This window comes from Heteronotia binoei, chromosome 4 (genome assembly GCF_032191835.1).
Source record: "Heteronotia binoei isolate CCM8104 ecotype False Entrance Well chromosome 4, APGP_CSIRO_Hbin_v1, whole genome shotgun sequence".
NCBI lineage: Eukaryota > Metazoa > Chordata > Lepidosauria > Squamata > Gekkonidae > Heteronotia > Heteronotia binoei.
Genome location: NC_083226.1, coordinates 86,569,764 through 86,857,446, shown reverse-complemented (window position 1 = coordinate 86,857,446; position 287,683 = coordinate 86,569,764). Strand labels below are relative to the sequence as shown.

The window sequence follows — 287,683 nt, the reverse complement described above, 5'->3', positions numbered from 1 at the left end:
GGAAAAGAAAAACTTGAATTCAACCTAACACAGCTTAGAATCAATTTGAAGGCATGTTCTGCAGTGATTATGGTTGAAAAAATAACAATTGGATGTTTATACCATCATTGCATCAGTTCGCTCTTGTCTTGCTGAGCTATTTAGGCTTGTAGGAGGGTTGATACCTCTTGGGCACTCATGATGGTGGGGCCAAAATTCTTTTGTGATGGTTATGTGACTTTTGTAGTTTTTTTCTAGATCTATACCAGTGCAAGCCCCATAGTATTTTGTCAGGTTTTGTTGGATTAAATATTTAGAAGCACTAAATAGTGTTATAGTTGGAATAGTTACGAATAATTTTGAATCCAGATCTATAGTTCTGGATATCAGGTTAATTCCTAATATCCAGAGTCTCATTGACTTCACAGAAAGCAGGCTAGGTTGCTTGCAAGATGAGGAAAATGACAGCTGTTCCTCAGATAACTTGGTATAGATTCTTGAGAAAGGAAACTGATACATTCCCCAAAAAGCTGGGTACTAAGGGCCTTAGTGGGGCAGAGAGCTCATTGTCCCCTGAATAGTGTTGCCATGGTCTTGCCAATGGAAGGGAGAAAGGAGTGAGAGCACAGCCTGTGAGTGATGTCTGTCTAAAGAAATCCTGAAGTAAGCGCAGACATAAGAAGGTACTTTCACATTGGTCCTTTCCAACTGAAAAATAAGCAGAGCTGCTTGTAAAAATCTTGTAATCATTTGCTCTGCCTGCTGAAATAGTTTCCTCTGTGCCCCTTTCTACATTTGATCCCTCTCTGCCCCTTAGTATATATTAGAAATATAATGCATTAGATTGTAGATTAATAGGGAAATTTTATATTGTCTAGGTCCTTTTGGGGTACCTCAGGCATAAGGATAAGGTATGTTAGATAGAGAGAGATTCAGATCATAGATTACATGTGGATATGGTTTTCATTACTATTTTTTTAGTTTGTGTTCTACTGCAGCAGAATCCGATAATGTTTTTGGTGAAGAGTTTGCCAGAAATGTTGGCATGACTAAGGAAGTTGGAGCATAGGGAAGGTTGTAGGAGCATTGCTTGGCTTCCCTGATATGTCCTTTGAATAAGACAAAATGGCATACTTCAGACCATCATATGCACAAAGTTAGAGTCCAATAGCATCTTGAAGACCAATAAAGTGTTTTTACAGGTATGAGCATTCGTGTGCAGGCACACTTCCAGTTGCCACTGGACTCAAACTTCGTTCTACTGCTTCAGACCAATATGGCTACACACCTGAATCAGTCCATCATATGTCATGCTTCAGTCTGCTGCCTTCTCCAACTGCTACTCCAGGACTACGCCCACTTGCTCAGCTGTGGTGTGCCTAGTGTTGCTGAAGTAGTACACACCTGCACACCACTGCCTGTTTGCTGCTCCAGTCTGCCTATCAGTGCTACCAAGAGTATTTGCCCACCCCGCAGCAGCAGCAGCTCTGGTGACATTTGCACTTATTCAGAATTCATGCCCAGATTGCAATAATTTCCTAGTGCCCAACACTTCTGACTGGCTGTTGCTGTGTGCATTTACAACATTTTTTCAACTCTGGGGTTTGGCATAGGTGATAGGAAAGAAATAGAGGGCCTAGGGAAACCTTTTTTAAAATGTTCTGCCTCTTTTTTTTTAAGTAGAAAATGATTATTCCTATTGCCTTTAATAGAGTTTGAGATATTTGGAAATTCTGGGTTTTCTGAAGTCTGAATCTGGAGGGTCCTAATTCTGAATCTAAATTCAGATTTTGAGCTTGGTGATGTCTTTGCCATTTGCCAGCTTGGTGTTTTGATTTAGCTTTTAGTAGCCATAAAATCACTGGCCAAGCTGTTTGAAAAATCTTACTGTTGCCTACAGCAGATGGTGCTCTTCCATGCTGTATTAAGGAAGCAAGCTCTGAAATGAGTTTGGCACAAAGAATAACGATATTGTTGTTGACTTGGAAGAGAATCCTATTTTGCTAATGGAGTTTACTTCCAAGTAAGTGTACATAGCTTTGGAGGCTTAATTCTGCAATATTATAAATGAAGTATATAAATGTTATCTTTTATGAGGGAATATAATTTAATTAAAATAATTGTGCAAAGTGAAGCATTAATCTTGTTGTGTTTTAGCTGCTTAATGTTTTTGGCACCTGCACTTTTGGCATAGGTATAAATGCAAAAGATGTTGTACCTTTCTAGGAAATAAGAGTGTCAACCTTGCAGGAAGTTTGGTTTCTAGAACCTTGAAATCCAGAAGTTTCATCTGGATTTCAGTGTACTCTGATAAGCGGTGAGGTCAAAAAGAGCAGCACTATTCTGTTCACTGCTGAGGAATGAAGACAAATCCCTGCTTATCACAATATCTGTGTGGCTAGAGCCCCATGGCTTTCTAGCCAGTGTTCTTGAATATCTGGAGCTTTTGAATGAGAAGTGGCAGAGAACCTTGAAGATTAACATTCTTCTCTGTTCTCATGAAGAATCTTCTAATGTGATGTGACTTGAATCTGTATTACCTTATCCAATTAGCCATAAACTAGGCCCAGGGATAACTAAGTCCTAGAATAATTTATCCATCTGAAAGTTACTTTGTAATTAGCAAACAGGAATAGAGGGAGAAAACAATAATTCAAGCACAACTTTAGTATGAAAGCACATCATGTTTCATATTTCTGATGGGAAGGACTGTCTTTCTGGAAGCAACTTTTGAATCTTGGTTAGCTTGTATTACTCTGCAACTGTATTGGTGTGGAAATAGATTCAAGTGAACAAAGTTTGAGTCCACTGGCACATCTAAGACCAACAATGTTATTCAAGGACTAGGATGCATATTTTACAGTATTTAGCTCTACTATATTGTTATGTTCTGTAAGTGCTTGAAATTTATTTACTTACATTATTTATAGTCTGCCTTTCCCACAGGGACTCAAGGCAAGTTATGCAGAGTGAGTCAGTGCAATCAGCAAAATGGGACATTCAGTAACCAGCATGTTAGGATTTTAAAAGTCTGGAACCACCAAAAAACCCCTGAAATATAGCATAAGTATTAACATGAGACATTAAGTGTTACAAAAATTATACTATAGGATCCTACTTACAGTGCACTATACACAGCAGCAGGGCTTGTTTTGTAGAAAAAGCCCAGAAGGACGCATTTGCATATTAGGCCACATACCCCTGACACCAAGCCAGCTAGAACTTCATTCCTGTGCATTCTTGCTCAAAAAAAGCCCTGCACAGCAGTATAGACCGCAGTCCCTAATAATTTATCCAAGTAAACTTGTGTACCATTTTGTACAGTGCAGTCATATTACCTGTGCAGGAAAACCCTCTTGAACAATTCAGTTTTGCATTGTATTTTGAATTGCAGTCCAACAAAAATAAAAAAGACTCTTCTGCACACAGAGAAAAATGCATGTATGTTACAGGTTAATTTGAAATATTTGAGAAATGTGCATAGATACCAGCATACTTTTACCTGACAGTATGATGTATATGTATACAGTGCATGGAGGGATTTCATATTTGGCCAATTAGTTTTTCAGCTTTCAAACCAGAAAGGGGAGGTATTTCATTCATTGCCCAATCATATGACCAGTTTTCTACTTGCGTGTTAAGCAAAATCAGTACATCATGTTGTAAGATAATTTAAAACACACAAGCAGCAATAGAAATGAAAGCCCAAGGGAGAGTTAACCATGATTAAAATACCTGGAATAATAAAGTTCTAACCCTGCACCAAAAGAAAGACAAACTCAGCACTTGGTAGAGAGGTCAGTGGAAAGGAGGAGATACTTCAATTGAAGCATGGAGGAGATGCTTCAATTGAAAAGAATCTTTCCTTGTGGCTGCTCAACTCACCTATAAAGGTAGCAGAATATGAACCAAGGCCTATAAAAATTTTTAAAGCTCATGTCTGCGAAGAAGTGCTACTCTTGTTCCTGACAGTTTAGAATTTCAAAGGTTAGTGCCTGCCTCTTGAATTGAGCCCAGAACAAACAGGTGGAAGATGACTTTTATTGAGCACAAGTTATTTGATTGCCTGCGATAATAATAATTATGCTGCACTATAATTGAGTTCAAAGGTGTGACCCACCATGCTACATTCTGTTATTTTCTCAGCTTGTTTGATATTTTTTGTTAGGATGCAGTTTGTTAGGAGCAGAACAGAGTGATCTGATCATTAGGGTTGTTGGGGGATCTGATCATTGGGGTTGTTAATAGCTTTACCTTAACCATGTGTTTGCAAAGTGAGTGCCTAGATTAATTGTCATCTATGTTCATGATATCAATAACATTTAAATACTTTTATCCTTTGAAGGAAAGGAAAGGTTCCCTGTGCAAGCACCAGTCATTTCCGACTCTGGGGTGACGTTGCTTTCACGTTTTCACGGCAGACTTTTTACGGGGTAGTTTGCCATTGCCTTCCCCAGTCTTTTACACTTTCCCCCCAGCAAGCTGGGTACTCATTTTACTGACCTTGGAAGGATGGAAGGCTGATTCAACCTTGGGCCGGCTACCTGAATCCAGCTTCCACCAGAATCAAACTCAGGTTGTAAGCAGAGAGTTCAGACCAAAGTACTGCTGCTTTACCACTCTGCGTCACGGGGGATGATATCTATAAAATTTAAATACTTTTATTCTTTGAAACCAGCTGCCAAATATAGGTTCTCTTCTAGCACTTGATATGTGTGCATTGAGGGACCAATGAAAATACATGATGTTTTTCTTAATCATAAATTACAGGTTCCCAAACCCTGAGTAATGAAAAATTATTAAGCTTATGGCTCAAAGACAAATGTGGCATTTCTAAAGCATTGATGGGTATCAGCTTTTATTCCTGCTAATATTTTTCTCCTTTGAACAATGCTACATTGGTGTCATTCTTATTCATTGCATTGATTGCATCATATTAGATCTGTAAATAAGGTACTTTAATTTCTAGTACTGGCAGTTCCTTATGTTTCCTTTGTAAAAGGGAAAAATATTGACACTGGAAAACTAAAAATAAGGCCAACCAACCAACCTTTACAGGAAGAGGAGAGTCCTTGCATTTCCTTGTATGAAGCAACTCTTTCCAAAAGTTTTCCTATTGCTTACCATAAAAACAGCAGTTGACTCAGTTATGATGAAAGAAAATGCATAGTTCTGAGAATGAATAAATGCTGATGTAGTCTTATACTGGCAAAGATTTTCCCGCAACTACAGGAAGAATCCCCTTGAAAGTTTTCCTTCACAAAAATTGAATAGAATCACAGAGTTGGAAGTGACCCCTAGTCCAACTCCCGCACAATGCAGGAGCTTTAAGTGTTTGTGGGCAGTTTGCATTTATTGTGTGCTCAGAAGAATCTCTGTGGATCATTCCCTGTGTACTTTGCACAAGGCCTTGTTTTATATACTTGTGATCTTTATCCAGTTCTTAAGCAAAACAATTGCATATGTGAAGTATGAAGTTAAAGCTGTTAATTTCCAGGGTCTTGTGCCAGTTTGGTGTAGTGGTTAAGTGTGCGGACTCTTATCTGGGAGAACCGGGTTTGATTCCCCACTCCTCCACGTGCACCTGCTGGAATGGCCTTGGGTCAGCCATAACTCTGACAGAGATTGTCCTTGAAAGGGCAGCTGCTGTGAGAGTCCTCTCAGACCCACCCACCTCACAGCGTGTCTGTTGTGGGGGAGGAAGGTAAAGGAGATTGTGAGCCGCTCTGAGATTCGGAGTGAAGGGCGGGATATAAATCCAATATCTTCATCATCTTCTTCTTCTTGCAGATCTTGAATGTCACTTGTCTGACTGTGGTAGTTGCAGCTTGACTGTAATTTATGTTGTCTTTTTTTATTGTCTTGGTTCCTAAATATGGATTGTGTGCGTGAATTTAATGCTAATGGTCTACCTCCTCTGGTTTAGCAAATGAAGTCGATTTCCCCCCCTCACAATATGTCACCTGCAACTTAAGAGGGCTATAGCCTTAATGAAAACAATTCCTAGGCTCCTGAAATGGGAGAATGGTCAAGGCAATGCTAGTCTAAAGTTTGATGGGATGCCTCTGAAGCTGAACAATGTAGTGATTAATGCTGGAATATTAAACCCTTTAAAAGAGTAATACCCTTCTATATCCATTGAAGTCAATGGACTTAGAAGGGTGTAACACTGTTTAGGACTGCTTCCACAATTTCATGCACTTCCTTTCCAGAATCATTTGTGTACTCCCATACAGGTGTCCTGCATCCTTTCACATTCTGCAATTATTTATTTATATATTTTATTTTAGACTGCCCTCCCCTGCCAAATGGGGCTCAGGGTGGTGTACAACATAAAATCAATACTACTAAAAGATGGTGATAAGAAATCCAGGAGAACCAGTCACTCACAAGGGGGCAGAGGGGAATGGGAGTGCCAGAGGATACAGCCGTCGCTGTCCTCAACCAAAGGCCTGACAGAACATCTCTGCCTTACAGGCCCTGAGGAACTGCTTCATATCCTGAAGGGCTTGGATGTTATTCAACAGAGTTCCACCAGGTTGGAGCCAGAGCAGAGAATGCCCTAGCTCTGGACGAGGACAGCCAGATATCCCTCGGGCCAGGGACCACCAGTAGATTTTGGTCCACCAAACATAATGCTCTTCTTGTGTACACCAGGAGAGGCAGCCTGGAAAGTACATGGGTGCAACTCATATAGCACAAGTTTAATGTGTGCTGTGCACTGGGCCCCTGTGAGGACCTGCTGCAGTGCATTCTGCACCAGCTGGAGTTTCCAGGTCAGCCTCAAGGGTAGTCCCATATAGAGTGAGTTACAGAAATTCAGTCTAGAGGTGACCGTTGCATGGATTATAGTGGCTAGGTCCAGGCAAGACAGACGAGGCTAGTTGCCTGGCCCTGTGCGGTTGGAAAAACATCAGCCTGGCAACATTTGTGACTTGGGCCTCCACTGAGAGGAAGGCATCTAGAATCATGTCCAGGCTCTTAACAGTTGGTGCCAGTCTCAAAAGTACAAGAGCTGGGAGATGATACCCTATACCTGAATGCAGTTCATATAGCTCAAGTTTAATGTGTGCTGTGCACTGGGTCCCTGTGAGGACCTGCTCTGGTGCATTCTCCACCAGTTGGAGGTTCTAGATCTCAATTCCCTTGATGCAGCCACAGAGCCTCCATCTTGGAAGGATTCAGTCTCAGCTAGCTCTCAATCACTCAGCAAAATTAGCCAGGTTGGTATCAGGCAAGCCACCCATCAAAACGGATAGGAATTGCTGTAGCCATGAATTCGTATCATAGGTAGGGTGGGATTAGCAATACTGGCTTTACAGTAGTAGCTCACCCCAGTTTGATACAAGCATCACACAGATTCTTCCAAGTGCAAGCTATACCTCCTTCTAATATGAATGTATAACTGGGTGCAAGTACCAACTGTACAAGATTAGAACCATTTCTAGCTCAAAATGTAAATTCTAAGGTTAAAGTACCTTATGTACCCTTTCTAGAAAACAGCCAGCATATAATTGGAAGGGTAAACAATCAAGGGTGAGATGGCTGGGAATCATTTGGGCGTGGTTATGGCTCTCTCTTTGTGTGGTTTCCTTCTTGTTAAGTTTATGTCAGCTTTGCAGGATTTCTTTTTGGGTTACAAGTTTTTTAAGTAAATATTTGTCAATAGGTTTGAACTCTCAGTTCTTAATAGGCATTACCTGTGGTGTTAAACTTTCACAGCAGCCAAGCAAGAGGTAGTCCTAAAACTGGACTACATGTTTTATTTGTTTTGTTTTTTTAAAGAAATTAGTAGTTGTCAATTTGTCTTCTAACAAGACAGCAATTCTATTTTGTTGTGTTTTTTTTAATTGTCCAAGAGTGGATATTTTTCTTTGCTTCTCACTTGACCAACCTGTAGTCTGAGGTCTTATGGTTTGAATACATTGTGTGAAAAGTGAGTGAGAGGAGCATCACTCCATAGCAGATAATGCCTGCAACAAAGGTCATCAGAACATAAAGTAGTACAGCTTCAGAAGCTGGTTGCTTGTCTGTTTGAAATGACATAGCATATAACCCCATGACTAAAATCAGCATATAGTTTATTTATCCTGAGCTAGAGTATAGTTATGGAAAATAAAGTACATTATTCTATATCTGTAAGGCCACCAGTGTAAATAACTAAGCATTGAAGTCTCATGTTAGTCTTGTATATTGTTCTTCTTTAAGAAAAATTCTCAGTGCAAAGAGATAATCAGTTTGTATCTGAAACTGGTACCACAGTCCAGTGGGAGTGTATAGCAGGCTCTTGTCAAAGAGATAATGAATGTGAGCCTCTGGAGTCATTGCTTCAAAAATGGGCAGTTGACCAAAGCAAACAGAGTGCTGGCATTAAGAGAAATGCAAAACAAATGAGAACATGAATGAGGATGAGAACATTAACATTCAGAGAACAGGAAAACAAGACCAAGTGAAAACATTGAAGCATTATCATGTTGCTTTTCTTTTATATTCAGAGGGCAACTGTTCACTCCCTTTCTTTCCAATATTTCAGAGTGTAGTTTAGCCTGCAATTCCCCCCATTCCCTTTTCTTTGGGTCTTACATGTGTAAAAGTACTTTCTTGTACTTGAAAACAATGGCATTGGGAAGGCTAGTTACAGTAGTCTAACTAGAAACCAGAGTCCCTAAAGGGCAAACCTTAGAGCAGTGATTTCTAAACTGTAGGCCAGGACTCATCAGTGTGTTTCAAGAATAATTGAATTATATTTTGAAAAACAAGGTTACCATGCTATTAGCCTCAATGTATTTGTAGATCAGAATTGAGAGGTTTCATTCAGTATTTCTCACTCCTCTATTTGGCCAATATATGAGCAGAGGGGCAGTGAAATGCAAATTTCCTGATGCAGCCTGCACTAATACTTGGTGGAAGCTATGCAACAGACATCACCATGGTTCAGAAAGAAAAATCCCATTCCTGAATCCTAGCTGGCCAGGCAAAGGGGAGAGAGGAATGCCAAGAGAGAATGTTAACTGAATTATCCCATAGTTGCAAGGAGGATGACTGCCTGTAGCTCTGGGAGCTGTTTGAGAAAATATATGTTATTTTGTTGTGTTTTTACAGTTTTAAACCAGGGGGGGGGGGGGGGAACTACTACCTTTATGAAGAGTTCGATAATCTGTCTTATACGTTTAGACATAACCAATGCTTTGGGCTAAGAGGGGACCTTTGAAAGAGTGGGTAATGAATTTTAGCCATTTTAGCCATTTACCAGGAACAGAACAACAAATAGTAATTAAATGGTCCACTGACTGCAAAAGATATCTAAGTAGTAAATAGCCCCCCATGCATTTTAATGAAGGGGGCGTGGCCAGTGACGTCACTTCTGCTGTCATCACCAGAAACTGCATCATCAGGGTCATGTCCCCAATGACATCACCCAGGTCATGACCCCACCCCCACATGACCTAGCCCCTGCCAATCACCATCTATGCCCCACCATGACGTAGCTACCCCGCATATTTAATTAATTAAGCACCTCCTCCAGGAAATGACCTTACTGACTCACACCACGCTGCATAGCCAGGCCAATCAGCATCTACGTCCACCCTGCTGTGACCTAGCAACCCTGCATATTTAATTAATTAAGCACCTCCTCCAGGAAATGACCTTACTGACTCACACCACGTGACGTAGCCAGGCCAATCAGCGTCTACGTCCACCCCGCTGTGACCTAGCAACCCTGCATATTAATTGAGCAGGCCGGAAATCACATGTGTAGCCCCCTCCCCTGCACCCTTCTCCAGCGCCACCCACTGCAGTGTCATTGAACTTCCGCCTGTAACACCCCACCCCAGAAATTGGGGGCCGCCACTGAGAAGGCCTGAGTAGGTCCGTGTGACCCCTCTAACAACACGCCCAGTCACCCTTGGCCAATAGCAAATGGGGCTGGGGGTTGGGGTCCACCCCCACCCAGCCCACCCTCACCAGGTTATTTTAGGAAAGAAGCCATTTGTGCTTGAACACACGTGCGCAGGCTCTTGCTGAGAACATGGAAACTCTGGCCAGACCCTTGGTACTTTCCGGCCCGCTGCCATTGGTGAGACAAAATTTTAAAAGGAGATATGTGAGCAGTTCTGAGGATGAAGAATTTATTCCCACAAAGCTCCATTTCCTGGGGCCTGTTTTTGATGAAGAGACACGCGTTAGTATGGACAGCGGGGAGACAACAGCTGACATGCTAGCTAAAAATGGTGTTTCCCAAATTTTGCAAGGCATAAGAACATAAGAACATAAGAGAAGCCATGTTAGATCAGGCCAATGGCCCATCCAGTCCAACATTCTGTGTCACACAGCGGCCAAATATATATATATACACACACACACACACACACACACACACACACACTGTGGCTAATAGCCACTGATGGACCTCTGCTCCATATTTTTATCTAACCCCTTCTTGAAGGTGGCTATGCTTGTGGACGCCACCACCTCCTGTGGCAGTGAATTCCACATGTTAATCACCCTTTGGGTGAAAAAGTACTTCCTTTTATCCATTTTAACCTGTCTGCTCAGCAATTTCATCGAATGCCCAATACATCGAATGTATTGTGAGAAAGGGAGAAAAGTACTTCTTTCTCTACTTTCTCCATCCCATGCATTATCTTGTAAACTTCTATCATGTCACCCCTCAGTCGACGTTTCTCCAAGCTAAAGAGCCCTAAGCGTTTCAACCTTTCTTCATAGGGAAGGTGTTCCAGCCCTTTAATCATTTTAGTTGCCCTTTTCTGAACTTTCTCCAATGCTATAATATCCTTTTTGAGGTGCGGCGACCAGAACTGCACACAGTACTCCAAATGAGACCGCACCATCGATTTATACAGAGGCATTATGATACTGGCTGATTTGTTTTCAATTCCCTTCCTAATAATTCCCAGCATGGCGTTGGCCTTTTTTATTGCAAACGCACACTGTCTTGACATTTTCAGTGAATTATCTACCATGACCCCAAGATCTCTCTCTTGGTCTGTCTCTGCCAGTTCACACCCCATCAACTTGTATTTGTAGCTGGGATTCTTGGCCCCAATGTGCATTACTTTGCACTTGGCCACATTGAACCGCATCTGCCATGTTGACGCCCACTCACCCAGCCTCAACAGATCCCTTTGGAGTTCCTCACAATCCTCTCTGGTTCTCACCACCCTGAACAATTTAGTGTCATCCGCAAATTTGGCCACTTCACTGCTCACTCCCAACTCTAAATCATTTATGAACAAGTTAAAGAGGATGGGACCCAGTACCGAGCCCTGCGGCACCCCACTGCTTACCGTCCTCCACTGCGAAGACTGCCCATTTATACTCACTCTCTGCTTCCTATTACTCAGCCAGTTTTTGATCCACAAGAGGACCTGTCCTTTTACTCCATGACTCTCAAGCTTTCTAAGGAGCCTTTGATGAGGAAACTTTATCAAAAGCTTTCTGGAAGTCAAGGTAAACAACATCTATCGGGTCTCCTTTGTCCACATGTTTGTTCACCCCCTCAAAGAAATGTAACAGGTTAGTGAGGCAAGATCTTCCCTTGCAGAACCCATGCTGAGTCTTCCTCAATAACCCGTGTTCATCAATGTGCCTACTCATTCTGTCCTTGATAATGGTTTCTACCAACTTTCCCGGTATTGAAGTCAGACTGACTGGCCTGTAATTTCCCAGATCTCCTCTGGAACCCTTTTTAAAGATGGGGGTGACATTTGCTACCTTCCAGTCCTCAGGAACGGAGGCAGATTTCAATGAAAGATTACAGATTTTTGTTAGAAGATCCACAAGTTCAACTTTGAGTTCTTTCAGAACTCTCGGATGTATGCCATCCGGACCCGGTGACTTATTAATTTTAATTTGTCTATCAGTTGTAGGGCCTCCTCTTTTGTCACCTCAATCTGACTCAGGTCTTTCAACACCCCTTCCAATATTAGTGGTTCTGGGGCGGGCAAACACTTCTCATCTTCCACGGTGAAGACGGAGGCAAAAAATGCATTCAGCTTCTCAGCCATTTCCCCATCCTCCTTCAGTAATCCTTTTACCCCATGGTCATCCACGGGCCCCACTGCTTCCCTGGCTGGTTTCCTACTTCTAATATATTTGAAGAAATTTTTATTGTTGGTCTTTATGTTTTTTGCAATATGCTCCTCATAGTCCCTTTTTGCCTGCCTGATCACAGTCTTGCATTTGATTTGCCACTGTCTGTGTTCCCTTTTATTAATCTCACTTGGACTGGTTTTCCACCGCTTAAAGGAGTCCTTCTTACCTTTTACAGCTTCCATTACTTTGTTTGTTAACCATGCTGGCCTCTTCTTATACCTGTTTGTGCCTTTCCTAACTTGTGGTATGTATTTTATCTGAGCTTCTAGGATTATAGTTTTAAATAGTCTCCAAGCTTCCCCAAGGGTTTTGACCGTATTTACCTTTCCTTTCAGTTTCCTCCTCACATGCCTCCTCATCTCAGAGAATTTACCCCTTTTAAAGTTAAATGTGGTTGTGGCGATCTTTTTGGTCTACTCCCTATTTATACAAATGGTGAAATCAATAACATTATGGTCACTGTTCCCAAGCGGCGCAATCACTTTTACGTCTCTCACCAAGTCTTGGGCATTACTTAGGACCAGATCCAGGATCGCCCCACCCCTGGTAGGTTCTGAGACCATCTGCTCCATAGCACAGTCATTGAGAGCATCAAGAAACTCAATCTCTTTCTCTCGACCAGAACACATATTGACCCAATCAATCTGCGGGTAGTTAAAATCACCTATTACGACACAGTTTTTACGTTTAGCCGCTATCTTTAATCCCTCCATCATATTATTATCGTCCTCTCTCTTTTGATTTGGTGGGCGATAACAAACTCCCATAGTTAAATTTCCTTTTGGGCCCTCTATTTCAACCCAAAGCATTTCTAAAAGGGAATCTAATTCTCTGACCTCAGTCTTACTGGACCGTATATCCTCTCTGACATACAGAGCCACCCCACCTCCAACCCTTCCCTCCTGGAAGATTTTCCAGACACTCAGGAACTTATTCCCTACAGTATCCAGGTTTTCCAAGAGATTCCTGATTCCCAAGAGCTGATTCCAAGTGAGAACTCTATGGCACAGGTAATTTGGGAAAGGGGTGGGGGGAGTAAAAAAGGTTATTGGAAACAGGCTTTGAATAGTGCTTTTAACTGAAAAAAACCCTGCTTTTAATTTTCTAGTATTCTGTCTGCATTGAGCCACAAATTCCAGATTTAAAATTGGCTGAAGCCCCAGAGGATAATATTCCTTCAGAGGCAAAAATCTCCACGCAGGTATGGACACCAGTTGTTTAGTGTTGTGTGGTGGGTGTGGGGGCTTGTCAAGGCTTGTAAAACTAAAATAAATGCTATCTTTTTAACAGGAACAGCCAAAAATTCCATTTGGCATGGCACCCAGGGAGCGAATCATTGCCATGAGAAAGCTTTTAAACATGGAAGTTTTTGAAGATTCTGACTGTATACCACCCCGAAAACGGAAATCAGCAATGTCAGCATTAGTTCATGCTGCTGTCTATTCGATAACAATGCATTGTATCACTGAATTTTTATATGATTCTTGTGAAGGATGCCAGCTTTAATCACCCGGGCAGAAATCTCATGCATGTGTTTTTTGGTCTGAACAAATAGTAGACCGCAAGGTGAAATTTGTAATCGATGAGATGTCAATACATTCGATAATGCAAGTTGTGACCTCGGTTGCCTATTCATTAAAATGTCTGCTCTTCATGCAAGACAATATGGACCAAATATTTGATTTATTGAATAGAGTTGGAGACTCCCCAAATTCACATAAAATGCTTGAAACAATTTTGAAAAACTCTTAACAGTGCAGTGGTTAAATATGTTGAAGGTTATATCAAAGATTTGCATTTTCATTCATTTTTTCTGCGCCAGAAAAAATAAAATGGTGTTTCTGTAATGTAAATAAAAGATATTGCAGCTGCTTTTTAATGTCTGTTTTTGAAATAAACCTTGTAAATAGACTGCAACTCCATTTGTCACTGTCTGTAAATGAAAAATCCTGTAAATAAAAAGGAATCTTTTTAAAGAAATCAGTGCTGTTATTACATGTCCAGACATGTCCCCATATTGTTATCAGATGCCCAGGTCATGCCCCCATGAAATGAAGGCCTGGTGGGAGGGAGGGTGCTGTACACTGATTAAATCTGGCAGCATTTTAAAATTCCTAGGACGGTTAGGCCCCCCCATTTACTGGTTGCTGTATTTAAAAAAGGGGAGGTTGCAAGAGAGAGGGAGGGGACAGCACTCTGATTAAATCCGGCAGCATTTAAACCCCCCCCCCCCTTTACTGGCTGCTGTATTTAAAAAAAAATTGAGGGGTTGCAAGGGAGGGAGGGTGCTGCACACTGATTAAATCTGGCATCATTTTAAAATTCCTAGGATGGTTAGCCCCACCCCCCTCCCTATTTACTGGCTACCGTTTTTTTTTTTAAGTTGGGGGGGTGTTTGCAAGGGAGAGAGAGGGAGCTGCACTCTGATTAAATCTGGCAGCATTTTAAAATCCCCCCCCCCTTTACTGGCTGCTGTATTTAAAAAAAATTGGGGGAGGAAAAGCCTATATATATATATATATATATATATATATATATATATATATATATATATATATATATGACTGCTGCTTCTCTGAGATTGGATGGAATCTGGTTACCTTTACAAGTCATGGACAATCTCTATTGGATCAGCAAGTCACACGGCTAGGAGAACCAATCACAGTGCTCTTTCACGCACAATAGTGGTCTTGATTAGATTGGGGGTGAGTCACTTCTTTTTTGGCCAGAGGAGGAGAAGGGCAGAAGACATCTTTACCTCAAGTCTGCAGGTAAGCCATGTGCTCCAATTTCTCTATGTGATTAGAAATTAATACGGCTTTTAAATTTTGTCTGTTTCAACCCCTTTTATTGCCATTTAAGCAGATAGTTCATGGCTTGTTTGCCCCAAGCATGCTTAATGAGAAGAAGGGGGGGGGGAATAGTATGGCCTGTTTCAATTTTTCTTGATTAGATTAAGGTGCCAGGAACATCCTTTTCTAGCTCAGAGAGGCCTAAAGGGAGACTTTTTTACCTTGAGGTGTTTGTCTTAAGCTTCATAAATGGGGATAATAATTTAATGCTGTAAAAGGCTTATTTGTGATCAATCCTTTTCAATATTCTTTGTAAATCTTAGGGGTTTAAAAAGAACAAAAAATGGCTGAAGATAAATCATCAAAAAACAAAGGTATATTTTGCATTCCTCTCAGTTTTAAAATCAGTTTGTTGTTGTTGTTAAGAGGGGTGTGTGGTAGGTGATAATCTAAAAATGGGCTGGCTGCATTATATTTCATATTTTTGGCATTTTAATATGCAGGCCAGAAGAGACCACATGGCTGTGAAGAGTGGTGGAAAATGATATGTTCAAACATACCAGGTGGTAAATATTTGATTTGCCTTTGTGTATGAGGGGGGAGGTTGAATGAATTTAAGGGCTTTCCCTTTAAAAAAAAAACAGTTTGAAAAAGCTATTGTTTTTTTCTTAGGCGAACATGCCCGACAAAGATGATGTTGGGGCTTCTAAGGAAAATTTCTGTCCTCCCTTATCCCTTTTGGAAACCAAGAGACGCCTGAAATTACTGTCTGGTAAATTTTTTCTTCACTGTTCTGGATCATCATTTTAAAAAGCAAACTTAATGTTTAATTTTTAGATGGCTGGGAAATGATTTTTAACTTTGTGCCTATGTAATAACTCTCCACTGTAGATGAGAAAAGGCACAAATCTGATGAAGCACATGTGGGCTCTAAGCAAAACAGACCAGACCAGCAAACACTAGGGGGGGGGGCTATGAAACACGAAGGAACCCTGCAAAGTGTGTGTTTATATATATGTATTAACTGCATGACTGTTTTGGCCTGCTGTGTTAATAATATTTTTGATGAGGCTTGGCATTTTATTTTCATTCAATCTTTTTCTCCTAAAGATGTCACAAACCAGAGATTTCCTCAGAGCACAAGGAGCTCCACCCCGTTGAGTTCTGGACACAGCCACAAAGCCTTATCACAGCAAGCCAAGCTGCAGACTTTCATGAAAGGATCATCCACCCTGCCCCCGCCAAAAGGATGTGGTAAAGTGAAAAGGAAACACACACCCCAAACAGACTGTTCTTTTGAACCAACCTCTAAGAAACAAAATGGACACTTCTAATGTGGATGCATCTTTTAGGGACACGTGTGAACACATGCAAAAACTGATGGTTGCTACAACAGCTGTAATGCAAACAATTGCTGACCATGCAGAAAGTTTGCAATCATTGGGTATAGACAGCTTAATTGCTGCTTTTAAAGGCAACATTATGGGTTTCTGGAAAAGTTCTGAAATATTTTACAAACTGATTCGGTGTGTAAAGGCAGGAAAAGGGGTGCAAGCAGGGTTAGAGGCTGTCAGCCCCGCATTAATATCACTACAGATGCCCCTTTTAGAGAGATATGTGCGCGTGTGTTGAAATTGCTTGGCATTACAGCAGTTGCTGTGCAAACACTTAACAGCCAAGCCACAAGCTTTCATTCTTTGGGGATAGTTGGCTGTTGCAAACCCTTAAATACTGCTTTAAAAGACAGCCTTGTTGGTTTCTGGAAAAACTTTGAAAGAATTTTACAAAGTTCTACTGTATGTCCAAATGGGGGAGCCCTGCAGATAGGCGTGGGGCAGGTCAGGGGGGCCTCGTCTCACACACACACAAAAGGAAAAGCAAACATTTGAAACTGAGAAAGGTCTGGCAAAGAGTCCTTCAAAAGCGCCTCAGGAATGCAAAAAAGTTTAAATCTAGACAAAAAAGAAGTGACTCTCTTTTAAGGTTTCTTAGCAGAGTCAGGGCCTCTGAGTGTACAAATGGTAATCCAGTTCACGGTGCCCCTCTCAGCCCAGAGGCAGGGACTGCTACCACCTCCATTTTGCCAAATAACAATGCTGCTGAACAAGGTCCCTCGTCACCCCCTCAAAAGCAGTCCTCTAACCCCGACACTTCCAAAAAGTAAGCATATTTGATACTCTGCTGCAAAAATTTTTAGCTCACGTGAAGCAGGGGGGAAATGAAAAATCTAAACTGAACCTGTTTCTGTCTCAGCCAGAGACAGCCTCTGGAGAAACCAATACGAATTCTGACGTGGTCTTCCAGGAAATAATAAACAGCTTGCCTGACAGGTTTAAGAATCGTGCAAAGATACTGTTAAACAAAATGAAACAGAACAAAATTATTTCTTCTTGGGATGGCAATGGAACCTTTGTATTTCGAGGTGAAAATATAAAGGGGTCTCATCTTATGGATTTGGTGAAGGCCGTCACTCAAACACATGATCTGCCTAGCCATCGCCAGCCTAAAGGTTGGGAGGTTTTCATGAAGGCTATGGCTGAACTAAACGTTCCATCTTCTGTTGTGGGCAACACGGCTAATCGCCATGCATTGGAATACCTAAAGAACCCCTCCTTCATTCCAGAGACGCCACAGCTGTCTCGCAGAGCATCTAAAAAACACAAAGCTGTCACACCCCCGGCTGGATAACCTTGTAATCATGTAAATAAATGATCTTCTTCGTGGTCTCTGTGCAGTCCCACACATGGGTTTTCCCGTCAGGACGAACCCTACCTCGGAGATTTTAAAAGCTAGCCTAGGCGTTATTTTTGGCGCGCACTCCCTTTCGCTCTGGGGAGCAGGCATCCACTGCGCATGCCTGGAGCGAGAGGGAGGCGCCCCACCCACTCAGTTTCTTTCCAACCGCCGCCCGGGATAGTCTTACCTCGCTGCGCTCCTCGTTTACCTCAAACATCTAGCCTCCGTTTCTTCACGTTTTCCTTTTTATTCTATTTCTCTTGCTATTTTTTCTTATATTCTTATACTCTCTAAAAAAAAAAAAAACATAAATATCTTCCCCGCTTTTACCTCAGACCTCCCTTCCCCTACCCCCCCCCCCCGGGCGTATGGAAGGAAGGGACAGTAAAATAACCTTTAAAAGGTGTTCGCGTTGTAGGGCGAAAATCCCTACCGCAGACGGACATTCTCTTTGCTTATTCTGCTTGGGAGAAACCCATAAAGTGGACGCCTGTGCGCATTGCCTTCAATTCGGCAAACAGGCGCGCAAAAACAGAGCCGCTAGATTAAGAAGCCATCTTATGGAGTCTGTGCTTCACCCTGAAATGTCTCAAGCTTCTTCTGCAAGTAAGTCGCCCCCCCTCCTGACTCCCCAAGGGGACGGCGCACGGTCGGCAGCTTCAGTGGCCATTGTTCCCAGCAAGCATAAGTCCGGCGACGCCGCGAAAGCCGGCGACGGCGCGAGAACGTCAGAACAAACGGCCGCGTCTACTAAAACGAAAAGTGGGAAGCACACTAAGAAGCACAAGCACTCCGATCCGAAGGCCCCGAAGGATTCGAGAAAACCTACCGATCCGAAAGATCCGAAAAAATCTGCCGACCCGAAGGGCTCGAAAAAATCTACCGACCCGAACAAATCTCCGGAACAACAGAAAGCCCACGAGCCTGACAGGCAATGTGAGCCCTCCACACCCGGATCCGATACCCAGGAAGCGGCCACCCCGATTACGGAATCGCCGCATCAGCAGACGGAAGAAGTTATTCCGATTCCGTCTCGATCCCCTTCTCTGCAAGGATCCATACCAGACCCTTCGCTGGAGAAGATCCGGGACCCGCTGCAGTGGACTCAACAGCACATCAACCCGAGATCTTTCCGCGATATGTCGAATCCCATACAATACAGACATGACGCTTATAGGTACTTTGATACTCATCGGTTCCCAGCCAGATCTCCCAGCATCGAGAGGCATCGGTACCATCATACGCGTTTCCCGGAGAGATCCCCTAGTAGGGGGAGGGACCGCTATCGCTACAACCCGAGATCTCGGTCTCCATCCATGTCCCCGAGACGACGCCACTACGCTTCGAGGTCTCCATCAATGGATTCCCATCCATGTTGCGGCTATCATCACTCTCGGTACCGTACCGATTACCACAGGAACCAATCCAAGGAAGCGACTCCTGTCCAACGGAATAAGCAACAAACAAAACAGCCATCTCCGACTCCTTCCACTTCAACTTCTAAGCTTAAGAGCCCAACCAGACCTAAAAGCACGACTCCACCCAGACCGGACCCAGCGGCACCCGAACCTGACTCTGATGCCGAATCCGACGCACAATCATCGGACTCGATACAGTCGATGTCCCCTGGATCCCCTGCCTCGGATATCGCCAAACCCGCGGATTTGTCACCTTCCGAAGGGGCAAAGACATACCTGGACTTGATTGCCAACATGGCCTCTGCACTTAACGTTACTCTTACCTCAGATGCACCCAAGGTAACAGACGTGGTACACGACTTGGTGCACTCAGACTTACCTGCTGGTTCCTTTCTGCCGATGTTGCCGGTACACCTAGAAGCCATCAAAGAAGCTTGGGACAACCCAGCATCTATTCCCCCAACTTCAAAACGAATTGAATCCCTTTACAGGATCCAAGCAACGGAGTCGAAATTTTTATTTAGCCATCCAGCCCCGAACTCCTTGATAGTTCATTCTTCTTCTAAATCTAAACAGACACGTCACCCTGTACCTCCTGAGAAGGAAGGCAGGAAATTAGACACCCTAGGAAGGAAAATGTATTCAATTTCTACGGCAAATGCCAAAATCAACAATTACTTAGCTTACTTCGCCGCGTATTCCCACAATATCTCCTCCCAACTACATACGCTGGTCTCTGCCCTACCTGAACCTTCCCAGAAACAAGCCTATAAGCTGCTACAGGAGCTCAACAGGGTTTCAAAGCAACAGATAAATACTATCCGACACTCTGTGGGGTGCACTTCAAAGGCGATGGCTGCCTCAATTGCCCTAAGACGACACGCTTGGCTTCGATCTTCTTCGTTGCAACCTGATCTTAAGTTCAAAATTGAGGACCTTCCCTTCGACGGCCAAGGTCTCTTTAATGCCACAACAGACGATATACTTACCACCGTGGACGACAGCCGCAAACGAGCCAAAAGGCTCGGTGTAGCGCAACAACAACAACAGCAGAGCTATAAGCCCAGACCATGGAAACCAACGCCGTTCAAACGCTCCAGATCTCCTCGACAATCTGAATACTGGAAACGTAAGGCGCCTCCTCCGAAGCAATCCTTTAACCAGAGACAGCAGAGACCACAACCACCTAAAAAGGCTGCGTCTTCATCTAAGCAGTCTCTTTGACTTTCTACCTGTACCAACCCAGCACATTTCCAGACTTCTTCCATTTCACGAGAACTGGCAACAAATAACCACGGACAAATGGGTTCTAAATATCATTTTGAGAGGCTACTCGATAGAGTTTCAAACACCGCCAACAAAACATCATTTTGTTTCAACTCCCCCATCCCCTTCCCTTCAGGAAGAAATAGACACCTTAACAGCAAAAGCGGCTATAGAGCCTGTCCCAGACCAGTACCATCGGACCGGATTTTATTCCCGGTACTTTCTAGTTCCCAAAAGGGACGGGGGACACCGCCCAATTCTGGATCTAAGAGCCCTAAACAAATTCATCCGTCACAGAAAATTCAGAATGATCACCTTACAATCGATTCTGCCCTTAATCCCTCGAAACTCTTGGATGGCACTGGTAGATTTACAGGACGCATACTTCCACCTGACAATACACCAATGCCACAGAAAGTTCCTGCGTTTCGCCGTGGGCAGCAACCACTACCAGTTCCGAGCCCTACCCTTCGGACTCTCTACAGCACCACGGACATTTACGAAATGTATGGCGGTAATTGCGGCATACCTCAGACAACGCGGAATTGCAACCTACCCATACATAGACGATTGGCTCCTCGTGGGATCTTCAAAGGCACAGTTGATGAAGGACATTTCAATGACACTTGCGCTCTTAGCAGAACTGGGCCTCCAGGTTAATCAACAAAAGTCACATCTGACCCCAACTCAGGACATCCATTTTATAGGGGCTCGCTTGTGCACCACGGACCACAAGGCATACCTTCCTGTAGACAGGATATCTTCCATTCAGACACTGGCCACACAAATAATACAACAACCCAAACAAACAGCCTTCAACATTCAGCGCATGTTAGGACTTATGGCAGCCACGACTGCTGTTTTAACACACGCAAGACTACGCATGCGAACCCTGCAAATCTGGTTCGTCCGTGCATTTCGACCCCAACGCCAGTCTCAAAGAACCATCCTCACTGTTCCAAACCACATCCTCCCCTCACTCGAATGGTGGACAGTACGAGCTCACCTGCTTGCAGGAATGCCATTTTTACGGCCAAGCCCATCAGCAGTAGTTACAACAGACGCCACGAGGTGGGGCTGGGGAGCCCATCTCGACATACTCACTGTCCAGGGGCAATGGACACCGTACGAACAGTCGCTCCACATCAATTGTTTAGAGCTTCTAGCTGTTCACAGAGCTTTAAAATCGTTTCTCCCATCTCTTCAAGGCCGACATGTACAAATCGCTTCAGACAATGTGGCGACGGTCTTTTATATAAACAGGCAAGGGGGAACTGCATCCACCCGTCTTTGCAAAAGAGCAATGCATCTTTGGCACTGGAGTATTGCTCATCGGATCCATCTCACTGCGGTACATCTTCCTGGCGTCCAGAATGCTCAAGCCGACAAGCTGAGCAGATATCTCATCAACGACCACGAGTGGTCACTCCACAGGTCATATCTTCTGCCAGTATTCCGGAAATTCGGAACCCCCTCAATAGATGCGTTTGCTGCACCAGACAATGCACAGTGTGCTCTCTTTTTTATGAGAGGTCCGCCCTCACAACAGTCTGCAGGGGATGCCTTCATTCAGACATGGACCGGTCCACTACACTTCCTCTTCCCACCCTTCCCGTTGATAACGCGATGTATACAGAAAATTCAACTGGACAACACGGATTGCATTCTAGTGACGCCATGGTGGCCACGCCAGCCATGGTTCACAACCCTCCTCTTTCTGTCAAAAAATACTTACCATCACTTTCCTCTAGCACAGAACCTCCTGTCTCAGCAGAACGGCAGGGTTCTCCATCACGACCCGAACAGGCTTCGCTTGACGGCTTGGAGGATATGTTCTCAGACTTTCCTGAAGGAGTAAGACATGTCCTCTTAAATGCGAGGAAACCAGCAACGAGAAAGTCATACTCCATGAAATGGAAAAGATTTTCCATCTACGCTACCAAGCATAACTTCAGACCTTTCTCGGCTTCCATACCTCAAATCTTGGCATATACACTGCATTTGTCAGAAAAGGGCCTCACGTACTCATCTTTAAAGGTGCACCTTGCAGCAATCTCAGCATTTCACCCGCATGTACAGGGTCGGACTGTCTTTTCACACCCTGCTGCGAAATCCTTTTTAAAAGGAATCTTACACTTGCACCCACCGTTGCGGCAAATGTATCCTAGCTGGAGTCTATCGCTAGTCCTAAGCCAGCTAGTAAAACCGCCTTTCGAACCTATGGCTACGATACCGCTTCACCTTCTCTCATGGAAAACGGCACTATTAGTCGCACTCACCTCTGCTAAGAGAGCAAGTGATATTTGTGCGTTCAGAGCAGACTCGCCTTACACCATTTTTCACCACGATAGGGTGGTGTTACGGCCAGACCCTGCCTTCTTACCCAAAGTGGTTTCCGCATTTCATTTGCACAGAATCACAACCTTACCTGCCTTTTTCCAACGTCCTACGGACAAGGGTCAAGCAGCTCTACACTGTCTAGATGTTAGAAGAGCATTTGCTTACTATATAGATAGAACAGCATCGTTCCGTACGGACCCCAGACTTTTTGTGGCCTACGGCCGCCTTAATAAGGGAAAAAAGATATCTACACAGAGACTGTCAAAATGGTTGGTTGCTGCTATAGAGCTGTGCTACAAACTCGCAAAGCAACCAGTCCCATCTGCCATACGAGCTCATTCCACAAGAGCTTTGTCAACGTCATCTGCCCTTGCCAGGGGTGTATCCATGGAAGACATTTGCGCTGCTGCCGCCTGGTCTTCTCCTTCGACCTTCGCTATGCACTACGCTTTGGACGTTCGTGCTAGGCGAGATGCATCCTTCGGACAAGCAGTACTCCGCTCCATCTTTGACTAAGGATGCTTGGTGAGTAATTGCTTACCTTGTAGTCTGTTATGTGCTGACTGTGTTGCACTAACCTCTGCATTATTCTTTTCTCCAACTCTAGTGCCAGCACCCACCACCTTGCAAGTCAGCTTATCAGTCACCCATGTGTGGGACTGCACAGAGACCACGAAGAAGATAAACAGGTTACTCACCTGTAATTGATGATCTTCGAGTGGTCATCTGTGCAGTCACACACGCCCGCCCAGCCATCCCCGCTGCTGGCTACTGGTCCTATACAACCGCTCACCTACTATGTCAGCGGCGGGGAAAGAAACTGAGTGGGTGGGGCGCCTCCCTCTCGCTCCAGGCATGCGCAGTGGATGCCTGCTCCCCAGAGCGAAAGGGAGTGCGCGCCAAAAATAACGCCTAGGCTAGCTTTTAAAATCTCCGAGGTAGGGTTCGTCCTGACGGGAAAACCCATGTGTGTGACTGCACAGATGACCACTCGAAGATCATCAATTACAGGTGAGTAACCTGTTTTTTTTAATTAAAATAAATTTTGTTTGGTTAGTTTTTTAAAAAATGAACAGACAAAAGGGCAGTTTTTAAGTCCACAAGGGGACACTTTATTGAAATACAAAGTTGTTGTTGTGGAACTCACTGCAAGATATACATGCCTGGGGTTGCACAAAGAAGTTTAGAGCATGTCTGGGCATGCCCTTCTTTTTTACAAATTGCTCCACCATTTGGTCATTCTGTGCTAAATCATCAGAGTACAGCTCTTGAATCTGCTCAAAAGAAAGGCCTTTACTGCGCAATTGTAGAAAAAAATATGCAGTGATATCCACAGACCACAGAGTCAGATGCCTGTAGTTGCCTTGGTTGGAATACAGTCTCATCGGCATTTTTTCTCAAAAATCTCACTATGGATTTAGGAAATAAAACACTGCTAGGCGCATGTCCATATGAATTGAAGAACTCGCTGCACCCATCCTCTGTCAAGTATATGGCCAGCCAGTGTTCTCCAGGGAGGTCATGTGGGTGGGTATTTACGACTAGCCCTGCTGGTCTTTGATCCACTCTCTGTTTGGGGAGCCAGTCGCTTGGATACACTCCCAAGAAAGTCTTTTTGGTGTAAGGGTTAGTAGATAACACAGTTGTTAGCTACAGGGTGTCCATGTTACATATAGTCAAACAAAACATTTTGCCTGTGGTTTATCTCTATAACGTTGTCAAAAACACCATAGACTATCATGTTGACAGTGTGAGGCAATGCTCTAGCAAACCGCACTTCAGCCCGCAGGTTTCCAGTTTTAATCAAGGAATAGTGGTCTGCACATTCCTGATCTGGGGAAAGATCAACTGCAAATAACATGTAGCCCTGTGCAAACTCCTTGCGGTTTACTAACAAAGATCTGTCTTTCATATGCTTTCCAGCTGCCTGAACCAGCTGCATGTATTCCCTCACGCAGTTTCCACCTTCAAAGTCCGGCTGCAGTGGTTTTGTGGGTACCTGTTCTCCATCCAAGTAGAGAGCAAAGAAATTGATGTCATAATGCTTAAAGTTAAATGGGTTTTTATTATGGGCCTTGCTGAAGGATTTGTTATCCACCAGTCCAATAGCCAGCAGCTTGGGTAATTGCCCCCAAAACAAGTTCTCTTTTAACAAACCCTTTGTTGTCCCCATCCAGGGCAGTTGATTCATGTTGAGTAGCTGTGTCTTTGTAAAACAGGCCTGCAGAGAACTGAGTGTTCAGAGTATCATTGCTGTAATTCAGTACAGCTTCTATAAACCCTCTATGGATATGCGTTATGCGACTGAGAGATGAGCCTGTCTCCCAGAGGCACATCCAGCTGGCTAAAGATGGACATGATAGGGTAATTCACCAGACTAACCCTTGCATTTCTGTCAAGGTCTGTCCCATCTTCTTTCATGATTTTGCAGCACAGGTAAAGTAGGGTATTATTTAAAACCATGTAATCATCTCCATTTCCAGCGATGAAAAAGTCAAATGGCACTGATTCTGACAAAGCAGCCAGGGGAGGAACTTCAATATATAGACATCTTTCAATGCTGGTTTGCGTAGGGGCTATTTGGAATAAGTCCAGTTCAGATTTGGCGCATTTTTTTGACCCGCTGTGAATAAAAGCCATTGCTGCTTAAAATGTATCTTGGGGGCTCGGAAGACGTCTTCCTGCCCTTCTCTTGGCCTTCTGCTTCTGAGGGACCTTGTGTTTCACAGCTTTTTTTTTAAAGGGGCGTGGGGGGGCAATTAGTTGCGCCCGCGATGCCTTTCTTTTAACTCTGCGCTGTCTTTTAAGGTACATGAGGCCTGAGCCCTCTTGTGGCATAGGGGGACTCACTTTATTTAGAACAGTGCCAGAAACGTGACCTACATCTTTGGCTATATTTCTGGCGGCGGTTCTCACATGGGGCTTCATGAGTTCAAACCCCCTTCTCAAAAGAGGGACAGCTTTTCTGAAAAGGCTCCAAAAAATTCCACCTACCCCCACCCCATACATCTTTGGGGCACCATGGTACCCAGGAAGAGCATAGCCAGCCTGGTTCTTGTAGTAATTCCTATAAAGGTCAGGATCCCCATAGCTTTTTAAGATGACCATCTTTGCATGCTTAACAGACCAGGCTTTTCTGTGAATGAAAGTGAAGCTTCACGATCACCTTACCAAACTGGAATGGGACGTTCTTGTTCTGGTCCATCTTTATTTCAATAGTGATGGTGTCTATGTGGTGCTTATTCACAGGAATATCGTGTGGCTTGTCATAGATATTATTGATACAGTCGCCAGTCTCCCCTTGCACAGTGATACAACGTAGTAATGGAACATATGCACCACCCACAATTTGATGATCCACAATGTCTGTGTAAATGTACAAAGTGTTGAACCCCCCTGTGATGTCTGCTGTAAAGTTTATATTTTGGATTGCCTTATCTGGGGGTGCTCCTAAAAGGTGAGCCAATTCTTTAGAAGCTGAAAAGGTATAAGTAGACGGTGCTCTTAGACCGATCTTCCTACACAGCAGGTCATAGTCCATCCTCAGTTCAGGGGGGGGGGGGGATGTGACTGCATGGTGTTGTTCAGTTTCACCACCAGGTCAGGAATGCTTTTATAATAGCCACTACTGAATTTGTATTTCCACAGTTTCTCCTTGGTAGCGATTACAACAGTGGAATCTTCGGTGAGTGTCTTCCAGCTGTGAGGATACTGTATTTCCACAATCCCAACCTCCCAGGCCCCTGGAAGGTCCAGTGACCATGCTAGATGTGTAATAAAGGGCACTGTAGTGTTCTGTGGAAAAACACTTGCACAAGAGTTGCTAGGGAGCACGATAAAAAAGCTGCTGTCAGCCATTTTTTTCCTTTCTATATAGGATCACAGAGTTGAGAAGAAGGAATCCAGCTGTTAAATTTATCAGGCCACCCTAGCCACTTCACTAGATGCTGTTTTCTCTTCCCCCTGCCTTTGGAGGCTAAGATTTTCTCAATTCGATACACTCTGTCTGCTTTACTCTTAACTTTTTGTAGCTCTTCAGGATAAAATGAGCCTAAGATGGGGTCTCCGGCATAATCTTTGAGCAAGTACACAGGCCTCTTGCCTCTACAGATGACCTGTTCTACTATAAATAGTTCATCTGTGAAGCTCCGTTCATATCCTTTTACAAAAACTCCTTTGCTTTTAGACACATGCACATGATCTCCTTTTCTAATGAAAGGCCTCTCCTTTACATTTGCCCCAACACAGTCTCTGTAAAGCGTTTTCCACACGGTCTGAGCGTTTGTGTGGTTTACATCTGCAGGACGGACTCCGATTGTCCTGTGAAAGCTGTCGTAACTTTTAATAAGCAGCGGCAGCACATCAATATATCTGAAGGTGTTGTTGGCAGTAAAATACCTCCACATTTTTGTTTTTAATGTTCTATTGAAGCACTCCACAATAGCTGCTTTGACTTCATTATGGATGTAAAAGTGGTGGACTACGTGCAGCTTTAAAACGCTGCTTACAGCCTGGTTTAGAAACTCTTTACCTGCATCCGTCTGAAGCTTGGCAGGTATTCTACCTTGTTTGAAAATTTCCTTAAGGGCTTTTGGCATACTCCCCCCTGTCTTATCTTTTAAGGCCAAAGCCCAGGCATATTTAGACAACTGTTAAAATGTACTTGTAGCCATCAGTTAGGATTGAGCTGCCGTTTAAGTCATTTGGCAGAATTCGATAGCATAGTGACGAATCATAAAATTGAATCCCAGATTGCACATTATCAATATTTGTACTTTGCTGGAGATAACAATGTCTTTAGAGTTCTTTGGCATTTACTGGATAAAATTTGGTAGCACACAATGTTCCCTCTAAGCTGGAGTCTTGTGAGCAAAAATTCTACTTTGTGAGCTACTGGTATTAAAGTTGTGAGCTACTGGCATTAAAACTGAGAGCTACTGCATAAATTATTGTGTTCTGGGGCCATTTTTCCTGAGCTAAGACAAAAATGTGTGAGTTGGAAGCTAAAAATCTATGAGCTAGCTCACACTGAACACAAGAGAAATTAAGTCTGGTTTATTACTGATTTGTTTAAAAAAAACAAAGGACAGCAGTGGCAGCAAGACCCTATAGTTTAGGGATGAACCCTTTAAGAACATAGCAGAAGACATCAGGCCAGTGGCCCACCCAGTCCAACAGTCTGTGTTACACAGTGGCCAAAAACCACTGAGAACAGGGAAAGTGTGGAGAAACCAACAATAACAGAAAAATTCCTAAAGCAGAGCTCAGACCATCAGTAGAGCTTTGGTAGACAGAGCTCAAGGTCATGTAGAGGGGCAGGATTGGGTCACCTCAAGTAAATATTGTGTTAACGACTTGTGAAGGAATTGAGGGCAAAATCCCAAGAAACAGTGCTATTTCAGGAGTCTGTGTTCCTGGGTTTAGTGAACCATTCCTAGCAAAAACCATCCATCTTTTTCTCTTCAACAGAAACAGCCTAACACAGGGGTGTAAAACCTATGGCCTGTGATTTCCAAAATGGACAATATATGTTACCAACAGCTAGCCCCTGACAACAGTCAGGCTGCTGCATTCTGGACCAGTTGTAGTTTCTGGGTTGTCTTAAAGGGCAGCCCCAGATAGAGTACATTGCAGTAATCCTGCTCTTTTGTAGCAGGAACTCCTTTGCATATTGGGTCACAAACACCTGCTGTAGCCAATCCTCCTAGAGCAAAGGTAGGGAACGTTGGCTCTCCAGATGTTTTTTTGCCTACAACTCCCATCAGCCGCAGCCAGCATGGCCAATGGCTGGGGCTGATGGGAGTTTTAGGCAGAAAACATCTGGAGAGCCAGCATTCCCAATCCCTGTCCTAGATCTTACAGGGCTCTTAGTACAGGGCCTGATGTAAGCTCCAGGAGGATTGGCTACAGCAGGGGTGTGTGGCCTAATATGCAAAGGAATTCCTGCTACAAAAAAAGCCCTGTCAGTAATCCAGCCATAAGGTTACAGAAGCATGGAGCAGCATGGCCAGATGGGCTGAGTCTAGGTGATGGAGAAAGCTGGTGAATCTGATGCAGCTGATAAGAGGCATTCCTGACCACCATGCCAAACTACTTTTCATTCAGCAAGGCAGGAGCAAACCCAAGCTGTTAACATGCTCTGAAAAAGCCAAGATCACTCCCTCTAGGACAAATGGATTCACTCCCTCTAGAATATCAGCCTTCCCAACCAGTAATCTCTCTGTTTTGTCTGGATTCAGCTTTAGTTTGTTCTACTTTAGCCACCTGACAACAACCTCAAAACTCTAGTTCAGAACCAAGGCAGACAAATCTGGAAGCACGGATAATGAAATATAGAGCTGGGTGTAATCTGAATATTAAATGGCACACCCAACTTCAAACCATCCAGACCTTTCTGGTTTTAAAATTGTGAACATGTTGACCCTATTCAAATATTCCAGCTGTTTGTTTTAAAAGTGTTAGTATTGGTTGTTTTCCTCAGACTCCTAATTAATAGAAAGTAGATGGATAGAAATTATTTCTTCTAATGTTCTCCATGCCCTGACCTGGATATCCCAGGCTAGCCTGATGTCATCAGGTCTTGGAAGTTAAGCAGAGTCAGCTCCAGGCCTCAGATTAAGTGGGAGCTCACAGGAGCATAGCTCCTGAACCTTTCTGAGTTCCTCCTCCTCCTTCTGAGAGTTCCACCTCTTTGTCCATTGAATACTATGTGCAGCTGCATAACAATCCCTGGATGAGCTCCACCACCTATTTTTCTACAAAATAACCCCTGGTCAGCTCAGGTTAGTACTTGGATGGGTGACCACCAAGGAATACCAAGGTTGTGACACAGAGCCAGACAATGGCAAACCACCTCTGAATGTCTGTTCCCTTGAAAACCCAATGGAATCACCATAAGTCAAATGTGATGGGGAGGTGGGGAACATTCTCCAACGAAGCAGGAAAGCATTTCCTGGGACTGACATTACCATACAGCCAACTAGGCAGCTGCCTAGAGTGCTAGAATTCCAGAGACATCTGCCTCAGCTATGTCAATATCTTGTTGGAAAGATTTGCACCTTTGGAAAGATTTGCCCCTTTGGAGGATGTTCATAGTGACTTCCAGCACCAATTGGCTTAGCAATATCTTGTATATTCTGGATAATATGCACGAGACCTTTGTAATCTCAGTTATCTGGGACACAGCTGTGTTCTAAAGAGACAAAGATATAGGAATTAAGAATGAACATTTTTAAAATAAGTATTTACTGTGCCACTATTGTGCTGCTCAACATAAAGTTAGAAGCAGAGGGTTCAAAATTTCAGTTCACCTATGGCAGCACAAAGCCTTGGAGTGGCTACAGCATTTTTCTCAATGCTTAATTTTATTTCTCCTTTTATGAGACAGAATTTTCTGCCATGCCTTCAGGAAGTCAATGCTGTCCTCTATCCTTTTTCCATCTTTTCAGGCAACTGATCTTTCCCAGGGTCTGTCTGAGGTAGAAACTGGGATCCAGCCTAGCTGGCTGACAATTAGTTTAGATTATACTGATGTAAGACCAAAAGAGAAAAACAATAAGAAGGAACAGAGAAAGTTATAATTGCTTCCTGTGAATGTGCCTACCTTCTGTTTTTCATTAAATTGATCCAAGAGCATATTTAGATCAGTCTATGGTGGATTAAAAGAGATGAAGCTGGATCAGTTGATTCTTATCCTATTATTCCTCCAAAGAGCTTACATAGTTCTCCCTTCTCCATTTTATCTTCTTAACAGTCCTGTAAGGTAGCTTAGATTGAAAGAGACCAGGATCACCCTATGAACCTCATGGCTGAGTGGGTATTTGAAACTGGGTCTCCCTGGCATAGCACACTATCATCACACTGAATCTAATTTCTTAAATCAAAGTTCCCAGGAAATAATCTTAAATCATGGTTCCCAGTAACTAAGGGCAGCAGCCTCTTAAACTCTACGTTTGGTGGTACATAACACTGCCTTTGGTTGCACTTGGTCTGCCAACTGGAGAAAAGCTTGCTGGAAAGACATTCTATACATTATTGGAAGAATCCTGAGACTGTTGCTTTTCTTTGGTTTTATCAGCGTATAACAACTTGGTACAACAGCCATTTCATCTCACCCTACCACTGTCTGAACAGAGCTGAGTGCCCAGGACAGAAAGTGAATGAGGGGGAAGTTGTGTTGCCATGTTCTTTGCTCAACTTGTCCAGCTTTCATCATTTCCAACTGTTCATTCCCCTGCCATTCTGAAAGAGACATATCATGAGCTCATCAACAGCAAAATGTACTTCCCTGTCTCATGTTTCTTACATCAGATTTGCAAGAACTATTCCTTGAAACTAGTATTTTCTACAAGATAAGATGGGAAATAAAAGAATAACACAACAAAGATGTATTTGATCATTCATATCCAAATTCATAACTAAAAGGGCACAAGATAATGTGTGTGTAAAATGCTGTCATCATAGATGACTTATGGTAACTTCATCAAGGGGCTTTCAAGAAAAGTGACAAGCAGAGATGGACTTTGCCTTCCTCTGTAGAGCCATCCTTTGTGGTCTCCCTTACAGCTATGTTGTTTCTGAAATCTGACCAGATCAGGCTATACCATACCATGTTCTCTTCCTCACAGTGTAACTTACAAAGATTGGGGGAAAGGAAAGGAAAGGTCCCCTGTGCAAGCACCAGTCGTTTCCAACTCTGGGGTGATGTCACATCACAACATTTTCACGGCAGACTTTTAACGGGGTGGTTTGCCAATGCCTTCCCCAGTCATCTACACTTTCTCCCCAGCAAGCTGGGTACTCATTTTACCAACCTCGGAAGGATGGAAGGCTGAGTCAACCTTGAGCCGGCTACCTGAACCAGCTTCTGCTGGGATTGAACTCAGGTCTCAGCTTTACCACTCTGCACCATGGGGCTCTTTAAGATTGGGGGAGGAGGAGATGAAATAAATCAACAGTAGTATAACATTAAGAGCTCAGCTAATGCAGTCCAGTTTATTAGCCAAAAAATTTTCAGCAACATAAAATAAATCACTAAGTTTAGTTTTCAACAATAAAATAATAAAATCCAATACAGAATACGTGGCAGTCAACCATTCATGAGTTTCTGGGCCTGTATGACAAATCTGTTCACTTTACAGCCATTAAGCAGTCTACTGAGAAGTCCTATGTTATACAGTGGGGCTAACTCCCAGAAAAGTATTTGTAGCCTATATGTGTTACAATCAGTATGCGAAAATTAGTTCATGTATGTTAAATGCCGTGGGAATGTATTGCTTTATTTTTATAACATTAATTTACTTTTATAACAGAAGGGAGTCAGATTATCAGAATGTCAAAATCATCACTTGCCAAAGGGTTGCTGCTTTCTCAGATCACAAATAGAACAATGCAATAAGGGCAATAGTGAAACTTTTTCAGGTTCAACCATTTATCATCAACAATGTTCAATTGAAACCTTCTTGTATCAGCCTTCTAAAAACTAGGCAAGCCTGATTCTGCAAGGCCATGAGTACACAACACTAAAATGGCACTTTCAGCTCTTTTATTTTTTCAGTCCTAGTGAGGTTTAAAATAATGGATTATACAACAGAAAATAAGAGGATCTAATATATTCCATGTCAGGAGTTATCTTGGAGAGCTGCTGCCAGTCAAAGTATACTGACCTTGCTAGACCTATGATCTGATGCTGTATAAGGCATCTTCATGTTTTTATAAAATACCACCACCCAGTTGTAAACTTGCTGCCTTGGGGTAAAAACAATCCCATGGAGAATAATCTGACTCCCTTCTGTTTCTTAATATTATAAAAGTAAAGCAACATATTCCTGCTGCGTTTAACATACATGTACTAATTTAATGCAAAGATAAAAAAGCTTTGCTATTTTACTAAAGCCTTTAAAAAGTATTCAGTATTTACCTAATGGGAAGTAAGAAATTGTAGCCAAATGTTCTGCTATGTACAATGTACAATTTATTACAAAAACTGAATGCATCTATGATCACTGAAGCCAAGATAAAAAGCAAGGGGCCCTATGACCTTGCATCCTCACACACAGCAGATGGGATGACAGTGTCCTTTTATCCTGGTTTACTAGTTAAATAAATCTTGATTGTATTTTGCATGCATTTAAAATATATGTAAGTAATGTTATTGGATTAGATTGTTGGGTTGGGTTTAAAGTACTTTCAGCTGCTATTTTTTTCCAGTTCAGAAGCATGGAAAATGAATGTTTTACTATAAACCACAAAATTGTCATTGTGGAATATGAAGGAAATAGTACTGAAGTATAAGGTAAAACTACACAGATGAAGCTGAAACATGGTCCCAGGAAAAACAACATTAATCTCTTGAGTAATAAATATGGTGACTGATTTTGTGCAACTCACTGCCATAAACTTTCTGAAGTCAAAACTAAACTGTTAGTGTAATCTCCAGTGTAAACAAGAGCAGCTTTACATTTTACATAGCTATTACACTTGCCATGGTTACAACATTGACGTAGCACAAAATACACATCATGTATGAAGAACAGGCATGGTTTTCAAAGCACTTACTATACCTGCTGAGTGCCCAGATGGGTCCAGGTCTGGCCTCATTACACTCCCTGGACATCTCTGACAGATGACGGGAACTCAGTTGTAATTGGTTGTTTTTCTAGCTGTTACAGTCCACAGCTTCATATGTTTTTTTGTGGGAGTTGTGGCAGTGGTAGCCCTGTTGCCTGCATAACCCCTGCCTGAGGACCTGTACTGCCGGATGATGTCACCAACAGAGGTAATGCCTGGGAGTGCCTGGGTAAGGCAGAGCTGGGCCAAAACTTCCAAGGCAGTGATCAGAGGTGTCATTGGCCAGAGGAGAATGTGGGTTCAATGCAGACATAACCTTAGAAGTGTCTGGGTCTGTCATTCAAGGTGTTTCTGCCATGGGTTGGCTGGAGGATTAATGGGGCAGAAACTTGGCCTCAGGGTGTGACAGGTAAAAGCTAGAGAGAGAACCCACTAAACAGAGGCCAGAAGATGCTCCTAATGAGGAAAGTCGTGAGGCAAGGTTTGAAGCAAAGGGATACACTGGCAGCTCTGAGAACTTGCTCAGAAAAGGCAAGGCAGGTGGAGTTGGTGAGGGCTAACAATTGAGAGGTGATATGATAGAGAAAGAAGTACGTTTCTCCCAATGCAAAAACTCTTGGGCATGCAATGAAATTAGTGTGCAATAAGCTTAGAACAGGTAAAAGAAAGTACTTCACCTAAAGAATAGTAAACATGTGAAATTAATTGCTGCAAGAAGTGGTGGCGGTCTATAAGCATAGACAGCTTCAAGATGGGATTGGAGCAAAGGTCTATGAGTGGCTATTAGCCTCAAGGTATAAATGGAGCACTATGTCTGGGGCAGTGATGCTCTGTATTCTTGGTTCTTGGGGAGCAACAGTGGAAAGGCTTCTGGAAGTCTGACCCCACTGATGGTACCTAGGTTTTGATCATAGTATGACACAGAGCGTTGGACTGCATGAGCTGTTGGCTTGATCCAACATGGCTTCTCTTATGTTCTTATGGTTTAAACCAGGGTTTCCCAAACTCCACCCCCCCCCCCCACCATGGCCCAGTTATTTCTACACTTCTCCTTCATGGCCCACTAAAATTTGGGGGTGGAGCCGGGGAACAGAAAAGTTCAAACATGCTTAAAACTCTCACAATATTTTGTTTAAGAAAGATAGAATAGTTGAATTTTGCAATGCAATCTTAAAAATAAAAAAATCAAGAAAAAGCACAAGGATCACACGCAGAAAACTAAAAATATATACAGTATATTTTCTCAGCCTAGAAAACATGAAATGGCAGGAAGAAGCTTTTCCTCCCCACCTACTCAGATTAGCAATGGCAAGGAAGGAAGGGACTGACTGACTGAGAAAGAGAGAGATAGAGAAGATGGGAGAAGAAAGAAAGCTGACTTACAGAGAGAGGGGGAGTGGGAAATAAAGCTTCCCTCTGGCCAGCGTCTTTACCCCTTTATTGCCCCACATCTCCATCCCATGTGCCTTCTCCCTTCCCCATTCACCCCTTTGCCTGTCTCTCAGCCCTCCAGTTGCTGCATCCCTCTCCCCCTCAGTCTTTGGCCCACCCCCAGGCCAGCCTTCCTCCTGCTATCCTTTTGCTCCGGTGGGCACAGGCTGCTGGCAACATTGGGGCTGCTGCTGCTTCAGCTGCTTGGGCCTGGGTGTCACTTCTGCCTCCCCCCCGGCCCACCATCACGGAGACCATCAGGGCTGGTCGCAGCTCTGCCAGCAGCGCTGTTATCAGGCACTGCCGAGCCCAGCCAGGGAGGCTGCGCCAGAAGGATATGTTGGGTGGAACCGCCCCCATTGCTGCTGCTCCTCATTGCTACATTGGGGCCCCACTGGGCACATACTATCCCCGTCCCTCACTGTTGGCAGAGAGCCCAGTGGGGCCCCAACGCAGCAACAAGGAGCAGCAGCAGGGACGGTCCCACCAACACATCCTTCCAGCGCAGCCTCCCTGGCCGGGCTCGGCAGCACCCAATGATGGCACCACCGGGAGAGCTGCGGCCAGCCCCAATGGTCTCTGCGATGGTGGGGGGGAGGAGCGACACCCAGGCCTGAGCAGCTGAAGCAGCAGCAGCCCCAACGTCGCCAGCAGCTGGAGTGAAAGGATGGCAGGAGGAGGGCTGGCCCAGGGGTGGGGCAAAGGCCGAGGGGGAGAGGGATGCAGCAACAGGAGGGAAGGAGGGCATGGGCAGCGTGGCGAGGCATCCATGGCATGGTACCGGGTCGGGACCTGGTAAATAGGAAACACCGGTCTAAACATATAACCCACATAGGGATGTGGGCTTATCAGGTTATCCCCATTGTATTTCAGGACTCATAAAAACAATTCTGTAGAAGTAATCTTGTTAATGTGCTTCAGTTAAGATAAGAGTATTGTAGCATCTTAAAGCCTAACCAGTTTATTGTGGCATACACTTTAGGAAGATTTGGAAGATTTGCCAAGTCCCCACTGGCTGCTGGTGGAAAACTTTTTTCGCACACACACAGCACACACAGCGCAATGACGTCACCTGGAAATGACATATCACGCTGGGTACATCATGCAGGGATGCTCTAGCAGTTCAGAAAAAAACTCTATTTCACCATAGAGTTTCCCCCAAAAATTGCTAGCGTCTATGTGTGAAACCATAGAGTTTTCCCTGAATTGCTAGAACGTCCCACATGACATGTCCAGGACGATAACGTTACTTCTGGGTGACATCACGCCACGCACTGCCGTGCATGACAGAGCTCTTTGGGGGCAGGGATTCCCTCGGCAGCCTGCTTCATGCCAGCAGGTTGGGGCCCCCAAAACCAGGGGAACCCCCCCCCCCCCAGTGAGAGCTTGAGAAGCCTAGAAGTTCATCTAACAAAGTGGACCTTGGATCATGAAAGTTTATGTCTTAGCTTTTGTTCATTTACTGTAATATAATAACGTTTTTTATACCCTGTATACAGGGCTTTTTTTGTAGCAGGAATTCCTTTGCATATTAGGCCACACACCCCTGATGTAGCCAATCCATCAAGAGCTTACAAGGCTCTTCTTATAGGGCCTACTGTAAGTTCTTGGAGGATTGGCTACATCAGGGGTGTGTGGCCTAAAATGCAAAGGTGTTCTGCTACAAAAAAGTCCTGACTGTATATATTTATATCCCACTGTTATTTCCAGAAAGTCGCTTACAGCATTCTTTCCTCTTTCATTTTTTCCTCAAGACAACATTGAGGTAGACTCTGAGAAAGCCCATGGCAGAGTGTGGATTTGAACCTGGCGGTACAACTTTAGAAACATTTTCCTGGGTCTAAATCCAGTTGAAAGGACTGAATAGTCCTGCTTAGGATTCTTCTCTGGGTTTTCCAGATTCCTTTCTGACACTTGAGTCTAACCATTCTTTTACACTGGATCACGAAGATATCAAAAGATACTTTATTATTTAGACTCAATAATGAATTTTTAAATTTCAAGCTCGCACTATAAACCACACACACTACAACTGAGAGAGGCTGAGAAAAATGGTTTTTGGGTGAAGTCTCGGCTCCTCCCAAACAGTGAGATTGTTGATGAGGTTGTTCCTCCACAAGGAATGTTCACCTCTCAGTCTGAGAAGCAAAGCTATGAATATTGCTGTGCAAAGGTCTTGGGCCTGGCCTTAAAGATGTGAGGTTTGTTACGAAGCAGCCCTTCCCAATCATAAGTTTTCTTTATTGTAGAAGTAGGAAATGGTAACTGGGACTGGGAAATGCTGTCTTTTCATGCATTTTTTCCCCAAGTCAACACATTGTCTTTAGTGGGAAAGGATTGTTTCAGCATATTTTCTGTATCATAATTATAATAGTGTAGATGTGTAATCTTTTGTTTTCTCTCTTGAATTCTTCTTACATTTACAAGTTTTCAATGTACAAATTTATAAAGTGCACAACACAAAATGTCAATTCTGAATACAAGAAGAAGGTGTATGAAAATGTATATATCATACAAGTACCATCATTAGAGACAGGATTGCCTAGAGCTTTTACAATGATCTTCATTACAGCGCTTCTTGATAGGCATTTGAATAGCATCAGGTTTTCCTAACATTTCAACACATTCCATTAAAAAGGTCAGGTCTGTTTTATGGTTGAAAGAAAAAGTGGTACAGTTTCAAAGTTTGAAGAATTTCCATATTTTAATACTGTCAAACTTGGATATGTTGATGACTGCTGATCCTACGAATGATGTCCAATAAATATGCTAAACAATAATTTTGGTAGTAGAAAAGAGTAAGAATTCAGTAGCACCTTAAAGACTAACAAATTTTGTTAAAAGTTCACACCATACTACAAATTTTGTTAGTCTTTAAGGTGCTATTGGACTCTTGCTCTTTTCTGCCTGGCTACCTATCTTTAATAATGTTGGTGCAAGTGTAAAAATTCAACCTTCACTTCATGATTAGCAAATAAAGGCCACAATTCTATGCACCCTTTTGTCATGGGCTGGGTGTGGGCGAGAGCAAAATCCAAGTCCAGTCTGGGGTCAAGCCAAAGAGTTCAAACCGAAGCCAAATCAAGTAGCCAAGTCAGGATGTGGAGAGCGAAGTTGTCTGGAGCGGGGAGTCAGAAAGCCAAAGAGTGCAAGCAAGAGCGCAAGAGCTGGGGTGGACAAGGGTTGTCATGAAAGCTACTTGTTGCTTCCACAGAGAGCCCAGCCCTGAGCAGGTGGCTAAATGAGCTACAATTAGCACACGGAGATGCTCCTGCTAAAACTCAGGACTCAGTGACCTCCTTTCTCATAGGCTTGCGTCCCCCTGCCAAGCTGCTAAGTCTTGGTGGAGCCACTCCCTCAACCAAGCTATCCACAGGGGTGAGTTTGGCGGGCTCCCTGCTTGCAGCTGTGCCTCCTTCTCCTCTGCTGCCGGGTCACGTGTGAGGAATGATGACTCAGGCAGCAGCAAGCTGTCAGCCTCAGAAGCAGTAGAGGGGCCAGCTACAGGCATGGCTGCTAACTTGAGTAGGGGTCCTGCCTGGTCGTCGCCATCCATGACACCTTTCCTGGTAGTAAGCCTTATTGAATGCAATGTGATTTGCTTCTGAGTAAATGTAACAGGCAAAAATGAATGCTTCATACCAATACATATTTTATGAAATTAACATTTAATTCTATTTCTGTCCCCCCCAGTCCAGTCCAGTGTTACAGCACAGACTGGATATTGGTAAGACTGAGAAGATTTATAAATTAATGTAGTAGGTGTTACTACAGTCTTATTTATTGGTATCACCTAAAAATAAGCCCTATCTTTCAAAATTGCATAATATTAGGAAAAATTCACCCCAGAATTAGTTTGGGAGTTTCAGAAAAACGTCTATTTCTGTTTCATTGACTATGCTAAAGCCTTTGATTGTGTGGATCACAACAAACTATGGCAAGTCCTTAAACAGATGGGAGTACCAGACCACCTCACATGTCTCCTGAGAAACCTGCATAAGGGTCAAGAAGCAACAGTCAGAACGGGATATGGAACAACTGATTGGTTTATAATAGGAAAAGGAGTTCGACAAGGATGTATATTGTCATCCTGCTTATTTAAACATCAACAACCTCAGATATGCAGATGATACCACTCTAATGGAAGAAAGTGAGGAGGACCTAAAGAACCTCTTATTGAGGGTGAAAAAGGAGAGCACAAAAGTAGTCTTGAAACTCAACATTAAAAAAACTAAGATCATGGCATCTGGCCACATTACACTGTGGGAAATAGAAGGGGAAGATGTGGAAGTAGTGACAGACTTCACATTTCTGGGATCCAAGATCACTGCAGATGGTGACTGTAGCCATGAAATTAAAAGATGTTTGCTCCTTGGGAGAACAGCTATGGCGAACCTGGGCAGTATAATAAAAAGTAGAAATATCACCCTGCCAACAAAAGTCTGTATAGTCAAAGCAATGGTATTCCCAGTAGTAATGTATGGCTGTGAGAGCAGGGCCATAAGGAAGGCTGAGCGCAGAAGAATACATGCTTTTGAGCTGTGGTGCTGTAGAAGACTCTTGAGAGTCCCTTGGACTGCAAGAAGATCAAATCAGTCAGTCCCAAGGAAAATCAACCCAGACTGTTCCCTGGAAGGTCAGATGCTGAAGCTGAAGGTCAAATACTTTGGCCACCAAATGAGAAGGAAGCACTCACTGGAGAAGATCCTGATGCTGGGAAAGGCAGAAGGCAAAAGAATAAGGGGACAGCAAAAGATGAGATGGCTGGACAGCGTTAGTGATGTAACAAACATGAATTTGAGCAGACTTTGGAGGATGGTGGAAGACAAGAGGGCCTGGCGTAACTTTGTCCATGGGGTCGCAAAGAGTCGGACTCGACTTTACAACTGAACAACAAAGGATTGGTTTCATATTTTCAAAAATGCTGCAAGAGAGGGCATCATTGCAGAAATATGTTCCTCTTGTGGTGCACTTCATCAAGAGCTGCTGTAGCCATTTTATAAAAAAACAGAAACAAGTAGTAGCATATTTTAGGCTTCTCCATATCAGTGAGAAGGAATTTGCCTGTGGGGATAACATACTGTTCTAGTTTTGTTTTGTTTTGTTTTTGCAGTTCACAGCAGAATTCCTGATACATATTGTTTATTAAAACAGCAGCAATGGGACAACTGCAGAATCATAATAAATTGGTGAATTACCAAAATGTGATAACTGTCCTAGATTACCAATTAATCTGCACACCATCAAAATGTACAACACACCATCAAAATATTCTAACAATAGATCGTAGTTATCAGATATGTGCATCTATCTGATATGGTAATTGCTATGCATATAAAATGTTTTTGTTATTTTGTGAGAACATTTTGATGCAGGATATGTTTTGCTGATGTGTTCACCCAATCCTAGAAAAATCCAGTTGAAAATAAATGAAATGCAAAAGCATGGATTCCCATCCGGCCAATCAAAGCAGAGAAACAAACTAGGCAGCTGCCTAGTAGATGCCGAGAAGGGCAGCTTCCTCAGTCATTTAATGTTTGTGTGAGGGAGAGAAGTCACGCCCCCACACAAACACATTTTAAAAACACTACCACTTTTTCAATGTGTGGTTATACAAAAAAATGCGGCTTACCGCCCAAGAACCTGCAGGTAATATTTTGGTTTAGGTAAAATAATGTAAAGCACAGGAGAGTGGTAGTTAAGATAATGAAATTAAAAATGAAAAGCAATATCTCAGTATGGCTGTTCAATATACACCATAGCAACCATGATATTTTAATTTATTGGCCAAGGAAAAAAACCTTGAGTTGGCTCAGCTGTTCTTAATGCATTTTAACTACCAATAACATCTACAGATCTAGTATGCATTTGCTTATTATCCTGTTCACAGTGGCATGTTAAAAATTAAACTCTCATCCAGCAAATACCATGAGATAGAGCTCTCACACAGGACATTCCCAGCCCAGCTCAACAAGGCTGGATCTGCCCTTTGCAAACACAGCAGCACTTAAACAGAGATGAAAGTGGCAGCAAGGACAAATCAGCTTACATAAATTTAAAAACAAATACAATATTACATCAGTGAAAGAAAAAAACACAAATAGAAGGAAGCAGAACCTTTGTTCATAAACTACTGAAGGCATGAGGGAAAAGCTTTGCTTTATAGAATGTTCATACCATGTGCAAGGTGGGTGCCTTCTTCACATCCTCTGGAAGTTCATTCCACAGCACAGGTACATCCACAGAGAAATCACAAATTCAAGCAATGACAGTTCTAAATGATCTTTGTGGTGGGTGGATGGCAATGCTTGGTCTGATAACTGCAGCTGCCTTGGGGGCATATATGAGAAGTGCTGTTGATATAAATTGTGGAGGGCTTTAAGTGTACTATCATCTTGAAATGAACCCAGAAACAAATTGCTACCTTTGCATCTCCTACCTGATAGATCCCTGATCAGCCTTCATCAGCAAATCAGGCAAACAGCAATGACTCCTGGCTGCCCTAGAACGCAGCGCTCACTCTCTCAACAGCCAAGCCTATAAAAACACACATGTTGCACGTTATAGCATTTCTGTTTACATGAAATACCCACACACCCAGAGGAAAACACTTCATGAGCACGTTTGTAGTAAAAATGAGTCATAATCAATATTTCAAGGAAGAAGTCCTTGACTGAAAGGAAGTGTGTGGACACAAATTTAATAAGCCTGGTTGTTTTTTAAGGAGGAAAACAATATATAAGTGCTGTGACAGTCTGAGGTGGCAGGAGTAGCCACCAGAATATTTTTGGAAGGAAAATCCCCACTCAGTATATTGATTTGGGGATCAGCTGAGGACTAACTGCTCCAAGCTGGACAAGAGGCCTCCATTAGAACAGAATATGGAGAAGCCAGGGCCCGGAATCTGGATTTACCAAGGATTCTATTTGTGACCCCACTAGGGTTGCCAAGTCCAGTTTAAGAAATATCTGGGGACCTTGGGGGTGGAGCCAGGAGGCTTTGGGGTGGAGCCAGGAGGCTTTGGGGGTGGAGCCAGGAGACATTGGGGTGGAGCCAAGATCAAGGCTGTGACAAGCATAATTGAACTCCAAAGGGAGTTCTGGCCATCACAGTTAATGGGACGGCACACCTTTTCAATGCCTTCCTTCCATAGAAAGTAATGAAAGATAGGGGCACCTTCTTTTGGGGCTCATAGAATTGGACCCCCTGGTCCAATCGTTTTGAAACTTGGGGGATATTTTGGGGAGAGGTACTAGATGCTGTACTGAAATTTTGGTGCCTCTACCTCAAAAAACAGCCCCCCCAGAGCCCTAGATACCTGTGGATCAATTCTCCATTATTTTCTATGGGAATAAATCTCCATAGGGAATAACAGAGTTCCCAGCAGACATTTCCCTCCCCTCCCCCTGCTTTCTGACGACCCTGAAGTGGGGGGAGGGCCTCCAAACCGGGGGATCCTCTGCCCCCACCTGGGGATTGGCAACCCTAGACCCCACAGGGAGAGGGGGCCATCGTGACTATTCCTCTTTGCTGGGTGGGTTTTGTCTCACTGGGGAATGGATATATGGCTGCATGGTATTAGGGATAGCCTATGAGGTTGGCTACAAATGTAGAAGCATTGGGAGGAGCTTGGCAACGAGAGGTCCAGCTTTTGTGGGCTATATCAGCATCAGGCAAGACCCATTCTCAGGAAAGCTGGCCTGCATGCCCTGCCCATTTTCGTGAGCAAGAGGATCCCCTTAAGGCAGGTATGTCCAACAGGTAGATCGCAATCTACCAGTCGATTGCGGAGGGGTCAAAGGTAGATCACCAGCCCCACTTGGTCTCATGGTTTGCTGGACAGGTGTTTGGGGTTTTTTGATAATTGTTTGGTATAGTGGTATTTGATTATTGCTGCCAGTATGATGAATTCTTATTTTTACTTTTAGAACTGCGTGTGTGGTTTTGGCATCATCCAGAGGTCTTCAGTTCCCGTTGATCTTTAATACTTTGGGACAGTGACAGTTTTGGACCATGTTCAGCCAGTGTTAACTTAGCACCCCAGCCACCCCAATATAACGAAGATGAGTGTTCCAAAGAAGAGCAAAACCTACCACTTTCATTATGAATGGGAAATGGACTACTTCATCATGGTGAAAGACAAGTGTTTTCTACTTTGTAACGCCGCTTTATCCTTGCCCAAAAAGGGTAATCTGGAGTGTCCTTATAAGGCTCTGCACAGCAATAAGTTTGATGCTGATTTTCAACCCAAAAGTAAAATTTGTAAACTGAAGCTCAAAGAACTTAAATCTAATTTGGCTGCACAGCAACAGTTGATGGCGAAGCCAAGGTCACATTCAGTCAATGCAACCATGGCATCCTTCAAGGTCAGCAACCTGATTGCAAAGAAATGCAAACCTTTTAATGAATTGTGTTGCTTTCTCACTCCAACTGGATGAATCTACAGACATAAGAGACGTAGCCCAGTTACTAGTCTTTATCCAGATGGTATTTGAAGACTTCTGTGTTAAAGAAGAACTACTTGGAATGATTTCTTTAAAAGGGAGAACTACCGGTCAGGAAATATTCAGCTTTTTCCATTCTTTTGTAACAAAGTGTAATCTTCCATTGCATAAACTTGTTTCCATCACTAGTGATGGAACAAGAGCAATGACAGGTGAGGTTAATGGTTTCATAGGCCTCTATAGAGAGCATGATGACTTTCCAGATTTCCTTTCTTACCACTGCATTATTCACCAGCAAGTTTTGGCAAGCAAGAGACTCAATACAAAGACTGTCATGGACATCACTTTCAAAATTGTAAATTTGGTTCGTGGAAGATCACTTCAAAGATGGCTTTTCAATCTTACTCTTGATGAAGGGGCAGCAGAAATCATTTTGCACACAGATGTAAGGTGGCTAAGTAGGCACAAATTTCTGCAAAGATTTCGTTATTTGCTGAATGAAATAAGGTTTTTGAAGGAGAGGGGAAATGACAAAGCAGAGTTGGAAGATGAGGAGTGGTTATGTGATCTGGCATTTCTTGCTGACTTTACAGGCAAACTAAGTGATATGAACATTGAACTACAAGGTAAAAACAAATGCATTGGCAAGATGATGAGTAAAGTTTCATCCTACAAGAGCAAATTTGAGCTAATGATGACTGATCTTGCAAACAACATTTTTGATCATTTTCATAATACGCAGGACCACCTGGGACAATATCCAAGTTTTGTTTTTCAGAATGAGAAGTATGTGACAGAAATCTGCTCTGTTATCCAAGAATTTAAAAAAAGATTCTGTGACTTCCAAAGAATTGAAAAAGTTGTAGAGTACTTGTCATATCCATTCAAGCAGATATGGACATTAAGGAAACTGCAGCTGCTATCAGTAAAAATTACTAATTGAACAAGGCATCTCTTGAAAACTAAATAGTAACCGTTAAAATGACATTTTTCTCAAGACCTGTGCTGAACAAGAATCGTTTTGGAAGCTAGTGCCTAGAGACAAATTTCCCAACTTGAGAAGATGCAGTGAAGCTGTACACTTCTGTTTCGGTTCAACTTATTTGTGTGAATCTGCATTTTCCCATCTGAAAACGACAGAGTACACAGCGTTCCAACATGACAGATGAACATCTCCAGGATTCCCTGAGATTGGCCCTCACGCAATATTCAGCCAACTTCAGAAAGCTGGTGGATGACTTCCGGGATCCATCATCTTGGCTTCAGAATTGCTTGCAGATCATCTCTCTGCGGCAACTCTGAGTCTGGCCATTGGAGGGGTGTCACAGAAGTGATGCCCCCGTAGAATAAGCCTGTAGTGGCTTTTTCTTCGGCATGGGACCTTTACAGGGGGGGAGGCAGCAGCAGCAGCTGCCCTTTTTACTCTCTGTTCGTCCTGAAGCTCTGCAGCCATGAAAGCTGGCATACCAGCAGAAAAAGAAGAACGCCCAATCACTTTTTGCTTTCACTTTCTCCAGTATGACTTTGAAGCAGCATTTTTCTACTCCTAAAGTGATGACTCTACTTACAAGTAGGTGTTTTTTCTAATTCTACTTCCTGATGGGTCACTGTGCATAACTACAAAAGACCAGCTCAAAGCATTTAGAAGAGGCCTCGAAATGTCACGAGCAGTCTTAATTACTTAAACTGGATTGAATATAATTACTAAAATTGACCCGGACTATAATTGGACATACATACATCAAAGTGTTTACTAAGAAGTTGCAATACTATATGAGCACAAAGGAGTTATATTGCAGAGAGTTCTGTCTCTATCGCCTGACTGTATCTGAAAGAATGGTTTTTAAAACTTCAGTTGGAGCTGTTGCGGAACGGGAATTAATAGGAGCTTGAAGCGAATTTACAATCTGATTTAAGAGACTGAGTTTGATATTAGAAATGGCACAGTTTAATGAAATGTCGCATGGAAAAAATATTTGTTCAAATCTTATGTCTCTGAAGAAAGATGTTATCTCATTTATGCAGCTCCTTAATGACCAAATGGAATGTTTTATGCTGACTGCTAATGAAATTGTAAACCTACAGGGGTATGGTTCTAAAGAGAGTATATTGATGGCAGTGAAAGTGGAAGGGGAAAGTAATACTCTCCGAAATAAAAAAAGAAAAAGTAAGATACTCTCTTGTGACGCATTTTCAAAACTTGACTGGCAATTAAGATGCAGTGAAATCAAGCTGAGAGGGAAAAATGGTGATGAATTCTTCCCCCTGAAGTTGAGGGAGCAGGCCATGTTGAGAAGAGAAAAGTTGCACTCCAATCAACAAATCAGGATTTGGAAAGCATTTCGGAAAAAGGATCTGGAATTTTTTTTTCTGCTTTGGTGAATGGCTGGACAAGGAACTCTGATTAAGAAGTGAAATGTGATATCAAAAGACAGACTGTGATTAAATGGGCTGCCTCGGATGCAATATGGGTGCAGAAATCAAAGGAACTTAAAAGTTTTTAATCTTTGGGAAGAAGGACTCTGGAATCGGGGTTCTTTTTTTTTCTTTCCCTTGTGAATAAAGGAGACCCGATAGATGTTGTTTACCTTGACTTCCAGAAAGCTTTTGATAAAGTTCCTCATCAAAGGCTCCTTAGAAAGTTTGAGAGTCATGGAGTAAAAGGACAGGTCCTCTTGTGGATCAAAAACTGGCTGAGTAATAGGAAGCAGAGAGTGAGTATAAATGGGCAGTCTTCGCAGTGGAGGACGGTAAGCAGTGGGGTGCCGCAGGGCTCGGTACTGGGTCCCATGCTCTTTAACTTGTTCATAAATGATTTAGAGTTGTGAGTGAGCAGTGAAGTGGCCAAGTTTGAGGATGACACTAAATTGTTCAGGGTGGTGAGAACCAGAGAGGATTGTGAGGAACTCCAAAGGAATCTGTTGAGGCTGGGTGAGTGGGCGTCAATGTGGCAGATGTGGTTCAATGTGGCCAAGTGCAAAGTAATGCACATTGGGGCCAAGAATCCCAGCTACAAATACAAGTTGATGGGGTGTGAACTGGCAGAGACTGACCAAGAGAGAGATCTTGGGGTCGTGGTAGATAACTCACTGAAAATGTCAAGACAGTGTGCGATTGCAATAAAAGCCAATGCCATGCTGGGAATTATTAGGAAGGGAATTGAAAACAAATCAGCCAGTATTTATTTATTTATTTGTTCAATTTATATCCCGCCCTACCCCACCAAAACAGGCTCAGGGTGGCTTTCAACACAGAATGCTAACAGTAAATAAGTTTAAAATACATTAATAATTATACAATAAAATACATAAATCTCACATCAATATACTATGCTACCTCTTCCTTAAGTCAGTTCTTCAAGTATTCCAGTGTTCAAATATTCTGATGTTCATAAGTTTAAATATTCAGGCATCCCGGTATCGGTCAGTTGTATGCCAACCGGAAGAGGGCTGTTTTACAGGCCCTGCGGAACTGCTCAAGGTTCTGCAGGGCCCTCACCTCCTCTGGGAGCTGGTTCCACCAACAGGAGGCTACAATCGAAAAGGCCCTGTCTCTGGTCGCTTTCAGACAGGCCTCCTTTGGCCCAGGGATTATAAGGAGGTTCTGAGACCCCGATCTCAGCACTCTCTGGGGAACATGTGGGGAGAGACGGTCCCTAAGGTAGGCAGGTCCCAGGCCATAAAGGGCTTTAAAGGTCATAACCAGCACCTTGTACCTAACTCGGTATGTTATCGGCAGCCAATGCAGTCCCCGAAGCCCCAGCTGAATGTGCTCCCATCTAGGGAGCCCTAACAACAGCCGGGCGGCGGCATTCTGCACTAGCTGCAACTTCTGGGTTCAGCACAGGGGCAGCCCCATGTAGAGTATCATAATGCCCCTGTATAAATCAATGGTGCGGTCTCATTTGGAGTACTGTGTGCAGTTCTGGTCACCGCACCTCAAAAAGGATATTATAGTATTGGAGAAAGTCCAGAAAAGGGCAACTAGAATGACTAAAGGGCTGGAACACTTTCCCTATGAAGAAAGGTTGAAAAGCTTGGGACTCTTTAGCTTGGAGAAACGTCGACTGCGGGGTGACATGATAGAGGTTTACAAGATAATGCATGGGATGGAGAAAGTAGAGAAAAAAGTCCTTTTCTCCCTTTCTCATAATACAAGAACTCGTGGGCATTCGATGAAATTGCTGAGCAGACAGGTTAAAACGGATAAAAGGAAGTACTTCTTCACCCAAAGGATGATTAACATGTGGAATTCACTGCCACAGGAGATGGTGGCAGCTACAAGCATAGCCACCTTCAAGAGGGGTTTAGATAAAAATATGGAGCAGAGGTCCATCAGTGGCTATTAGCCACAGTGTGTGTGTGTGTGTGTGTGTGTGTATATATATATAAATTTTGCCACTGTGTGACACAGCGTGTTGGACTGGATGGGCCATTGGCCTGATCTAACATGGCTTCTCTTATGTTCTTAATAAATAAACACGTAACCATTAATAATGAACAGATGTTAGATTTTAAAAGAATAAGGGAGATTTTGAAGAAGAAATGTTAATAAGTGCAGTTAACATATTTATATAGTAGATGTATTCACAGTTTGTCTATTTAGTGAGATTGTTTATAATGATATAAGTATAAGATCAAAGGTTGAAAAAGCAGATAGCATAATTGCTGTGGAATTGGGTAGACTTGGTAATTTGGCAGACTTGCTTTTAATATGTTATCAAGAGAAATGGCTTAGACCAGGGGTCCTCAACTTACGGCCCACGGGCCAGATGCGGCCCGCTGAGGACGTTTATGCGGCCCGCCGGGTTATGGCAAAATCAGACCGGAAGTGACGTTCGACCTAAACTCGCGTTAGCAACGCACACTTCCGGCACTGGGCTGAGGCGGCGGAGACAGAGTGTGAGGTGATACCGAGGTGAGGTGAGTTCCCAGGCCGGGGTGTGTGGTGTGGGGAAGGGAGAGAGATGCAGAAGACGGAGAACTGACGGCCCGTGGACTTGTACAGTAACGGCAGTCCGGCCCTCCAACAGTCTGAGGGACAGTGAACTGGCCCCCTATTTAAAAAGTTTGAGGACCCCTGGCTTAGACTGAGATAGACAAAGCATTTAGTTGTATTTTATGTAATTTGCTAAGGATAAAGAAATTATTTTTATGTGCTTTTTTAATGATTTCACTAAATCAACAATTTAATTTGTGCTTATAATAGGTTTTTTTTATTTATTTAAGGTTTAAGTTTAAGTTAAGTGAGATAAAATTGGCATTGGGGCAGTTTTGAAAGAAAAAATATTTTTTCTTAACTGGTTATATTTAATTTGTGTTTAAGAAGAAGTATTCTTTTTTTTAGTCTGCTAAAGGAAGAAAGGAAAACATTTAAGGAGATTTTTATACTTGTAGGTAGAATGATCTGAATATTTTATTGGGAAGTGGAATTATAATTGATATATATATGTACTGGTTTCTGTTTCTGTTTTTCCCATTCTGTCAAGGCCCCTTTATCCCCTCTTTTCCCTCTTTTTTATGTATCTGCAATGCTTCTTTCCTTTGTAGTTTAAATCAATAAAACTTTTTTTTTTAAAAAAGAAAGAAAGCTGGTGGATGAAATGTAGGTTCAGACGTCTCACTAATTAGTAAGAGTGAAGTTTTAAAGATTGCGCAAGATCAGCCTGGGTCAACACTTGACCTACATTTAACACAAATTACTCAATAAAAGTTAAATAAAGTTATTAAGACAGTTAAAGAAAGTTATAACAATAAAAATGTAAGAAAAACTTTTTGCAGTTCTTTCTGGATCTTCGTCTCTCTGTTTTGTTTTTGCTTATTTTGCTTACCAGTAAATGACAGAAGGTGCATTGTAAATGCGGGGAGGGCGGTGGAACCCAACTTCGGTGGATTAAAATCTAATTCGAAACTAATTTGAAACTTAATTTTCATGGTGGTAGATCACCAGCACTTTTGTCCGGAAAAAATAGATCGTGACCTGTTCGAAGTTGGACATGCCTGCCTTAAGGGATCTTGAGCTGAGGGATTCAAAGAGCATGCCCTACTCAGCGGCTGCCAGGGACTACGCTAATTCTCAAGTGACAGAGAAGACCACTTAATGGCAGTCTTCCTTGTGGAACCCGGTGACCTGTCATCCCATGATTCTCATGGCCCCAGCTGGTGGGCTGAGGTGGCCAGATCACCAACTCGCAAGCAGAACTGTCAATTTCCAGGATCCAGTTCTGTATGCTGTGCCAAGGCTTCTTATAATGGTAACCAATATAGTTGTGGCAATTTTGTTTTCCAAACCAGGTTGTACATGTATTCAAACCTGGGTCATAAAATGAGTTAACAGGACACAGCAAATAGAAAAACCCCTTTGGCAACCTCCACTACATTCTCCCCTTGGTGCTGAGACCACAAACAAAATGGTTTCCAATTGGCAAAAGTATTAGACAAGGATGTATTTTATATATCTATTCAATCTACTTGTAGAACATATCACACGGAAAACTGTATTAGATTTAGATGAAGATGGAGTGAAAATTAGTAGAAGGAACATTAATATGATGACACCATATATAAAGACAGCCGTTCTGTTACTTTATAACAGAAGGCAGGAGGCAAGCCTTCTACTGCAATGAATTGCAGCCAACACCTAACACTTGCATACCCTATCCTATTTCTTTAAAGAATCTAGAGAGAGAGCTTTATTCTTTCACCCTTATGCCTATACAGTGGGACATAGGCATGGGAAGATTATATGGATTGTCCAAGGCCACACAATAATCCACTGGTATTACAACTGCTGAAATCCAATAATAAGGACTAATTGTTATGTTAGAACAACAAAGGATTTTCCAAAGAGTACTGCCACTATTCAATCTTTATCCTTCATGGTGGCCCTTTATCCTACAGGGGTGGCCAATGGTAGCTCTCCAGATTTTTTTTGCCTACAACTCCCATCAGCCCCAGCCAGCATGGCCAATGGCTGGTGCTGATGGGAGTTGTAGGCAAAAAAAATCTGGAGAGCTACCATTGGCCACACCTGCTTTAGTAAAATGACGGAGTAGAGCAGAATCTATATATGCTAAAATACTTTAAAAAAAAAAAACCCAAATACTGGCAAGCTCTAGGCATGTATGCAATTAGCTGATTAGTTTGACTTCTCCAAGCCAAGTTTGCTCAGTTAGCAACTGGCACAAATGACTAGCCATTGGATTTCCGGATATGGATTTGCTTTGCCTAAGGCAATCTTGAATGCATTCATAGTATTAAACCTTATGACTGTGATATTAAAAATAGCTTTGCTAGCCTTTTATTGAATCATTTCAAATTATATGTGGTAAAGAAGGTATTTTTGCCCAATAAAAGTTTCTGGCAAGTGACAAAGTGTAATGCATACAAAAGAGAACTTATTCTCTTCTGATTCATTTTCTCTAGGTCTTTTTGCTTGTGATTTAAGCCCTCTAGCAACTTTAGCCTTGTGAATAAAGGGGCCAAATTAAGCACTACAAGGAAAATGAGGGTTCCTTCTTTATATCAAAGTAAGAACAGCAGTGGTGGGAAACAATCTGTAAGGAATGCATAATTCTTCCCCCAATCTTTTCCCCTGAAAATGGTTTTTTCTCTGAAAATGCAAATCCTGTAAGCTTTTAATTTTCCTTGCAGCTGGCCTCTGAAACTAGAACTGAGGGCCAGGAATTTGCAGGAGAGAACTAACAGATATGTAATGGGTATGCTCTTCTGAAGTGCCTCTTTATTATCCAATCCCTTTAATATCAACATGTATAATGTGGTGTTAGGACCACATATTCCAAGATAACATCTAAATTAGCACTTAAATAGTTGTCTTGTATAGTATGCTCTTTCTCAGCTTGAAAGCGATAGAATTATTTCTGAAGAGTGCTGGATGTAAATGCATTTATTTATTCTAAATGAATAAATAATTTATTTATTCTATTATTCTATTATTTATTCTAAATAAATAAATAATAAATATATGGGCAGCTCCCCTTCTTCTTGGTCCCAAAAGTAAGAGGGCTCATAGCTGAATGTCAGCTCCACCTACTATACAGTTTCCTCCAGCCAGGCTCCCAAGATGAACTTGACTATCTCATTCGAGTCTAATATTTCATTTTATATCCTAATCTCATGACAAGATCTTTATCTTGATCTGAACCCCATATGAACCCCAGAGAGCACTGAGGTCAGCCGGAAAAAAATTGTTGACTACTGCCGGACCGAGAGAGGTGAAGCTGCAATGTACCCGTAACCGGGCCTTCTCCTCTGTAGCCCCGAGCCTATGGAACCAACTTCCAGAGGAAATGCGGGCCCTGCGGGGCCTTGAACAATTCCGCAGGGCCTGCAAGACCTTCCTCTTCCGACTGGCTTTCGCTGACGAAGAAAGAAATTGCTAATGATAACCGCCATCCTAAAAGAACAGTATTAGCACTTTTATTAACTTAATTAACTAATTTTTAAACCTAATCAGAATTTTAATGCTTAAATGTAATTTTGTGTTTTTTGCTTTCTTTGTATAATTGAAATTTGTATGATGTTGTTAGCCGCCCTGAGCCTGCTCCGGCGGGGAGGGCGGGATACAAATAAAATTATCTATCTATCTATCTATCTATCTATCTATCTATCTATCTATCTATCTATCTATCTATCTATCTATCTATCTTCAAATATTAGGGAAGGGCACAAATCAGATCATGAACTTAAGTTCGTTACAAACTTTGGCTGGTTTGTGGTTCATGAGCAGAAGTTCATGGCAGGTCAACTGGCATAAATTTTCAAGTGGTTTGTGGTGGCTTGTGGCAGCTCATGAATGGATACATTTCCAGACTGACTGTCTCCACTCAATCAAAATGTTTATCTAACTTCAAAGGCAGAGTGAGGTTCCCTGTGCCTTTGGCGTGTGTAGCCTGGGTCCATTCTATACAATTTTGAATCTGTGCCAGATACAGAATTCATACCCTTGAAGCCCATTCAGCACATATCTTGGAGAGCATGTAGAGGAGCATCAGGGTGAGATCCCCTGAGAGTTTGATATCTCTAGCTTGCACAGGATTCATTCTATACACTCCTGAACCTGTGCCTGTCATTTCCCCATAAAGCACTTTCCCAGGGATACCTTCTTTTTTGTGGGGGGCTGTAACTCAGACCCCATAAATCCTATCTGCACCAAACTTGGAGGGCAGTAGAGGAGAATCATCTGGAAATCTCCTACAGGTTTGGTGTCTCTAGCATGCTGGAGGGAGCTATTCTGCCATGTTATGAACCTCACAAGCCAAACCAGTTCATTTGGTGCCTAAAAGTTTGTGACAGTTTTTGCCTCATGGCCAGGCATAGCATGAACCACAAACTGAAACAAACTGATTTTCCCCTTTTGTGCTAGTTCCTATTAAATATTTCAAGCCTGAGTAGTTTGATGCTCACTAAAGGGCTCAGATGACACATTAGTCCCCTAAATCATCTCCCCCATTTAACTAATTCTTCAATTGCCATAGTACCTGGTCTGTACTCTCTGTTTGATGAGCAGTTTTATAGCTTGGCCCCAACTATTGTGATTGGCTACCACAGCAGGGTGCATTTTTTGCAATAGCTATAGCACTAGCTTGCAAGCAAGAGAGCCTCTCCAAGAAAGTGCCATGGTGACAAAGCATTTAATAAAAGTAGAAGTTAAGCAAATGTGTGAGGTCAGCAACAAAATAAGGAATCCAGGGCAGAAGAATTTGTTCCTCTCATTACTGGATAACTGCACAGTTCCAAATAAACACATTAGTTAAAATTTAAAAGTCTGTCACAAAGGTACAAAGCCAGCAGGATGTTGGAGATCTTCAGTGTTACATATATTACTGTCTGCCTACTGTGTAGAAGTTTTGTAGTGTGCTCATTAGAATCAGTTCCTGACTTACAGGGAACATTCATATCCTTGAAGCTAAGGTTTGTGACCTGGAAAAGCTAAGAAGCATGTAGGTGAAATTTCAAGATCTTCCTAGAAGCATCCTGCTTCCATGGTGACAGCTCCTCTGCTGTCAAGGATTACAATCCCTTAGAAGAGATCTTTTACATAGATGTTGGACCAATATCCTTTCACACCAAAGATGCCTCTCTGGGGATGTGGGACTCTGGTTAGGAAGAACTGAGCTTTATTAATATAAAGAAATGGGTCTGCAATAGACATTTTGACAGTCTAGCAACTTGCCTGACTGGAATATTATGGATATTATTATGTGTTTACAGATGTGCTGTAGAAAATACATAAAGAATAGGTCTTACTGTGTATATTGTTACCAATGATACTGACAACTGTAGTCATGTGATCCTGGAGAAAATGGCAAGGTAGGAAGTTGCCTGTTCCACAAGCAGGACCAGCCAAAGATTAGGAGTTTCAATGTGCATACTGAGGGCAAGCTAATGGGAATTGAAAAAGCATCCAGTTCAGGATGATTGATTATTCAAGGGAGTCTCATGGAATAATCGGTTAACCAATCCAAATATTCCAGATAAGAATGGGCTAGAACTTGATAGTAGGAGTGTGTTCAGAAACATAGCAAGTTAAGTATTTCAAGGGGCTGTGAGAGGACAAGTATGTGTGCTAAGAATACTTGGGAAAAAGAATCAATGAGTTTTGGTGTTTATATGCTAGATGTGTCTGAGGTTAAGATGAGACAGATGGAGTGCTTGCTGGTGAAGGAAACATAGATATAAGGGTGATTTCGGAAACCTGATGGGAGAGGGAACATTACTTTTGCATTAACCCCCCCCCCCCCACTCCTTAGTGTATTTACAGATTAATTATTTATTTTCTATTGTGATTTTAATTATTTTGTTAGCTGCTCTGAAAGGTATACTGAATTGTATTAAATTTATCCACACATAAATACTTGTGGAGAAAGGCAGAAGAGTGCTCTTCTGTACTTGAATAAGTGTATTCAATCTAAGTCAGGGGTGCTTGTCTACTTTTGTCACCTAGGTGGTTCAAAATGTTCTCAGGAAAATCCAATATTTGAGCTCTTTGTTTGTTTCCTTGTTGATGAAACACATCTGGAAGACCATTGTGCAAGCAAACTCTGTGCTGGCAATTCTGCATTCCTGTGTTTCTATTGTGATGAAGAAAACAATGTGCCTGTATTGTTGATTAGTTGCACATGATAGCTGAAAGTAAGCCATATTAATGCCAACTAGACCCTTAATGGCCATACAGAACTCTCTCTTCTCCAGTGTTATACAAAGGAAGTGGTAAAGCCCCAGGGTCCTTGGACAAGAATGTTGGAACAGACTTTATCTAAAGTTGCTGTTGTTTGGGAAGAAGGGCTTGGAAATTCTGAAGAAAATTTTCTGGGTATCTTACAGCATAAGAGCACAACTATCAATGTATATAACTCCTTCAGTAACTGTATATGTTTATGATTTTATAATTTTTTTATTGATTTTAACTACAAAGAAAAGAAGCATGAGCATAGATACAGTATAGAGGGCGAAAGGTAGATACAAAATGGGAAAGTCAGAAACAAAGAAAAATACAAATATATCAGTTACAGTTCTATCTCCAGATGAAATACTCAATACTTTTTACCCGCAAGCATAAAATTCTCACCATATATTTTACCATCTTTATCTTTCATTATATCTTTTTTGCTAAACTATTACTTAAAATATAAGTCTAAACAATTCTTCTTCAACACATAAAATCATAAAAAATCAGAGCAGTAACTGTATATTTTTAAAATTAGTTCAAAGTTGTGGCTCAGTGATAAAGCATAAGTTTTGTAAACAAAATATCCCAAGTTCAGTTCCTGGATTTTGGGTAGCAGGTATTGGGCATGGCTGTTCTGTGCCTGAGAGTCTTTACAACCACTTCCAGTTAGAGTAAACAATATTGAGCTAGGTGGACCAATAGTTCACTTGGTATATGGCAGCTTCAGCCTCCCTCCCTCCCTTCCCTTTCTTTTATTTTCTTCATTCCTACCTAAATTAGGTTATTGACTACAATGTATAAAGAGTGTCATTACAGGATTGAGGTCAGATATTACTTGAACAGCTACTACAATGGGTGAATCCAAAAAGGTTCTAGAAAAGAGATCAGAGTCACAGTCTACAAGTTAAGCCACAAGCCAAAGTGGAATGAAAAGTGAGGCAGATTCTGGCAGAACAATAGCAGACCAACTGAAATTAAAAGAAAAAGCTTCAGCTGATATGCTAGGCTGAAATGGGAGACAAAAGTACCATGAATGAAGGGGAACTTTTAGGTTACCTTGGCAAACACATAATCCCAAACCCATGTTTTACGTGATATGGTTTTGGAGGAAGAAAATTCAACAACATAGCTTATAGGGTGCCTTTATAGAAGAGAATTGGTGGAGATGAAAAGGACCAATCATTTCTTATCAACCAGTTATCCTTCATCTTCCTTATAAAGTAAAACAAGGCTTCCCGCTTTCTGAAGTTCCATTGTAAGAACCTCTCAGATGACAGTTTTTGTCTGTAGCCAATATGTGGAAATCTTGCCTGTAGTGGATGCCAGCTGTGTCAGTCTGTGGCAAGAAGTCGCTCCTGGTGTACTGTACATATTAATTATTCATTTCTGGGATCTAAACTTGCTGAGACTGAGAGGAAAAAAGACCCTGGATCTGTAATAATGAAAGTGTCAATCTGGTATGCTATAGAAGTGAAAAAGGCAAACTCTATGTTCTGTATTCTTGGCCCATGAGGGGCAACATTGGGAGGGCTTTTGGAATCTGGCCCCAGGGGTGGACCTCCTGATGGCACCTGGTTTGGGGCCACTGTATGATAGAGTATTGGACTGAATAGGCCATTGGCCTGATCCAACATGACTTCTCTTATGTTCTCACGAATTCTTACAGCAGTATGAAATATAGGCCAGTGAGTAGGAGGCATTTATACTAAAACTATCATTTAACCAATTCAAATTCAGACTCCATCTGTCTATTCTACTTTCCTAACATGAATACTTTTCTCAATCATTATCTCTTGTGTTTTAAGACAGATTACCTCTGTCTGAGAATCACATCTTAAAGAAAAGCATCGCTTTCATGTCTGAGAAAAGCACCACTTTCATGTTGTTTGAAAAACCTTGACAAATCATCTTCAAGGATGTCTCTTTGTTGCATATGGCTGCCAGCTTTAGATGGATACCAGAAAGAAAGAATCTGTGGCAGACAGTACTACTGAAATTCAGTTACCTCTGATTTCCTTCAGCACAAAGTCACATATTATTTGTACTTCAGTTTTTCCTAGCCAAGTCTGAAATGAAAGCTGTTTTTAAAAAATGTACAGCCTGAAACCACTAACAGCTTATGACTGAATAAAAACAACCCTCTTTCTCACACCCATTCAGTTATTTCTCTCTTGATAGTAACATAGCTAGTAAATCAAATATACAGAGCATTTATAGCAAGCTTACTGATACAATAAAGGGAGTACAGTAACAACCAAAGAGGATTTTTGAAATTAAATTTGCTGCTATTCACCCATGATGTGGAAGATGTGGAATTTACTGTAATTTAATATTTTATAGCAGCCTTGTCAAATATCCACTTTCTGCCATATGCACACCAAATCCAGTCTCATTGAAAGACAAAGCCAATTAGAAAGTCAGCAAAATGGAACATGATGGGATTCAAGTCTGAGGGCAACACCTACATCCTACACTAAGGATGAACTGATATAGCAGTTCTCATTTCTTTTTGATTTCATATGTTGTCATTTTCATTGCCATATGAAAATGATTCACACCTATATTGTCATGGTCAGCATTATGACTGGTAGTAACTCCAGTGTCCCAGGTAATGGTCTTTCATGTTACAGCCTTCTGCTTTACTCTCTTAAACAGAGATATCAGGCATTCAACCTCTTGTCTTCTGCTTGCAAGGTATGTATGGTACAGCTCAGCCTACCCTTTTAACCTCAATATTGTTTTTATTCTTATTTATCGTTATTTTCTTTTACATTATTTTTATGTATACATTCCATATATGTGCCATTTATAAATATATATTTTCAGTGTTTTAATTTTAATGAGGAAAATGGGCATGAGAAAACAGAAACTTCTGTAAAGATGTGGATTTCGCGGGTTTGTATGTCACAAATCCATGAAACAGATTTCAAAACTCAACCTTACCTCCATCCTGTACTAATTTACTTGGCAGCCAGTCCTATTGCTTTCAATATAACTTATTTCTAAAGGTGGAACAACAAAAGTCTGGCCCAAGGGTGTCCTGGGTCAACTATGATTTTGGTGTACCCTGTTCCATTTTTCATAGTATCATTTGTATGAGAAAACATGTTAATATGTTTTTAAACAGACAAAAGAAATTAAGTTCTGTTTAATTTGGTGACCCTTAAAGTGTGCCACTAAGACTGTTGACTCCAGGTTGGGAAATTCCTCGAAATTTGGAGGACCCTAGGAAGGACAGGGTTTGGGGAAAGGAAGAACCTCAGCAGGGTGCAATGCCATAGAGTATACTGCCAAGTGCAGCTGTTTGCTCCAGGGGAACTGATATCTGTCACTTAAAATCTGTTGTAATTTCAGGAGATATCCAGGCCCCACCTGGAGGTTGAGGGGGCATGGATATCTGCCACCCTAGCCAATTGCCTAGTTCACCTATGTGGTTGGGTCAAATCTGGGGCAATATGTATGATATTAAGCACAGAATTCCTATCTCTTTATTGGCTGTAGATATACAAAGCAGCATAAGGGAACATTTTTAGTGGAGAAACAGCTGTTGGGAGGGGGAAATTGAAACCTTTCCTTTTTCCTTTGTAACCCTTTCCCTGACTACTTCACCTGGCTTGAATGGTAGTGCCTAGTTTGATAAAAAGCAGTTGGAAGAAGAGGTTGTAGAGGAGAAAAGGTTGGCATAGAGAAGCCTGTTAGCCAAACTGCTCTCAAACAAGGTATGGGGGAATTATTTAGGTGGGCAAAGATGGCAAACTAAGCGGGGTCAAAAACCTATGTATATAGGAGTCAGTCTACCTGGGAGCCCTCTTGAAATAACGAGATTTGTAAACTAAAAATGGGTTTTTATTAAGAAAGTTGTTCAAGCACACAGGAAAAGCAAATCAAACAGCAATCACACAGTCCTAGGAAAATACAGAAGGGAAATTGGATAGGGAAACATAGAAGGGAACATACAGGGCTATACTTTACCTCTCACGATGCAGAAGGACAGTTTCTCTAGTGAAGGCAATAAGGGAAGGGGGAGCAAGAAAAAAAACCAGCGTATCTTGCAATAATGGGTCCAACATGATCAGGTAATTGGGGGTGGCTCAGACAGCAAGGGTAGGAACAGACATCAGATTCAGCAAGAGCTCATAGGAGCACAGCTTCTGAACCTTTCTGATGGTTCCCCCTCCTCCTCCCCACCTACTTTTTCCATTTAATAGTAGGTGCAGCTGCATAACAATCCCTGGATTAGGAGAGTGGGCAGCCAGCCACCAACCTACATTAACCCCTGGAGAGACCCACACCATCCTTTCTCCACTTCTTATGTGATTTTGGGTGGCAGGTGTCTTGCTGGTCTTTTGACTGGGGGTAGGGAGGTCAGGCGAGCGAGGCCTGCTTGGGCTGGCTGGATCTAAGAGACAGATGATAATCAAGTCTTTTTCAGTGAGACCAGAGATTAATTTCTCAGGATAATATTACAATTGTATCCTACTTCTCTCCCCAGTGGAGACTCAAAGCAGCTACAATACAAACCAGAAAATATCATACAAATAAACAAGAAGGCAAGAAAAGGTCTTCTGACTCATACAGAGCAGATCTTCCTCTCTTTTTCTCTCTCTCCTGAGTCCTGACTGATCTTCCTGCCAGCTTGAGGCTGCGACCCTCATCCTAAGAGTGATGTTATGTCTTGCATTTAAGCCTTGCTGCACAACACAGCAAATGCTACAGAGGCGACCAGTGGAAACCCACTGGTCCCCGGATGTAGCTCGCTAATACGCTCTGCCAATCAAGATCTGTGGTGGGAAGTTTAACTGGAAAGGATTGGACCTGGCCAGATGGAGGGTTGTTCTGGGGCATGTATATAATTGGGACCCGGCCCGCGTTTCTCTCTCTTGTGATGTACTCGCCAATAAAGTATGTTGCCTTCAACACGTCTTGTCACTCAGTACATTACAGTGGTGACGAAAGTGGGATGCTAGCCAGGTAACTCCCAAAGCGGGACTTCGCTGACCTGGCCGGAGACAAGGAAGGCACGCAGTCTAGGGAGACTGAAGCACCCGCTGCCACCACCGCCGCCATGGCGAACCCGAGCATGACGACGGGCCACCTTGCAGAGTTCGACCCCGCCAACCCCGATAGGTGGGAGACCTACACGGAGCGAGTTGACTGCTACCTATGAGCGAACATGATCATGGACGACAGCTGTAAGAGAGATGTGCTCCTGAGTATCTGCGGGGAGGCCACATTCGAGATCGCAAAGGGTCTCTCGGCCCCCGCAAAGATCACGGAGAAAACGTATGAGGAGATAGTCAGACTCCTGACCAGGCACTTCTTGCCCCAGCCATCCCTCATCACCCGCCGATTTCTCTTCCACAAGAGGGATCAAGGGGTGGGAGAGACGGCCGCCGTCTACCTGGCCACCCTCCGCCAGCTTGTGGGGAACTGCAGCTTCGACAAGCTGGACGAAGCCCTGAGAGATTGATTCGTCTGGGGCTGCCGAGATGAAAGACTGCAGCAAAAGCTCTTCGCAAAGGAAGAGCTCACCCTCCAACTCACCTTCAATGAAGCCACCACGTTTGAGAAAGCCACCAAAACTTTCCATAACCCACAAGCAGAAGCCGTCCACCAAGAGGAGATGGCGCCGAGCAATCCAGAGGAGGAGGAGACACACCAGCTCCGTCACCAACCAGGAATGGGGCCGAGAGCGACCCATCGGCCACGAGAGACCAGCCAACACCAAGTGTGCCAGCTGTGAGGATCCACACGAACGACGGGACTGCCCCTATCGCAACGTAAACTGCAGGAACTGTGGAAGATTGGGCCACATAGCGCGGGCCAGTTCACCAACTCGCAGACGCCAGTTCACCAACCACGACTCGACCGCTGACTACTCGACCGCCTCGACTAGCCTACAGGTAATGAACTTGCCCATCAACACCCCAGTTAAGGTCAGGGTGTTGGTCCAAATCGAGGGCGCTCCATGCCTAATGGAGCTGGACTCGGGCTCCTCCATCTCCATAATTTCGGAGGAGTCTCTAAGAAAACTTTGCCCACGTGGCCGGCCCAGGCTGCGACCGGCTGACTTCATACTATGGGACTTCCAAAAAAACCCCGTACAGATTTTGGGTTGGGCCACAGTGAGGGTAGAGTTTAAGAGCTTTAGGGGCAAACTGGACATACTCGTGGTCAAACGCCAGCTCACCACATTACTGGGGCTGGCCTGGTTTTGACTGCTTGAGATAGTGGGGGTACAGCAGCTGCAAACCCAAAATTTCAAGCACGTGTGCCAGGAATTTCCCGAAGTGTTTGATGGGTACCTGGGGTGCTACAAAGGGCCTCCCATCACCTTACCCCTCGATCCCCACGTGAGACCGATAAGGCTGAAGGCCAGGCGAGTTCTGTTCGCTCTTAAGCCAAAAATAGAAGCGGAGCTAGACCACCTCACGGCCCAGGGAGTGCTAGAACCAGTTTCCTATGCTGCAAGGGAAACACCCATAGTCACTCCAGTGAAGCCTAATGGAGATGTGCACATCTGCGCTGACTATAAGGGCACAATAAATAAGGCACTTCAGGACAATCCATACCCCGTTCCGGTAGTCAGCCATGTACTGGCAGCACTAGCAGGCTCTAAGGTTTTTGGGAAACTGGACTTGGCCCAGGCATACCAGCAACTCCCAGTGGATGCCGAGACAGCAGAAGCCCAGACCATTGTGACCCACAGGGGAGCTTTTCGGGTGCGGCGGTTGCAATTTGGGGTGAGTGTGGCTCCGGGGATTTTTCAGAGCATAATGGATTCTCTTCTCAAAGGGATCCCCGGGATGCAGCCGTTTTTCGACGACATTTTGATCGCTGCCCCGAACGCTGAGGAGTTCAGCAGCCGTCTGTGAGAGGTACTCCGCCGTTTCCAGGCGGCGGGACTTAAAGTAAAGCGGGAGAAGTGTTCCCTCAGGGTGTCGAGGGTAGAGTTCTTGGGGTTTGCAGTAGACGCCGCGGGCATCCACCCGACGGCCGACAAGACCAGGGCTATTGTCCATGCCCCGGCCCCCACATGCAAGATGGAGCTACAAAGATTCTTGGGATTATTAAATTTTTATCATTCATTTTTGCCCCACAAAGCGGCCATAGCAGAACCCCTTCATAGGCTCCTAGATAAAAATGCCCGTGGGTCTGGGGAAAGAGGCAGGCCGCTGCCTTTCAGGCAGTCAAGGACCTATTAGTTTCCAATGAGGTGCTCCACCATTTTGACGAATCCTTACCAGTGATTCTGGCTTGCGATGCTTCCCCGTACGGGGTGGGCGCCATCCTGGGGCACCAACTCCTGGATGGGAGGGAGGTTTCTGTGGCCTATTATTTGAGGACTCTGACCCCTGCGGAGCGCAACTATGCCCAGATAGACAAGGAGGCCTTGGCAATAGTGGTGGGGGTGCGTATATTCAATGACTACCTGTACGGTAGGCCTTTCACGATCGCCACAGACCGTAAGCCGCTACTGGGCCTCCTCGCCCCAAACCGCCAGATGCCGCTAATTCTGTCACAGCGCGTCCTGTGGTGGAATCCGTTCCTCAATTCATACAGATATGCCCTGGTCCACCGCCCGGGCAAAGCTATAGGACACGCTGATGCCCTCAGCCGCCTGCCGCTGCCCTCTAAGGACCCAACCCGAGCCCCGGCCCACCATGTGATGCTTAAAGAGACTCTACCGGAGAGGCCCCTCCACGCTGCCGAGGTAGATACAGGTAGAGACCGCATCCTCGCCCGTGTTTTAGACTGGGTAAGGAGGGGACGGCCCGAGGGCAAACAGGCCGCAGAATTCAGGGCCTTCGCATCACGCAGGGAAGAACTGTCCACGCACTGGGGAAGCAGGGTGGTGTTCCCCCCCCATTGCGGAAACAAGTGCTAGAAGCCCTACGCGAAACACATCCGGGAATGGTGTGGATGAATGCCCTGGCACGTAGCTATGTATGGTGGCCGGGAATGGACGAAGAGATTGAGGGGTGGGTTCGAAGGTGCCAACCCTGCCAGAAGTCCAGGCCTGATCTGCCCAGTGCCCCTGTCCACCGCTGGGAGTCCAATAGGAGGCCATGGTCCCGGTTACACCTAGACTTTGCGGGGCCATACCAGGGCCAAATATTCTTTATTCTTGTAGATGCATACACCAAGTGGTTGGAAGTGATTCCCGTAGCTTCAACCTCCATGGCGGCGGCGGTCAGAGCCTTGCGTAGGGTCTTTTGCACGCATGGGATTCCCGATACCTTGGTCTCCGACAATGGGACCGCTTTCACCTCCCGAGAATTCCAGGAGTTCTTGAATAGATACCTAATATATCACATCCGGTCCTCCCCCTTCCATTTGGCCACCAACGGCCAAGCAGAGCACATGGTGCGCACCACGAAAGAGGCCCTGGGGTGCATTGTACAGGGAGATTGGGACCACCACCTGGCAGCCTTCCTATTTGATAACAGAACCACCTCCAACTCCGTCACCGGTTGAGCCCTGCCGAGTTGCTAATGGGGAGGAAGCTGATCACAAGGCTAGACCGGTTGCATCCCGACCGGGCCACAGACCTCCGCAGTTCCCCCGAAACCAGGGAAGCTGCTAGGGGGTTCTTTCCAGGGGATCTGGTGTACGCTAAGAACTTTGCAAGCGGCCTGGAGTGGTTAGACGCCCGGGTGCTGCGGGTGACCGGGTCTCGCACCTACGAGGTCTCGATGGAGTGGGGCCAGATCCTTAGGAGGCATATTGATCAGCTGCGCCACTGCACTTTGCCAGAGGAACCGACAGCAATTGGGGGTGGGGGAAGCGGGGGAGAACTGACTGCGACACCCCCAGAAGCTACCCCGCCCACCGACTGTATGGGCAGAAGACCGGCACAATGGCGGGAGCGACCCCCACAGAGAGGGGACTCCGGAACAGCCACAAGCAGCGGACAGTCCTCTTCCGGTGTCACCCCAACACGGGGAAGCCGCCGCCCCGCCAGCCACAGCGGCCGCTCCAACTCCCCAAATAACCCCGAGGAGGTCAACCAGGGAACGCAGGGCACCACCCTACCTGAAAGACTTTGTGTCCTGAACTGGGGGGGGGAGGAGTATTGCATTTAAGCCTTGCTGTACAACACAGCAAACGCTACAGAGGCAACCAGTGGAAACCCACTGGTCCCCGGATGTAGCTTGCTAATACGCTCTGCCAATCAAGATCTGTGGCGGGAAGTTTAACTGGACAGGATTGGACCTGGCCAGACGGAGGGTTGTTCCGGGGCATATATATAATCAGGACCCGGCCCGCGTTTCTCTCTCTTGTGATGTACTCACCAATAAAGTATGTTGCCTTCAACACGTCTCGTCACTCAGTACAAGTGAAAAGGAAAATACTCTTAGGCTCCTACCCTCACATTCACAGGCTCATCATGTGCCTGGCCTTAAATACCTGTGAAGCAGAAGGACAACAAAGTCAGCTAGACATCATGCAGCTGCCTGGGCACAACCAGGGCCGATGATGTTCATCCCTTTCCCATGTTTGAATATTTTAACGCAATTTACAATGATAGATCGATAGATAGATGATAGATAGATAGACATACATGTTCAGTCTTTTACAACCTCCACCCCAATTAGGGTTGCCAAGTCCAATTCAAGAAATATCTGGGGACTTTGGGGGTGGAGCCAGGAGACTTTAAGGGTGGAGCCAGCAGCAAGGGCGTGATAAGCATATTTGAACTCCAAAGGAAGTTCTTGCCATCATATTTAAAGGAACTGCATACCTTTTAAATGCCTTCCCTCCTTTGGAAATGATGAAAGATAGGGACACCTTCTTTTGGGGTTGTAGAATTGGACCCCCTGGTCCAATCATTTTGAAACTTGGAGGGTATTAATTCAGCATGCCTACTTCAAAGAGCGCTCCCAAATCAGCGTGCACAAGGTTGGGGCAGCTCTCTTCAGCAGGAAACAGAGGCACTGCGATCTTTCTTGCGCCTAGTAGGGAGTAAGCTCAGCTGAAACACTGGGATTTGCTTCCAAGTAAATGTGCAAAAAGAAGATTATGAAGAAGTGGGATGACGGAGGAGCCAGAAAGCCGGTGGGGGGGGGCAATCCTACAAGGGCTAGGCAGTATGCAGTTAACTTACCACTCCCCCCCCGCCCCGCTCCAGGAGGCCCTCCTACCTTTGTGTGCGTGACTGCAACCAAAGTTCCCTTTAGAAGATCAGACGAAGGGGGCTTTGAATCTTGAAAGCTGTTTATAACCCTAAAAATCTTGGTGGTCTCTTAAGGTGTTCCTGGACTCGGCTTGGCTCTTCTCGTGCAGAGGAACTAAGCTCTCCACCTTAAGCAACTGCTCACAACGGAATCGCTCCCAGATGCCATACCCCCCCACCCCGCTTCCAGTTTTTTGGAAAGCAGGAAAGAAGGGGGCTAAACCTGGGGTCCCCCACCAGGGCGGGAGGTTTGGGAAGCCTAACCCCAATGCTTAGGCCAAAAGCTTCCATATCCATTATAGCAGACATGCAATACAACCCTAAGCATATTTCTAAATCATTTTCAGTTGGTGTAAGGAGTGCAGTGTTAACCTTTCTCACCCCTGCTGAAAACTATATCTGCATTCAGGTTGGTCTGAAGCAGCAGAACAAACTGTCCTTTGTCACCTTTAAGACCAATTAAATTTTATTCTAGGTATAATGTGCACTTGAAAGCTTATACCCAGAATAAAATTTTGTTGGTCTTAAAAGGTGCCTCTGGAACCAAACTTTGTACCGCGTTGTAGGATTTGAAGTGAAAGGGCAGAATTAACATGACCCTGAACTTCTGAGGAAAGTACTGAGTAGGTGAGAAGGCGTTAGGAAGGTTTACCTCTGCCTTAAGCCAGCCCTCTTGAAGTCCATGCTGTTTTCAGTTTAAACATCCCGGATGTTTTGAAAATGTGTCTCTTGGTTGTAATATACTCTTTTGGGAAAAAACCTACTGTTTACTTGTGAATATCATTGTAGGTTATTGAGTTACACCCAAGAATGAACTTTGCTCTGTGATAAGTCTGATACTGAATAAAGTGTGTTTGTCTATGTATGCTGAAATGATTGACTGAACCCTAGCACTATGCTTTATTATTTTAAAAAATAAGGTTGTTAAGAAGTGGCTCTCCTCGCTGAATCATAATTCCCAAGCATTTTTCAATCACTACTATGAGGTTCCCTAGACAAAGAGGTAAGGCCAGAGCTACGCAGCATAACATCTGGAGAACCATGCCCTTAGCTGACAATGATCCTTCCCCCCTTCATTTTGTAGATGGAAGTAAATCATCAAAATTAGAACACCAGTGGCACATAAAAATTCTAACAATGTTTGAGCCACCAATTGCTGTGAATGCTATTGGTAATTAAATAATTAAGAAACCTGCATGAAGGCCAAGCTATATCTTCAAGAAGGTTTCTGATCCTACTTCTCCATCAGTTACATTTGTAGCTTTATAAATTAAATATCCAATTTCAATTAGGTAAATTAACTTGCTTAAAAAAGGAGAAATGTATTTTTTCATAATGGCAAATTAGAATGATGTTACATGTTAAAAGGTAAATTAGTTGGACAGGAAAAACCTCTGGGAAAGAAATGCCTTCTTTTTGACCCAGGTTTATTAGCAATAGAATAATTAAGAGGCATTCTCACATTCTGACATGTTACTGTTTTATGGTTTCCCACACTAATTCAACCCAGATCAAAGGTTTTCTGAATTTGTTAATTTTACTATTCTGTTATTGGTTTTTAAATTTGTACCACTTGGCATTCCAAACCCCACCAGCTATATGCAGTTCTGCTTACTGTACCTCATTCATCGTCTGAAGTGTGCATGCACACGAAAGCTTACATTCTGAATAAAACTAAGTTGATCTTAAAGGTGCAATTGACTCCTATTTTGTATTTATTTATTGTTATGGTCAGTGTAAAGGATGAAGCATTACAAAGCAGTGATTTGAAGAACAGAAGCACATTGTATAAGGTATTGGAGTTCAGAGTTAGACTAGCAAAGCCCAGCTATAAGATTATATTGAAAATCATTTTCACAAAAATGGTTTCCATTTGAGTTTAAGCTTTGTTGCAGTTTATACCAAGCAAGTTCATATAAATAATAGTTTTACTATCTTTGAAAACCCTTAAGACAGGTCCTACAGGTGTTTTTGGTAATGATGTCATCAAAGGAGCCATCCTAATCTGGTCTACTAAGAAATAAGTCTCATGTTATTTAATGGAGATTGTTCCTGGGAAAGTGTCTTTAGGATTTCATCTGAAAGTTCATAATTATTTTCCTATCAAAAACTGGATTGCAAATCAATATTGTCCTTTGTTTATGTATTTAAGATATCCATATATTGCTTTTCCTGAAATCAAAAGTGGCTTACAACAAAAACAATTATATAAATTTTAAAAGTTACACTCATAAAAATACTTCACCTCATTGCAATGATACGTGGCAATGATGTCTTCATCCTAAATTCACTGGGCAGCGAATTCTATAGGAGTAGGGCCATAGGGTTGCCAATCCCCAGGTGAGGGCAGGGGATCCCCCAGTTTGGAGGCCCTCCCCCCACTTTAGGGTCATCAAAAAGTGTGTGTGTGGGGGAAATGTCTGCTGCGCACTCCATTATTCCCTATGGAGACCAATTCCCATAAGACAGGGGTCCCCAACCACTGGGCCGTGGACCGGTACCGGTCTGTGGCCTGTTGGAGCTGGGCCATGGAGCAAGGCAGAGGCGCTGCACCATCCCCCACTGCTCCCAGGACACGGGCAGATGAACGTGGCCATGCAGCCTCGGGCTGGGGTCTTTAAATAAGAGGGGGAGGCAGATTGGCCTTCTGCCACCTGGCCCCCTAGCGGGGAGGCAGCAGAAACAGCCCCAGTTTCCCCATTTAAAGATCCCCATGGGGGGCAGGGATGGGGTGTGGGGCAGCCTGGGGTGGCAAAAAACCCAGTGCTCCCCCCCCCACACCAGTTCATGGAAAAATTGTCTTCCACAAAACTGTTCCCTGGTGCCAAAAAGGTTGGGAGCCACTGTCATAGGGTATAAGGAGAATTGATCTGCAGGTATCTGGGGCTCGGGCTGTTTTTTTAGATAAGAGGCACTAAATTTTCAGCATAGCATCCAGTGCCTCTTCCCAAAATAGCCCCCAAGTTTCAAAAAGATTGGACCAGTGGGTGCAATACTGTGAGCCCCAAAAAGAAGGCATCTCTGTCCATTATTTCCAATGAAGGGAAGGTATTTAAAAGGTGTGCAGTTCCTTTAAATGTGATGTCCAGAACTCCCTTTGGAGTTCAATTATGCTTGTCACAACCTTGCTCCACCCCATTGTCTCCTGGCTCCACCCCCAAAGTCCCCAGATATTTATTGAATTGGCCTTGGCAACCCTATAGGAACACCACAGAAAAAGCCCTTTTTTCTGCAGATCTCACCTCCTTTTTCCTAATCTTCATCTCATGATGGTTATGAATGGGGCAAAAATTTTAAATCGCACTACTGATTGGGAGTACAGCCCTAATGGTTCCAGTTGTTCTAATCCTGAGTAAGAAGGAGCAAGGTTGCTTGGTTGGAATGATAATGAAGAAAGTTTGAGTCCAGTAGCACCTTTAAGACCAACAATGTTTTATTCAACATAAAAGCTTTTGTGTACATGTGCGCTTCTCCAGATACAGTGAAACAAAACTTCTTCAAGCATTACATATTGGGGGGGATAGTTGCCAAGAAGGACTAGTTTGAGTAAAGAAGCATAAGCAACTGGGCGATTATAGCTGAGACTGGATTGAAGTGGTCAATTCTGGGAACTGAGACCCAACATGTGTTCATTCAAACTTCTTCAGATACATTGAAACGATTTTCTAAACGCTACATATAGGTAGAGCAGCCCCGTGGCGCAGAGTGGTAAAGCAGCAGTACTGTGGTCTGAAATCTCTGCTCACGACCTGAGTTCAATTCCGGCAGAAGCTGAATTCAGGTAGCTGGACCAAGGTTGACTCAGCCTTCCATCCTTCCGAGGTCGGTCGAATGAGTACCCAGCTTGCTGGGTGTGTGTGTGTAAAAGACTGGGGAAGGCAATGGCCACCCCCTAAAAAGTCTGCCCTGAAAGCATTGTGAAAGCAACGTCACCCTAGAGTCGGAAACGACTGGCACTTGCACAGGGGGCCTTTCCTTTCCCACATATAGGTAGACGGGAGGGGCGGGGCTTACTTGGCAGGAGGGGCTAATTTCACGATGCGTTAGTAACTGAGCAATAAATACAGCTATTGGAATCTGGTTGGAATGTTTCCCATCCTCAGGATTCCTGAGTGGCGCTAGGGGGCGCTTCGCCGCTCCTTACGCCGCCCGGCGCCTCCAAATGCTCTAGCAACCAAGGGGGAGCTGAGGCTGCAGCGTGCGATAGCAGTCTTGTCGAGTGGTTTATGTTGGTGCAGCAGCTTCGTTTCTGCTCCTAACTGCCGGTGCATCCGACACCCACAAGCTTGGGGGAGAATCCTGCTCATCTAGCTTCCTGTAATAGCTGCCGAGCTAGGCATCTTCTCTCTGGCTCGCCCCCTTGGACGAATACGCAGAGTGAGAAACTCCCTCTTCCTTCCTAATCGCTAAAACGAGGGGCAAGGGTCAGTGGGTGCAAAGACCCTGCCTTATATCCATTTGATTTCTACTCCGCTGCATTTCCTGGAAGGAGGACTCTGAACCAAAAGGAAAGGCAGGATATGAATGTTTTAATTAATAAAAGCGTTTTTAGAGCAATTTGCATACATGATGCAGAAATATTTTTGTTTATACACACCCCCTGTTGTGCTCTGTATTATTCTTCCAAGGATCCGGGAGTACCCTGCATTGGTCTTCCTTCCTCCTTTAACAGTCCTGTGGGGTAAATTAGCCAGAGAGATAATGACTGGATCATGATCATCTTTCTAGCATACTGAGTCTCTGATCATCAATATATCAATTTGTAGTAGTTCTCTTCTGCTTTTATTGTCATGTGTGAAAGTCATGGGTAAAAATTACAGCCACCCGGGGTGGGGAGTCTTTCTCAAAGTCAAAGTATACATTATTTGAATAGATAAACAAATGCAAGAATTTAAAAGAGTGGTTTAAAAATTAAGCTTAAATTGCTTTTTCCTGAATCTGAAATGCAAATGTAAAACCATTTTGGTAAATTCATTTTCTTTTCTGCCCTGTATGGATGCACTGTTTTTCTAAAGACTAACAGGGCTACCCCTCTGGAATTAATGCAAGGCAGTTTTTGTGACTGAGTAGGTAACCATATGATGTTAGTTATTCCACGGAATTCATGTGCCATAAGCAGCAGGTGTGATCTAAAACCTTTTTTTTTACGAAACCATTCAGTGGCTGTGATTCTGTTATCACTCTGGGACATCAGAGCAGATCATCCAATGGCATTAACAGCACCATCTTCAATGTTACCTCAGTCCAAATCAAGTTATTTCATTGGATTTCGAATTAACAGAGGAAGGAAGCAGAGAGGCATAAAACCATCAAAGAAGGTTCCTACTAGGGCATTTCATGACATTATTTCTATTACCTGCTGTGAGATACAAGGTACCAGCAATCACTTCTCCAAAAGGGATGTGTCTATGAACTTTATGATAATACATAGTAATTATGTACATTATGTATGTGCCCTTAACAAAGTAGAACAAGTGCAGGCAGTTTCATTGATGCTTCCTCATGTGCAAACTGCAGTTTTCAGTTCACCTGCTTCTCTGATATTTCCAGACACCCTCAAGGTATTGAATATTCCTTTGGTATATTTATATTCGATTCATATATGTGTATATATATATATATATATATATATATATATATATATATATATATATATATATATATAATTGCACTGTGCCTGTGACAGTGTAGACTCTGCCTGATTGGCTGAACGGTTATGACAGCATGGAACGTTCAGTTGCTTAGAGAAGGAAGCAGTATGCAGTGCAGCTTTTCTCAGAGAAGGTACCTGGCTTGTTGGCCTTTCGTAGGGCCTGTAAAACAGAGCTGTTCCGCCAGGTCTTTGAATGAGGCAGCGTGCATCTATCCACCTATTAGATCAGTTGGCCTCCCCCTACGCCCTTATGGCCTGCTACACCACTGTACTGTGGTGCTATACTATCTTGTTCATACCATCATGCTGAACTAACCTATTACACTTTACAGATTGCTGAAGTTGATTTTATTATGATTTTATTGTGATCTTAATTTAAATTGTTGTACTCCGCTCTGAGCCCCCCCAAAAGGGGGAAGGGGCGGAATAGAAATAAACTAATAATAATAATAAAATAACAAAGGGGACCCAATAGAAGTTGTTTACCTTGACTTCCAAGAAGCTTTTGATAAAGTTTCTCATCAAAGGCTCCTTAGTAAGCTCGAGAGTCATGGAGTAAAAGGACAGGTCCTCTTATGGATCAAAAACTGGCTAATTAATAGGAAGCAGAGAGTGACTATAAATGGGCAGTCTTCACAGTGGAAGACGGTAAGCAGTGGGGTGCCGCAGGGCTCAATACTGGGTTCCATGCTCTTTAACTTGTTCATTAATGATCTGGAGTTAGGAGTAAGCAGTGAAGTGGCCAAGTTTGCAGATGACGCTAAATTGTTCAGGGTGGTGAGAACCAGAGAGGATTGTGAGGCACTCCAAAGGGATCTGTTGAGGCTGGGTGAGTGGGCGTCAACGTGGCAGATGAGGTTCAATGTGGCCAAGTGCAAAGTAATGCACATTGGGGCCAAGAATCCCAGCTACAAATTCAAGTTGATGGGGTGTGAACTGGCAGAGACTGACCAAGAGAGAGATCTTGGGGTCGTGGTAGATAACTCACTGAAAATGTCAAGACAGTGTGCAATTGCAATAAAAGCCAATGCCATGCTGGGAATTATTAGGAAGGGAACTGAAAACAAATCAGTCAGTATCATAATGCCGCTGAATAAATCGATGGTGCGGTCTCATTTGGAGTACTGTGTGCAATTCTGATCACCACACCTCAAAAAGGATATTATAGCATTGGGAAAAGTGGAGAAAAGGGCAACTAGAATGATTAAAAGGTTGGAACACTTTCCCTATGAAGAAAGGTTAAAACGCTTGGGGCTCTTTAGCTTGGAGAAATGTTGACTGCGGGGTGGCATGATAGAGGTTTACAAGGTTATGCATGGGATGGAGAAAGTAGAGAAAGAAGTACTTTTCTCCCTTTCTCACAATATAAGAACTCATGGGCATTCAGTGAAATTGCTGAGCTGTCAGGGTGAAACGGAGAAAAGGAAGTACTTCTTCACCCAAATGGTGATTAACATGTGGAATTCACTGCAACAGGAGGTGGTGGCGTCTACAAGCATAGCCAGCTTCAAGAGGGGATTGGATAAAAATATGGAGCAGTGGCTATTAGCCACAGTGTGTGTGTATTTTGGCCACTGTATGATTCAGAGTGTTGGACTGGATGGGCCAATGGCCTGATTCAACATGGCTTCTCTTATGTTCTTAACATTTTCATTTTGCTTAGATTTGCACTGTGACTCTGTGGAAAAGTCCTAACATGTAGGGAGCTCAGAGGTAGGGAAGCCTTAGGTAGAAACACTGAATTCAGGGTGCAGAGTGGTGCACAGAACCTAAAGGTACAGAGAAGGAGATGCGGCCTGGGGAAAAAAATGATGGAGGAAAGGAAGTGAAACATCACTCTTGCAGAACTTGAGGACAGGACAAACTGTGACTTAAGAGAAGGACGTCTGGTTAAGAGACCTGCTGAAGGAAGTGATCCAGTCTAGAATCTTATTACTAGGGTTGCCAGCTCTGGGTTGGAAAATTCCCCGTGATTTTGTACCCAGAGTCTGGGGAGGGTGGGGTTTGGGGAGGGGAGGGACTTCAGTAGGAAATAATTAAATAGGTTCCACTCTCCGAAGTAACCATTTTCTCCAGGGGGACTAGCCTCCGTTATCTTGTAATCAGTTGTAATTCTGGGAGATCTATAAGCCCCCACCAATCCTCATAGGATATTTCTGCCTGCTAGCTGCATCTTTCAGTAAATGAATAAAACGCAGCGGGGGGTTTTATTGGAACCAATAAACCAATGCTTTGCCACAAGAAAGCAATTTGGCATATCTGCCCAATCAGTGTACGGTAGCAGTCTTGCTTCCGCCGACAAGCTTTAGAAGCTTCATGGGGAAATGAACGTTTCTCTGAGTCTAAAACTACAAGTCCCAGAATCCTGTCGGGGAAGCGATGCCAAATTAAACCTGTGTAATGTTGGCCGTATAGACGTACCATGGTCCGTTGCTCGTTGCCATCCTTAGGTGCTATTAGCATTTGACAGCATCCCCGCCCCAGTGCAGTTGATTGGCGGCCTCCTAAATCCCTGCTTGCTGCTCATTCTCCCTCTCAGATCTGCGTCGCTCATGCGCGGCCCTTTTAGTCCCCCGAAGCGCTCTGGCATTCTCAGCCTTTCTGTCCTTCTCTAGGGGCATTCTCTCTGTGTCGGGGCCTCTGTGTCTGGTTCCGCCCCTGCCCTCCTCCCGGGGAGCTCAGATAGGGACGGGAGTCACCCGGATCCGCCGCTGCTTTCATCTGCCACCCGGGCAGCTCTTCTCTGCGCGAAAGGCGCCTGTTACACTCCATGCGAGCCGGAGCGGAAGGCAGGGCTAGCTAGTAGCTGCATAGCTCGGAGGGAGTGTGGCGGCGGCAGCAGCAGACCCCAAGCCAGCGTAGGCTCGGAGCAGCCTCTGCCCAGCCATCCCTAGAGCTGCGAGGAAGAGACTCGCTTACCGTGCAGCCGAAACGCAACCCGACAAGAGGGCACAGCAAAAGGCAAAGAGGAAGCCAAACAAAGGAGAGGGACGCGGCTGCAGGGGAGGTGAGTGGCTGGCTGGCCGAGGCTCGGCTCGGGTCTGCTCTCTGCTTCTCCAGTTAGCACTTCATTGCTCAGGGGCGGTCATGTATGGGGGTGAGTCCTCTTCCCAAATAATCCGCCCGCGCCTGCTTCCCTTCCGCAAAGGCTGCCTCAAGTGCTGCTGATAGCATGGCGCGCTCTGCCTCCCAGCTGAAGGCGACTCAACAAAGGTGTAAAGGGGGCGGGGGGCGGAAGGGGATATTGTAATTAGGAGAAAAAACAAATTACCAATAAATCTTGGCGGGGAGGGTGGATGGCTACAGCGTTGTGGCGTCGGCGGCCACTCCATGTGGGAATCTGCTCTCGCGCCCCATTCCCTGATACACGGGAGTGCGCTTCCTTCTATGCGAAAGGAGCGGTGCGAAGTGAAAAATAAGCTGGCTACAACCTGAAGTCGCAAAAAGCATTGCAACCGCAAGCGGGAAAGCTGGAGAAAATAGGAAGCATTGCGTAGTGGTGCTTTAACTGGTCCGTAGTGATGTCGGGAGCCGGAATGTGTGGTTTATGAGTCGTGGCTGTACCTCCATCTTCTTCAGAAAGCAAGACTCATTCAGCGCGTATGCCGAGGTATTGCACAAACCCGCGTTCGTAATTTTTTTAAAAAGGAAAAAAATCTAAATCCTGCAGTTCAGTTGTTTTTGATACCTTGCTCAAAACGTCTAAGCAGCATATTAAGTGCTTTGGCTTTTTTTTTTAAGGACTAAAGAAAACAGAGCAAGTGAATAATCATCACTGCATTTTATTTTCTCTCTCCGTCTCTGCTTTACAGTAGCTGAAGATGCCAGGCTTGCTCCATTCTGGCTAGAGGACAACTTTCCTCAAGAGAATATAGATGCTCTTATGAGAATGGATGTTTAGAAAATGGAAAGAGAATAATCCTTTAGCAGAGAGCTTCTTCCTCTTGTTGGAAGTAGAAAGCATCAACAGTTGTAAATAATTTAAAAAAATTGTTGCTTCTAGATGAATATGATGGTTGAGTGCAGATTAGACGAAGGCAGGTAGTTCCTTGAACAGGTTGTTCTGAGCCAGTATTTCCTAGGCTCAAGGACAAATGGAGGCTTCTTTACTTTTTAAACCCCCACCCCCCAAGAGAGGGTGTGGTAAAGACTGTAATGCAGCACTGGCAACAGTACACATAGGCAGGGTGCTTTTCCTTAAACATGTGTGGTAAGATATTTCAGCCCCTTGTCTCTCCCCCACCCCAAACCCATGCAAGATATATAAAAATTGGTCTTATTTATTGAAGCTTGCATTTGCCAAAACACTGTTTGTAGGAGAAATGTATTAAAAATGGGGAAGCTGCCTAGCTTTGTGTCAACGTCAGTGTAAGTGTCATGTATGAGTTAAGCTGTCCGATTCTCATATTTTTGTAAATGAAGTTCTTTAGATATATTTAGAACAGCAGTGTATTTTCCCAGTTGTCATTAAACCACCAACCTTCTGCCACTCTTTAAAATCTGGCTTTAGGCTAATTTTGAATGGAAAATTCTGCCCAAACTGTTGATTTCTTTAGGCTCCAAAATGTATGTCTGGCTCTGCAGTTGTGGGCTTTTTTATGTGAATGTGATTTTGAAACAAATCATTCTCTTTATCAGATGATCTATCAATTTTTCGATACTGTGGCACAGAAAAATCTTGTCTGAATGTTTGAGACCAACTGTTAATGTTTGAAATTAACAAGCAATGGCAATGATAATGATGAGCTAGACAAGTTTAAGTAGTACATTTTTATTTTTTAAGAAACTTCTTTACATAGTAAACTTGGGAACTATGAATATTTTGATTTGTTTGTTTTGAAATTTATTCCTAAATGATTATGATGCATATATGCATTCATACTAGTTTATGGTGCTGTATGTATTTTTTAATAAAGCTTAACCAAGATATTTATTTATTTAGATAATTTTGTACTGAACATTTTCAAGGCAGCACACAAAACATAACTTATAAATTATTAACAATTAAAAACTTGGCATTAAAAACCCAATGTTAAACTTGCACACCTGCACATAAAAACTGCATAAAACACTGAACAGCTTAAAATGAATATAATAAAACAGTGTTTCTTCTAGAAGTAGTTTGTAAAAATGTTAAATCATTAAATATGTGTGTGCTTTTTCATCCTGTGCAACCATCATGATGGTGCTTTCTGCATCCATTTACTAATGCTGCTAATATGGTATGGAGGGAATACAGATGTGACTATACCTCGGCTATAAAATGCAGGAAAAGACTTCCACAAAACCAAAACCTGGCAATTGTCCCTTGACCTATGGTAATTCATAAGATTACAACAATGTTATGCTGGAGTTACACTGTAGCATGTTATATTAAAGCTAAAGAAGCTAAAACATGGCAGTTTTGAGCATGTGTGGTTTTACACCTGGCTTTGTGTTGGCCACTTTTTCAGCTTGCCATGATAACATGCCCTCATCCTGCCTTTCTATCTTATGCAAAGTATAAAGCTGCTATGCTGTGTCTATTGCTTTGCCAGCATGAAAGGTTTTGCATGGGTGCAACATCCTAGAGCAGGGGTGTCAAACATGTGGCCCGCAGGTCAGATTCAGCCCACGCAGGGCTCGAATCTGTTCCCTGAGCAACTTCCTTGTCCTGCTTCCTTTCCAGGTCTGCTGCAGCTACACAGTAGCTTGCTTTCCCCCCAGCTCCCTCAGTGGCTCTTTGCTTCCTGCCTCTTTTTCCCTCCCCCTTCTCTCTCCCCTCCCCCACACACATAGAGAAGCCTCTCTCTTTCTCACTCTCTTATAGACACACACGCACACATACACAGCTTCTGCTTCCTTCTCTGGGGCTGCTCCTCTTTTGGGAAGGAAGATGGGGAAGAGAGAGAGTGGACAAAATTGGAGTCCCATGGCAGGATGCTTTATTCCAGGTATAAGCTTTTGTGTGCAAACACACTTCTGTGGGAGGGTGGTGGATGGATGGGTTCTTCTGACAAGCACAATGTACACTGAGGAAATTATTTTGGCTTATTGTGAGAAGGTTTTTTTTTAAAAAGTGAATGTCTTTGTTCCTATATGGATTTATTTTCTTTCAAAAAGACCTTGATTAGGAATTAGAATACTTGGATTGATCCCTATATCTTGGAGACTGGAGTAATTTCAGATGCCAAATGATAATAGCACACATTGGTAATGAGACAGGAAAAGTGGCTCTCACTGTAGTCCAGGAGGATACATTGTCTTGAGCTTCATTATCAATTGCAATTCAGCAGTCTCTAATTCCTTTGTAAGAGCACTTCTGCTCCTCTTAGGTCAGCAACTGAATGTTGTGGTTTCTTATGTCAGACTTATGTCCATTGATGCTCTGCATCCTCCTGGACTGAATCCTCCTGGATGGAATTTAGACTTAGGTTTCCTGTCTCATTACCAAAGCTGATATTTCCATACCTACTTTGTATATGCCCCTTTGTATATCACACCTAATCCAATCAAGCCTGCTGTTGTCATTCACCTGCTATTGCCATTTGACATCTGAAGCCACCTTTATAAAGTTTATATCTCCAGTACCTCGTGTTACATTTATGGCATGCATGGCCCACCCAACAAAGTCACACTTCTGTCAGATCCAGCCCTCATAACAAATAAGTTTGACACCTCTGCTAGGTCCTAGAGTATCATATGAGCTTGGCACAAGACCCGGTATGTTATGACTCTGCATTCATGCCTTCTCTATCTTAAATGTTCATTTGACAGAATGCTCCTTTAGTAGCTCATGTGGCAGAAAGGAAGAGTACAGGGTACTGTTATGTATAGGTGGTTCCAGCTTGAAGAATGAAATGATGGATCTTTCAGTTTTCAGGTTGCATCCCTCTTCTTTCTCTGCTTTTGTAAGTGTTCATTTTTCTTATTGTTCAGTCTTTTTTATGCTCATTATTAAATCCCTAAACTGGCTTTTTGTCCACTCTCGAATCCAGCACAAACACTTAATTGTTACCTTTAGAATAGGGTTGTTAGGACATAGTGTCACTTCTAGGGGGAAAAACGCAGAAATGACATTGTGCCTTTCTAGGAATCACAGGAAACTGTTGTTTTACCATAGTATTTCTGGTGATTCCTAGAGAGTACTGGCATCACATCTGGCATTTCCCCAGAAATGACATCACACTGTTGGCAACAGTGGGTTTTTTAAAATTGCCCTGTTGGCTGTTTGAGTGCCGGCAGGTAATGGCTATTGGAGGAAGAAGATTTCACTCCCCAAGTGGGCATATGGCAACCCTACCTCAAAACCCTCCCTGGCCTTGATTCCTTTTATTTCTTTGCCCTGTATCCTGATATGCCCTTGCCCAGATATTTCCTCCTCCAACTATACCACATGCTCCCTTTTTCTTGTGCTCTCTTTTATACCTGGAATTGCCTCAAAGAATGCCTTTGGTTACAATCAAAACTAAAATTATGCCCAAGTTTAAAAACTTGAACTGTATGAATATTTGTTCCCTGTTTCTTTTACCTCCATATTTATTTTCGTGTTCCTATATGTCAAACTGTAATTTCCTCAGGGTAGAAAGTTGGGGGGGCGGTTCTTGTTTTGATGGTGCTAATGAGAATGTTAAATAGTCTTAAATTTGATTGCTGGACCTTTTGCCAGTTTGATTTCCATTTGCATAATTGAGGCATATAGGCTTTTATTAAGAATTTTTAATATTCCAATTATCTTTTCTACATTCTTATCTGTTTTCAGCATTTTGTTCTTTTCTCTAACAAACTGAAGTGAGATAAGACCTTTAGTTCATGAGATGCTTATCAAAGTCTTCCTAGGCAGCAGTAGAAGTAATGATCACTTACAGGGCTCTTTTTGTAGAAAAAGCCCAGCAGGAACTTATTTGCATTTTAGGCCATACCCCCATGTCATCAGAAGTGACTTCACCTGTTCAGTAGGTTACTTTCTGCATATTGACACAAAACAGTACAGTGCCATCAGCTGCATTTCATGTTCTCATACAGCCCCATGAGAGACCTTGTTTCACCCCCACACACACATGGCCAGAGAGAGAGAGACAGTGCCATGTGTGATGGAATAGGCAGCTGCAGACTCAGCTTCTCCTGGAAGGGGGCGTTCGTGGGCAGCTCTGTGGCTCCTGCTCTTTTCACTAGCCCATTGGAGGCTGGAGGTGGCAGAGAGGATGGAGTATGCAGTCTGAGAGCACGTTGATGCCTAATGCCTTCCCTCTGCTGGAGACCTTTTTTGAGCCAGAGCCCTGGCCAAGCCAGCTGGAACTGCATTCCTACTAAAAAAACCACACCTGGTCACTTAAAATTTAAGACTGTAAGCAACTATTTCCAGGACTGTGTTCTTACTGCCCCACCCCCCAAAAAACCTATCACGTCTCCTTTTATTGACAAAGTATCCTGAGAACCAAGAAGTTTCTTAAAGATTATTTTGTAGTTAGTCAGCTCTGGATTATGGCACAAGCCACTGGTGTTCTGGCAGACAACACTGGTTTTGTGTGTCCCTAGGGGCACTAGTTGAAAAAATAGTTCAAACTATTGTGATGATTCAAAGTAACTACTTCAGTGTTGTTCTCCTATGTCTTTTTAAAAATGGAATGAAGCTACTTCTACATTTCCTTACTTACACAAAAGGAATATGGAATAGCCAATTTCAGCCATACTATGAAAGAAATTAGGACAAATAGACAATAGTTTTATCTGGATAAACAACCAAAACAAACTACTTACTGTGAGAATAAAATTACTCTTTAAACAGTTGTGAGTGAGAATGCATGTTGAAATCCTAGTTAAGTCTAATGAATAGCTTTGTGAGCTATAAGGTTTTAGTTATAGTGAAAGTAAGCAATTTCCTATGCCAAAAAATGCCGTCTTATGGCAAGAAAATGCAAACAAATATGCAGTTTTGCATACATCTGCATAGTTCACACACTCTGCAATATTGTATAGTTATTGTTGGATTCAAAATATGTTTGGAAAGTGTATCTTATAACTGCTAAAACCTTGGATTTATTTCTCAGTCCTCTGCAGTTAACAATCTGTATCATCAAATTCCAATTCACAGTCATGGGGTTTAGAAACTCAGATAAGTATGTTATGTGTTGTACGTAGATCCAATTGTCTTGAAAGGCAAGTATAATATTGCACAAGAAAGAGCATCTGGATTCTCAGTTAGATTGCTGACTGTGTCAAATGTGCAAGCAACTCTTGGTGTGGTTCTAAGGCTTGTAAGAAATGTCATACCAGCATCCCACAATAAGAGCGAACAGTATGCTTTATGGCATTTGAGCAATTCTGACCCCCACATGGCATGTCAGAGCAATGAATTTGTGTGTTTTACTTGAACTATCATTGTGTGAACAAAGGCTGTGTCTTGTCATGACAGAAAGAGAGTGGGAGCATCTTGTTATGGTATTTTTTGTATCTGATAAGCAAAAAAAAAGTTAATGGAATTCAGTGGACAGGATAAGTAATGCAGTTTTTAATAGTAACCTGTTCCATGATTTTAAAAACCAGTTGTGTGGAAGTATTGCAGTGAATACAGCCATGTAGAATTTTAAAGAATAATGACTCTTTTAAGCTCTGGGAGCATGTAATGGAATATGGCTTGTAGTAATAATTGACCTCTGCCTTGTAAATGAACAATGAATTGTGAGAGTAGCTAATAATTATCACTTCTGTTGATAGCATTTGTGTTCATTTTAAAATGGGATTATCTTCCCACCATTCATTCCTCCCTGTTTTTGTTGTTGTGGTTAGGGTTAGGCCAAAGCCAAGAATCACATAATTGAATCATTTGAAAACTGGATCAATAGTGTGGTATCGTCACATCTCTATTAAGCTTATTTCTGTTGACATTTTAAATGGCATTTGATTGATATTTTAAGCAGTTACTGTCTCCCTTTTATAGAACTGATTAATGCTTAAGGTGTGGAAATCAGTCCTGATGTGCACATACTACATACAGGTCTTGTAGAAGATTATTTCTTATTGCTTTAGGAAATGTGACCTGGAAGTATCCATGGTTGTTCAACATTGCATTCTCCCTCCTGACCATAAGAGAAACCATGTTGGATCAGGCCAATGGCCCATCCAGTCCAACAGTCTGTGTCACACTGTGATCAAAATGCAGGTGCCATCAGGAGATCCACCAGCAGGGCTAGAACTCCAGAAACCCTCCTATGGTTGCCCCCAAGCACCAAGAATACAGAACATAGTGTTCCATGTATACCTTGTAGCCAATAGCCACTGATGGACTTCCACTTTATATGTTTATCCAATCCCCTTTTGAAGCTATATTTGTAGCCACCACAACTTCTTGCAGCAGTGAATTCCATGTGTTAATTATCCTTCGAATGAAGAAATGCTTCCTTTTATCTGTCCTAAGCCTACTGCTTATTAATTTCATTGAGTGCCCACAAGTTCTTGTATTGTGAGAAAGGGAGAAAAGTACTTCTTTCTCTACGTTCTCTATCCCATACACAATTTTGTAAAGCTATACAATATTATCCCTCAATCCAGGGCCAGTGCTGGGGCTTTTGGTGTCCCAGCAAGGCCCAGCCACCACCCTTCAGTGGGGGAGGGCCCTGAATGGCCACCCAAATACGGGCCCCATTTGCACAACAGGCTCCTTTTCAGGAGCTCGCCATACAAATGTACCCCCCGCATGATCTTCCCACAGAGTGGGAAAGGTGAGCAGGGGCGAATGGCGCTGTTTGCACAGCAGACTCCTCTTGAGGAGCCCGCCATGCAAACTCCCTCCCCCGCTCAACCTTCCTGTGGCGCCGGGAAACAGAGCAGGGCTGGATGGCCCTGTTTGCACAGCGGGCTCCTCAAACGCCCCCTGCTCAAACTTCTCGTGGCTTGGGAAAGCTGAGTGGGGCTGGGTGGCCCACAGTGAGCTCCTCTTGAGGAGCCCGCCGTGCAAACACACGCCCTGCCCCCGCTCGACCTTCCCGCAGCACAGGAAAGTCTCAGGCGGGGAAAAGAGGTGGTGTGGGGCCTCTGTCTTGCTCAGGCTGCCTCCCCTGCAAGGGAAGGTAGCTTGGGAATGAGACTGAGCTGCCTCTTTTCTCCGCCCAAGTTTCAGTCAGGCAGGTGAAAGAGGCAGCGGGGGGCCAGCTGGCATGTGGGGAGGGGTCACCAAGTGGCTCCCTGTAGACCATACAACACCCTAGGCAGCCGCCTACATGGCCTACTACCACGTGCCAGCCGTGCCTCAATCATTGTTTCTCCAAGCTAAAAGTCCTAATCTCTTTAACCTTTTTTCATAGTGTTCCATCCCCGTAATAATTTTAATTGACCTTTTCTGCATTTTTTCCAGTATTAATATATATATATTTTAGGTGCCTTGGCCAAACTGTACACAGTATTCCAAATGAGGCTGCACCATAGATTGATACAGGGGCATTATGTTATTGACTCGTTTGTTTTTAGTCCTCTTCCTAGTTATCCCCAGCATAATATTTGCCTTTTTAAATTGCAGTTACAGACTTGAGTTGACATCTTCAGTAAGTTATCTGCCATGACTTCTTTGCTCTGGATTTATTTTGGTATAATTTTTGAACCATATGGGGAGGGAGCCAAGAAGAATTATTTACACTGGTTCTATTTAAACCGTGTAGCATCAGCAGATTTCCATGCTTACTTCTAGTTTTTGCGGACAAGATCGCGTTGCTCCGCCTCGACCTCCCTGCCATATTAGAGACAGCTAGCGAAACGGAGGCTCCGTGCCTGTCTTCGGATTGTGTTCTGGATGGTTTCAGTCCTCTCAGTTGGAGGAAGTTGACAGGATCCTCTTATCTACACGCCCAACAACTTGCAAATTGGACCCATGCCCCTCCTGGCTTATTAAATCTTGCCAGAGGGAGCTTAGATATCCTGTACGGGATATCATAAATAGATCCCTGACGGAAGGGCACTTTCCAACACCGCTTAAAGAGGCGGTGGTCCGTCCCCTCTAGAAAAAAACGTTAGACCTGGCCCAATTGGCACATTACCGGCCACTCTCAAATTTGCCCTTTTTGGGCAAACTTATTGAGAAACTTATTGAGTTACAGACCTTCCTGGAGGATGCTTCCGTCCTTGATCCCCTTCAGTCCGGCTTTCGCCCGGGCCATGGGACGGAGACGGTGTTGGTTGCCCTGGTAGATGACCTTCAATGGCATCTGGATCGGAGCGGCTCGGCAGTGCTGATGCTGTTGGACCTATCGGCAGCGTTCGATACGGTCAACCATCGGTTACTGACCTGCCGCCTCGCCGACGCAGGGATTCAGGGGTTGGCCTTACACTGGCTTTCCTCTTTCCTTGAAGGTCGGGGACAAAGGGTCGCGATTGGGGGTGAACTGTCCCGGAGACACACGCTTGATTGCAGAGTGCCTCAGGGTGCGGTTCTCTCCCCGATGTTATTTAACATCTATATGCGTCCCCTTGCCCAGATTGCCCGAAGGTATGGGCTGGGTTGTCACCAGTACGCTGATGACACCCAGCTCTATCTGCTTATGGACGGCCGACCGGCCTACGCCCCAGAAAATCTGGACTGGGCGTTACAGGCCGTGGCTGGGTGGCTCAGGCTGAGCAGGCTGAGGCTAAATCCGGCGAAGACAGAGGTCCTTTGCTTGGGTCATCGGGGTCCAGGAAGGGAAATCCCCCTGCCAGCTTTTGATGGTGCGCCGTTGATAGCGACGCACAGGGTCAAAAGCTTGGGGGTACTATTGGATCCTTCCTTAATGATGGAGGCTCAGATAGCAGCCACTGCCAAGTCCACATTTTTTCACCTTAGGCGGGTCAGGCAGTTGGCTCCCTTCCTGGAGCGTGACGATCTAGCAACGGTGATCCATGCAACGGTCACCTTGAGGTTGGACTACTGCAATGCCCTCTACATGGGGCTGCCCTTGTGCCGAACTTGGAAGTTGCAGTTAGTGCAGAATGCCGCCGCCCGGTTGTTATTGGGGCTTCCAAGACGGGAGCACATTCGGTGGGACTCCGGGTTCTGCACTGGCTGCCAATAATATACCGAGTTCGGTACAAGGTGCTGGTCATTACCTTTAAAGCCCTATATGGTCTAGGGCCTGCCTACCTGAGGGACCGTCTCTCCCCACATGTTCCCCAGAGAGTACTGAGATCGGGAACCCAAAATCTTCTCGTTGTCCCTGGGCCAAAGGAAGCCCGCTTGAAATCTACTAGGGACAGGGCCTTCTCTGTAATGGCCCCTTCCTGGTGGAACCAGCTGCCGGAAGAGGTGAGGGCCTTGCAGGACCTTGCCCAGTTCCGAAGGGCCTGCAAGACAGCCCTCTTCCGGCTGGCTTATAACTAACCGGCATTGAAAACTGAGTGTAGTTTTATTAGACTGCTGTTATGCTTTTTTAATGTTTTAACTGTGTAAAATGTTTATATTTAATATTTTTATGTTAGATTTTATATGCTGTAAGCTGCCCTGAGCCACTTCGGTGGGAAGGGCGGGATATAAATCGTAAATAAACTAAACTAGTTGTGCTCTTGAGACAGTTAACAAAACACAGTTTAATGTGGTAATCGGCATACTAGTCAGTACCATCTGTGGTTGCCAGAGGCCTTTCACTTTTTTGTTCTTTAAAGTCCTTTGCATATGCAACTGCTTTTGCATGCCATATTTGCTTTTGCATGCCAGTTTTGCGGAAAGGAAAGAACCCCGTGGCTCAGGGCGGTAAAGCTGCAGTACTGCAGTTCTAAGCTCTGCTCATGACCTGAGTTTGATCCCCGGCAGAAGCTGGGTTTTCAGGTAGCCGGTTTGAGGTTGACTCAGCCTTCCATCCTTCCGAGGTCAGTAAAATGAGTACCCAGCTTGCTGGGGGGAAAGTGTAGATGACTGGGGAAGGCAGTGGCAAACCACCTTGTAAAAAGTCTGCCATGAAAGCGTTGTGAAAGTAACATCACCCCAGAGTCGGAAATGACTGGTGCTTGCACAGGGGACCTTTGCTTTTCCTTTCTTTGCAGAAAGGAACTATTTAAGCATCTTGTACTGGTTTTACTTCCTGCAAAAGCTCAGTGCAGAGAGCTTTTGCTATTCTTCCCTTTCCTTAGTTCTCTGCTATTTAGAGAACTGCAACTTAGCCAGTGTAATTGTTAAAAGTGTTTGCCAAGACATGATTTTAAATCATCACTCGTCTATGAAACCGAGTTAATATTCTAGGTCAGTCATACTGTCTTAAGAGGCTGTGTGTAAGAATAAAATTCAGAAGGGGAAAACTCCTTGGAGGAAGGGCAGGATAAAATTGTAAAGGGTAATAGAATTCATGGAGAACTTTGGGGGAGGAACAGTACTGGGGGGAACAGTGTCATTGGTAAATCATCACATCTGCCTGACTGCTAGTAGACATTTTAAGATGGATTGGATATGGTGTGCTATAAATCTGAATGCTTCTTTTGACTATTTTCTGTATAACACTCTGTTAACAATTTCTTTGTAGTATCAGGGCTGCTGAGAGCAACTATGGGCCCCCAGAGTCACATGAAAATCCAGGTGGTGAATCATTACAAGATCACAATATCCAACAAATGGAAGACTTCCTATAGGCTCTCCTCATGAGTCACACTCTGTAGACCCAACTCAGATATCACATGGACACAAATCACAGGGCATACTGTTAACTTAAAAGTACCTTGACATATGGAAAAATTAATGTAAATTGCGCCTTTTTCACAAAAGTCCAGAATATCATTCAGGCATGAGTACTGTGTCTTCCTTACAGCTATCCAGTGAATATTTATATTTTAATAACATAAATTATTATATTGTTATAAAATGTTATAAAACATATCCATAAGGAAAGTACTTTAGTAAGCAATTTTACTAGTAAAAATGGGGGAGAGGAGCTCTGATTAAAAGCAGTCTTATTCTGCCTGTGCCCTATGAAAGTTGTGATAAAAACAAACAGACACGTTAGTGCAAGTTTTTTGGAGACAGTGAAATAAAACAGTGTAAAAGTATATAATCTTGCTTGCTGTTTCTTGGGCTGTGAACCCACTAGAGCTTTCTGAACTATCGAAGCGCTTTTTCCTTCTTTATCCTGCCTATCTTCCTTTCAGAGTTATTATTGGGGAATTCTCCTTCCCCCTGCCCCTGAGATGTTCTGTTTTATTAAATAACTCTGACAAGTTTTAAAGCATTATCTGCCATCTACAATGAATTATCTGCCATCTACAAACCCTACTGGGCAATCACTTAGCCCAGTTTCCTGAAATATGGAGTGGGTGCCACATTGGGGATAGTTCTCTGAAGAACCACAAGTGGATTCCAAACCACTATCATTGCAGTAAATAGTATCGTTGCTACCTTTCCCTCCCGCCCCCAAATAAACACAGAACTTCTGTCACATCTTGGATGGCCCTGGCACCTTCTCTGTTTTTTTTTATTTTTTTTAAATTATCACAGCTGAGATCTGCTACTTAAAATCTAGGTACCTAAGCCTGAAGCAACCATCTTGGCCTTGCTCACTCAAATTCACCCAGCACATTAAAAGATGTTCTATGGCTGAGGGGTGCAGGCATGAAAGGGGAAAGGGGTGCAAGGGGAAAAAGAAGGGAGAGGAAATGGTATGCAGTTGTTACTTTAAAACTGTTTTCCTTTAGGGGATATGGGAGGGGAAGGAGAGAGGACACTTGGCACTTCTGCTCAACTGAGGAAGGATAACCTGGAGTGGTCAATAAGCTCCTCCATTCTTCCTTCCCCAGCTGGCTGATGAAGACAGCAAATCACATGCTGCCAGCATGTTCTGATTCCCCATCAAGTTAAAGACTTATTTCCTGGAAGAAGCAGATTATACATGGCTGCAAATGGAAATACTTGGTTGGTGCAATGTCTGCTATAATTTTTTTTGGGGTGGGGGGCGGGGAGAGAACAAATTAAGATTCATTTTTCAGTATTAACCCATTTTACCATGGTGTCCTCAAAAATACCTACAACTTTTGAAATGTTTGACCAATTTGCTAATACAAAATATACATAGGCATTCTCTCCATAACTCAAATTGTATTGAATGTGAATATGTAATTAAGTTCTCAAGGAATTTATCAAATAAACAGTTAAGATTTCTGTGTGCTGTGAGAGACACATGCAAAGATTTCCACAGTGTGCAGATATTCTCTTTATGTAAGGCTTCTATTTGTACATTCTGTTCTGAAAAGTTTATTCAGCCATGTTTTCTGCCATGTGTGGTGCATAACCTTTTTTTTTAGTACTGAAGAAAAATATGTTTAAGTATGTTCATCCTTGCACAATCGGTTCAACCCTTGCCATGGAGGATTAATTATATGAGAGGAACTTATTTGCATCTGAGTTTGTATCTATGCCCCAGTTCTTATTTAAAGACATGAAGTCAGAAGCGTGCATGAGACTGATGCTTACTCCGAATCACCACCACATTGTAACCAACATTATAACACTTCCACCATTTATGACCTTGTCCAGCGTGATGATAGGTACAGTTCCAGCCATCTGCTTATTTGCTTATATTCTATGTTTCCTTGTGGTGGCAGCTGAAAAATATGCTGTCATGCTCACATGAATTGCTATCTAGAAGTGATAGCTGTAACTACAAATGTCTGTTCCAGCATGTTGCTTCTTCCAAGTGGCTGGATCTCTGGCCCAGGTGGACAGATTTTCAAATGAGTGAGTTTTTGCAGAGCCATAATAATTATTAAGGTGCAGATCAGGCTGAGAAGTTTCAAATCTGCATGAACAAATGCAATAGCAATTATCAGGGCCTGAATAAAGATTATGGATGGTTTGCGAATTTTCTTAATACGTGTATTTCCTCTGTTATATTAATGCTCTGTCAGCTGATTATATCTTACACTACTGTTTTCATTTTCATTTTGAGTTTGACTTGATTTGTCTAAGTCTATCTATGACTTTGTATATATACGCAGCACTTTCTCTGCACACTTCATGAAATAAGCTGTTAGAATGCAAATATGCAGGACACAAGTAAACCATGTGCATATTTTGTCATCTTTTGATTGCTTCTCTGGAACAGGTAGTTTGAAGGTTCCTTAGATCTCAAGTTGATTAGTTATCACTTGTTCTAAATCTAGTATATCTTTACAGTTCAGTACTTTATAGTTGTGTCTTTAAGACACAAGTAGGGATAAAATATTTAATTCTCTGAAACTGTTCTAGAGCAGAACAATGAACTCTTTGTCCTGCATGTATAAAACAAGATCCAAAGACAGCAACTCATTTGTTTGCTGAATAACGAGGCAGCACGTGGTTTATAGACACATGAAACCATTACAGGATTATGATTGTTATATAATCTCAGTATGGGAATGAATTTCTGTCATCTTTGCTTTTAATTCCAAATTCAGTTTTACTGATGATGCAAATCTGGAGATATAAAATCCTTCAGCGAGGGAAAGGAGAGGGAATGAGTGTATTATGTATTAGGGGTGTGCATTCGGTTCGGCTGAACCGAATAGGCCGCCGAATACCCTCTGATTAGGAAGTATACGGCGTTGTATACTTCCGAATCCAATTGGAAGGCATTATACAGGAGCCATATACTGCTCAATGTAAAAGGCGGGAAAGCAGCTTCTGCAGCCTCAGGAAAGCTGCTTGCCTTTTTTCCCGCCTTTGGAAGCATTTTCCCGCCTCTCCCATAGCTTCCCTGGGATCAGGGAGGGAGGAGGAGAGGAGCCCCAGCAGCCAATCCAAAGCATGCATTTGCAAAATGCATGCTTTGCAGGGCTGTTGTGTAGCTGATGGCTGCACTAATCCCCGAAGTAAACACTGTTCTCTGGCCAATCACAGAGCAGTGGTATTTTTTGAAACTGCTCTGTGTAGGGCCAGAGAACCTTTTTAAGGAGTCTACCTGACTGGACTCCATTCCATTGCTGCTGTGTTGGTGTTGGTGTGAGAAAGAGATTGTGCTGCGCTGGCCCTTGGCCTCAGCTGCTGTTGCTCTCTCTCAGTCTTGCCTGAACTGCCTAGAGAAGACATCTGAGGTAAAACAGTCTTGGGGTTCTTGGTTTTATTTAAGTTAGGATAAAAGTAAAAGAACTTTAAGACTCAGAGTCCCTTTACTTATCCAGATTTGGATGGGTAGCTTATTTGAGGTTAGGGTTGGGGGATTCTGCTGGGGGTGGTGGCCTGGGGTGGGGGGGTTGCCAGTTTGCCTATATCTAACTTTAGTGAGAGGACTTTTAAAAGTACAGTGTCCTTTTACTTTTCCTGATTTGGGTGGCTTGGATTTCTTGGAGTTAGGGTGAAGGTTTCTGTGGGGGGAGGGGTTGGTTAAGTTCCTGTATTGTTAAAAGTCAAGTTTTTTACTGTTTTAAAAGGATTCTGTTTTAAAAGGATTTACTGTTTTAAAAGGATTCTGTGTTTGATTTGTTGCTGCTGTGTTGTGCTGCTATTGTTCCTTTTCTCTTCTGGTTCTTGCGGGGGGGGGGGCTGTTTGGCCTAATTTTTATTGTTAAAAAGTTCAGGTTCTTAACAGTTGAGCTTGTTGGCCTTTTCTCAGTTGGATTTGTTTGGATCTATTGCTGTTGGTTTTGCATCCTGTCCTGCTGTCCCTTTTCCTGGTTCTGGGGGTTTTTTTGGGGGGGGGAGGGGTTAAAAGTTAAGTTTCTTTCTATCACGTTCTTTTTAATTACCTCTGGTTGGTGTGAGGGGGTTGGTGTGTGGGCTGGATCACTTCCATGTTTTTATAGAGCTATTTTTGGAGTCTGAGGGTTCCATGCAGTTTTGGGGGCTCTCCCTCAACCCCCTGCCCCCCAGTAGCCTTTGATTACGTCCTATGTTGCCATTGAGTTCAATGGCCCATAGGGTATAATGGTGGGATAGGGGCACCCTCTTTTGGTGCCCCTGGAATGGAAATTGTTGGCCCAATCTTTTTGGGACTTGGGTGGTTCGTAGGGGAGAGTTCCCTGCAGGTCCCCTGCAAATTTGGGGGCTCTCTCTCTAACCCCCTCCCCTCCAGGCGGCTTCCAATATACCCTATTTTGCCATTGATTTCAATGGCCCATAGGGTATCATTGGGCTGTATATTCGGAAATAGCCGTATATCTCCCATATATACGGCTATTCCGAATACTGGTATTCGGAAATATACGGTATTCTGAATATTTTGGCCCTGTATATTTCCAAATCCGATTAATTCCAATTTTTTTTTTGCACACCCCTGTTATGTATGCAGATATCTAGGGGGACTGTATTCTGTTGCACCCATACAGAATCATGACATGGCATATGCATACCTCAGGTGAAGTAAGAAATTGTTTGCAAAATTGGTTGTTATATCTTGTGTTGGGCAAATCTGAACTCTGCATACCTCAATTAGTCAATTAGCCTTTATTTATAAGGTCAATTAGAGGAGTTGCATTTATGATTCATGCTAGCTTTGGTATGTATCAGCCATATCAAATACCCTAGTGTGGGCAAGGGCTTGGAGAGTAATTTGTACATTATACTAGCTTTCATACAGTTCTTTAGAAACTATTGTGGTGTAATTATAGAAGACTGGAGTTTAGTTCAGACATCATGCTAAACTGTAGTTCCAGAAGTTTAACTAGACTTGGATGTGGTATCTGAATTGACGAGCCATAAGTTGTGACTGGAAGACAAGAACAGAAAACCATAGTTTGAAGGAGTTTTATAAACTATTGATTTGGCATGATATTTAAATTGACAGGTCATCATTCTAAAGAGATTCTAACTTCAGGGGTGCCACAAAATGTGTGCTTGAATTTGAACTGTGTCCTGAGAGGGTGGAAAGGAAACATGGACACACTGTTTTAATATAACTTGCCTTGCTAGAGACATCATTATTTTATTTATTCACTTCATTTATACTCATTTTCTCTCCAGTGGGATTCCAAAATGACTTGCAGTATTATCCTCTTCTTCATTTATCCTCAGAACAACAGTTCTGTGAGGTAGATTAGGTTTGTATGACTTGTCCAAGGTCACCCAGCAAGTTCCCACAGCAGAGTAGGGATTCGATCCTGGGTCTCTAGTCTAACATGTTAACCTCTAACCAGAGGTGTCAAATGTCTGGCTCATAGACCACAACCATCCCATCCAGGGCTTTAATCAGGCCTATGACTCTGTTTAAAGAGCCAGTTTGGTGTAGTGGTTAAGTGCGTGGACTCTTATCTGGGAGAACCGGGTTTGATTCCCCACTCCTCCACTTGCACCTGCTGGAATAGCCTTGGGTTAGCCATAGCTCTGGCAGGGGTTGTCCTTGAAAGGGCAGCTGCTGTGAGAGCCCTCTCAGACCCACCCACCTTACAGGGTGTCTGTTGTAGGGGGAGAAGATAAAGGAGATTGTAAGCCGCTCTGATTCAGAGAGAAGGGCGGGGTATAAATCTGCAATTCTTCTTCTCCTCCTCCCCTCCCTCTCCTGTCCTTACTCTTCGAAGCTCCAAGGCTGCAGAAGTTCCTAGCTCCTTCTTCCTTATCTTTGCTGGCTGTAACAGGAAGCTCTTCTGGGCTTGCAAAGCTGCAAAGAAAATGTGGAATGGATTTTCTATTAAGGTCTCTGTACCCAGATAGATAATCTATCTGGGCCCAGAGACCTTAATGGAAAATCCATTCCACATTTTCCTAGCAACTTTGTCCGTTCTGCAATGTGTTTCAATGGAGAGGAGCTCAGTTTCACTTTGCAGCATTTTTGTGGCCAGCTGAAGCTCTTGCTTCCTGGAGTTGTGTCTTTGCAAATAAAGTGTTAATGCTTTGAGTCAGCTTATGTTTGCTGAATAGACTTGAGAATTGCTGCCTAGTGAGTACTGTAACCTGGGAACTCACAGCCAAAAGGAAATTTTACACTGGAGAGCCATTGCCAATCTGAGTAGACACGAGGGAAGAGAAGCTTGCAATGTCCAGCCATTTTATGTCCTAGGCTCACAGCATTTTATATTTTAGTTTCTGCTGTGATCCTTGTGCTTTTTCCTGAAGTTTTATTTTTAAAATTGCATTGCCAAATCCCACTATTCCTCATCTTTCAATTTTAAACAAAATATTGCAAGAGTTTTAAGCATGTTTGTTTTTCAAGTAAAAATTAATATTTTTAATTGTGTTTGTCTGTGGCCTTTCTAAAGTTTATATTTACACTACCTGTCATTACATTTTATGACATGTGTGGCCTGGCCCCCCAAAACTCCAATTATGTCAGATCTGTCCCTCGTAACAAATGAGTTCAACACCCCTACTCTGAACCTTGCAGCTCTTACCTAAATTATCTAAGTTCAAATGTTGCATACAGTCTGGATCCTTGGAAAATGTTGGGGGTGATGGTTTGCAAATAAATTGACCATGTAATTGCTAAAAATATATGGCAAGATAATTTGATTTACATATTTACTTCAATAAATAATTGCTTCAGCCTGCTTCTCCCTTATTTTCTTAGTTGATACAAAGTGTATAATAAAAGTGGGCAAACTGAGGTGTTTCCACTAGGTAGACCTTCTTGGTTCATTTATTGATAGTACTGTAAATACAATTACATTTCAGATTAATTTGGGAGATTCGAAACAAAATTGCCTGTAATCCATTTGAATTTCGTGCAGATTTGATATTTGGGAAAAACTGCTAGTTACTTGGCATTCCAAGCATTTGTTACTTTATGCACAGTATCTTGAAATGCAGATCATTTGTGTGGAGAGAATGCTATGTCCTCTCCTTCTCCAAAGATAATTACCAGTAAGTGATGTTTTTTACTATACAGACTACTGGAACATTACAGCTTGTAGGCCAGCAGTATTAACAAGAATTACTACTACTTAGTGTAACTACTACTTTGTTCAGCTGACAAGTCTCTGCTCTGGCTTCTGATGTAGCTGGGACTCTTCTTGTTCTTGCTATTTCAATAGGCTGTGGTGTTTCAAAATATACATTATGTTCTGTTTGTAACAACTGACCAGGTTGCTTCTGTTGATACTTCCCTCCACCATAATACAGGGTAAATCTGTAGTTTTGTAGACAATACCTTCTGCTGGAGACTGGTTCTATAGGTTTTCAGTTGTGTGTTTTTCCACTTCTGCTGTTGTGGAGAGTGAAGGCCAGATTGGTCCAATGGAACAGTAGTTGGGTTTGCACATAACAGACATGAACTCAAAAATAATCTCTGTCATGGACTTATTCTATGGAGAAATCAGAGCTTCTCAGCTTGTGTCCCTTACATATAAAATCAGGTGCTCTTACAGTGTGATTGTGACTGACAGTTTGTCTGTAAAAGACAATCTGTAAGTGATACTTTGTAGTGGGAATTGTGAGAGGTATCCGCTTCCTCTAGAAAGTAGTTTATTAAATCTACTGCTCAAGATGTGATATCCCTTGTAGGTAAATCCAGTTGAGTGAGATGGAAAATGTTTTGATTGATAACTTCATTTTTATCCATTTAGGTTTTTTATTCATTGGGCTTTGCATTAAAAACTAGCTTATTCTCTCTTTCAAAATTTAAGAAACAATTGACAACTTGATCTCGTATTACTGTCGCTGTGATTATGTAGTCTAATTGAACTTTTAATTATGAACTGTGTATTTGAAAAAATAGATAGATAGGGCTTACTACTAGATAAGTTTTTTGTCCTTTTTTCGCTAAAATGTTTAGGATATAAAGTATGTTTTCTAATAGGATGCCAGCATTCTTATACATAGTATAGCTTCCTAGATATAGGAAGTGACAGGATGCACACCATGTACCATAGGGTTTTAGAGTTTCTTCTTTGAATTCCTGAACCAACCTGTGACTGAGAGAATGTGAGACTGTCAGTGTCTGCAAACTGTGTGTTTGTAGAATGAGGTCATCCTAGTATTACTAAGAACATACCGGGCATAGGTGTGGATGCTTGGCCAGGAGATTCCAGTGCTCCTGGGGAGGGGAAGGTATGACGGTGGGAATGGACAGAATTATAAAGGAAGGAGGCGGAGACAAAATAGTGCTCAGCCTCCTTCCAGTCTACTTCCCATCCCAATGGTGACAGGTAGTGGGGCCAAGAGGAATTGCCCGTCTCCGTCATTGGTGTTATGCAATGCCAGGTCCGTAAATAACAAGACCTCGATCTTTAGGGAGTTCCTGCTTCGGCAGGATATGGACCTGGCTTGCGTGACCGAGACCTGGGTGCGAGATGGGGAGATGGTGGCTCTCACCCAGATGACCCCCCCAGTCTTTCACCAATTGCGGACTAGTGGGCGGGGGAGGGGTGGAGCTATTCATACGGGAGGGTTACTCCTTCCGGGCTCTCCCAGCCCCAACGATCGATGGCATTGAATGTGCCGGTCTGGCGTGGGATGTCGGAGAGGGGTTGGCGATCTGGCTGGTTAGACCATCCGTCTAACGCACCAGCCAGCGCCTTACCATCCCTGGTGGAGGTGGTGGCAGGCTGAGCGTTGGAATACCCAGGGCTTATGGTCCTGGATGATTTCAATGTCCACGCCGATGACGCGGCCACCAATCAGGTGACTGGTCTAGTGTCTTCCATGGCGACGCTAGGACTCTCTCAATTTGTTACGACTCCTACGCACCAGGCAGGGCACATGTTAGACCTGATCTTTGCGTCCAGGATTTTGGTGAACGACATCGCGGCAGAAGCAGTGCCATGGTCGGATCACCTAGCCCTCAAGGCCCATATGGTGACGTCGCCTCAACCCTGTATGGGCGGCGAGCCTATTTTGGCTCGCCCGCGGAGCCTGATGGACCCAGAACGGTTCCAAACGGCTCTGCGGGATCCCTGGCCTCCTGGCGATTCCCTTGATGACCTGGTTGAGACCTGGCAAAACCGGCTATCCAGGACTATCAACGAGATCGTACCTCGACGCCCTCTGTGCCCTCGTGTGAGGCTGGATCCATGGTACGCCTTGGAGCTATGACAGCTGAAACGGGCTCAGACGGCTAGAGAGGCAGTGGCAGCATACTCGTGTTGAAGTGACGAACATCCTATAGAACGTTTATGAAGTCTTATGAGATGGCAGTCAAGGCCGCAAAGAAAGATTACTTTGCGGCTAGGATTGCGTCTGCAAATTCACGCCCGGCACAATTATTTAGAATAATTGGAAATCTTACTACATTGCTTCAAGGCAGACCAAACGTGAGAGAATTAGAGATAGGCTGTGAGGCTTTTGCGAAATTTTTTGCAGATAAGATCACGTCGCTCCGCCAGGACCTGCCTATCACATTAGATACAGTACATGAACTTGAGGCCCTGTGCCTGTCTTCTGATTTAGTTCTGGATCACTTCAACACACTCAGCCTGGAGGAAGTTGACGGAATTCTCTTGACTGCACACCCAACAACTTGTGATTTGGACCCTTGCCCCTCCTGGCTGATTAAATCTTGCCAGAGGGAGCTCAGATGTCCTTTACGGGACAGCATAAATAGGTCCCTCTCGGAGGGGCGTTTTCCAGCACCTTTGAAAGAGGCTATGGTCCATCCCCTCCTGAAAAAGAGTACAGCAGACCCGGCCAAATTGGCAAATTACCGACCAGTCTCTAATTTACCGTTTTTAGGTAAAATTATAGAGAGGGCAGCGGCGTTGCAGCTCCAGGGCTTCCTGGATGACGTTTCCATCCTAGCCCCTGCCAGTCCGGCTTTCGCCCGGGCCATGGGATGGAGACAGTGCTGGTCGCCTTGGTAGATGACCTCTAATGGCATCTGGATCGAGGCAGTGTGGCAATGCTGATGTTGTTAGATCTTTCGGCTGCGTTCGACACGGTCGACCATCAGTTATTAACCCGCCGCCTCGCCGACATAGGGGTTAGGGGGTCAGCCTTACAATGGCTTTCCTCCTTCCTCAAGGGACCGGGGACAAAGGGTGGCAATGGGGGGGTGAGTTGTCCCAGCGGTGCACACTAGATTGTGGGGTGCCGCAGGGAGCAGTTCTCTCCCCGATGTTATTTAACATCTACATGCGCCCCCTTGCCCAGATTGTCCGGAGGTATGGGCTCGGGTGCCATCGATATGCAGATGACACCCAGCTCTATGTGCTAATGGATGGCCGGCCTGACTGCGTCCCAGGAAATCTGGACCTGGCATTGCAGGCTGTGGCATGTTGGCTTAGGCTGAGTGGGTTGAAGCTGAACCCGACGAAGACAGAGGTCCTTTGCATGGGTTGCGGCGCTCTGGGAGGAGAAATTCCTCTCCCAGTTTTGGACGGTGTGCCGCTGAAAGCGGCGCACCGAGTCAGGAGCTTGGGAGTTCTACTGGAGCCTTCATTATCAATGGAGGCCCAGATATCAGCCACTGCCAAGTCGGCGTTTTTTCATTTGAAGCGGGCAAGGCAGTTGGCTCCCTTCCTAGAGCGTTGGAACCTAGCAACAGTGATCCATGCAACGGTCACCTCGTTACTGTAATGCCCTCTACATGGGGCTGCCTCTGTGCCGAACCCGGAAGCTGCAGCTGGTGCAGAACGCAGCGGCTAGGCTGTTATTAGGGCTCCCGAAGTGGGAGCACATACAGCCGGGGCTGCGCGGACTGCACTGGCTGCCAGTTGAGTACCGGGTTCGTTGCAAAGTGCTGGTTATCACCTTTAAAGCCCTATATGGTTGAGGACCTGCCTACCTGAAGGACCATCTCTCCCCATATGAACCCCAGAGAGCACTGAGGTCAGTGGGGAAGAACCAACTGACTATCCCCAGGCCGAAGGAAGCAAAATTAAAGAATACTCATATATGGGCCTTCTCTATTGCAGCTCCACACCTATGGAACCAGCTCCCGGAAGAAGTGCGGGCCTTGTGGAGCCTTGAACAGTTCCGCAGGGCCTGCAAGACCATCCTCTTCAGGATGGCCTTTACCTGATTGAATACTGATGGATTCGCCTTAAGTGATTTTCGCCATCATACTTACATCTAACAGAATAGCACCAGAAATGTTAATTTTAAATTGGAATGTTTTAAGTTGTTTGTTGATTTTAAATTTATGTATAACCTATTGTATGGATTGATACGTTGTTAGCCGCCCTGAGCCTGCTTCGGTGGGGAGGGCGGGATATAAATAAAATGTTGTTGTTGTTGTTGTTATTATGATGGTGGTGAAAAGTGCTGCCAAGGCATGGTTTTCAAGGCAAGAGAAGTTCAGAGGTGGTTTGCCCATTGCCTGACTCCACATCTTGGCTCTGGTATTCCTTGGAGGTTTCCTGTCCAAATACTAACCAGGGCCACCCTACTTAGCTTCCAAGGTTGAATGAGATCATGCTAGCCTGGGTATCCTGGTTAGCATTTGTAGAATACAGACGATATTTGCACATCTCTGCAGTTGAAATTCTTTCAGGAAAATTATGCTAATAAATCATTTCACTGATTAGTTGCACTTTGATACCTTAGTATTTCAGCACTATGGTTCCGGACTAGGTTAATGTTGCTGTTTTTTAAGCCACTCGTTTTCCAAAATGAGGCACCTCGTTTTCTGCTTGAGAAGAGAGCATGTGCTTAATGAGCAGCAGTAAGAAAATGGTTAGTAGACAAATAGTTTTCTGCATGCTCTTAATGTTTCATATGCTTTGAACATAAGAACATAAGAACATAAGAGAAGCCATGTTAGATCAGGCCAATGGCCCATCCAGTCCAACATTCTGTGTCACACAGCGGCCAAATATATATATATATATATATATATATATATATATATATATATATATATATATATATATATATATATATATATACACACACACACACACACACACACACACACACACACACACACTGTGGCTAATAGCCACTGATGGACCTCTGCTCCATATTTTTATCTAACCCCTTCTTGAAGGTGGCTATGCTTGTGGACGCCACCACCTCCTGTGGCAGTGAATTCCACATGTTAATCACCCTTTGGGTGAAAAAGTACTTCCTTTTATCCGTTTTAACCTGTCTGCTCAGCAATTTCATCGAATGCCCACGAGTTCTTGTATTGTGAGAAAGGGAGAAAAGTACTTCTTTCTCTACTTTCTCCATCCCATGCATTATCTTGTAAACTTCTATCATGTCACCCCTCAGTCGACGTTTCTCCAAGCTAAAGAGCCCTAAGCGTTTCAACCTTTCTTCATAGGGAAGGTGTTCCAGCCCTTTAATCATTTTAGTTGCCCTTTTCTGAACTTTCTCCAATGCTATAATATCCTTTTTGAGGTGCGGCGACCAGAACTGCACACAGTACTCCAAATGAGACCGCACCATCGATTTATACAGAGGCATTATGATACTGGCTGATTTGTTTTCAATTCCCTTCCTAATAATTCCCAGCATGGCGTTGGCCTTTTTTATTGCAAACGCACACTGTCTTGACATTTTCAGTGAATTATCTACCATGACCCCAAGATCTCTCTCTTGGTCTGTCTCTGCCAGTTCACACCCCATCAACTTGTATTTGTAGCTGGGATTCTTGGCCCCAATGTGCATTACTTTGCACTTGGCCACATTGAACCGCATCTGCCACGTTGACGCCCACTCACCCAGCCTCAACAGATCCCTTTGGAGTTCCTCACAATCCTCTCTGGTTCTCACCACCCTGAACAATTTAGTGTCATCCGCAAATTTGGCCACTTCACTGCTCACTCCCAACTCTAAATCATTTATGAACAAGTTAAAGAGGATGGGACCCAGTACCGAGCCCTGCGGCACCCCACTGCTTACCGTCCTCCACTGCGAAGACTGCCCATTTATACTCACTCTCTGCTTCCTATTACTCAGCCAGTTTTTGATCCACAAGAGGACCTGTCCTTTTACTCCATGACTCTCAAGCTTTCTAAGGAGCCTTTGATGAGGAACTTTATCAAAAGCTTTCTGGAAGTCAAGGTAAACAACATCTATCGGGTCTCCTTTGTCCACATGTTTGTTCACCCCCTCAAAGAAATGTAACAGGTTAGTGAGGCAAGATCTTCCCTTGCAGAACCCATGCTGAGTCTTCCTCAACAACCCGTGTTCATCAATGTGCCTACTCATTCTGTCCTTGATAATGGTTTCTACCAACTTTCCCGGTATTGAAGTCAGACTGACTGGCCTGTAATTTCCCGGATCTCCTCTGGAACCCTTTTTAAAGATGGGGGTGACATTTGCTACCTTCCAGTCCTCAGGAACGGAGGCAGATTTCAATGAAAGATTACAGATTTTTGTTAGAAGATCCACAAGTTCAACTTTGAGTTCTTTCAGAACTCTCGGATGTATGCCATCCGGACCCGGTGACTTATTAGTTTTTAATTTGTCTATCAGTTGTAGGACCTCCTCTTTTGTCACCTCAATCTCAATCTTTGCAGAAGCAAGGACTCAGAAACTTGACAAAACTGGGTTTTTGGGGAGGGATTTTTACCAGTTATTCAGAACAAAATCTGCCATGTATTGATTACATATTTGTTCTGCATCTGTAGCTCAGTTATACTCTGAAGTGGCAATATGACTGTGGGAAGTTATAATTTTAAGGGATTTCATAATATTCAGGCTTAGCATTTTTATAGTGCTGACATCTAGTCTGAAAGGTGTGTAGGTGTGTTCAGGTCATTTTTATTCCGATAACATGTTATGGTGCTGGTCTGTCCTCCACCCTGCCCCCCAGATCAGCACTTCCTTGTCAAAGTGTTCTGCATTTATTGAAGAAATATCCAAGTGTAATAGCACGTCTCTTACCAGAAGTGCTGGCAAACAAAGTAAGCTAAAATGTGACTGACTTAAAAGTTATGCTTTCTCTGCCTCTGTAAATTAATAAGCACAGTTCTGCATTAAAAGTCTGCTCTAGATCCATTTTAATGTTATACTTTCTCTCTTTTATTTACTTGAGAGTTTATAATCTGCTTTTGAAACTAAAATAACTTCTCAGTGTAAAGAGAGATGTTTTAAAATTTCTAAAAATTAACATCCAAGAAAAGCACATAATATATACAGATCTTTTAATAATCTCAGGCAGCTCTCCTGAGATACAATTGAATTTATGGATTTAAATATAGATGGAATTGCCAAAATGAGCATTGCTTTGTAGACTTTATATTGTGTGTGGAGCATTTTGAGCCGAGCTCTTCAGTTTATTTATTTCATTATTTATTACTCTTAGTACAGAAAGTGGGATTAATCAAAATGGAGTGTTACAGAGCTCTTAGTTCAGTTTTGTGGCGTGCAATTAGAAGTTCAGACAGTGTCTTGTAGAAAGGAATGCAACTCTTTAATCAGTGAAGGCCCTACATGATGAGTATGTCAAGCCAGCCCTGCATTGATCCTAGTCACATAACCCTAAGACTTGGAGTTTTGACAGCAGCACTCTCATACTTGAGCTTGCTGAAATAATAATTTTAGGGGATTGTAATGTACTGAAAGCAGTCTGCCTGAGTAAGAGTTGAGAAGCTCACTCTGATTGGCTGAGCCGCTTCCATGATAACAAATGTATCAAGTGGAAGGAGGCAGCCAGGGGGAGAAATCTCCTCAGAGTTCAGTTCGAAGTGGAGTTTGGAGCTGACAGCAGACTGAGCAAGAGTTCAGTTCCTGAGACAGAGCTGGTTGTGATTTAAAGCTCTTGTCTATTTGAGAGTTGATTTATGAGAAGGGGCTAACTAATAGCTCTTTCTGGGAAAACTCTCAAGGCTGTGGCACAGAGTGTCACAAGGCAGAGTGAGACTGCTGAGAAGTTCTGTCAAGGAAAAGGGCAGACTCCTGGTTCTGAGGAAGAACACCAACACACTCATTGGGGAAAAGACAAAAGGTTCTTGTGGCTGTGTGGAAATCCCAGAAATCAGACAGAGAACCTAGCTGTGTAAGGGGACTTAACACAAGTGAATGAGGTGCTAGTGTGATGAACCCTCAAGGGTGATAGTGATAGTGTCCAGAACATAGCACTACTAGAATAGGGGTGTGAAACATGCAGCCTGGGTGCTGAATCAGGCCCTTGGAGGGCTCCTTTCAGATCCCTGAGCAACTGGCTGTCATCTGCTTCCTTCTCTCTTGCTTCCTTCTGCATAACAGCTTGCTTTGTAAGGCTTGCTCAATCGCACAAAAGCTACAGAGCAAATACTCTATTTTCTTCATTGTCTGAGGCTCCTCCCTTGGAGAGAAGAGAGAGCTTGCTTTGCCAGGCTCTCTTAATTGCCCAGCAGAGCTACTGATCCAAGCCTCTCTTCCTTCCATTGGCTGAGGCTCCTCCCCCTCCTGGTCCCCTGGGGAAGGAAGGAGCCAGAGCTTCCTTTGCTCAGCTCCTTGGATCCCACGGGAGAGATACAAAGAAAGCACCTTTAAGACCAATGAGTGCTAATGTTTTAAGCATGTTTTATTTTAAGTTTTAAAAAAATGAATTACGTTTGTGTCTTTTATAAAGTTTATATCTCTGCTACCTGTTCTTAAATAGGTACACACACTGACCAGCCTGACTTGGCCCGACCCGGTCTCATTTATGTCAGATCCGGCCCTCATAACAAACGAGTTTGACACCCTGGCTAGAGGAAAGGGTCTGTGAAGGGAAGATCTGCCACAAGTTCAGTCAGGCCTCTGAGTGAGTGAGGTAGTGTGTGGAAATATATTTGAAAAGCCAAAACCAACTTTCAAAGTCATTCTAGAGTGAATGAGTGTTATCCAGTGTGAGGGAAACACTGTTTGTTTCTATACTACAATATCAGCCTGCCAACATCAGTAGTATTCTTGAGTTTATTATTACTTGATTTTCTGCCTGCCAACTGATTTTAATACTTATTAATCCAATATTTTTTCCTCCCTTCCACTCCTTTCTGTACATAATAAATCTATTATTTGTTTTGAACTGTTAAAACACTATCAGTAACTTCATTATTTCTGACAAGATTAATCTTGATTTCCTGAGGTACTGGGTAAAGGTGTCAGAATTCATAGAGGACCCCTTTTTACCCACTGACCCTGACTACCCTCACATTTATAAGTTTGAAGAAAATGCAGGCAATGAATTTAGATGTCATTAGAGATGTACAATTTCTGGAAATTCTGAAGTCATAGAAAAAATAGATTTTTTTTTTTTGGAGGGCAGAATGATATATAAACAATACTTAATTTCCTATACAAGCCAAACTACTTTTAACGATTTAATGACATAAAATGCATCATTTATAACTTAGTATGTGAGAAGCCCTTTCAGGAGGAGAGTAGAAAATGCTGCTCTCCCCAAAATCAAGTTTCAAGGTTGCTTTCTGCTGAGTTATCACATCTCTAGCTATCATTCCAATAAAACAGCTGCTTAACAGTTCAATTTTGTTTTTGAAATGAAAACTAGATCAATAGGCAGAAGCAAATTAATTGCCCATACCGGCAAATTTAGCCTGTTGTCTAGTTTATCCAGTATAAATACATGGCAAATGTATTGTTTTAATTGTGTGTTTTAATTATGAATGTGTTTTTACCATTAATTTGGAGTTGTAATGTGTTTTTAATATGGAGCTCTTGAAAGAAGTGGCTATCAAAATGCCTATGCAATGCAAAACAACAACACATAAGATAGAAGCAAAGTCCAGAGCAGAGCTGACCATAGAACTGGCACTGTATATATTTATGGTCAATCAAGAAATGATGTTAATGAGCCCATTCACTTGAATAGAGTTTGATGATTAACTGGCATAATGCAGACATAAGTGGGGACCTCACAGAACTGCAGCTGAATGTAGATTAGAAGTTCTTTAGGTAAGTTTTAATGTAATTAGTTTATCTCATGAACAAATGTTAGTGACTGCTGATTTATTTTGAAGGCTGAAAGCAGGCTGAGGTAGAAAAATCATAGAACATTGAATCCCTGAGTGAAGGAGGCTTTTTATAGGAAGCTTTGAAGGATTGTCACTGAAGTTGCATGAAATCATCATAGATAATTATTCCCTATGGTGGTGGCCAAATGAAGTGCTCCCATTGGGTGATAGGTGCACTCAACAAACCATTGACCCATCATGCATCAGTTACCACCTCTGGGTTCCTATTGGCTGACTCCCCTTCCCCTGCCTACTGCAGGCCTGGGAACACTAAATAAACCACCAAAACAATCTTACCTCAGAAACAGACACATCTATGATGCTTCTCTGTGTCCTTTCCATCCAGAGCTGGCGTGTTCATTAAGCAACATTCGGCAATTGCCTGGGCACCGGCCCTTGGAGGGGCATGTTGTTTCTGGGCGCGGAGGGGTCAGAGAACCTACCCCAGCCCCTCAGCAGCCAAAAACAATTGTGCTTTCAGTCCTCAGCGCTCTCTGAACTTGTAGCGCGCCAAGGACTGAAAGCGCCACGTTGTTTCTGGGCATGGAGGGCTTGGAGGAACTCTCTTGGTCCCTCAGCGCCAAGAAACAACGGTGCTTTTGCAAATGATGTGATGACATCACCTCTGTGTGATGTCATCATGGCTCACATGAAAAGTTTTCCAGGAGGGGAGTTGGACGCGCATCAGGGTTCTGCCTTGGGCAGCAGAACTCCACACACTGGCCCTGTTTCCATCCACCGGCTTCAGAAAGGGCTGTCACTCTTCTGCAACCTCACAAAGCCTTTCCTCAGAGGCCATGGCAACCGCCTCTTTCCTGTCGCTCCCTCCCTCCTCTCAGCCTTGCCCCAGGACAGATGAGGATTGGGTCACTGGGGAAACTGCTAGCCAGAGGCAGTTAGTAGGCAGTAAAGGGAGAGCCCTCAACTGAATATAATGCCACAGAGTCCACCCTCCAAAGCAGCTATTTTCTCCAGGGGGAGAGAGATCTGTTGTCTGGAGCTCTTTCTAGAGCCTGTTGTATTTTTCTTCACAATAGGCCTTATTCTTAGTGTATACATAAATATTTAGACTACTATTAAATATTAATATCCTGCTTTTTCCTATAGTTTTAAAGCACTTTACACATCAATGTTTAAAATTTAAAACAAAATGCAATAAAAAACCCAAATAACACCTCCATTAAAAGCTACAAATGATTTCTAGGGATAATGCCCCTATATCTTCTCAGAGGGCCCATTCCACAATAGAAAAGGCAGGTCTGAGGTCAGTCCCAGGTGGGCTACCTTGGGCAGGGGACAGCCATGCTGTGAGTTGACCATCCTCCAAGTAGCCCCTGGAGATCTCATGTAATTACAACTGGTAAAAATAGCTGTTTTGGAGGGTGGGTTCTATGGCATTATATCCAGCTGAGGTTTCTCTCCTCCCCCAACCCTGCCCTGAACAGGCTTCACCCCCTCCCAGTCTCTGGGGATTCAGAGCTGGCAACCCTAGTTGACCAGAAATAACTGAGAAGGTGAAGTTCGTAAGGGCTAATTAAACAATGGAAAAAACTTATCTTTAGCTAGCAGCAACAGTGACTGAATTTGTTATACAATCTCACGCCTAGAAAGTGTAAGCTCTGGGGAGAAAAGCTTATGATACTGCTATCTTCCTTCCATGTCTAAAAAGTATGGAGTGCTAACAGCCTTTCACCTCAAGACCTGTGCTGACTGTCTTAAAAGCTTTCTTAACCATAGAGTTTTGATGGAGACAGCCTTGTATTCTTTTGTGCAGCACATTACCTTTGTTAATAAATGTTTCCCTCTGCAAAAATATCTTAGGCTATTATTCTTGCTTTCCTGAGAATCAATTTGATAGGAAACTGCTATGGATGGGTTTATCTCATACAAACAGATTTTAGTGTCTGGAAATAGAGATCTGTCCAAGCAACAGAGGTATTTGTAAGCGGCTGATTTATTAAAGGATATACAATCTACCTGCTGAGTGATGAGACTATTCAGCTAACATGTGAAATGATTGCCAAAAGACCTTTTAAAACATTAGTATTTATGGGATCATCTTTGAATATAGGACTTTCTGCTAGATAGAGAAGCCATTCAGCAAATATGTAGAGAATGTTTGCTCTAACAAAGGTGCCATCTTCTAGTCTGAACATGTACAGATTCTGTAGTAGCACTTGTAACAGAACGGATTATTTTACCAATGCTGCTTTGATTTCATAGAGATGTGATGGATTCAAGCACTGTATAACACTTAACCCTCGAGCCTATTTTCATAAATACAGAGTTAAAACAGAGTCTGACCCAGACAAAACTAGGTCACTGGGTGCCAGTTGTCATGGCTTTCTGTAATTTCCCCATGGGGCTTGGAGCCCCTGGATTTCTAATTACCACACACAGTTTCACTTTCACTTATTTTTGTTCCCTCAGCTCCATTTAGCAGAAGCCCACGGTGGGCCAGTGGTTTCCAGTTTTGTCCTGGAAATTTCTTCAAGATTTTGGGGCAGTGTTATTAGAGGGGAGAATTTGGGGAAGAGTTTCATCCATAATCTACAGTATATCATAAAATCTACTCTCTAAACTTACCATTTCTCCAGGAGAACTGATATTGGTAGTCTAGAGATCAGCTGTAATTCTGGATGAATTCTGGGCCTCTCCTGGAAACTGGCAACCCTGGCTGGAGAGCTGGCCATTCTAATCATATTAGGCTTCTTTGGATGCTGACAGGTAATCATAACACCAGTTTCAAAGAAACAGAAACTTTGATTTTGCTTATATATACTGTAATTGGTTGTAAAAAGAAAAGCATATAACCGAATAAAAATCCTCTGTCTGCTACTAAGCCAAGGAAAATACTGAGCAATTGTTTTCTACCTTCATTTAAACTTTCCCCTTATCATGGTTTTTTTAGAGATAACTGGAATAATTTAAATTTTACAGGTCTCTCTTTCAGGCCATGCTTAAGTTTTTCTCCCAGCCATTCCTGGCCTGTTCCACTGAAGTCGTCTTCTCACCCTGTATATTCTAAAATAAAAATCTCAACATTTACTACTCCAGAAACTCCCCAAAGGCCATAGTTCTTCTTATAAAGATTGTCAGATTTCTTCCATCCTATCTAATAGAAATTACCTAGGTTGGAGAAAGTTCACTGACGTTTTGTTGATTTGTTGTAGGTTCTAGAGTTGTAGAAAATGTTGTTCCCTTGACTATCACATCAATATGTGTCAGGGATGTCAAACATGCGGCCCAGGGGCCGAATCAGGTCCCCGAAGGGCTCCTATCAGGGTTCCAAGCAACTGGCTGCCATCTGCTTCCTTCTCCCTCTCTCTTGCTTCCTTCTGCATCACAGCTTGCTTTGCCAGGCTTGCTTAATCACACAGGAGCTACAGAGCAAAGCCTCTATATTCTTCATTTGCTGAGGCTCCTGCCTTGGGGAGGAAGAGGGGGAGGGAGAGCTTGCTTTGCCAGGCCCTCTCAATCACACAGCAGAGCTACTGAGCCAAGCTTCTCTTCCTTCTATTGGCTGAGGCTCCTCCCCATCCTGGTCCCCTAGGGAAGGGAAGAAAGAGCCAGAACTTCCTTTGCCCAACTCCCTGGATTTCATGGGAGAGATATAAAGAATGCACTTTTAAGACCAAGGAGTGCTAATGTTTTAATCATATTTTAAGTATTTTTAAAAAAATCATTAATTGTGTTCGTCTTTGTCCTTTATAATGTTTATATCTCTGCTACTTGACATTACATTTTATGACACATATGGCCCAACCGAATCCGACGAAGACAGAGGTCCTGTACCTAAGTCGTGGCGGTCTGGGAACTGAGGTCTGGGAACCCAGGTCTTACTACTGACCTTGGATGGGGCACTACTTACACCGGCGCCCAAGAAACCCTCCTGGAACCCTCTTTAAATATGGAGGCCCAGGTGGCAGCCACTGCCAGATCAGCCTTCTATTATCTATGGCTGATAAGGCAGTTGGTCCCCTACCTCGAACACAGCAACTTAGCGACAGTGTCCATGCCACGGTCACCTCAAGATTGGATTACTGCAATGCCCTCTACATGAGGCTGCCCTTGTCTCAAACTCAGAAGCTTCAATTAGTGCAGAATGCAGCAGCCGGGTTGCTAATGGGCCTTCCTATATGGGAACAAATTCAACCTGTGCTGAAAGTGCTGCACTGGTTGCCTATAGCATTCCACAGGGGTGGCCAACAGTAGCTCTCCAGATGTTTTTTGCCTACAACTCCCATCAGCCCCAGCTATTGGCCATGCTGGCTGGCGCTGATGGGAGTTGTAGGCAAAAAACATCTGAAGAGCTACAGTTGGCCACCCTGGCATACCGGGTTTGTTTCAAGGTGTTGGTTCTCACCTTTAAGGCCCTATATGGCCAGGGGCCTGCATGCCTGAGGGACCGCTTTTCCCCACATGTTCCCCGGAGAGCACTTTGGTCTGGTTCGCAAAATCTACTTACAATCCCCGGCCCTGAGGAGGCCAGGCTCATGACAACTGGAGCCAGAGCCTTCTCTGTAGTGGCCCCATGCTGTTGGAATGAGTTGCCGGAAGGTCAGGGCCCTGCGGGAGCTCATACAGTTTCGCAGGGCCTATAAGATGGCACTCTTCCACCAGGCATTTGTGAACTAGGTTGCTGGCCACTACAGTTTAATAATGCAACATATGAACCACCAACAACAATCTGCTGTACTGCAGCTGCAATGAGGACAACTTATGATCTGCTGTACAGAGAATTACAAATTTGGAAATTGTAAGATCATAGCACTAAAATATTTTTATGTATTTATGTTTATTTTACTCTGTGTTTTATGGTTTTAATGTTATACTATTATGTTTATTCATGCATGTTTGTGTGAGCTGCCCTGAGCCCGCCTCGGCAGGGAGGGTGGGATATAAGTGGAACAAAATAAATAAATAAACCTGACAATGTCTCATTTTTGTCAGATTCGGCCCTCATAACAAATGAGTTCGACACCCTTTAATATGTAAACTGGCATTCTGCTAACCTAGCAGATTGAATCTAGATAAAAATTTGATCTGTATTCTTTTGTCTTCCTGGAAAGGTAGGTTTAATCTATGAGCATTCACTGAGTGCAAATTGAACATTTACCTTGCAAGATTCAGCCATAATCCCCAATACAACACTGAAATATTTGATTTTCTTATTACTCTTGACTTTTAGACATTTACGTACAGGGCTTCTTTTTGAGCAGGAACGCAGTTCTGGCTGGTTTGGTCTCAAGAGTTTGGCCTAATATGCCAATGAATTCCTGCTGGGCTGTTTCTACAAAAAAGCCCTGTTTACAGAGGCGGGGCTGGCCTTATAAGGCCGCCCCTGCCCCCGCCTACCAGGAGAAAGAGTCCACTGTCTCCTCCTTCCGGGGAGGCAATGGACGGCCCCCAGCCTAACACGGCCGATTGGCCGCTCGGCTGGGTGGGGGCCGAATTCCAAGCCTTGCAAATAAATCAGCTTAAGCCAAGAGTTCACAAAGTTTTGCTAACCTAAAAGTATATACTACTTTTATGCTGCAAAGTCTATATCAGTAGACATCCCCTCTCTAGACACTGGGAGGTGATATTCAGGATAGAATTAAAGATATATTTTTTAAATTATATACATAAAAAGAACACATGGAAGAGAGATTCTGAACACCTTCCCCCTATATACCTTCCTCAGACAGCGGCTCCAGGTAGAGCTGAAAAGACAGAAAAGTACTTTGTGGTCTGAGAAGAGGGAAAGAGTTGATGGGTGGAAAAGGTTGAATGCATGTTCTTATGCACGCCTTTTATTGTTAATGTAAGACACATCATGCTTCTTATGTGACATTTCACACCAAGTCCTGTGTGCTTCTCTCGTGCACCTTAAACTTGAAATGATTGAGCTGTTGGGGGGAAAAATCCCTAAAAGACAAAGTGATTGTTCTTATAAAACTTCCTTTGCACTTCAGAGCCTTACTGTATGTTCGTCTTACTCCTGATTTTCTTGGTATTCAAACGATAATAACTTTGGGCATTTCAGCACTTGAAAAGGCCCAAGGAGAGGGAAGAGAAGAGTTCCTGCTTCCACTGTGCTGCATAGCATCTTTAAATGGTTCAAATACAACTGTAAAATGGCAGCAGTGGTCATGGGTTGAACCTGTGGATGCCATAATATACAGTTTGGAGCTGAGGCCTTTACCAAACAAGAAATTTTCATCTGCCACAGGCTCCTCTTTACATGCTTTGCCTTCTTTTGAATGCCTTCTTTTCCCAAATTTTCCACTTCCTCCTGTGTACACTTCACACATCAGAGATCATTGGTCTCTGATGCTCATTTTCCTCTACCACTGAAGTTGCCAAGCAACCCTTCACTTAGCCTCTGAGAAATTCACCTCCTCTAGTGGGCAGTATTCCTAGACCAGCACAAAACTATAGAGGAAAACACAATCCACAAACATTAAAATAATAAATAAATATGTAGCTGGTCAGCCCTACTTGTAATGTCTCTCTAAATATTTTAGCAGATGTAACTTGTATTTCTCTTCTCTGCTTTTCTATGATTTAATCTCCAAAAAAAACTTCCTTTGGTCACATTTATTTGTAGTGCTTAGACAGGGAGCAGCTTTTTTCTTAAGCTGAAGGCCTCATCTACGGAAGACAAAAAACTCTGTATCCAAGGGTTCCTCTTTTGTTCGTTATATCCACTTGAAGGTTGCTCTGTGCAGTGAGGATCCATATTTGCTCTCCTTGAGATAGCAGTATAAACATTTCCCACAGATTTGAAGAGCTCACCAAATGCTTATTGAGGAGCTCTGTTTCAAATTTACAGGTGGTATATTCAGGTCAGTTGCATCAGGACTGGCCCAAATTTCTTAAATTTATTGGCAGAGTTTTAATCTGATTGTGAGACAGTAGCCAGAGCCATAAATCCAAATTAGGGTTGGGTGCTTTTTGTTTCTGTAAAAATGAGCCTTTTTAAAAACAATGTTATATATGCACACATACCCTACAACATTGTTCTGTTTGAGCAATTACAGTTAAAACTAAGTTGTATGTGTAAATGTGAATAATTTCAATTCCTCAAAAGACCTTCCTTTGCAGTCAGAACAGAATAACATCATTTCTCCCTACAGTTGCTTTTTGATGCTTCAAGACATAGATTGTGAGGGTCATTTCTGGATCCTAAAGACTTTTTCACCCTGAAGAGCAATGTTTTGGAAGAATTATCATATTTTCTCATTATTTAACTATGGTTTTAGAGATGCAAGGTCTTACTCTCTGTTTGCTGTCATGCAAGCATTAATACTGCTGTTTGTTTGCACATATTATGTTCTGGGTGATCCTAAAATCATGAATGTTTTTCTGTCTTTATATTACATTCTGGTACAAATTCTGCTTTCAGTTTCATATTTCCTGTCAGGAAGGCATGCAAGCATTTCCATGCATGCATGTGTTATTTCTGGGATTCTTTTTGTATATAACCACACATGTAAAAAAAAATGCCCCGTCAGGATTTATCTTGTGCTTGTCTTTCCCTGTATAGCACTAACTGGATTCAGCTTGTAGTAGAATAGAGTTAAAATATTTCTCTTGCAATTCTTGTATCATCTTGGCAATAGAAGACATTTTTTTAAAAAAATTAAAGGTGAAGTGATGGGATTTTCAACTAGGAAGTGCATTCAGAAATGCACCTCTCTCTCCTTGCTTTCCCATTCACTCAGCTTTTTGATTACTGTACTATTGCAGATAGACATCATGGTAGGGGGCTATGGGGAATAAGCTAGAGTTCTGTTGTCCCAAGACTCATAGAGCAAAGAGCTAATATTTGCCTTTATTTACATTATTTATAATCTTCTTTTCTTGCTCAAGACAGATTACTTGGTATAAGTCATAAGAACATAAGAGAAGCCATGTTGGATCAGGCCAATGGCCCATCCAGTCCAACACTCTGTGTCACACGGTGGCCAATATGTGTGTGTGTATACACACACACACATATATAAGTCACGTCTATTGAAAGGATTGGTAAATTTGCCTTCTAAGATTATTATCAGGTATCACTGTGTGATAGTAGCATTTGGGTGCACCATTCTATATAGTTCCTTGAAAAATTAGTTGCGATAATTATAACATCCCCCCCCCCCCCACACACACACACAATGCCTTGTTTTGTTTTTGCCCATGGGCTTGATTACAATTCAAGCATGATATCAGGCATACTTGTGCTTAGAGTGGCATTAAATGGTACTGAGGTTAACTGATTAGGACAAATGACTTCATGCCTGAAGGTTCTGGTCTTAAATTAAATGTCTGCCCTGTTTGCAAACAAGGACCTGATATATTGATGTAAAAAAGCTAGTGAAAATTGGCTGGTGGTGTTTGCAATACTTCAAAGCAGGCAAAAAGGCAGCTGTTATTAAAACTAGGGACTACTTTTAAAGTGTCAGTTTAAACAATTGGCAGTTGAGAAGAGATGGTGTGCAGCAAGGATGGGAGATAGTAGAACTCAGTTGGGCTGTGTCAGAACACAAATGCATGAAAGGCCAGTTGGGCATACTGCATTGTTAGAAAGGAATCTGTTAAAGCAACCTGCTAGTCATTGAAAGATCAGCTCCCTGTGTGCTACTGCTTACTGGGACATAAGCTGAACTGTTGTGTGTTTGAGTATCCCTAGTTCAAAGTCCAGAAACGGGGTTCTTTGAAACTATATTACACTGACTCATTTTTTAAAAAATTGAACTTTGTTTTTTTTACCTTAACATAGACCAGCAGAACTTTACAGAAATACCTCCTACACATTTTCAGACATCTACTTTGGTAATAAGGAAGTGGTACTACTTCATGTGAGCTTTTAGTCACTGGCTTTGTATCATCCATGTTGTGTTAGCATGTGTTAGACTTCAATTTTAAATATTTTTAGATCAGGTGGTTTGTGGTATATCAGGTACATCAAATCATACTTATTCTTTGTTGTTGTTTTAAATCATACTTACCGTATTCATCATGCTTGTATCTCAGAAACCTTTTAATATTGAATTGCCCTTTGATGATCTCTGGGATTACTGTTGTCGTTAGGGCTTGTGCTTTGTAAATATTCTAGTCTTAGCAGTGGTTCTTTAGCTGTGGCTCATAACACTCCTGCAGGTAAGTCTTGAAGCCAGGGGCAATAGCTGGAATAGGGTGAGCTAGACAAAGAGGTGGTAGATGGAGCTATCAGGCCTCATGCTATGATTGGAGGCCTCCAGTTGGAATTCTTCATTGACCCCATCACTCAGAATGGCAGGAGTAGTTCTTTTTTAAAAATAAAACTGGCAGCATGTGCATCACTGTCACATCTAGTGAAAACCTTGAAGTGATGTAGAGTAGCTCTGTGAATTGCCAGGAATTCTATGACTTTACCATAGAGGTTCAGGTGTAAGCTGAATTGCCCTCAAGAGAGGTTTGGGGAATTTGTTTGATGGGCAACTAGGCTTCAGCGAGATCCAAGACTTATTTATACAGGAGATATCTCCCAGGAAAGTCACCCAATATTGAGGAAATGTTAGCTAAAATCAATAGTATTTATTATAAAAATAAGGCAAGCATTCAAGGGTATAAAATCATTCCGCACACATACAGGTCTAAGAAATAAAACATGAAATATACAGGGGTAACACAAGGATGGACAAACAGGGCAATAATTACCAGTTGTAGTCGTCAAGGAAGGCTCCAATAACAATGAAAAGGGGATGGGGAAAGGACCCTAAAACTTACCAGGTTTTGGGGGCGTATCTAAACAGGGTAGAGGTACTGTCCGATGCACACCTGGGGAACATTGGGTTAGACTTTTTAAGGACTGCCTAGAGCCCTTAGGGGGAGGGAGGTCCAAGGGCCTATGACTCAGAGTCAGGTGGGTCATGATGCTGGGACATGACCTCAAAAAGGGGGGGGGGGCTCCAAGGTGACTTTTGGAAAGTGACATAGGCTGAAGGGATTAACTATGCTATACAAAGTTATCTAGAAGTGACAATAGAGAGTCAAATTGATATCTAAGGTGGCACCCTACTTATACAGTAACACTGGATTCCAAGCCGGGCTAGGTCTTTATCTTCTTCCTCTTCAGGCTGGCACAGTCTTTTGTGTAATGTTCCATTGACAATAGGCTTGGGCTGTCTGGCAGGATCCACGCCTAAGATAAGCATGATTGCCTTATGCAAAAGTCTGAAGCAACCGCTGGTTACGTGGGGCTCCTGCTTCTCCCTTATGGTATCTGGAAGTGCATAAAGATGATTGCTAGTGATGTTAGCCTAGGAAATGGCTTCCGTCAGAAAGGAGCTGAAAACTGTTTGCAGGCACTGCAATTCGGCCTTTCACTGTCATCACTCCTCGTCAGAAAGGAGCTGAAGACCACATGACTGGACAGCTCATGGCGGCAGCGCAACCTCTTTCAGGAGAGCCAGTTTGGTGTAGTGGTTAAGTGCGCGGACTCTTATCTGGGAGAACCAGGTTTGATTCCCCACTTCTCCGCTTGCACCTGCTAGCATGGCCTTGGGTCAGCCATAGCTCTGGCAGAGGTTGTCCTTGAAAGGGCAGCTGCTGTGAAAGCTCTCTCCAGCCCCACCCACCTCACAGGGTGTCTGTTGTGGGGGAGGAAGGTAAAGGAGGTTGTGAGCCGCTCTGAGACTCTTCGGAGTGGAGGGCGGGATATAAATCCAATATCTTCTTCACTGCAAACACCAGGGATTTGCGCACATGGGGAGGTTGGGAGGTTAGTTTGCCTATGCTAAAACCTCTCAGAGAAGGGACTGTTGCAACAATAAGACCCACAGCCTGTCAGGAAATGGTTGGCCTAAGTTTATGTTTTAGCACAGATGTGTGTGAGTTGAAATTCCAGGCATCCTGGCGACCAAGTTAGTGATCACAATGTCTGCATATATGCAAAATAGGGGGGTTCTCTCTCACACAGGTAATTCCTAGAGCTACCTAACATCACCAAGTAACATGGCAGTGCAAATGATGCTGTGGGCCCCCAAAGCTCCTGCCAGGTGCCAAGCATGGCTTCGTTTTACCAACAGAAAATATTAAACACACACCATTGATTGCCAGGAAGTGCATGGTTTTTAATGCCACTTGCATAGAGAGGAGCATAACAAAGGGCAAGGATTTTATTTAGCCATATAGAAAGGCTTACCAGGTGCCCATTAATGACAGGTAAACTCCTGGTAATTATTGCCAGTGCTCTCTGGTGTTCATCTGGTTGCTGGGTCGAAACAGTTGGCAATAATAAACTTGGTGGGTCTCTTCCCTTCAAAAGAGGACATATGCTGTTTCATGGTCCAAGGCACACTTGCTTTTCAAACTGCTCCTAAGACAATTGTACAGGCAGACACTGGGGCCAGGCTACACCCCTAAACAATCTTTGGACCACCCCAAATGACACATCCCACACTCTGGAAACTGTCCCCTGCAAGAAGAGGTGCAAAGGTATGCAAACACTGCTTCTTTTTGGGTTGCCCCTAAGAAACCTGTATCACAAAGAACTTCTGAATAAGGGACTGTAACAATTACATTCCCTCTGCATCCTGAAAAAATGTTTGGACCTCAAAACATCATACCTTCCACACACACCACATTCAGGGGACTTTGCCCTCTGAGAGGAAATATGCTCTTTCCTGGTCCAAAGCCCACTTATTGCACATGCTGCTCCAAAGTGGTTTGCCACAAGGACTATCACAGAGGCAAACGCTGGGGCCAGATGGCACTCCAAAATGATCTTTGGACCACCCCAAATGAAATATTTCTACACTCTGGAGATTGTCCCCTGCTGGAAGAAATATGGTGGTGCCTGGTCCAAACACTGGTTCTGGCACCACAAGCTTCTATTTTGGATGTCCCCAAGAAGCCTGTATTACAAAAAAGGGTTTGAATAAGGAACTGGAATTGTATGCCCTCTGCACCCCAAAATAAGCTTTGGACCACTACACATCATTCTCCCACACTTCATGATCATGGGACTCTGCCCTCTGAGAGGACATATGCTGATTCCTGGTCCAAAGTGGAGTGCCCCCTGGACAATCATAAAGGCTGCACCCCAAAACAATCTTTGGACCATCACAAACGACACATCACCACAATTTGAAGAGTCCCTGCAAGAACCTGAGTCCAGACACTAGGTGGACTCTCGCTTTTGAGAGGACATGTGCTGTTTCATGGTCCAAACATTATTTTGGGATTCAGAGCTTTCAGACTCCCTTCAGTGTTTGCAGTGTTCACGAATAAGTCGCAAATAAGGAAGGAATAATGAACTCCTTCGTGTTGCTAGTGTTGATTTAAGCAAATGCTATTATTTCTTTCATAGTTCCTCAAAGTAACATTTTCAATAAAGTAGACAAGGAATATTTCTTGTTTTCAAGGTATCTGCTGTGTTTGAGCACTGGGGGTATATATTATGGAAAGAAGTGTATCTGATTATGAAGCAAGACAATCACAAATCTATACATTTTTATCCAGCAAATCATTAGGATAGCTAGCAAGAGCAGATGGGAAAGAAAATTCATCATGGTACTTTGCTCATCAAAGCATGACAGAGATTTAACCTTAAACAGATTGGATCTGGTTTCATGGCAGCCTTTTATGAATTTCTAAGCAGCATTTGAAGTATCTCTCTAATAATGAGTCCCTGAAGAGTAGTACATTGGAATTATGATACACAGACATCTTTTGTTTCCACAATAAAAACAGACTTATTAATATTCATTTATAATTTAAACTAATTCTGACAGAAGGTCCAGGTGCTTCATGACCCTCTACTAATTGAATGGATTATTTTTGAGAGTAATTAATTCTCCTGTTCCTGATAACTCTGGTGTTTGGGTTATCTGGTTTACATTTAATTTTTAAATGTATTGTTCTTATATTGAATCTTCCATTTTAATGTCATTTGTTTTCTGGAGTGTAAATAAGAATTGACATATGTCTGAAGGCCAGGTTATCCAATTCTGCCAAAACAACATCTTTTTGGAAAAATTAAATGAAACAAATTAATATGTTCTGATTTTAAAATGTTCTTGTATGGTCAGTCTAGAAGATTTTTCTCCTTCCTTCAAAGTGTTCAGCTAATTTGATATGCTGTAGTAGTTCTTGTGGGGTTCATCTTAAGAAGAATTGGCTCTGAACTTCTTTCTGCTTGAGTATTTCCCCAAGCTGCTTATGATATTACTGTGATCAAATTTAATTATTGTTCAGGTAGGCAGAGGAGAAATTATGCACATATAAAACTAACAGCAAGCAAAATTTTTAACAACCCATCAGTATTTTATTAGAAAGTTCAGTTAGTAGTAGAATTTGCTTGAAGTTGCCCTATGACATAGGTAGTTGGATTTGCCTATTAATTGGGCATTAGTTGGTCCAAATCTAACTTTTAAGAGATAAAACAAACCTAAGTTTCTATTCCTTGTAGATATAAAGGAAAATGTGTGTGCAGGATTATGCCCAGGTTTTTAATAAAGAAGCAAGACTGCTACCATTTTACAATTTGTAATCTGTGAGAGGAATTATCTGTTCTAATTGTTCTAACATAATTCAGAATCTTACAGAAAGATTGGAGGAAAAAGTTACAATTCTTCTCATAACCAAAGATGAGCCTCAGAATTATGTTGTAAATACAGTAATTATATAGTATAATTTGAAAGTATTTCCCACTTTAAACGCTTAACTTTAGTGCATTTTTATCTTGTACTGATCTGGAGTCTATAACAATGTGGGGAGGCTGTTTTGTAGTTTTGACTTGTAGTTAGGGATATGCAATTGACCTTAGTTAGGGACATGCCAGTTGACCTTTCCCAGGTTTAAGGTAGGATTAATTCATCTGGCAGCCTCAATTTTGACACTGATGAAATTTCAGTATTTGGTATTAAACTCAGCAATTTAAGAGGTCATTGGTGAATGTTATTTCTTCATATAACTGTTTTTACTGTTTGCAGACCAACATTTCTCTTATGTAAGGGACTTTTGTAAGATGCACTGTTTGTATTATATAGTCCTGTCAACACTGCTGGAGAATAGATCATTCTGAAGTGAGGATAGGGTTACAACCTATCATTGGCAAAATATATTGGTAGCTTTTGCTCAACGTCTTTAGTCTGTGAAAGGGTTGATTAATCTTATTTATTTATTTATTTATTTATTATTTCACTTATATTCCACCCTACCCTGCAAGCAGGCTTAAGGCAGCTTACAACTATCAACAATAAAACATTTAAAACATTTTGGTCTCTTAAAGATGTTTTGCATTTTACAACATTTGAGGGTGCAAAACAGCAGGTAGAAAATGTCCCAGCTTGATATGCAAAACAAATTTGATCATAGGCAAATTAATCTTGAAATCCAGGATATGGCCATCCTAGGCTAGCTTTACTCCTGTTATATATTAACCTGCCAAAACCGTAAACCATAGGCTGTTTCATTAACTCATTCTGTTGAACAATTCTGTTCTATTCATTCTTGGACTGAAAGGCTGTTTTGGTAATTCCAAAGATACGGTTTTCATCAATTTTCAGAAATTATTATAAAACCACTCCATCTAAGAGTTGAAGAAAGCTATTCCCGAGGGCTTTGGCATGCCCTGTGGGATATGTGCTCTTTCACAGTTCCTTCCCAGTGCCCAGACTTGTTTCTAAAAATTTGATCTACATGAAGACTGTGGGAAAGGGTTATGAGATGTTGTTTGCTTCCAGTTCTATCATTCATTTACTGAGTCCAGTATTGCATTTCACAAAAAGCCTTAACACTCTACTAGTGCATGTTCACAGGTTTTTAAGGAACCTGTCATTAATACTTCATCTGCTGTGTTTCATGGAACTGCTGCATGTAATGTGAAGCCATTTTGCCCATAGGTGCAAATGTTTCTTTTTTTATTTTGTGAACTTTGCAAGGGAAAGCTGCAATCTGTTGGGATAGTATCCCCTGACTTGAACTCTGCCATTTTTGAGTGTGTATCTAGTGTTGGAAGCAAGAGACAGGATTGAGATTCACCCACCACACTGACCAACTGTCTCCCTGCCTGAGCAGGGAGGTAGTCTTGGAGGTAGTGTTGAAGACTGCCAAACTGGTTGTTTTGGGATTCAGCATCCATGATGATACTACTTGTCAGGAGCAGCTCCATGACAATCATGGGTTTTCTCTTGGGTGATAACAGGCCCCACTCTTGTTCTCCAGTGGTCCCAGGAGTGGGCCAGTCCTCACTCTTGGGATCATAGCTCTTCCTCTTCAATAGCAGGGCTTAACAAACTTGACCTGAAGGGGAGGTGCTTGATCCTCAGAAGCCAGTTTGTTTAGCCCTGCAATCGAAGCAGGACGTGCTATATAGAGCCCTTTTTGAGGCTCTTGACCAGAGGTTAAAAAAAAAAAAAACATACAAGAAGAAAGAAGCTTACTTGTGTTCAGTAGCAAAGGAAAGCTCCCCGTCTGGGAGGAAAACTGCGCCGCTGTCTTTTAGGGAGAAGGAATTTTTCTCTCCTGCGTTTGGCAAGTGCTTGAGTAGCCTCAGGGGAGAGGCACGCACACGCGCCTGTTTTTCCTCTCAGCTTGGACATGCCAAGGGTGGTGGGTCGTTTTCTCCTTCCCAGCTCCCAGCAAAGGCACTCCAGCAACCCCGGGGGCCTAGGGAACAGCGAAGAAACAGGGAAAGAAGAGAGGGGGACTGGAAGAAAGGGAGAGGACTCGTGCTTTGCACGCTGCCCTCCCGGAGCACCGACGACAGAGCGTCTGGCGCGATAGCTCCCAACTGCAGTAAGCCTTACATGGGGCCCACCAGGGGATTGCAAGGCAGTAGAGGAGGTCTCCAGACCTAGCCCGATGTCCCTTTTCTTGGCACAAGCTGTCAGGTCGATGAGATCCTTTGGAACCTAGGGGTTCAGACCAGCCGCTTTCTCAGGGCTCCCCCCCCTTCTCCCTTTTTTCTTTCCTTGTACTAGAGCCTTCGGAACCTAGGGGTTCAGACCAGCCGCTTTCTCAGGGCTCCCCCCCCCCCTTCTCCCTTTTTTCTTTCCTTGTACTCCTGGAATCAGGAAGTATGGCCCTAGTTGGTATGGCCTTTTTTATCTCCTGGAAAAGGGAAAGGGAGTAGCACCGGTGTTATACTGGTGTGGGGGGGGAGTTGTTTGGAGGGACTGTTATTTTGGCAGGAATGGAAGCCATTTTGCCTGTACTTCTTGTGTTTTCAGGGCCATTCATTCTAAGATGGCCACCTCCACCAGATTCCCCAAGGGAGTGATGATGGAGGAGGGCACATGTGACTTGGAGTTGGCTGATTCACCAGCACAGGAAGAGGGCACAGAAGATCATCAGGCTGATATCTCAGCAGATGAGGCTAAGTCTAATCTCCTTTCTTGGATTCAAGAACTGGTTAGAAAAGAAGTTCAGGCAGCTTCTGCTACCACCCCAACCCCTCCACTTAAGAGAACATGCAAACTCAGGCATAGAGAGGTAGATAAGGAAGAGGAAACTTTCCCCCCTAGACCTCTTAAGTGCAGGAGGTCAGAGTTACATTCCTTTCCCTCTGATCAAGAGGAAGAAGATTCGGTTTTGTCTGATGGCTCTTCCTCACCAGACACTGGAGAGCTCTCGGAGGAAGAGGAGGGGGCAGCCTCTACTCACTCCAAATTGTTTCCGGCGGACATGTATTCATGCCTGCTCCCAAAGGTGATTAGGACACTACAGATACAGTATACTCCCAAATCTAAGGATGAGGAAGATGCAGAGTTTCCTTTGGCTATGGAGGATATCATTCCCAAGTCGGGTTCCAAACCCCTACTGGTCCCATGGCCCTCTGAGTTTTTCTCCATAATTAGGTCAGAGTGGGAACACCCTGCCAAACCAAAGACAGTTTCATCAAATTTCTCTAAGTTCTTTTCATTCATCCCAGAGGCGGTCAAGAGGCTGAAATTGCTAGTGGTAGATGACCCGGTCAATAGCCTGGCCTCTAATTCCATACTCCCAATGGATGCGGATGGGATGCCAAGGGACTCGACAGACAAGTGCATAGAGCAAGCTTTACGTCAGGATTTCGAAGCCTCAGCTAATTCTTTGAAGGTGTCAGCTACCACGTCCCTTTTCTGTAGGGCTTCGTATATGTGGCTTTCTGACCTGGCTAAGAGGGATGACCTGCCTAAGGATGTTAAGGACTCGCTTAAGAAAATTACCTTAGCCACTGCATTTGCCTCAGACTCTACCCTTGAAGCAGTTCAACTGTCAGCTAGGGCCATGGCATCCAGCGTCACGGCCAGAAGGAATACCTGGCTACAGAATTGGGATGCGGATCCTTTAGCTAGAGCTAAAGTGGCTGCAGTGCCGTTTAAAGGGGCCTCACTTTTTGGAGAAGGCCTAGATAGGTATCTCATAGAGGACAGAAATAAGAAAAAAGTCCTGCCTTCCAAAAGACGGGATAATAGGGCGAGACAAAGGTTTCAGTCCTTTCGAGGAAATCGGAGAGACTCCAGGCAAACCTCCTTCAAACAATACAGAACAAAGTGGCAATCAAAGGCCAGAGACGGTAGAACTTTCTTTGGGGGGGAAACAAAGTCAACCAGCTAAAGGACAGAAGAAGCCTACATCAGCATGACTGGGAGGTTCCAAGTCGGATAGGAGGACGGCTCCAGAGATTTTCTCATGTGTGGCACCAAACAATATCAGACAGATGGGTGTTGGACACAGTGACCAACGGTTACTCTCTGGACGACACCATTTTTTAGAGGTACAGAGATCTCAATCTCCCGAGAAGCATCGAACATTACTGCTGGCCATCGACCACTTGGTAGCGATAGGAGCCATCGAACAGGTCCCTATGGTAGAAAAATTTCAAGTCACATACTCAGTGTTCTTTGTGGTTCCCAAAAAGAATGGGGACATTCAGGCGATACTGGATCTGAAGTGGGTGAACAAGTCGGTCGTTACGAAGAAGTTTCGAATGGAGACTCTGAGGTCCATACTACTGGCTGTTCAGCGGGGAGACTTCATGGCCTTCATAGACCTGTCGGAAGCCTACCTTCATATCCCTGTCGCCAAGGGGCATTGCAGATTTCTTTGTTTCACCTACGACAGGTGTCACTACCAGTACCGAGCTCTGCCTTTTGGACTAAAGTCATCTCCAAGAGTGTTCACAAAAGTCTTAGTCACTCTGGTGGCTGTCCTCAGGTTACAGGGGGTGTCCCTGTTTCCGTATCTGGACGACAATCTGGTCAAGGCCCCGTCAGTGGAGCAGACGAAGAAAGATCTCGATTTGACCATAAGAACCCTCAGATCGCACGGGTTCGTTATAAATGTTCAGAAGAGCTGGCTTTAACCTTCCCAGTCTCTAACACACCTAGGGGTTCAGATCGACTCCAGCATGGACAGGGTTTTTCTGACCCCAGAAAGGCGGTCAAAGATCTTACAGCTGATTGTGGAAGTAAAGCAACGGAAGCGCATCAAGCTGATGCTACTGGCAAAGTTGATGGGAATGATGGTATCGTGCCAGGATGTAGTTCAGTGGGCACCGTTTCACACGAGGCCACTCCAGAAATTCCTTTTGCCCTTCCAGAAGCATATAAGTACCAAAAGTCCGATCTCACTGACACTGCCAGCCAATCTACTGAAAGACCTTGAGTGGTGGCAGGCTCCCGATCTTTTTTCCTTGGGGCAGGAACCGCGGGAACCCAAGAGAGTGGTACTGACCACAGATGCCAGCCTTTTTGGTTGGTGAGAGGGTAGGAGCCGTAGCGCAGGGTCAGTGGGAGCGTTCAAGAGGCCAAAGAAAGTATAAATCTTCTGGAGTTGAGAGCCATACGTCTGGCCATGCTTCAGATGGAAGAAGGGGTGACCGGGACCCACGTACTGATACAAACAGACAACATGATGGCAAAGGCCTATGTGAATCGCCATGGAGGCACCAGGTACCGGAAGCTTCAGGACGAAGCTCAGGTATTGTTCAGATGGGCAGAAGTCCATCTTCGATCCATCAGGGCCACCCATGTGGCAGGAAAGGACAATATAGTAGCGGACTGGCTGAGTCGGCAATCACTGGATCAGTCAGAATGGTCACTTTATCACGAGACGTTTTGAGAGATTTGCCAAAGATTCGGGATGCCGGGAGTGGACCTTTTTGCCTCGGACAATTACCAAGTGTCTCAGTATTTCTCAAGGACAAGAAGCAGAGTAGCGGTGGCTATTGACGCTCTGAACTCAGACTGGCTGAGGACTCTATTATATGCTTTTCCTCCATTCCAGATCATCCAGAGGTTTCTGCAGAGGATTCAGGAACAAAAAGCGGATGTGATTGTAGTGGCCCCCTTTTGGCCCAGGAGAGCCTGGTTCCAGGAACTTCAGAGTCTGTCAGTAATGAAATCATGGCGAATCCCGTTGGGAGGGGATTTACTGTCTCAAGGCAAACTGCATCATCCACAACCAGAAATGCTGCAGCTCACTGCTTGGAGATTGAGCAGCAGCAGTTGATTAGTCTGGGTTACTCTACTCCTGAAGTAGACATCATGTTGTCTTCTAGGAAGAGCTCCACTAACAGAAGCTATAATGTCACCTGGCAGGTTTTTCATACTTGGTGAGTGAATAGGGGGGAAGACCCTTTACAGACTTCGGTCTCCTTTATTTTGTCCTTCCTACAGGAGGGGCTAGAAAAAGGTCTTAGCACCAGTACGCTGCGTAGACAGGTGGCAGCCATAGCAGCGGTGAGAGGGTCCAGGAAGGGCAAGTCTATTTCCACACACCCACACATCAGGAGGTTCCTAAAGGGGGTGGCTTTGGTTAATCCACCGCAGGTACATAGGTTCCCTTCTTGGAATCTGAACACGGTGCTGAAGGCGCTCTGTGGCAAGCCTTTTGAGCCTATGGCATCGTGTAACCTTAAGCTACTAACCTTTAAGGTGGCGTTCTTAGTGGGCATCACCTCGGCGCGCAGGGTGTCGGAGCTTCAGGCTCTCTCTATATATAAGGATCTCTGCGTTTTCCATCAGGATAAAGTAGTGCTACACACTGATCCAGCATTCATTCCAAAGGTGAATTCGCGTTTTAATAGGGTGGAGGACATTGTGCTTCCTTCCTTCTGCCCTAATCCAGTTCACGAGAAGGAGAAGTTGTGGCACTGTTTGGATGTCCATAGAGCCCTTAGCTTCTATTTGGATAGGACCAAGGAGTTTCGCCAGTCTGACTCTTTGTTTGTTTCCTTCAGGGTTTCAAACAATGGACGCAAGGTGTCCGCCTCTACCATTAGCAGGTGGATTAGGGGATGCATTTGTGAGGCTTACAAGGCAAAAGGGCTGGAGCCCCCATTAGGGGTGACAGCCCATTCCCTCAGGGGGACAGCCACTTCAGTGGCCTATAGGGGCTTTCTTTCTTTGGAGGTAGTGTGTAAGGCGGCGACATGGAAGTCGGTTCACTCCTTCACTAAGCACTGCAGGATTGATAAGGCGGCCTCGACTGAGGCCATGTTTGGCAGAAAGGTACTCCAACACGTAGTCCCGGGACACAGCTGAAGTGCCCACCCTGGGACTAGGCTTTTTTATGTCCCAAGAGTGAGGACTGGCCCACTCCTGGGACCACTGGAGAACAGAAGATTCTGTTCACTTACCGTGAAGTTTTCCTTCTCTGTGGTCCTGGAGTGGTCCAGTCCTACCCACCCAGTTGTGTAGGGGGGTATCAGCTTTGACTTGGGACTTCGGAGTTGGAGGTTGTCACTGTGTTAGTTGCCTTATCATGTTTGGTTGATGGGTCCCTCCGTAGAGCCCCTTGGGAAAGGGTCAGGATTAGCTCTGGAGGAGGGGTACCGTTTTTCCCCCCAAGGTGTTTTTTCTCCTGTTGTTGTTGGAGTTATTCTTAGGGAGGTGAGATAGCTGGCAGAAGAACTGACTTCTGAGGATCAAGCACCTCCCCTTCGGGTCAAGTTTGTTAAGCCCTGCAATCGAAGAGGAGGAGCTATGATCCCAAAAGTGAGGACTGGACCACTCCGAAACCACAGAGAAGGAAGGCTTCACGGTAAGTGAACAGAATCTTCTGTTCTCGTGTTCTGATGTAGTCAGAAGTTGATCTGACAAGTTTTCTTGTTATGGGCGGATCACTCTTGTTGGGGTTTAGACTTACAGGGGTACCAAGACTTTGTAGAGGTTAGGGTTATTAAGATGGATCCAGTAAATTTTCAGAAGGCATTAGGGGATTTTTGTGTGTGTGATATGGTTGACCCCTGGAAAGGAGAAATGACTTGGACAATTGACATGATTGCACCTAGGCACATTTTCTCAGGTCTAAGAGCCCAGGTGCCTCCTTGGTTTTCTACAGATGATGAAAAGACAGGGGAGATGGCTAGAGTGACAGTGGGAATGACTCTGACAAGGCATAGGTTAGCACCTGCTGCATTGAATGAGTACAAATCCTCCAGGCTAGATGGTATGCTTTCTAGAGAGCTTGCAGAGCCTTTGTCAATCATCTTCCAGACCTGTTGGAGGACAGGAGACATGCCACAAGACTGGAGAAAGGCAGATGTTATCGCAATCTCCAAAAAAGGAAGGAGGGATGACTGAGGAGACTACAGACCAGTCAGTCTGACTTCTGTCCCAGGGAAGATACTAGAGCAGATTTTAAAGGAATCTATCTGCAAGCACCTAAAGGACAACTTGGTGATCTGAGGAAGTCAGCACATATTTATCCCCTGACAGACCAACTTCATTTCCTTTGATCAAGTGATGAGCTTACTCGATCAAGGTAATGCTGTTGATGTTGTTTACCTGGATTTCACTAAAGCTTTTGACAGGATTCTCCATGATTTTCTTATGGGTAAACTAAAGCAGCGGTTCCCAACCTTTGCGGCACCGGGGACCGGCAGGGTGGGGGCACCGAATTTGGCCCCGCCCCCCACGGCCACACAACCTCGCCGCCCCACCTGCCACTGCGCAACCTCGTCCCCCACCCCCATGCAGCCTCACCGCACTTCCTGCATCCTTGTCCCGCCCCCCACGGCACCTCCAGCACCCTCCTTTTTTACGATTTTAAGGCCAGGGAGTGCCACCTTCCCTGACTCTTTAAAGGTCAACACCCCTCCCCACGCGTGCGCTGATCGGCAGTGAAAACCTCAGTAGCAGCAGCAGGCGACCTGCTGAAGAAGCGGCACTGCCCCTGTCTCCTCCCCCCATGCCCAGGTAGAAAGTGGAGAGGAGACAAGGGTGGTGCTGCTTCTTCAGCGGGTCACCCGCTGCTGCTATGGAGATTTTCGCTGCTGATCGGTGATGTGTGTGTGTGTGGTTGTCGGCCTTTAAAGAGCTGGGGAAGATGGCACTTCACCTCTTCCCTGGCCTTAAAATCTTAAAAAAGGAGGGTGCTGGAGGTGCCACGAGGGGGTGCAGGGTAGCAAGGCTGTGCAGCACTGCGGGTGGGACAGGGCAGGGGGAGGAGGCTGCAGCCCAGTTGCCAACAAGCTGTGGACCGGTAGTGGTCCGCAGCCCAGGGGTTGGGGACCCCTGAACTAAAGGACTGTGGATTGTAGGATAGTTAGGTAGATAGGGAACTGATTGGAGAACCGCACTTGAAAGTGGTTATCAGTGGCATTTCATCTGAATGGAGGGAGGTGTCCACTGGCAATGCTGGCCCAAGGGCACATGGCACCCCAGGCAGGCTCCCTGCCCACCGCTTGCCCCATCGCCATCCTCCTTCCCTTTGCGGCACCATGGTGGGGGGCACGGGGGGGGGCAACAGAGCACAACGCTGCCTTGCAGCACTTTGCTGTCCATATGCTCTGCCAAAAGCATGCAAAGCTTTGGCAACAGAGCACAACGCTGCCTTGCAGCACTGTGAAGGGAGGGCTGCGGCAGCAGGGGTGAGGAGGGAGGCAGGCAGGCAAACTAGGCATTTGCCATGGACACTGGGAGGAGGGAGCCAATTCGGCACCCCAACTCCTGGAGCCCTAGTTTGCCTAGTGGGCAAGCTGGCCCTGTCCAGTGGGGTGCCACAGGGCTTGGATTTTATTTTTATCAATCATCTGCATGAGAGTGTGCAGATGACACCAAATTGGGAGGAGCAGGAAACACACCAGAAGATAAAGATAGAATTCAACAAGATCTGAACACACTGCGAAAGTGGACGGAAGGTAAACAAGATGCAATTTAACAAGGATAAGTGCCAATTTCTACATCTGGTTATAAAATATGAGGAACATGCATACTGAATAGGGGATACACTTCTGGGTAGCAGTATGTGTGAGAACAAGAACTTGGGGTAGACCATAAGTTAACAAGAACTGGTAGACAATAAGTTAAAAATGAGCAGCCAGTGTGATGCAGAGACATAAAAGTCAAATGCCGTCTTGGGGTGTATCAACAGAGGCATAATTTCCAGAATGCCAGATGTCATAGTTCCGCTATACACTGCATTGGTCAGGTTTCAACTGGAGTATTTGAATACAGTTCTGGAGACCTCACTTCAAGAAGGATGTGGACAGAATGGAGTGTGCAGAGGAGAGCGACAAGGATGATCAGGGGCCTGAAGACCAAGACCTATGAGGAAAGGCCTATGAGGAAAGGCTGAGGGACTTGGGAATGTTCAGTCTGGAAAAGAGGAGGTTGAGGGAGGACATGATTGCTCTCTCTAATTTTTTGAAGGGCTATCACTTAGAGGAGGTCAGGGAGCTGTTCCTGTTGGCAGCAAAGGAGAGAATTGACAATAATGAGTTTAAATTAAGGGTGAAGAGGTACCAGCTAGATATTAGGGGGAACTTTTTTACTGGAAGAGTTGTTGAACAGTGGAATCAGCTACTGAGGGAGGTGGTGAGCTCCCCCTCACTGACAGTCTTTAAGCAGCAGCTAGACAAACACTTTTCAGGGATGCTCTAGGCCAGTGGTCCCCAACCTTTTCGGACCCATGGACTGGCCCTAGGGCCAGCAGGGTGGGGGCACCCAATTTGGACTTCCCCCACCCCTTGCTGAAAGAGTGGTGCTGCCCTTATCTCCTCCCCAGAAAGGAAGTGAGGAGGATGTAAGGGTAGCACCACTCTTTCAGCAGGTTGTTGGCCACAGCTGCCTGGGAGGCACTTCACGGCTCCTTCCCCGACCTTAAAATGGTGAAAACGGGGAGAGGAAGAGGCGCCGTGGGGGGGGGGGGGGCGGTGAGGTTGTGCAGCCCAGTTGGAAACTGACCACAGACCAGTACTGGTCCACAGCCCAGGGGTTGGGGACCCCTGCTCTAGGTTGATTGTGCATTGAGGAGAGGGTTGGACTAGATGGGCTGTATGGACCCTTCCAACTCTATGATTGTATGATTCTAAACCTATTTAAAATACATCCATAGCTTGGATTCCAGGAGGCATTTCTGTTAGTGGAATGAGACTTTCTTACCTCTCTCTTCCCACTCTAGCCCCAAATGCTAATACTGTAGGCCAGCAGACCCTCCCCAGTAATATGAAGAACAAACTGGAGGGCTGCAGTGGAGGAAGAATTGGAGAAAAATACTCCTGCCTTCAATTAGGGGAGCTTACTGGGGAATCCAAGCCAATAATTTTCTGTAATAAAAAAGGCTCTCTGCTTTATAAGGGCCATTTCCTAAATTTATATTTGTCTATATAGAATACCTTTAATAAAATTTCAGTAAATATTGTAAAAGTCCAGAAATTGTTACAAACAAGGAGATTCTTACTTTAAAATAATTGAAGCCCAAGCAGAACACTGTTGCATATCTATTTTACTAATTCTCCAAGATAGTTAGTTGAACCACTGAAGAAAGATGCCGCACTCAAGACCATACCACTAGAACAATGAACTATTGTTACATACAGGGCTTTTTTGAGCAGGAACGCACAGAAATAAAGTTCCGGCGGGCTTGGCACCAGGGGTGTGGCCTAATATGCAAATGAGTTCCTGCTGGGCTTTTTAAAAAACACACACAAAAGCCCTGGTTATATAGTGTTGAATGGATTAATTTGACAGTTACGTTATCAGGAGAGTATACTGCCAGTACATCCTGCTCTATCCTCTTGTACCTTTCCCCCCTTCACTTAATTGAGGCCAGTGACTGCAGCTGTGGTTAAATAAGACCAAGCAGAAATATTACTTGTGTGTTCTTCTTGCTTATTCTGCCTCCTTCCTCCCTTCATATACACAGAGTTGAATTTAAAACTTTATAGCCTGATCAAACTTTCATTCATTGTGACATTCAATACAGTTCCTTTGCAAATTAGATTCAAATCAGGATTCTAAAGGAAAGTTCATAGGGGCTGTATGCCAATTCAGATGTTCATTTCGTAGAATTTTTCTGTCATCTTTCTTGATAAGTTTTATATGGGAGTATTTGCATGGGAGTATTTGCAGACCAATCAGCCTTTGTGGAGCATTTTATGAACCTTTCACTTGAGACTGAATTCCTGGATCATTCCAGTTCATTAATTGTCTACTGATAAGTTTCATGGATGACTTCTTCTGATGAAATGGTTTTGGATGGGTTCAGTTTTGGTAACTCTTTTAAGAAACCCCCTTTTATGGATTAGGAACATTGTATCATCTGGCCCTCTCTTACCTAAAAAGTTCTGAATAACTTTCAGAACCCAATGAAGTAATGGTATGGCTCAGTGAACTTTTATTTTCTAATGTAGCACCAACTTTAAAAAAAAAAATGAAATGTACTTCAATGTTCACTGTGTTAAAGTTTCTAGATTCTAGGACCTTCTGGTAGACATATGAAGCTTGGATAGGATACCCTGCATGACTCTTCATATGTAAATAGTCATGATTGAGTCGTCGTGGTTTTCCAAGTGAGAGGGGGGCAGTAAGAGCTCTATTCTCTCTGTGTGCACCGAGAAAAGATAATGAAACCTTTTGTACCCCTTCCAAAGACTTGCATTTCAGCAAGAATTGGCTGTGCAGCTGCAGCCCTGGCAACAAGACATAGCAGAAAAGAATTACGGCAGACTTCCAAAATGCAAGGCAGTGAATGGTCACATTAGAGAGGAGTGAAATACCAAGTTTCTAAGATAAGCAAGAGCACCACCTTCTAAGGCAGAAGGCCTTCTTTCTTCATCATTTGTTGTTTTAATTCTAAATCACAATTCTCTAATTATTGTGGCTACTTTTAAGCAAAACAAAAGCCCCACCAGTACTAATTTCCTTGTAAGAAATTGTAAGCTGGAGCCCAAGAACCCTCAGGCTGCATAGTGAAATAGATCTGCATGCTTACAAAAATTCTTATCTATTTTTCATGTCTTTTCCATAGCACTAGATAAGATGTATGCATTTTTATGTTGTGTATATGTGTGAAAAAGCAAGTGCATTACTGACGTGTTGCATTGTTAAGGAGATATTATATTTAGAAGATCTTTAATGAGTTCTGGTTTCTCTTCTGTCTGATGTAAACATTTCTGAAACATGTTAATTTTTTTCTGGTGAGTAGTACAGATTGTAGTATAAATGAGTGTTTAATCCAACATATTACACTGAATACAAGATATTTGTCTCCAGCCATGTGATTTGCTGTATGTATAAACACTGATTTAATAAGGATAGCAGTGCTGATGTGAATACAATAGGCTTTGTTAATTATCTAGCTGTTTAATATTATTCACAAGAAAAATGCTATTGTGGGCTTGGCAGAGGGGATTGTATACAGTGTTCCCTCTATGCTGAGTTAGTGTGAGCTAGCTCACAGTTTTTTAGTCTCTGGCTCACACATTTTTGTCTTAACTTGGGAAAGATGGCCCCAGAACAAACTAATTTATACAGCAGCTACATCACTCATTCACAACTTCAATGCCAGTAGCTCACAAAGTAGAATTTTTGCTCACAAGACTGCACAGCTTGGAGGGAACAGTGACCAATTTCCCACTAGCTTTACGCTGCTTTCACTCTCCTCTTTCCATGGGGCTGCTGCTGGATTTTGCGCAAGCTGCCCCGGACCAGCGAGTTGCCCCGCCTCTCTTCAAGTTCCACCCACAGCAGGCAGGATCCTCTGAAAACTGGTTTCTGTCTATCTCGGAGGGAACTTGAAAAGGGGTGGGGCAATTCGCCAGCTCAGGGCAAAACTTGTGCAAAATCCAGCAGCAGCCCCACAGGGAAAAGGAACAACCAGACCGGAACAAGGTGAGTGGGAAATCGGTCAGTGATTGTATGCAGTATTTTTTGTAAGTTTGAATAATGCTGTATGCAAAATTAATTAGAACTAAATCACACTCAAGTAGAGATCTGGGTGTAGTTGCTGCTTAATGTGTATGAAAGTGTAGATAACAGTTATGTCACAATGCCTTTTTTTCTAACAAGCAAGAATGAACTGAGTCTATATATTCCCAGCATTCTTTCTTACTAAATGTTTAGCTATAATGAAGGTTTAAAAACATGAATTAATTAATCTAACCTCCTAGTATCACTTTTAAATGTGCCTAGTAAGAATTAATTCAGATAAGTACTGGTCTGTAAATGCCTGGACCAGTGATGTCAAACATCCAGCCCACGGGCCAGGCCTGCAGGGCTCTTTTCTCCCCCTCCCCCTCCCGTCTTCACTATTTGAAGCTCTGAGGCTGCCGAAGTTCTCCTTCCTTGTCTTTGCAGGCTGAAGCAGGAAACAATTCTGGGCTTGCAAAGCTGCAAAGAAAATGCAGACTGGACTTTCCATTAAGGGTAGTCTATCTGGGCACAGATACCTTAATGAAAAATCTATTTCACATTTGCCTTGCATCTTTGTCTGTGCTGCAGTGTATTTTAATAGAGTGGAGCTCAGTTTCACTTTTCAGCATTTATATGGCTAGTTAGAAGCTGTTCCTTGCTGGAATTGTGTAACCTTGCAAATAAAGGGTTGATGATTTGAGCCAGAATGTCTCTGCTGAATGGACCTTATAACTGTTGCCTAGTGAGTACTCTAACCTGGGAACCCACAGCCAAAGGGGGATATTACATAAGAGCTATTACCAATCTGAGCAGGCAGGGGGAGAAGCTTGCAATTCCCAGACATTTCATGTTTTCCTAAGTCCAGAGCATTTATATTTTTGGTTTCTTTCTTTAGTTTCTGCTGGGATCCTTGTGCTTTTTCTTGATGTTTTATTTTTAAATTTGCATTACCAAATCCCAGTATTCCCCCACCTTTCCATTTTAAACAAAACTTTGCAAGAGTTTTAAGCATATTTGTTTAAGTAAAAAAAAACACTTGTGTTTCTCTGTATTGTTTTTAAAGTTTAAATCTCCTCTACTTGGCATTGCATTTTATAATATGCATGACCTGGCCCTACAAAGTCCCATTTATGTCAGATCCATCCCTCATAACATAGGAGTTTGACATACCTGGCCTAGATAATTCTCCACCCGTTATTCAATCTGTAAAGTCTTGGGTAAAGTGGATAATGAGCTGTCAATCTTCTGCTTCATATCCACAATTTTAACAGAAATGTTTCTGTATTAATTAACACCAAAGGCATAAAGATGTCTTTATGGGTCATTCATTTATGGGTCATTCTGATGGAACTAGAAAGTGCTCAGGGTCAGAAGTGGAATAACGCAAAAACAGATGGTAAGAAGCTGATGAAGAAGATATTGGATATATATCCCGCCCTCCACTCCGAAGAGTCTCAGAGCAGCTCACAATCTCCTTTACCTTCCTCCCCCACAACAGACACCCTGTGAGGTGGGTGGAGCTGGAGAGGGCTCTCACAGCAGCTGCCCTTTCAAGGACAACCTCTGCCAGAGCTATGGCTGACCCAAGGCCATGCTAGCAGGTTCAAGTGGAGGAGTGGGGGAATCAAACCCAGTTCTCCCAGATAAGAGTCCGCACTTAACCATTACACCTAAAGGAAGCTTGCAGGTTCCATTGCAGCATTTCAGTGTTTACATGGTCAGTACACATAATATTAGTTAGAGTCATAGTTCATCTAGGTAACAGTCCAGAAGGCCTCAGAAAGAAACCCTAATACCTGTCATACAACTCAAGAATCTGCACAAGCCCTGGTCAGTTTTTAGCTGTGTGCCCAGTGATTTATGTGTTCTTGTGGGGTGCAGTTTTACTTTCTTTGTGCAAGAAAAGAAGAGTGACATCACTTGTGAAATGAGCTTTTTCACCTGCAAATGAAGCTCTGGAACTTGCCCATATTATTCATTTAGATATCTATAACCCCACCTTTATTCCCATTGGAGACCCAAAGGAGTTTATATGTAGTCATATAATGTTTTGTAGTCCTCTGGTACAAGTGTCCTTCCATGCAAAGACAGTTTCTTTAGAAAATAAAAGGAAGCATGTGAACATATGAGGCTGCCTTATAATAAGTTTAATTATTGATATATCTCACTCAATATTTTCTCTTCTGCCAAACTGTGGCACTCCAAGAGTAGAGGTTCTTTGTGGGCTTGCAACCTGAAATTATTAACTCTGAGCAGAGTCCCTTCCCAAAATTATACTAAAAGTCAGGAGGCAAAGAATTGGCTGATTAGTTCAAATAAATATTTGTAGAGTGCACGTCTAAGGATGCCAGATCCCCAGTGCAGGCAGGGGTCCCCTGGTTTGGGGCGCTCTTTTTTGCCCCCCCCCCCATTAACCCCCCAAATAGGTAAGAAGCTGAAAATAAATACAGTGTGCCTACGTGACCTGAAAGTGACTGAGGCACATTGATGATGTTAGGGGATAACGGTGATTTTGGGGTTAAACTCTATGGTAGAAGTTAATTGTACCAAATCAGAGTTTCACCCCCAACATGCCCACGTCACTTCTGGATCAGATTGGTAGACACGTCACTTTTATTTTCAGCATTCCTCCCTGGTCTTGGTAAATTCACTCTCATCCCTCACCAGGAAGTCCAAGGAACTTTGCAACCCCTACACAGACCAGAAAGTTGTGACAATATGATTACTAGAAAAGAGGCAAAATGCCAAATGGATTCTTGTTTTGTTTCCCATATCTTCAAGTTATTATGTTGTGTCAAGCCCTTATCCAAGGATTTACAGATTTCTAAGCCTTGACATTTTACATGCTGAAGCTAACAGCCAATTAGTACAGAGTTATAACTTTCTCTGCTTTGCTTCTATGTAACGAAGCAGCATCTAACACATGAGTTATTCTGCTCCTTGTCATAGTAACTTTGAGCCTTTAAACAAGAGTGATGCAGATGAACTTTCCTGGGGTCCTAGTCAGTGTTCCCTCTAAGCTGAGTTAGCGTGAGCTAGCTTACAGATTTTTAGCCTTCAGCTCACACATTTTTTTCTTAGCTCAGGAAGATTGACCCTAGAGCAAATTAATGTATGCAGTAGCTCACAACCTTAATGCCAGTAGCTCACAAAATAGAATTTTTGCTCATAAGACTCTGCAGCTTAGAGGGAACATTGTTCATAGTGGCTTTCAGCTCCTAGGTGACTTACTGAAGGGGCAACCTCTCTCCTTACAGTGTGGTGAAAGTGTCCATATACCCCAATGCTGTATATGAAGTGGGATAGTTGCTAGTGGAGTGCAAATTACTCAGGAGTGGAGTACAAATCTCTCAGGAGTGTGCACAAATTCCCCTGCGGTTGTAGGTGTTTTTTAAAATGGCCATTAGATAATATCGAATGGTTGCTATTCCGTTGTCTTCCTTGTTGGTACAAACCTGTCCATTCATTCCTTAGTTGGTGCTATTTGTCTGGCCTATATAAGTAAAAAGGAATTCATTAATCTTTTCAAAATGCACTGTTTGGATAAGTGTCTAAATAATTAGTTATACTTTTTGGCTTGTTACTTACTGTGATTTGAATTCTTTGAGAACTGAAGTAGCATTTGAATGGCATCTTGCAAACACTGTTTGCTCTAACAGCAAACTAAAGTGCTTTGGAATAGGATCAGTAATGAGCTGGTGGTATTTAGGTAGCTGGCAGAAAATTAGTAGCTTTGTGTTTTGTAATAATACAGTGATATGAATGTATAATGGCCATGCCACTTGGCCCTACCTATAGTCTAGCTTGTAAGTTTATCTGCAGAAGAGGCCACCTTTTTTCCTTTCCTACACCTGCCTGAAGGTGATGGGGGAGGGGGTATGTGCAGGCACATATTTCCATCCTGGATGACTCAGTGTGGTGTACTGGATCTAGGCTTCTTAACTGAGGGAAGGGGTAGAATTTCCATTCCAGTTAATCCATGTTACAACCATTACATTCAGAGATGGATTGGGAAGGCAGACTGAGAGGTGGACATGCGTGGCCTTTCTGCTGCAATTGCATGCATACATTTGTTGTTGTGGGATTAGCTGAAGATGGGCAAGATATGCTGTGCCAGTTATGGTTATGGAAGGATGTAATGGTGTCCTTGTGGTGGGCAGCTTGTGAGAAAGATGCACTTTTCTGATAGAGAGGGTCATTTACAACCTAATGAGAAAACATGATAGCTCTTTAATATATTAACACCAATTGATTGGAAGGCCTATGTTCTGGCAGGCTTGAGCCGCAGGTTGTGGCACCCAGATTGGTTGAGGCCCTAGGAGTCCACATAGGGAGGGGTCTCAAAAGGGAAACTGTTCTTTGTTTGAAGGAATTTGTTATTGTAGGTGTGCATGGAGTGGGGGAGTTATGAAGCCAGCAAAGATCAGATGCTCCAAAGACTGTAAAGAACTAGCCCGGGGTTCCTTTGTGAGCCTGTGGGCCCCTTTGGAATTTGAGACAGTGTGGTGGTCGCAGCCATAAAATGACTGCTGCAGGATGTGAAGCTAACCTCAAAATGACTGCCACTGCTTACTGGAAGATCCTTGTGAAGTGGTGGCCAAAGCAACCTTTTAAAATCTGCACAGCCAATCAAATCTCCAGTCGCCAAGCAGAAGTCTTGCTAAGCAAAACCCCACCTGACCCTATCCCACTTTCTAAAAACAGCCTTGGGGGCACCAGGAAAGGTGTCAGCTGGCACCATGGAGCTCGTGCTGGGAGCCCTTGAACTAGCCAGTAACTTTTTAAAATTTTGATTGGTTGTGCTAAGAATCTTCTGGGTTTGTGCCTTGTAGTAATAAGTAAATAAATAAATAATAAAATCGTTTAATGAAAGAGTTTGCACACATCCTTACTCACCGCCTTGCCACATTAATGAAATGCAGCCTTGTAGTGTCAACCTCAAGAGACATTTAAGAGAGATAGAGGTGGTAGCAAGCTATCAGAAGAGAGGGGCTGTAAGCTGGCAGGAGAATTCGAGAGAGAAAGCTCCATTGCATTTAGGCGGCATTAAGGCTGACCTGCCACATTTGTACTGAACACTGTGGGCATAGGCGCTGATTGGATTGATTGGCAAATGGAAAAGAATGATAGTAGGACTTTTGGAATTGGCTCACTACATGGTGGTGTTGTTTTTATTCCAAGGTAGAAATAGGGCTGAAGAATTTGTATAAACTGTTGAATTTTTAAAATGAGGCAGAAAGAGATCTTCTCTTTTTAAATAAAGGATCCATTGAAATATGTAATAACTCCTATGCAGTTTCTGTTTCTAAAGTTATACTTCATAAGGATCATCTTTCAAGGAAATGGTAGTTCATAGGTTTGAACAGTGCATATTCAGTTTTGTGAAACTAGGAATATTCATTAATATTAATTTTTATTCTAATTCTTCAAGGAGCTAAGAGCAGCATACCTTTGCCCTGTTTTATTATCACAATAATCCTTCAAGGTAGGTTAGGCTGAGATTAGGTAACTGTTCAAGGTCTATGTAGTGAGCTTCATGGCTGAATAAGCATTTAGACTCCATGGCCAGAGTTTATAGTCCTAGTCCAGTATTCTAACCACTAAACCATACTGACTATGTTATTGTATGCAATTCCGATTGGTGATACTAGGTACACTTCTTATTAAGTTGATCTCTTGAAGCTGCTATATATTGAGTGAGACCATTGTTTTATCAAGATCTAGCTAGTAGTGGCTTCCCAGGATCTCACAGTAGAGATCTTCTGTCTGATCCTTTCAACTGGAAATGCATGGGGTTGAATTTGGGACCATCAGTATGCCAAGCCAAAGCCCTACCCAAAGAGCTGAAGTCACTGCTGAGATGTTTTCCCTGGAAAGCATGTTAGCTATGTTGATTTAGAACTTCCGGGGTTGGAAAATGGAGAGCAGACCAGACCCCTTGTTTTGTGCGTAAAAGGTGACTCCAACGCCTGCTGCCTGCTGCCTACTTTTTCCAGAAAGGGAATTGTCTAAGACATGCTTGAAGAATTTTGAGGAGGTTTACTTCGGCAGACGAAGAGCCCCAGTGGGATTCCTTTTCTGCTTTGAAGAACCTCCGGTGAAGAATTTATTCTATCGTCTACAAAGGGTCTTCGGAGTCATTAATTTGACATAAGCTCATCCAAATTCCAACTTTCTATGGATTACAATAACATCTGAAAGGGAAGAGATCGGTCACAGGAGAATAGACGTTTGTTAAGATTAAGATTCTTATCTACTACTCCGGGACTGAAATAAACTTTCTAAAATTAAAAGATTAAGATCTGGGACTAACTGTGAGAGCATAAAGTTAAGAAGAAGGGGGTAAATTTGGAACTTTGGGGACTTAAGATAAGCTGGAAAGTGCAGAAAAATAACTGTTGTTTGACATACCTGCGGTTTCAGAGTTGGAAAAAGGGGAATCTTCAAGCCTCCAGACACATCTCTAGAGCCAAAAACCATAGAGAAACACCTGCAGCCATTAAAGAAAGATCAAAGGTTTTATATTCTTAAATAAAGAACGGGACTTTAAAAGTTTTTAAAACTGGCAGGAATCATCCTAAAAAGGAGAAACATTTTGGATTATATGAGTAAAATTAAGTTTTAAGCATTATTGAAAAAAGGAAAACTTTTTTTAAAAAGGGGCTTGGAAAAGTTGAGGTCACCATTTTGGATTTTATATAAACTTTAGAAATTAATGTCTTGAGCTAGGAAGCTCAGAGGATGGCGATTTTGGGCTTGTTGGAAAGGGCATGCCCTAATCTATTGAACTCTGTACTTGGTTTGCTGATTGGTGAGGTCAATGTCAGAGCCTATTTTATGCAATGGGAGGACAGTGATGTTTGATCAAAAGCCGGTAACACGTTTGAGATCAGGCTCATTGGGGGGAGGAAAAATGGCAAAACAAGTTCAAGAGCAACTGAATGCGATAGAGGCAAGATTGGGGAAGATGATGAAGGATTTGATAACTGGAAGTGAGAAGAAATTAAAGAAATTAACTCAAGTGCTGAAGAAGTCAGAAAGAAATTAAAAAAGAGATTGAGGATCTCAGAAAAGAGTCACAAGCAACAGCGCAGAAAACACAGGAGATTGAAGCTAAAGTTAAAGACCAAGATGTTACTATTAAGATGTAGGAGAAAGTAATACTACAAGACTGCAGATTAATGGAAAACTTGATTTGTTTAAGAGGTGTTCCTGAGAATGAACAAGAGGATTTAAAGAAGTACATTGCAACAATCATTGCTGAGTATATGGAAGAAGACCCTGAGGGAACGGGATTTGGAGATTTTGCTGACGCAAATTAAAGAGGACAAAGAAATAGAGGGGCTGAAACTGAAAGGTTTTTCTTAAAAATATAGGGCATTTGCAGATGATGTGATGTTCATTAATGAAAACCCATTACAAGTGATGCCCTTGCTGTTAAGTAAAATCAAAGAGTATGGAGAGCTGGTGGGCTTCCATATAAACAAGGAAAAATCGAAAATTCTAAGTAAGAATCTGTCACTGAGCAAACAGAAAGAACTACAAAGTATAACTGGATGTGAAGTTACCTCGAAGGTAAAATATTTAGGTGTCGCGATTACGATGAAAAATATTGATTTGTACAAAAACAACTATGAAAAGCTTTGGTGTAAAATTGAAGAAGATATGTTAAAGTGGAATAACTTGAATTTGTCTATGCTGGGTATGATCTCTGCAATTAAAATGAATGTTCTACCAAGAATTATGTTCCTTTTTCAAACAATTCCAATAGTGAAAGACAACAAACAATTTAATCATTGGCAAAAAAAGATTTCAGTATTTGTATGAGCAGGGAAAAAGCCAAAATTTAAAATGAAAATTCTGACAGATGCAAAAGAAAGGGGTGGTTTCCAGCTGCCTGATTTTAAGTTATATCATGATGCAATTTGTTTGGTATGAATTAAGGACTGGATAATCTTGCTTAACAGGAAATTATTGGCATTAGAAAGCCATGGGAATGTTTTTGGTTGGCATGTTTATATGTATTATGGGAAGGAGAAGATGGATGGACTTTTCTCACACCATTACATAAGAAGAAATCTGTTGAATACTTGGAAAAAATATACTAAATATGGCGATGAGAGAAAGCTATTATGGATTATGCCAACCGAAGTCATAAAGTTGTCCTTAGATCCACAGGAAGACAAATGGTTATCATATAAACAACTGCTAAAAATACAAGGAGGCAAGGTGGAATTAAAACCGGCCGAAGAATTGCAGGACAAATTTAATTGGTACCAATTACAACAAATTAAAAGTTTGGAGGAGCAAGATATTAGAAATACAGGAATAAGGCAAGAGCAAACAGAACTGGAAAAAGTGCTATTGGGTGAGAATGAAAAATTGATTTCAAAGGTTTATAAGTTATTATTGAAATGGTCTACAGAAGATGAAGTAGTGAAAACTCAAATGATAAAATGGGCAATAAATATGAACAAAAAATACAAATGGAGACATGGGAACACCTATGGAAGAACTCTATGAAATTATCGACGTGTTATAACATAAAAGAGAACTGTTTCAAAATGTTGTATAGATGGTATATGACACCAAAGAAATTAGCAAAAATAAATAATAAAATATCAGATAGGTGTTGGAAATGTAAAAAAACATGAAGGCTCTTTCTACCATATTTGGTGGACTTGCGATAAAGCAAAAAACTTTTGGCAAATGATTCAACAAGAGACCTCTAAAATCTTGGGTTATGACATCAAGAGAGCACCAGATATCTTTCTGGTGGGATTACAAATGGAAAGTTTTCCGAAGCAAGATAGGACATTGTTGTGGTACTTGCTTTCAGCTGCAAGGACATTATATGTGCAAATGTGGAAGCAAGGTAAAATGCCAGAGAAATGGGACTGGATCTTAAAAGTGTTACACTAGAGTGAAATAGATAAACTTACTAGAATCTTAAAAGACTGTAATTCAGACAATTTAAGAATGATTGGAAGAAATTTCAAAAATATGTTGAAAAGCAATGAAAAGTCAAGAGACACTTAGTGGTTTTTGACAATATTAGCTGAACTTTTAAGGGGAAGATAAAATGGTAACATGGATTTCTGATCTGATAGACTATGAGATAAATATAGGGTTAATTTTAATAATAATCAATATATAATCTTGGTTTATTTTATATTAAGGTAAACAGGAAGAGAAGATTCTATAAGCGTGAATTTTACCTTTTTTTCTTTTTAATTGTTTTAAGTACCAGCAGAGGTCAAGAAATAGAGGGCTGGGGGGGAGGTGGGAACTTTGTAATGTGTTGATCAGTATTTTGAAATTTATATTTGATAAATGTCTTTCAATATGTTGCGAAAATAATAAAATTGGTTTTAAAATTAACTATGTTGATTTAGAATCGGTCCTCCAGCAATCTCTGTTGGGGCCCCCCTCCCATAGTTACAGGCAAACTGAGAAGCAGAATCCTTAGAGGTAGGGATTAGGGATGGCACAAACTGGCATGTGAACTAAAGTTCATGATGAATTTTGGCAGTTTATGGTGCAGGAAGTGAAGTTCATGGCAGGTCAACCAGCCAAAACTTTCTACAGACTTTCCAGCTGTTCATGAATGGATATATTTCTAGACACACTGTCTACACTCAATCAAAATGCTTACCAAACTCCAAAACAACATAACTTGGAGGGTAGGTAAAGGAGACAAAGATTCCCTGCAAGTTTGGTATCCCTAGCTTGAACAAGTTCCATTCTGTATGCTTCTGAATCTGTGCCTTTCAAAATCACCACCTGTCAGTTCCTCAGAACCACTTTCCTGGGGGCATCTTCTTTGGGGGGGCTATAACGTGGACCCTGTAAATCCAGGCCTCTCCAAACATGGAGGGCAGGTAGAGGAGAGTCAGCTGGGGAAGCCCTGGAAAGTTTGGAACTGCTGCTTTCACTTGAGACAGCTTTCTCTTTTCTAAATCAGAAAGCCTTTCTAAGAAATTGAGGTAAAATGCTGTGGAAAATATCTGTTTGCCTATTGATGTTGATTGAAAATTCCATTGTAATGTCCTGTGTATGCAGTTCTTCAGTAGATTGTAAACATTTGTTTGTTGAAATTTGATTATGGCTTTCTTATCAGACGCACTCTGTCAGGGATACAAACTTGAGAGTACTGACCAGAATTTCTTGGAACTGCTGGAAGGAGGAGGTGATGGATAGATGTGCTGTGATCTCTTCCTTCTAAGTTAGGTGTTTCAGGGAATTCAGACTGCCATGGACTTGGGGTCAAATGCTGTGTCAAACTGTTACAAGCCTATATATACTTTGAAGGAGGAATTGCCTTGAAATCATACTCCCTGACTTAGCTGTCCTTTCTCCAGGGAGTGGCTAAGAGTTGATACCAATGGCTAAGAAAGTGATCAGGTCCTGAACAAAGCAGTACACATATGAGATAGGGATATCTGCTTCTTGCTGTCTTCAGAAACCTGTATGACAGTATTCTGGACCCTGGTAACACTGCGTGCCTGGATTCCAGCCCCACCCCCAACCCCCCAGTCAAGAAGTATCCATTCTGCATTTTATAACCAGCAACACTGTGAAATATATGTATCCACATACTTGTGAACTCCTTGGTGAGCTTTATTTATAGAACAAAAGTCTCTTCCAGAAACACTGACACCCCCCCCCCCAAATAGCATGCATATCAAACAATGGCACAATATTAGGATACTTTTTTAATAAGTGATGACAGTCTGATTTGCAAATTAGCAGAAAAGGGTCAAAAGGAAGAGATTTGTGCAACTTTGTGTATGTGTATGCACATGCACACAGTCACAACTGGAATGGAGTACCAAGGTCAACAGTCAACATAGACTTTTTTGGTTCCCGGACTGGCATCTGAAACATTTATTTTATAACATAGCTTTGAACTTCTTTTGGCCCTCTTTGTTCATGTGATCACACAGAGTGCAGAAGGAGGAGACTGCCAGTCTGTCATCAGTGCTAACTCTCTGTTTTGACTGACTGACTGACTGCTTGGAAATAAACCCATTGATTTCACTAAATTTGTAGTCTTGAGCTGTGTTCTTTGGGTGTCAGAGCAAGCTTTGGACATGTACTTCTTGAAGAGTGAGCCCCTGTGAGACGTTCCAAAAGCAATTTGCTTCAGCATGTGTTGGACCTGCTGTTCAAAGAGAAAAATCCCATTGGATGGAGACAAGCCCGAGTGCACTTTTGGATGTCAAGTATGTGGGGGGGGGGGAGAGAAGGGAAATATTGACAGTGAAGGGGAGGGGGGGAAGAAGGTAGATTGTCATAGAAGGGGGAGAAAGAGGGGGTAAAGATGGTTAAAGTTGGAGCAGAGAAAAGTAAGCAAAGGTAGGGGAATGGGATGCACTCTCCTTGCAAGTTTCTTGCAGGCCCCCGCTTGTATCATATAATTTGCAAGTATTGTGTCCAGAATTAATAAGATGGGAGGGTCTGCCTATTCAGGGGTTTGCCAAGGTAAGAAGTAGAATATGACTTTGTAAATTAAATTAAAGAAGTAGAATATGACTTTGTAAATGTAGATTGTCATAGAAGGGGGAGAAAAAGGAGGTGAAGATGGTTAAAGATGGAGCAGAGAAAAGTAAGCAAAGGTAGGGGAATTGGATGCACTCTCCCTGCAAGTTTCTTGCAGGCCCTTGCTTGTATCATATAATTTGCAAGTATTGTGTCCAGAATTAATAAGATGGGAGGGTCTGCCTATTCAAGTGTTTCCCAAGGTAAGAAGTAGAATATGACTTTGTAAATTAACAAAAAAACAAAGTGACAAAATCATCCACAACAACCTGCTGAGGTCTGGAAATGCTGCAAGGAAGTATGGACCACTGAAAATAGCATTGTGTCTGATAAGGGGAGAGTGAGGGAGGGGGCTAAAATCATTTTACTTGTGCCTTGGAGAGTTTAAAGAATCTTGAATGGAGAGATGGGGGGCAGTTATTCATTCCCAGTTCCTGTGTCTTTTAACAAAAAGTTGCGTATTAGCAATGCTGTAACAGCCATTTAGTATGGAATGGATGAAATCTTAAATTTAATTCTGACAAGGTGAAGTGAATTAACAGATGTGAGTATCTGATGCTTGTGTGTATATGGCTTAACAATTTATTTTAAAAGCTAAATACTTTAATAAAATGCTCACTGCATTATCTTGCTGTCAGTGTTTTTTTCTGATTTCTGTAATCCAGTTTTTAATTTTTTATGATATGCCACATCTTTTTCTTGTTTTGTTATTTTCTAATCTTGTAATCTAGTCTTTTTGCATAGTTTATGCCAGGGGTCCTCAACCTTTTTAAATAGGGGGCCAGTTCACTGTCCCTCAGACTGTTGGAGGGCCGGACTGCCGTTACTGTACAAGGTCGCGGGCCGTCAGTTCTCCGTCTTCTGCATCTCTCTCCCTTCCCCACACCACACACCCTGGCCTGGGAACTCACCTCACCTCGGTATCACCTCACACTCTGTCTCCGCCGCCTCAGCCCAGTGCCTGAAGTGTGTGTTGCTAACGCAAGTTTAGGTCAAACGTCACTTCCGGTCTGATTTTGCCATAACCCGGCGGGCCGCATAAACGTCCTCAGCGGGCCGCATCTGGCCCGCGGGCCGTAGGTTGAGGACCCCTGGTTTATGCTGTGTTATTATTCCTACTGCATTGACTGTAATTTTTGAAATCTACCTTGACTCTTGGTGAGAAAGGTACTGTATTGATTCTCTGAGCTGCACTCTACAGAAAATGTTGCAGGCAGTATTTAAAAAGGAGAAAATCTCTGGCATCAAGCAAACAATATTTTAGCAAAGGAAGCAATACAAAAAAAAATCCATAATTGGCAGGAAATTGTGGTTCAGTTCACTTGATTGTAGGTAACTTCATTGTGTGCAGCTATACCATTGGAAAGACGAGGCTCATGCAGAGAGGGAAAGGAATGTTTTCGCTGTCTAGACACTTTGCACCATGTACAGGCTTTTCCAGTTTCATTGCTGAGTGGAGTTTCCTGCATGCCCTGCATTTGTGATTTCCATGAAAAACAGATGAGTTTCAAAAAGTTTTATCACTCTGCTAATAAAGCACTGCAATATATTTAGCACCTCCCATTTTTATGCTGTTCTCTTTTGCCAGCATTCATCTGCAGCATTAGAAAGCCTCAAACAAGCTGTTTGGCAGTTTCATAGCACAAATAAGAATTATATTTGGGAATCTATGGACTTGTAATATGCAACACACTAGAACAAAATTCTGTGTCTGCTCAGTTCAATACCGTAAGTATGAAACAGCGCCTTCCCATGTATTTCGCTATCCCACGCCCAATAGAAAGTTTATCTTCTCACTGACAAGCTTTACCTCACTCAGAACCATAACATCATTTTCAAATACTCTGCTGTTCAGTTGCGATATTTGGAAAACTCCAAAGCCAGATGTAAGGGGGTATATGCGTATGGGACTGCTTGGGTAAAAAAAAGTTCAGGAGGCAGGAATGGTTTATATGACATTTAATCCTAGTAGACTATGCACAATAACCAGTGAAGGAAACTTTTAAGAAGATTAGAGAGCATAGAGAAGAAAGATGGAATCTAGCTCCAAGTCTGCATTAATGGATATTTGTCTCCAAAGTATTTTTTAAAAAAAATACTTATGTGTGAAACAGTGCACTTTGATTATGGGGTTGATACCATGAACAGTGTTTGAGCACAAAAGCAGGAAAAAATAAAATCTTTTTTTAGGGTATTTAGCTCAGACACAATCCCCTTTTAGTCAGGCTTTAGCTAGTGCTATAAAGCAACAAAAGGCCAAAAATAACTGCATTACTGACAAGACCTTAAATAGTCATATGCCCTGTTAGCCGCAAAAGGAAGTGGTGTGGGAGTAATAGCAGTGTGATGTACTTTGTGAGAAAGAAAAATTATATATTTTCAAAAAGAAAATTCTTATTGACAATTAACATGGGAAAGTGTTGAGTTCATTATGTGCATTGAAAGGTCAGAGATAACCTTTATCCAATAGTGGTGATATGTAATATAAGTTTAATATCCAGTTGTAAAGAGAGTTGTTTATGATCAATATTAAGGCAGTTTTTCAGCTGAAGACTGTCTGCAGTGGATGCTGTTTTTTGTCTGATTGCTTCCCCAGCTGGCTCTCTTCTCTCTATACTACAGTAGAGTGATGGTTCAGAATACTATGAGAGCTGTTATATTCAGCATGTAATGTAATAGGGACCAGTACAATGAGACTGACATGCCATGTGTTGGGACTTGCCAGGTACTTGAGGGGTTTGATTGTGCTAGCTGCTTGGCCTCACTAGGAAGAATGGAGGAGGCTTTAGAAGATAGAAGTTATACATTTACTGCAGTCATATGGCCCTTTTTTGTACTACTCCCATCTAAGTAATGGAGCCACATATCTGAGCAGAATCCTTCCTGCATTGCTTGACTTGCAATGAAAATAACATTGATATGAGTGTTGTAAAGTGAGTTCAGTCAACTCTTTACTCAACAAAGCCCTTTATTAAGAAGAAACAGTCACAAGAACAACAGTCACAATGAGGAACTAATTACAGACAATCTCACATTTTGACATACTACTGTTTTGTTGCTTTCACATGCTCATGCTACTCAGATCAAAGGTTTGCTCAATTTGTTAATTTTACTGCATACTGCTGTTTTGTTGTTTTCTCATGCTACTCAGATCAAAGGTTTGCTCAATTTGTTAATTTTACTGCATACTGCTGTTTTGTTGTTTTCTCATGCTACTCAGATCAAAGGTTTGCTCAATTTATTAATTTTACTATTCTGTCATTGTATCATTTTACATTCTAAACCACTGCCTACCAGATAATTTGACTTCACTGTCATTGGTTCTTAAATCTGTACCATATTGCATTCTGGGCCACTGCCTACCAGCTATGCGTGGCTCTGCTCAGCTATGTATGGCTTTGCTCACTGTGCTGGATTCCTCGTCTGATGAAGTGTGCTTAAGAGCACACGAAAGCTTATGTTCTAAATAAAAATTGGTTGGTCTTAAAGGTGCAAATTGACTCTGCTTTATTTAGCTGCTTCAGACCAACACGGCTGCCCGCTTGGATCTATATACAGTTTGAACAGACTAAACCATGCCTAGTAGACAGGCACCCACCAATCCTGTTCTGCTCTCCAGGATCCTTAATTTGCATTTCCTGGTGAAATGTCCATGTCCCAATCGGCCATTTCCAAGAGAATGGCCAATCAGAACATAGGCATCAGGATCCTGGTTAGCAATGGGTGCCTGCCTTTAAACTCAGACAATACAGAACTCAATACATAACAATGAGAACAGATTGTCATTAGGGATTCCAACGCTTGAAATAAAAAAAATGACTGGTATTGGTTGTCTTTTGTGTTTGTCTCTGCTCTCTACCCTGACTTGTCTATTCAGTGGTAGATTTTTCTTACTAGTCCTCTGCTAGCAAGTAATACTATTTATAAGACTCCCCCAGATATAACAAAATGCGGTTTACCATAATCAGGCAGCATAAAATAGCCTACAGCCACAGCAGATCACTCAAGAAAGTGAGCTGAGACTATAGGTCTCATCACATGCATACTTGTGATAAAGGGCCTTACCACGTAGGAAACTGAATTTTTAAAAGTAGTTTTACAGATGCATATTCAGGTGATAAAAGTGTTAATAGATCAAAAGTCACCTTTCTATTATATTGGATGCAAAAGAACTTTTGGATTTGGATCAACTGTTATTAGAAGATGTAAACTAGACACAATGGCTGTCTTCACACATAATGGCTAATCATAGTCAGATCTTCAATACCCAAGCTCTGCATGGAGACAAAGAGAGCTGGTAAGCCTGAGAGCTGGTACCCTTTTAAATCACAAACCATGATTCTCAATTGATTCATGGTTGAGGGGCCTTGGGTTACCACTGAGGAAAGGTTCAATAGAGAGAGCAACTGCTAACAAATGGAGCAATGTAGGTAAGGTTGCTTCTGTTGCAAATGACATTCCCAACTGTCTTTAAGTACTAGCCAGCTAAATCTAGTAGGAATTTATAGCCAGTGAAGACAGTTATAGTCACAAGTGCAGATGGCTTTAAAAGTCAGATTCATGGAGGAGAGGCCCAACAATACCTAGTAGCCATGGTGAACTTCTGTATACTGAGGCAGCAAACCTCTGGACATTGGTGCTGGGAGGAAACAGCAGGGGACGGTCTCGGCCCCTGTGCCTTGGTTGTTAGCACTCCTGATCATCGTGTGAAACCGTATGCTGAACTAGATGGGCCATTGCTCTGATCCAGGGCTCTTCCTGTATTCTTAAAACTACAGCTTTAGCAGTAGATGCTTCAAAATAATATTGCTTACATTGCAATAAGTAATTCCATTGCAAAATGTCCTTTACAGCAGGCCTGTAGCAAAGGGGCCCCCTGGCCGCTCTGTTTAACTCCCCCTTCCATCTATAGGGCCCCTCCGTTGGAGGCAGCACCATCGGCCTAGGCACAGCACTACTCCTCGCCCTTGGCCAGTGCACTCCTCCCCCCCCACCCTCACCCTCAGTGTGGGGGCGAGCTCAGCCAGCAGCAGCATGATTTGCACAACGTGCCCCGCTGCCATAGCCCCGCTTCCCTCACTGCATCTGTGCTTCATTTCAAGCTTCAAGCACAGACATGGGAGGTGGAGCTACCGCTCTGTCAGGAAGTTCTTCCTAATGTTGAGCTGGAAATTCTTATTTAATTTCAACCCATTGGTTCAGGTCCTAACTTCTGGAGCAACAGAAAACAATTCTACACCATCTTCTATATGGCAACCCTTGAAGTACTTGAAGATGGTGATCATATCACTTCTCAATCGTCTCCTCTCCAGGCTAAACATATCCAGCTCCTACCACCTTTCTTCATAGGACTTGGTCTCCAGACCCCTCACCATCTTCATTCCCCCCCTCTGGACACATTCAATCTTTTCTTTATCCTAAATTGTGGTGCCCAAAACTAAACACAATACTCTAGGTGAGGTCTAACCAGAGCAGATCTGGAAAGCGATCATTTCATATGATCTGGACACTATACTTCTGTCGATACAGCCCAAAATTGAATTTGCCTTTTTAGCCACCACATTACACTGCTGACTCATGTTAAGCATCTCTCTCTCGGCTTGACTTCGCAATCGAAGATTTAAGAAGGGTGCAGTAGTCCACGTCTGCTGCAGGCTCGCTGGTGGCTGACAAGACCAACTTTTTGACCGCAAGTAAGGATGCCCGTTGACCGCGGCTAGCCAACTGGGGTGGGGGAGACGAGCTTTGTTTAGGCCACCTTTTCTAGGCCCCTCCATGTGGAGCAAGCAGTGCTGTCCCTAGATAAGGCTGCTTGGTCATTCAGGGTGCTGCCGAAAAATGCTTTCGTCTCCGGGTCAGCATCAGGCGACCAATATCCTGAACCGCCTACATGCAGGATCGGGACTGCGGCTTCCAGTGGCATCTTCCACCTGCTGTTTCGCCCCTTGCCCATCGCTGCAGGACTTGGTGTGTTGTGGGTTGTGGATGTGGATATGCCCTTCAGGCCTGCGCAGAGGAATTTTTAGGTGAGGCACAGTGTGCGCAGTACTGGCTCCACCCTTTCACCTTGGGGTCATCTGCCATGGCCCAGTAAGCCGGGACGCCGGCAGCGAGTCCTCCAGGTGGTAGGTGTTACATTAACGAGCTCTATCTGCCCAGGTTTGATGTTAGAGTTTTCCTTCTCTTGGCTGACGAGGTTGGTGAGCCCAGCCTGCCCATCCGGTTATACCGCCGGACATTCGGTCGCACCATGACGTGGCAAACTCTGTGAGAAACGGGGGGGACCAGCGAGAAGGTGTTGCCACGGATGCAGTAATGCAGGAGAGGCCATTGCAGTGACCATCTGCCAGGCATAGCCGGACAGTGACCACGCGGCGTTCACTACACCGGGAAGGAGAGGCTATGTATTGCGCATACACTTTCCCTGGGGAGGCAGGATACCCAAGAGGGAGCCCACCCCTCCCCCCCCATGTTAAGCATATCGTACACTAAAAGTCCCTAGATCCTTTTTGCACATACTACTGCCAAGACAAGTCTCCCCCATCCTATAATGATGTATTGAATTCTTCCTACCTAAATGCAAAACTTTATTTTTTAAAAAAATAATTACATTTTATTATATATCAAATGAAGTTACAATTCAAAAGGGGTATTTTAACCCTGTTAAAATTCATTTTATTTGTCTTATCCCACATACTTCACACATCACCACCTCAGCTCCCTCACCAGCCATGCTACTTCAATCCATTTCAAAATTAGTTCTGTTTATATTGACTTTTCTGAAAGCTCCACTGCTGAACTGCTTCTTGAGACTACTTGTGAAGAGCTATTCCTACAAGGCCCATAGGCTAACAGTCACAGGGCTTGCACCTCTGGCGAGGAGGAGCCTTGCAATTTAAAGACTCAAGCCTCCACCTCTGACTCAGTAGCCAGAGCAACTACCCCCAGGCAAACAGGCCCTTTTTTCTCAGCAACAAAGAGACAAAAGACTCACAGAAGCAATCAGAAACCCTTCTCCAGTAGGTTCCAAGCACTCACACAGTTCTCTCACACAGCAACGATCACCTTGAGAATAGACTACTGTAATGCCCTCTAAATGGTGCTGCCCTTGACACAAATTCGGAAGTTGCAACTAGCGCAAAACGCAGCAGTCAGGTTGTTAATGGACCTATTTTTACGGCAGCACATTTAACCTGTGCTGGCACTGCTGCACTGGTTGCCTGTGGTGTTCAAGGTTCGCTTCAAGGTGCTGGTCATGACCTTTAAAGCCCTATATGGCTTGGGACCTGTCTACCTCCACCTTTCTTCATATGAGCCTCAAAGAGCACTTCAGTCAAGCTCACAAAATCTTCCCATGATCCCCAGCCCAAAAGAAGCTTGGCTGTCCATCACTAGAGCTAGAGCCTGTTCGGTGGCAGGGCCCTACAGGACTTGCCACAATTCTGCAGGGCCTGCAAGACAGAACTGTTTAAACTAGCATTTAATATCTAACAGAGAGGCGACCACTGTTCCACCATCCCACAGCACTGATATCTGAACTTATCCCAGTACTAATGGAAAGTGCCAAATAATATCTAATAACAGAATATGTAGCGCTCAATAAGAACTAAAATCACACCATCTTGGATCCTAGGGAATGAACTTGAAAGTATATGACATGCTTGAACTATATGAACTTGTATGAAATGTTTTAATGATTTTATTGCAATTTTATTTTAACATAGTTTTTTTAACTATTGTTAGCTGCCCTTAGCCCGTTAGGGGAGGGTGGGATATAAATGCAATAAAATAAATAAACATCACACAGCAATCCTCACACAGTTGTCTCTGACAGCAACCTACAGTTAATGCTCCCTAGCAGATTTGGAAAAGCAAAATTACACTCACCTCACCAACAGTTCTGTCTCAGCACCTTCCTCTAACCCAGTTGAGTCACAGAGAAGAAACATTTATGATAAACTGTCACAGTTAATATGAATTTGATTTATAAAGTCAGGAATACAAAAATGTAAACTTTGACCAAAGACAGTGAGCTTAGTCAAATGTATTGTCTCCCAATGAGATATGCTAAAGAGGGACTTTCTCTGAAGCTTTGTGAAGTGTTGTGTCTGACCACTTCAACCAAAATAGATATGCTGCACTAGCTGGAAGTGCCATCTAGCATGTTGGCATTTTTAAAGTGGATTTGCTCAGCAAGAAGAAGGTAGAGAATAAAGAGGAGGAGTTGGTTTTATACTCTGCCCTTCACTACTTGAAGGTGTTTTGGAGCAGTTTACAACCACCTTCTCTTGCTTTCCTAACAAGATATCTTATGAGGTAGGTGGAGCTGAGAGAGCTCTGTGAGAGCTTTGATTGACCCAAGGTCACCCAGCTGACCTTATATGGAGGAGTGGGGAATCAAACCTAGTTCTCCAGATTAGAGTCCACCACTCTTAACCACTATACCAGGGGTGGCCAATGGTAGTTCTCCAGATGTTTTTTGCCTACAACTCCCATCAGCCCCAGCCATTGGCCATGCTGACTGGGGCTGATGGGAGTTGTAAGCAAAAAACATCTGGAGAGCGACCGTTGGCCACCCCTGCACTATACCAAACTGGCTCTCTTTCTTGCTGGCAATATATTTCTCTTCCAGATTCTGCTATCATTTCACAATTGCCTGTGATGAAAGCAGCTTATTTATTTGTTAGAAATTGCATCAAACTTTTATCTGAACATAAATATAAGGCTTGCAATGAAATTATTTCCAATCAGAAAACCACTTATATATGAAATAGCTCTCACAACCCAGACAACAGTTTTGCATGTACTGTTCTCCCTTCCCCCATGGCACAGCCTCTTAGGAAGAATAAAAGCAGCCCAGACAAGAGACTTAGGAGGCTAGAGCAGTGAAGTTCATGTGATGCTTTAGCACCTGCAACTGTTCTTCTTCCTGTGGTTTTCTGTGCTTTTTATCTGCTACTCAGAATAGTCAAACAGCCCTATTACCACATTTCCTGTCTGCATTTGCAGCAAAGAAATGAGGCAGTCAGAAGGCAAGAAAAATTGACCCTCAAGTGCGCCTGTTAAGTATGTTAAAAAGGGAAATACTGCCCTTGGTCTGTAATAACAAAGCAACTGTATTTCATCCAAATGTATGCTTCAGCTGCTTTTATATTCAGAGCCAAACAGAAACCCAAGAGGACCTGATAAAAAGCTTGTTTCCCCCTACATTTCTTATTTGAGGTTTGTTTTAACTGTTGTTAGCTGCCCTTAGGGGAGGGCGGAATATAAATGCAATGAAATAAATAAACATCACACAGGTTGCTGCTGCTCTAAAATTATTTTGGTTCTCCATTCATAAACGCATTCACTTCTCCCTGCTTCAGATTTATGGATAATGGTCTCAAACAGTAATTTTTCTTTCTGTATTGTGATAATTCATTAAAGAGTTTTGACTCAGGTTGCCAACTCCCTGGTCCAGGTGAAAGTTCCCCCACTTTTGTAGGCTCCTCCCTGCCTCCAAATGTTCAGAAGTGATGTCATCTTGTCAGTGATGCTCTAGTTTTTGCCAAAACTCTATGGCAAATTAGAACTCAAATCATAGAGTTTTGTCCAAAAACTAGGGCATAGCTGTGCGACAGCATTTTTGTCATGACATCACTTCTGGGCACACGGGGGAGCACAAGATCCCTGCAAGGCCCAAAGATCCCCCTGCCAGGAAGAAGATAAGACCTGCACCCCTAGTTTTGATTCGGATGTGGAGAAAAATCTTGAAACACAACATATTTACCAAAATTATCTTTGTTTATGGAGTCTAAAGCAAATGTGATCTAAATTAAATAGCACAAATGGGAGAGGCTACAAAATTTCAAAGTTTCTCTGGAATCCCATAAGGGTGATTCACACTATGCCATTTTCTTGGAGGGACTATGAGCAAATAGAGTGTAGTGCTGCTATTTGTAGGACCAAGGAGTCATGAAGGGATGACTATATGCTTGAAGAAGATGATATTGGATTTATATCCCACCTTATACTCTGAATCTCAGAGCTGCTTACAATCTCCTTTTCCTTCCCCCCCAGAACAGATACCCTGTGAGGTGGGTGGGGCTGAGAGAACTCTTACAGCAGCTGCCCTTTCAAGGACAACTTCTATAAGAGCTATGGCTGACCCAAGGCCATTCCAGCAGCTGCAAGCGGAGGAGTGGGGAATCAAACCCGGTTCTCCCAGAGTCCGCGCACTTAACCACTACACCAAACTGGGTTGTGGAAGTACCCTGTTATTAATTTATCATATGGCAGAGTTACACACATGAAACATATAATAATATAAAATATGTAACCAAGTTGATACAATGGGTATGCAGACCGATTGGACAATCCCCCTAAATAACTAATATCTAGATTTTCAATCCACGCAATTGCAGCTGAGGAGAGTTCAAAGAGCTCTGTCACATCACTCTGGAAAGCACAATGCTCACATTCCTGTGACAGATGGAAAACAGTTTGGCAGACTGCAACACTATCACATGCACCACCAGAAAGCCTGCCTGCCCTGCTGGATGCTGTGTTCACCCGGGCATTGGATTTCCCCAGGCTATTAGTTCTGGGGAATTTCAACGTCCATGTTGATGATGCAGCATCTCAGCAGGCACAGGACCTGGTGTCGTTCATGGAGGCACTAGGACTCAGCCAATTTGTATCAGTTCCCACACATCAGGCGGGTCACACGCTGGATCTGATCTTTGGGGCATGTATATTACCAGATCTGGTGACGGCGGAGCCAGTTCCATGGCCAGATCATTGTGCCCTGAAAGCCCAGTTAGATCTAAAACTTCCCTCCTGTTTAGGCGGTGAGCGGATTTGTGCTCGCCCACAGAGCCAAATGGACCCAGAGTGGTTTCAGGAGGCTCTGTGGGATTCAGTGGCCTCTGGCGGGTCATTGAATGAGTTAGTGGAGGACTGGTACTCCCGGTTCTCCACTGCCATCGATGACATTGCTCCCCGGTGCCCTCTTCGTTGTTGCACCAAAGCTACCCTTTGGTATACTGTGGAGCTGCTGAGGATGAATGGCAACTTTGACAGCTAGAGTGAGTTTGGCGACGTGCTTGTGATGAAGAGTCAAGAATCTCTTATAGAATGTTTATGAAGGTCTATGAAGGGGCTATGAAGTCCGCTAAGAAAGAGTTCTATGCGGCCTCCATAGAGTCTGCGAAGTTGCACCCAGCCCAACTATTTAGAGTAATTCGATCATTGACAGTTTTGCTATCAGGCAATCAGAATGGTAGAGAATTAGATATTGGCTCTGAGGCTTTTGCAGATAAAATCCTGACTCTCCACCAGGACCTACCTGCCACAATTGCTATAGTATGCAAGGTGGCAGCCCCTTGGCCATCTTCTGGTCCTATATTGGACTGCTTCAGCAGGCTCTTGCCAGAGGATGTGGACAGGATCCTGGCTGCAGTGAAGCCTACCACTTGCCCCCTGGATCCCTGTTCATCCTGGCTGGTGAAGGCCTGCCGGAATGGTATCAGGGACTCTCTAGGTGATATTGTCAACTTGTCCCTTTCAATAGGGACCTTTCCAGAGAAATGGAAGGAGACAGTGGTTCATCCACTTTTGAAAAAAAAACATCATTGGACCCTGGGGTCTTGGCCAACTATCGCCCAGTTTTCAATTTACCATTTCTGGGTAAGGTAGTTGAGAAAGCAGTGGTGGAGCAGTTACAGGTTTTCCTGGATGAGACATCCGCCTTGGACCCATTCCAGTCTGGCTTTCGCCCAGGCCATGGGACAGAGACTGTTCTAGTCGCTCTCACAGATGACCTAAGATGGCATCTGGATAAAGGTGGGTCAGCGCTGCTGATACGTCTTGATCTGTCAGCAGCATTTGACATGGTTGATTATGACCTTATGACCCACTGCCTCGCCGTTGCCAGAGTTTGGGGGTGGCCTTACAATTGTTTTTCTCTGGGGATGGGGACAAAGGGTGGTGCTTAGCGAGCCGACTTCCTTGCAGCACCCACTTATATGTGGAGTGCCACAGGGAGCCACTCTCTCGCCAATATTATTTAATATCTATATGCACCCCCTTGCCCAGATTGCCCGAGGTTTTGGACTGGGTTGCCACCAGTATGCTGATGACACCCAGCTCTATCTGTTGATGAATGGCCAGCCAGTTACTGCCCCTGACCAGTTGTCCGAGGCATTGGAAGCCGTGACTGAGTGGTTACAACAGAGCCGGCTGCAGCTGAATCCAGCTAAGATGGAGGTCCTGTACCTGAGTCGGGATGGGATGGGTATGGGCATCCAGCTCCCAGCTTTGGACGGTGCCACATTGCTGCCAGCCCAACAGGTGAAGAGCTTTGGAGTGACCTAGGATGCCTCCCTTTCCATGGAAGCCCAGATCACGATGGTTGCCAGGTCAGCCTTTTGTTATCTTCGGCAAATCAGGCAGCTAGCACCATATCTATCCCCCCAGGACCTGGCTACAGTGATCCATGCAATGGTCACTTCCAGACTAGACTACTGTAACTCGCTCTACACTTGAGATTGATCCAGAAACTGCAGCGGATGCAGAATGTGGCGGCTTGCCTACTGACTGCACCACCTTTACAGGTGGGCATTCAGCCGCCGCTCTGCAGTCTGCACTGGCTGCCCATTGAGTACCAGATCCGCTTCAAGGTTTTAATTCTAATGTTTAAAGCCTTACGCGCCTGGGACCAACGTACCTGCGGGACCGTCTCTTTCCATATATGCCCAACAGGTCGTTACGTTCGACCTCCCAACATCTGTTGGCCATCTCCAGCCCAAGAGATACCCGCCTTGCCTCAACTAGGGCCAGGGCTTTTTCAGTCCTGGCCCCGATCTGGTGGAATCAGCTATCTACAGAGATCCAGGCCCTTCCTGGCTTATTAGCCTTCTGTAGAGCCTGTAGAATGGAGCTGTTCCATCAGGCTTTTAGTTCAGGCTGCGGGCATCTATTTCTTGATCTGGTTGGCCTCCCCTATCAGCACTGTCACCTGTGCTATAAAATGGATTATCATCTGCTATCTCTATGAGATATCATGATGTGAGATGGCCAGGCTGGGCAATATGTGATGATACGGTAAACTTCTCTGAGTGCTGTTGTGTTGTCTGTTTTTAAAATGTTTTCATTGTATTTTATTGTTTTATCATAAGTTGTACTCAGCCCTGAGCTCTACAGGGAATGGGCAGAATAGTAATATACTAAAATAAATAAATAATTTGGGGAAGCACACAGCCACATAAATTACATTAGCTTTATATATTGCAAATTACATGTAATGCAAATTCATAGTGACTTCATACATTGCGAAGCAGTTCTGGGCAAGAACATAAAAGAAGCCATGTTGGATCAGGCCAATGGCCCATCAAGTCCAACACTCTGTGTCACACAGTGGCAAAAAATTTTATATACACACATACACTGTGGCTAATAGCCACTGATGGACCTGTGCTCCATATTTTTATCTAAACCCCTCTTGGAGGTGGCTATACTTGTGGCTGCCACCACCTCCTGTGGCAGTGAATTCCACATGTTAATCACCCTTTGGGTGAAGAAGTACTTCCTTTTATCCGTTTTAACCTTTCTGCTCAGCAATTTCATCGAATGCCCACGAGTTCTTGTATTGTGAGAAAGGGAGAAAAGTACTTCTTTCTCTACTTTCTCCATCCCATGCATTATCTTGTAAACCTCTATCATGTCACCCCTCAGTCGACGTTTCTCCAAGCTAAAGAGTCCCAAGCGTTTCAACCTTTCTTCATAGGGAAAGTGCTCCAGCCCTTTAGTCATTCTAGTTGCCCTTCTCTGGACTTTCTCCAATGCTATAATATCCTTTTTGAGGTGCGGCGACCAGAACTGCACACAGTACTCCAAATGAGACCGCACCATCGATTTATACAGTGGCATTATGATACTGGCTGATTTGTTTTCAATTCCCTTCCTAATAATTCCCAGCATGGCGTTGGCCTTTTTTATTGCAGACGCACACTGTCTTGACATTTTCAGTGAGTTATCTACCACGACCCCAAGATCTCTCTCTTGGTCAGTCTCTGCCAGTTCACACCCCATCAACTTGTATTTGTAGCTGGGATTCTTGGCCCCAATGTGCATTACTTTGCACTTGGCCACATTGAACCGCATCTGCCACGTTGACGCCCACTCACCCAGCCTCAACAGATCCCTTTGGAGTTCCTCACAATCCTCTCTGGTTCTCACCACCCTGAACAATTTAGTGTCATCCGCAAACTTGGCCACTTCACTGCTCACTCCCAACTCTAAATCATTTATGAACAAGTTAAAGAGCATGGGACCCAGTACCGAGCCCTGCGGCACCCCACTGCTTACCGTCCTCCACTGCGAAGACTGCCCATTTATACTGACTCTCTGCTTCCTATTACTAAGCCAGTTTTTGATCCACAAGAGGACCTGTCCTTTTACTCCATGACTCTCAAGTTTTCTAAGGAGCCTTTGATGAGGAACTTTATCAAAAGCTTTCTGGAAGTCAAGGTAAACAACATCTATCGGGTCGCCTTTGTCCACATGTTTAAGGACATCCAAGTTCAGCCATGAAATTCACTGGATGATCCTGAGAGAATATATTTTTTCTTAGCCTAACTCACCTTGCAGGACAGTTTTGACAATAAAACAAAAGAGGAGAGATCTACATGTGCTACCATGAGATCCTTGAAGAAGGAGAAGGATAAAAATGTGATATACACAGCCCCGTATGAACTTGTCAGTTTGCATACAGTTTCCATGTGACCTCTGCTCAAATGCGAATCTTCCAGCAGCCCCTAGAGGCCTGCTAAACTTGTACAAGAAACTGCAGTCAAGTAAATCCAGAAAAGGTATTATAAAGTCTTCAGTTCTGCACTTAGCTGAGATACCAGAGAAAAATGAATAAACCTTGAATTGAGGTATTAATGTCCACCACTGCAAAACGTTTGCAGATTTCTCTGCCCTTTTCCCTTCTTCCTCGACAATAAATCCATTCTCAATTACAAGTCACAGGAGCCAGGCAAAAGCGAAGGCCAATTTTTAAAGGCAGACAAAAGGAAATTGTTAGAGGGTTTCTGCTCTATAAAATGGGGATAATAATCCGCTTCCTTACCATATGCACAGCTATGGGGATGAAGAAGATAAGGAAATTTCTCCTAGTCTGTGCTTTTGTGGTGGCCATAAATCTAGTTAATAATAAATTCTTCAGTCAGGCTAGTAAGGGTAGGGATATAATATGATTAGCAGAACACTGTAAGACTCTACTTGTAATTTCATTGCTATATTATATAACAGTAAAAAATCCAATTAAAAATGGTTGTCTGTAACTATGCTTGTTGAAGGCAGTAATCTAGTGGGCCTTCATTAATCTGTGAAGTCTAGACGAGGCAAGTATTGCCTTGTGTTATAAAACAGTGTGTCTCGAAATGCTGCATTAAAGGCTTGATCCTTTCACTGTTTTTTACTCTCTAAAGTTCTTGTTCCTTACACTGTACCCTATTAAGGTATTTGTGTATAGATCTCTTTTCATATAGTTCCATGTAGACAAAAGCAATAATAAAGATATTATCTTAATTTAATTTGGTAGCTACTTTTTAAAACTAGTTCTAGGACATCAGGAAATTTTCCATTTTTCAAAGACCTTGTTTTACCTGTAGTTCTTTAGACATTTGGGAATCCTGCATTTGCATAGTGATCAAATTTTCCAATAAAGTGAAATTCTCATTTCTGACTAACATAATTCTCATTATTGATTTCTTAAGGGTAACATAGTCAAGTGTCATGGGTTTCTCTGACAGTGCTGATATAGCCCACCCACCAATTAATGATTGTGCAATTTGGGGCTTTAAAAATTGCTTTGGGTTATTTTTTTTAAACTTCCTGGCCTAAGCACTTCTCTGTTCTGCTGAAAGATCACTCATGTTAGCCCTTTGAAAGTAAATGATGGAGAATTTGAACAAAGCTGCTGACACTGGAATGTACTAGCATGTCAGATATTTTCCTTTGAAGAATATACGCTGCTCCCCCATTGGCACCCCCTATCCCCGCATTAAAGCACATTTATTTTCCCCAAAATGAGAATTGTGTCATTTAGTTCAGGTTTACACTTATTAGGAATACTGGTTTTATATCTTTTGAAAGCAACCTGAGACCTCAACATTCTTCTTTCTGCTGTCTCTATATGCTAGCTTCAAGAACAACATTTCTGGGAAGCCAGCTGCTGCCAAAGAAAGAGAAACATAGCCAGTAGAAAGGGGATGGCAGCCCTATAATCATTCAGTAGCTACAAGTTCAAACTTCTCAATTACTTTATGGAGTAGAATTTCGAGTAGACAGACAGTACTTTGAGTTTCTAGTTATTAAAGGCTTTAGAGCCTCTGTCAAAGAAAAAGGGATGAGCCGATGAAAAGGATAGGGAAACTTTCGTAAGGACAAATAAATAACAAAATGTTGGCTCCATATTTTTAAATTTAAAGCAGGGTTTTGTGTGGCAGGCAGAAAACAAGGAGGAGGAGAGTTTATATAGCTTGCATGCCGAGCTGTTCAAAGAAAGGCATTTCAGAACCTGGCCTCTTGACCTTGATATTGCTGGCTGGTTTTATCTCAGGAACAAAGTTTCAGTTTGTTTGTAATCTGTGTGCCATGCAATGTGATCTGTAGTTCAATAAAACAGGCGATCTTTCACATATGCAGTGTAACCAGCATTTTCCTAGGAAGGAACACTGCCTTGCATATGGCTTTTTTTGAGCTTCATCTTATGATGTAACTTGTAACAGTTTATAATCACAAGGAGCAAAAAAAATTGGGGTCCACAAAATTAAACAGCACAGATGGCCTATCCTATCAGTCTTTTTATTAGAACTTTTCTCTTACCCTTCTTCGAAGGAGTTCAGAGCAATATTCCTTCATTCTCCATTTTATTCTCACAACAAATCTGTAAGGTTGGTTAGGCTGAGAGAAATGACTGACCCAAAGTCACCAGTGAGCTTCATGTAGGGTTGCCAATTCTGGTTTAGGAAATTTCAGGAAATTTGGGGGTAGAACCTGAAGAGGGGCAGGGCTTGTTTAAGAGCGAAGCACTTCAGCAGAGTTTAATGCCATAGAGCAGGGGTGTCAAACATGCAGCCCCAGGGGCTGAATCAGGTCCCTGGAGGGCTCCTATCAGGTCCCCGAGCAACTGGCTCTTGTCTGCTTCCTTCTCCCTCTCTCTTGCTTCCTTCTGCATCTCAACTTGCTTTGCAAGGCTTGCTTAGTCACATAGGATCTGTAGAGCAAAACCTCTATTTTCTCCATTGGTTGAGGCTTCTCTGCCTCCTGGTCCCCTGGGGAGGGAGGGAAAAAGCCAGAGCTTTCTTTGGCCAGTTTCCTAAATTCCATGGGAGAAATACAAAGAATGCACCTTTAAGACTAACAAGTGCTAACGTTTTAAGCATGTTTAAGGTTTTGGTTTAAAAAACAAAACAAAACTTTAATCATGTTTAGATCCAAGTAGGCAGCCATGTTGGTCTGAAGTAGTAAAACAAAATAGGAGTCAAATTGCACCTTTAAGACCAACTTAGTTTTATTCAGAACATAAGCTTTTGTGTGCTTCATCAGACGAGGAATTCAGTACATTGAGCAGAGCCACACATAGCTTGTAGGCAGTGACTCAGAATACAAAATGGTACAAATTTAAGATCCAATGACAGAATAGTAAAATTATCTGATAGGCAGTGGTTTAGAATGCAGATGGTACGAATTTAAGATCCAATGACAGAATAGTAAAATTAACAAACTGAGCAAACCTTTGATCTGAGTAGCATGAGCATGTGAAAGCAATAAAACAATAATGTCAAAATGTGAGAATGTCTGTTAATGACTCTATTGTTATAAGCCTGGGCCAAAAGAAAGGCATTTCTATCTCAGAAGTTTTGCCATCCAACCGATTTACCTTTTAACATGTAACATATATATAGTTTGCCATTAGGAGAAAAATACGTTAAAATATAGTGGAAGATGGGTTCAGTATGTAATGGGATAAACAACCAATATCACTGTTTGAGTATGTCAATACAGCTAAAAAGAGAAATACATTGGATAGTGATGTTCTTGTCCACCTAATTTACTTTTTAACATGTAAACATCATTCTAGTTTGCCATAGAAAAAAAAGAATACAATAAAATATAGTGAAAATGGGTTTATATGTAATGAGATAAACAGCCAATATACCTATTTTGAGTATGTCAATACAAAAAAATATTCTGATACACTATTCTAAAAGAGAAATACATTGGAATACTGTGGATATATTACTATACTCCGTGAGAGTGGGTTTAGTATCTGTAATGAGATAAAAAAAACCAATATCCCTGTTCAGTCCTGGGGAGGTGTTTGTCCCAAGTTTCATAATAATTTCTAATTCAGCCATTTCTCTCTCCATTCTGTTCTTGACGTTCCTTTGCAGTAAAACAGCTACTTTGAGGTCACCCATTGAATGCTTTGGAAGGTTAAAATGTTCCCCCAAGGGTTTCTCAGTTCTGTAATTCCTGATGTCCGATTTTTGTCCATTTATCCTTTGGCGGAGGGTTTGTCCTGTTTGCTTTATGTAATGCAATTAGGCAGCAAGGCCTGGCCCCACTGGAGCAGTTCCTCAGAGGCCATGGCAGCTGCCACTTTCCTGTCACTCTCTCCCTCCTTGCCCCAGGAGAGATGAAGACTGGCCCATTGGGGAAGCTGCTAGCCAGAGGCTGTTGCTAGGCAACCAAAGTTGCATCTATTGGTAAAGGGAGAGTCCTCAACTTAATAGAGCGCACCCTCCAAAGCAGTTATTTTCTCCAGGGGGAGAGAGATCTATTGTCTGGAGTTCAGCTGTGCTACCAGGAGATCTTCAGGCTATACCTGGAGATTGAAAGTCAAGAAAACCTACTGTGTTATGAATAAAGAACTGAAACAATTTGTAATATTATTGATAAGCAAATTACAAAAAAGACCATGAATGTTCACAATGCTGTTAATTCAAATTCATACAGAAACTACATCAATGAATCACAATATATACAAAAATAGAGCAATTAATAAAGCAGAAGGAAAAAGAGCCCAGACACGTTCACCACGATTACTTCTGCTATAATTGCACTGCTAAACAATGCTGACAGATAATCTTTTTGCAATTTGTAGATATGTGCTCAGTAGACACTGAGGATAACTTGCATGGCATAAATTGCACAGTATACTTGCATGGTGTAAAGTGCATAGTCCACCTAGAGGTTGGCTACTCTAGGCCTGGCTGCTTGCTGCTGAGAAGGAGATAGGTTGGGAAATTCATGATGATTTGAGGGGTGGAGCCTGGAGACGGTGGGGATTGAGGAGGGGTGGGACCTCAGACAGGTACAATGCCATAGAGTCCACCCTCTAAACCAGCCAATTCCTCCAGGGGAACCATTGTTGCCAATCTCCAGGTGAGGGATGGAGATCATTCAGAATCATAACTGCTCTCCAGATAGCAGAGATCATTTCCTCTGGAGAAAATGGCTGCTTTGAAGGGTGAAGAGTTAGTAATCCAGGCACCTTCTCTTTCTCCATTCTTTGAGGGCTACTTGCATGTTTATCTGGTCAAACATGTGTCCTGCACTCCATATTTTCCAGGGTTTTGAATAGTCTTTAAGACTTGCTTTGACACTTGACAAACTGTTTCAAGCAGCAGGAAGAATTAGCATTGTGATAAACACAAGAGCTGTCTAGTCAGCATCGTAGATGATGCCTTTGGCTGCTAACCAGAGGAACAGGAATCCCCTGAGCTTGATTTGGGGGGAAATTGTATAACTGACACAAATTTGATAAGTATAATTTTACTTCTGAGTCAATACCAAAATAATATTCCTTTATGCATACTTGGAAAATTCCTTTCTACTATTAGAAGCCATTGCTGAATTCTAATGGGTTCTAATTAGGGATACCAGCTCCAGAAATACCTGGAGAGCTTAATGTGAAGCCTGGGAGAGTGGGATTTAGGGATGGGAGGGACCTCAGTGGAGTATAATGCCATTAGGGTGTCAGGTCTTTCTGAGTCTTCAGTGGGGGGGGGGGTGTTACAGGAGGCAGGGACATCACAAAACGAAATCACATTGGGGACCAACACCTGATCTCCCAGCCATGAATTTGCAGCTTGATTTGCAAGTATGTGCTGTTCCCCACTTCTTCCCCAAAGTGTCTAAATGATCCCTTTAAATGCTTTCGGAAATAAGTGGGGGAGGCACATACTTATGCACTCCAAGCTGCAAATTTGTACTCCCCACCCATCAATCCTTTAAATCTTGCAGGAGGGGAGGGAGAGTGGTGACTGCTGGTGGTCAGGCTTGGGGGTGGGGCTTTCCCCTGCCGGCCAGCTGGCAGGCAAATTGGAGCTCCCAAACCCAGGGAAACCCCTGCAGGGACCTGGGGAATGGCAACCCTAAATGCAATGCAGCAGGGCGAAAGCCAGGATTTTAAAAGTGGGGGGGGGGGTTAAAATGTCACGGGGTAGCCTTCGCATCTACTGCGGGACTTACCACTTCTCAGAAGCTTCCTGGGGTAAGGGCAAAAGCTCTGAATGTGGCCAAGTTGCGGCAGCCAACCTGAAAACTTTGGAGTCAAAAAGAGACTGCATTTTGCGTGCAAGCAGGTTTCCTTCCACCTCCCTCTGCCCCACCTCAGCACTTTGCAGCCAGCAGCTCCATCCATCCCCCCACCTCATTGGCCCATTCCACACAACTTCCTCTGCCTCTCCTCTCCTCTCCTCTCCACCTGCTGTTTTTGCTGCTGCAGTGCACTGTGCCCTTCTCAGCTTTCCCAGCTCCAGCTACCACTGATGACACTTTGGCGGCTCAGCCATGGCAAAAAAGGGGGGAAGCAGGCTGCCCTCCAGGAGGGGGCCTTGCCTGGAAGTCAGAGGGCAGTGCCTCCACAGGCCCCCCTGTGGCTACAGGCCTGCCATGCAGTCCACCTCCCAAAGCAACCATTTTCTCCAAGAGGTGAAATAAATGCTTAAATAAATAAGCTTTTTTAAAAAGTGATTTATATAGTCTAAAGATTTAATTCTGTGGGATTTCCAGCCCCTCATCTGGAAGCTGACAGCCTAGCCTAGATATGCTGTTTTATGTTTTAATGCATTTCCCTTCTATCTCAAAATCATAAGACTTAAAGACATTTTAGAATACAAAGTTGAATAGTGAAGATGTCATGCAGAAGCTACAGTTGGAATCCAATTGAACATTAAGCTCCTATTAAGTTTAATATCTGAGTTGTATTTTTTTAAAAATCATGTTTTACTGTGAATTATACAGTCTCCTGTTTTTGACCCCTAGAACTAGATAGTTATGGCATGTTTTCTTTCTTTCTTTTTCTTTTTAAAAAAACCCTTTGCAGGTGGTCTTTTTGTGATCCTGTTTCTCCCCAAATTTTGTAATCCCTTTCCTGTCCCCAATACTAGCATCTGGTAGTCTCTTAGTTGTCCTGAGCCTGGAAATGTCAAGTTGCTGCTTCCTGCATATAAGCGTCTTACTTTCTTGGATTCCAAAACAATAAAAGTTAATTTTTAAGAACTTAAATATGCTGTACCTCCCCATGATCCCTTTTTGGAATCTTGTAATAATTCTCTATCTTACCTAAGATTATTATGTTCCATATAATTAGGTTATGATTTATAGCAGAATTTATACAGGACATTTCAGAAATAAGATGGTGTGCTTGACTGGCAGATGTTGGGACCTTAAGATGGAAACCAATACAGGCTTTCCAGGTTTCATGTGTGTTGCAGTTGGCCACAAGCAAATTTCACTAGGCTAGAAACAAAAAGGGACTGGCTACAGATTTGTCATATTAGTCCCTTCTGTCTTCTAGAAATGTGACTTGTGCTGAACATAGGTAGGTAGAAATAAGTTTTCTTTACAATCTACTGTCAATAGAATGGAGTAGGGCACTGTTTCCCAATTGCAAGGTCGGGACCCGGCACCAGGGCATGCAGGGCTCAATGCCAGGCCCTGGGGCCTCCTGTCCCCTGGCCGTCCCCCCCCGCGCGCCTCCCCCCAACGGTGTCATGCCCCCGCCTCCTCCTCCCTCCCTTCCCCACCGCTAGTAAATGTCAGGCTTTGTAAAGCTCCCCCTCCCCTCCTCGGTGATGAAAATGAGGCTGAGCTAACTCAGCACTGGGCTGCCAGCACTTTGAACAGACCAGGAAGTGTGGGGGAGGGATCAGCCGCCCACCCATTCCAGGCGCGGTCCATTCGAAGTGCCGGCAGCCTGCCCCAGTGCTGAGTTAGCTGAGCTCTGTTTTCCTCGCAGAGGAGGGGAGGGGGAGCTTTACAAAGCCTGAAATTTACCAGCAGTGGGGAAGGGAGGGAGGAGGAGGCGCTTGCGCAGCAAGAGTCAGCAGTTTTAAAGATGAGTTGCTCCCATCCTGTTTTTTTCTGTTTTTCTTTTCCTTTCTTCCTTTTGTCCCTCCTTTCTTTCACTCCTTCCCTCCCTTTTCCTTCCTTGGTATTTCCTTTCTCTTTCTTTTCCCCCTCTATTGTTTCCAACTCTCTCCCCTCCTTCCCTCCCTCCCTCCCTCTTTCTTTCTTTCTTTCTTTCTTTCTTTCTTTCTTTCTTTCTTTCTTTCTTTCTTTCTTTCTTTCTTTCTTTCTTTCTTTCTTTCTTTCTTTCTTTCTTTCTTTCTTTCTTTTTGTCAAACTTTTCCTCTGTCTCTTGCCTTCCTTCATTCCTTGCCATTGCTAATATGAGTATACCTGGGGGGCGGGGAGGGAGAGAAGCTTGAAATTCCCTGCTATTTCATGTTTTCCCAGGCTGCCATTTCATGTTTTCCCAGGATGAGAGCATTTTATATTTTTAGTTTTCTGCTGTTTGATCCTTGTGCTTTTCCTTGATTTTTTATTTTTAAAATTGTATTTCAAAATCCCACCATTCTCCTCCCTTTTCTAAACAAAATATTGCAAGAGTTTTAGACTTGTACATCATTTCCTGTCTCCCGGCTCCACCCCCTAAGTCTCCTGGCTCCACCCCCAAATTTTAGTGGGTCACGAAGGAGAAGTGTAAAAATAACCGGGCCACGGGAACCAGGAGGGGGGGGGGAGTTTGGGAAACTCTGGAGTAGAGGAAAGGAAAGAGGCAAAATCTGTTGTAGTCACTGCGTCACCAATTATCCACACTTCTCAGACTAGGAGGCTGAGCAGAAAGTTTGCATTCTTCCTCCTTCCTTCCCTGGGAATGTATCTTCCACTTCCTTGACTTTATCCCTAATTCATGTGGTAAGGAATTTTTCCCCACATCTGTATTTCTTTTTTTAAAATATGTATGTTCCACTTTTCTGTGGGAACATTCATTCCCCCCCTCCCCTCCGGATGTTATATGTTATAAAAATTGTCTCGTCTCGTAGACAAATGCAACATGGAACCAATACACATAATGATTATCCATTATCACCCATAACGCATACCTCTTTTGAGGTGAGAAAGAGGAAGATAAAAAAAACTTATAATGCTAGTAAAAACAGTTTGTAACCTCTTTGTGGAAGATCCCCTTCCACTTGAGAATTCTTGACTTAGACTAATAATGTTATATAAATGTCACAAATAGATCCTAATTTTGCATGTTAGTGTTCCTTATCCACCTGTCTTTGTAATATAATTTGGCTGTGGTTTACAAGGTAGGACTGACACAGCAGGTAGTATGCCAGATGAGGAAAGTGAAAGCACTCCAATATTGCTGCATTACCCTTTCAAAGTATAACCCTTTCAGGTTAGAGATTAACTAATCCTTCATTTTCATGAGTCTTGTTTGTCAGTTTTTCCACTGCAGGGGTTTAAAACCTTTTAAGGTAATGAGATGTACTTCAGGCATTTCTTTTCTTTTCTGAAAATAATGTTACTTAAAACAGCAGGGTAACAGAAGCAAACTATGCTGGTGCTTGTAAGCTAGAACAGTACCACATTTGTTGAATTAAGCTGTTAAACGAGGCTGGGTTGCTTAACTGTCTTGAGGTATCCTGACAGCAGTGATGTGTAGCGGGTCCCCCCAGGAATGATTACATTAAGAAACGAGACCTATTTTAAAGGACTTTTTACCAAGCATTTTATGTTGCAATGCCATGTAGAAAACATTCATTTAGAAGGCCTTCTTATAAGCATTACTAAATTCATAATGTTTACAAAAAAAAGAGAGCAGGAAGATGGCATTCAGACTGTGGTGTACTGAGATTTTTTCTTTACTGACTTTACTACAGAAAAAAGGGGGGGGGGGCCTTTCATTTTCAGCTCTTCTCTATATAATAGTGTAGAACACTAGTTATTCTGTAAATTGAGTTACTCCTTGGAAAATTCTTTAAGTTATGACTTTTAGCAGGATTTTAATTAATTAGACTCAAATGTTTTTTTTTTCTTTTTCTAGGTTACTGTGTGCAATCCAAGAACTGAAGGAAAACCTCTCATTTTTATGATGTTGTGGACAATACCTTGAGTCAAGACTGCTTCTCTTGCATCAATTTATATTGTGTTGTGGAAGGAAAAGCATAACAGAAGAAATTCTAATTTATTTTCTGTTGGACCACAGCACATTTGATTTAAGTACTTGAAAGTGCTGCTGTCACCCAGATTTGGAGCTTTGTGTCTTGCTCCTTGTGTTGGGGGTTTGCACTTTGAACTGTTAACCATGAGTGAGTTCTGGTTGTGTTTCAACTGCTGTATTGCAGAACAGCCTCAACCTGTAAGTATAAATCTTAATTTTGTTCTCTAGTCAATTAATAAAGTTCATTACATTCATTATAATCAATTGATTTTTTTCTCTGCATGTGAGTTAATAAATTATGTGGAAACCGGAAGTGGTCACACCGCAATGCTGTCCTGGATGTACTAGGCTACTAATAATGGTTAAGCATAAAATCACCTTGATGCCATGGTACCTGTAGCTTGTAATGCATTATGGGAAGCCAGTGGTCCGGTGTGACAGCCAGTGGTTTGGAGTCTTGGGATTTTCAGGAATGCACAGAAGTACAATCAAACATTTTAAAATTTGTAGTGCATTTGCTTTTCAAAAAATATTGTTAGATTGTATGCACTAACATATATATATTTACATTTTTATTCCATCCTTTTTCTAAAGTTCTCAGAATGGAACACCAGCTTCTCTCCCCCTCCCACAGCAATTATGTGAGGTAGGTAGGGTTGAGAGGTAATGACTGCCCAAAATCATTTAGTGAATTTTATGGGGTAACATGGATTTGAACCCAGTTCTCCCGGATGCAGTGTAGTGCCCATACTCAGCAGCTGCCTTTTAAAGTTATGCCTAGTTTTTCACTGTGCATATTAGCTACACGTTTATCCTAATTTCTGACTAAGAATGGAGAATGTTTTTCAAATATGTAGACAGCATACATCATTCCTTACTCTGATACAGTGCTGCACTCGAAATAGTACAATAGTGTAGATATTCTTATTTATATTATATTATATATAGTCCATCTTTCTCATTGAGACTCAAGGCAGATTATGTAGTGTAAATCAAATATAATCAACAAGATGGGACATCCAATAAACATTGCTGTATTGGATGTGTATAGAGCATGCGTATAGAGCCAAATGAATCGGCTTAATTGAAAGCTGTACACCCCATCTGTCATAGCAACAGAAATAGATGGGGAAGATAGATTTGTATGCATACAGATTATATAGTCTGAAATGCCTTATCAATTACTGTTACTAATCTGTTTGATGCAAAAATTGTTAGAGGAGGAGCTGTTATCAGTTCAATTCAATTTTCAAATTAAATGGAACACTGGAAGCTTTTCAGTACTTATTTACATTGGGAAAAAGATATAGAAGGCAAAATTAGGAGTAGAACTACAACAAAAAGTGAAGTGAATAGTGGAAAGTGTGATGGTATGTCTAGGTAGCTAGAATTTAGGAATGTTCATGAAAGGCCGCCTACACTACTGTTATTGTAAAATAATGTAACTCTGATTAATCTGCTAAGAAGAAAGAATACTCTAAAATAGTGCTTGTATCCAACTATAAATATATAAAAAGGAATGCTCACAAAATGTGGTCTTTGGATTGTACCTCTTCAAGTTTCTGGAGAATCACCACCTGATTGAATACTCAAGACTCACAACATTTAAAAAAAAACATTCTCAGCAGCAAAATGATGTGATCCTTACAATAGAAGCTTGTCTTTTCTTAAGTGCATATAACTCTTATAGAAAAACAATAATGCTACACAGTTGATGATAAAACTTTGTTGTGTGTATTGTGCTGTTAACTTTCAATCACAGCATAAAGGTACAGAACATTACCGCTAGTTAACAGTAAACTTCAGTTAACTTTAATTGTTCTGGATAATACATTCATTTGAGATAAAACAAGATGTGTAAGTAATATAACCATAATCATTGTACTTACTTTTGTGACACAGCTCATGCTAGTCTTGGGACATGGGAATACTATGAATTTGCGGGCATTCTGCTAACAATAATAAGGACTTCTTGTAAAGGACTATTTGTGGGGATAGTGGTCTATTTCAAGCAGGTTGATTTCTCTTGAATTGTGATTTGAGAAGTTAAATTTGGCTTCAGAGCTTGCAGTGTGTCTGGCAATCTACAGGAGGCTCAGGGGAAATCCCAAGGTGACATGAGGTAGCTCTAGGAATCACCAGAACCCCTATAGTAAAACTAATTTTTTCCTCCCACCACCACTTGGGCAAGGATAGCTGCTTTCATAGTGGAAGACCTGGCAGTCCTAATATCAAAGGAGGAAGAATGAAGTTATGTCAGGGAGGGAGGTTATCCATAACTCTGCTACATTTCAGGCAGAAGCACCTGCTGAGCAGAAGTCTCACCTAGCCACAGCCACTCTCTTAAAACACTTGGCAGGCATCAGGAAAGCCATCCACAGACACCTTGGTACCTGCAAGCTCTCATGTTGAGACCTTGTTGTCTGTTAATCATCATTGTCACATTATTTATATATGAACTTGCCCATACATTCACCAAACTACAAAGCCTAGCTGTCCCAACAAAAGGAAATGACAATAAACTAGAGAAAAACATTTTGCCATGTTTCACAGTGAAATTAGGATACCCAAGCACCAGGTAAGACTGCTAGAGTTGCAGTGGAGGAAAACTGAGACTGGACAAATACAGATTAGTGTGCATATGAAGGCCTTCTCTGTGGTGATGATGTCAGCGAAGTGACAATACATCATTTCCACCATTATGTGTGCCCAAAGCTTTCTAGCAATTCTATTTAGGGTAGTAAGAGAATTTTACAGTTTGATCTCCAGATCCATTTGCAGCTCACTGTCACCAATTTGCTAGACATCATTAACCATAGCATCCTTCTTGTCAACCTGGCTAGACTGGGTTTGGGAGGCTCAGTATGGGAATGATTTCAGTCTTCTGTGGTGTGGAGGTGCTAGATGGGGTTGTTCTGAAATGCTGAGTTCCGTGGCCTTTGGTTTATTGAAAGATTGGAATCATAGCTTGGAGGTCCTTTTAGAGTCATTTTTTGTACTTAGTGTGGAAGTAGCCCAAAACACTTTTTAGCTACTGAGAATTGTTCCCAAGGTGAAAAAGAAAAAGCCCACATTGTGACAGTCACACGTGTCTTAATAATAGCCAGCCATGATGCTCTAAACAGAGTTGCCCTAAGATTATGAAACTTCACTTCATTCAAAATTTGGCAATGAGAATACTTAATGGAACTCACCTGTAATGTCATCAAGCTAGTACTCAGCACTGGTTTCCATTTTGTTTCCTCAGTACAAGATGTTGACATTGATCCCTATATGACTTTAACCTGGGAACCTGAAAGGTGGCCTCCAAGCCAACCCAGGGTTTATGATAGGCACAGGGGGCTTTTCCCCGAGTTGCAGCCATAGTGGATATCTCACCAATACAATACAATGCAATGCAATGGCAGGGACTGGCAGTTTAGAGATGACAATTTTAGCCATTTCTCCCTAACTGTGGAATTCTTCTCTCAGGAACTGAGAATGTACACTTTTCTAAAGGCCTTTAGGATGGATTTTAAGACTTGCCTTTTCCTGCCAGAGAACACTTGAATTGGATCAGGGAATTAAGTAGCAATGAAGGTGGGGATAAATTCATAATTGGCACTGTTAAAAGTTGATATAAAGTAGTTTTGATTTATTGGCACTTATCTGTATATCTATACACACACACATATATATATCTATACACACACATATACATATATCTATACACATATACATTTTATATAAAACATTGTAAAATGCCTTGGAGAGTTTCAGGTTAAAACATGGTCAATGACTGAATAAAAATAAATCTTTCATAGTTCTCTGTGGTACAATATAGGTTTCACCTAAGATGTTTTTCCTTTATCAGTTGTCCTGAGGCCAACTTTTTGCCCCTCTATAGATGAATAACGTGGTTTGTTTTTTTAAGAGGAAGAGTTTCATGCTGTAACTACTGACACGTATCCTGTCATGGAGCTTTAATATTTCATCATGTTGGTTGATCTTTGCACAGATATTTCCTGTGTTGATTTTCAGGGGCTCAGCAAATTGAAATAGTCATTTCCCCCCTTTCTTACTTATTTTCTAATAGTCTGTTTATAAGGAGGTATCACTTAAAGTGCCAGAGTTTATTACATACTGCTATGTTTCTTTTAAGGTATTTTTAGTACAGTTTTCAGTAGCAGGAATATGAAATCCTTTTCTAAGAACAATCATTTATACGCAGGGGTGGCCAACGGTTTTTTGCCTACAACTCCCATCAGCCCCATTCATTGACCATGCTGGCTGGGGCTGATGGGAGTTGTAGGCAAAAAACATCTGGAGAGCTACCGTTGGCCACCCCTGATTTATAGGCTTTTAAATTTGTTACTTGAGGTAAGATTTGGGCCTTCAGCTTTTCTTTTGAGTGACATCTGTATTTCAGGATCAGTCTACAGGAGATGACCTCCGGAACTTCCTTCCAAATAATGAGGAGAATGTTTGATTTGTGTCCATTCTTTTATATAGTGATTGACCTGTTCCTTCTATGTAGACAGCAGAAAAGTAATGTTAACACATAATAGCATAAATTGCATCGGAGAATGAACAAGTGGAAAGTCCAAGAATGTATAGCTGATTATTTTAGGTCCTATAATAGTACTGTATTGTCTGAATGTATGTGGCATCTTGGTTTGTTGTAGAATCTGACCCCTGCATTTATGCTTCTGATAAATGGTCCATTGTTGTTGGTATGAGTCAATTTTAGGCTAAGGGACTATCTGTCAGAAAGAAAAGGCCTGCTTCCCAAGACCAGGGGGAGAGAAATATTATCTAAAACAGAGGTGTCAAACATGCAGCCCAGAGGCTGAATGAGGCCCCCAGAGGGCTCCTGTCAGGCCCACGAGCAAGTCTGCTTCCTTCTCCCTCTCTCTCGCTTTTTTCATTATCAGAGACTGTTAAATAAAATATTGCAAGAGTGCTAATCTTTTAAGCATATTTTATTTAAAGCTTTTGGGGGGGGGGAATCTTTAATTGTGTTTGTCTGTGTCCTTTATAAAGTTTATATCTCTGCTACCTGGCAATACATTTCATGACACACATGGCCCAACCCGACAAGGTCTCATTTATGTCAGATCTGGCCCTTATGAGTTCAACACCAACCCCTGATCTAGAATAAGCTGTAGTTGCATTAATCTGATTTGAGCTGATTTGAGCTTGTAGGTCAGGGATCTCCACCCATGGGCCGTGGGCCAGTACTGGTCTGTGGCTGTTCAGCAACCAGGCCGCACAGGAGGTAAGTGTCAGGCAAACAGCACGGGCAGATCTAGGAGTGGGGAAGTGATCTGTGCACCAATTGGACGAACCTCTGGGCCCGGCAGCCCCTCCTGGCTGCAGAACCTTGCCTGGTTCTTTTCCCCCCTTTCCAGATGTCAGGCAGACACCAGCGCCTCTGGTGGCCAGGAGGTGGCATTGGAATGATCCGACTTGCTGGGCTGCTGCTGTAGTGCACACTGCCCTATGCGCACACAAGGAGGATGTTTAGGGGCAGGGGCAGCAGTGCGACTGCACAGAGTGAGAGAGCGCGAGAGAGTAAGTATGTGATGCTTGTGTGCCTGCCGCCTTCCTCTCTTTACCGCGAGCTGCTTTTTTTCTTCCTACTCCTTCAGGCAAGCTTCACTTCTCTGCTTCCTCCCCTGACATAAAAAACCCACCAGGATAGAGGCTCTGTGTTACTAGGCTTGTGCATTTTAGATAGAAGGCTCCTGCGGTGTTTCCATATAGGTTTTTGAACATATTTTTGTTCTGTTGAAGAAGGGAGTTCATAAATGGAAAAGTGGTATAAAATATTTAAATAGAAAAAACAGGAGAAAAATTGCAGAGAATTTTTAAACGGAGGAAGGATTTTTCCCTTCTGTCATCGAGTCTAAACATGCTTCTTGAACGATCTGCTATTTTCTGGAATCATCTGACAAGCATTCCTGTTTATTTAACAAGCATGGCCTGAAATTACTAGTTTCATCATGTGATGAATAACTCAACATAATATAAAGGCATATTGTATAAACAGTTTAGAGGATGCATATTTTAAACTCTTCAGTGTTAATATGCTGGGGAGAGGGGGAGAAACGTTATGGCCCAGCAATGCAGAGTCAGTATGGGAGGTCTTCACTCACAAAATATATTAGCTGATTCAAAATCAAGGCCATTTTATAAAAACACGAACAAACAAACTACCTGGAAAGTAAAAGGTTAGATTTCAATTTAGCGATTGGATGCTTTTGGAAGAGAATAATCTGACAATTTTACTCAGCAGACAATCAGGTCCATGAGATGGCTTGGTCTTTGAGCTCAAGCAAAGCAGTTTTTCATGCTCTTTAGCAGTGACACTGTCTCGTTCTCATCTTCGATCAGTGACTCTCTTCCTGTACCTTGACTACTGCCGTCTTTTTCCCCTAGTACTGAATACCTCATTTTTATCTTTATCTTTTATTTAACATCATCATGTTAGCTGTGCCTCCCTCTTCTAACTGGTTGTGGCTGGCAATCCAAGACACATTTGTGGAAGCTTTGAATTCACTACAACTCTTTATCAGGCTAGATGTTACAAAAAATAGTTTTTTAAAAAAAGGAAAGGAAGGTTCCTCAGGACATGGTGGTGAGTCCTGATCAAGCCTCCCTTGTGTGTTAAATGCAGAGCTGTTCAGGTGGTGCGGGTTTCCTTGCCATATATACAAGTTTAGTGTAAAAACCAGCAGGTTTCTGTAAAGTGTCATAAATACATTGTATCCTTCTAGAACCAGAGTATAGCAAAGGAATGTACAATATATGAGGTACACATTTTTCATCATCAATATGCAGAGACTCTCTGCCTGATCCTTTTATCATATTCAATATTTTAAACCTTTTACCAGTGTAATCCAGAATACAATATCTGCAGCAACCATGCCCTTTTCACTGTTTAACTTTCTTGCTTTAAGTGTTTGTTAGATCATGATCAACAGTACAAATAGTTTAGAAGGCACAATGTCCAGCACAAGCATATTCTTTCCACTTCAGTAGAAATAATTTATAATCCATTGTGTTGAAAAGCTCTTGGATCTGCCTCTTCCTTCATCTTAGAAATACTTTACATTTCTATTCAAGGTGAGTTTTCTTGCTAACAGGAGTGGAAAATTAACGTACATTCACTGAGGTTACTGAGATTTGTGATTTTATTAAGAAGCGTTTCTGTAATTATAAGAATTTCTTGATGGAGTGCATTTCAGTACAGTTTACCATTGGCCATCGCTGCATACCAAGTTTTGTCTTATCAGTGACTGAAAGAAATACTAAGTCCAATTTATTGGGGGGGGGGGGTGTTTCATATGACAGAAAGTTGTTAAACATGTTCCAGGACTCCTGGCCTATAAATGATCAGTCAAGTATTTTAATTTTTTTGTTTTATGTTTTTGTACATGTGTGGTGTCATTAGGCTTTACATAGAACCAAACTAGACATAATGATGGGGAAATATCACCTGGAAACAAGGGGAAGGAAGAAACTTATTGGGCAGTGGGTGCTCAAGGCATCGGTGGTTGGTGTGGCAGATGTTGCTAACCTAAGAAGGTATCTGTAGCAAACATCCTGATATTCACCCATCCATACCCAGACGTGATTGGCTGGTAAGTGACTTCTTGCCAAGTGGATCACGAGATTTATATCTCAGGGAGGCAAACTTCTTCTCTGTGGGTTGAAATTGGTGAGGTATTTGTTTGGATATCTGTGAGGCTACTGTTCTTTCAATCATGGTCTCCATCTCTACTGTTGTTCAACTTCTGCTGGAGGTGCTGGTGATTATGATAATCAACAACAGCACAGTTACATTTTATCAGTCTATGCAGAGATCTAGGGTGCATTTGGTGAGTGGTGTGTCCTCCCAGGTATTGATGGAGAGCATCTTGTAGAACCTGGGCACCACTCATTGCAGCCCATACAGTCCTTCATTGTTGGTGGGTCCAACCACACAGGAAGGACTGGTGGAACAACACTGCAATGGCCACATGGATTGATGGAAATTGGCTGGACAATTTGCAGATGTCTAAGACCACTTCCTTAGAAATTGCTGAAACCCTGAAGTATCACTTTCAGCACTAAGAAACCCATATGCACCCTTCTATTCCTGTGGAGAAAATATCGGGGAGTGCTCTGTGGTACTCGGCAACAAGTCACTTACCATCCAGTTGTGTTTGGGCATGCATAGGTGAACGTCAGGATGTTTGCCACTGACACCTTCTTAGGTTAGCAGCATCTGTCACACCAGTCACTGATGTCCTGAGCACCTGCTGTCCAATGAACTTTTTCCTTCCTCTTGTTTTCAGGTGACAACAGTTGCAATCTCACTGACTCTTAATGTATTTCAGTGGAATCCAGCCATCTCAGTGGTGCCACTATAATGCTATATCACTCAACTTAGAATGTTCAAAAAATGCCAAGGAAGATGGCCTGTGGGGTGAAAAAGGGCAGGAGGAAAGTGGCATTGTTTGAAATGGCCAGAGTGCTTCAGAGATAGCTCATTAACAGAATGAAATTCACTTTATGAAACCCTGTCCCTGTACACTTTACTCAAAATAGGCCCCAGCAGTGAATAATAAGTTTAGAATGGTAATGTGAAAAGGGTCATAACACTTAGCCTAGCCTAACTTATAGAGTTGTTGTGAATATAAAATGAAGGTGAAAAAGCCCAGCAGGAACTCATTTGCATATTAGGTGACACCCCCTAACATCATCATTGTTTCACACAGGCTTTTTTGTAGAAAAAGCCCAACAGGAACTCATTTGCTCATTAGGCCACATCTCCTGACACCAAGCCAGCCGCAACTGCGTTCCTGCTCAAAAAAAGCTCTAGAGGTGGGGTGTGTTATATAAGCCACTTTGGTTTCCTGTTGGGGAGAAAGATGGGGGGTATATATAAAGTAAGTATCAATAAATATCAATAAAATAAGAATTCTGTGACACTTCGAAACACAATTTAATTGTAGCAAACATTTGACAAGGTAGAGGCTAGTGTCTGGGTCCAGACACATCATGGACAACACATGAGTAGAACCGACACCAGAGAAAATCACACCAGAGCCACAGCTCGCTCAGGGGGCCCCAGTCCTACAGAACCTGATGTGATTTGCTACCATACCTATCGAGAGCCATCAGGAGCTGGCAGGGGGATGCCCACCCAAAGTTGGCAAGCACTTGGCAGCAGCTGCAGGCTGCCAATGAAGCCTATCTCCCGCATGATGACAGCATCAAAAGCTCCCATGCAGGGCTGCCTGATTTTGTGCCTGCCAGTCCAAGGTGAGAGAGGCAAGCCCCGATGGGCCCAGAAGAGAAACAGCAGTGCAGACTGCGAAGCAGAGAATTAACAGGAAGAGAGTCACCAGTTCAGGCAAGAGACTACAGGAAGGGAGCGATTGAGGAAGGCTCCACAAGCCTTGGGCGGGCCAGAACGAGGCAAGCAGAGGGGCAGGACAGGTGGAAGTTGACAGCCACTAGGAGCACAAGGTGGGGAATGGATGGGATGAAAGACAAATGGGTAACAGCCAGAATTAATAAAAGGAACTTTCCAGGGAGAGCTGAGGAGGAGGAGAAGGGAGTGGCAGCACCAGAGGCATAGAGAGAGCAGTGATGGAAGAGGAGGCTAAGGGTGAAGAAAACCCCCTCCCTTCACAGTTGTTGAGAAGCCATCCCTATCTGAGCCCTGAGGAGCTATTCTAGTGGGAAGAAGGTGGAGGCAGAGTTGAGGTGGGGGCCAGGGAAACATGACAGCTAGAAATGCTTAAATTGTGTTTGTTTATATATGCATACCCTGCTATTCTTACCAGTGGGACCCAAAATAGATTATATCATCATCTTCCCTTCCTCCATTTTATCTTCATAACAATCTTGTGAAATAGGTTACACTGAGTATATGACCAGCCTAAAGTCACGAGCGAGTTTCAATGGCAGGGTGAGGATTTGAACCTGGGTCTCTCATATCCTAGTTATCTCATATCATATCCAGCCACTGTGCAAGACTGGTGTAATGGCTGCTTTTCTGAACCTGAGCAATCCCATACCATCAAATGTTTTGTTTACTACTGCACAAAATTATACAAGCTTGAATGAAAATGAATTTGTGTAACTAGAGATTGCTGCATTTTAACAAACCTGTTTTTAAAAAAGTATTTCTTCACAGAGGGCTCCTTTCTCCTCACAGACTGACATATACTTGGATAGTATTCTGTGTGGGTGTGAAGTTTGCTCTTAGCAGCTATAAAACAGGAAGAACTTCAGTTAGCACTTCATTGCCATGGTAACTGGAGTGTTCTGTTCTGAAACGAGTGTTCTGTTATCTGTGGTCTGGAGCTACTATCAAAATTACATTTTTTTTTCTTTGAAAAGCAGTCCTTCAAACTAGGTTTCACCAAAAACTAGGTCTCACTAAAAGTGGTTTATAGTATTCTGCAGGCCTCAGGTTCAGCAGGAGCTCATAGGAGTGCAGCTCCTGAACTTTTCTGCTGGTTCCCCCTCTTCCTCTCCACTTACCTTGTCCATTGAATAGTAGGTGCAGCTGCATAACAATCCCTGGATTAGGAGAGTGGGCAGCCACCCACCCACCAGGGGCTTTGCCACACCCCCAGCAGTGCTCATTAACCCCTGAAGAAGCCCAAGCCACCCTTTCTCCACTTCTTATGTGATTTTGGGCAATGGGTGGCTTGCTGGCCCTTTGACTGGGAGGGGGGGCAGCCCAGGAGAGCCCCAGGTGAGTGAGGCCTGCTTGGGTTGGCTGGATCTCTAGCCAGCCCAAGCAGGCCTTGCTCGCCCAGGGGTCTCCTTTCTTGCATCGGGTTGCTTTTGGTTGGGGGGCAGCATATCCTAATGAGCTCCACCACCTATTCTACAAAACGACCCCTGGTATTCTGTATAGCTTTTGTGTGTGTGTGTGTGTGTTTTGTTCATTATTTATTTACTTCATTTATATTCCAGTGAGAGGAATCACATCATTCTCCTTTCCTCCACTATATATTCACAACAATTTTGTGAAACAGACTGGGCTGTGAGCAGGGCCGGCTTGCCCACTTTGCAAACTAAGCGGTTGCCTAGGGTGGCAGAAGGGGGGGCTCCAAATTGGGCTCCTCCCTCCCGGTGCCCAAGACAAATGCCTAAATTTTCCTCTTCCCCCCACTGCTTCCACCACCAGCAGCCCCCTCCCTTCTGCTGTTCTCCACCCCCCACGTGTGATCAGAGGAGCGTGCCATGATGAGGATTGGCCCTACTGGCTTCAAGGAAGCCGGCTTGAGCGTTTTTTGAAGACAGAGCCAGAGGAGGCTTTGCTCCCCCTTCACTTCCGGTTCCAGAAAGGAGGGGGTAGAAGCTCTTCAAAGAATGCTCAAATGCCGGCCACCTCAAAGCCAGTAGGACCGATCCTCATCATGGCCCACTCTTCTGATCGATGGGAGGGGGGGCACGATGGAGCATGGTGCTGTGGAGGGAGGGGGGCAGCGGTGGGCAGGAAGCCTGCCTGGGGTGCCATGCATCCTTGGACTGTCACTGACTGTGAGAATGTGTGATTGGCTCAAAGTCACCCAACAAGCTTTCTATGGCATAGAGTAGGGATTTGAACCTGTGTCTCTCAGATCTTAGTCTAACCACTGCACAGGGTTGCCACTTTCTGGAAAGTCAGGGAAATGGAAATTGGTCAGGGAAAGTCAATGAAATTGGTCTGAAGTCAGGGAAATCATGATTCAAGCAGTGGATTTTTGACCTGCTGCTGCAAGAGCATGATCTGTTCTTGTGGCAACTGGAATAGAGAAGCAGCAGAATAAAAGTAAAACTTAATGATGCCCTTTCCCAGCTCCACCTTTTTCTCAGCTCCACCCCCAGCAACCAGTCTAATGTGTTTGTTGAGCTCTGTCCCTGCATGATTTTCAAGGTCTGCCTGCAGCATTGGCAAAGTAAGGCTAGTTTAAACGTTTAGCAGTATACAAACTTTAAACATCTGTTTTCATCCCTACCTGCTAGTATTGCATTTAACTTACATATAAAGATAAGCAAGTTTTTGGATCATGCTTGTGTATGTAATGGACGTTTTGTCTCCTGCTAAACCCAGCACAGAGTTGCAAATGAGTTTTGCCGCTGTTGGATTTCACAGACAACTAGCACTTTCTACTCTGCACCATACAAAGTAAATTTTGCAAATGTGATTGCTTGTTCCTGCTGGAGTTTACAGAGTACCAGCTTTCTCACCCTCTTTCCTGACTTCTCCCATGCATAAAGGTTACAAATGAGGGTTGTCTGCTTTTCTAGATTGCAGAAACTCAACCTCCTTTCTTGCTGCTGATCTGCTCTTTACACTTTCTGGAACCAGAAAGTGAAAATAAAACTTTCCCAGCTTTGGAAAGTTCCTACTTGTTAGCATTCAGAGTTTACTTGAATTGAAGTTTGTATCTTGGTGTAATTTTTGGTGCAATTGCAAAACAGATGTTGTTGCAGTTAATGTAGAAAGAAGCTGATATTAAATCTCTTACTTTGACAAAGAGTAAGAGTAGCACCTTAATTGATAAATCATAATGGTTTACTTTTGTATCTAAGTTCTAGTTTAATTTATGAATGTAACTTAATTTATTTTAACTGTCTATAGTAATGATTGTATTTTATTGTAACCATGGTACTTACCATGCCTGTTAGCCGCCTTGAGCCTGCCTTTGGCGGGGGAGGGCGGGATACAAAAATAAATTTATTATTATTATTATTATTATTATTATTATTATTATTATTATTATTATTATTATTATTATTATTATTATTATTATTTTTGCAGTTGAGACTTGAGTAGTTGTAGAGGGGAACATTTCATTAAGCCGTGCATTAATGCAACACGACCTATTCATTTTTTAACTTGTGGTTATATTTGAATGGTGCTCAGGGAAAGTCAGGGAAACGAAAAATAAAATTTTAGTGGCAACCCTGACTACATCATATGGCTCACCACACTAAGAACTCAGGATTGATGGAAATATATTTCTGTTTTATGTTTACATACAGAGTGGAAGTGTGTTTGGAGGTCCTCCCCCCATTTGGAGGCCCTCCCCCCAGTTTGGAGGTCCTCCCCCCACTTCAGGGTCTTCAAAAAAGCGGGGATGGGGGTGGGAAGTATCTGCTGGTCATTCCATTGTTCCAAAAGTGGCTCAGCTGCAGTAGAGAAAGGTGCTTGGAGCTAGAACAGAACTGCTGGTAAGCTGTTGCTGAGTGAGGAGAGCTTGTTTGCCTGGGGGTAGTTGCTGGCCCCACCTTCTGCTGTTGCTCTGGCTGTTGGGTCAGAGGTGAGGGGAGCTTGAGCCTGTAATTTGCAAGCTTCATCCTTGCCAGAGGCAGAAATGGCTCAGCTGCAGTAGAGGAAGTTGCTTGGAGCTAGAACAGAGTTGCTGGTAAGATGAGTGAGAGTTGATTTGCTTTTCTAAAACTGCTGGGGAGCATTATCTAGGGTTGCTGTGGGAGGGAACTGTGTGAGTGCTTGGTGCCTGCTGGAGAGGGGTTTCTGATTGCTTTTGTGTAGCTGTTGCTGAGTGAGGAGAGCTTGTTTGCCTGAGGGTAATTGCTGGCCCCACCCTCTGCTGTTGCTCTGACTGTTGAGTCAGAGGTGGGTGGGGGCTTGAGCCTTTAATTTGCAAGGCTCATCCTTGCCAGGGGCGCAAGCCTTTGGTGCAAGCTGAAGGGCAAGTGCCAAAGGGCTCTTGGCCTATGGCTCTTAGCCTGCGGGTCTAGCCTGGGGGTTCTGTAGAAAGGTGGGTAGTTACTCACAAGTTGTTTCAAGTGGCAGTTGATTAGTGGGATTTAAAAAGAAGTCAAGATAAAGAAAAGAAGTCAAGATAAAGAAAATTTTGAAATGGATTGCAGCAGTATGGCTGGTGAGGGAGCAGAGGCAGTGATGTGTAAAGACTGTGGGATGTTTGTATTTCTACCTGAGAGCAGCCGCAATTACACTTGCAGCAAGTGTAAGTTAGTGGCCCTGCTGGAGGAGAAGATACAGGGACTGGAAGCACAATTGTCCACACTGCAGTGTATAAAGGAAGGTGAGGATTTTCTTGACAAAACGCATGAGGCACTCTTGAAAGGACAAGAGGAAGGAGAGGAAATGGTTTCTCAGCGATTAGAAGAGGACCCAAAACAGGAGGAGGGTTACTGGAAAAATGTAACCCGAAGGAGAAAGAAAATCAGGAGATGTTCTGAGTCTCTGCTGCTCAGCAATAGGTTCCAGGATCTCCCCACAGTAACTGATTCTGAACCATTGAAACAAGGGCTACTTTCCCAGCCTCCACGAAGCTTGAAGAAAGTTTCTCAGGATCCTGTGGGTAAGAAGCCTGGAGCTTCTGCTCCCCAATATAGGAAGAGGAAGGTGGTGGTGATTGGAGACTCCTTGCTCAGAAGGGTGGAACTCAAAGTGTGCCGACTGAACTTATCATCCTGAGAGGTCTGCTGTCTCCCGGCTGTCTCTTGCATCCAACATGTGACAGAAAGGATTGAAAGAGTTATCAAGCTCATGGTTTACCATCTTTTCTTGCTGATCCACATGGGAATGAATGATACTGCCCGTCGTAGTCCTGAACATATTCGAAAAGACTATGTGGCTCTGGGTCAGAAGGTGAAGGAGCTGGGCACACAGGTTGTGTTCTTGTCAGTGCTTCCTGTTGAAGGCCGTGGCTTAGAATGAGAAAGAAGAATACTTCAAATAAACAACTGGCTACATCGATGGTGTCATCAAGAAAGACTCGGATTTCTGGACCATGGCTTACGCTTTCAAGATGGAGGTCTTCTATCGGGAGATGGTTTGCACCTTATGGCGGTAGGAAAAAGGTTGTTTGGTAACAGCCTTGCTAACCTAATAAGAAGGACTTTAAACTAAATTGTATAGGGGAGAGAGACAATAATTCAAAGCCTCATATGATGCCAGAAACTGGGGATAAGAACATTAAAGACTTGCAGAGAGTGCCACATACTCTAGGTAATGTGAACTAGCAGGTTTATATGGAAACTAAACCCTCAGGATACATAAAACGTGGATTCTGTTGTCTCTACACTAATGCACAGAGTATGGGAAACAAACAGGAGGAACTGGAAGTCCTAATACAGGAAGGAGACTATGACATAATAGGCCTTACTGAAACTTGGTGGGATGACACTCACAGCTGGAATATTAGGATTCAGGGGTACAACCTATTTAAAAGGGACAGGCAGATGAGAAAGGGTGGAGGCGTAGCAGTATATGTGAAGGAGGTATATACTTGTGAAGAAATATGTGAATCTGAGCATGGCAGCTCAGTCGAGAGTCTCTGAGTAAAAATAAAAGGAATAAGAAATAACAGTGATATTATTGTAAGGGTCTGCTATAGACTACCAAGTCAGGCAGAGGACTTGGATGAGTTACTCCTACAACAGATTGCAAAGTTCTCCAAGAGAAGGGATACAGTGATCACGGGAGATTTCAATTACCCAGACATCTGTTGGAAGTCCAACTCTGCTAAAAATGAAAATTCAAATAGATTTCTGACTTGTCTTGCTGACAACTTCCTTTTCCAGAAAGTGAAGAAGGAAACAAATCACCAAAGAAAAATTTAGGAAAGCTAAAGCTCAATGTGAGCTTAGGCTGGCCAAAGATGCTAAAAACAACAACAAAAAGTTCTTTTCTTATGTTCAGAGTAAGAAAAAGAGCAAGGACATGGTAGGCCCATTGCAAGAGCAAGAAAGTGAAATTGTAACAGGTAATGAAGAGAGGGCGGAACTGCTCAATTCCTACTCTCCCTCAGTCATCTCTTCTGAGGGAAACAGCAAAAACAGAACATATAAGGAGGGTGTGAAGTTCTAACCAAGGATCAGCATAGGGATACTACATAAACACCTAGCTTCTTTAAATGAAACTAAGTCCTCAGGGCCAGATGAATTCCATCCAAGGGTTCTAAAAGAGCTTGCGGATATAATTTCTGAGTTTCTGGCTATTATTTTTGAGAATTCTTGCAGAATAGGAGAGGTGCCAGAAGATTGGAGGCAGGTGAATGTTGTCCCCATCTTCAAGGAGGGGAAAAAAGATGATCCGGGTAACTACCAACCCGTCAGTTTGACATCTATACCTGGAAAAATTTTAGAACAAATCATCAAACAGTCGGTTCTGGAACATTTAGAAAGAATGGATGTGATTACTAAGAGCCAGCATGGGTTTCTCAAGAACAAGTCATGTCAGACTAACCTGATCTCTCTCTCTCTTTTTTTTGTTTTTTTTTACCTTGCTGGATCAGGGGAATGCTGTAGACATCGTTTATCTTGATTTCAGACAGGCTTTTGATAAGGTTCCACATACTATCCCTGTTGACAAGTTGGTAAAATGTGGTTTGGATCCTGTTACCATTAGGCGGATCTGTAACTGGTTAACAGATTGTACCCAAAGAGTGCTTGTGAATGGTTTCTCATTCTCTTGGAGAGGAGTCACAAGTGGAGTGCCACAAGGATATGTCCTGGGTACTGTTCTGTTCAACATCTTTATAAACAATTTGGATGAAGGAATAGAAGGAATGCTTATTAAATTTGCCACTGTACTAAATTGGGAGGGATTGCAAATACAGTAGAAGACAGAAACAGGATACAGGATGACTTTGGCAGGCTGGAAAACTGGGCTAAAATCAATAAAATGAATTTTAACAGGGAGAAATGTAAAGTTCTGCATTTAGGTAGGAAAAATCCAATGCATGGTTGTAGGATGGGGGAGACTTGTCTTAGCAGTAGTATGTGCGAAAGGGAACTAGGGGTCTTCGTGGTTCGTACGCTGAACATGAGTCAACAGTGTGATTCGGTTGCTAAAAAAGCAGGTGCAATTTTGGGCTGTATCAACAGAAGTTTAGTGTCCAGATCACGTGATGTGATGGTATCGCTTTACTCTGCTCTGGTAGGCCTCACCTAGAGTATTGTGTTCAGTTTTGGGCACCACATTTTAAGAATATAGACAAGCTGGAATGGGTCCAGAGGGAGGCAACGAAGATGGTGAGGGGTTTGGAGACCAAGACCTATGAGGAAAGGTTGAAGGAGCTGGGGATTGTTTAGCCTGTAGAAGAGGCGACTGAGAGGTGATATGATCACCGTCTTCAAGTACTTGAAGGGCTGTCATATAGAAGATGGTGCAGAATTGTTTTCTGTGGCCCCGGAAGGTAGGTCCAGAACCAATGGGTTGAAATTAAATCAGAAGAGTTTCTGGCTCAACATTAGGAAGAACTTCCTGACAGAGCGATTCCTCAGGAGGTGGTGGGCTCTCCTTCCTTGGAGGTTTTTAAACAGAGGCTAGATGGCCATGTGACAGCGATGAAGATCCTGTGAATTTAGGGGGAGGTGTTTGTGAGTTTCCTGCATCGTGCAGTGGGTTGGACTAGATGACCTGGAGGTCCCTTCCAACGCTATGATTCTATGATTCCTTATGGAGACTGATTTCCATAGGGTATAATGGAAAATGGGGGGGGGCTGTGTTTTGAGGTAGATGCACCAAACTTTCAGCATATCATCCAGTGCCTCTCCCCAAAATACCCTCCAAGTTTAAAAGGAATTGGACCAGGAGGTCCAATTCTATGAGCCCCAAAAGAAGGTGCCGCATCCTTCATTATTTCCAATGGAGGGAGCGCATTTAAAAAGTGTGCAATCCCTTTAAAAGTGATGGCCAGAACTCCCTTTGGAGTTCAGTTATTCTTGTCACAACCTTGCTCCTGGCTCCACCTCCAATGCCTCCTGGCTCCACCCCCAAAATCTACTAGCTTCACCCCCGAAGTCCCCAGATATTTCTAGAATTGGACTTGGCAACCTAGTGATGGGGCTGGATTGTAAAGCACTTTAAGAAATCAATTCCATTGTATTCAATTGGACCTGCATCCATGTACATGGGTTTACTATTCCAGCTGTTTTTAATCAGTTTGGTGTGTTTTTAGATGCTTAGTATTTATGTTAAAAAGTTAAGCAATCCTGACATACTAGTTATCCAGGAAAAAGTAGTGGGTCTGTGTAAAAGGCTGTCTTCTTGTGGGCTTCAGTTCATTCCAAACATGTATTGTTTTTATGTGCTGTGACCCATGATGTATTCTCAGCTGCAGCCTTGATTTATAGTGACTCAACTGAGTCAGTATTTGCAGAGCAGAAGTCCTGCTGATGAGAAGCATAAACTCCCACTCAGAACTTTAGGTGGTCTTAACCATCTTGTTACGTACCATGAGTAAGAAAATGCTGACTCCTTTAAAAGATACAACAGAGAGATTTTATAGGGCTAGCATTTATTGGGGTCAGGTATTCTTATCAGGGCAATTGTATAATACATAATTTCACATTAGTGTGGCTCCAGTGTTTGGCTCCCATCTGTTTCTTAACTTATATCCACAGCATAGTATGTTCTGTTTGCTCCCTGTTGTTTGAGGTAGCATAAGGTGGATTTGCGCCACCTTGGATATTCAGATGCAGATGTTAGTTTTATGAAATAGAGCTAAAGTAGTCTTTATTGAAATATATTTCAGCACTGACTCTTTAACATTAACATAAAATTTTAAGCTACAGGTTTTTCTGTAAGAGAAAGGAGTTAAATCCAATTTGCTGAGCTCTCATAGTATGGTAGAAAAAAATAGCTAAGAGTGGCATGTTAAGTGATAACTAGATCTATAGCAATTAAGACATTTTGTCAAGGCGCTATAATTAAATATAATAAAAGCAATGGAAAGTGCACACACAACTTTTACTAGATATATACTTTCAACTCTCATATGATCTAAAACTTTACTCTGCAAAATGGTTGAGGACTTCTCATTGTCTCTTTGGAAGGTAAAATTTATTGAAGAACTGTCGAGAGGTTGATCACATCTCTGATTGTAATCTAGGTTATAGGGCCCTCTTCTGGGCCACTGCTTATCCTGCTCTAAATATGTGTATTAAGTACTGGCACATCACTTCTTTTGTTGTTGTTGATTCTGTCAAGTTATTTTTTATTTATAGCAACCCTGTGAATCAGTATCCTCCCAATGATCCTATTGTTAACAACCTTGGTCAGGTCAGGTCTTGCAAACTGAGGGCCATGGCTCCTTTATGTTAGGTCTTCTTATTTTCCTGCTTTTCCTAGCAATGTCATCTTTTCCAGTGATTCTTGTTTTTTCATAATATGATCAAATATGATAGCCTAAGCTGGGTCATTTTAGCTTCTAGGGAGAGCTCAGGCTTAAATTGATCTAGATTTTTTTTTTCTTTTTGGCAGTCCATGGCATCTCTCATACTGTCCTCTAACACCACATTTCAAATGAATCCACTTTCTTCCTGTCAATTTGTTATTTCTCAACTTTAAAGTTTAATAATTCCTCAATAGTGATTACTTTTGTCTTCTTGATGTTTAGCTCTAATCCTGCTTTTGCACTTTCTGCTTTAATCATTATCAGGAGTCATTTCAGTCTTCACTATTTTCTGCCAGTAATGTATATCTCAAATGGTTCATGTTCCTTCCACCAGTTTTTACTCCACCTTTATCTAAATCCAATCCAGTTTTCTTTATTAATCCAGTTTTCCTTATGCTATGTTCTGCATATAGGCTGAAAAACTAGGGAGATAAAATACATCCTTATGTGAGACCACAGCCAGTTGCAAACAATTCTGCTTTTCAATATTAAGATCATAAGAGAAGCCATGTTGGATCAGGCCAATGGCCCATCCAGTTTAACACTCTGTATCACACAGTGGCCAATATATATATATACATACATACACGCGCGCACACACACACTGTGGCTAATAGCCACTGATGGACCTCTGCTCCATATTTTTATCCAATCCCATCTTGAAGCTGGCTCTGCTTGTAGTCACCACCACTTCCTGTGGCAGTGAATTCCACATGTTAATCACTCTTTGGGTGAAGAAGTACCGTACTTCCTTTTATCCGTTTTAACCCGACTGCTCAGCAATTTCATTGAATGCCCACGAGTTCTTGTATTATGAGAAAGGGAGAAAAGTACTTCTTTCTCTGCTTTCCCCATCCCATGCATTAACTTGTAAACCTCTATCATGTCACCCCACAGTCGACGTTTCTCCAAGCTAAAGAGCCCCAAGCGTTTTAACCTTTCTTCATAGGGAAAGTGTTCCAAACCTTTCATCATTCTAGTTGCCCTTTTCTGCACTTTTTCCAATGCTATAATATCCTTTTTGAGGTGTGGTGACCAGAACTGTACACAGTATTCCAAATGAGCCCGCACCATCGATTTATACAGGGACATTATGATACTGGCTGATTTTGTTTTCAATTCCCTTCCTAATAGTTCCCAGCATGGCGTTGGCCTTTTTTATTGCAATCGCACACTGTCTTGACATTTTCAGTGAGTTATCTACCACGACCCCAAGATCTCTCTCTTGATCAGTCTCTGCCAGTTCACAACCCATCAACTTGTATTTGTAGCTGGGATTCTTGGCCCCAATGTACATTACTTTGCACTTGGCCACATTGAACCTCATCTGCCACGTTGACGCCCAGTCACCCAGCCTCAACAGATTCCTTTGGAGTGCCTCACAATCCTCTCTGGTTCTCACTACCCTGAACAATTTAGTGTCATCTGCAAACTTGGCCACTTTACTGCTTACTCCCAACTCCAGATCATTAATGAACAAGTTAAAGAGCATGGGACCCAGTACTGAGCCCTGCGGCACCCCATTGCTTACCATCTTCCACTGCGAAGACTGCCCATTTATACTCATTCTCTGCTTCCTATTAATTAGCCAGTTTTTGATCCACAAGAGGACCTGTCCTTTTACTCCATGACTCTCGAGTTTACTAAGGAGCCTTTGATGAGGAACTTTATCAAAAGCTTTCTGGAAGTCAAGGTAAACAACGTCTATTGGGTCCCCTTTGTCCGCATGCTTGTTCACCCCCTCAAAGAACTGTAACAGGTTAGTGAGGCAAGATCTTCCCTTACAGAACCCATGCTGAGTCTTTCTCAATAACTTGTGTTCATCAATGTGCCTACTCATTCTGTCCGTGATAATGGTTTCTACCAACTTTCCCAGTATTGAAGTCAGACTGACTGGCCTGTAATTTCCCGGATCTCCTCTGGAGCCCTTTTTAAAAGATGGGGGTGACATTTGCTACCTTCCAGTCCTCAGGAACGGAGGCAGATTTCAATGAAAGATTACATATTTTTGTCAGGAGATCCACAAGTTCACCTTTGAGTTCTTTCAGAACTCTTGGATGTATGCCATCTGGACCTGGTGACTTATTAGTTTTTAATCATCAATCAGTTGTAGGACCTCCTCTCTTGTCACCTCAATCTGACTCAGGTCTTTCAACACCCCTTCCAAAATTAGTGGTTCTGGAGCGGGCAAACACTTTTCGTCTTCTACAGTGAAGATGGAGGCAAAAAATGCATTCAGCTTCTCAGCCATTTCCATATCCTCCTTCAGTAATCCTTTGAACCCTTGGTCATCCAAGGGCCCCACTGCATCCCTGGCTGGTTTCCTGTTCTAACAGTATTTTGTCCTAACGGTAACCAGAGTATAGGTTGCTCATCAAAACAATCAGATATTGTAGCACATCCACTCCTTTTAAAGCCTACCTTTCATTCACATCAACAACTGAACATCCTTTTGGCTTTAATCCTGTTGTGTAATTAAAAATAGCACTGCACATACTTTTTCTCTGCTCTCCCCCAGTAGCTTACTGAGTGCTATCTGACATGAGGGTCCCCTCTTTCACCAATGTGTATCTTTTTATTTTCCATATTTTTGGATTGTCTCATTAATAATAAATATTATTTATTTTTGGATTGTCTCATTATAGGGTTTTCAGGGTATGAGATTATCAGTATTTGTGCCCAGTACTAACCAGGGTTAGCTGAAGTGCCACTGCCATTGTCTGTTATAGCTCCTCCACCAGTATCACCTTCCATTACTGCTGCTGCCCACTATTTCCTTCAGGGTTTCCTCCACTCCTATCATTATTAGAACCGTCCATTCTTATCTTATAATGTAATTTATTCCTAAAGGGAGCAAATGCATCTTAGTCTGGTATTTCAGCTGTGACCATTCTGCCTTGAGTGACTTCTAGGAGTTTAGCCTTTTGATAGTGCCTAAACTCATTATGGTATTGCTCCCGGTTTTGCTGACACACACAAACCCCCTAACCATGTTAAGGTGTATTTTCAAGAAAGGTTATGTCCTGCATGCCTATCTTTTATTCACTCTTACATCCACTAAAGTACTTCTAAAAACTTCAAGTTCTGGACCAGAAAGAGGTCAGCTGTCTAAACCGGAACTGAGAAATTCATTCACCAGCACTGGTGCTTTTTGGATTTTTGCATGTACTGATGAATCTTGCTGATGTTAATAAAACAAGTCTACTTGTTTTAAAAAGGGATGGTGGTTTTTTACCTGAGAAGTTGAACCTAAAATTAAGTTCCTTTTAAAAGTAGTTGAAAGTAACATTTCCAGTGAGTTTTTTCAAATCTGATCCATATTTCGTACTTACTCTTGTTTCTGTCCTTTCAGAAAAGACGGCGGCGGATCGATCGAAGTATGATTGGGGAACCAACGAACTTTGTGCACACAGCTCACGTAGGTTCAGGAGACCTCTTTAGTGGAATGAATTCGGTAAGTGTTCTGGTTAAGAATTCTGCAGCATCTGAGACTGCAGTCTTGCATAGTAATCTATAACAGGCATGTCCAACTTCAAACAGGTTGTGATCTATTTTTTCCGGACAAAAGTGCTGGGGATCTACCACTATGAAAATTAAGTTTCAGATTAGTTTCAAATTAGATTTTAATCCACCGAAGTTGGGTTCCACCGCCCCCCAACATGAAAGTGGTAGGTTTTGCTCTTCTTTGGAACACTCATCTTCGTTATACTGGGGCGGCTGGGGTGCTAAGTTAACACTGGCTGAATCTGGTCCAAAACTGTCACTGTCCCAAAGTATTAAAGATCAACAGGAACTGAAGACCTCTGGATGATGCCAAAACCACACATGCAGTTCTAAAAGTAAAAATAAGAATTCATCATACTGGCACCAATAATCAAATATCACCACACCAAACAATCATCAAAAAACCCCAAACATCTGTCCAGCAAACCATGAGACCAAGTGAGGCTGGTGATCTACCTCTGACCCCTCCGTGATCTACTGGTAGATCGCGATCTACCTGTTGGACATACCTGATCTATAGCATAAATCCAGTGGCACTCAATCTGCAGCTTCTGGAGTGTCACATTCACAGATATCATTAACCAAAAGAGCCACGACTACTATACACCCAGTGCCCTTTCCCTCCAAACATGCACATATAATAATACGATAAGTGTTAATAGTAAATCAACAGCTCTAGCCTTTTTAAATTCCCAGAGAACCTCTACACATGTAGGGTTGTCTGTCTTCACCACTGTTGAAACTAGAAGAAGAAGAGATTGAATTTATACCCCACCCTTATCTCAGAATCTGAGCAGTTTACAATCTCCTTTCCCTTCCCCTCCTCACAACAGACACCATGTGAGGTGGGTGGGGCTGAGATAGTGCTCAGAGAACTGCTCTTGAGAGGAACAGCTCTAAGAGAGTTATGACCAGGGTTCACTTCAAAGAAAAAGAGGTACTGGAGTTCATTTGCATAATTCATTTGCATATGTCACACATCACTGGAAGGTGCACTAAATCGTATCAGCTTAGCATCTACTTTAAAATGCTTCTTGAGCTATAATTGTCATAATAAAACCTTACTCCCATCATACTTTTTAAATTACTTTCTCCTATGTGGCCACAGTGGCATGATAAAGATTTACATCTGTCTGCTTTATACGTTTTGGTTATTTTCCCATTTTTTGTGGGGAAAAATATTAGAAAGTTTGTCAGATCTTAGAGTTCAGCAAAATTCTCACGGGGTTTGAACAATAGAGCCCAGAAACAAGTATTGGTGTTTGGGGGGGGGGGTGGAGAACAAAATGTAGAGGTTTCGGAAATCCACTCCTGTGAGCTCCTGCCCAAAATGAGTTCTGGTTATGACTGACCCATGGTCATACCAGCAGGTATATGTGGTGGAGTGGGGAATCAAACCTGGTTCTCTCAGACTTGAGTCCTTGCACTTAACCACTACACCAAACTGGCTCTCCAGTTGTGGGTTGAGAAATTCTTGAAGATTTCAGGATGAGGTTTGGGGAAGGAAAAGGTAAGAACATAGAGTCTGCACACCCAAGCAGCTATTTTTCCAGAAGAACTGATCTCTATAGTCTGGGATTTCAAGAGATCTTCAGCCCCCTCTTGGAGGTTGGCAACTCTAGCTTACATTATCTTTGCATATCTGGAATGAAGAGAAGTGCTTCTTTCTCTCCCTTCTCAGTGTGAGGCAAAGCACCCAGAGGAGAACCAGCTGGCCACAGAAAGGGAGAAGTAAAACCATCACCACTCACTGTGGGCAGTGATTTTTCCCCTGGGTGGCTGCTGTGATGGTGGTAATAATTTTACTCTTTGTGGCTCTCTTCCCATCAGCCACCTGGGTGCTGGGATAAGGGCACAGAGGCTGCAGAGTTGTTGGAGAATATGTATTTTACTTCCATCCCTGGCATGAGATCTGCTGTTCACCCATCATCCAGTCCCTCTAGCACAGCGGTCCCCAACCTTTTTGGAACCAGGGACTGGTTTTGTGGAAGACAGTTTTTCCACGGACAGGGTCAGCCATAGCTCTCGCAGAGTTGTCCTTGAAAGGGCAGCTGCTGTGAGAGCTCTCTCAGCCCCACCCACCTCATAGGGTGTCTGTTGTTGGAGAGGAATATAAAGGAGATTGTAAACGGGTCTGAGACTCTGAGATTCAGAGTGGAGGGCAGAATATGAATCCAGTGTCATTATTATTACTACATTGTAATATACAATGAAATAATTATACAACTCACGGAGCGATTGCTAACAGGCCACGGACCAGTATAGGTCTACGGACCGGAAGTTGGGGACCCCTGCTCTAGCAGAAGCAGGAAACCAGCTGCCAGCTTCAAGCCCTACTGGGTATTGGTCTTTCCCACTTCCTTGAGACATGTGAAATATGCCACATTGGGGTGCAGTGCTCAAAAGAGTGACAGGTGGCATGTGGCATGTCTGAGCCACATAGCTCCCAAGCCACTGAGTATTACTAGATCAAACATTCATTTAGAAAATGTCTATGCTGGGTTTCCCAACAACCAGTTCAAAGTGGATGACATAAAACACAAAATATTGATAACAATTAATAACCTATTAAAGATCTAGAGTATGAAAAAGGCATGAAACATTGAGCATCTTAAAAAGGAACTCATAAAACACTTCTCAGAAACAGATTATACAAATTATGTTAAAAGATCAACTCTTAATTTTAAAAAGAAAATTTTGGACTGATACATAAAAGAGACTTGTATAGGTACAGTAAACCTCAAGTAGAAGGGCATTCCATAGGTAAGGTGCCATCACTGGAAAAGCCCTGTCTCCATCTACCTCATCTTTGAAGGCAGAGGCACAGAGAGCAGGGTTTATCTAGAAGATCTTAAGAGGAGGGCTGGACAGTTTGGGTCCTTGAGATACATAACTCTAAATTGAAATGTGTAACCCACTCTCAAAGGCTCAAGACAATGTTTACAGTTTTCCTTTTTTTAAAAAAAACTTTATACAATGATGTAAATCACTGCGAGGTTTATCATGGTGAAACCTATAATAGGTTAGACAAATGGGGGTCCCAAAAAAACTTGCAAGGGATCTTATTTTCCCATCCCTACTACTTTCTGTTTCCCTTCCCTGAGTGCCCAGCCTCTCCTTTACCTGATTCCTTCTCTCCTTCCCACCCATCAGTCAACTGACATTTATTTGCCCGCATCTTCAGTTTTTTCCTCCATTCCTCCTTGGGAACCTTTTACCCAGGAAAACTGTGGCCCAGTTGTGCAGCGCCAGCAGCCAGGTCAGGCGTAGTTGCATGGTGGGGAGCCAACAATAATTTGCAGTGGGCACCTCATTTCCCCTTGTATGCCCCCTCATTACATTATTTTCTATGTCAGAGTGTGGCTATAAACTTGGATCCCCCAGATCTTTAGTCTGAAGCTCTGATTAGTACACCACAGCAATTTCTGGGGTGTGATTGCTGTTAGTGAGTCATGCAGGTCAAATGATAGTTCTGGCCTTGATGACCTTCAAAGGTCAAATTAGCCCTGGAAAGGACCTTGCTTTTTACCGACAAAATGAAGGCTTGAAAGTTGATCATACTGAATGGTTTTCTGGGCTCTCTAAACAGCATGATTCAAACATAAATTGCCAAAATATCTTTTGGCCCTTATTTCTCTCTAAGGGCCATATTAAGTGCCATTAATCATCTTGAGATATACCCTGGTGGAACCTATGTCTGAAGCAGAATATATATATAGTACTTTTTTCAAATATGCATCATAGTCTGAAATAAAAAGAGATACATGCTTAAACATAGTGGGTTGGATCCAGCCCCCTAATTCCCCTCCTTACCCACATGGCTATTGTTCATGCAGGACCCATGATCCTCAGAATAGCCATTTTAGTGTTCTGCAGAAAAGATGGTTGAATACATCTCAGAATGTGAATTGCTAGTGTTTATGCTGCCTGAATGGAACAGGAAGCACTTTGGAATTTGTGCATCAGAGTAAGCCTTGATACCCTTTGTGGAGAAATGCCATTTTAGGACTGTATTTCACTGGGAGTTGGCTGGAGGAGTCTATTAAACTCTAGGCAGGCTTTGACCTAGTCTCTTCCTCCCCCCCCCCCCTCCTATCTAGAACCAGCAATTCTGGGGGAGCCTTCTAGAGAGGCAGGAAGTCCTTCTGTCCTGTCTCCCGGAATGCTGCAGGAGAGGTAATCCAGTTCCTGGGTGGGAACTGTTCAGTTCAGTTAGTCATTCTGGCAACAGACTCAGGAAGGTATGGTCAGGCTTGCAACAGTCTAATTGAGGTGCCTGTCTTGCATGTCATCCAGTTAGGGCAAGTATTATAACAGAGAGAGAAGGAGCGTTTTTTCCCTATTATGATTTGTTTCTTCTATTCACTTTTTAAAAATGTCTGTAAATACTTGTATATTTTAAATAAATGTTATTTTAATATTTATTTAATATTTAAATAAATGTTAAAGTGAAGTCCCTCTGTACCACAGAGTTCCTCCAACCACTTGGAATGCTAGGAGTGGATTGGGGAATCTCTAGGGTGGAGGAAAGGGACTGGTTGCCAACTCTCCAGGGGAGCCCCAAAGATCCCTAGAAAGCCCCAAGAAGGGTTTTTAGCAAGTTCAGAAGGAGGTTAGGAGCAATGTTCCCTCTAAGCTGCAGAGTCTTGTGAGCAAAATTCTACTTTGTGAGCTACTGGCATTAAAGTTGTGAGCTACTGCATAAATTAGTGTGCTCTGGGGTCATCCTTCCTGAGCTAAGACAAAAATTGTGTGAGCTGGAGGCTAAAAATCTGTGAGCTAGCTCACACTAATTCATCTTAGAGGGAACACTGGTTAGGAGCTGTCCCGCCTAACCAGAGCCCAGAGATGGACAGTGGTGGCAGCAAATATTCTGAGGCAGCAAAGTGGAACTGCCCCTTCAGCATACCGGGAATGGGTGGGCAGGGCTGGGGCCAGTTAGCAGACACAGGACCGGTCTGCCATACTCTTTTTCAGAATAGTTTGTCACACTATTTTTTTTTTTTACTTCACAAAGAGGTCAATATGTTTGTAATACAAATGCATGTTATGTAATTCAAATGAGACTGTATAAGTGTGTTTTGGCATTGTGAAGATTACCTCTAAGGTTTATATTAGTACCATAGCACTCATTTGAATTAAAAATTACAAAAATATACAGATTTTTAAATTGCACCTTTTGTAGAAAATAACATGCTAACATATGAATCTGAATAATCAATATACATTATCATTATTTCTTGTTTGTCCATAGTATTACCCTTGTCATAACAAAGCGGCTTCATTCTGCAGATTTTTGTATTTCTGTTAGGTATCTTGAAAGCATTTTCAGGCTACTTTAATATCACAGTTGGCCTCCCTACGGCTGCAAGAGAGATGGCTTTTGATTCATAGTGCCTGAGTGCCCACGAGAAACATAATCTTGCTAGGCTTTTATGGATAACAGTTGCAGAATCATTTCTGACTTATTTATTGATTTAATGCTAGAGGTATTTGCAAATAAACCCAACTGAACTGATACATTAGCATTCCACAACCAAATAACTTGCTTAAAGAAGAAGCTAAATCAGCTGAAAGAATAATAAATCTTTGTTCCAGACCAGGGGTGGCCAAACTTGTTTAATGTAAAAACCACATAGAATAAACACCAGATGTTTGAGAGCCACAAGACATGAATGTCAAATGCTTGAGGGAGGGAGGAAGGAAAATAGATCAGGGAGGTAGAGGTAGAAAGAAAGCAACTTTAAATTCATTCTCCAAGCCAGCCGATGGGATGGTGGGGGGTTCAGGAGCCATACAATATGTGTGAAATTTGGCCACATCCAAAGGAAGGGTGAGACGCCTTCTGCAGTGCTGCCTTGAAAAACGTGTGGCTGCCTTGCCAGTAGGGCCAGCATCGTTGCCACGAGCTGGGGTGGGGAAGAGTGGCGGAAGGGAAGGGTGGGGGCTGGCAGTGGGCAGGCAGGCAAACTAGGTGGTTGTCTTCGGCACCGGGAGAGTGGGAAGCCAATTTGACGCCCCCCTTCCTGGCGCCTTTGGTGACCACCTACTTTGCCTAATGGGCGAGCCAGCCCTGGTGGGCTTTACTAAGTATCCTCACTTGGACATGTAAACAGTTCTCTCCCACTTCTTTCTTCCCACTGACTTTGTCTAAGAGGTTACAGGAAGTCTGCATGTGTGAGAGAGGGCTCTGACTTTCTCCTAGCCTCTCCTCTCTTCTCTACTTTTTTGGACTAGCCACCATGACTCACTCTCAGCTCTTTCTTTTGCTACCTACAGCTTAAGACACAAATACGGGCTATGTGCATGTTTGTGAACTGCTTCACATACACCCTCCTTTGCTAGCTGTCTGTGGTCCAGTCAGGAGTTTCTAGTTTGTGTGCAGAATGAGCAGTCAGTCACCCTGGGTAATATCTTTGACTACAGTCAGATCTTTTTAAAAACATAATTTTAATTCCCTGGAGTATAAGGGTACTGGAAAACTATAAAAAACATTATAGGGTGTTAAAAAACTAAGTAATTAAAACATAAGACTAACTAAGTTGTAGTCACTGGCATTACCTTGGCATTCCTGTTGGTAGAATGGACACGAACTGGAACCCTGAAAAAAGCAGAGGTTGGTCAAAATGGACTTTACTCATTTTCTGCATGGTCCTTGGCTTGCATACCTCTGACAAGGTGTCCAGACCCTTTAACTCTTCTTGTCCAAGCTGTGTGGGCTTACTTTGAATGATCATGAAATTGGGCTTTTGAGCCCCCACATGTATTGTTTTGCACCTTTTCTTAATCAAATCAATTTGCATATCCTAAACTCTTTATGGCCCAACAACTCAGGATATCCAAATAGCCATTTGTCTTGCTCCTTCCTGGCAGGTGTGGGATTGGTCATCTACATCCTGACTATTTGTCTCCACAAAGAAAAATTCTTGCCCCCCTCCTCAGCCTGAAATCTGTGGAGTTTATTGTCTTGTTCCCAGGAATGAATGTTTTGTCTGAACTCCATCAAGGTATCCCTCTTTCCTTTATCAGAATAGGATGAAGGTCTCTTTTTTTCCTCAAAAGAAGAGTACACTGACAAGAGGAACTAAACCTTATCTCTACTCATGCCTTAATTTAGTAACTGCATCTTTTCCCCCTCTACTAGCTATCCATGTTGCTTTTTGTTCAGCCACTTGGGTGAATATGGTTTCCTGCAGTTCTTTAGTGCCCTTAATATCATCTTCCTTTGTGACTGTGGATCTTTCACATTTCTATTTCACCTTACAGAATTTGCCTAATCCCCACTGGAGCCTGCACACCACACAGAATCAACGGACTGAGTTAGTCTCCTCATGTCATCAGGCAAAGCTATTGCAGTGCTGTTAATTATTATAGTTTGTGGTTAATTTAGTTTATTTTTGATATTTGAAGTCATCAGCCACTTTGGGCATATTTTATGGAGAAAGAACTATGAAATAGAAACAAATCAACTTAAAGAAAGCACCGGTTCATATCTGATTGTACTCTTTGGTTTTCCATCCCACCTCTGTTTGTGTAGGTGAGCTCAATTCAGAACCAAATGCAGTCCAAAGGAGGCTATGGTGGAGGCATGTCTGCAAACGTTCAAATGCAGCTTGTAGATACAAAAGCAGGATAACTCTGTGTCACTTTTCCAGTAAGTATTAATAATGTTTACCAATCCTTTGGTCTGCTTCTGTTCTCTCTCTTCCTAGTATTGGATAGGATTGCAATACCATTTTAATCCATCTTTATTAAATAGCTAACATTTTACAGTTCTTATCTCAAGGCTATGTGCTAGGTCCGAAGCAGAACTCAAGATATATATGATGAATGTATGTTCAGCATAGGATCATGTAATCCCAGGACCAACTATGAAAGAGGATTTCATTAAACTGATTTCACACTTCTTGGTCAAGAATTAGCTTTAGGCATTTGGTGCCATCTTGTCTTTGTTGGGGAATATTTGCATATGAATTTTTAAACAATACTATAACCAGAAGTGTTTGGTAGTAAAAACATTTGCTGCAGAGCTTCACATAACTGCATAAATGAGACATTAATGTATTAATTCAGAAAACAAAGATATTTTTATCACATTATGACTTCAGGAATTATTACAATGTGTATTTCTCTGCTAGTCCACATCCATAGCTGCTTTGAAGGCAGGGGATGTAAGAGAATTGTTCACTGTAATAGTGTCAGAAACTTCAACACAAGTCTGCCATTTTCAAAAGCAGCTCTTGTAACTTGCAGTTCTGCCCTATTCCAAGAGTTACGGTTTTGTGATAGACTGAATCATTGTTCTGCTCTTTACAGGTCCTTGTGAATTCCTGTACCTTGTTTCCTGTATCCCTCTCTTTATGCCTTGGTGACTGCATTCTGTGCTCATGATGAGAGAAGTGATGGCTCATCACCCACCCCTTGTGATTATGCCAGTGACACATTCCTGTTCTACCGTGAGGATGACATTTATCAGACTGGTCTCGTCGTGCCTTCCCAGTGGCATGCATACATCTCACTGCTACCAAAACATCTGTGGACATAGTATTGGTTGATTTTTTCTTTTTTTCTCTCTCAGCTTTTTAAAACAATATTTCAGGCAATCTAAACATAGTTTGTTGTTCGGTTGGATTTATTTTTTACTTCCTCTGAGATTCCTAGACTATAGCATTTTCATCTGTGAGCGGTTTTTTTTTAAAAAAATCATTTCCTTCTCTGTAAATTAGAAGCAAGCAAGTTGTTCATGATTCATTGAATATGACATTGTTAGTACAGGTCTTTTTTTGTTTGTTTTAAAGGTCTGGGACCTGCAAGCACAAGGATTGTTTGATGCATCTATGACCGCATGCTTTGTGAATCTGCTTGATATGGTGGCCTATATGGTGCCAAATCTTTTTTTTTTTTTAAGAAATGCTTGATCTTGCAGATGGATGATACTATTGCTGATTTAAAAGTTTTGCAGAGTTTTCCAGATCATGCCAGTCTGTCTAGGAAAAGGACTTGTAACTTTTAGCTGCTTTGGAAATATATTGTCGTAGATTTTGATCTAACTGGTCTTGAAATAATAAAGAAGAGAGCTCGCGTTCATAAGGCTATTTTGTTGTAAATGTTCAGTATATTTATTTTGAAAGAGCTGACCTCAAGATTGTAAGCCAGTGTAGTAATGTACATACTAAACGTTGTGGTGGCATTTTTGTCTGCTTAAAGAAGCATTGTTTATATTGGCTGCTTTTTTCATTTTTAAAAAAGAAAATGCTTAATTTTAGGCCATACCGGCATTTCCAGTAGCAGCATGTTGAACTGCCTGCAATATTATAGCTGGAATTTAGTTGACCTCTCCAAGTAGTTGGCAGTTTCCACATACTAAATATTTCGGGGCCATGTAAGTTGCTAACAGCAGCATAGTAACCTGGCAGAAACAGATGCCAGTGAAAACAACATACAGGGTGGCTTTTTGCTATATTGGTGAAGAAGCCTTTTGCTCAGGTTCCAAAGCATGTTCCTCTTTCACAAGGTGTGAAAACTGTGTTTTAATATTGCACTGTTTTTGAAATATTTCTGTAAGAGGTCCTTTCTCCCTCCTTTCCCACCTCATGACCCTTTGGTCACAGGAAATAGAAGTCAGTTGAATGAATACGAGATAACCTTTTTTTTTTTTTTTAACCACACTTAGAATCCTCCTCATACAACATTTTTAACATCTTACCTGGCAGATGATGCAGCTGAGCCTAACTAGAAAAGTTCATAAAGTAACAAGCACATACATATACAGACAATTTCCTGCATAAGCCCAATTGATTGCAACAGGAGCCTCATGCAGGCTTCATTGAAATCAGTGAGGATTGCACAGTAGCATCACTTTGTAGGTAAAGCCTATTGGCATTTTCTGTACTCCCATTCATTTTTTCTCATAGACAAAGACCAGCATGAGGGATATTCACATGTATCCTTTTTAAAATTTTCCAAAACATTACCTTGTTCTTAAAAGTTAATAGGAAGACATCCTAATTTAAGACAAAACACTGGGTAAAAATTCACTGAGGATGCCATCCAGGTACAAACAGCTGAAATGATGAGAAGCCATGGCTGAGTGCATCTAGGCAAGCTGTAATTCCTCTCTTGTCCATTTCTATGAGCTGATTTCAGGACAAATTTGTGGTTCACTGTGCCAATTAACTTTCTAAAGTCAGGAAAGTATTATGGCTATAATGTGACCATTATTGGAAATTAGCAGAGTAGGGGATCTGTTTTAGGTATCTGCTGTGTCTGCACGTGCTGATTTATGAAGCTCAGGCTACCCTGACTAATATGGTGGTCTTTATGATCAGGATTTTAAATGTGTACATTCCCAAAATGTTCTTGGGTTTTAAAATAATTTTCACTTTTGTCCTCACTGACTGAAAATAAATTTTAGGGATAATTTTTTTTGTCAAAAAAGTCTTCAAGCTCAGTTGCCAGAAGAGAAGCATATTTTTATAACAAGCATACTTTTTTTGTACATTGCGTTCATTCTTAAATAATGTAAGTTCAGTGTTGTCTTGTAGACATTAAAAGGAGAGTATTGACTTTTGATTCAATAAATGTTTTATTTCAGTTGCTGGTTTACCTTTTTATTTATCATAAGCACTCCCACTTGCTTTGAAAAACCTACTCTCTAGAGAACAACCTCATTTCAGTTTTAGGTCTTTCAGCTGTAAGAGTTGTTAACAGTGTGGTTGGAAATAGGGATGGGCATGAACAGGAAAAACTGTGGTTCGGTTCATGGTTTGTTTCTAGGGTACATAAAAATAATAATAATAATAATAATAATATTTTATTTTTATATCCCGCCCTCCCCGCTAGGCGGGCTCAGGGCGGCTAACAGACACGGGAGTCTCATGATTCACATTAAACAATAATAGACATGGGAGTCCCGTGATTCATAAAACATAACAACTTAAACATTAATTACAATAAATTATTTAAATTACATAAAAACATATAAACATATAAGATATAAAAATAGGTGCTAAAATGATGTATTTAAGATGGCTGAGTGTCTATTCATTCATTAATCAGGTTCCGTCTTAGTTGCCACATGGTGACTCAAATGCTAACTGAAAAAGAAATGTTTTGCAAGCCCTGCGGAATTGGTTCAGGTCCCGCAGGGCTCGCACCATCTCTGGGAGATCGTTCCACCAGCGAGGGGCTATCACCGAGAAGGCCTGCTCCCTAGTGGCCTTCAACCTAACTTCTCTTGGCCCAGGGATTGTTAATAAGTTCTGAGAACCAGACCTCAGTGCTCTCCGGGGTACAAAGGAGGGGGGGGAAAGGTGTTGAATAACCCCATTGCAAGCTGAAACCATCCATATAGAGCCCCAGTGGAAAGGCAGTGTTGCCCAGGAAAGCAGGTAGAGTGGAGTAAAACACTTGGCAGAACAGAAAAACCCATAGACCAGGGGAATCCCTTTTGCCCAGGTAACCAAATGTCCCAATGGAGACCCAGTGAAAAGGTGGTCTTGCCCAGGAAAGCACATAGAGTGGGTAAAACAATTGGCAGAATGGGAAAACCCACAGAGCAAGAGTATCACAGCTGGTCCTGACAGAGGTTTGCAATAGCTTCTGAGCTAGTTGGTTTTGATAAACTGATAGAAGTCAAACATTAAAACAAAAGCTTATGATTAATAATATAGGTGATGCAGCCCATCAAGGAAAACATTTCCCAGAATGGCTCTGCAAGTTGGATTTGAAAGCCAAAAAATAAAACAGACACACAGCACAAACAGAATATAAAACCTTTGCAGAATTACTAAATTTTGAAAAATGAAAGATAAAGGAAGGCAACAAACATGAATATCTGTAGCTCAGATCTCTGAACACCACAGAGTCACAAGGAAGTTGGTTTGTTCTCTGTGATTAAAAGAAATCAAAGCCCACCAAAATAACAATTTAGCATTTGAAATAAAACTGCAGAAGACAAGAAATAGAAAGGGAGGGAGGTTCCCTGAAACCAATACGGCACAAACAACCGGGTTCTATGAATAAGCAGACCCCAGCAATATCAAATAAGTTTGGAGGAAAATGAATCAATAATGACCCAAATGAACCACCTAGGAAATGCGATGAAATAAACCAGATCAGAATGAACCATGAACCAACCCATTTTGAGCACAAATTGTAATTTGCAGTTCATTGTGTGTGTACGCGTGCGTGCAAAGTGTTGTTGAATCACAACCAATTTATGGCAATCCCATAGGGCAGGGGTGGTCAACGGTAGCTCTCCAGATGTTTTATTGCCTACAACTCCCATCAGCCCCAGCCATTGGCCATGCTGGCTGGGGCTGATGGGAGTTGTAGGCAAAAAACATCTGGAGAGCTACCGTTGGCCATCCTGCCATAAGGTTTTCAAGGCAAGAGATTAACAGAAGTGGTATGCCATTGCTTGTCTCTGCATAGCATCCCTGGAATTTCTTAGTGGTCTCCCAACCAAATACTAATTAGGGCTAACCCTGCTTCGCTTCCATAGTAATTTACAGTAATTTGTAGCAGGAACTCCTTTGCATATTAGGCTATACCCCCTGATGTAGCAAATCCTCCTGGAGTTTACAGACTCCAGTCTGGAACATACTTCTGCCTTTGGATGAAATAATAATATTTTTGTTTTGTTGAGGTTTTCTTTAAGCGTTTATCTATGCACACAGACACATACATTTAAAAACTCCATCTTGGAGAAATTGTACCTGAAAAAAAAATGGGATTTCCATAAATCCTGGATCCAAATAGTTTGTAGGTATTGTGATCCAAGATTTTTTGAAATACCAAAATTTGGTGAGGTCCAATAGACACAGATGCAGTACTGCTGTCAAAGATCTGTTCATGACCTGGGTTCAATCCTGGTGGAAGCTGGGTTCAGGTAGCCGGCTCAAGGTTGACTCAATCTTCCATCCTTCCAAGATCAGTAAAATGAGTACCCAGCTTGCTGGGGGGGGAGTGTAGATGACCTGGGAAGGCAATTGCAAATCACCCCATAAAAAGTCTGCCATGAAAATGGCATGATGCAACGTCACCCCAAAGTCGGAAACAACTGGTACTTGCACAGGGGACTACCTTTACCTTTAATAGACACAAACAAAAAAAATGAGGGAATTGTACACCCCTAGTCCCCCATACTCTATATCGAGGGTGAGATCTGGCACTTTACTATTCTTGTGCTCGAGTTGGGTCAAGGGTCTGAGTTACAACCTCAAGTGGTGTCAATGACCTGAAGCTGTGCTAAGTGGTGTCAACCAGCTGAAGTCGTACCAATTGCTGAACTATGGCCTCTGGCTGTATTATTGTTGGAGTTATGACCCTCTATTTTATATATTATGTTTATGAGATTTTAAATTTGTTGTGTTTAATTGGATACGTTTTATTTATTGTTATCGCAATGTTTTAATGTTGTAAGCCGCCCTGAACCCACCTTGCAGGATAGAGCGAGGTATAAATCACAAATTAAATTAAATTTAAAAATTTTTAAACTCCGTTACTATTGGACTGGATGCTTGAGAGATGAGTCATAACACAGAGTTGCAATCCTTCAGATGGGGCCTAGAGATTTCCTGGAAATATAGTTGATCTCCAGACTACAGAGATAAATTCCCCCTGAGAAAATGGCCACTTTGAAATGTGGGTTCAGTGGCATGCTACCCTCCTCTCTCCAAACCCTGTCCTCTCCAGGGTTCACCCCCAAAAATCTTCAGAAATTTCATAATCCAGTGCTGGCAACCCTAGTCATAACCACTTCTCTTCACTGCCCCCCACCAGGCAGCAAGAGGTACATTATAAACTTTGAGGCTGTACAGAGTAGAAATCCAGTTACAATAAACCTTGATATAAATTCTGTAGTGTTAGGCATTTCACCAGAAATGCCATGTATCACCATTCAAAATAATTAATAACTGAGCCCTGACCTGGATAGCCCAGGCAAGCCCTGTCTTGTCAGATCTCGGAAGTTAAGCAGGGTCACCTCTTGCAAGTACTTGGATAAGAGACCTCCTTGGAATACTGGAGCTGGAGGCAGGGGCAGGCTTTATTCAGCCACCTCTCTGAATACCCTCCATGCTCCATGCAGGGGTCAGTCACCAGAGGTCACCATGACTTCCAGGTGCACACACACATTCACGTAAAAATACAAAATAAATTATTGACTGGTAAACCTCCTAAATGCCTCAAATTGGGGGTGGAGACTACTAGATCACTAATGTTAGCTTGTGCCAAAATTCTGCCTTGATGCAAACAAGCTGAATGTAAAGAAAAATTAAAAGGATTCTATTATGTTTTTCAATATATGTATTGCATAACTAACAGCTTAAACTTAATGTTTGTTGAGAACTCTCCCAAAATATTTTTAAAATAATGGAAAGATTTAAATTTTAGTCAATATTCACTATAGTTTAACATTGATGGTAACAAATTTATTTATTTATTTACTTTAGATTTGTATGCCACCGACTCCACAAGTGGACTCTGGGCAGCTAACAGTGGAAATCCATATATATTTTCAAAGGCAGAAATTGTCTTCCCTAAAAGTTATATTTAACTGGTTTGGGGCTTATTAATATGTATAGAATTTAATTGAAAGCTGCATGAGCATATTGGAGACTATAGAGGAAGAACTGACATGACATATGTGTTTGTATTTTTAAAAAATAATGAAAAGATAATTCTGTAGCAGGAAAATAATGGAGCTGCACACATTATTGATATGAAGCGAGGTTTTTTACTTCTGGTACCAAAAGCAGGGTCCAGTTGAGTAGCATAGCTCTAAAATACTGAACCTCCCCCACCGATCCTCAGACTGTCTTTTTAAGCACAAACCAAGCTTAGCAGGCAGGCTCACAAGTTTATCTGATTCAACATTCCCCACCCCCTTGCAACTCCTTCTAGTATTTTTCCATACCTCTTGTTTTCTTCCTTTATCAGCTCCAGCAAGAAACTTCTCAATGAGGTCCCTTTGTCTTATCCTAATACACATCTGTGAAAACACACCCACTGAAGGCTGTCTGTGCTTCTAATGAACATTGCATCAGACATCCTCTTTTTGAAGGCAGAAGCATGCTTTCATTCATTATTATAGCGGTATTTATTAATTATTCAGGGGTCCCCCTTCATTCCCACCTTTCAGCCTCTGAAAGCTTATTTAAGTCTGAAAGAGTCTGACCATCATTACACAAATTAATGAAATATTGTTTCCTTTCCTCTGGGGACATGTACAAGATGCTGACATTTTTGTCCCGTGCTGTTGGGGGGACTGTTCATTTCACCTCAGATTTCTGGAGCTCCCAACATGCGTTCAAGGGGTATCTCTCCCTGACTGCGAATTGGTGGCAATCCAGTGAGCTGCAGGGTGGGGGTGGCGGTAGCGGCAGGCAGGGTCAGGGCCACCAGGCCAGCTATCACTGGGCCTTGCTGCATGCCGAAGCAGTCAATGTGCCGCATACGGCGGACACTCTCGGAGCCATCCTCTCACAGCAGTTAGAGGGCTGGGTAGGCAGCAGTGATGCTGCCTTTTATGAGAAACCTAAAATCTTTTTAAATTGCCCCTATCTGGCCTAGTTAAATTTTGAAAGAAGATAAAGTCCTAAACTGGATTAATTTTTTTTTTAATTTCAAAAAACACAATCCCTAAAAACACCATTATTAGCGGGGCAGCCTATTTAGTGGCTCTAGCCAAACCGAAAGCACCCTCAGACTCCAAAAATAACGCTATAAAAACATGAAAGTGACCCACCCCACTTAGCCCACAAACCAACCCCCACACCAACCAGAGGTAATTTAAAAAAAAACAAAACATGGCAGAAAGAAACTTAATTTAAAAAAAAAACCCTCCAAAACCAGAACCAGGAAAAGGGACAACAGGACAGGTTGCAAAACCAACAACAGATCCAAACAGATCACTGAGAAAAGGCCAAGAAACTCAACTGTTAAAAAACTGACCTTTTAACAATAAAAAAAACTCAGGCCAAATCAGTCAACAACACCCCCCCCACCCCAAAAAAAACCCCAGAACCAGGAAAGGGAACAACAGGACAGGATGCAAACCCAACAACAACAAATCCAAACAGATCACTGAGAAAAGGCCAAGAAATCAACTGTTAAAAAAGTGACGTTTTTAACAATAAAAAACTTCAGGCCAAATCAGTCAACAACACACACCCGCCCAGAACCAGGAAAAGGGACAACAGGACAGGATGCAAAACCAACAACAGATCCAAACAGATCTCTGAGAAAAGGCCAAGAAACTCAACTGTTAAAAAAGTGACCTTTTCAACAATAAAAAACCTCAGGCCAAATCAGTCAACAACACCCCTCCCCCCCAAAAAAAAAACAGAACCAGGAAAAGGGACAATAGGACACGATGTAAAACTAACAGCAACAGATCCAAATCATTCAGAAAAGGCCAACAAACTCAAATGTTTAAAAAGTGACATTTTTAACAATGAAAATTAGGCCAAACAGCTCCCCCCCCCCCCCCAAAGAACCAGAACCAGAAGAGAAAAGGAACAACAGCAGCACAACACAGCAGCAACAAATCAAACACAGAATCCTTTTAAAACAGTAAAAAACTTGACTTTTAACAATACAGGAACTTTACCAACCCCTCCCCCCCAAAAAATCTTCACCCTAACCCCAGGAAATCCAAGTCACCCAAATCAGGAAAAGTAAAAGGACACTGCACTTTTAAAAGTCTTCTCACTAAAGTAAGATATTGGCAAACCCCCACCTCAGGCCCCCACCTCCAGCAGAACCCCCTAACCCTAATCCCAAATAAGCTAACCAGTACTCACCCACCCAAATAAGTAAAGGGACTGAGTCTTAAAAAGTCCTTTTATTAACTAAAATAAAAACAAGAACCCCAAGACTGTCTTACTTTAGATGTCTTCTCTTCTCCAGGCAGATCAGACAAGGCTGAGAGAGGGCAGGAGCAGCTGAGGCCAAGGGTCAGCACAGCACAATCTCTCACACACACCAACACCAACACAGCACCAATAGAATGGAGTCCAGCCAGGCAGACTCCTTAAACAGTTTCTCTGACCCTACACAGAGCAGTTGCAAAAAATACCACTGCTCTGTCATTGGCCAGAGAACACTGTTTACTTGGATACCCAAGTGAACAAAAGAACAACAATATTGCTGATGGCTGGGGGATTAGCCCAGCCATCAGCTACTCAACAACCCTGCAAAGCATGCATTTGCAATGCATTTTGCAAATGCATGCTTTTTTTTGGCTGCTGGGGCTCCTCTCCCGCTCCCCTTCCCTCTCTGATCCCAGGGAGGCTATGGGAGAGGCGGGTAAAGGCTTCCAAAGGCGCGAAAGGAGGCAAGCAGCTCCCCTGAGGCTGCAGAAGCTCCTTCCCCGCCTTTTCTATGGACTTCCGTATACTTCCGAATATTGATTCAGAAGTATACAGAGAGCCGTATACGACTCCCATATTATGGCTGCAATTGGATTCAGAAGTATACAGCGCCGTATATTTCTGAATCAGGAGTGATTCGGAGGTTTCTTCGGTTCAGCCAAGCCGAATGCGTACCCCTAATCTGCAGCTCGCTTTAAATGTGACCAAGGGATCCACGCTACTACTCCTTGAACCTTGACGGCTGTAGGGGAACTTAAAAGGACAATGAATGGGCCCTTCCACCTAGGCTTTAAGGTCTTTGCGCTCCAGCTTTTTATCCATACATTATCCCCCGACTGGTAAGCATGTACAGGATAATAAATTTGATATGGCAAAGTTTCAAACATACTTATTCACCTCTTTTACAGCTTTGCCCAAGGCTTGCAGTTCCTCACAAGTTATAAGGCTCCCTAACTGCGAAAGGTCACCTCAAACTCCTTGGACTATGGGGGGGGGGGGTCTTCCATAAACGATCTCGAAAGGCGACAGATGAAGTTGTTTGTGTGGCAAACAGTGCAACCGAAACAATGCAATTGGCAACATTGTAGTCCATGGCAAATGGGTTTCTTGACAGAATTTAGACAAGGTATTCTTCAAAGTTCAATTAGCCCTTTCAACTTTTGCTGAACTCTGTGGGCGGTCGGCTGCATGCAATTTCCAGGTAATACCAAACAACGTAGATACACCCTGTACAGTTTTCTCTATAAACAATTATCCATTATCGCTCCTGATGATTACAGGTAAACCAAATTTAGGCACAATATCTTTTAATAAGGCTTTTACAACCTTATTGGTTTTCTCAGTGCATGTGGGATAAGCTTCAATCCATCCAGACATCGTACAAACAAGTACAAGCATGTAACAGTAATGTCCAGCTTTGGGCATCTCAATGAAATCCACAACTAGGGAGGAGAAAGGTGTTGCTCCCACTGGCTGACTCCCACTGGCTGAGTGGGACCCGATCTTGGATTATTCTTTGCACATGTAACACAGAGGCTTGGGCTGTCAGTGAACTCACTCGATTAATATATGCCCACTGACTCACAGAGCGTTCAAGAGCAGTCTTTCCATAATGTGTTCCCTCATGCAGATTCTGAATTAATGGCTGTGTCACAGCTTCTGGACTATAAATTCTGCCATCGGGAAGAACATACCAGCCATCTCTTCGTTTGGTTACTGCCCCTTGAGTTTGAACCCACTGCTCCTCAGCTAGTGAATACTGAGGACTCCATTCGGTTAAGGAAACTTGAAAAACAGGCAGGATTTCTGTGCTTCCCCGATAAGGCTTTAGTGCTGCCCCTTTAGCTGTTAAATCTGCCTTCCGATTTCCTCTTGCTACCGGACTTAGGGGCTGCTCATGGCCTCGGCGATGGATGACAGCTATGTGCCGGGGTGCCCAGACAGCTTCTAACAATTCCAAAATCTCTTTACCATTTTTAATTCCTTTGCCACTCGCAGTAATTAAGCCTCTCTCTTTGTATAGGGCTCCATAGGCATGCAGCATCATGAAAGCATATTTAGAGTCTTTGTAAATATTTACTTTATGTCCCTCTGCTAACTGGAGTGCTCTGATGAGGGCAATTAACTCAGCTTTCTGTGCAGAGGTTGAAACGGGCAGCGGTTCTGCTTCTGTCACTGTTTCTAGAGTGACTACTACATATCCTGCTCTGCACTTCCCATCCTGGATAAAGCTACTCCCATCGGTATTATATTCAATATCATGATCTGAAAATGGGACATCTTTCAGATCTGGCTGGCTGGAGAATATTTCTTCCATAACCTAAGCAATCATGCTCCAATGCATCATCAGGAATTGGCAACAAAGAGGCTAGGTTCAGAGTAGGGATGTGCAAAAAAAAAATTCGGTAGTACACGGATTCGGAAATATATGAGGGGGGGGGGGAATGCGGAATCCCGTATATTTCTAAATTCCGTAGTCAGAATAGCCGCATATACGGTAGATGCGCGGCTATTTCCAAATATCTCTCGGCTTGACTTCGCAAACAAAGATTTAAGAAAGGTGCAGTAGTCCACGTCTGCTGCAGGCTCGTTGGTGGCTGACAAGACCAATGCGGGACAGGCAGGTCTGGCCACAGTGGCTACAGGGAAAAGTCTGATTTGGGGTTGGTGCTGTAGCAGTACGATTCTTCCTCAATCTCCTTTTGTCCTCAAGACCAGCTATGCATGCGTTCTCAAAGGAAGAGACAGCCTGGTGGATGGTGTGCCTCCATGCTTTGCGATCTGAGGCTAGGTCAGACCACTGGTGATGGTTAATGCAACAGGTACCAAGGAATTTCTTCAAGGAGTCCTTGTACCTCTTCTTTGGTGCCCCTCTATTTCGATGGCCGGTGGAAAGTTCGCCATACAGGGCAATCTTGGGAAGGTGGTGGTTTTCCATCCTGGAGATATGCCCTGCGTCTTCAACAGCAATGTCTTGATGCTTGTAACCTCCGCCCGTTTGAGGACTTCAGTGTTGGTCACAAAGTCACTCCAGTGGATGTTGAGGATGGTGCGAAGGCAGCGCTGATGAAAGCACTCAAGGAGTCTCAGGTGATGACGGTATAAAACCCACGATTCGGAGCCGTAGATGAGGATTGTCATCACGACCTCTTTGTAAACATTGATCTTTGTGCCTTTTTTCAGATGTTTGTTGCTCCACACTCTTTTATGCAGTCGGCCGAATGTACGGTTTGCCTTTGCCAGTCTATTGTCAATCTCCTTGTCGATCTTGGCGTCTGAGGAGATGATGCACCCCAGGTAGCTGAACTGCTGGACTGTCTTCAAAACTGATTCACCCACAGTGATGCAAGGAGGGTGATAATCTTCCTCGGGTGCAGACTGGTGGAGAACTTCTGTCTTCTTCAGACTAACTTCTAGGCCGAATAGCTTGGCAGCCTCTGCAAAGCAGGACGTCATATGCTGCAGAACTGATACCGAGTGGGAGACAAGTGCAGCATCATCAGCAAACAGTAGCTCTTGGATACGTTTTTTCATTGTCTTAGAGTGTGCCTTTAGTCGCCTCAGGTTGAACAGGCTGCCATGGTGTGATAGCGGACGTAGACACCATCGTCATCATCTAGATCTACTGTGGCTCTTTGAAGCATCATGCTAAAGAAGATTGTAAAGAGAGTTGGCACGAGAACACAGGCTTGCTTTACACCTGTGCCTATTGGGAAGGGCTCCGAGAGATCGTTGCAGTGTCTGACTTGGCCTCGCTGATCTTCATGTAGCTGAAATATACAGCCCCATTATACCCTATAGGCCATTGAAATCAATGGCAAATAGGGTATATTTGAAGCCGCCTGGAGGGGAGGGGGGTTGAGGGAGAGCACCCAAATTTGCAGGGGACTCTCCCCTACAACCCCCCCCCCCAAGTCCCAAAAAGATTGGGCCAGGGGGTCCAATTCCTGGGGCACCCAAAGCCAAATCTAACTTCACACCAGAGAAACTGTATAGGACCCAAATGCACTATATACATCTATCTACTCTATGAACCCTGCCACACAAAACACAATCTGCTCAAGGTCTGCTCTGCAGACCTGGCTGCAGCAAACCCAGATGCCAGCTCTCCAGCCCTGCCCCAAAGAACGTGGGGAGAGCTGGCCAAGCACAACAAGCTTGCTGGCTCTGGGTCTCTCACCCAGGTGCCACAAAACACACAATCTACAGATGCCAGCTCTCCAGCCCTGCTCCAAACAACACAAGAGAAGCGGTGGACCGCACCTAGCTCCACATCATTCTGTATCTGACACAAAGCAAGAAGCATTTAGACTTACCTTGAGTGATGGATGGTTGGCTGGTCTAGGCTCTTTTGCGTTACCCAGGGTGCACCACGAGGAGGCGAGCCAGAGTTGCACCCCAAATGAGGAAGATCACTGGGAGGGCCTCAGATTGTGTGAGAGGAAGGCAACCATTCCTCCTCTCTCAGCTCAGCAGCTGAACACAAGCTATCACTGTCCCATTAGAGGGACCTCAGCATTGGTATGGCTGCTGGCTGCCTGTCATCATCACTGGCACCTCCCTCTTTCCTCCTGCCCCTGAAAAAAAAAACTGGGTTGTCCTGGCTGGGCCTGTGGGTGCTGTTGGTTACAGTTGGGGGCTGCAATGGCCCATTCAGTATTATTAGGCATGTGTGGATGGGGGACTGCGGAAATTTGGATTGCTTTGCAGATTTTAAACCAGCATTCACTTTTGGTTTGGGGAGGGATGAGGAGTGGGGGGGGGATGCACTGCCAATCAATTTGTGAGTGAGTTTTTGGGCTGTCTTTGGACTCTAGTCTATGTTTACTGGGAGAGCGTTTTACAACCACCTTCCAAGCGCGGGCCAAGAGAGGATGCAGGCACAAGTAGGTGCTCACTTCATTCACTCTCAAAGTCTATGTTCGGGGAGCCGAACAGAGGCAAGTTGACCTTCAGGAAGACCAACTGCTCACCTGTCCAGGGTTGCAGGCAATTGCGATGTGGGCAGACAATGTCGCCCATATGCGAAAAGATGCACTCGCTCTGCATGCTCGTCGGTGGGCATGAGAGGAACGCCTTGGCCACGGAGGAGAGGGCTGGCCAGACCTCCTCCTTCATGACCCAGTAGTCCAAAGGAGACGTTTCCTGTGGCTCGAGGGGCTCCAAAAGATACTCCCTCACCATCACAGCACCCGTCTTCACTCTCGGTGCCCTACCACTCCTAGAGGGGCCAACGACCCGCCCGATGAGTGTCATCTCAGGACTCTTTGTGGCGTGAGTCTGCTGGGAAACACTGCCTAGCTGGGGAGGTTGGGGATGAACAACAGCAGTGGAAGTGGCAGATGAGCTGCTTCCACCCCTCTTCTCCTCAACTACCGGCACTGGGCCCACCCTAACTCTGGAATGCTCGACCTTCTGGGAGAGCTCGTCTCACCAGCAATCAAGCTCGTTGGCCTGCTCGGCGACTGTGCCCTTAAGGTCGCCATCATGTAGACCTTATCCTGGGTGAAAGTCTGAAAGCGGGTCTCAAGCCCTTCTTGCAGCCTAACAACCAGGGCGCGCACCACTGGAAGAACGTCTGCACGGCCTTGAGCTGGCACTAGAAATGAGGCCAGGTCCTCACGGGCCATCTGGACCATGGGGCCAACCGATGCAATGCTTGCCGTTTCAGACGAGAGCATTTCTGTGTGGGTATTGAAGGGCCCAAGAATCTCCACAGTCTGAGAAATGACCACCCAATTCTCTTGGGTGAGACAGTTCTCATCCCGAAAGACCCTCGTCTCAGAGACAAAGGCATCCAGGGCTGCTCTCTGCTTCACCATGCGCTCCAGCATGGCACAGGTAGAGTTCCAGCGTGTGTTGACGTCACTGATCAGGCGGTGCCCTGGCACGCCTGTCACTCTCTGTTTCTCACACAGCTGATACGAGTCCGTATTGCTGCGTGAGAAGTGACCCGTGATGTGCTGACACTTCTGGAGCAGAAGTCGGTACTCATGGGTCACGGCTAGATACCAACGATCCTGGCTTTTCGTCTGGCCCAATGCGTCCTTAACCACGAGGTGGAGAAGGTGGGCCATGCAAGGAAGGTGTTTTAGGCCCTGACGCTGGACAGCCGCCTTGATGTTGGAGCCACCATCAGTCACCACGAAGCCCATGGTGATGTCCCCGCTGCGTACCTAGCCCTCTAACTGCTGTGAGAGGATGGCTCTGAGAGTGTCCGCTGTGTGCGGCGCATTGACTGCTTCGGCATGCAGCAAGGCCCAGTGATAGCCAGCCTGGCGGCCCTGACCCTACCTGCCGCTACTGCTGCCACCCCCAAACTGCACTGCCCCCAGCTCTCTGGGCTGCCACCCATGCCCAGTCAGGGAGAGATACCCCTCGAACGCATGTTGTGAGCTCCAGATATCTGAGGTGAAATGAACAGTCCCCCCGGCAGCACGGGACAAATGCTCCTTCACCACAGATCTGGTCGCCTTGAAAACAGCTGGCACAATGGTCCTGCTAATGGTGGTTCTCGCAGGAACTTTGTACCAGGGCGCCAGGTGCTCGAGCAACCCTAGCACCCCAGGATTCTTGATCACTGAAAATGGAAGCCCATGGGTGATCGACCTGGCAAGGTTCCAGGCGATCACCCTCCTGCCATACCTGATTTCCCCCTCTTGGCACACAGGTGCCACCCCTATCAAACATCTCAGGCAGAGATGCCTGGCGTCTCTGTACTCCCACGGAACGCTCCTGGAGAGCGGAGGTAGTCGCGATGGAACAGACCTCCTGGCTGGGTGGTGTTGGCCGCTTGGGCACCACAGCACCAGCCTGCTTCTCCCCCTTAAGAAGCACCCCCAGGTGGTGCTTCTGCAGGTGATTCCGCATCCCCCTGGAGTCAAGTCAGCAGGGTCCCGCCCACAACTGATCCGGGCCCTGCACAGCTGGCACTGCGCGTAGCATGGATCCTCCATAAGTTGGAAATGCTTCCAGACTTCGGAGGTGAACGGATGCCCAAACTGACTGGCAGCTTGGGTGTCCGGAGCCACCTCCTTTGAGGTGCTCGGGGCAGACTCATTGTGTCTCGTGGTGGCAGGAGGGGCTGGCCACCGGGGGGAAATTGGCGGAGATGGAGGCACCTCGTGTGTCTCCATCTCTTCCCCCTTCACCCCATGCGGCCTCCACTCCTGGTCATCCCCTGAATGACTGCTGGTGCCTGAAGAAACCGAAGAAGGGGACTGGTCCTCCTCAACCAGCTTATCCTCCAGCTCCTGCACGACACTCTGCACCCTCTTTGGGGTGATCGTTTTGGACAGAAAACTGTCCCCAAAGCTCATCTCCAAGGAAGGCTGCTCTTGCTGCCCCTCCTCCGGCTGCTGAGGCCGAGCAACATCAGCTGGAGGAGAGACTGCCCGAGCAGCAGACCCCTGCTCAGTGCCAGCACCTCCTCGCACCTCTGCTGAGGGCGCCGCAGCAGCCTCGATGAAGGGCCTAATGAAGTACCCCCTAACCCTAACCCCAAATAAGCTACCCACCACCCAAATCTGGATAAGTAAAGGGACTCTGAGTCTTAAAAAGTCCTTTTACCAACTAAAATAGAAACAAGAACCCCAAGACTGTCTTACCTTAGACATCTTCTCTACTCCAGGCAAGTCTGGTAAGGCTGAGAGAGAGCAGCAGCAGCTGAGGCCAAGGGCCAGCACAGCAGTCTCTCTCACACCAACACACACCAGCAGCAATGGAGGAGTCCAGCCAGGCAGACTCCTTAAAAAGGTTCTCTGGCCCTACAGAGAGCAGTTTCAAAAAATAGCGCTGCTCTGTGATTGGCCAGACAACAGTGGATACCCAAGTAAGCAAAAGATCAAAAGAACAACAATATTGCTGATGGCTGGGGGATCAGCTACACAACAGCCCTGCAGAGCATGCATTTGCAATGCATTTTGCAAATGCACGCTTTGGATTGGCTGCTGGGGCTCCTCTTCCCCCTCCTCCCTCCCTGATCCCAAGGAGGCTATGGGAGAGGCGGGAAAAGGCTACCAAAGGCGGGAAAGGAGGCAAGCAGCTCCCCTGAGGCTACAGAAGCCCCTTTCCCGCCTTTTCCATGGATTTCCGTATACTTCTGAATATCTATACGGAAGTATACGGGGAGCCATACTCGGCTCCCGCATAATGGGCCCCAATTGGATTCCGCTGTATGCGATTCCATATACAACCGAATCAGGGGTGATTCAGCGGTTGATTTGGTTCGGCCAAACCGAATGCACACTCCTAGTTTAGAGCTGACACAGTCACTATTTTCACTCTGGAATTTTCACACATAAGTGCCTGATATCTGACCATACGGGCATTGGTGAACCAGTAGTTCACTTTGTGTTCCAAAAGGGCTTGCACATAGTGGGGGACTCTTACTTCAAGTTATAATAATAATAATAATAATTTTTAATTTATATCCCGCCCTCCCTGCCGAAGCAGGCTCAGGGCGGCTTCCAAAGTTGACTTCCAAAGGTAAACTTGTCTGCCTCCTTCACAAGTTCTGTGACAGCAGCTACTGAGTGCAAACGGGGGCCACCCTTTTGCTACAGTGTCTAATTGCTTAGACAAATATGCCACCAGTCTGGGCCAGGATCTCAGCAATTGAGTTAGAACGCCTGCAGCTATTCCTCCTCGCTCATGCACAGAGTAAAGAGCTTGTCAGTATCAGGTAATCCCAGAGCTGGGGCCTGCATGAGCTGGCGTTTTAAGGCTTCAAAGGCATTTTGACATTGCTCTGTCCATTCAAAAGGTGCTTTTTCTCCCCACATAGTGGCTTCGTATAAGGGCTTAGCTGTTATGGCAAAATTGGGGAGCCAAATTCTGCAGAACCCTGCTGCTCCTAAGAATTCTCTCAGCTTGTGCCTGGTAGTGGGCACAGGAATGGCACACACAGTCTCATTTCGCTCCCTGTCTAGCTGCCGTCTGCCCTGGGATATATGGAAGCCTAAAAATTTCACTGTCTCTTGGCATAGTTGAGCTTTCTTCCAAGACACTTTATACCCAGCCTCAGTCAGAAGTGTTAGCAGGGCAGCAGTGGCACCTTGACAAGTCTGTAAGTCTTTGGTCCCATCAGAATATCATCAACGTACTTAAGGCATACAACTTCTCCTGGCACAGTTGGGAACCAGCCCAAGACCTTACTGAGGGCATTACCAAAAAGGGTGGGCAAATTTTTGAACCCCTGGGGTAAACGGGTCCATGTATATTGTAGCTTTCTACCAGTCTCTTTTTCTTCCCACTGGAAGACAAACAGTGGCTGACTTTCAGATGCCAGACTTAAACAAAAGAACGCATCCTTGAGATCTACCACTGAGAAGTAACTGGCTGAAGCAGGTATAAGTCCCAGCAAGACATATGGGTTTGGAACGACAGAATGCAAAGTCTGTGTACAAGAATTAAGAGAGCGTAAATCCTGTACCAGTCTGTAATCATTGGTGCCTGGCTTCTGGACTGGCAAAAGGGGACTGTTCCATGGAGACTGACGTTCTACAAGAATTCCATATTCAAGAAACCTGTCAAGGTGTTTCTGAATGCCAGCTACTGCCTTCTTAGGGATCAGGTACTAGCGTTCTCGGACTGGAATGGCCCCTGGGATTAATTCTGCCTTAATAGGTGTATGGTTTACTGCTAGCCCAGGCGGGTTCTCTTCTGCCCATACATCTGATAATTGTTGAACTCAGACTTCTGACATAGCCATTACAGGAGCTGATTGGTAAAACCTCCACTCCTCTTCTCGGGGTCATTCTAAAACATACAATTTGATGTAATTTGCCTTCTGAGGTTATATAAGGCAGCTCAAAGTTCATTTGACTTTCTGATTCAAAAGTCAATCGGGCTCTTAACTTGGAAAGCAAATCTCTTCCTATCAGTGGCACTGGGCAATCAGGCAAATGGACAAAATTGTGATGGACCACATGGCCTCCTACTGTACAAGCTCGTTTGGCTAGAAGTGGTCTGAATTGCTTATGCCCTGTAGCTCCAATTGTATTAATATACTTGCAAATTGAAGGGGCAATCTTATCAGGCACAAATCTGGTTAGCAGATTTGTCATTGGGACAGGATTATCAGAAAATGCAACAGTATGGGTTTTCCAGTTTACTAGATCACTTGAAGTGAAAGGCACATATATGTATCAGGTCTCAATACCGGGGCCAGGCTGTTGAGGGATATGGACTTCCCAAAAGGGAGCTAGCAGTGAGCTCTCTGTGCTGGATGTAAAACCTGGAAGGTGAAGTCGTAGAAGAACTGGAAGTTTTCTCAGTGCTTGATGAGAGTTCTGTATGCAGGAGAGGCTCAGGAGGTGAATTAAAACTTGCAGCCAACCTCTGACTATTAAACACAGACATGGAGTAACGAGGAGCTGTTGCAAAAAATGGTTTCTCCGAAAACAACTGCTGAACCGAATTTAGAGTTTGCAGGGGTGTCACTCGCCTTTTTCCAGCTCTAGCTCCCTCATTAATCTCTATTTCATGGCTCTCTTCATCAAAGGATTTTAAAGCACCCTTAGCTAACTGCTCTTGATCCTTGCCATCAGTACCTCCTTCTGCTGCCTCAACACCTCCTCCTTCAGCTGGTTGCATCAGGAGAAGATGGTATACTGGAACATATGGCAGGGGACTAGCCAAGAGGTCTTCAGGATTGGCACCTAACTCTGGAGGCTTTTCCTTCTTTGGTTGTTTAGTTGTTTTTACTAATATATACCGATGCAAAGCCATAACTTGACTTGCAGCTTTATCAGCGGCCCTCTGAGCCCACTTTTTCTTCATGATCTGTAATAATAATAGATTTTATTTCTACCCCGCCCTCCCCGCCGAGGCGGCTCAGGGCGGCTCACAACAATTCTGTAACTTCTCTGGCCACCAGTAAGACTTCTGCACCGTAGCTGCTCAGCTATCAATGTAGGGAAACTGACTTTCATGAGTTGGGGAGTTTCATGAGCTCTTACAAACTCGATGAACTGAGCCTTGGTCAAAGCTACCCTTGGGTGGCCATTCTACATGTAAGGCCACCCAGTCTTTCTGACATAACACTTTGACTCATCACAGAAATGTTCCTTAAAATTCTTACACATATATTCTAGCAGAGGTTTTGACTGAATTCCACCCATGGCACCAGACATTTAGACAAGACACACTTTGAACCACAGAGGGTAGGGAGGCTGAGCTGCCAGTGGGATTCTGACAGCTCCAGACACAAAGGAAGCCTTATCCGATCATTTCCTTGGCTCAGACGCACTTGCGTGGCTGAGAACCTCTGTACCAGTGGGTAAAAAAATCTCTTAGAGGCTTCGCCTCCTCTCATTCACACACACACCACAGAAATCCTCCCAGATCCTAGCCTTTGTGCTTCAGCATCAGAATGGAGCCTACTGAACAGGGCTTAAGGGATGATCAGACCCTTCTTCTCTCCTAAAGAGAGGTAATCCAGATTCCCAGACAGTTCATACTCACAATCCTGAAGATCTTCCGATACCCTGCATACGTCGGTTCAACCAGGCGCAGAATCTTGGTTGGTTGGCCGGGCACCTTCCCCCACCGGGGCGAAGAGAGCTGGACTCGATCAAAAATGTGACCGTGGTGCCTAGTCCGTTCTTCCCACCACGAGGGTGGAAGGCAAACGGTTATGCAGCCAGCCCAAGGGGAAGGAAAAATCCTGCCCCATCATTTCCCGGCCAATCTCACCATTGTAATGTAGCAGGAAAATAACAGAGCCACACACATTACTGGTATGAAGCAAGGTTTTTTACTTTTGGTACCAAAAGCAGGGTCCAGTTGAGCAGCATAGCTCCAAAATACTGAACCTCCCCCCTGATTCTCAGACCATCTTTTTAAGCACAAAGCAAGTTTAGCAGGCAGGCTCACAAGTTTATCTGATTCAACATTCCCCATCCCCTTGTAACTCCTAGTATTTTTCCATACCTCTTGTCTCCTTCCTTTATTAGCTCCAGCAAGAAGCTTCTCAATGAAGCCCCTTTGTCTTATCCTAATACACTTCTGTGAACACACACACACTGAAGGCTGTCTGTGCTTCTAACAAATATTGCATCAGACAACCTCTTTTTGAAGGCAGAAGCATGCTTTCATTCATTATTATAGGGGTATTCATTAATTGTTCAGGGGTCTCCCTTCACTTCTCTGCTACATAAAATGGACATGAGTAAAATAAATCTTTTTGCATGCATGTGCCTGAGTTTTGTAACTGGTTATGTTGCTGAGGGACGGTGGCTCTGTGGTAGAGCATCTGCTTGGTAAGCAGAAAGTCCCAGGTTCAATCCCCGGCATCTCCAACTAAAAAGGGTCCAGGCAAATAGGTGTGAAAAACCTCAGCTTGAGACCCTGGAGAGCCGCTGCCAGTCTAAGTAGACAATACTGACTTTGATAGACCAAAGGTCTGATTCAGTATAAGGCAGCTTCATATGTTCATATATATGTTCAAATAGTTGTCACAAGTATATATTACTATATTCTATTCAAGCACCTGGAGGTTGGCACCAGTGGTTCCCTTGGAGGAAATGGCTGGTAGCATCAAGCAGCTGATACTGTGAGGAAAGCCAATGCAAGCCTTCCCTTTTGCTCCCTCTGAAGTGGCCCCTCCCTGCTGTGAACAAACATGCCTTGTCTGTTGAAGAGATGTTAACTGCTACTGTGTGTGTGGATTAAAGGCAGAAAGGTAGACAAAATGAAATAAAAAGACTGAAAGACAGAGATACAGAGAAAGAATCAGAGAAAGAACAGAAGGGGGAGGTAGAGAAAAGAGGGGAAGAAAGGAGTGAAAGAAAAATGAGAAGAAGGAAGATAGACAGGGCCCTGAGGAAAAGCAATATTGATCAGTAAGCTCCCAGCAGAGAATTGTCTCCCTCAGACATCAGTGGCCATCTGATTGTGTTCTTGCCTGACAGGGCCGGCGATGGGTGGGAGAGGGCATAGGGTGGGGGGATAGGACAGTGAGCCAATGTGATGCCACAGGGGTTAATGGACACATAACAGGCCAGTGGCTCATGGAGTTCAGGCTTAGCCAATGAGGGTCCTGGATTTGGCTTCAGCAGAGGACTTTTAGGCTTTTATTATAAAGGATTCTCAATTCACAGAACTTGTTGATAAACCAGCTGATATATATTGTGCCCTCTGCTCAGAAATCCCCTGGATTTCTCCTGTGCATTTCAATCTGTCATCCCAGCAGTACTTATGTTGCTTGGCATTCAAATATTTGTCTGTAATTAAAGCTTGCACAAGTACCTAATTTGGGAGGAAAGCATTTCCTCATTCAAACAAAAATTTGCTACGAGAATTCAGCCTTATTAAACATTTACAGCTAGATTGTAGATCTTGCTGTGCAAGGAAATTAATGCTAAGCAGTGAGGGTTAATGACAGCTTTGCTGACATAACATCTCAAACTTTTGTAAGACTAGAATAAAAGGTAGAGACAAATGTTTAGTGATAAAGTGTTTTAAATTTTTTCCATAGCCTTGGGGAAATGGCACAATCACAAATTAGTTTCAAAATGCCTTTCTGTCAGTGCCTTTTCAAGATACCACGCAGCAATTGTTCCTTGCCCTGCAATTTGAGATTATTTTACCTACTGATACCTAGAACTGAACCCATTGACCATATACATGGAAAGATGTGTCATTGTCTCCAAATCCTGGACACTTATATTATTATTTTTCTAAGTTTTAACAAATTGGAAACTACAAATTTATGATTACCTGAAAGAGAAGTTTCAGGGTCATTGGAGAGACAAGGGGACTGATTTTTTTTTCCAGACTGAAGCATCAGACCATGGGCAAAGACAAAAATCATAGCTCAAAGAGGCAGATTTAGGTCATTTTCAGACCTGAAAATGAGCCTGCCTTTGGCGGGGAGGGCGGAATATAAATAAAATAAAATAAATACCTGTAAATAAAATGAACAGTTCAAGTTCATAGCACAGAACTAGACATCAAGGAAGAGCCAGTGGGGGTGGGGGTTGCAAACAAAAAAGAGCTGACTCTGTATGCTGCCCAAAGAAAGTTTATTTTTATATACAAGCAGGAGCAAAAATATGGGTAAGGAAGCTCTTGCCTGTGTACATAATCTGTATGTGCCGCCTCACATATAAGTACCATGATCACATGTGTTCTGAGATATATGGAAAATCCAATACAAAACTTCTAAAGGTAAACTGAGCAACAATTTCTACTATGATGTATCACCACCAGCAATCATCCTCTGACCCAGCAGTATTCACCCATAAGGTTATTACACTATTAAATTCGCAAACCATAAGACAATGCTTCTCTGTTTTCTGAGAATGGGTTCACAATATGCTTCGGGCATATTGTCAAGGGAGTTCCATATCCATGGAGTGTTTCATGCTTTATAAACATATAAAAATGAAACCCTGGATTGTCATTGATTGTAGAGTGAAAACTTACTCATATTCTAGCATAATTCAATTTAAAAGAAGTGCACCATACACACACAAACACACATTAGTGGCAGTTATGTGACAATTCAATGATGATGTCAAGCAAAAGGAAGTGATTAATCAAATAACTGCTTAGATCATTTGGTATATAATGGATGTATGTGTTAACATGGACATTGCCATTGCATGGATTGTGTGCTGTTCTTCCCAGTTCAGACTTCTGATAAAAACCATCTCAGTAGCAGAAAAATGGTTCTGTCATCACTTCTATTATAATGATATGAGCATCATCTGCCTAGCTGAGAGCATAGCAACCATCTGTGGCTGATTGCAGACTTCTGGCCTAATTTTCATGTAGACTGGCCTACTTCTGACAGTACTTATATCTATCTGATACCATCAGAGAACAAGAGTTTAATTTGGCTATAGCCTGGAGGTGCTGTGATAGACAACTTTTAAATGAAGAGATGAGAAATCCAGGGCAATCCCCAATCCACTCATTTTCTTTCTTATAGGCTTCCTCAGGACTTATTTCCCGTTTTTCCATCAAATGATGCATGTTACTTAGAGTAAATAAAAGCAACAAAACAACATTAATAAAACTACAAATATACAATGAGTTAAAAAAATTCAAGCAAAAGTAAAACATTAAATGCTTTCAAAGGTCTTCTGAGACTTCCCACCCCCCAAAGGGCCTATAAAGAAAGACAAACTCCCTTTTTGGAGAAGAGACTCGCATAATTTAGGGATGGCATCCAAGAATCCTGCAGGTCCCTGCCCAATGAGCATCTGACATAAGCTTCCTGCAGCAAGCCCCACTCCTTGATGATCTTAGGCCATTTATCCCACCATCCCCAGTCCCTGCTTTCTCTTGCTACATTCCCCCTTTTGCCCCTTTCCTGTCCTCTACCTGTGCCACACCCAGGCTTGGCACTAGGGCCTCTGGCACCCCAGGTCAGCACCAGCCCAGTGCCCCCCTCACCTGTGCCTGGCCTGCTGTTGCACCTCCGCCTGCAGGGAAAGGCAGGGTGGCATGGAAGGAGGGTTGGGCAGGCTCTGCCTGAGCCGGGCCTGTGCAGTGCACTCTCGGAGGCATAGAGTGCTTCCGAGAGTGCACTGCAGAGGCGTTCTCCTCTGAGTAGAGCTTTCTTTGCAAGGGGAACCTGACTCAAAGAAGCCATGCCGACGCCCCACCCATCTGCTTTCACTTTGAAGATGAAAGCAGCTGGGTGGGGGGCGTTCTCCTCTGAGTTGGACTTCCCTTGTGAGGGAAGCCCAGCTCAGAGCAATCACATGCCAAAGTGCCATCCTGCTGCCCTCGGCTTCCCACATCTGTGACCCAAGAAGCTAAGAGCAGCAGGGTGGGGGAAGGGAGTGCCCAGAGGCACCCCATATGCGAGGTGGTACCCCAGGTGGCTGTCTATCTCACCTATTCCCCTGCACCAGCCATAGCCACACCCTTGCTTGGCTGCATTGTGGCCTCCTCTCTTCCTTACTGCTTTGCTCACTCATCCACATTGCTGTTGCCTCCTTTCTGTACTACTGCTTCATTTGTTTACCTCCTTGCCTGGCTAACTAACCTTTGCCGCTGCCTTATTCATCTACTTACACTGCCCAGTGAGCATCTGACATAAGCTTTCTGCAGCAAGCCCCACTCCTTGATGATCTTAAGCCACAAGATCTCCACTGCCTTATTCATCTACTTACAAAGAAGAGAGATTAATGGCGTAGAGGATGCAACCACAAACAAAAAGCCATGAATATAAGTAACTCATGCACTTTATATTAATTTCAAAAAAAGCAATGATAGAACATTTACAACAATCCAATAAAGACAATATAAAATGCAATGTGTGCAGTTCTTTCCACATGGAATACAATAAATGGCAGTCTTTTAACTGTGTTTCACATTCTAAACTCTTCAGATGAGTAAGTACAGAAAGTGCTAGTGCTGATCCTCTAAAGTTCCAATAAAGTGCTTCCAAGTAAATCCTGTCACTTTTAGTATGTTCACGTGATTTCCCAAAGAAATGTATCTCCCAATGGAATGGACATTTTCAAGTCTCTGATGAATACCATTGACTTGTGGTCATCATTTCAGTTGACTTGTGGGCATCATTTCAGTCCATATCCTTCAGTAGTGGGCAGCAAGATTTCAAGCACTAATTTTCTGGAGAAACATTTCTCTCAAAGGCCAAGATCTCACAACTTAACATGGCAATGTTTCATTCCCTCAATTGAGTTTGGTTGATGTTTTAAAGTGCCCTCACCTTATTTCCCCTTCAGATTTCTCTGCATACCTGGGAGCTGTCACAGGTCTGTTGAAAAATCCATTTTCTCTTTACATGGCCCTACTGTGTGGATATTCTGGCCTGCGTTTAATCCTCTCAACCCATGCCGTGCCCAAACTGTCACTTTGGAGCCTCCCCTTCTCTGATGTAATGTACCACATGTCACAGTGTCATGTCCCTCCTGACCCCATGCCACAGGTCCTTGGACCTCCTACCCCCTCAGGGCTCAAGTTAGTCCTTATAACCTCTGACCCAACGTCCCCCAGGTGTGCATTTGACAGTACCCCTATCCTGCTGTTTAGATACACCCCCAACACCTTTGTGCTGCTTTCACTTTGGTTTGGGTTGACATTCAAGTTACTCAAATATACATAGAGGCTACTGCCTTTTCTGCAGACAAAGCTCACTGCAGTATACTCCAGAGAATCCTAGCAGTCAAGCCTCTAAGATGACTTCACATTTTTGTGCCTGCCCTCTGCACCATTCTTTTTTCTCCGATTTATTTGGTCTGTATTTGCTTGTATTCTACATCTACAGCCAAAGCCCACATTTTATGCTTCTGGTTGTAATGTCACTTGTGACCTGTGAAGTGTGGCATCCAATTGCCACTGACTTGGCTGAGTACACATGCAAGTGATGGGACACACCACGCCCACCCCTTTGCCTCCCATCCCCTTTGGCTCAGAGCCACTGGGCTACAAGAAGATTTATCCCCCACCCTTCTCTCTGAATCAGAGACTCAGAGTGGCTTACAATCTCCTATATCTTTTCCCACCACAACAGACACCCTGTGAGGTGGGTGGGGCTGAGAGGGCTTTCACAGCAGCTGCCCTTTCTTTTCTTTTTTTTTCCAATGTATATTTTTATTATTATTATACATTATCCATTTCTCTACATGATTTCTGATATCCATTTTACATTTTCCCCCAACCCACCCCCCTTAGTCTATACATCCTTTTCTTCTTCCAGCCAGGGACAAAGGACTTGAAGCTTCCACTGAATGTCCACTCTCCTTTCTTCCTTCACCCATTTCAGATAGGCCTGCCACTTTTCTTTGATTCTTGATCTTCTTTCCTCCCATGATTCTTCTTGTGACATTGTAGCAGCTATATCTGACTGGACAAAATCAAAGAGATAGTTATGCCAAGTTCTTTCCTTCCATTTACTTTTATCCTTCCATCCTGCCGCTATTACTGCTTTACCTGCTGATATCATTGCTTTTAGTAAATCTTGATTATTCTTCCCTATTTTTTCATTCCCTAATAAACTCATCTGCATTAGTTCAAAGTTAATTCTCGGCTCTACCTGAAAGAATTTCTTTATCATTCTCACTACCATATCCCATAGTTTCTTGGCCTCAGGGCACTCCCACCACATGTGGGTATACCATCCCTTCTCTTTCTTACAGTGCCAACACTTGGGGCTCAACCCAGGAAACATATTGGCTAAAGTAGCCAGAGTTCTATACCATTTGGTAAAAAATTTCAATTCCATTTCTCTAACCTTATGTATCTTAACTTTTTTTAAACCTTCCATTATCTTCTCCCCTGTTCGTTTCGTTATTTGGCCTTCTAAACTCTATGACCGTTGAAGGTAACTTATTGCTCCTTTGTTGCCTGAATTCATACTCCTGTATAGGATGCCTACTAATCCTTTTTTTGTTTTGCTCATTAATTTGTAAAACTTTTCCATAGGTTCTTCTTCATTTAAATTACTCTTCTCCACTTCCTTCTTAACTTTAGTATACAATCCTGTAGCCTTAAGCCAGTATTGTATTCCTACAACTTCTTGAAACTCATGTAATGGTTTTAACTTATCTAGTATTAACAAATCTTCTACCCTTCTAAATCCTTTAGCCTTAAGTAGTTCGCTCCACCTATGCTCCTTATCTCCTTCCCTCAACGTTTCTAATGGCGTCCATCTAGATACCCGATTCAGCCATTTCGGTTGCCATTTCTTCCAAACATTTAGCCCATTTTTCCTTGGTCCCATGTTTAAATTAAGTTCCTTCGCCCCCATGTTCGTAAAGATGCCATGTTTTCCTACCCCATTGTTAGCTTCATTCTCAAACCTTATCCATTTCTGATCCCCTTCCTTCTCTATCTCTAATAATGCCTTAAGTTGAAATGCTTCATAATAATTGACTATATCTGGGACTCCCCATCCGAGTTCCGATTTATGATTGTATGCTAATTTTTTTGGGAATTTAAGTTTCCTACTACCAAATATCCATTCCCTTATTTTAGTGTTCCAGTTAATCATTTTTTGCTTATCTAACTCCAATGGTATCGTTTGAAAAAGGTACAACAACCTTGGCATCCAGAACATCGATACACTCTTTACTCTAGTGGTCAAACTCATCGTCCTTTTCCCCCACTGCTGCATATCCCTCTCTATCTTCTCCCAGATTTTATTATAATTTCCCTTCACTATCCTGTTAATATTCTTATAAATTTCTATCCCTAGATATTTAAATTTCTTAACTCCCATCCCCATATTAGTTATCCTATTAATCTCTTTCCTTTCTTCCAAACCAACATTAAAGTACATTATTTCAGACTTTCCCATGTTTATTCTTAAACCTGACACGGCTTCAAAATCCTCTAAAATAATTTTTGTTTCCCTAATGGCTTCTTTCGGGTTAGATATTGTCATGATTATATCATCTGCAAATAAGTTGATTTTTATTTCCTCCTTTCCCATTCTACAGCCTTCTATTCTCCCTGAATTCCTGATCCTTTCTGCTAATTGCTCTACCGCCATTATAAACAGGGATGGGGAAAGTGGACACCCCTGCCTCACACCCCTCTCAATTGGGAGCTGATCCGTATGTTCGTTATTTACTCTTACCACTGCTGACCCCTCCCTATAGACCTCTTGAATGGCTTTTAAGAATAGTGGCCCAATCCCACACTTCTTCATTATGGACCATAAGAATTCATGGGACAGCGTATCAAATGCCTTGTATACATCTAATTTAAGCAAAGCAAGTTGCCCAGAATGTTTATGGTACAATACATTTAATATATTCCTTATAGGATATGCAATACTCCTATTCTTCACAAAACCATATTGATCCTCTTTTATTATATAAGGTAATATGTTCCTTAGCCTATTTGCTAAAACTTTAGCGAATATTTTGTAGTCCTGGTTAAGTAGACTTATTGGTCTATATGAACCCACTTCCCGAGGATCCTTCTGGGGTTTTAATATTACGGTTATTTCAGCCATTCTCCAAGAGTCGGGAGCTTTCCCTCCCTTCAATATAGCATTAAACACTTGTTGTAATTTGGGGATCAGTAACTCCTTCATCTCCCTATAAAAATCCGCAGTAAAGTCGTCTGGCCCTGGGGATTTACCCACTTTTAAATTGTCCACAACTTCCTCTATTTCTTGAACTGTTATTTCCTTCTCCAAACTCTCTTTATCTATGTCTTCCAACACTTCTCCACTTTCTTCAATATGTTCTGTTATATCCCTCCTGGCGTATAACTCTTTATAGAATTCTTGAAACGCTTGCCTAATTTCTCTCGGGTTCTGCGTGACCTTTCCTTGTTTCTTTATACTTTCCACCTTTTGCTTTTCTTTCCTAGTCTTGAGATAATTAGCCAGTCTCCTAACGGAATGTATTGAATCTCTTTGAAACTCATTTCTTACCATGGTTTGTTTTTTCCATAATGCCCTTGAATCCATAAAGTCCAATTGTTTCCTAATCTCGTCGATCTTTTTTTTCCTATCAGGGCAGAATCTAATACCTTGATTGCTCTGCAGTGCACCTAATTCCTGGAGTTTCTGTGTCTTGTTAGCATACCATTCTTTTTTTATTTCTTTCTCCTTCATCATACAATGACCTATTAAAACTGCCTTTGCCGCTTCCCACAAGATATTTGTGGCCACTGTTCCCTTATTTTCTCTAAAATATTGTTTTATTTGATTTTCCATATATGGTCTATTTTCTTTTTTTAATAAAACCATACTGTTAAATCTCCAGGTCCTTCCAATTTGCTCGTTTTTTATCACCAGTTCTATATTCAGTGGAGCATGGTCTGAAATCCATATTGGATGGGTTGTTACTTTCCTCAACTCCCAATTATTTGATTTTTTAAGAAATATATAATCTATACAAGAAGCTGTCTTGTGTCTACTTGATAAATGTGTCGGCTTTGGAACCAAACCTAAGGCCTCATGCGCTTCTACCAAATTCCTTTTCCACCTAGCCTCCTTCTCCTTGATCATATCTATGTTAAAGTCTCCTGCTATAATAACTTCTCCCTCTGAGAATTTCTGAACTTTTTGCATAACATTATTCAAAAATCTCCTCTGTCCTGTATTTGGGGCATATATATTTATCAGCGTTATTATTCTATTCTGAAACCTACCTTTAATGAACAAATATCTCCCTTCCCTATCACTAACGAGATCTAATGTCCTAATATCAATCCTTGTGTGTACTAAAATTGCTACTCCCCTCGTCTTAGTTCTACTTCTTGCTTCAGCCAATACTTTCCACACTGGGTGTTTAATCAACAGTTTAATGTCATCCTTTGCCTTATGTGTTTCCTGTAAATACATTATATCTATATTTTGTTGTTTTACCAGTCTTGTTAATCTATATCTTTTCAGGTCTGAACTTAGTCCATTGACATTCAGTGAGAGCATTTCCAAAGTTTTAGCCATAATCATTCGCCTCCCCTCCCTTCCCTGGCTGGATAACAAGGTCTATTTTGCTTCTCCCCTTTCTCCCTTTCCCCCTCCCACACCCTTTCCCCCCACTCTTCCCCATCATCCCCCCTCCCCTCTTCTGGTATAGGGCTCACATTTGGGTTGATCTCTCCACCCTCCCTATACCTTTAGGTGGGCACACCTCCCCCCCCTCCTGGATCTTTTATTGTTTCCTTCCTTCACTTAAGACCGTAATATCCCCTCCCTCTTATTTATGGGGTACTTCCCTTTTTTAGAAGTTCCTCCTTCTCCTTAGACGTCTTATAGTCTCGTCCTCTGTCGTTTCTCCTGACGTGTAGAGGGCCCCTCCTCTGGTTCATCGACATTAAACTCTTCCTCTGGTTGAGTTCCTGTTTCCCCTGGGTCCAAACCCATCTTCTCCAAGAGTTTCTTTGCTTCAGCTGGGTTCCTTGCTGTGAGTCTTTTGCCTTCTTTATAGATTACAACAGTGGCTGGGTAAGCCCATGTAAACAATATCTTGTTCTGATAGAGTTTATCTGCAAATGGCTTCATTTGTCTTTTTTCTTCCAGTGTCTCACTGCAAAAGTCTTGTCTCACATATACCCTTTTCCCTTTAAATTCCAGTCCCTTCTTCTTCTTTAAAGCCAAAAACACTTGCTGCTGCACTTTTTCTCTTGTGAATTTAACAATCACTGGTCTAGGATCTCCTCCTGATCTTCTGGTTCTAAGCCTATGAACTCTTTCAACCTGATCAGCATTAATCATAACACCTGTTTGCTGTTCTGAAAGCCAATTTATTATCCCATCTTCCAAGTGTCGTGAGTCAATGTCTTCTGAAATACCATGGACGATAAGGTTAGCCCTTCTTGCTCTGTCAGAGAGGCTTTTAATCTGTTCCTTTAAATGAACTATGTCCTTCTTATTTGTTGAAGCTGCCTTATCTGCTTTGTTGGCCAGCTGCCTAATATCTTGCAGTTCCTTGTTTATCTGACTAACTTCATTTTTTATCTCAGCAACAGTTTCCTCTATCTTGTTCTGAGATTGCATCATTAAAGCCTGAAATTGTGCTATTTGTTCCGAAAGCTGTTTCACTGTAGTGGCAGCCATTTCTATCCTGCTAATTACTGCCTCCGTTTCTTATCTGTTTTGCCAAAATACTCCCTTTATCTCACTGCTAGCTCTCTTCTGAGCACGCCTTTTACTTCTTTGACTCTCTAGCCTCACTGCCAAACTTCAATATTTACTTATCTTTCGGTCCTAATCTCTTTTCTTATCTGGAGAGGGGCGAGCCAAGGCTTCTTCTCTTTAGAGCGTGCGCATTTCCAGCAACTGCCCTTTCAAGAAGAAAAAGAAGATATTGGATTTATATCCCACCCTCCATTCCGAAATCTCAGAGCGGCTCACAATCTCCTTTACCTTCCTTCCCCACAACAGACACCCTGTGAGGTGGGTGGGGCTGGAGAGGGCTCTCACAGCAGCTGCCCTTTCAAGGACAACCTCTGCCAGAGCTATGGCTGACCCAAGGCCATGCTATCAGGTGCAAGTGGAGGAGTGGGGAATCAAACCCAGTTCTCCCAAGATAAGAGTCTGCACACTTAACCATTACACCAAACTGGCTCTCCAAGGACAACTGCTGTGATAGCTATGGCTAACCCAAGGCCATTCCAGCAGCTGAACACAGACAACTCATAGAGGGATGCAAGTTCAGTGGCTGGCTGCTGGTCTGTTGGGAGGGATTATGTTCCAAGAAGTTTTTTAAATTTTAAAATAAGTAGGTGCCATTTTAATGCTAGGCTTCTGGAGACTGCCAAAATATCCCCCCCCCCCCAAAAAAATGTTGTCCACTGAAGCATTATATTGAGAAACATTTTCAAAGCTTTCCCATTTCACAGTCAATTTCATTCTGTGCTGATAATCATCCCCCTTTATTTTGTTAGTTTGTCCATCCTTGTTCCACTGCTGGGTCCTCTGTGCCTGCCACTCCTGCCTTCCTCTGTCAGTTCAGGAGACTTCCAAGGCACCGGTACTGCACTCCTTCCAGATGGCATTGGGGCAGTTTATAAAGTACTTCAGCTGGGAAGTGAGGCAAGGGGATAAATAGTCATGAATATACTCTCAGGTAAGCTGGAGAAACAGTGAACTGACAGCAAATCAAAAGTTGAAAGATGAAAATCAATGCAGAACTTAAAAAAAAATTATGGTAATGCAAGGTGAAAGTGAGAGGAAATGCAGAATGAAAAAAATAACATAACAGAGAGGCACTGTGAAAGCAAGGAAACCCACTGGCGCAGAAAGGACCTGAAAGATGAAAGTATTTCTTGAAATACTAAAAGCTGTTATAAATAATGTTGATTCCCAAAACAACTAGATTTCCCAAAACACACACACACACATAAAATGTAGAGGTGCTAGTTTTGCTAATTCTCATTCCAATATATCATGTGTCTTCTAAGCAAAAAGAGAGTTCAAGACAGTTATGGAGATTTCAGCTTACTCTCATTGAAGTCCATTTCCTGAAGTACTACTACTGCATTAGCTACAATGGTACATTATTAATTGTCCAGTAAAATAAATTTAATGGTAATTAAACTTATCTCTTGATTAGATCCCCTTTGAGAAATGCAGGAATTGAATGGGTAGGATGAAAAATGAATTTTACCAGTTTAATTGGCACAACTTGAGAGCATTAGATGTCTGTTGGAGCAGATTCAAAGAGTGGGGGGTAATATATTGTATGAAAACAATCATCTGCAGCTTGGCCTAGAAGGCAAATATGGGAGGCTCAGCAGCTGAGCACTCAGTTACAAGTGTAATTATACTGGACCCAGCATAATCCTTAAGAACTATCCTCAAAGAAACTAGTTTCCAACTCTGGTTTAGGGAATTTCTGGAGATATAGGGGCAGTGCCTTGGGAAGGTAGAGTTTGGAGAGGGAGCTCAGCACGAATGTGATGCATGCAGTCATCTATTTTTTCCAGTACAACTAATCTCTGGAATCTGCAAGTCAGCTGTAATTCTGGGAAAACTTGAAACCCTACCTGGAAGCCCTTAACAGAGTCATTAAAAGTCAGCTAGACCCCCATCAATGTGAGGAGTACAATGTCCTTCATTGTTTCTGCCTTTTCAACCAGCGTTATCTTTAAAAAGCTATTATGAAGGTAGAATGCCAGCAGGGGGCTGAGGGCTTTCCAGTGTTTTGCACTGAGTGTCACATGTATGACTATCTGCCCACTGGACAGAAGTCTTGGGTGTGTGCTCGATGCAAGGAGCTCCTGGTCCTCAGGGAATGAGTTTGCACCCTTGAGGCCGAGGTGGCTGACCTGGAGAAGCAGAGACAGTCAGTTAGGCACTTGGAGAAGACTCTCAGATGAGCGCACTCTGAACATGGCAGCCCTGTTGCTGCCAGGGAGCATGAGGGTTGAGAGGGAACAGGGCACCATGCTGAGGATAAGGGGAATGCACCCTCAGAAGGGACCTCTTCTTCAGTTGGCGAGCAGGTATCCTTTCACGCCAAGGAACCATCCCTAGGCAGGGAGGGGGGGATCTTGGTAGTTGGTGATTTGATCCTTAAGCAAGTAGACAGCTGGGTGACAAAACTGCATACTGGCCATATGGTGATTTGTCTGCTTGGTGCGAAGGTAGCGGACATGTTGTAGATAGGATGATAGACAGTGCTGGGGAGGAGCCAGCGGTCATGGTGCATGTTGGTACCAATGATGTGAAGAAATGCAATCGTGAGGTCCTGGAGGAAAAATTTAGGCTGCTAGGCAGGAGACTCAAGGCCAGGACATCCAAGGTAACCTTCTCAGAAGTGCTTCCAGTTCCATGCACAAGGCTGGAGAGACAGGCACAAATTAGGAGTCTCAATGCGTGGATGAGACAATGGTATAGGGAGGAAGGGTTTAAGTTTGTTAGGCACTGGGATGTTTTTTGGAACAAGCGGGAGCTGTACAAAAGAGACGGTCTCCACTTGTCCCCAGAAGGAACCAGGCTGCTGGCACTTAAAATCAAAAAGGTGGCAGAGCAGTTTTTAAACTGAATCTTGGGGGAAAGCTGACAGGAGATGAAATGTCTTTGGTTCGGGATGACTCATCTCAAAGAGATGAAGGGTTAGCTGTTACTTTTCTACCGGGTAATGGATTAGAGTCGTCCACTGAGGTGGTGACAAACAGTATGGACTGTCTGCCAAAGTCTCAAGGCAGCAGGAGGAAGGTTGTGGGCCAAAGTTGCTTGGAAAATTATAGATGTTTATATACAAATGTTAGAAGTGTCCCGGGTAAAATCAGGGAGTTGGAATGCTTAGTGTTGGGGGGAAACATAGACATTGTGGGTATTTCAGGAATTTGGTGGAATGAGGAGAATCAATGGGACACAGTGATTCCTGGATATAAATTATATTGGAAGGATAGGGAAGGAAGGGTTGGAGGTGGGGTGGCTCTGTATGTCAGAGGGGGCATTCAGTCCAGTAAGATTGAGAAGGTCAGAGAATTAGATTCTCTTCTAGAAATGCTTTGAGTCTAAATAGCGGGCTCAAAAGGAAGTTTAACTATGAGAGTTTGTTATCGCCCACCGGATCAAAAGATAGAGGATGATTATAATATGATGAAAGAATTAAAGATAGCGGCTAAAAGTAAAAACTATGTCATAATAGGTGATTTTAACTACTCACAGATTGATTGGGTCAATATGTGTTCTGGTCGAAAGAGATTGAGTTTCTAGACACTCTCAATAACTGTGCTATGGAGCAGATGGTCACCAGGGGTGGGACGATCCTGGATTTGGTCCTAAGCAATGCCAAGACATGGTGAGAAGTATAAAAATGATTGCACCACTTGGTAGCAGTGACCATAATGTTATTGATTTCACCATTTGTATAAATAGGGAGTTGCCACAAAAGACCAACACAACTACTTTTAACTTTAAAAGGGGTAAATTCTCTGACATGAGGAGACATGTGAAGAGGAAACTGAAGGGAAAGGTAAATGGGGTCAAAACCCTTGGGGATGCTTGGAGGCTATTTAAAAGTATAGTTCTGGAAGCTCAGATAAAATATATACCACAAGTCAGGAAAGGCACAAATAGGTATTTTAAAAAGCCTGCATGGTTAATGAAAAAAGTAATGGACATTGTAAAAGGTAAGAAGGATTCCTTTAACCAATGGAAAGCTAGTCCAAGTGAGGTTAATAAAAGGGAACATAGGCTGTGGTAAATCAAATGCAAGACTGTGATCAGGCAGGCTAAAAGGGACTAAGAGGAGCATATTGCAAAAAACATAAAGACCAACAATAAAAATTTCTTCAAATATATTAGAAGCAGGAAACCAGCCAGGGAGGCAGTGGGGCCCTTGGATGACCAAGGGGTCAAAGGATTACTGAAGGAGGATAGGGAAATGGCTGAAAAGCTGAATGCATTTTTTGCCTCCATCTTCACTGTGGAAGATGAGAAGTGTTTGCCCACTCCAGAACTGCTAATTTTGGGAGGGATGTTGAAAGACCTGAGTCAGATTGAGGTGACGAGAGAGGAGGTCCTACAACTGATAGACAAATTAAAAACTAATAAGTCACCAGGTCCAGATGGCATACATCTGAGAGTTCTGAAAGAATTCAAAGGTGAACTTGTGGATCTCCTGACAAAAATATGTAATCTTTCATTGAATTTTTTCTCTGTTCCTGAGGACTGGAATGTAGCAAATGTCACCCCCATCTTTAAAAAGGATTCCAGAGGAGATCCGGGAAATTACAGGCCAGTCAGTCTGATTTCAATACCAGGAAAGTTAGTGGAAACCATTATCAAAGAGAGAATGAGCAGGCACATTGATGAACAAAAGTTATTGAGGAAGACTCAGCATAGGTTCTGTAAGGGAACATCTTGTCTCACTAACTTGTTAAAGTTCTTTGAGGGGGTGAACAAACATGTGGACAAGGGGCCCCAATAGATATTGTTTACCTTTACTTCCAGAAAGCTTTTGATAAAGTTCCTCTTCAAAGGCTCCTAAGTAAGTTCAAGAGTCATGGGGTAAAAGGACAAGTCCTCTTGTGGATCAAAAACTGGCTAATTAATAGGAAACAGAGAGTGAGTATAAATGGGTAATTTTCTCAGTGGAGGATGGTAAGCAGTGGGGTGCTGCAGGGCTCAGCACTGGATCTGATGCTTTTTAACTTGTTCATTAATGATTTGGAGTTGGGAGTAAGCAATGAAGTGGGTAAGTTTGCGGATTACACTAAATTGTTCAGGATGGTGAGAACCAGAGAGGATTGTGAGACACTCCAAAGGGATCTATTGAGACTGGGCGAGTGGACGTAAATGTGGCAGATGAGGTTCAAGGTGGCCAAGTGCAAAGTAATGCACATTGGGGTAAAAAATCCTAACTATAAATACAAGTTGATGGGATGTGGACTGGCAGAGACTGACCAAGAGAGAGGTCTTGGGTTCAAGGTAGATAACTCACTGAAAATGTCGAGACAGTGTGCGATTGCAATAAAAAAGGCCAATGCCATGCTGGGAATTATTAGGAAGGGAATTGAAAACAAATCAACCAGTCTCATAATGCCCCTATATAAGTCAATGGTGCGGCCTCATTTGGAGTACTGTGTACAATTCTGGTCATTGCACCTCAAAAAAGATATTATAGCTTTGGAAAAAGTACAGAAAAGGGCAACTAGAATGTTTAAAGGGTTGGAAAACTTTCTCTATGAAGAAAGATTAAAACACTTGGGGCTCTTTAGCTTGGAGAAATGTCGACTGAGGGGTGACATGATAGAGGTTTACAAGATGATGCATGGGATAGAGAAGGTAGAGAAAGAAGTACTTTTCCCCTTTCTCACAATACGAGAACTCGTGGATATTCAATGAAATTGCTGAGCAGTTGGGTTAGAACTGATAAAAGGAAGTACTTCTTCACCCAAAGGGTGATTAACACATGGAATTCACTGCCACAGGAGGTGGTGGCAGCTACAAGCATAGCCAGCTTCAAGAAGGGATTGGATAAACATATGGAGCAGAAGTCCATCAGTGGCTATTAGCCACAGCGTATTGTTGGAACTCTCTGTCTGGGGCAGTGATGCTTTGTATTCTTGGTGCTTGGGGGGGCACAGGGGGAGGGCTTCTGGTGTCCTGGCCCCACTCATGGACCTCCTGATGGTGCCTGTTTTTTTTTGCCACTGTGTGACATAGAGTGTTGGACTTGGTGGGCCATTGGCCTGATCCAACATGGCTTCTCTTATGTTCTTATTTTCTTATCTTGGTAAGGATTCAGTTTCAACATTTGTTTACCCAAATAAAGTGCAGCACATCATAGCTCTGCAAAAAAAAAAAAAATACCTCCCTATAATTCAAACAAAACCACCAAAGCATATGCAGAGGTAAGAGCCACCACCATCACAAAGGCAATCAGATAATCAGATATTCTTGGGCCTAACTGAGAAGAAATATTTCTTCCCATCTTCTTTGTTGGTTTTCACCAAAGAAGTTTTGGTTCTGCTCTTGAGTCAACCTGTCTTTAACGTTATATACCTTGATTCTCTAATGAAAAACCTGAATGCTTGCCTTTAAGAGAATGTGTTCCAAACAGCAATACTTTTGCCTGACTTGTGCATTTAGTATTTTAATACACACAGTAAAACAGTCTCTGTTACAGAACAGAAACATCTTCTGTGCATGACCAGCTATGCCTATCAAGCTGTAAGATTCAAGGTAAACTAGAAGTGTCCTCCACCAGACTGAAAAAAATGACTTTCTGATTGAATAGAAGTAATAAACTAAGGGGCTGTAAAAGAATTAAGAAGAACAAAAGAAGTCTGACCCTTCAAGTCACTGTACTGATCAGAGTGAACATTGTTTAAGAAACCAGCAAAAAGAAAGTGAAGTAAGTAAACAAACAAGGGACCAGGAGATAATAAATTATACAATAATTTTCAACTGTCCACCTCTTCTTCCTGCTTCCCCACATATCCCAGTTCTGTTGCCTCATCAGTTTTTAAATTGTGATCTTTTAATGAGGGACCTTTATTGAGAAACAACAATAACATTAAGTGCTGTTGTGTTAGCTTTTATGGATGGTGGTAATATTATTTCTTAGCTGTTTAGAAATTCTTTGAATTGGAAGTTTGGATAATAATATATTTTTTAAAACTAATGTATTTATTGGGGGGAGGAATAAAAAAACTAAAAACTGATCTGTCTTGCAAGATTATATCTTGTCAATAAATCACAAGACTAACTTTTTCATTATATACCATCTGAAATTAAATGATTACTAATCAGTAATCAGTTTATATAATATACCGTATTTTTCGGACCATAAGACGCACTCCCCCCCCCAAAAAAAAGTGGGGGGGAAGTGTGTGCGTCTTATAGTCCGAAGGTACGTGCCTTCCGGGGGGGGCGATCCGCTGCCTCTGCCTCCAATCCGGCGCTTCCCCCGCGCCTGCCTGTCTGGCTCCATCAGGGAGGCATCTGGATCGGGGTGGCTCGGCAGTGCTGATGTTGTTAGACCTATCGGCTGCGTTCGATACGGTCGACCATCGGTTACTGACTTGCTGCCTTGCCGACACGGGGATTCAGGGGTTGGCCTTACAGTGGCTTTCCTCTTTTCTTGAAGGTCGGGGACAAAGGGTCGCGATTGGGGGTGAACTATCCCGGAGGCGCACGCTTGATTGCGGAGTGCCTCATGGGGCGGTTCTCTCCCCGATGTTATTTAACATCTATAGGTGTCCCCTTGCCCAGATTGCCCGAAGGTATGGGCTGGGGGGTCATCAGTATGCTGATGACACCCAGCTCTATCTGCTTATGGACGGCCGACCGGTCTGCGCCCCTGAAAATCTGGATCGGGCGTTACAGGCCGTGGCTGAGTGGCTCAGACTGAGTGGACGGAGGCTAAATCCGGCGAAGACAGAGGTCCTTTGCTTGGGTCGTCGGGGACCGGGGGGGGGGAAATCCCCCTGCGAGTTTTTGACGGTGCGCCGTTGATAGCAGCGGACAGGGTCAAGAGCCTGGGGGTACTATTGGAGCCCTCCTTAAAGATGGAGGCTCAAATAGCAGCCACTGCCAAGTCCACGTTTTTCCATCTTAGGCGGGCAAGGCAGTTGGCTCCCTTCCTGGATCGCGACGATCTAACAACAGTGATCCATGCTACAGTCACCTCGAGGTTGGACTACTGCAATGCCCTCTACATGGGGCTGCCCCTGTGCCGAACTCGGAAATTGCAGTTGGTGCAGAATGCCGCGGCCCGGCTGTTATTGGGGCTCCCAAGATGGGAGCACATTCGGCCAGGTCTTCGGGTTCTGCACTGGCTGCCAATAATATACCGAGTCTGGTACAAGGTGCTGGTCATTACCTTTAAAGCCCTATATGGCCTAGCACCTGCCTACCTGAAGGACCATCTCTCCCCACATGTTCCCCAGAGAGTACTGAGATCGGGAACCCAAAATCTTCTCGTTATCCCTGGGCCAAAAGAAGCCCGCCTAACATCTACTAGGGACAGGGCCTTCTCTGTTATGGCCCCTTCATGGTGGAACCAGCTGCCGGAAGAGGTGAGGGCCCTGCGGGACCTTACTCAGTTCCGCAGGGCCTGTAAGACAAGCCTCTTTCGGCTGGCTTACACCTAACTGACATAGGAAATTAAATGTAGCCCTATCAGATTCTTGTTATGCATACTGCCGCAATGCTTACATGTTTTTAAATGTTTTAAATGTTTAAATATCTTAGATACCTAACTTAAAATTTTATGTTTGATTTATCTGTTGTAAGCCGCCCTGAGCCACCTTGGTGGGAAGGGCGGGATATAAATTATAAATAAAAATAATAATAATAAAAAATCTTCTTCAGGCAAGTGCTGGGATCGCTTCACGTGGCCCCATCGCAAATCCAGCACTTCGCAAGCGCCGGCTGCAGAGGGGGCAGCGTGCTTCCTCTTTGTCTGCCTGCCTGGCTCCACCTCTGATGCTTAAAGCAAGCGCTGGGATCGCTCCCTCCGCCCTCCAATCCCAGCGCTTGCTTTAAGCATCACAGCTGAAGCCAGGCACACAGGCAAGGAGGAAGCACCCGCCCCCTCCGCAAACCCAGCGCTTCGCGAGCACCGGCTGTGGAGAGGGCAGCGTGCTTCCTCCTTGTCTGTCTGCCTGGCTCCACCTCTGATGTTTAAAGCAAGCGCTGGGATCGCTCCCTTTGCCCTCTGATCCCAGCGCTTGCTTTAAACATCAGAGGTGGAGCCAGGCAGACAGACAAGGAGGAAGCACGCTGCCCTCTCCACAGCCGGCGCTTGCGAAGCGCTGGGTTTGCGGAGGGGCCACATGAAGCGATCCCAGTACTTGCCTGAAGAAGATGGAGCCAGGCAGGCAGGCGCGGGGCAGGCACCGGATCGGAGGCAGAGGCAGTGGATCGCCCCCCAGGAGGAAGGTGCGTCCTATGGTCTGGAGCGCCTTATGGACCGAAAAATACAGTAGTTTATTTTGGCTGATTTGGGTGATATTCACCTTGAATCTTCTTGAGAAAGGCTGGCTGCAAATGGTGCAAAATAAACACATTGTCTCTGGTTTTTACAGAATTACTGAAATGTACATTAACAGAATTTCTGTATTTATTGGTTGCTTATAGAGTTATTTATGATCACTGCTCCTTCCCATACCATACTAAGAAGAACAAAGCTGTTATTGTAAAAAGCATTCTGAACTCCATGTGCCTCTAGGCTGGATAAATCCCTCATGTTCCCAAAGATTGCATTTGAGATTGAAGCAAGTCATGTCCCAGCAAAGGCAAGACTTCCTGACTGGTTCTAACACCTAAGATTCTAACTAGTGCTGGTAAATATTGAAGTGCTGCAGTGAATTTCAACATTACAAATACCCAGCGCTGGCAAAAAGCAATAATGGATTAGAGTTGCAAAGCAGTATAGCAACCCAGGTTGTATACCCAGCCCAAGGATGGTTATAAAATTAGGTCTATGTATCTTGTGAAGAGGCAGTCACCTGCGCTGCCCAAATGGAGAACATTTTCAGGCAATCAGGCGTGACGGATCAGTAATGTCTAGAGTAGGTGGTAATAAATGCTTACTTTCTAAGAGCTAACCTGCAGGGCACACAAAACTTCCTTTTTGTTTGAAATTTTAAGAGGCAGGTTCAAAAAGAGGCTTAGCCTGAGGAACAAAAGTCAGACTGTGGAATTTTGTGCAGGAAGTGGAAAAACCAGTGACCCTTTATTTGATGCTTTGTTTATTTTGTGCTGCCTGAAGCCTTATGTCTGAATCATATCAGACAACACCACTGTAGCCAGGAACAATGTCAAAATACCACAGTACAAAAATTAAGCTACTGAAATAAAAACAGGTGCCTGGTGATGTTATGAATGCCTGGTAACACTGTGGTAAAAGAGGGCAACCCTATCTGAAGCATTTAAACAAATGGCTCTGGTCCAGAGAACTTTTTTCAGAGTCAGAGAAACCCCATGGTTTTGGGGCAATGGGCATTAAAGTGACCTAGCTGGCATTGTGTTTGGTGTTCACCACCTGAGCACTTATTCACTGGCATTGCAAATCGTGTTTGAAGTTGGATTGTGTTATGAAGTTATGGCAAATTGTAAGATTGTGTTATGAAGTTATGGCTTTTGTGTATCATCTACTTAGAATCTACAATAACAGAATCTGGTAGAATGGTTGCCTGCAAAAAGGAAATTTAGGTCATTTGTCAGAGAAATTTTTCTGATTGATTCCCAAAATTATGGTTCGTATTCTACAAGTGTTATTTCTAGAAGTCAGCAAGACCATCAAGCTCAGCAAAGGGGCTAAAATAGAGGTTTGCCAAGCTGAGAGAACTCATGGAAATCATCCTTCTCATCTACCAGAAATCCCCATCTTTTGTTGAAAACAGATGGTGGGGTACAAGTTTATAATTATTCTGTAAAGACAGCTAACCCTCTGCCACTCCTAAAGAACAAGATATGTTAATATGCAATAACAGCATCCCCTTCACAGATTTACTTACAGCCCTTTTCAGTTCTTTCCTTTCCTATATTGAGATGCAGAAACGTAAGCAATGTCATGGATTGTATGGTGACCCTCCTTTTAAGTGGTGTGGTCTGTTTGATAGAGGGAAGGAGGCAGGTAGTTAATAGCCAAGAAACTCTAAAATCTGGAGCATCTGTCTGGAGTCACACTTTCCCCCCAGGCTAGCAGAGTGTTTGAGACATCTCTGAAAGAAGCGTTGATGATGGTGGTTCCTTCTTCAAACTGTTGCTCTTGCTTCAGAATTAGCAAAGCCTGCTTGTGAGCTTGCTTTGGTATCCTGTCATGTATACTTACCTGTACCTGGCTGAAAGAACAAATTATTACAATGTCACTGAAACATTCAAAGAACTTAAGAGGTTTTCCTTATACTTCCGGCCTTTCTAGTATGAGGAACTTGCTGGCTACTACAGTGGTAGCTAATGATTATGGCCAGAGCTTTTTTTGTTGCAGGTACTCCTTGGCATATTAGGCCACACACCCCTGAAGTAGCCAATCCTCCAAGAGCTACAGTAGGCCCTGTAAGAAGAACCTTGTGAACTCTTGGAGGACTGGCTGCATCAGGAGGGTGTAGCCTAATATGCAATGGAGTTCCTGCTACAAAAAAAGCCCTGATTATGGCAAAAAAACCCAAACACAACCTCTTGTAGAGCCATTAGCAGGGGGGAAATGGCCCTTTCCAAGACTTTTTGTTCTCTGTGCCTGCAGGGGAGGACTGTGGGGATTTACAGCTGGTAAGATATAGTGGCTTAGAATGTAACCTGGGAAGTGAGTAGTTCAACTGGTTGTAAGTTCTTATATGACTCTTTGTTCTCTCAGCCTCAGCCTCCCTAAACATCTGCAATGAGGGGAGATTACTGGATAAATATTATTACTAGCCTAGGGTTAGAAGCAGAAGGATGTCAATGTTTAGATTTCTTGAAGTGCTTTGGACATGTTTGAATTTGTGAGCAATAAATGCACCCTCCATAAAGAATGAAAGTTATGATGTATACAGTTCTTCTTACCTACATGTTTTATGTATGTAGTACTATTATTATTATGCTAAGCGTCAGAAAATACTCCAGGTTACTTTTCAACACGTTGAACAGAGATGAACAAACTACAAACTGTAGCCATATCCAGCTTGTGGGAGTTTCTCATCTGATCCTGTTACTGCTCAATAATGGGTTGGGACCCAGCAAACCACATTTTTACTTTAGTGATTCTGCTCATACAACCAATATGACTCTGAACAGAAGAAGAAGAATTGCAGATTTATACCCCACCCTTCTCCCTGAATCAGAGACTCAGAGCAGTTTACAATCTCCTATATCTTCTTCCCCCACAACAGACACCCTGTGAGGTGGGTGGGGCTGAGAATGCTCTCACAGCAGCTGCTCTTTCAAGGACAACCTCTGCCAGAGCTATGGCTAACCCAAGGCCATTCCAACAGTTGCAAGTGGAGGAGTGGGGAATCAAACCCGGTTTTCCCAGATAAGAGTTCACGCACTTAACCACTACACCAAACTGGCTCCAACTGACAGTGTCACGCTAAGACAAAAGATAAAAGAAATGTATTAATACATGTATCTATAATAAAAGGTAAAGGTAGTTTCCTGTGCAAGCACCAGTCATTTTTGACTCTGGGGTGACGTCACATCACGACGTTTTCATGGCAGACTTTTTTACGGGGTGGTTTGCCATTGCCTTCCCCAGTCATCTACATGTTCCCCTCCCCAGCAAGCTGGGTACTAATTTTACTGACCTTGGAAGGATGGAAGGCTGAGTCAACCTTGAGCCAGCTACCTGAACCCAGCTTCCCCCGGGATTGAACTCAGTTCCTGAGCAGAGTTTGGACTGCAGTACTGCAGCTTACCACTCTGTGCCACAGGGCTCCTATCTATATAATACGAAGGGTAATATATATCTATATATCAGGGGTGGCCAATGGTAGCTCTCCAGACATTTTTTGCCTACAACTCCCATCAGCCCCAGCCAGCATGGTCATTGGCTGGGACTGATGGGAGTTGTAGGCAAAAAACATCTGGAGAGCTACAGTTGGCCACCCCTGCTATATATGTATCTATATAATATGGAGGGTAACTGCCAGGGTAATATTAAAATCCACCTCTGCTAAAAGAAACCTCAAATTATCCAATTCACACCTGGAGTCCTGGACATAAGGTTTTATCCAACTGTCTCTTGCCACATTAAGCAGGTGGCAATCAAATAAACATATTGAAGGGTGTCTATTTGGCCAGAACCACATTGGCACACTTGCTCAGAGTAAGTCACCTTGTTTAAGTGTCCTAATAACTCCCCTGAAGGAATGGCATTCAATCAAGTCAGCATAAATAATCATCTGTAGCGTGGAACTGTCAGGAAATCAAAATAAGCTGGAAGAGATTGGGGCAATGTTATAACTTAGAATCATGGTCAAAAGTCATTTTGTAGAAAAACAGGTGGTGGAGCTCATCCAGGGATTGTTATGCAGCTGCACCTACTTTTCAATGGACAAGGTGGGAAGGAGGAGGTGGAACTCTCAGAAAAGTTCAGGACCTGCGCTCCTGTGAGCTCCCACTGAATCCGAGGCCTGATCATGGTACTTCTAGTATCCAATTTTTCAAGACAAGATTGAAGAAAGAGCCGCTGAAGGCCCTTGTTCTTTTGGATCATAAGGGGAAATTCCTACAGTCTAACTAAGCAGACCACATCATTGCCTGCAACTCATTGGCTGCAGAGAACCTCAAGGCTTGACTGTCATTTTTAAGAAGTGTCCTGTCTAGTACTCTATCCACAATGGATGGCAGACTCTAGTAGCCGCCTGACATGGCCTGCTCAGCTGAGTGTCAATACAAATGAGCTAGAAGTGACATGAAACTGCCAGTGCTGGAAGCAGGAATGGCTGACAGTGGGAGAAGACACAGATGAATCGCACAGGCCAAATCATTTAACCAGCTCTCTTCTTGCGATTACTTTGTGTAAAAGAAAAAAGATAACCATTCTTTGCTCACTTTTTCCAGTATATGTGAGCTTAGATTAGACAGACTTCTTTTAGACAACTTTTTAATTTGCTGGTGCATTCCTAATATTTATAACCAGGGGTCATTTTGTAGAAAAATAGGTGGTGGAGCTCATCCAGGGATTGTTATGCAGCTGCACATACTATTCAATGGACAAGGAGGTGGAAGAAGAAGAAGAAGATATTGGATTTATATCCTGGCCTCCACTCCGAAGAGTCTCAGAGCGGCTCACAATCTCCTTTACCTTCCTCCCCCACAACAGACACCCTGTGAGGTGGGTGGGGCTGGAGAGGGCTCTCACAGCAGCTGCCCTTTCAAGGACAACCTCTGCCAGAGCTATGGCTGACCCAGGGCCATGCTAGCAGATTCAAGTGGAGGAGTGGGGAATCAAACCCGGTTCTCCCAGATAAGAGTCCGCACACTTAACCACTACACCAAACTGGAACTCTCAGAAGGAGGAGAACTCTCAGAAAGGTTCAGGAGCTGTACTCCTGAGAGCTTCCACTGAATCCGAGGCCTGTTTATAACCTTTCTACATATGGAATATGTGGACATCCTGTTCGATAATGTTTGCTTTACACTTAATTATCTAATGATGCATTCTGTGAAATTTAAAATCCTTGTCTGGTCTAATAGAGGTTGGACCAGCAAACGATATCATTTTCCTGTTGGTACATCATTCTCCTTTTATAGACAACTGTCTATACCATAGGAATGCTGCAGATTTTATTCTTATAATCTGTCCATAATGGGGAATTTTTGCAAATTGCTCAAGCCTGGAGGTATTACAAATCTTATCACACTATTTTTCCTGGATGGCACCAAAACTTCTTGTGTGTGTTTGGTTGAATGTCACTATCCTGAGCTTCCTTTGCTTATGCTGAACAGTAAACATAAGCAAGAAATGTCTCTTGGCATCTTGACCTTGCTCCTTATCTCTCTTCCCTTCTTGTCATAATCTGCTATCCATATTTGTTTTCTTCTGCTAATTTATGTGAGGGATTAGAGTGGCTGTCTCTGAAATTGTATTTTGAAATCACCCCTAAACGTGCAAAGGTACCTTCTTCTATTTATTTTATTTTCTACTTCACTACTCAAAGTTAGAGATACCCCCTTTGAACCTGTGCATATCTAGCATTTTTAAAAGAAAATATTCCCAAAGTGACCATGAGAGGAGCAAGCATGTACGTACTGTAAATGCCCAAGGAACAGAGTCAGGGACTCAGAGACAAAACAGAGAGCAGCAGCCCCGTAGCCAGGATTTGAAGAATTGGGGGGCCCTAATTTTTTTCAAGGGGCACATAGTGGCCCCAACCTCCATGGCCTTCTCTCCTACCACCGCTGAGCAGGAAAGCTACCAGCTCGCTGCCATACAGCCTCCCCCCTCCCCACAGTTGCCCCTCCCCACAGTTGCCCCAAGGTGATCCCTTTCCACCCCTCTTCCAGCAGCTCTGGTGGGGAGCCACTCAGAGGTTTAGATATGTGCTGCACAGTCTCCTGCCCTTATCTGTAGCATGATCCTGCTAGGCAAGACCGGCGGGACAAAGGGGTGGTGGTGGAAGGCACCACCAAGTCGCAGCTGACTTCTGGGGCTACAAGACCTCCGATTCGGATTTCTTCCTGTTGGAGGGCAAGCCGAGGCTGCCCAAGTGCAGCTCCCACTCTCGCTCGAGTGGCCAGCGAGACCAGGCCAGAAAACCCTTGCAGGCAAACATCACCTTGAGGGACATTCATTGTGTCATTTCTTAAGTGCCATATCAGAAGCATCTCACTGAGATATCACTGCAGATCTGTTTGCTTCCTGATAAAAAAAACAAAAGTAAGATTGCACATTACCATCTTAATACTGAATACTGTTTAGCAAATATGAAGTGTGCTATGAGCAGCAATGTCTCTGCAAAATTAAACAGAAGCCAAGTAGTACCTTAAAGGCCACTGAAATGTATTCCAGCATAATACTAATACATCTCTGCAGTCAAATGTGTTGCATCTTCACTAACATTTTTTTCAAGTTAATTTTTGCAAACTGTGAGGGAGGTTGAGAAAGGTGTTTTTAATTTCCTAATGCCTCCCTCTAATGGTAGCAAAGAAGTACTACAAATACAGAATGCTGACACTGTTCTGTGAGCATACACATGTGCTTTGATTTGCTCATGAGAACAGGCTTTTTCATTGCTTTCCTTTAGGACTGAGTTCTATAGCAGCTGGGCCTCCACATCTAACTTTCAAATGATCTCCCTTTGCTAGACTGGGACCTTCTATGTTTTGCTGAACTTGAATAGGTCTCTAATGTTTTACAGGTGAAAACAGAAAAATGCTTATAGCACCCCTGTTTTCATTTCAATAATCACTTCATGATCCCCATTCCCCCAGTGTTTTACATTGCTGTATTGGTTTATTATGCAATAACCTGTCTTCCATTCATTTAAGCGCCAAGAGGAAGGGTAAAGATCTTCTATAAAGCTATTGCCTTACAATAGATTATCAGATGTCCAAATATATTGCAACAGCTGTCATGTGCAAAATATCCAGTTGTGCACTGCATTATGCCTTAATGTTCATGCAGATGTGCACCAAAAAAGGTATGTGATTTCCCCACTCAGTGATTTACAACGGTCCTGGGGAGGGTGCTGAAATTTCAATAAAGCACTCCCGAAATCGGGACATTGATTTTCTAGAGGCTTATAAATAGGAAATGTCTCTATAAACACAGTTGGGGTATCATTTTTTTTTAGTGGTCCAGTCATCTGCCTTGGGAGAGACTGAGACTAAGTAATCAGGTATGAGTAGTCAGTGTTATCAAAAGTGACTGCAGCTGTTCAGAATACATGCACACATGCTCACATAAGTGTGAGAGCAACTTTGGACACAAGTCATACTGGTTCATCTGCAGGACCTTCAAATCTATATGGCTGATGTTTATTATTGTGGAATCAATTATGGCCCTGAAATAGCCAGTTTGCTGTAATGGTTAACTGCGCAAACCCTTATCTAGGAGAGGTTTGATTCCCCACGCCTCCACTTGCAGCTGCTGGAATGACCTTGGGTCAGCTGTAGCTCTCACACAGCTGTCCTTGAAAGGGCAGCTTCTGTGAGAGAGCTCTCAGCCCCACCTACCTCACAGGGTGTCTGTTGTGGGGGATGAAGGTAAAGGAAAGTGTCTCTGAGATTCAGAGTGAAGGGCGTAATATAAATCCAATATCTTCATCTTCTTCACTGTCAATGTGGAGGTGTCTTGGGAAGAAAATACATTTGCTTTCTTTAGAGGCATCTTCCACACTTGTACAAATGCAGTGCAATTCAATTTATTCAATTTATTTCTTATGGTCTACGACTAACACAGATCATTATACACACTGCTCAGAGTTTTAAAAGTGGTCCATCAGTTAAATGGGATATAAAAACAAATTAAAATAGACAGATAAGGAAACTAGAGTATTATATAAAACAAGGAGTAAGGCCCGTTGTGAAAAAAAAATACAACCAGCTCTAGAAAGAGGTCTGGGCAAGCGCCTGCCACTATTGCTGTCTTCCCACCCACCCAAGTGAAGGCATTAACTTCCCCCCACTTCAAGGGGAGCTTATCTCTGCTATCTAGAGAGCAGTTGTAAATCTGAGTGATCTCCAGTGGTTCCCTAGGAGGAAATGGCATTGTACCTGTATGAGGTTCCACCCCTCCTCAAACCCCACCCCTTAAATATCCAGGAATTCCCTAACCTGGAGTTGGCAATCTATCTCCTTCCCTTTATCTGCCCCTCTGACTTCTGCTTTGCATCTCCTTTCCCCTCCCTGCAGCTTCTACATAGTCTGTCTTTCTCCACAGTGGAGGATAGGGAACCAAAGCAGCTTATATAATTCTCTTCTGCCCCCTTTGATCTGAACAACCCTGTGAGGCAGGTTAGGCTGGAAGTCTGTGACTGGTCTGAAATCAGTCAGTCAGCTTCCACAGCAAGGACCTGGGTCCAGCAGACCCCACTCTGAAGCCCCAACTCCTATGCCCTCCTCAAAATCCATCACAGAATCTCCAGGAATTTTCCATGAACATGGAAAGGTACCACTGAAGGCCTCTGGGCAAGAGTCTGCCACCCTTGCTGTCTTCCCACCACCCAAGTGAAGGTATTCACTCCCCACCACCACCTCAAGGTGAGCTGATCTCTGGCATCTGGAGAGCAGTTGTAATTCTGAGTGATCTCCAGCCCTCACCTGGAGATTGGCGACAGTGTTTCCCAGGAGAAAATTGTTTGTTTGGAGTCTATGGCATTGAACCTCTCTGAGGTCCCACCCTTCCTCAAACCCTGCCTTCTCCAGCCGCAGCCCCTTAAATCTACAGGAATTTGAGAGCCAGTTTGGTGTAGTGGTTAAGTGTGTGGACTCTTATCTGGGAGAACCAGGTTTGATTCCCCACTCCTCCACTTGCACTTGCTGGAATGGCCTTGGGTCAGCAATAGCTCTGGCAGAGGTTATCCTTGAAAGGGCAGCTGCTGTGAGAGCCCTCTCCAGCCCCACCCACCTCACAGGGTGTCTGTTGTGGGGGAGGAAGGTAAAGGAGATTGTGAGCCGCTCTGAGACTCTTTGGAGTGGAGGGCAGGATATAAATCCAATATCTTCTTCTTCTTCTTCCACCTCCTTGTCCATTGAATAGTATGTGCAGCTGCATAACAATCCCTGGATGAGCTCCACCACCTATTTTTCTACAAAATGAGATTCGGAGTGGAGGGCGGGATATAAATCCAATATCATCATCTTCTTCTTCTTTCCTAAGCTGGAGCTGGCAACCCTATCTCCTTCCCTTTATCTTCCCTCTGATTTCAGTTTACCATCACCTTTGCCCTTCCTGCAGCTTCTATATAGGAAAATTAGTCATTCTTCACAGGGGGGGGGGGGACCAAAGCAGTTTACATCATTCTCTCCCCTCATGTGACCTGAACAACAACCCTGTGAGGCAGGTTAGGCTGGTAGTCTGTGACTGGTCTGAAATCAGTCAGTCAACTTCCACAGCACGGACCTGGGTCCAGTAGACCCCACTGAAGCCCTAACTCCTATGCCCTCCTCAAACCACAGAATCTCCAGGAATTTCTCACCAACCTGGAACTGGCAGCCATAGTCAGGACTGGCCCCAATGAGTTCTGCCTCAGAGGCCTGTAGTGAGATCTTTCAGACCAACAGTCTATCTCTGACAGACTGTTTAATAGGGAGGAGTCGTCAGCCATTACATCAGTTTACAGCATTCTCCTCTTCTATCCCCCATTTGATCTGAACAACAACAAGCCCATGAGGCAGGTTAGGCTGGTTCGAAATCACCCGGTCAGTTTCTACAGCCTTCACCTGGAGATTGTGCAACCCACAAAGAGAATCACGGCAAATGTAGACAGAGAAATCCAAAGCACAAGGCTTTCCGAGAAAACCAGCCTCTGTACAACCAACAAACTCACCAAAAAAATCAACAATTACAAAAACATATATTACTTCACCTGGAGATTGGCAACAGTGGTTCCCCAGGGGGAAAGGCTTAGGAATTTGTGACCAATGTGAAAAGGTACCGCTAAAGGCCTCTGTGTGAGTGCTCTCCCAGCCTTGTGTCTTCCAACCCAAATGAAGGCATTCACTCCCCCCCCCCTCAAGGGGAGCTGATCTCTGTCGTCTGGAGAGCAGTTGTAACTCTGAGTGATCTCCAGCCCTCACCTGAAGATTGGCAACAGTGGTTCTCCAGGAGAAAAGGCCTCTCAGAGTCCATTCTGTCGTATGAGCCCACTGTAGCCTAATTGAAATAGAAAGAGTGAAGAGTGTGGGCAGGTGGAAAGGGCCCTCAGTTGAAGGGAAGGAACCCTACTGTTTTCTCATGAGCACAGGCCCGTAGCTAGGGGGGTGGGGTCTGAATGGCCAGGCATCACAAATCTTTCCACTGCTTTACACCCTCGCACCTCCTTGCCTGCTCTCAGACAGACTATCCTGGACTTCCTACAACAGGCCCTGAGGAGAGGCCGTGCTAATCAGTAAGCACCCTGTCAGCAGAGAACTGTCTCCCTCGAAGGTCAGTGGGCTTATGCTGGAGCTATTGCCTGGTGGAGCTGGTGATGGGCAGGGAGAGCAGAATCAGCCAATGGCACAGCAGAGACAGTGGCTTGCAATCCTGTGCAAGCCATATCTAACGAATGAAAATCCTCAGACTTGCCACCACGGTTGAGCTTTTATTTATATAACTGATATCCTTATGAACTTTACAGGCGGCAGCAAAAAACCTTGCGCAATGAGTGCAGTGCTGTACTGGGAGCAAGGGTGCATCTTTCGGTTTAAACAATTTTATTAACCTATGTTAATAATTTCCATTAATAACTTCTTTTCATCTATCCCATATGCTTCTTTCTAATCACACCCCCCCCCCGTTACTTGACCTCCGCCAGTGTTATTTACTCAAAATACTAACATTAAAAGGTACCCTTAATTCCTAAGAAGTAAAATTAATATTCTTTCTTCTAAAGTTTAATCATTATCAAAAATTGTCCAATGTCCTTTTACTTTCCACTCATCTTCTACATAACTTCTAAATTTTTCCATTCCCTTTTAAAATCTTCTAAATCATAGTCTCTTAAAGTTCTTGTTAATTTGTCCATCTCACTCCATGTCATAACTTTTACAATCCAATCCCATTTTTCTGGTATTGTTTCTTGCTTCCATAACTGTACATATAGTGTCCTAGCAGCTAAAAGCAAATACCAAATTATAGTTCTATCTTCTTTTAAAAAAATTTCGATTTGTAATCCCAATAGAAAAGTCTCTGTAGCTTTCTTGAATTCATATCCCAAGATCCTAGAAATTTCTTGTTGGATCATCTGCCAATACTTTTTTGCTCTTTCACAAGTCCACCACATATGGTAAAAAGAACCTTCATGTTTTTTACATTTCCAACGTCTGTCTGGCATCTTGTTATTCATCTTTGCCATTTTTTTAGGAGTCATATACCATCTATACATCATTTTAAAACAGTTCTCTTTAATACTCTGACATGTTGAAAGTTTGATAGAGTTCTTCCATAAATATTCCCATGTATCCATCTGTATTTCTTTATTTACATTTATTGCCCATTTAATCATTTGAGATTTCACTACTTCATCTTCTGTAGACCATTTTAAAAGTAACTTATAACTTTTTGAAATTAATTTTTCATTATCTCCAAGCAGAACTTTTTCCATTTCTGTTTGTTCTCATCTTATTCCTTCAGTTTTAATATCGTTTTCCACCAAACTCTTTATTTGTTGCATTTGAAACCAATCGTATTTGTTATTCAACTCCACAGCAGTTTTCAATTCTATTTTGCCACTTTGTATTTTTAATAGATTGTATGACAGCCATTTTTCCTCACCTGTCTCAGCTGTTATTTTTATCACTTCTGCTGGCACCATCCATAATGGTTTTCTTTCATCGCCATATTTCTTATACTTCATCCAGGTATTCAACAAATTATTTCTTATATAATTGTGAGAGAAAAAACTATCCATCTTTTTCTTCCCATAATACATATAAGCGTGCCAGCCGAATTTATTTCCATGACCTTCCAATGCTAAAAGTTTTTTATTCAACAGCGTCACCCAATCTTTTATCCACACTAAACAAACTGCTTCATGATATAATCTTAAATCTGGTAACTGGAATCCTCCTCTTTCTTTAGCATCTATTAAAACTTTCATTTTAATCCTTGGTTTCTTCCCAGCCCATACAAATTCCAAAATCTTCCTTTGCCATCTGTTAAATTGTTTACTGTCTTTCACAATCAGAATACTTTGAAACAAATACATTATTCTCGGCAAAATATTCATCTTAATTGCAACTATTCTTCCAAGCAATGACAAGTTAAGCTTATTCCATTTTATCATATCATCATCATTTTACGCCATAGCTTTTCATAGTTATTTTTGAACAGGTCAATATTCTTCGTTGTTATTTCCACGCCCAAATATATTACTTTAGAGGTATCTTCACATCCTGTTAGTCTCTGCAACTCCTTTTGTTTATTTACTTGCATATTTTTGCATACAATTTTTGATTTTTCTTTGTTAACATAGAATCCCACCAGTTATCCATATTCTTGTATTTTAGCTAACAACAAAGGTGTTACTTGTGTAGGATTTTCATTTATAAACATTATATCATCTGCAAATGCTCTATATTTGTAAATAAATCCTTTAACTCTCAACCCTTTTATTCCTTTATCATCTTGTATTTGCATCAATAAAATTTCAAGAGTCATTATAAACAACAAAGGTGAAAGCGGACAACCTTGTCTTATACCTTTGCTGATTATAATTTCATCTGTAAGATTTGCATTTATACATAACCTTGCATGTTGTTCAGTATATATTGCCTTTATCATTCTTATAAAGTTTTCCCCCAACTCTATTTTCTCCATTACTGCAAACATAAAGTCCCAGTTCAAATTATCTAAAGCTTTCTCTGCATCCGCAAAGAATAATGCAACTTCCTTCTCTGGATGTCTTTCATAATATTCTACAATATTTACAACAGTTCTAATATTGTCTCTTATTTGCCTTTTAGGGAGAAATCCCACTTGGTCTTCCTTTATGAAATTTATCAAATATTGTTTAAGTCGTTCTGCCAAAATTCTTGTATATATTATTTAGTAATGAAATTGGTCTATAGTTCTTTACATTCATGACATCTCTATCTTCCTTAGGAATCAAAGAAATTATAGCTTCCTTCCATGTATTTGGTATTTTCCCTTTTATTCTTATCATATTCATCAATTTTTGAAGTTTTGGTACTAATTCTTCTTTAAAAATTTTTTAAAATTTTGCCGTATATCCATCTGGCCCAGGTGCTTTTTCAATTTTCATTGCATTAATTGCTGCTTCAATTTCTATTTTTTCAATTGGACCATTCAATTTTTTTTTCATATATTCAGTTAAGGGTGCTATTTTAATCTTTTGCAAATACGCTTCCATCCTTTCCTTCTTTACTTTAACACCTTTAAATAATTTAGCATAGTACTTGAAAAAATCTCTCTTTATTCCTTCTTGATCTACCATCTCTCATCCATCAACCACAATTTTATTAATAATTTTATTTCCTCTCTTTTTCTTCAGTTGCCAGGCCAAATACTTTCCAGGTTTATTCGCTCCCTCAAAGGACTTCTGTTGTAATTTTTTCAAATTCCATTCCAATTCTTTATTTAACAAATGTCTCATTTGTGCTTGTAGTATTGTAATCTCCCTTATAATTTTCTTTTTCCCTGGCCTTTTTCTCAGTTCCCCTTCTTTTTTCTTTATTTCATTTTGAATGTCCAACATCTGTTTTTCTTTTGCCCTGTTATCCTTATTGTTTAATGTAATCAATATTCCTCTCATTACGGCTTTATAAGCATCCCACACCATCTGAAATTCTATATCATCTTTATCATTTATTTGGAAGAAAGCTTTAGTTTCATTTTCTAGAGATGTCACTAATTCTTTATTTTGTAGTAAATCATTTAATCTCCATCTTCTTACTTTTTTAGACAATTTTGTAATCCATAATATTGGGTTATGATCTGCACCTATCTTCGGTAAGATCTCTATTTTCTTAGTTATAAGGCTTAAGTCCTTTGTACCCCATAACATGTCAATTCTGGGGAAAGTATGTCTTGCTGAAAAAAATGTATAATCTCGTACTTCAGGATTAAATTTTCTCCATATGTCTTCCAAGTTTTCTTGTTTAACCAATTCAAAGAAGGATTTTGGCAATTTTCTTTCTTTATTGTTATTTTTTTCCCCAAATCTGTCCAATGTATTCTGAATTGTTCCATTAAAATCTCCCATAATCATGACCTGGTCATATGTCACTTCATCTAGTTGTTTTATAATGTCTTTTTAAAATATATCTTTTGCACCATTTGGTGCATACAGTCCCAATAATAAGGGGTTTTTTACATTTATTATTACTTCTACTGCCACAAATCTTCCATCTTTTTTTTTAAATATTATTTTTGGGTCCAATTCTTGTTTAATATAAAAAATCACACCCCTTTTCTTCTGTTCAGCCAATGAAAAAAAATTCCAGCCCAAATTGTTTATTCCATAAAAATTTATAATCCTTTTGTTTAATATGAACTTCTTGTAAGCAAATTATATTATAGTTTTGTTTTTTTAATCCAAAGAAATATTGCCTATCTTTTTTGTGGTGAATTTAGTCCATTTACATTCCAAGATAATAATTTATAATCCATCATGGTGCAAATTCTTTATTCTCTTCATAAAATTTATGCAGCTCCTGTGTATTTGTAATTGTAATCCTTCTTCTTTGTAGCTCAAAGCTCAAATCTTCAGGTATTCTCCATCTATACCTCATTCCATTGTCACATAGTTTTTCTGTTAATTTCTTATATGTTCTCCTGTCATTTATCACTTGTCTTGGCAATTCTTTCATTATTCTTACTTTGCTTCCTCCCACTATCAATGTCTTACGACATCTCTTGGTAAGTTATTTTTCTTGGCATATGATGAATTCACTCTATACATATAATCATACATATTTCTAGTCCCTTCAGGATCTTCCTCCAAGAAATCAGCAATTATTTTTAGGAGCAAGGGTACATCTTGTGCAGATGTGCTGTCTGTGTCAAAAGCTAGCAGAGCTCTTTGGGTCATTTGCTCCATGTTTCAGATTTTGTGTTTCTTACCAATATCTTACTTAGAAAACTTAGCGTTTTAATTTTGCGAATGAATTGAAATAATCATTGTCTGCATCATAACATAATAATAATAATATTTTATTTATATCCCGCCCTCCCCGCCAAAGCAGGCTCAGGGCGGCTAACAACATCAATCCATACAATAAATTATGCAACAGGTTTTAAAATCACATTCACTTAAAAACATTCCAATTAAAATTAACATTCCTAGTGCTACTCTGTTAGGTGTAAATACTATGGCGGAATCACTTAAGGCAAATTATCAGTCGTTCAGTCAGGTAAAGGCCATCCCAAAAAGGAAGGTCTTGCAGGCCTTGCGGAATTGTTCGAGGCTCCGCAGGGCTCGCACTTCTTCCAGGAGCTGGTTCCAAAGGTGCGGAGCTGCAATGGAGAAGGCTCGTGTACGGGTGTTCTTTAATTTTGCCTCCTTTGGCCCGGGGATAGTCAGCTGGTTCTTCCCAGCTGACTTCAGTGCTCTCTGGGGTTTATATGGGGAGAGACGGTCCTTCAGGTAGGCAGGTCCTCGACCATATAGGGCTTTAAAGGTAATAACCAGCACTTTGTAATGAACCCGGTATATAACTGGCAGCCAGTGCAGTCCGTGCAGCCCTGGCTGCATGTGCTCCCATTTTGGGAGCCCTAATAACAGCGTAGCCACCGCGTTCTGCACCAGCTGCAGCTTCCAGGTTCGGCACAGAGGCAGCCCCATGTAGAGGGCATTACAGTAATCCAATCTTGAGGTGACCGTTGCATGGATCACTGTTGCTAGGTCCTGATGCTCTAGGAAGGGAGCCAGCTGCCTTGTCTGCTTCAGATGAAAAAACGTCGACTTGGCAGTGGCTGCTATTTGGGCCTCCATTGATAATGAAGGCTCCAATAACACTCCCAAGCTCCTGACCTGATGCGCCACTTTCAGCAGCGCACCGTCAAAAACTGGGAGGAGAATTTTTCCTCCGAGAGTGCCACAATCCATGCAAAGGACCTCTGTCTTCGTCGGGCTCAACTTCAACCCACTCAGCTTAAGCCAACCTGCCACAGCCTGCAGTGCCAGGTCCAGATTCCTGGGATGCAGTCAGGCTGGCCATCCATTAGCAGATAGAGCTGGGTGTCATCTGCGTATTGATGGCACCCAAGCCCATACCTCCGGACAATCTGGGCAAGGGGGCGCATGTAGATGTTAAATAACATCGGGGAGAGAACTGCTCCCTGCGGCACCCCACAATCTAATGTGCACTGCTGGGACAGCTCACTCCCAACTGCCACCCTTTGTCCCTGTCCCTTGAGGAAGGAGGAAAGCCATTGTAGGGCCGACCCCCTAACCCCTATGTCAGCAAGGCGGCGGGTCAGTAACTGATGGTCGACCGTATCAAACGCAGCCGACAGATCTAACAGCATCAGCACTGCCACGCCACCTCAATCCAGATGCCGCTGGAGGTCATCTACCAAGGCGACCAGCACTGTCTCCGTCCCATGGCCCGGGTGAAAGCCGGACTGGCAGGGGTCGAGGACAACAGTCACAAGAAGGTGAAAACTTTGAGAATGTCCACATTCCAAATTGCCATATTCCAGGAGTTCCTTATTAACATATTTGTTTGTTTGTTTGTTTGTTTGTTCGATTTATATCCCGCCCTCCCTGCCAAAGCATGCTCAGGGCAGCTCATGTGTTCATGTATATACATGAAATATAAAAATACATTAACACATAACATCATAAAAATATTAAAACATTTAAAGTGCTATATTGATCTCTAGATGGTAACCTGTTTGATAAGATGGATAGCTGCCTATTCTGTTTTATATCAAGTTTTTCTATTCTGCTGCTCCAACTGGGTGTTCTATATAAAAACAGATCTTAGGTTCATGCTAAAGGTGGTCCTGATGTTCTGGAGTCTGTTGTAGCCTGTGATCTTAATTAACAAGAGCACTGTTTTAGCCAAATCTTTTATTTTAACAGGGGCTGCTGTGGAAGCTCAGGAATATAATGTGAAATTCTGAGTCTACAGCCCAGGTGACCTAACTACAACATTTTTTCTTGTTTACTGTGCCTGGTTTCTCCTATCCCAAAGAATGTCAACGTTCTCTACTTAACCACATTTGTGGTTAACCACATAGTGGTCAAAACTTCATAGGCAGGGCTTTTTTGTTGCTTTTCTCCTGATTACAAATTAACACTTTATGTTGCTATTTTGTGGCTTTTATTTGACTTGTATGTTGATTACCTCAAACAAAATATGTATACCTCCCTGGATCCCAGTACAATGGAGCCACAGTGTCACTACTGTTTCCTGCCATTTTGACTAGTCATGAAAAAGTTTTGATCTTGTAGTGTCTTAATAATCTTCCTATGTATTCCTCTCCCAAAAGGCTGCAGACATCTGTGATTAATTTATGCTGTCAGAAGCTGGTATACACATAGTTTGCCTCAATCTCTTAAAAGGAATTTGCTAATTAATAGCATGACAGAATAATGATTTGAGATATCAAAGAACTTTGAAGTTAAATATTAATGAGCAGAGTGTCTTGTTCCTTGGATGCAGTGATGCCTCTGAAGCAAAACCAGTGCTTGTTTATTACCTAGTTCTAGCACCCTTTTATAAGATTCCATGGCAAAATTTACTTAAGGGTTCTTCTTAATTGTATGGGATATATTCATTTCCAAGTTGCTTTTATGCCAAGGGCAGACACTTGTGTGTTGGCAAATAAGAGGGTAGAGTAGATGGCACCTTGCAAGCATAGCAAGTTCATACTATTTTCTAAGAAAGTTTTATTTCCCCTTCGGACTACCTCATAAAATGAGGTAAATGAAAATTAAATCTGAACTGTGTCATCTTTCAAAATGTTGTCTGATCCGAATTTTTTTCCAGTGGCAGAGTTTAATTAGAATAATTTATTGCTTGGGATTTCATATGTTTTGAAGAAAGCTTGCTTTCTAACTCAGTCATGTACAATTCACACTGGAAAACCAGGCCACATTTCTCCTACTGCCAGGCTCAGAAATCACCTGACATTTAGATACAAAAGATACTGAAAAGAGCGTGTCAATGATACACAATCCTCATAAGAACAAATGAGCACAAAATAGACAACATGACTTGATGTAGCCAATCCTCCAAGAGCTTACAGGGCTCTTTTTACAGGGCCTAATCCTAAACTTTTGGAGGATTGGCTATATCAAGGGTGTGTGGCCTAATAAGGCATTCCTGCTACAAAAAAAGCCCTGTTGATAGGGGTCCCAAATCCCCCGCCTGGGCGGGGGACCCCCGATTTGGAGCCTCCTCCCCCCGCTCACCAAAAATCTGGAAAGCGGGGGGGGGGGGGAATGGCGGCCCTTCCCACCAAGACGAGCCGAGCGCGAGCGGGCCTCTGGCTGGGTTGGCTGCCCACCGAGGTCTCGCGCCGCTGGAGCTGGGAGCTCCTTCTCGGAGCCCTTTTCTTTCTGGTGGCGCAGCTTCCCTTCCTGCCTCAGCCCAGCTGGCTGGGGGCTCTTCCGCACCCTGGTGGTGGAGGGCCGGCTGTCCCCGGAAGGAGGGAAGCGCGCTTGTGGGCCTCTTCTGCGGCGGCAAATACATCAAAGCTAAGGCAGGCAAACAAATGAAAGAAAAGTGAGCTCCGTTGCTGCTGGCCGCGCTCGCTGCCTTGGCACCCGCAGCCACTCAGCAGGCGACGACGGCTCCAGCCGCATCACCACCACACGACGAGCCGGCGGGTGGGCAAAGGCCCAAGAAGAGAGTCGCAGCTGCTGGGGTCTTCCCGAGAGGAAGGGCAGCTTTCCCAGTGGGGCGACTCGCCTCCAGCCCTCCCCGTCCAAGAGCAAAGGAGCGGCGGCGACTGCAAGCTGAGCGCTCGGCCAGCCGGGCTTGGGTTTCTCCGGGGCTTCTTGCTCCAAGTGGGCTTTCTTCTTTTGCTGCTTGGTCGCCGCTCGCCTGCCGGGTAAGAGACTTGCACGTGGCCAAGATCCCCGGAGAGGAGGCGGCTGAGAGGGGAGAGGATCACCGTCTTCAAGTCCTTGAAGGGCTGTCCTAGAGACGATGGAGTGGGATTGTTTTCTGTGGCTTCGGAAGGCAGGACCAGAACCAGTGGGTTGAAATTACATCAAAAGTTTCCAGCTGAACATTAGGAAGGATTTCCTGACAGTTAAGAGCGGTTCCTCAGTGGAACAGGCTTCCTCGGGAGGTGGTGGGCTCTCCTTCCCTGGAGGTTCTTCAACAGAGGCTAGATGGCCATCTGATAGCAATGAAGATCCTGTGAATTTAGGGGGAAGGGTTTGTGAGTTTCCTTCATTGTGCAGGGGGCTGGACTAGATGACCGTAGAGGTCCCTTCCAACTCTGATTCTGATTCCTCAGTGGAACAGGCTTCCTCCGGAGTTGGTGGGCTCTCCTTCCTTGGACGTTTTTAAACAGAGGCTAGATGGCCATCTGACAGCAATGAAGATCCTGTGAATTTAGGGGAAATTTGTGAGTTTCCTGCATTGTGCAGGGGGTTGGACTAGATGACCCTGGAGGTCCCTTCCAACTCTATGATTCTAAGATCCCTCCTTCCGCTGTCTCGTCCTCATCGAGTTGCCAGTCTCCAGGTGGGGACAGGGGATCCCCCGGTTTGGAGGCCCTCCTCCCGCCTCAGGGCCATCAGAAAGCGGGGAGGGGGGGAAATGGCTGCTGAGCACTTTATTCCCTATGGAGACCGATTCCCATAGGGTATAATGGAGAACTGATCTGCAGGCATCAGGGGCTCTGGGTGGGGTGGGGGTTGTTGTTTTAAAATGAGGCCCCAAATTTGCAGCATAGCATCCGATGCTGCTCCTCGAAAGACCCTCCAAGTTTCAAAAGGATTGGACCAGGGGGTCCAGTTCTATGAGCCCCCAAAGAAGGTGGCTCTGTCCTTCATTATTTCCAATGGAGGGATGGAGGGAAGGCATTGAAAAGGTGTGCGGTCCCTTTAAATGTGATGGCCAGAACTCCCTTTGGAGTTCAATGATGCTTGTTGCAACCTTGCTCCTGGCTCTGCCCCCAGAGTCTCCCGGCTCCACCCCCAAAGCCCCCAGATATTTCTTGAATTGGACTTGGCAACCCTACCTGTTGATAGTTCCTCTTTGCTCAATGATACTCAGTGATATATGCAGTAATAGTTGATTTTACATTAAAACATACCGTGTTTCCCCGAAAATAAGACACTGTCTTATATTTGTTTTTTCTCAAGAAGACACACTAGGGCTTATTTTCATGGGATGTCTTATTTTTTATTAAGTATGATACAACAATCTACATTTATTCAAATACAGTTAAGTCATCTTCTGGAACATTGTCATAACTCTCCAGACCCGGAATTCCATCCTGAATTTTTTGCAACACCCATCACTAGTTCTTATTATCGGGGTAGGGCTTATATTTAACAAATGCATAGAAATCCTGCTAGGGCTTATTTTTGGGTAGGTCTTATTTTCAGGGAAACAGGGTATTTTACCTCCTTGCCTGTTCAATTCCCCCTGCTGTCTTCCACATATCACCCACATTCTCCTCCTCCTACAATTTTAAAATATTCATTTTATTTCTTGAATTTATAATACATATTGTGTTTGTTGTTACAGACTGTGGCATTAGCAAGCTCAACCAAAAATGTCAAAAAGTGCTTATTAGGCATTTATTTTCTATGCCTGCCTTGAGAATTAATTGGGTAGGAAGGAGCAGGAAAAGTTTTGAAATATATTAGCTACAATGGTCGGGGAAAGTAAAATATGGAAAAGGCTAAAGCATTCTTGTCCTGATTTGCTCATTAGTTAAACACTCAAGCAAAGCCCATAATATTAATTTTGATTTCCCTCCCATTATTCCAAATTAGATGAACCAAAGTAAATTAATATGCTCATTTAGCAGATTCAGCAGGATGTGCCCGTGGCGAGATTGGAGCTAAAAGGGGCAAGTGACACCAGATAATTTCTTTCATTATGTTAACTTCTTTTTCTGCTTACAGAGCACCTTCAAGTATGAGTTCCCAACCTGAAAAACCAGATCCTCAAAGTGTTATACTAGCAACATAACAAAGTTTGAGTCCAGTGGTCTTACTTTGTTCTATTGCTTCAGAGTGGCGACCCACCTGGTACTAGCAATATGAATAAGAACATGCTGGTGGGATGAGATCCTCATTATTTGTTAGCTTTGTCAGGTGCTCCATTATTTCAGTGTACAAAATACTGTGTGATTCTTTTTTTAATTGGTTGTCCACTCTACAAACCCCAGGTGGAATGCCATGCTAGTTTTAAAAACACACATAGGAGACCTTTCAAGACTGGGTTAGAGTATGTTACAATACAAAAAATATTCAGAAAATCCTTTTAGTTGTTCTTTAAGTCAATGTAATTTTTCCTTAACTGAAAAAACCAATATGATTAGTCATATACATATGTGATTAGTCATATATATATATATATATATATATATATATATATATATATATAAATAGACATCAGCATTTACAGTTACTTCAATGGCTCATTGTACAATCTTAAATAAAATTATACCTTCTAAATCCATTGAAGTCAATGGGCTTAGAACAGTGTAACTCTGTTAGGATTGCACTGTTTATATAGCAGTGGGTGGGAACTGATGGAGATGGGGAACCATCTCTTTCACACCCACCCCATCTCTGCTACAATATGGAGAATGTTGGCAGTTCTCATTATCTTCTTTTCCCCACCCACCTGTAGTGCTATAAGCTGACAAGAAGTATGTGGTCTACACTTGCATAGACAACTTTCTTGTTGGAGAAAGGATTTAAACCTGCTCTGTCCCCCAAGTTTTCAGGAAAATCTGTTTTCTGTCCCCATGGCCTTGATACATAGATTTAAGTATCTGCAGATGAGGCTGTGTTGAGATTTAGATATATTGCTATTTAATTCATAAGATATAAATTAGCCTCATACAAGTAAGGACTCAGAGAGACCAACTTTTTGCTTTTTACTCCTGTTCTAGTATTGTGCTTGCCAGACTCTTTGCTGTTATAATTAAATACAGATTTAACTTCCTTCTGTATTGGTAAATCTTTTATCTATTTACAAATAATAGCTACAAGTTCTAAAGGAATTAAAATTCCTGTAATTCCTTTGATCATGTTTATTACATGATGTCAATAATTATGCAAATAAATGTATTTCTACCAAATATAAATTAGATCTGATTTAATATGTCCACAAAACCAGTAATTACTGACTGGATAAATCAGAAAGTCAAATATTAATATAAGAAGATTTTATAATGACTTTCTGCCAAGGTAATGTAGGGATTTGAACCTGGACCTCCCCAGTTCTAAATCATGAACTGTGATCACACACACTAAATAATGCACTTTCAATCCAGTTTCAATATGCTTTCCAACTGGATTTTGCCTGTTCACACAGTAAAATCCAGTTGGAAAGTGCACTGAAAGTGAATTAAAAGTGCATTATTTAGTGTGTGTGATTGCAGCCACATTGAAGTAACATGCATTATTGTTACTGATGTTCATGTCGTTATAAAAGCATTTACATCTTGGAGTCAGAGAATTCCCAAGGACAGCCTTACCCCTCACATTGTCCATACTCTCAGTCATACTACCTAATACAAAATTGTATAACTTTACTCAAGCATGTGTGACTCTGTGCTATGTGAAACAGTGTTTTTGTTGGGGCGATTTCCCACACAGCTTACCGAGGAGCGAAGTCCCTCCTCACCGCGCAGGGTCTTCTCGGATTTCCCACCAACTGCTCCGCGGAATCAGGAAGTGCCGTACCTTTTGCGTCTCAAATGGAAATCGCTAAAACCATAATTTACGTTAGCGACGCAAAAGGTCCAGCACTTCCTGATTCTGCTGCCTAGAGAGCAGCTATAATTCTGAGGGATCTCCAGCCCTCACCTAAGCTCCTAATATAAATACACTTAAGTGGTACTGAGAGGTGTTCTTAACAACAATTAACAATTTATTTAAAATTAGTCATTTAAAAATTTAAGAATTATCCACTTCCATTCAGCTTTGTGTTGTATCATGTTGTAATTACTATAGTTTATTCTAGGATGGGAGATCTTAAAGAAAATAACGATGTTGCAGAGGACATTAACATTGAATTACAACAAGAGGCTGATAACCCTGAAGGAAATAGGAAGGATTACTCCTGATGAAGTTTTTTGAAGAAATGAACCTATATCTGGGTGCTCATTGAATGGACTTTTCTTGCAATATTGTAATGTACAAAAAGATTATATAATTCTTAAAAAGGTTTCACTAAACATTGTTAGTACATCACAGTGTTTGTTTCTTGTATTGCTTGTAATATGAACTGTGATCCCAGGTTGTTGGTTTTTCTCACCTGGAGATTGGCAACAGTGGTTCCTCAGGAGGAAATAGCATTGTACCTGTCTGAGATCCAACCCCTCTTCAAACCCCACCCTCTCCATACCCCACCCATGAAATCTGCAGGATTTTCCTAAACTGTAGTTGGCAACCCTATCTTCCCTTTTTCTTCCCCTCCAACTGCAGCTTTCCATCACCTTCCCCCTTTCTGCAGCCTCTACAAAGGAAAAGGACAGTCCTATCTCCACAGGGGGGGGGGGAACCAAAGCAGCTTACATCATTCTCCTCTCCCCCCCCTTTGATATGCACAACAACCCTGTGAGGTAGGTTAGGCTGAAAATCTGTGACTGGTCCAAAATCACCCAGTCAGCTTCCACAGCAAGATCCTGGGTCTGGAAGACCCCCACTCTGAGGCCCCAACCTCTCTGCCCTCCTCAAACTCCACCATAGAATCTCCAAGAATTTCCCACCAACCTGGAACTGGCAGTTGTAGTCAGGACTGGCTCCAATGAGTTCTACCTCAGAGGCCTTTAGTGATATCTTTCAGACCAACAGTCTATGTTTCTGATAACATTGTTGATCTTAAGCACAGGACTTCAATTTCTCTCTGTGTCTTGCTTTTTCTCCATCTCTCTCTCTCTGTATCTAGTCTGTTGCCACAGGATACCATTTTTCCCCTTTCCTGAGGAGGATAGGGGGGAGTCATCAGCCAATTAAGGGAGCCTTTCCTCTGGCTGTTTCCCTTCTCCTCCCTTCCTCAGTCAATCAAGGAAAGGATTTCTTTCTCTCATCTGTGAATCAGTGTGATAGACAATTCAGCCAATGGGAGAGTACAGAGAGCCAGTAATTGCCAGAACTAAGGTTGGTTGCCTTTTACTGACAGAATCAGCTTTGCTGGCTAGCAACAGCCACTCAAGCAGGAAAGAGGAGCAGATTCAACCAATGGCACACAAGTACTCTTGACTGATAGTATGATTGGCCAAAGGTTGATGCACCACAGTCCCACTCAGTCACAGCCAATCAGGGAGATCAGATTTGCCAAGATGAAAGGGATTTTATTATAAGAGATAGAAGAAAGCAACATGAAGAATATAGATGCTTAGACAAAACATGTATCTGGAGATTCTTAGTGTTTAAAAGGACTAAAGCACATCGCATGCTGCTGCTAAAGAGGCTGTTCTGTGTCTCTTCATACATGAGGTTTTGTGTCACTCCATTCTTTCCACAACAAATTCTGTCTCATGTAAAGAGAAGCAAGTCCTTCAAAGACTGATCCAGCTTGAGATAGCAGTGTTTCCATTTTGCTGGTGCTTTGCAGATTTGGTCCTTGGATTTACAGTTTTAACGTTCAATATTTTTGTAAAAGTTGGGGTCCCCATCTCACTAAGTTAGTACCAACACTTACTAGAGAAAGTATTGCAGACTCACATGGGCCTTTCCCCTTCATTTGCCAGTCAGCAGCTTTGGATATTTATACATATCCGTCAGCAATCTTGAACTGCACCAAGAATGTGACTCCCAAATCACTAGTGTATCTTTCTACTTATTACAATTTTATCCTGTCCTTCCTACAAAAAGCTCAGAGTACTTGGTTCTCCCTCAGGGCCAGGCTTTTTGGCACCCTAGGCAAGGTTACCTACTTGCACCCCCCAAAGAACAATTTTTAAAAACAGAAGAAATGTAGGGAAAATGAAAAGCACAAAACTTGCAACTTTTTACATTTTTAATTTATTGTTTTTTAATTTTTAATTTAAATTTTAGATTCCCTAGAGAAATGGGTATTTATATATATTTAAGCGTCTATATACTTTTCAAACTATTGCACTTCAAAGAAAGAGAAAGGGAGGGAGGAAGGAAGTGTTGACACCTCTCAGAGCTGTTTGTGAGGATAAAACAGAGAAAAGAATGATGCAAACTGCTTTGAGATTTCATTGTGACGAAATGTGGGATTTAAATGAAGTAAATAAATCTTAGTAAAACTATTCATCTCTATGAGGCAACATAGTGTGATATGCAGAAAAATTCTTTTTCAGGGTTTAGAACAATAAAATAAAATTTTGTTTTCTTTGAATGACAACTCTGGGGGATTAATGCCTTTCTAACTTGCTTTATTTACAATCTAGGCTTGTTGTGGAGAAAAATATAAGCTTTAGAAAGAGGCAGTGGGTGAGTGCCCCCCACTCTTGCTGTATTCCCACCCCTCCCCCCCACCTCAAGGGAGACTAATCTCTGCCGTCTGGAGAGCAGATGTAATTCTGATGGTATCCAGTCCTCACCTGGAGATTGGCAACAGTGGTTCCACAGGAGGAAATGGCTGATTTGGGGCTGAAGTCTATGGCATTGTACCTGTCTGAGGCCCCGCCCTTTCTCAAACTCGCCCTCTTCAGGTTCCACCCCTCAAATCTCCAGGAATTTGCCAACCTGGAGTTGGCAACTCCAGAGGCACACTGGCTGTCATTGAGGGGGGGCTGCTGCTGAACAGGAGCAAGCAGCCATGTCTAGTTAAATCAAGCCACTCAGGTGGCATCAAGTCACCCAGAGGGTGCTATCAGGCCTAGGGTAGCCAACCTCCAAGTGGAGCCTGAAGATCTCCTGGGATCACAACTCAACTCCAGACAACAGATCTCTGTTATCATCCTGGAAAAAAGAACTGATTTGGCGAGTGGACTCTATGGCATTATATTCAGTCAAGGCCTCTCCCTCCCCAAACTCTGGCTTCTCTAGACTCCACAACAAAATCTCCAGAAATTCCCCACCAACCTGGAGCTGGCAACTGTAGTCAGGAGTGTGCCGAAGAAGTTCTGCCTCAAAGGGCAAAATAGGCCTTGAAAAGGCATCCTCCTCCCTGCCTTTTTAAAAGGACATGGCAGGTATTGATTTTGCAAAGTTCTGCATGGCAAGCAAATGTTGTATCACTAGTCCACAGCACCTGCTGTTGTCATCCCTTTGGACTTGTTAAGAGCCTGCCAGTGTCATACTCATTAGCAAAATGTGCTAACTATATCCCGCCTGGCTTCATTCCCAATTCTTCCTAAATTCCAGAGTGAGAAGTGCTACTGACCACACCAGCCACCCACTCTATAATTTAAAACTGGCAAGGTGATAGCACCCAAGATAGGGGAGCCTCAGAGCAGGCCAGCAAATTCCTCACCCTCCTAATGACATTCTCGAGGGCCGGCACAATGCCCACCTCCGCCCAGCCCAGGATGTTTTGACTGTGCCAGATTCTCCTGTTTGTTGTTGCTCACTCCCATCATCGATATCTGATAAAGGACTTCATTGCCACCATGCCAGCTCCCCAAAGCCAACCAGTTCCTGGCCAGACAATCTCCTGCTTAAAGGCCTTTGGCAGCAGCTGGGGATCACGGCTCTCTGCCATGTTGCGGAAAAACTGCCTCCAAGAAGATGTGCAGCCATGCCAGAGGGCATGCCTGCATCTCCAGGTCAGGCTTATATCACTTTTTGGTCTCCCTGGCACAGTTTCCCCATTTTATTGTGGAGCTGCCTCATGAATAACACATACCAGGGGAGTGGACTTCAAATTCCCCTCTTTGCCTACCATGCCATAGATGCACATCAGCCTCAATGGGAAACAAGTTCAAGATCAGTTGGTGCTTTCTCGTATTGCAGGGGGAGAGGCCACTGCAACCCTCTCCCTGTAGCTCTGTTCAGCTGGTGGGGTTTCGATGCCACTGCTGTTGTGTGTGCATGTGTGGATGCTGTTGCATGGTCGAACAGCCGCTTCTCCTTCATCTCAGGGGCTACCATTCTTCCTCCTCCTCCTTCTTTTGCCAGCAGCCTAGTGGGGGCAGAGGGAAGCCAGAATGGGAATCCTCCAGTGCTTATCCAGTGTCCCCCTTACTCAGCATCCCCAATCAGCTATCAGCCTTTCTTGCCCTGGAGCTCTATTGTCAAGGCAGCAGATGGCCAGCCACAACTGGGCAAGCACAACTGGGTATGCAAGGGTGACTTGTCTCTTCTCCCCGCTACCTGGGATCACTGCTTGGGGACCAAGAAGCCCAGGAGAGCTTTCTCTGTCCCCCTCCCCCCAGCCACAGTTCCATCTTTCCTCTTAACACTGGAAGAGAAAGAGGAAGGCAGGTACAGAGCTGGTCATAAACTTGCCTGCCAGTGCTGAGCCCTCACATGGCTGTATCTAGCCTGGGCAGCCTGGGTGAGGAGCATGTGATTGGCCTTGGCAGCCACCACCACAAAGGAGGTGAAGGTGCCCTTCGTGGTCAGCCTGGACACTGATAAGTGCATGGAGTCATGAATTGGGAAGCTCTCCTGGCTGGCCATGGCATGAGAGACAGTCAGGCAAGGGGCCGGGCAGCAGCAGCAAAGGCAGGCGCTGCAGCAGGCAGACAGGCAGGGAATGTGGGGAAAGTGGCACACAAAGGGAGGGGCGCCTGCTGCCTCTGTAGCCAGATAGCACCCTAGGTGGCTGCCTACCTGGCCTACTGGGTAGCACTGGCACTGTTTTCCCCTCCTCTGTTCTATTCTCACAGCAACCCTGTAAGGCAGTCTATGCTGAGCAAGAGAATGATGGATCTGGTTCCAGTGAGCTTTAGTACTAAATGAAGATTCAATCCCAGATTCCATCCTCTAATTCAGTCCTCTAACTCCTATGCCTGAAACCTAGAATATGTATTGACACCAGAATTGATGACTAATGAATTCACTGGTGTTAAAAATGTGAAACCAAGAGCTAAATCCTGTATTCAGTGAAACTAACCTGAGTAATTGTGTTAGAGATCAGCTGAGACTGGAGGATCATAAATAAATTGAAAGGTTAATTTTGAGAGTATGGAGGCTAGGTAGAATCTGTTCCAGGGCAAAAACAGGAACAACAAGAAAGGAAACAGTCAAGCAGACAAAACTGAGAAAAGGAATTTATGACAAGAGGTAAAAAAACAAGAAAGTGCAGTACCAGTAGAAAAATATCACCCAGGATTTAAAGAGGCAGGTCTCATTTTAAGGGTGCCCTGGATAAAAACTCTTGCTTTGCCTTCCTTCTTCCTTTCACAAGATTGTTTGTGAGGTTGGTGTTGCCAGACTTCAGGTGGAGGCTAGAATTCTCCCAGAATTACAACTGATCTCTAGCGATCAGTTCTCCTGGAGAAAATGGCAGCATTGGAGGGTGGACTGTATGGCATTACATCCCTGCTGATCTTCCTTCTTTCCCCAGACTCATCCCTCACCAGACTCTACCCCAAAATCTCCAAATATTTTCTAGCCTGGAGCTGGCCACCCTTGCTGGGACCTATGAAACCAGGTAGACAAATTCAACACAACTCATTCTGAGTTTTCAAGACAAGCTTGAATAGTAGTAGTGTAATGTAAAGGTTACAGTGTCAGACCAGAGCTGACAATCGGTTGCAAAACTCCCCGGTGACCTTTGGTCTGTCACTTTCTGTCAGCTTAATATACTTGATATGATTGTTGTTAGATCCAGGTGGGCAGCCATGTTGTTCTGAAGCAGTAGAACAAAGAAGAGTTAAGTAGCACCTTTAAGACCAACAAAGTTTTATTCAGAATATAAGCTTTTGTGTGCCCTAAGCACACTTCATCAGACAGTAGGATGGAATGGCAAGCAGTCCTAAATATAGAGAAAGTGGGCATGGAAATGATTGTTGTGTGAGGATAATATCAGGACATGTACACCTTGAAGAAAGAGTGAGAGAAGAGTGAGTGAAATCTTCTCCTTGTAGCCAGAAGGACCTAAAATGCATTGAAGGCAGAGGATCTCCTGTGGATTTTTCAGGTGGTTCAAGGCACTAGGGTTCCTGTTTTGTAAGATCAAGGTTGAAATATTTCAAGTAATAGCCCTTGAGAAATGCATGGCCTGTCACATTTTATTGCAGTATTAATGATTAATACCCACCTTAAATCTGAAAAAGAAAATGCTTTATATGCTTCCAAATGATCCCCTCAAGGCTCCAGCATGTTTCTAGTTAATGGTACGATAAGTGTGAAATATATTCTTTATTTTAAGAGGGAAAAGTGGTGACATCTAACAAGGGGGAAAGAATGACTTTGCTTTTACTCTGACAAAAGTTTATCTTCTAATGTGTTGGGGAGGATCACAGAATTCCACCTCCTTTCATAATTTTAATTCTGAGCCAAAATAAGCACACAAGTCATTTTTTTCTGCAGGCCAACAAAATGAAAAGAGGAAGTGTTTGTGTCATGTTTTAACAGCAGCCAATGTTAAAAGTAGGGGTCCCAATCCCCCCGCTTTAGCGGGAGACTTCTAGGTTCCCAGCTTAATCTCCCGGTCTTCAAAAATTGAGAACCGGGGGGGGTGGGGGGGTGGAGGGGGGGAGAACATACCTATAGAGCTCCTGAGCAGTTTGTAAAATCCCTGTCCCTTTAAGGCTGGGCAGGAAGGAGGAAACAGGAAGGGCTTCGGAGAACGGCCCCTCCCTTCTTTGCTTTCGTTTTCACAGCAGGCACAGTTCTCCGGAAGAAGACCAAGTAAGTATTTGTGTGTGTGTGTGTGTGAGAGAGGGAGGGGGCAGGGAGGGGGATTCCCTCGTATGGAGGCCCTCCCCCCCTTTAGAAAGCGTGGGGGGGGGAGGGAAATGTCTACTGGGCACTCTATTATTCCCTATGGAGAATGATTCCCATAGGGAATAATAGGGAATTGATCCGTGGGTATTGGGGGCTCTGGGGGGGCTATTTTTTGAGGTAGAGGCACCAGATTTTTAGTATAGCATCTAGTGCCTCTCCCCAAAATACCCCCCAAGTTTCAAAACGATTGGACCAGAGGGTCCAATTCTATGAGCCCCAAAAGATGGTGCCCCTATCCTTAATTATTTCCTATGGAAGAAAGGCATTTAAAAAGGTGAGCTGTCCCTTTAAATGTGATGGCCAGAACTCCCTTGGAGTTCAGTTATGCTTGTCACACCCTTGTTCCTGGCTCCACCCCCAAAGTCTCCTGGCTCCGCCTCCAAAGTCCCCAGATTTTTCTTTAATTGGACTTGGCAACCCTAGTTAAAAGCTTTATGCTGTCTCATACATTTTATTTATTTATTCTTCACATTTATATACATGTGTGTGTGTGCACGCACTTTGGTAATTATAAAAGTAACTATTCACATTTTATTTGAGAAGGCTTGGGGAACATGAAGATAAGCCATCCACTCGTTCTTGGCTCGTATTTTGAAACTAACCCCCGTAGCTGTGCCTTCAACAACAACTTTTAATATGAAAATTAGCAGGTGATAACACACCTTTCAAATGTAAAAAGTTTTACCTGCTGATTTCTGCACCTTGAGCTGCTAATAAAGGCACTAGTGCACACCAGGCATTTCTTTTCTTCACCAGTTGGTAGTCTTTTGCTGGTGTGACCATGCATCTGCAACTTATTTATTAAACAACTGATCAGACCCAAGGAATAAACATTTCACTATCTAAATGTTACTTACTAGTTTTAAATCCACATAATTTTAGATTTTTAGTGACAATATATTATATGACCCAGGGCTTTTTTTGAGTGGGAAATAGTTCCAGCTGGCTTGGCATCAGGGGGCATGGCCTAATATGCAAATGAATTCCTGCTGGACTTTTTCTTTTAAAAATCCCTGATATGACCACTGTATGATTTTATGTTGTATTCCTCCCTGAGCCCACTTTGGCAGGAAGGGCAGGACAGAAGTCTCATTAATAAATAAACCATACAGATCGCTTGTTCCCATTACAAGATAGGGCTATGAAGGGGATATGTAGAAATGGGACCTGTACCTAAAGCTGTGATTTTCAACTAAGTAATCCCCTGGAATGATCACCCTGTTGTTGCTTCAGTTGTCGACATTTAGCTTTCAGAAAATGGCACAGTAGGCACAAGGCAGCAATTTAAAACAAGTTTTGGTTTATTTAAACAGACTGGGAGGGAAGGGATGGAATATTTACACAGCATTTTGGAATTTAGAAGACGTAGGCAGACAGTTAAAACTGAACACAAAAGTATTTCTGAGTTAACTGACTTCACAAGATATGGTGTTTCCTTTAAAGTGGTTTAACTTTCTCTAAAGGTATCCTTCATGTTAAAGGTTTACCTTTTTATAACTATTCTAGATTTCCAGTTGACTTTCTAATAACACAATCTTGAGTGTACCTTACTCTGTTCCTTTGGTTATAAGGCTAAGGTCTCTCCACTAGATCTCTTTCTCTGGTGAGATCGTTACTGTAATGTACTGAGAACCGAGACGGTTTGAAGGCAACATAGTTTATTCAGTAGCACATTACAGGAGAGAGAGCATGCGGGCCGGGCCCCGCTTATATACATTGCCCAGTACAGCCCCCCTCGTCCGACCAGGCCAATCCTGGTCGGTCAAACTTCCCGCCACAGATCTTGATGGGCGGGGCCTCAGGCGCGCTCCATCCGGGGACCCAAGGGTCGCCTTTAGTTGTGATCGCCATGAGGTCTGGTTGCTTATGTTCAATACATAACACTCCTCCCCCCTGGCTCAGGACACATAGTCCCGCAAGCAAGCGGGGGCCGTGTGCTCCCAGTTAGACCTCCTCGGGATAGCTGGTGAATTCGGAGCAGTCACCGGTGCCTCCGGGGGCCCAGCCTCCATTGCGGGCGGGGCTGCGGTCTCCCCGCGTGGGAAAGCCACCGGCCCAGGGTTGTCAGCACCTTGCGGCTCCTCAGGTGCCCCTGCTCCCTGGGGCTGGCTCTTGCTATGGTTGGGCTCTACCCCCCGATTTGCCTGAGCGGTTGGCTGTGTCGGGGTAGATCTTGGTGGGGCCACGGTTGTGAGCTCATCCTCACCCCACGTCTTGGCCGTATCTGGTCAATATGCCTTCGCAATATCCTGCTTCCTTCCATGGATACGTCGTAGTGGTGGAACCCTATTACTCAAAGCACCTGGCCTCAACCCACTCGGGGCCGTTCGCATAGTTCCTCGCGTACACCGGGTCCCCGGGGAAGAATCCCCTGGCTGCTTCTCTGATCTCAGGGGAGCTGCGTATGTCCGAGGCTCGGTCGGGGTGCAGCCTATCTAATCTTGTGATTAGCTTCCGCCCCATTAACAGCTCGGCTGGGCTGACCCCCATGATTGGGTTGGGAGTTATCCTATTATTGAATAGGAAGGTGGCTAGGCGGTGGTCCCAGTCCCCCTGCACTATACGGCCCAGTGCTTCCTTCATGGTGCGCACCATCCGCTCGGCTTGGCCGTTAGTGGCCGGATGGAAAGGGGCGGACTGGATGTGCTGTATCAGGTATTGCTGCATGAACTCCTGGAATTCCCGGAATATGAAGGCTGTCCCGTTGTCTGAGACGATAGTGTCCGAGATCCCGTGTGTGCATAGGACCCTGTGTAATGCCCGGATTGCCGCTGCCGTTGAGGTTGAAGCTACCGGGATCACTTCCAACCACTTGGTGTATGCATCCACCAAGATAAAAAATATTTGGCCCTGGAAGGGCCCTGCGAAGTCAATGTGTAGTCTGGACCACGGCTTCCTGTGTGCTTCCCAGCGTTGTGCGGGGGCGCTGGGCGGATCAGGTCGGGACTCCTGGCAAGCTTTACACCCTCGGACCCAACCCTCTATTTCTTCATCCATCCCCGGCCACCAGACATAGCTGCGTGCTAAGGCCTTCATTCGGACAATCCCTGGGTGTGTTTCATGAAGGGCCCCCAACACTTGTTTCCGCAGCGAGGGAGGAACCACCACACTGCTCCCCCATAACAGACATCCCTTGTGGGCGGATAGTTCTTCCCTGCATGTTGTGTATGCCCTGAACTCTTCGCCCTGTTTTCCCTCTGGCCAGCCCCTCACCACCCAGTCGAGAACCCACGCAAGTATTTTGTCTCGCCCCGTTGCTTTCGCTACCTCGGCTGCGTGTAGGGGTCTTTCTGGCAGCATTTCAATGAGCATCACATGGTGGGCTGGGGCCGGGTGGGGGTCCATGGAGGGCAGCGGGAGGCGACTGAGAGTGTCTGCATGGCCCATCGCCTTACCCGGCTGGTGGACCAGGGCATACGTGTAGGAATTAAGAAACGGATTCCACTGCAAAACGCGCTGCGATAGGATCTGTGGCGTTTGGCGGTCCGGAGCTAAGAGGCCCAGGAGGAGTTTGTGGTCCGTGGCAATGGTGAAATGCCTCCTGTACAGGTAGTCATTAAACTTATGCACCCCTGCCACGATCGCTAAGGCCTCTTTATCTATCTGGGCATAGTTTCGCTCCGCTGGGGTCAGGGTCCTTGAGTAGTAGGCTACCAGAACCTCCCTTCCATCCGGGAGTTGGTGACCCAAGACGGCGCACACCCCGTACGGTGACGCATCACATGCTAAGATCACCGGTAGGCTCTCGTCAAAATGGCGTAGCACATTGTTTGATACAAGCAGCCCTTTTACTGCTTGGAATGCTGCGTCCTGCTTCTTCCCCCAGACCCACGGGGCATTTTCGTCTAGGAGTCTGTGGAGGGATTCAGCAATGGCGGCTTTGTGGGGCAAGAACGAATGATAGAAATTTAATAACCCCAAGAAACTTTGTAGCTCTGCCTTGCTTGTGGGAATGGGGGCTTCCACTATGGCCTTGGTTTTGTTGTGTGTGGGGTGGATCCCTGCTGCGTCATCTGCAAACCCCAAGAACTCAACCCTCGGTATCCCAAGGGAACACTTTTCTCGCTTTACTTTCAGACAGGCCTCTTGGAAACGGCGGAGGACTTCTTGCAGCCGGTTGCTAAATTCCTCCGCATCCGGTGCGGTGATCAAAAGGGATCCCTTTGAGGAGAGAATCCATCAGGCTCTGAAACACCCCCAGGGCCACGCTCACCCCAAACTGCAACCGCCGCACTTTAAACGCCCCCCCCTGTGGGTAACTATGGTCTGTGCTTCGGCCGTCGCAGCGTCCACGGGCAGCTGCTGGTACGCCTGGGCCAGATCTAGTTTCCCAAAGATTTTGGACCCCGCTAATTCCGCCAGGGCGTGGCTTATTACTGGAACGGGGTAGGGGTTATCCTGTAGTGCCTTGTTAATGGTGCACTTATAATCAGCGCATATGCGCACCTCCCCGTTCGGCTTCACCGGGGTAACTATTGGGGTTTCCCATGCGGCATAGGCCACAGGTTCCAGCACTCCCTGGGCTGTGAGGCGGTCTAGCTCTGCTTCGATTTTAGGTTTCAGAGCGAATGGAACCTGCCTGGCCTTCAGCCTTATGGGTCGCACATGGGGATCAAGGGGTAAGGATACGGGAGGCCCCTTGTAGCACCCCAGGGCCCCATCAAACACCTCCGGGAACTCCCTGCACACGTTTTCGAATTCCCGCATTCCCAGCTGTTGCACCCCCACGATCTTTATTCCCAATGGTCGAAACCAGGCCAGGCCCAACAAGGTGGTGAGCTGCCTCTTAACCACCAGTATGTCGAGTTTTTCCCTAAACCCGTTGTATTCCACCCCCACCGTTGCCCAACCTAAGACTTCAACGGGGTTCTTTTGAAAGTCCCGTAGCACGAAGTGTGACAGTCGCAGTCTGGGCAGGCCACGTGGGCACATTTTTCTCAAGGTTTCCTCCGAGACTATGGATATGGAGGAACCCGAGTCCAGTTCCATCAGGCAGGGTTTGCCCTCGATCCTGACCGAAACCTTGACCTTCTTGGGGGTCTTGTCGGGCAAGTTCATTACCTGCACGCTGGCTGAGGCGCTCGAGTAGTCCCTGGTCGATTCCTGGTTGGTCGACTGGCGGCGGCGGTGGCCTTGGCCCTGCATGCCCTCGCAATGTGGCCCATCTTCCCTCAGCTCCTGCAGACCACGTTGCGGTAGGGGCAGTCCCGTCGCTCGTGTGGGTCTCCGCAGCTGACGCGCTTGGTGGCGGTGGGTCTCTCGGCTGCTTGGGGTCGCTGGGCCGCTCATGGGCCCATCCCTGTTGGGCGGTGTAGCTGGAGTGCCTCTTCTTCGCCCGGTGGGCTGGGGTCCCTCTCTTTCTGATGGACGGCTTCAGCCCGCGTCTTGGGGAAGGTTCTCATGGTCCGTTCGAACAAGACGGCCTCATTGAAGGCGCTCTGGAGGGTGAGCTCTTCTCTTGCCAAGAGCTTTTGTTGCAGCCTCTCATCCCTCAGGCCCCATGTGAAACGGTCCCGCAGGGTCTCCTCTAGCTTTTCGAAGCTACAGTTGACCGCAATTTGGCGGAGAGCAGCCAGGTAGTCCACCGCCGTCTCTCCCGCCTCTTGGTCTCTCCTGTGGAAGAGTAGCTGGCGGGCAACGAGTGACGGTTGGGGCAGGAAATGCCCGGTGAGGAGTCTGATTATCTCCTCATAGGTCTTTTCTGTGATCCTTGCGGGGGCCGAGAGACCCTTGGCGATCTCGAACGTGGCCTCTCTGCAGACGCTCAGGAGGACATCTCTCTTTAGGCTGTCCTCCGTTATCCTGTTCGCTCGCAGGTAGCACGCGACATGCTCCGTGTAGGTCTCTCACCTCTCCGGAGTAGCAGGGTTGAACTCTTCGAGACGGCCGGTGGATCCGCTCTGATTAGCCATGGTGGCTGTGGAGGCGAGCCTGTCGGTCTACCTCGCTTTGCCTTCGTCGTCTCTCACCGGGTCTGCCGGCCCTATGGAGGCTGGCTAGGATCCCATCCTCGTTGCCACTGTAATGTACTGAGAACCGAGACGGTTTGAAGGCAACATAGTTTATTCAGTAGCACATTACAGGAGAGAGAGCACGCGGGCTGGGCCCCACTTATATACATTGCCTGGTACAGCCCCCCTCGTCCGACCAGGCCAATCCTGGTCGGTCAAACTTTCCGCCACAGATCTTGATGGGCGGGGCCTCAGGCAAGCTCCATCCGGGGACCCAAGGGTCGCCTTTAGTCGCGATCGCCATGAGGTCTGGTTGCTTATGTTCAATACATAATAGTTACTCTCTTCCCTTTACAATAAATAACCTGGGCCTTTGAATGGCCAATCAGAATCAGCCAATCTGGAAATGAGGCATTTCAGAGGGAAATACAATGAAGGATCCTAGCGGGTGCAGTGGGACTGGTTGGTGCATGTCTACGAGGTGTGGTTTTCTATGTTCCAACTGTATATATGTTCATTCACTGCCATTTGTGTTGTGTCTGTTTTCTTAAACATTCTGGTTTCAAAGAACTAACTGAGCCCACTTCATAGCACTATCATCTTCACTCAGTGTTCTAGGGTCATGGTATAAAGCTATTCCTTGTCTTCTTCTTTCTCCCAGTAGTTATTACTTTCTTCCCTACTCGTTGCTGTGTTTGCCTCAACCATTCAGATCTTTGTGTTTATCTTTCCCCTTTGGTTTGTTCCTACTTCAAATTGTAAATGGAAAGCAGAGAAACTGTCCTATTTTAATAGAAGCAGCAGCAGCAGAACAGGTGGATTTATATTCCAAACTTCACTTGAAGTCTCAGGGTGGTTTGCAATCTCCTTCCTTTCCTCTCCCCACAACAAACATCCTTTGAAGAATGTGGGGCTGAGAGAGTTCTGAGAGAACTGTGACTGACCCAAGTTCACCCAGCAGCTGCATGTGGAGGAATGGGGAATCAGACCTGGTTCTTCCAGATTGGAGACTGCCACTCTTAACCACTACAATATCCTGGATCTAGAGGCTTTATGAGTAGAAGTCAGTCATTGCAGCTCAGTTAAATAACATCATCTGGACATTGCATGTAGATTTTACAATTATTAGAGGGGCCATTTTAAAAGTTGACAACTTTGCTCTGTCTCACTTGCAGGGCTGGCCCTGTCACTAGGCAAACTAGGCAACTGCCTAGGGCGCCGACCTTCTGGGGGTGCCAAATTGGGTGCCCCCTTTGTAACTCTGTTATGTTATCAGTGCAGGGGAGGAGTGCCAGAAGTTAGCCTTGCCTAAGGAACCAGGACAGTCTAGGGCTGACCCTGCTCACAGGCTATCATTCTCTGCTTGTTCCTTACTCTGGTGCTCTGCTTTTGTTTGTAGTTCCCTACTCCACTGGTGCACTACTCACAGTCCTGTCCTTGATGTGTGTGATGTCCTAACTCTGCATCACCTTAAATTTATGTCTGCAATCACTATCAGATAATTTCTTTATGTTCTTTCTCTAATGGATCTCTGAACCTCAGCTGGTGCTAGAAGGTTACACAGAAGACTGCTGGCCTTTGTAATTCCAATGGAGAACACAGTGTTGTGTATATCTGCTTGCCTGCTGACATTGAGTACAGAAATGCTGATTAGAAAAGGTTTTGTTTCTTTTAAATCTTTTTTTCTTTCCCATCTTTTTTTTTGGGGGGGGGGGGGAGAGATCTAGCTTGAGGAAGAGTTCTGAAGAACCTGAAAGCCTGAACACATTTTTGTGACAGTGTAGCTTGTCTTAGTAAGAGGTAAAACATGAACTGTGATTTATTTTCCAATTTTGACTTTGGCTGAATACAATTTTGACTCCTCTTTCTGTAATTTAACTTTCTGTCATGTGCTTGCAGTGTAAATGTGGGGTTTAAGGATGGGTTCAGGTATGGAAAGGTGGAAGACATGCTACAGCCCTACCGGATCTGCTCATTATGAATTCAACTGTCCCTCCAGTTTTGGTTGCTGATATATATGCTGAGAAGAATTTCCTTTCAATATGCATCTGAAGAAATAAACTCTGGCTCAAAAAAATTCATGCTGAAATAAATATTGTTACTCTTTAAGATACCACTAGATTTTTATTTTTCTATAGTAGACTGCTCCGTAATCATTATATCCTGTTTTCAGACAGTTAAGGGCACAGACCATTCTCAGGCATCACATGGCAGTGTTAAATGAAGAATGCAGTATATACCCTGGAATAGGCAAAAAAAGAAGAAGTAAAAAATGCATAATAAGAGACTGAGACTTCAGGACCATGAAGGAAAATCAGGAGGACTGCAATTAACCTTGGAAGAGCCATCTGAAGAGAAATGATACCATCACAGTCTTACGAAATAAATTTGGCTTTTGAAATAAACTTTTGAAATAAACTTTCAAAAGCCATACAGAGAGTAACACTTTTACCACTATGCTTTCTGGGAGCAAGTATATGTTTTCCATTTAACAAACAACAAATCGGTATCATGGATAAGAATACAAGTTGAAAAGCTATAGTTTAAATCTCTCCTTAGCTGATCTATCAACCAGTTACAGATCCACCTGTTACTGTTAGGTGGATCTGTAACTGGTTGACAGATCGCACCTAAAGAGTGCTTGTGAATGGTTCCTCATTCTCTTGGAGAGGAGTGACAAGTGGAGTTCCTCAAGGATCTGTCCTGGGACCTGTTTTGTTCAACATCTTTATCAATGATTTGGATGAAGGAATAGAGGGAATGCTTATTAAATTTGCAGATGATACAAAATTGGGAGGGGTTGCAAACACAGAAGAAGACAGAAACAGGATACAGGATGACCTTGACAGGCTGGAAAACTGGGCTAAAATCAATAAAATGAATTTTAACAGAGATAAAAGTAAAGTTTCGCATTTAGGAAGGAAAAATCCAATGCATGGTTATAGGATGGGAGAGAGTTTTCTTAGCGATAGTATGTGCGAAAAGGATCTAGGTGTCTTAATGGATCATACGCTGAACATGAGTAAACAGTGTGATGCGGTGACTAAAAAGGCAAATGCAATTTTGGGCTGTATCAACAGATGTATAGTGTCCAGATCATGTGATATGATGGTATCGCTTTACTTTGCTCTGGTAAAACCTCATCTGGAGTATTGTGTTCAGTTTTGGGCACCACATTTTAAGAAGGATATAGACAAGCTGGAGGGAGGCGACAAAGACAGTGAGGCGTCTGGAGACCAAGTCCTATGAGGAAAGGTTGAAGGAGCTGGGGATGTTTAGCCTGGAGAGGAGACAGCTGAGAGGTGATATGATCACCATCTTCAAGTACTTGAAGGGCTGTCATCTAGAGGATGGTGTGGAATTATTTTCTGTGGCCCCAGAAGGTAGGACCAGAACCAATGGGTTGAAATTAAATCAAAAGAGTTTCCGGCTCAACATCAGGAAGAACTTCCTGACCATTAGAGCGATTCCTCAGTGGAACAGGCTTCCACAGGAGGTGGTTTTTAAACAGAGGCTAGATGGCCATCTGACAGCGATGAAGGTCCTGTGAATTTAGGGAGAGGTGTTTGTGAGTTTCCTGCATTGTGCAAGGGGTTGGGCTAGATGACCCTAGAGGTCCCTTCCAACTCTATGATTCCATGAAAGCATGACAGAGAGGGGTTTCACCTATGTTTCTTGCATTCCAAGCTGCATTCTGGTTTCAAAGAAGATAATACCATGTTTCCAGTCACACAACCTCAGGTGGAACAACTGTGGAGAAGAAACAAGGGTAGATCAATAGACAAAGGCATAAAATAAACAAGATAAATCCAGTTTAGCAAACTTAAGCAACCTTAAAAACTGATGAGGAAACCCCCCCTCCCCCCAAAAAAATTACAAGCCTGACCTTTGGATCCAGTGGGAATCAATATGGGAGATAAGGATAGAACACACCCCATTATAACTTTTGTGATGTCCTGTTCACAGAATTTGTATCCATTAACACTTATTGTTCTGTTATAAGCTGCCAAAATTGCCTGTTTGGGTTGATAAGTTTTAAGCATCAGACTATGGTAGCTGCAAAGACCTACAACAGACCAACAAAAATAACCTCAAATGGCATTGTGTGTAGGGTAGGATTGTCACCTTATCACAACAAAAAATACTTTATCTGAAGGAATGGTCAGACCAACAGGGTGGCTTTTGATGTAAGGATCAAAGTCAAAGCAGAATTTGGTTGTTTCTGGCTTTTCAGATTTCATTACTAGTTGACAGGGCTTTTTTGTAGAAAAACCCATCAGGAACTCATTTGCATGTTAGGCCACACCTCTTGATGCCATGCTAGCCAGAACTGTGTTCCTGTGCATTCCTGCTAAAAAAAAAAACCCTGCTAGTTGAATAAGTATAAACAGTGAAAGGGATTATGGCTGCAAACTCCATCCTAATCTTCAAAACGTTATAGTGTCCATTGGGTTGCAACTGTTTTTAATACACTGGTTTATTGATTTTATGTGTATTTTTATTGTACATCACTTAGAGCCCAGCATTGGAAATTCACAAATTTAATAACATCAACAAGAATAATAGAATAGTTGGCTATAGCCCACTGTGAAAATAGGTATCTTGGAAAGGCAGAGTTCTCAAGTACATAGTGAAAGCTGTATGCTCCTAGACCTTTCAATGCACATACTAGGCTGGTGGCAGAATTTGCCACTGTGATCCTGTAGCAGGAAAAGTCCTGTGTTGCCCAATTAATATTAGATCATACTTACAAACGAGGTCTGAGGCGAGATCAGGAAAACAGCTTTCTTTATTTAACGTGCACACGCGCCCTGTATACGGGCTTCAGACCCAGGGTCTGAGCAAAATCACAGAGGCACACAGATCTTAAATATCCCTGGTTTCACAATGCCTTGACCAATCACCTTTCTACATGATCTCATTTTTCTGACCTTTTTGGGTCATTTCCCTACTTTCTGCTTCACCTTTAACCACAGCTTGCTGAAGACCCTACTTCTGCTTTTTTGCGGTTTTGCTTTGCTCCTGACCTTTCAGTTTCCTCATCTCTCTACTACAAGTCTCTCTAGTGCAAGCTTCTCTAGTCAAAATGCCTCAAACTTTATTATGCTTTATTACTTTATACCTTATTAATTCCTTGATCAATATTCCTTACTGATCTCCTGTCACATTCCCCTCTTTCAAGCAGGGCTTGACTCTTGTAATACATCCACAAACCATCACACATACTAAATCAATCCATTAAAACAACAAGGCATTCTTTCCATAGCCAAAACATATCTGGGAGCCAAACTTATCAACTATGCAATTTTTTCTTTCCCTCAAACGGCGAGGATTTTAATGCATGCACCAAACGTAAAGTCTTAGTTGCCTGTGAACCCAGCCATGCCTGTAGGCTAGGGTCCAGAGGTCGGGGTGGAACTTCAGTTTGCTTCCCACGTTGCCTGTGAGTTCCACCGTTTCTGGTAAGTGGGACCCAGAGGTTGGTTGTTAAGCAACTAGATCCGGGAGCAAAACCGCACTTGAAAAGCCTATCTAGAAAAACCTTAATTTACTGCATAGCCAAAGCAACACAAAGCTCAATACAAGCCTATACTTCAACATTTCTTCCTGGGGGCTAAGTTTTCTCATTCCCAGGAGGCACAATCTTTTGACGATCACCCTGGACAAACATGGCAGCCTGGGCAAACCAATGGGCAACATATAATTAATTAAAACTAAAGTATTCCCTATGGGCTGGGGCAAAAAGATTATAATTGCCCCTCTTCGTTACTCCACACAAAAAGATGGTATGCCTGTGAAAAGAGAACTTCCAACACGGATCCAGACGCAACACACATAGTGTTTGAATATGTGCTGGAACACCTCCAACACAGATCTGCCTGTAACATACATAATTCCTTCTTACCAAATTAAATCTCTGAACAAAATCTTTACTTACTTGGCTAAACATTCCATTTGGCTAAACATCTCAGTATAAACAAGGCACTGGGCAACGCGTCAGGCTAAAACTAGCTTTCTGACACATTTCAACTACTTACCCCTAGGGATCATCCTATTTTCTTCCCTTCTTCTGAGGCTACTCGAATAACTTGAAATACAACGCTGGGCAAACAAATCTTCTACTATGCAAAATAACTGCTGCTTAGCAAGAAAAGTGGCTTCAAAACATTAAAAAATTCAAAATAATCCAAAAATTACTTAAAAGGAACAAAAAGAGTCCCCTCTTTGTAGCTTCACACAAGGTTCTAGCAAATGGGACTTTCTTCCAGGCCTTCTTCCGGGCTCTCTTCCTCCTGGAGAGGCTCTTGTAGGCTCACACCTCGTTCTGGGACCGGGCCAGCTGCTTCTTCCGGGCCTTTGGTGTTTCCGTGGCTATCTCTTTCTGGTGTTAATTCGGCTGCAGCCCTTACGTCTGAGACCTCGTCCCAGGCTGTGTGGTCGCACTTGTAGGGGGCAAGATACCATCCCGCCACATTCATGCCCCTGGGCTCACGCATCGCATGCCAGTGGCGGTCGAGCACTCTCCCTCTTCCTCTCCCTCTCCTCCGGACCTGGGGAGGGGCGGCTGGGCGTTTATTGGGGCAGGAAATCGCGTAGTGGCCGATTTCGTGGCACAGGGCTCACTCGTCGCGTGCTAATGGTGGTCGCCTGCCCCTTGACGTACCTTGGGGTCGAGGGCCCACGTCTGGCCTGTTCTCCTGGGGTGCTCGCGAAGTTTTTTTTCCTGATCTGAGGTGTCTCTGGGCATCTTTAAACTCTAGGGCGTCGTTCAGCTTCTTGAACATAAGAAACCGCTTCCGCCCCTTAAACTCGAGATTGTAAATACCTTCGTGGTTGCTGGAGGTCTCTGCGGTGGGCTTCTTCTTGGACTCTTCCCTGGCTGGAGCGTCTGCCTTTCTGGACCGTTCCCTACGGTTGTCTTCATGGGAACTGTTTTCTTCCAGTTCGCAGCTCCACTCGGGGTCAGAGACAACCTGGGGTTCTTGCACAGCCTGTGGTGGAGGGGATGGCGACATTCTCTCTGCCATTCTCTGGGCTGTTGGTGCCTCCCTCTCTTATTTTCCAGCAACTATACAAGGAAAAAACTGGTTTAAGCAAGTTTGTCTTTCTATCCCTTTATTTCACCGGGTAAGCAATACCCCAATTCAGCCTTCTGCTGTTTTTTCCCTTCTTTTCCCATTTCAGTAGAGCCTGGTCAGAGGATGAAGTTGTGAAGCTGGACGAGAAGGTGTTCTGACCTCCAGTGGGGACAAACGCCTGGGCCTCAGGGTTGAACCTGCCTTTGGTTTTATTCTGCACCTCAGCTGTGCTGCAACCCTTACTGTCCTTCAGATACACGGTCTTGACTGGCCCTTCCTCCCCAAATTGGTAGGAAACTTCAAATGGGTCAATCCAAACAGTCAATTCTGCAGGTATACTGGCCTGCACATTCTCTATGGTCAGTCCACTCCTCTTGGCTGCCAGTTCCACTACAGGATCCAATGTTTCTCCAAAGTGGACACAGCGATAGCCTGAACCCTGCAGAGGCTTCTGTGGGTGCCAGTGGCCATCATATTTCTGCTGTAGCAGCTGCCCTAGCTCTTCCCTAAACTGGTCAACCCGTCTTCGTGGGACCTTGTTATACAGGTGGAAAGTGATGAAATTCAGAGCAGCTTTTATTTCAAGATACATACTTCTCTTTTCAAAAATATGCTCAATTTACTTCTCTTATAAACTCGGTTATGGCTCGGAAATTGGGAAAGGGCATCCGATGGCTGGGGGGGGGGGGGTCCGCTGTGCCAACTGACGCAAGGGGTAAGGGCAAAACCCCAAGGGAGTCTAAGTGGCAACAAAAAGGCTGGGAACTTTGGGCTTAAAAATCCGCTCCCTACCAAGGGCAGCAAAAACACTGCTCTATGTCCTAATAGTTAGTTCCCGAGGGTATTCTAGCTAGATCTGCCTTGTTTTAAGACTGAGATGTTTGTCCAGGGACAGGGTATCTTGTGACCAAATCTCACTCAAAGTTACACATTTATATAATCATTTAAACTAAAAATACACTTAACCATCTTTGGGCTGGTCTCCAGGAATCTCCTGGGGTAAAATGCATTGTTTCGTTACACTATATGGCACAACACCAATCTGTTAGCTAGCTTAACCATACTCACACTTCCTGTTTCTCTGAGCGAAGCCGAGCTTTACGCTATACTGCAGACATATTTCACATCACCACAACCAGCCTTTACACTATCCAGCTGCCTGGGGTGCTGTGAAACCCGTCCGCAGCTCCTACACTGTTCAGCAAACAACTCTATCTGCCTTCTCAGGGCTTATATCGATCCTCCCTGGCAAAAGACTAAAATCAGTCATCAACTTATGTAAGAAAAATACAATAATTATGCAGTCGAGGGCGTCCCCCAGACTGTAATTCTCTTATGGTTAACCAGACAGACAAAACATTTTTGAACATATTAAACACAAAATTTCCCTAAACAGTAAACACAAAATTTTCCCCTAATGGAAGAAGAGGTGGCCTCTCCCTGGCGGGTGACTCAGCTGTTTTATTTTTCTTCTCCACTTATTGTTCCTCCTTAAATTGCCCAAAGCGGCTCTTCCTTTACACTGAGGACCCCTTTTTCCTGGGTGCCCAATTTCCCAAGCAGTCACAGTTTCTAGGGCGCTGGTAGGGAGGTCATGTACTAGTGGGCTGCTGTGCGGTGGCCAGGCACGCCTTCCCTCCGAGATGGGGCCTATCACCGTGGTGCTCCCCAACCCGTATGGAGGGGATAACAGATTGTAATTTTTTTATGGAGGAAATCTACGTTGAGCACGAGGTCCTAAAACTGTCAGGGCCTTGTGTTCAAGGTTTTCTACTTACACTCCGGAGTCTTCAATGCTGGTTCCCGTCGCCTCTTCCTCTGGCTCGATTTAGGCCGGCGGTCGAAGGTCAACTGTAGACGGGGCGGACAGAGAACGGTCAGCCAAAAAGAAGGCTGGGAGCTCCTTACCATGAATCTGGTCCTCCCCGCCAGCAGCAGCGATCGACCGGGCTAATCAGGGGCTAAAGGCCCCAAGTCCCGTCTGGGTCGCCAAATTATGTAGCAGGAAAAGTCCTGTGTTGCCCAATTAATATTAGATCATACTTACAAACAAGGTCTGAGACGAGATCAGGAAAACAGCTTTCTTTATTTAACGTGCACACACACCCTGTACACGGGCTTCAGACCCAGGGTCTGAGCAAAATCACAGAGGCACACAGATCTTAAATATCCCTGGTTTCACAATGCCTTGACCAATCACCTTTCTACATGATCTCATTTTTCTGACCTTTTTGGGTCATTTCCCTACTTTCTGCTTCACCTTTAACCACAGCTTGCTGAAGACCCTACTTCTGCTTTTTTGCGGTTTTGCTTTGCTCCTGACCTTTCAGTTTCCTCATCTCTCTACTACAAGCCTCTCTAGTGCAAGCTTCTCTAGTCAAAATGCCTCAAACTTTATTATGCTTTATTACTTTATACCTTATTAATTCCTTGATCAATATTCCTTATTGATCTCCTGTCACAATCCCCCATCTCCTTTATACACATACATTGCATGCCATTTGAATGTCTGAAAAGCAGACATAGGTTTTAATGGATTAAGTTCCCACATTATTGGCAGACATAAAATGCTCAAAAATCAAAGTGATGTACAAACATGTGTATCGTGTAAGGTGAAACCACAGTGAATCACAGTAAACCATTATACAGGTTCATATTGAAAGCAGATGGATTGTCTTCTCTGCAACAGACATGGGCAACCCAATCCAGACACAAGTAGCGGCCAGTCATGGTGCAGCTGCCACACCGCTGGTAGACTTCCTGAGGACATCAGCACGCTGGAACGTGGGGAGGGGAGAAGTGTAGCTTGCCGTAAGGGAGATGGTTGTCATGACAATGCCACTGGCATAGGCACGCAAGGAAGGCAGAGGCAGCTGGAGGGGAGGGCCACCCCCCCATTTGCCAGTCCTGGCACATGCGCCACAGTTCATGATAGTCAGGGATGGGGAGAGGTGGCCACAGAGAGGCTGATAGCCATCCCCAACCCGCCCCCAAACAGAGAACGGAGCCAATGATGGGCAGACCATCAAAGGCAAAGGAGAGATGTCCCACCAACACGGGGAGGGAACAGGAGTGAGGCTGGGCATGCGTGCACAAGAAGTCTGGCTTGGTGGCAAGGTGGGGGTGAGACAGGCCCACACAGGACCATGGAGAAGCCGTCAATCCCCTCACACCCTCCTGCTGTCAGAGACTCTGCCAATGGCAGGCAGACAAGCAGGAAGTACCAAGTGCAGGAGTTCGCTGTCATAGACAGCGGCTGGAATGTGTGTCTGTGAGTGAGCAGCCCAGCAGCAGATACCCCCCAGAGACCCCCTGTGCTGCCCTGACACCCCCTGCCATGGCACGGAACACCTCCCCCGGGGGCCACAGAACTCAGAGTGCGAATGCATCATCCGCAGAACTCTGAGTTCACTTCATCAGCCCCCCCTACTGCCCTGCACACAACAGCCCTGTGGGGTCGGGTAGGCTGTCAGCTCGGGCAGGCTAAGGAGCGGAACTCCCCTCCCCTGTCCAGCCACACGAGGGGCAGCATGGTGGCTCATATACCATTCCCTTCAAAACCAAGTCTGCCCACCCTCCCAGGCATTTCCTCAGAGAGGCCACTGACGGGGGAGGGGGGGTTGCCCAGAGAACGTACAGCAGATGCCAAGCAGGAGAGACAAAAGAGGGCACAACTCAGACTTTATTTTTCCGGAACAGAGTGCAACAGTCTCCCTGGTGCGCACTGGGCAGTCTCACTGTGGGCGGGGCTCCATTCAGAGTGGCGGGCAGAAACAGCTGAGGGAGTGGAGGGGGCGTGGAGTGACACATGCGGAAGCCTCTTTCTTGGATTCCCACCTGCAAAACAGAGACAGAGATATAGAGCACGTGCAGGGGTGGCAGCTGGAGGAACAGGCTGCCTTTCAGCCAGGCGCTCTCTTAAAGGGGCAGTCTCTAACCCACCTCCCTGCATCGGGGCAGCTGTCACACACACACCATGCCCTGCCAGAGGTTGGGAAAGTGGCAGAGGGCAGATCAAGGGAAGGGAGCAGACACCTGCACAGGGGAGCAGGGTCAGCAAATGCCCCCTGCCGGAGCCCACTGCCTGGTTCAAGTGCTAGAGATGCTTGCACACCAAATGGTCAAGAGCGAGGGGAGGGGGAGGCAGGGGAACTTACCCAGCCATGGGCAAACGGTTCTCGCATGTAGAGCCTCCGGGAGCCTGGAACCTGTGGAGACCTGGAAACGAGCAGTTAGCCCCAGGGGAGAGACCTCTCTCTCTCCCCCTCACAAGTCAAAGATACTGTCAAAGCAACTGCGCGGTGCAAAACCCGTCACCAACGTGCCTGCCTGTCCCTCACTCTAAGTCTGTATGGCCAAGAGTTCGCTGACAGAGCTTCCCGCCATGTGAACCTGTCCCTAACAACTGAGTTGTACGAGGCAGAGCGGAAGTATTCCTAGAAGGGGGGCTGTGATTGGGAGCCGGGGAGGGGGCTCACCAGGCCGAGGTGTGAGGGGATTGGTGAGGCAATCACGCCTCTCCCTAAGGGGTTTGCAAACTTCCTCAGCGGCGGAAGCAAACTTTGTTTTTGGTTTCAACAAGTGCCTATGGGACATGCCGCTATTTTTGCAGGCATAAAGTTGTGCCTCATGGGGGGGGTGTCATGGGCCAAAGTGCTCAGGAAGCTGCCTAAGCCTGGCCACGCCCTCAACTTCACCCCCTCCTCTGTCTGAACGCTGCGCTCTGCCTCACTTCCACCCACACTCGGGCGCAGCCATCAGGCGCCGCTGTCCTCAGGCAGAGTGGCGCTCGGGTGGCCCCCCCGCCCACATAACTTCCCCCCCGCTGTGGTGGCACCGGTCATACATTGGTGCAAACCCTTCCTGCACCCATGTAGCGGCTTGTCTGCTCCCAAAAGACATTCCATCCCCCCCCCCCTCCCGGATTGTGCTGTAAGTCTATGTGGATTGCTTCAGAGGATGATTAAACAGACAATCACCTAGATGTATCACTTCTGAAATATTTCTGTTACAATGCCAGGATATATCAACTGAGAGCAATTAGTCCTACCACAATTCAAGGGGGGGCTCAAGGATGGAGGAAAAGAAATAGTAACTCTAGAAGACAAATTAAGCAATTTGATACTTCATTTCATAATGTTCTAGTAAACTTGGCCCTCCTTTAAACATGCAAAATAGTGAGTTCAGCAGTGGACAAGATGCAACTCAATTTTATTTCGAATTGAGACTGAGGGAACAGATGAACACACAGGGAATATATACACTACAAGCCCACCCAAATATGCCCATTTGGTCGGAGGGAAGCTACGGGATTGGTCTCTCCAGGATTCTATTATTTGCATACAGTAGTTACATGCCCGGAGCCCCAATTGGCCGGTTTGCAGGGAATGGCCAATTGAAGCATAGGCATTAGGATCCTGGAGAGCAGAAGCATGTTTCATTACTAGCAACTATATATAATACATAACAAAACAGATGGATGATATAGAAAAATCTAGAGTAGGAATGGCCAATTTATATTCACTCAGGGCCCACACTAATCTCCAGTAGTCTGGAGGTTAGTAATATATTTTGTCATGTAGATTCTGACCTTCCTAACAGGGTCAGATTCCATAAAGGTCTGACAAATAGTCAGTGTTCAGCAGTTGTGGAGCAAATCTGCTGAGGCATAATGTGACATTTAAATAATACAAGTAGGAGAGATTTTAAGATTTTCTGGAGAGGGGGACCTCATTTTCCCCTCTCCCACTATTTGCTTGTTTCCTTCCCTGAAAGCTCCCATAACTTCTCCTGGGAAGTTTAATCTTTCTCTGTGATCTTTTCTCATTCAAATCAGCCTTCCTCAGTCTATTTCCATCTTTCAAACAGTTCTGTCTGCACCTGGAAAAACAACTTGGGGAGGGAGATTTCAGCTAACAAATGCCCAAAGTAAAAAAGGTAATCACTCTGCTCTTCTTCTATACCAACTCACAGCCTGCCAAGCATGTACTCTGGCTTTCTAAAAATATGGCGAAATAAACTCCACAGAATACCATCATGCAATGTGTAGTTTAAGGTTTGCTATGGACACCAATCTCCAGGTGGGACTTGGGGATCCTCCAGAATTACAGCTCATCTCCAGACTACAGAGATCAGTTCCCCTGGAGAAAATAGATGCTTTGGAGGTTGTACTCAATGGCATTGTATCCCACTGAGATCCCTGTCCTCCCCAGATTCCACTTCCAAATCTCCACAAATTTCCCAACCTGGAGCTGGCAACCCTACTGCCTCATCTTCCTGCCAGTGGCCTGGAGGGACCCAACAACCCTATTTGAGACACAGGCAAAGGGCTTTCATCTCTTGCTTTCCCAGATGGATTAACAGGGGTACTTGGACAGTTCAGTCACTTCAGCTGCTCATTGGATACTGTACAGTCAGGGCCAGCTCACCCACTAGGCATTTGTTTAGGGCGCCGGCAGGGGGGTTTGCCAAATTCAGCCCTCCCCCACCGCCCACCCCCTAGGCAAATCCCTATCTGCCTCCCCAGCCTCCTTCTCCCTCCCTCCCTCACCATTTCAATGCCCAGGAAGGGGCAGTGGAGCACTGTGCTTGCCGGGCTCTTTAAAGGCCACCCCCCTGTCTATCAGCTGATCAGTGGGTAAAACGTGCCAGAGGCTTGTGGCTCCTATGCGGGGTTGAAGGGGCAGCAGCGGTGGGAAGGAGGAGCAAGCTGCTGAAAGAGTGGCCACCACTGCCTCCTCCCCTTCCTTCCTGGATCATGGGGAAAGGAAGGGGGAAGGCAGCGGTGGTGGCTCTTTCAGTGTCTCGCTCATCCTTCCTGCCGTTGCTGCTCCCTCAACCCCACCCTGATTATGTTGGAGGGTCGGTATAGGAACCCAAGCCTCCAGCATGTTTTACCCAGTGATTAGCTGATTGATGGGGGGGGGGGGGAGGCAACCTTTAAAGAGTCCAGGGAGCATGGCGCTCCACTGCCCCTTTCCAGACATTGGAATTGTAAGGGAGGGAGGAGGAGGCACCGCAGAGGCGGTGGAGGGGAGGCAGCACGTCACATCACAGAAGAGGCCAGCAGGCGGTGAGCCTGCCTGAGCACCCTGCACCCTAGGGCCGGCCCTGTGTACAGTGCTCATAGTGAAAACTAGTAGAGGCCTGGTTGATTAATAAGCAGTGCAACTGGCAATCTTAAAAGTAAATATTGGAGCATGTTCTGGATGCTTCATTGACATTAGCGAGGAGAGGTTAATTCAGCTAGCAGTGGCCAAATAAATGTGTTTTGCTTGGCACCAATCTCGTCTACATGGCTGTTAGAAGTGAGACCAAGCTGAATCGGAATCTTGCCTCTTTGCAGTCGTTAGTGATGTCAGGGCCTGAGCACTCAGCTAAAGCTAAATCAATTGGGTTGAACCTTGGTCTGCCTTTGCACATCATCATCATCTGTTATATGCAGTTTAACTAAAATATCAATGCACTGCTTGTCCTTTATTCAGGAAACATTTATTTTCAAATCCATTTTTATTTGACTCGCAGGCGTAAACTACATAGGGGCTCCGGGGCTCAAGCCCCCCCCCCAGATTTTCCCAGAGGGGGCTGAGTTCCCTCTGGGCAACCAACACAGGGTTTGGGGGCTTCCACTTTAAATTTTCAAGGAGGAGATTATCTTCAAAGGCATGGATGGGGTGGTAGAGTATGTGTGATTTCTCCTCTGGGCTGCAAAGAAGTCAGTGGTGATCTTACAACCTCAGCTTCTTAGAAATGCTAATTGAGCTAGAAGACACAAATGGTTTAGATATTTAGATGGAGAAGCTTCTCCTCCCTGGCACCAGAGGCTAGGTGTCAATATGCATATTAACCAGTGTTCCTAAGCTCTAATTGAGTAAATCAATACATTGGCAGAGGGTGTGAAGATCTGGTAACTTTCTGGCAATAGCTTTTGCTATTTCTTCAAGCCTGTGATTGTTTACATTCATTTAAGTGGATGCTGAACCAGATCCTTTTAAAAATTAATGGCCCCAGCAAGCCTATTTTTTTTTTTTCAAAATGACTACACTCTTAAAGGCTTGGTCAAGTAGGTGTGTATTGACAATTGTTCATCACCTAGGCATAGGGTTGCCAATCCCCAGTTGGGGGCAAGGAATCCCCCAGTTTGGAGGCCCCCCCTGCTTCCGGATCATCAGAAAACAGTAGGGGGGGGGAAGGGAAATGTCTGCTGGACACCAGTGTTCCCTCTAAGCTGAGTTAATGTGAGCTAGTTCA

General features: G+C 43.6%; 2 protein-coding genes across 4 annotated transcripts in view; both read left to right on the top strand.

The window, feature by feature from the left end:
* The first annotated feature begins 72,788 nt into the window (after positions 1–72,788).
* Positions 72,789–198,148, top strand: CDC42SE2 (CDC42 small effector 2). 3 transcript variants are annotated; one of them, XM_060235506.1, is made up of 6 exons: positions 72,789–73,722; positions 85,833–85,947; positions 164,784–165,098; positions 187,404–187,505; positions 195,093–195,209; positions 195,872–198,148. In XM_060235506.1, exons 3-5 carry the CDS (start codon positions 165,045–165,047, stop codon positions 195,189–195,191), a joined length of 255 nt encoding a protein of 84 aa, XP_060091489.1. In that variant the 5' UTR covers positions 72,789–73,722; positions 85,833–85,947; positions 164,784–165,044; the 3' UTR covers positions 195,192–195,209; positions 195,872–198,148. The 3 variants fall into 3 exon arrangements, with proteins under 3 accessions (XP_060091489.1, XP_060091487.1, XP_060091488.1); XM_060235504.1 differs by lacking the exon at positions 85,833–85,947; XM_060235505.1 differs by lacking the exons at positions 72,789–73,722; positions 85,833–85,947 and adding an exon at positions 162,129–162,148.
* A 4,938-nt stretch (positions 198,149–203,086) lies between these two features.
* SPTLC1 (serine palmitoyltransferase long chain base subunit 1) overlaps positions 203,087–287,683 on the top strand; it is a 197,771-nt gene continuing 113,174 nt past the window's right edge. The window contains exon 1 of the mRNA XM_060235503.1: positions 203,087–203,092. The gene's annotated coding sequence lies outside the window, so the exon portion shown is untranslated. The remainder of the gene's footprint in view (positions 203,093–287,683) is intronic.

Excerpts from the sequence above, each read along its gene's own strand:
- CDC42SE2 (XM_060235504.1), top strand. The coding sequence starts at position 165,045 with ATGAGTGAGTTCTGGTTGTGTTTCAACTGCTGTATTGCAGAACAGCCT. Across the intron at positions 165,099-187,403 it reads TTGCAGAACAGCCTCAACCT|AAAAGACGGCGGCGGATCGA; the intron begins GTAAGTATAAAT and ends CTGTCCTTTCAG. Across the intron at positions 187,506-195,092 it reads TCTTTAGTGGAATGAATTCG|GTGAGCTCAATTCAGAACCA; the intron begins GTAAGTGTTCTG and ends CTGTTTGTGTAG.